The sequence below is a fragment of the Apodemus sylvaticus genome, chromosome 16 (assembly GCF_947179515.1).
Source record: "Apodemus sylvaticus chromosome 16, mApoSyl1.1, whole genome shotgun sequence".
NCBI lineage: Eukaryota > Metazoa > Chordata > Mammalia > Rodentia > Muridae > Apodemus > Apodemus sylvaticus.
The window spans coordinates 47,459,795-47,731,457 of NC_067487.1; the positions used below are offsets into that span (position 1 = coordinate 47,459,795).

At 42.8% G+C, this 271,663-nt stretch overlaps 5 protein-coding genes, 2 long non-coding RNA genes, 1 other non-coding gene and 1 pseudogene across 11 annotated transcripts; 2 read left to right on the forward strand and 7 right to left on the reverse strand.

Annotated features, from left to right (window-relative positions):
- Window positions 1-8,762: 8,762 nt before the first annotated feature.
- Window positions 8,763-14,687, reverse strand: Mcidas (multiciliate differentiation and DNA synthesis associated cell cycle protein). The gene is made up of 7 exons (XM_052159279.1): window positions 14,571-14,687; window positions 14,382-14,478; window positions 14,121-14,212; window positions 11,468-11,540; window positions 10,586-10,833; window positions 9,360-9,470; window positions 8,763-9,200 (listed from the first exon to the last, which is right to left on the reverse strand). The coding sequence occupies exons 1-7, from the start codon at window positions 14,685-14,687 to the stop codon at window positions 8,763-8,765; spliced, it is 1,176 nt and encodes a 391-aa protein (XP_052015239.1).
- Window positions 14,688-18,140: 3,453 nt separating this feature from the next.
- Ccno (cyclin O) lies at window positions 18,141-20,222 on the reverse strand. Its single transcript, XM_052159391.1, has 3 exons — window positions 19,836-20,222; window positions 19,096-19,281; window positions 18,141-18,626 (listed from the first exon to the last, which is right to left on the reverse strand). The coding sequence occupies exons 1-3, from the start codon at window positions 20,220-20,222 to the stop codon at window positions 18,141-18,143; spliced, it is 1,059 nt and encodes a 352-aa protein (XP_052015351.1).
- Window positions 20,223-34,550: 14,328 nt separating this feature from the next.
- Window positions 34,551-78,215, reverse strand: Dhx29 (DExH-box helicase 29). Its single transcript, XM_052159659.1, has 27 exons — window positions 77,724-78,215; window positions 72,212-72,285; window positions 70,975-71,088; window positions 69,422-69,551; window positions 68,830-68,972; window positions 66,477-66,605; window positions 61,782-61,908; window positions 60,427-60,585; window positions 57,560-57,725; window positions 57,054-57,177; window positions 54,850-55,470; window positions 53,903-54,046; window positions 51,893-52,069; window positions 51,231-51,371; window positions 49,828-49,972; window positions 49,602-49,719; window positions 48,468-48,552; window positions 46,093-46,181; window positions 44,189-44,317; window positions 44,004-44,079; window positions 43,066-43,290; window positions 41,524-41,660; window positions 41,041-41,134; window positions 39,290-39,583; window positions 38,684-38,815; window positions 37,329-37,425; window positions 34,551-34,844 (listed from the first exon to the last, which is right to left on the reverse strand). Exons 1-27 carry the CDS (start codon window positions 77,902-77,904, stop codon window positions 34,792-34,794), a joined length of 4,104 nt encoding a protein of 1,367 aa, XP_052015619.1. The 5' UTR covers window positions 77,905-78,215; the 3' UTR covers window positions 34,551-34,791.
- Window positions 49,348-49,510, reverse strand: LOC127667159 (U1 spliceosomal RNA). Its single transcript, XR_007973810.1, has one exon. It is a non-coding gene; the product is annotated as a U1 spliceosomal RNA (small nuclear RNA).
- LOC127667079 (40S ribosomal protein S13-like) lies at window positions 64,283-65,063 on the reverse strand (annotated as a pseudogene).
- Window positions 78,216-78,247: 32 nt separating the features above from the next.
- On the forward strand, window positions 78,248-139,812 carry Mtrex (Mtr4 exosome RNA helicase). The gene is made up of 27 exons (XM_052159660.1): window positions 78,248-78,470; window positions 83,637-83,774; window positions 84,937-85,003; window positions 86,689-86,751; window positions 87,327-87,439; window positions 90,493-90,667; window positions 91,870-91,960; window positions 94,131-94,255; window positions 95,262-95,360; window positions 96,416-96,518; window positions 98,142-98,273; window positions 100,849-100,928; window positions 102,427-102,537; window positions 104,532-104,633; window positions 107,111-107,236; window positions 110,171-110,321; window positions 113,683-113,855; window positions 114,332-114,400; window positions 117,937-118,065; window positions 118,649-118,759; window positions 121,916-122,104; window positions 124,131-124,294; window positions 127,134-127,239; window positions 129,033-129,089; window positions 130,246-130,408; window positions 138,446-138,550; window positions 139,562-139,812. Exons 1-27 carry the CDS (start codon window positions 78,337-78,339, stop codon window positions 139,612-139,614), a joined length of 3,129 nt encoding a protein of 1,042 aa, XP_052015620.1. The 5' UTR covers window positions 78,248-78,336; the 3' UTR covers window positions 139,615-139,812.
- Plpp1 (phospholipid phosphatase 1) lies at window positions 139,698-203,446 on the reverse strand. Of its 4 annotated transcripts, none has more exons than XM_052159662.1 (6): window positions 202,963-203,446; window positions 170,485-170,639; window positions 149,863-150,143; window positions 147,688-147,745; window positions 140,633-140,809; window positions 139,698-140,140 (listed from the first exon to the last, which is right to left on the reverse strand). In XM_052159662.1, the coding sequence occupies exons 1-6, from the start codon at window positions 203,018-203,020 to the stop codon at window positions 140,015-140,017; spliced, it is 855 nt and encodes a 284-aa protein (XP_052015622.1). In that variant the 5' UTR covers window positions 203,021-203,446; the 3' UTR covers window positions 139,698-140,014. The 4 variants fall into 4 exon arrangements, with proteins under 4 accessions (XP_052015622.1, XP_052015623.1, XP_052015621.1 ...); XM_052159663.1 differs by lacking the exon at window positions 170,485-170,639 and adding an exon at window positions 155,196-155,347 and having other exon boundaries at window positions 202,963-203,441; XM_052159661.1 differs by lacking the exon at window positions 202,963-203,446 and adding an exon at window positions 197,735-197,828.
- Window positions 203,447-224,784: 21,338 nt separating this feature from the next.
- Window positions 224,785-229,306, reverse strand: LOC127666763 (uncharacterized). Its single transcript, XR_007973696.1, has 3 exons — window positions 228,518-229,306; window positions 227,486-227,589; window positions 224,785-225,848 (listed from the first exon to the last, which is right to left on the reverse strand). It is a non-coding gene; the product is annotated as an uncharacterized LOC127666763 (long non-coding RNA).
- A 405-nt stretch (window positions 229,307-229,711) lies between these two features.
- LOC127666877 (uncharacterized) lies at window positions 229,712-242,342 on the forward strand. The gene is made up of 3 exons (XR_007973733.1): window positions 229,712-229,801; window positions 232,514-232,659; window positions 239,361-242,342. It is a non-coding gene; the product is annotated as an uncharacterized LOC127666877 (long non-coding RNA).
- The last annotated feature ends 29,321 nt before the right edge of the window (window positions 242,343-271,663 follow it).

The following is a 271,663-nucleotide window of genomic DNA, read 5'->3' on the forward strand; positions in this document are numbered from 1 at the left end:
AATACTAGGAATCAAAGCCCTGACCCCATGCTTGCCAGACAAACACTGCACAAACTGATCCATATCAGATATTACCTTATTAGAGGGATCTTTTCTGACCAAAGCACCTCATCTAAAACCGCACCCTCCCAGTCTTCCCCACATCACCATCTGCTGTGGACTCTATACTTATGCCTCCCCCCAAATTCCTCCGTTTAAGTAAGTCTTAGTTCCCAGTGTGATTGTATTTGGAGATTGGGAGGAGAGGACGGCAGTGTACAGCATCAGTAATGGGGTTAGGGCCCTTCTAAGGGAAGACTGGAACCTCCCGGCCCTGTGATTTTCCCAGTAAGGAAGTGATGATCTATACACAACAAAAGGGAGCCTACGGAGCTACAACCATGATCTTGGACTTTCAGACCCTGAACTGTGAAATCAACATCGGCTGCTCCCGCTCCCTGCCTGTCCTGTTCTGCAGTCCGAGCTGAAGCCTTCTCCCACCCTTCTTCATTTCCTTCCTAGCACCTGAACTGTTCGAAGTCTGTGTATCTCTGCCCAGGGAAGAAATTACATATTCTACGCTTTGATTGTTTTCTTAGACTCTGAGATAACAAGATTCCCATCAGTTTTCAATAAATGTGTTGTTAGAAGACTAGTTTTTACATTCTACTGTTAACTAATGGTAAGTTGGCCGAATGAAGGATAATTGGCCTTGGTGACGTATGTGTGTGTGTGTGTGTCTGTGTGTGTGTGTGTGTACATATACATATACATACACACACACAGATACACACAGACACACACAGACACACACACACACACACATATATATATATGAAGGAAGAAGACAGGAAGTTAAAATAGGTGAGGAGTAGGTGGACCTCAACAGAGAGTTAGGGAGGGATAGAAAATGAATCTGATCAAAATACATTGTATAAATATGAATTTCTAAAAATGATAACATATTTTTTAAAAAAAATAAATAGCAGGAAATAGAGCTGCTGATCACTAGCATGGCAGTTACAGAACTGTTAATGAAAGGTAATAGCAGTATGATTATTTAAAATCTAAGCACAAGATACAAAAGAAACCTACAAATACTTTTGTAGTTTGTGGCCACTGAAGGTAATTCATTATGAGAATCAGAGAGCAGGAGAGCCATTGTTTATTGTGACAGGTATAAAAGGTCTTTTTTATTTTGGAGTTTGTTTTCTTTGATCTTGACCTGTGGTAACTGTATATTTGAGCCTATGAGGGGTGAGAATCTGAACAACCCATTTTTTCAGTCCATTTGTTAGGCAAAATATGAGGAAATGTAGTGTATTTTATCAATTTTTTTTGTTTCTAAATGGCTATTTAAGTACAGATAACAGTACACACGACAAACTGGAGGAGCGGGTCCTGCCGCCTAACCAGCCCCCCTGCCACCTGATCTGTCCACTCAGACTGAAGAGCCAGCTATGCACTGTGTGTGTTGCAATCCATCTGGAGGCCTGCCCCGCCGAGCCCCAGCAGGAAGAACCCTCAGCATGTGGAGACTGAGAGAAATCACATAGGACCTCTGCCATTTGTGTGATTTCAGAACAGAGTGTGGGGAGGGGAGGGAAGCACAGACACTAGGAAGAGGAGAATCAGGGAAAGTCACTCAATTTTGCTTAGAAGATCTAGCCATGTAATGAGAAATATGGTTGGTGAATGGCCCACTTTGCACAGTACACATCACTTGCTTAAAACAACCAGCCTTTCTTCTTCTTCTTCTTCTTCTTCTTCTTCTTCTTCTTCTTCTTCTTCTTCTTCTTCTTCTTCTTCTTCTTCTTCTTCTTCTTCAAACTGAGCATTCCCAGTTCAGTTTCTTTCTTTCTTTTTTTTAAGATTTTATTATATGTAAGTACACTGTTGCTGTCTTCAGACACACCAGAAAAGGGTGTCAGATCTCATTACAGGTGGTTGTGAGCCACCATGTGGTTGCTGGGATTTGAACTCAGGACCTTCTGAAGAGCAGTCCGTGCTCTTAACTGCTGAGCCATCTCTCCAGCCCCCCAGCTTTTCTTCTTAACTAAGTGGGTTTGGAGGTAGCTCTGTTTGCGCTGATAAAGCTGAATGGATGGAGACATTGCCATAAATCTTTTAAAAAGAATTTTATTTATGTTACTCTGTGACCTGTGTGTGCTTGTGTGTGCCTGTGTGTGCCTGTGTGTGCCTGTGTGTGCCTGTGTGTGTGTGCCTCTGTGTGTGTGTGTGTGTGTGTGTGTGCCTGGTTGTGCCTGTGTATGTGCCTCTGTGTGTGTGTGTGCCTGGTTGTGCCTGTGTATGTGCCTCTGTGTGTATGTGAGTGCCTGTGTATGCTTGTGTGTGCCTGTGTGTGTATGTGTGTGTGTGCCTGGGTGTGCCTGTGTATGTGCCTCTGTGTGTATGTGAGTGCCTGTGTATGCTTGTGTGTGCCTGTGTGTGCCTGTGTGTGCCTGTGTATGTGCCTGTGTGTGTGTGTGCACGCATATGTGTGTGCCTGTGTGTGCTTGTGTGTGCCTGTGTGTGTGCTGTGTTGTGTGTCCTGTGTGTGTACCTATATGTGTGCCTGTGTACGTGTGTGTGTGTGTGTGTGTGTGTGTGTGTGTGTGTCGCCCAGGAATATACAGATGCCCATGAAAACCAGAAAAGGATGCAGATAACCACATCCTCCAGCAGACTGAGCTTCCCGTACTGAGCCATTGAAATGGATGCTGGGTACTGAAGTCCAAGCTTTCTCCAAAAGCAGCAAGCACACAAAGGAACTCTTAACAAAATTATAAGATAATTATTTCAAACAAATGTTTTTAGCACCTGTCCTGTATCAGCATTTGCCTAATTGTGTGGCTTTGCCTGGTTTTGTTTCTTTGTTTTTCAAGACAGAGTTCTCTGCTTAGCTTTGGCTGTCCTGGAACTCATTTTCTAGACCAGGCTGGCCTGGAACTTGGAGATCTGCCCGCCTCTGTCTCCCTGGTGCTGGGATGACCACTGCATCCTAGTGTGGACCGGTTCCACAGCTGCCAGACTGTTTTGTAGCCGCCAGCAGCTACATGTAAACTGGGTTACCTGTTGAGAGAATTTTGGGGTCATAGGGAAGAGCGGCGAAAAGAAAGTACGGCTAAGTCAATGTTCACTGATCAAAGCCCTAAACTTTAATGGCGCCGGACCTTTTAACAGTTCGGGCAAACCCTTCCCCCCAGACTCCAGGCTGAGTTCCGGTGGAAGTTGTCTAGCTTCTCTTGGAGGTCTTCGTCTTGACTGCTCCGGCAGCTGGGTGGGTCACCTGTTTAATTCAGGAATCCCTATACCAGGAAGAACAATGAACTTAACCTTTACTACGTGCACTCCACCCTAGGTGGAGCAGGATCCTGGCTAACTGGGAGAAGTTAACCTTGACCAAAGTCAAACTCTGACCAAGTGCAAGACTGCCCCAATATGGCTCTGTACATGTCCTCCCTTTTTTTATTAATTTGAACACGAGGAGGTAGAAAACAAGTGGATAAATATCCTTCATAAGAAGGCGGGCCTTAACCAGGAGGGGAAGCATTGACCGTAATTCCTCTTAAATATTGTATAACGTCTTTTTCAGAGGAGGGGTAATAGGCTCCCTTATTATTTTAAGGACAGCCTCTCGACGTTAACCCCTATGCAATTAGGTGTACTTCCTGGGGACTCAGAAGCAGAAATTCACCTCCCCATGCAGTGCTTTGCCTCGCACGTCTCGCTGGTACCCATGTTTGTTCAAAAACAAACACACATAGATCTGAGTTCTATGTGGCTCCCTCTTTGGAGATCCACTTGTGTAAGTTTTGAAGCCAGGGGGGTCTGCAAGTGTCTTTAACAGACATGTAATCTCTCCATCCAGGTGAGCCTGGGTGGAGACAGCCAGTCTGCTTAACAGACAAGGTCAAGAGTTAAAGGTGGAATAGGATTAACTTGTCCCAGAAGTATCCAATTCAGTTGTAAATTAACAACTTTAAGGACCCAAGGCTTGGCCTCTGAGGTGGGAGAGGTAGCCTTGTGAATCAAGAATTAAGCTGTTACTTCTCAGGAAAAGTGGAGACTATATGTTAAATTAACACAGCTGGCTGAAGATTGTTAGCCATCTTCAAAATTGGAATCTTCAAAATTGGAATTATTTCTAGACCAGTCTATGGTTGAGTCAGCTGAGCACAATAAGGAGAAGGGTCATTTTAACTCTTCTAATTAATTTTTCCTAAGCTAGCATAACAGTCTCCATGTTCTGCCCCACAAAGTCTAAAAGCTTGAAGCTAGGCAATTTATCTAACCTGGGACATTTAACAATTGAGGTAAGTCAAGAACATATATCCAATATAGCTCTTATGTTACCATGGTCTGGGCATTCAGCAAGCACACAGTCAGCATATCTTCTGCAGCATTCTGTGGAAAAAACAGAGGACATGCCTTCTCCCCCAATATTAAATCAGGATCATGGCATATGTTAGTAAGTGAATTCCTTCATTTCACCTAGACATCAATATGCCTAATTACAAGATGTCATATACATTTAGCAAGGAGTTTCTTGGCATCTAAATTTTAAAATTTTCTTAAAAACATGCAAGCATAATATAAATGATATGTACAGGGACACGATTTCCCCTCTCTTCTTTCTTCCAAGAAGATATTGTTTTATTAATTTAAGTTGGAACACAAAGTATAAACCATAACATAGGCAATAACTATGTAATTATATAAAATATAGTTGCTTTTTCTGTTAGAGCAGTTGCAACTAGACAGCCTAAAAATGAATCATTAGTCACATGTACATATTTTTTTTTTATCTTTTAAATTAGAAATATGAATATCATTATCTGTAATAACTAAGTCCTCTAGGATTAACACCATTACGTGGTAGAGGTAGAAATTGAGGACATCAAGAACAAATCTTTATAATTTGATGTGCACAAAATATAAAATTATTTCAAATACCTAAAGGACAGTCATTTAGAGAACATATCCTTTGTTCTTAGAAATTTGAATCACATTTGTATAAACTGTAGAAATTAAGAATTAGCAGTATTAAAAATGGACCAATTTTAAGCAATTATAAACCATGAGCTATGTATATCTACTATTATTAAAAGCTTGACCTTTAACATCTTAAAAATAGCTGCTATAGCACCCAATTCAGGTATCTGTGTTGAAGCAGGGAGAAACTTAAAGGAATAAACATGTGATCTGATAGTACAAATTATCTTTTGGATAACAATTATTAATTTTGCCTAAAAATGCTTGCCATGTAATAGACCAACCATTAATAATAAATTTGATTGTTGCTTGAAGCAAGGAACAAACGTTTCCTACCTAGAAAACAGAGGTTTAAGACCTTCTGTGGCAAGCTTAAAATGAGGTAAATAAGATAAAGCCAATTAATATATCTTAACAACCTTTGAAAGCCATTTACCTAAAAATTCTAAAAGTCTATAGGAGCAAGGGCCTGTAACAAACATTCTATGAACATTATACACTGAAAATTTTAAGATCTTAACTTCTAGTATTGAAACAGAGACAAAACACTTTTTCTCACAAGACATAAGGCTGTTAGCCATTCCTTGAGGCAAAACTTTCTAATGAAATTGTTTTGTTGTCTCTTTAAAATTAGAAGCAAATGCTTTTATAATTATCAGAATGTAAAGCAAAAAACCAACCCTTTAAATTTACAATAATTTTATAGGGAGTAGACAGGCCAAATGTTAATGCTTTTATAGCCTCCTTGACCTTTCATAGATTTGAACTGCATTTTAACCCACACCTGGATAAGTCAAAAACCTTTTTTTTTTTTTTTAAAGCCAAACACTCCCTATGTGGGGCCGGTAAGGCAGAAACAATTTCTCCAAACTTCCTCACTAGCTTCCCCTGAGGCAGCTCTAAGCTTTGCATTAACTCAAATGTAAATTTTTTTATCTGCCCTAGGATCCACCTTGAGTCCTTGGCAAGGACATTGTATGAGATTCCTCAAATGTAAATATCTTCTAATCTGAGCCTTTTATCTAAGACCAGACCCAAACCTACAAGGACAATTTAAGGATTAAACAAAAGAAGCCTGTAATTTCATGGTCAAAGGAACCTACTTGATATCAAATACATTTCTACAGAGATATCCTTTTTAATCTTGGAGGGTTAAATTTTGCTCCTACCATTGTAGCCTATAAACTTGTGGAAAAGAGGCAATGGGCCTCTAAAACCCATAGCTGTATCACTCTCAAAATTATCTTAATTACAAAATGTTAATTACGAGCCTGCAAACTGAAAACTGTAGCCAATGACACACTGATTTTTATTGTAACTCAATGTTTTCTTGCAATATTAGAGCACAATTGTAATTTTGGAAGCAAATCTCAATTTTAAACAATCTATTTTCTTTAAAATTAATGGCAAACACATATTTACAGCACAAGGTTTGTATGCCAGTTCTTATGTTCAAGTGTATAACAGTGTAACTTATTAAAGAGACAATATTTTAGATCTTAATCTTCATTAAGTCTAATCTCCAGGCCAAGATTCACATGAAACACCATGCCAATTTAGGAGCGTCCCAAAGGCCTGTATTTCCTGGATTGCGTCATGCCACGTGGTGTTCAAAATGGCGACTACCCTAAACTACCAGCCTTAATCGTCATGCCACGTGTTCAAAATGGCGACTACCCTAAACTACCAGCCTTAACCTAACTTTTGTTAATAACATTATACCTTTTAAATCATGTGCAGTGACTTAAGCCAATACTCTATAGTCAAGACATGCAAAATATACCTTTAAATCCAATTATAAACAAGAACAAAGCATGAGTGGCGTTAGGCCACGTGTAGTTAGTTAAGATAGCTCTAACACTGAATCACCAGTTTTAAACTAACCTTTTCTTAATAACACTATACCTTTTACATAATAACCAATTAATTTATAACTCTTTAGTCAAGAAATGTAAAGCCTTATATCATTAAAACCAATTAGAAACAAGTATAAAGCGACTACATGAATTTCACAAGCCAAACCAAAGTCTTCCCAAATCTCGAGGTTTCTGGGCTTTAAGAGCGGCTTTTTCCCCAGCCATGTTTGCCTCTTGAGTGAGCTGCGCTGTCGCGGCGTGGCTTTGAATCAATCCCCACACAAACTGTGGCTAGCTCAAGAGGTTGCCAGCAGATGAAATCTTTACCAATTTTCCTTTTTAACATGAAACAGTCATTCACACAAAAACACAGAGAGGACATAAACATACACATAGACAGTCGGTGCACCGGGACAAACACGGAAAGATACACAGAAAGTTAAGCGTGCTTGTTAAGCAATTGCATCCATTTTCCTCTTTAAACAGCTCTTAGAAGCTGTGGACATATGCCTATTTTTAAAAACCCCTTTCTTTTCGCCGAAATCAGCTCTTACGAGCTTTGGGCAAATGCCTACCAAATTCCTTCCCCATATTTCCCTATCTTATCAACCCAAGCAGTCCTGCGCTGGGTCCACGCAGTATGCTTGAAAAACTGTATCCATTCCTTGCACTCACAACCATAGACACGAATTCACTAGCGCTAGTTTTGCCCTCTATGTTGCTTACCGTGCGGACACCATTAATTTTCACCTTTTTCTGCGAAGCTTCGCTGGATAGGGCTACCTCAAGAAATTCTCTCGTGCCAGGTCTTCCCACGTTCAGGCGCCACTATGTAGCCGCCAGCAGCTACATGTAAACTGGGTTACCTGTTGAGAGAATTTTGGGGTCATAGGGAAGAGAAGCGAAAAGAACGTACGGCCAAGTCAATGTTCACTGATCAAAGCCCTAAACTTTAATGGCGCCGGACCTTTTAACAGTTCGGGCAAACCCTTCCCCCCAGACTCCAGGCTGAGTTCCGGTGGAAGTTGTCTAGCTTCTCTTGGAGGTCTTCGTCTTGACTGCTCCGGCAGCTGGGTGGGTCACCTGTTTAATTCAGGAATCCCTATACCAGGAAGAACAATGAACTTAACCTTTACTACGTGCACTCCACCCTAGGTGGAGCAGGATCCTGGCTAACTGGGAGAAGTTAACCTTGACCAAAGTCAAACTCTGACCAAGTGCAAGACTGCCCCAATATGGCTCTGTACACTGTTTCAGGGGTTTTGGTGCTGGTGGTGTTTTTCCAACTGAAATAACATTGTCCGGTAGTTAGCACAGTTAGGTAGGTGTACTCTGAGACAGCAGGGGATTGGGCGATGTGCAGAAACGCCCAGATACCAGAGTTCTGAACCCAGAACCCTTAAATGACTGTGATTGGATGATTCCTCTCTAGTGGAAAAAAAACACATCATTCCTTCAGTCTGTTTTCTCTTCTTACAAATCTAAACTACTTTATGAGGTTTTTTTTTAAGGCTAAAACAGCCAAATATGTGAGCACCTGTAATCCCACTTGGGAGATGGAACCAGAAGGAACCAGAAGCAATCATGATAACAAGTGTGAGGCCAGCCTGGGCCATGTGCCTCCTGTACAGGTCTCAAACAAATCAAAGCTCTAGGAAATAAATACTTCCAAGTTTGACTGTGTGCTTAGCTGCAGGTGTGCGTGTGTATACACACGATTTCACCATGAAAAGGTGAGCAGTCTACAGTGTTTAGGAGCAGAATTTTTCATTGCACAGGTATCAAGACACGTCGATTTCTGGGGGGAAAAGTTTCAGAGTGGGATTTGCTTGCAGAAAATTCTGGAAACCAGAGGTGGGAAACATTTCTAGCTATTCCCATCCGCTTCCCTCTGGGCACAGGGCAGTGTTTTAGGGGAAACCACATCCCTGATCAGCTGGGGACCCAGCGGAATTTGTAACCACCATTGACTGTCCGAATGGTGAAGGCTTTGCCCTGGGGAAAGGCCAGAGTGCGGATGGTGCAGTGGCTGCGGATGGGCGTGCTGAAGGAGCCGCCCGCCTCCTCCAGCTCACTGTGACTCAGATTCACCGAGCTGGCGCTGCAGTCGGTGCGCAGCCCTCGGAAGACGCCATGGAGGTTCCTGGAGCCGCAGTCCTTGCTGTCTGGCTCCGGCTGCAGGCGGGGCCGCTTGGGGTCGCGGTTCTGCAGGGCTTCCTCGCAGCGCTGGGAGATGTCCCTGAGGATGGCGTCCACTTCCGCACAACCCTGCCCTGCTTGCCCCGCGGCACAGAACAGCTCCTCCAGGCTCCTTTTCGTCGTTGCCTTGACCTGGAAGGGCTCGGCCGGGGACTGCGTGATCATCAGCTTCTGTGAAAGATGAGGAAGAGCCCTGGAGCCTGGGGGACTCCCCTGGAGCCGCGCTGGAAAAAAAAGAGTCAGGTGCGCCCTACACAAGGGACACCCAGGGACCCCAACACAGGCTCACTGTCACAATTCCGACCGTGTCCCGCGCGCCGGTCCACTTACGTCCAGCACTGAGGCCAGGTGCCGGGTCCGGCTGGCGAGTTCTTTGAGCTGCACGTTCCTCTCCCTGAGCGAGGCTATCTCCTCCTGCTTCTGTGTCAGCGTCACGTGCAGCTGCAGTAGGAGATCCAACATCAGACAGAAGCCACCGGTGCTGAGTTTACTCTTCAGGAATTAACTCAGACCCTGACTCATCAGGTCTCATCAGGACAGAGGACCCACGAGTTTTTATTAGCCTGACAGTAGCCAATTATTTGAACTTTTTTTTGTTGTTTGTTTGTTTTTGTTTTTGTTTTTCCGAGACAGGGTTTCTCTGTGTGGCCCTGGCTGTCCTGGAACTCACTTTGTAGACCAGGCTGACTTCGAACTCAGAAATCTGCCTGCCTCTGCCTCCCAAGTGCTGGAATTAAAGGTGTGTGCCGCCGCCGCCGCCGCCGCCGCCACCGCTGCCGCCGCTGCCCCGCCACCACCACCAGGCTTGACTTTTTTTTTAAGGAAGTACTTCAATAAACTGTATTTCAATTATACTTAAATGTGTTGTTAGGTAGTAGTCAAGAGTACTGATTTGGTCAACAGGCCCTCTGAAAGTCAACCATCCTATGTCTGCGTTTATTCATCTATAAAATGGGGCTAGCTTGTGTTATATCAACTGAAAGAAAAAAGTAAATTGATAAACACATAATCAGACACATAAATGCCTGTCCATAAATATTGTTAGTAGTATTACCAATTGGTGGGATTTGAGAGCAGTGGTGTACACCTGTAATCTCAGCACTAGGGGAAACTGAGGCAGGAGGATCAAAGTCCTAGGCAAGCCTGTGTGTGCTACACAGTTAAGTGCAGGAAATAGACAGGATTGCAGCTCAGGTGATAGAGTACTTAGGCACAAAGCCCTGGTTTAGCTCTCCAGTACCACATAAACCACAAATGGCAATGCGGGGTCTCAGGAGTTCAAAGTCACCCTCTGCTACATAGGGAGTTAGAGGCCAGCCTGGGCTACATGAGACCTTATCTTGAAGAGAAAAGAAAATAAAACAGAGACAAAGAAGAATCGGGACTCTATCATCTCAGTTTAACAAGTTCTGAACCAGGTTGGGCCACATAGCAGTACCAGCTATGAGAACCACTGGGTCCACAGAAGCACACATCCCAGCCATTACAACTCCCAACTTCTGCTCTATACCAGACCCTATCTCTGTCCCCAAATCCCCAGCCACTGGTGTCCCTACTTGGTTATTCTCTATGAGAGCAGTTCCCAGCGCCCTCTGGTTCTGGTCAGCCACCTCCCTCCAGTACTGCTCCGTTGGTGGTGGCGGCAGGTCTGTAGTGCAAGGCGGCGGCGGCGGGGGCAGCGGTGGAGACCCCAAGGCAGGTGGGTCCAGCGATGGGGAGAGGCAGGACCGGAAAGGCGAAACATCACAAGGAGAAAAGGGAAAGTCACCGTCGGTCAGGGGAGGCGACATCAGAGAGGAGGAATCTAGGAGAAAGCAAGAGCTGGATTGGCTGCCCCCAGATCGTGCCCAGCTGGCATAGTGCCGCAGGGGCAAATGCCACCCAGACAGTCTGGTTTGTAAGGTTTTCTTCTTAAGATTTTTTTTTTTTTATGAGTACACTGTGGCTGTCTTCAGACACACCAGAAGAGGGCACCAGATCCCTTTACAGATGGTTGTGAGCCACCATGTGGTTGCTGGGAATTGTACTCAGGACCTCTGGAAGAGCAGTCGAGGCTTTTAACTGCTGGGCCATCTCTCCAGCCCATGAGTTTTCTTTATAAGGCAAAAATCCATGATCCTCGGTCTTTCTTGCTGTCTTGTTGCTAGGCTCTGAGAGCTCTATCCACCTGCTGAGCCAACCTGAAGGAAAGCAGGCAAACCTGCTGGGGCATAGGAAGCATTCAAGTGTTGCTCCTTTGTAAACCCTTTCATTTGACTTAACGTCCCATCCTCACAGTACAGGGGCCTTAGTCCTAGACCCCACACTGAAATCCACAGAAGCACCAAAGACCAAGTGATGTTACTTCCCCACGGAAGGGAGAAGATCTCCTCAGTTATGGGTCTGACTCTCTGGTGTCGTCCTGTCTGCCATGTAACTGCAAAGGGGACTGCACTTGCCTGCAATGAGTTCATCCACCGCATCTCTGAAATTCTGCAGGTTGAAGTCTTCCTCAGTTTGCAAGGAAGGGTTCTAAAACAAACCAGGGGTGTGAGCCAGTCAACACTGAATCTAGGCTTCAGAGAACAATTCTGGACAGACAGACATCCTGAGAGGTCATAATGCTAGTCTGCACACACTCTGCCTCACAACCAGAAAACTCAAGTTTCGTCTGACCCATACAACAGTAGGTGTGCCTTGGGTTGCCAAGTGGGTTAGGCTGCAGCCTGTGAGTTCTGCTTCTGCAAGTCTCAATGCCCTGGGTGCAGCAGTCTATCCTCTGGCTGTGCCAACGCAGTTGGGTTTTGGAGAGCTGATCTGAGCTTCCCCATAAGCAAGTCATCACAGACTCCTTCTGATATTCTGTGCACCTACAGAACTGCTACTCCATCTTAAACCATTCCCCTTCCTATCCCTCACCTCTCTAATGGCAGAGGGAGATGGCATCAATACCAGATCAGGCACAAAGGTTCCAGAGGCTAGGGGTTTAAAACCCCACCCTTAAAGGGAAGGGAAGGGTGGGCTGTGAGTAAAGGGGCCAGAGATAGTCTAAAAAGGACATCTGCTCACAGGGCTTCAGCAGCTACGGTGTCTAGTTTGTTTGTGTGTTTTGTTTTCAAGGTCTTTAAAAGTTGGAGGTGACTTTTTACCTATGGTGGGACACACCTCCATATTGCCTGGCCAGGGTTCCCAGGTTCCTGAGAGAATAAAATGGTAATAAATAAATAAATAAATAAATAAATAAAATAAAGCCGGGTGGTGGTGGTGGTGGTGCACGCCTTTAATCCCAGCACTTGGGAGGCAGAGGCAGGTGGATTTCTGAGTTCAAGGCCAGCCTGGACTACAGAGCGAGTTCCAGGACAGCCAGGGCTACACAGAGAAACCCTGTCTCGGGAAAAAATAAATAAATAAATAAATAAATAAATAAATAAATAAATAAATGGCACTTTCCAAATTCCCTTAAGAGATGGACATTTCAAGTCAACAACATTTTCTCTTTAACATAACCTCTCAATTAATATTCCCACCAGTGTGGATAGGAGGCAGGGCCCACAGAATGCTTCCTCTACTACTGAGAGGGAATCAGAAGCTTGGAGAAGATAAACTGCCAACACCCAGTGGCCAGCCTGGCAAGCCAGCGTTTGGTCCACTCCCCTCTCCTGCCTCCCTCACTGTCTTTTTAGGGATCCCTGGCTTCCTTGGAGGCCAGTGTCAGAAAGGGAAACATGAATCTCTAGGACCACGGTGAGAGGGGATCTATCCCAGACACCTACCATAAACGTTTACTGAATCCACTATTGATTCTTTTATTTTTAAAGATTTAATTTATTATATGTGAGTACGCTGTAGCTGTCTTCAGACACTCCAGAAGAGGCCGTCAGATTTCATCTTGTTACAGTTGGTTCTGAGCCACCATGTGGTCGCTGGGATTTGAACGCAGGACCTTCAGAAGAGCAGTCCGTGCTCTTAACTGCTGAGCCATCTCTCCAGACCCCATTATTGATTCTTATCTTTGTGTTAATCATTTTGTTCTCCTGAACGCTCTCCTTTGCTAGTCATATGTTTGGGGGAAGCAAAACTTACCCTGATTCTAACCCCATCTGGCCCTATTCTCATAGTAGCGTACTCCCTCCTGGAAGACCAAGGCCAGATGACCTCAGCACCTGCTGGACACTGAGGACTCTGGGTAGTCGCTCCCACCACTTGCCTTAAGAGTCTACTCCTGGACAACACCTGTTCGGAATCACCCTGAGCTCTCCCCAAGGTTGTAAAAGCCCCGGAGAAGAGTCCTTAGAAATGTTACTCAAAGAACACCTCGCGGTGCTCACGAATTCTGCAGAGTCCTTCTGTACGGGGTCTGTCCCAATGGATTTTATGGTCCCAGCACTTGTTGTTAAGAAATGGGAAGTACCTCTTCCTGTGACTTATCCTTTACCTGGATAAGACTACCTGGCCTTCTGGACACTTCATGTCCCACAAAGAAGCATCAAGTCCCTGGCTTCTAAGGCACCAGGGCCGAGAGGTGCCTCTGGCTAGGATGTGTCAGTGATTGGAAAGATGTGGAAACTGGATGAGTTAAGATGACATATTTAGAGGGAAAGGGAGGGGCGAGTCTCTCTTCTCCAAGACGGCAAGAGACTAGAATTTTGTAAAGAGCAGAGTAAGATTTTTTTTTAAGCGAACAGATGCCCAATGCCCTCTGAAGATGGACCGTTTTCCATTAGCTTGTTTACAGAGTCCTTTGTCCTTTTCCCCTAGTGTCTTCCATACGTCTTTAGTACCCACGAAATACAAATGGTTCCCGAGGAGCTGGAAGCGGGAGGGGGGGGGGGGGACAAACAAAACAGTTATTCTGTGAGTTTATGCCCACTCACACAGTTCCTTAGCCGGCCAACTTCGAATTGCCTTGTTAAAAGTTAGCCAGACCAGCTCTGGAAACGAGATCTTAATAACATACTAAAAGGGAGGAAGAAATTGGGATCTGGGAGGCTTGACTCCCTGCACTCTGCTCAATGCACCTGTGCTCCCAGTCCAAGACCTTTGAGGAAATAAACCCATCAGTTTTCTGCTTGAGTCGGTAGTTGGCTAGGATCCACGCAAGGGAAAGAGTACCTGCGATGCGGAAGAATCACCACTAGGAGGCGCTTCGGTTCCGAGTAGCGAGGTGCAGTCTGCGAGGTCCTGCAGGTCTATGGTGGTGAGAGCTGCGCGGGGAGATCGGGAGACAGGCACCCAGCGAACCCTAAGCCTCTGCCAGGTCGCCGCCAGGACCCTCAATGGAGACCTCGGAACCAGTGGGAGAGGGGCTGCGAACCCGGTGCGCCGCACCCACCCGGCATGGATAATCAGGTGTGCAGGTGCCTCGGGGCTCACCTGGCAGCGGGGCGAGCTCTGTGTCCTGAGGGTCCTCGTACACCGACACTGGGCTGCCGCCACCGCATCCTGAGAAGGACTTCCACGTAGGAACGAACTAGCCGGGCACAGAAACGGGGAATGCAGGTCAGCGGAGGCGCGGGACTGGCAGACTCTCCCAGAGCCAGGACCACAACGAGCATCCCCCACCTTCCTCTCCGGCTTCCCGGGCTTGCCGAGGGTCCGCCGCGACAGGTCGAGCATCCTGTTGGGGCAGATGCTGTCGAAGGCCCGGCGTCCGGCTGCGCTGCCCTCGCACGCTTGCATCCTGGGATGAAGACCCACACCCGGGGCCGCTGCACCTGTTGATGCCTGGGGCTGGCGCGGGGAAGGAGCCGGGAGGGAGGGCCTGGACGCCAAGGGCTGTGCGGGAGGGGAGGCTCGCGCCTGAGCGCCAGAGGTGGCGCCTTCAGCCCGGGACAATCTGCGCGCGGGCGGAGGCGTTAACCAACCTGGCAAGCCGGCTTCCCCCCCGGGAGCTGTGAGCGCGGGGCCCGGGCCCGCCAGCGCCCTTTGGCGCCGCGGCATCTTGGCCGCGCCAGGCGAAAGGGGGGCGGGGATGGGAGAGAGAGGGCAGATGCCACCGGTCCCTAGCCTTCCAGTTTACCAACCTCAGGGATGAGAAAAGTTAACAATTTTCTGATTTTTCTTCCCACTTTTCAGAAAAGACATACAGTAAATGTGGAGTAACAGTGGCCAGACTCCCGGAATTTGCCCAACAGGTTCTAGTAGGGAAATAAAGGGCTCTCCCAGGTCAGCCTCCAGATTATAAAAAGCGCCCTTAAATCTGAGCAGTATTTTGGATTTTGACGTATGGATTTCATTCGATCCCTCATTCTTGCCGACTGACAAAGCTCTGCTCTTGTAGCTTTCCCGGAAATGGCCGTGCCTGAGCACATCTTTTTTTTTTTTTTTTTTTTTTAAGGATCAAGAAAAGTGACAGTACTGAAGCAGAGTACTGAAGCCAGTTCGAAACTAGCTTGAGCTACATACTGGCTCATGGGCCGACTTGCGCTCAAAGAATGTCTCAGGGAGAAAAAAAAAACAAAGAAAAAGAAAGGGGGGGAGGACATTTACTCTGGTTTCTGAAAATCCCTGCTGCAGACATTTGTAAATTCTGGTGGCTTCACCGACTATTTGGCTGTCTTGTTTATAGCTGGCCTCTCTCTCCTACACACCCCAACTCCATCACCCCATGCGCAGTCACACAGGTGTCTTCAAATCAGTCAGTCCTCTCCCTGGAAGAAGCATCATCCAGAATTTGAGTCTACTAGAAAGAGACATCTTTCAGATTAGAGCATCTTTGGGTGAGGGGACCTTTTGGGGGACCACCCAGATCAGGTCAATGTGAACAAGCATCTGAAAGAGGAATTTGTGTGCCTTTCTACTGGGCACCTTGCTCGTGCCGTATATCTAGTAATATGAGTGAAAGACCTTTTTATTTGCACCTACTAGCTGAGTTAAGAATCAATATATTCCCAGCAGTGGTGGGTAATGGGTGAATAGACTTAGAGACATCTATTTACAAGAACTGAATTGAAGTGCAGATCTAAGCCTGTGAGGTTGTGTTACATGTGTGCCTGTGAGGTTGTGTTAAGTGTGTGGGGGGGGGGGGTGAGAAGGATGAGAAGGATTCTCACATGGCTTCCATGTGAGAATGCACAAGGATGGAGATTAGACCCCAGCAGACCACTGTGCCTTTAAGAAAAGCACCCACCTCAGCAGGGTTGTGAAGGTGAGTATGTATGTAATGTGCGTACAGTAGCTGGTGCTTAGACAAATTGGTTTTCTTCTTCTTCCTCCTTCTTCCCCTCCATCTTCCTCCTACTGTTCTTTCTTCTTCTTCCTCTTCTTTCTCCTTCTCCTATTTTAAAGCAGCCTTTCCAGCTAAACCTCCAGCTTCCCACAGCCTGCGCCTGGGTCTGTTCCCTAGTTCTGGAAAATTTAGGAGACAGGCATGGACGTGTCAGAGAAGGTTGGACTGTTAAGACACTAGTGAAGATAAACCCCAAAACTGCTTCTTTTTCCAAGAGCCAGACCTCAAGGGTCCCCTTGTCACAGAGGACCCCAGATAGGGGTCCTCACCCTCACACACACACCCTTCACCATCATAGAAAAGTGTCCCAGTCCCAAGGAGAGAGCTCTAGGCAGCTTAGCATCTATATCCAGAGAGGAGAGAGGTCCAGTCTCTGGAAGGACCCAAAAGCTCTAAACATCTGAGTTGACTTATTCCCCATGCACCCTGACATACTAAATGCAGAACTGGCACAAACTGGGATTTCTTACCTAAAATGGAAAATTTCAAGCATCCGTATACAAAATTCTTTGAGGGGGGAAAAAAAACCACTGAACCTCGTGTCCACTCTAATTAGGTTTGGTTTGGTTTTCCTTCATAACCTCTCTCCTCCCCTCACCGTGAAGGCTAGGTTATTGCTTCTGGAGGGTTCTGTTAGGATCTGTGCTTGGGATGGGGGCATGTGACTTTGGTGTAGCCACACTGCAATCCTAAGCATGCCATTGTCCCATCTTTAGAGATAAGTGGGCCTAAGATCTCCACAGCTGCTCCTGTAACCCCCACCACAGAAACAAATCTCTTTTAAACGTAGCCCCTCCCCCACGCACAGAGGTCCACTGTAGTGAAGTTGAAGAACTTGCTGCAGATGGAGCTGAGGGGCAGAGCCTACAGCTGACTAATGACGATGAACCTAAAGACCCTGTGACAACTGCAGCACCACAGCAGCCAGGATGCTGCTTGATCCTCAACCAGGTTTCCCATCTATAAAGTGAGTCCTGAGCAAGGCTTAGAAGCAAAGACAAAGCTGAATGGAGTTCAGGGGCGCTCAGTGGAGAATGAGGCGCTTTTCGAGGAAGGAGGGCATTGCATTAGGAGACTTTCCAAAAACATAATGGGAAACTTCGCAATGTGGCTGAGGGGAAGACTCGTGGATGGTGGATGGCGTTGCCTCCAAGTCCCGTGTCCCAGTGTCAGCCTCTGGAAAGTGGAACAAGGGTGCCCCGTAGTAGCATCAGTGAAGAGTAACCGTCACACACACAGGATATGTTGCAAGTAGTATAATATTTATTGCTGTCATACCTTAGTTACCCTGGGCTCATTCTGCAGTATAAACTGAACCGTGTAACTGCAGGCTGCAACAGCTATAACAATACAATAAACTTTCCAGCATTTCTTGTGTTGTACCAGGGATCGTCTCTTGCTTTGCCCACTGCTAGCATGGCTGCCTGGTCCCCAAAGCTTCCCAACTGCATATCAACGAGTGCAGCCACTGCCTTTCCAGACAGCACAGACTATGACTTCTGTCTCATTCTCTTTGGGCCACTGGTGTGGGGGAAGGGGGAAGGAGGCGGTTAAGATATGGACAAGCAACCTTGGCTTGTCTGCTTACTGGAACAGTGGCATTTAAGATCTTGCGAGATTGTTTTCACAGAGCTAACTACAAAGTAAAATTGTGGGAGCAAGGAAGAGCCTCCGAAATTGGCAACTGATTTCTCCTGGCAAAGGCAGGCACGCCAACAGCAGCATTTAGACAAGCCAGAATTGTCACCCTGCTCGTGTGTACTGCAAAATAAATAAAGATTCCGTTATTGTACACTATTTACAGGCAGGAGACCTCAACTTCTCTTTGGATCAGTACTGCATATTCTCCTGAAGGCACGGAGCAGGGGCCAGGGAATTTAAAAAGAGCTCAAAGGGTGTGCTTTTTATTTCCAACTCTGGGGCAGGCTGCACCTCTCCCAGATCTGGGGAGGCAGCATGTGGGTCAGGGAGCTACTGTTGATGGACACGAGCTTCTGCAGCTTGCCCAAGCAGTCTTGCAGTGTCGCCTCCGGGTGCTCTCCTAGGCGAAGGTCCATGAGGTGCCGGTGCCGCAGCATTCGATCGGCCAGCGCCAGGCTGCAGATGGCTAGCAGGGAGGGTGTGTAGGTGGTGAACGCGTAGTCGGTCAGGCTCAGCTCTGCCACTCCCCGGGCCAGGGTTTGAGCCTCCAAAGCTTCGGTGACCTCAGCCTGCCCGGCCTCCATGCGCGAGTGAGTGAAGTGCTCCAGGAAGAAGTTGATCGTGGGCGCGCCCAGGCTGAAGTGCAGCTTGTGGAGTACGATGCACTCCAGGTTACACAGCTGCTGCCGGGAGAAAGCGCCGCCGCACAGGGCCAGGAGCTGTTTCATGCGAGGTGGGTGCACCTCTACCTGCAACACAGAGTGTGCTCAAGTTCCCGTCTGGTGGGTTCCCGGGTCCCAAACCCACCCAGCCTTAAATCCGGGAGAAAACTGTACTCTACATTCCTTTCCACTCTATATTCCTTCCACTCCCCACGATTCCACCCCTAAACCGCACAGGGCTGCTAGCTAATCCACCTTCTCTTTCTACAGCCCAACTTTAAAAAGTGTGTGTGTGTGTGTAATTTCAAAAGCATCTTTTCCAGAGACAAGTGCCACAAATCTTTGGACAGGCGGCCAGCTACAGCCTACCTCCTTGCAGTCTGAAAGGATTGTTCTTGGGGGGGAAGGGGACGAAGTTAGGGCTCTGACATGGCTATGACATGTAATCTTCAAAAGCATCTGCCCAGAAGAGTCAAGCAACCCAACCCTAAACCATGCCCGAGTGGAGGAGAGGCTGGCTGCAGTCACACCCCGCCCTTTCGTCTGGTGGGGGTACCTGCTTGCAAGCGATGAGCAGACAGGTCACCCCGAGCAGCTGGAAGCAGTCTGCAGCTACGGGGGTCGTGAGGAGAAAACGGTCCAGAGTATTCACGGTCAGACACAGCGACTCGAAAGAGAGGCCGAACTGGCGGTGAACTTGCAGAAGCCAGCTGAGCAGCTTACAGCGGGACTCGGCAGTCACCTGGCCGGGAGCGAGAGGGGAAGCGTACTGAAGCACCCGGCCAAGCCAGTCCGGAGAGGTAAAGAGGAAAACAGCTAAATGACCGAAAAGTAGGAAACACGTGGGGATACCGGCCTGGCTTAAACCAGGAGTTCCGGAACCCCCGGGAACGTTTGTGCTTGCGCCTGGTACTGTGCACAGCGCCTTAGGCACTTTACCGGGTCTAAACCTCTCAGCAAGTCAAAGGGAATATAAGGGGTAGGGGCAGGGGGGTTGTTGTTGGTTTTGTTTTTTAAACAGAAGTGCAAGCTAATTTAGGAGTTCGTGATCTAACGTAGATGCTGTCAAACTGCATTATAATAAAAAACTCCCCAACCCAACCCCCATAACAGAGTTCTGATATCCTCCTCTCCACCCACAACTTTTCTCCATCTAAATAGGTCAGTAGCCCAATCCTTTTGCTCCTACTGGTGGCAGATAATGGGCTGCAACGACCAGGGTGCTGCGAAGGGCAGCCAGCAGCCAGGGAGAGAGCGAGCTAGCCCGCGAGGGGCTAACTCTTGCCAGCGCCTCACTTGTGGCTGGCGCGCCAGCGACTCCCGGGGATGGAAAAGGCTCTCCTGCGCCTTTCGGAAGTCGTAGCAGCTCTGGCCGTATTCTCGGAAGGTCTGGAGATCTAGCGCTGTCAAGGGCTGGGCAGGGCTGAGTAGGAAGCTGCAGTCCCGCGCCGCAGACACTGCTGGGCTGTCGGCGCCGTCCGAGCTGGAGCTGGGGGACTCGAAAAGGTCACAGACGCCCGAGTCTCCCGGGAGCGAACACGCGTTCAGCGGCCGCAGCGGCTCCTTCCTCCGGAGGCGCGGGCGTCTGCTCTTCTTCACTGGGGCGCGGAGGTTCTGATGGTTGTCTCGCCTCCCGGTTCCCGCGGCGGGGCTGGCCGGGCTGGCAGGGCAAGGGGTCACCATGTTACAATCGGGTAGCCACCCTAGCGTCCACAACGCCCGGAGCGTCGGAGCGAGGGCTGCGAGGAAGATCGGAGCCCTCTGCTGGCTCAGCTCTAAGTACCCCGGCCTGTGCCTTCCCTCCCACCACTCCCCCGGCCTCTCACTGGCTGAGCCCTGAGCGGCCCTCGGGCCGCGCTTGTCCCGAGGTAGAGCCACTCCCCTCGCGTGCGAGCAACGCGTGGCCCCCGCGGTGGCGCAGGGGAAGGAGGCGTTGCAACTCCCGCCTCTCACCCGCCTTCAGCTGCGGGCTCCTTGCGTCCGTCGTCACCCTGGCAACCGCAGCCCGGGTCCCGGCGCCAGCTGCGCGCGCTCGTTGGAAGAGCCTGAAGATCGCTGGCCACCTAGGTGAGCCGTGGGCCGGCTTGAACGGTTCAGCTGCCCCCCCTCCGGAAAAAAGGGAAAGGCTGCTCCGGGGAATCTGAACCTTGGTTAGATTGTCTGGCCTGGTGTGATCATCTTTTATGCCAACCCTCAGCCTGGTGGGTCCGCCTCTGACTTCCGGAGACCAAGATCAGACTAGGTTTCCTTCCGTGGCACATAAAAGGACTGGGAACTCATTTACGACTATTTCATTCCGCTGGCCTAGGGGAGCAGAGTTTTGGCACGTCACTAACGTCTGTTAAGCATGTGGAAGCCCGTCCAGTCAGACAGGTATTTGCGACCCCAAAACGTAGGAAACTACCTCAAACGACCGTCGCACACGTCCATTGCCCTCTGGATACTCTGCCCGCATTTTTCATCCCAAGCCAAACACAGCGAGACTGCAGCTGTTTAAGGACTTAACTTCACAGGTGGCATTTCTTTGGAATTGCTCACAGCGTGTTCTGCTTTGGGTCATTAGCTCCTAACCCTCTGCCTTTCTAGGTTACTCTTTGCGCCCTGGGGAAGATGGAGGGGGAATCAAAGGAATCCTCAGAGGTGGGGGTGGGGCGCAGAGCCAAGAGACACCCTCTCTATTCTCAACCGGTTTACTCCAAACTCCCGGCCCTGATCTAAGCTGGAGTCCTTCCCTACCCTGAATCCTCAAGAGAGATTCTAACACCTTAGAAGACCTGGGTGTACAAAGGGCTCTAACTGACTGCGCTTGTAATCATTTCTCCAGAGGCAAGAAAGCCTAGATACCCCCCAGCCCGAACTTTACAGAAGCACTCCAATGGATGAGCTGTTAAGGTACTGTGGAATCTGCACACGTGGCCGTCCTCACTTATTCCAAAGAAAGCTGGAAATGTTGTTAGTCCACGTGCAAATTCCTGCCCCTTGAAACTTGCGGGAGAAGCAGGTGAGGGGGAAGGGCTGGGTTTCGGATTCTCGCCTCCGTTTCTAGGCCAATGCAGCTTTGGTCTCCCGGTTTAAACTGCAGCACCTGTGTGAAACCGGCTCGCTGAGAATCGCCTGAGAAGAGTTTTCGCCTTGCAAGCGCCTGGCTCTCGGTCTCCTCTCAGACTGCCGATGGGTCACATCGTGGGGAGATCAGCCGAATCCACAGAAAGGGGGCCACATGTCAGACCTCTTCCTAGAAGGGTTTTCTGGGCGAGGCGGAAGGATCCAGGAACTCTCTGATTCTGCCTACTGGTCCAGCTGGAAAGAGCACAAAGTACCTCACCGGTAGGGGAAGGGCCGAGTGCTCAGAATTAATGATCATGTTCAGCAAGACGATATTCAGTCTCTGTTGATTCATCTGTAAAAGGATATTACTTGCCTTGGGAGTCAAGTAAAATCGATGAGAAATCTGGAACACCCCCCCCCCACACACACACACACATTAATTTCTTTATTCACTTTACATCCTGATCGAAGCTACCTGCTCCCAGTTACCACCTCACATAGCCCCTCCCCCTCCCTCTCTCCCTCTCCTCTGAGAAAGGGGCAGACCCCTCTCTGAGTACAAACCCGCCCCACACACCAAGTCACTGCAGCACTGGGCATATGCTCTCCCACTGACGCCAGACAGGGCAGCCCAGTTAGGGGAACAGGATCCACAAGCAAACAGAGTCAGGGACGGCTCCCGTTCCAGTTTTGGGGGGACCCTCATGAAGAGAAAGCCCTTTTAAAATGCAAAATAGTGGGGGTCCTCTTGAACCTGATCCAAAGGAGTCAAGAATGTTGTTATGCTGGGGGAAATTGAAGACATCAGTCCATCTGCGTGTGGTAAGGCTCTGAAGGCTCCCCATGCTGAAAACACTTGCCTTTCCCAAGGATTTTGTCTGTACTTAGAGTCAACCCCAACAGACCCTGCCTGAGTTTCCGCTTGGCGGATCTATCCCTTGTGGGCAGAGTGCCTGCTGTGTGGCCTGCTGTGTGGCCTGCTGTGTCTAACCTGCAAGGAGCTGGCATTATCTGGTGGGATAAACAAAGAGCCATTTGTCATTCTTAAGGGTGATAATTTAAAAAAAAAAAAATCAATGGTTTTAAAGATGGGGGAGGGGACCAAGATATCAATTTAAATTCAAATGTCAGATAGACAGCAAATGCATTTCTCATAAGGATGTCACAAAAATTGTATGAGACATCTCTATGAGAGAAAAATGTTTATCTGAAATCCAAACACTACCCGAAACACTATACTATATGGAACAACAAGCTATTTTTTTTTAAAACAGACTTATTTAATGTATGTATATGAATACATTGTAGCTGTGTTTAGACACACCAGAAAAGGGCAACTGGTCCCATTACAAATGGTCATGAGCCACCATGTGGTTGCTGGGAATTGAACTCAGGACCTCTGGAAGAGCTGCAGTCAGTGCTCTTAACCACCTTAGCCATCTCTCCAACCCCCAACGGACTCGTCTTTATCTGACATTCAAATTCAGCGGGGCATTTGTTGGGCGCCCTGCCCAACACAGCAGGATCACAACAGGATCAGCCGGTGGGGGTGGGGAGGTAGGCAGAAGAGGGCTGGACAAGAGTATTCTAAATAGAAAGGAACATCTACAGATGTGAATAAGGGCCTGTCTAATGAAGAACAGCCTTTGCAGAAGAGGGGAAAGAAGACGCCGGAAGGTTATAGCTAATAATTACGGAAAGGGTAAGTGGCGAATACTTTATTCTCTGCGTATATTATACTCCTTCAGGCTTATAACTCCACGGTGCTATTCTTATAGATGAGGCTGACAGAGGTCAAGACTGAGGCCATAGGTAGTAAAATGCACAACTGAGACTCAAGTTTAGCCTTACTTCTCCATAAACACTGTACTGCTTTGTGTATGTGTGTGGGGGGTGTATATGCTCAGCCAGGGGGGTGGGAGGGAAGGGGAAAGGGGTGGCACTGTTAGAGGATGTGGAGTGGGTGTGGCCTTGTTGGAATAGGTGTGTCACTATGGGTGTGGGCTTTAAGATCCTCTTCCCAGCTGCCTGGAAGTCAGTCTTCCACTAGCAGCTTCAGATGAAGATGTAGACCTCTCAGCTCCTCCTGCACCATGGCTGCCTGCATGCTGCCTTGATGATAACGGACTGAATCTCTGAACCTGTAAGCCAGCACCAATTAAATGTCGTCCTTATAAGAGTTGCCTTGGTCATGGTATCTGTTCACAGCAGTAAAACCCTAACTAAGACAGAAGTCTAGGTTTTTAAAATAAAATATATTATCACAATTTTTTAATGTTTTTTTAAATGTGATTTCTAGAAACTTTGAAATTACATACATGGAGGTCGGTGAGGTGGCTCAACAGGTAAAGATGCCTTAGAGCCTGAGCTTAGTCTGGGACACGTATAAAGATGGAAGGAGAGAAGCCACTACACAAAGCCGTCCTTCACCGTTCACATGCACATGCCACAGCATGTGAGTATCCCCACACACATACACATCATGTGCATACAATCAATTAAATTACACTTATGTCTCTGTATAGCATTGTTTATAACGTTAAACCCAGACTGAGACTACATACAGATGGTGGAGAGGGCACAGAGAGACATGGAACCCACTGAAGAGGCTGCTAAAATAATTCAGGTGGACGGCGGCGGCGGCGGCGGCGGCGGCGGCGGCGGCAGCAGCAGCAGCAGCACAGGCCTTTAATCTCAGCACTCAGCCACAGGCCTTTAATCTCAGCACTCAGAAGCAGAGGCAAGTGGATCTCTGTGAGGTTAAGGCTTCACCTACAGAGGGAGTTCCGGACAACCAGGGCTACACAGAGAAACACTGTCTTGAAAAAACGAAGATGTATGTATGTATGTATGTATAGATAGATAGATGGATAGATGGATGGATGGATAGATGGATGGATGGATGGATGGATGGATGGATGGACGGACAGACAGACGGACAGACGGACGGACGGACGGATGGATGGATGGATAATCCAGGTGAAAGCAGTTGGAGGGATAGAGTCTTGGACCAGCACGAGCCTTGGAGAAGCAGTGAGAACTGGAGAGAGTCCAGATATATTGACGATGCCAGCAGGTTTTGTATAAAGCTGTAGTCTGGGAACAAAGGATCATCCCAGTTTTCTGGCCTGAGAAACAGAATTCATTGCCATTAGCTGAGGTGAGAAAGGCTCAGCAGGGAAGCTTATATGAAGATAAGGATTGTGTGTGTGCCCGCCAGTCTGGTGAGGCCTGTCTGTCAAGAACGCACATGGGGAAGATGAACAGGTATTTGGAGGCTGGGGGCTCAACAGTGAGGTGGGTCTTGGGAAGAGAATTTGTGTGTTGATGAATGAAGGTAAATAGCGCCATCAACACGGGACAGCAGATTCTGCTGTGCCTGAATCTTTCTGGATGCGGTTGTAGATGGGACATGTAAGGTGACACGCCTACATATCCCATGATTTGTTGCTCTACCTTCTAAAATTTTCTACCCTGGACCCTCACTGAGAAACTGGTGTCACTTACTCAATATTTATAGTATTTTTCTATCTGGCCCAATTCCAGGGCTTCTCATTTGCTCTGTGAAAGGTCTTTAAGATCAATTTGTTTGTTAATATCTCTGGAACTGGGGACCAGTTTTTCTTATCAAATCCTCATGGATTAAAGCTGGATTTCAAGGCAATAGAAACAACAGAAAACCTACAAACTCATGGAAACTTACCAACTCACTACTGAATGCCCACTGGGTCAAGGCAGAAAGAAAGAAATTAAACTTCTTAGAATTCAATGAAACCTGAATGCACAGGACACCGGACTTCTGGGACACAAGGAAAGCAGTGGTAAGAGGAAAGTTGACAGCGCTAAGTGCCTTCATAAAGAAATTAAGAGTTCTCATGCTAGCAACTTAACACACCTGAAAGCTCTAGAACAAAGAGAAGCAAACACCCACAAGAGTAAACAGGAGGAAATAATCACTCAGGGCTGAAATCTATAAAATAGAAACAAAGAGAATGATACAAAGAATCAATGAAACAAAGAATTGTTTCTTTGAGAAAAATCCACAAGATAGACAAACCCCATAGTCCTAACTAAAAGAGAATATCCAAATTAACAAAATCAGAGACGAGACACAGACAATCCAAAGAATCGTTTGCTCATACTTTAAAACCCTGTACTCTACTAAATTGAAAAAAATCTAAAAAAAAAAAAGAACAAATTTCTTGACAGATGTCAGGAGCCATCTAGGAAAGGCTAAGGCCAGCAGGGGATGGTCTGCCTTTTTGCGTGGCCTAAAATGGGTGTGCTCTGAGAGGCAGGGTCCCAAGAGGCTTTATCTCAGGATTGTTTCTAGCAGCTGATAAGCCTTTCCTGTCACATAGCCTACAGATTCCCAGGCTATTGAGCAGATTTTTTTTTTTTTTTTTTTTTTTTGCAGATCAACATAAAGAGGAACTTTCATGAATTAACACTGTTTAGATGAATCAATGATTTTGTAGAATTCCTGATTTAATTCAAATACTCTTAGGAAGAAAGTTTTAGGAGATGGTTTCAGTTTAGGCAAGGCCATGCGAAAACTGTTGCTTTGAACTTCTATTTAATAAGCTTACAGTATGCAACCCTACTTTGAACTTATTACTGATAACCTTTCTGAAACTCCCCGTTTTGTGTAACATTTTATCTGTGAAGTAATTTTCTGAAGAACTTTTTCTTTTTTTCTCTTTTTGGTTTTTCGAGACAGCCAGAGTTTGTGTAGCCCTGGCTGTCCTGGAATTCATTCTGTAGACCAGGCTGGCCTCAAACTCACAAATTAACCTGCCTTTGTCTCCCAAGTGCTGGGATTAAAGACGTGTGCCACCACTGCCTGGCTTCTGAAGAACGTTTGTCTAAGAAGGTATAAAAAGGCCAGAGAGAAGAAATAAAGTGGTGACTTGGGGGCTCTGCCTCATCCATCCATCCATCCATCCATTCATCCGTCCATCCATCCATTCATCCATCCATTCATCCATCCATCCATCCATCCATTCATCCATCCATCTATCCATCCATCCATCTATACATCCATCCATCCATCCATCCATTCATCCATCCATCCATCCATCCATCCATCCATCCATCTATACATCCATCCATCCATCCATTCATCCATCCATCCATTCATCCATCCATCCATCCATCCATCCATCCATCCATCCATTCATCCATCCATCCATCCATCCATTCATCCATCCATCCATTCATCCATCCATCCATCCATCCATCCATTCATCCATCCATCCATCCATCCATTCATCCATCCATCCATCCATCCATTCATCCATCCATCCATCTATCCATCCATCCATTCATCCATCCATCCATCTATCCATCCATCCATCCATCCATCCATTCATCCATCCATCCATCTATCCATCCATCCATCCATTCATCCATCCATCCATCTATCCATCCATCCATCCATTCATCCATCCATCCATCTATCCATCCATTCATCCATCCATCCATCCATCCATCTATACATCCATCCATCCATCTATCTATCCATCCATCCATCCATCCATCCATCCATCCATCCAAATGTATGGGTACAGCCATTTCCTACTTCAACCAGTACGTATGTGTCCATATGAGTGACGTCTTTCCTTTCCTTTTTCTCTCTGGTTCAAAAAGAGTTAACAAGCCCTCTGGCCTAGTAAGGGCTTCTGGCTAACTTGCCAAAGAAAGGAGCATTAGAAATAAATCTGTTTACTTAATTTCCTCACTGCTAAACATCATGTGTTAACCAACAGATATTAGCGCTTAATAAAGCACAATAAAGAGTAAATAAAGTTAAGTTTCCCCAGAACTTAATGAAGCACAGAACAGTTAAGAGTTAAGTTTTTTAGCACGGAACAGTAAGAAAGAATAACTTTTCCCAGCACTTATTTAAGCATAAAGAAGAGTTAAAGAGTAATAAAGTCTAATAGCGCAGAGAGTTATAAATTTAATAAAGCACAGAGAAGCCAGCAGATTTTAGCCACTGAATAAACAAGAAAGTGTTATATTTCTAGAAGTCATAGCTTCTAGCATCCAGAGAGAGTTAAAAGGCTGGAGATCATCAGTTTTTGGCCCTCATCCATTGTTGTGTCCCACTTCAGGTCCAAACCTAAAAAGGCTGGGCAGGCCCATGGCAGATAGATGCCATTTACCCAAGTTATATCAAGATCAGATAAACAATTTAAATAGACCTATAACCCCTAAGGAAATAGAAGCTGTGCTGGCTGGTTTTGTGAGTTCACTTGACACAGACTGGAGTTATCACAAAGGAGCTTCAGTTGAGGAAATGGCTCTATGAGATCCAGCTGTAAGGCATTTTCTCAATTAGTGATTAAGGGGGAGGGCCCCTTGTGGGTGGTGTCATCCCTGGGCTGGTAGTTCTGGGTTCTATAAGAAAACAAGTTGAGCAAGCCAGGAGAAGCAATACAGTAACATCCCTCCATGGCCTCTGCATCAGCTCCTGCTTCCTGGCCTGCTTGAGTTCCAGTCCTGACCTCCTTTGGTGATGAACAGTAATGTGGACGTGTAAGCTGAATAAACCCTTTCCTCCCCAACTTGCTTCTTGGTCATGATGTTTGTGCAGGAATAGAAACCCTGACTAAGACAGAAGCAATCATAAAAAGGTCTTCCAACTAAAAACAGACCAGGGCCAGTCGATCTTAGCACAAAATTCTACCAGACTTTCAAAGAAGAGCTAATAACACTATTCCTCAAGTTATTCCACAAAAATAGAAACAGAAAGGAACATTGCCAGATTCACTTTATGACACCAGTCACCCTGATACCTAAACCAGTCTTCCTCGTGAACATTGATGCAATAAAATAGTTGCAGGTACACTTTGTAAAGGAAACAAGGGAACATTTGATTAATAAGAAGGAGCCAAAGATTTGGGGGGATTTCCCCCTCCAGCTTAGGACTTCAGCTTAGGATAATGTTCTGCCCTCCCCTTACCCCAGATCAAGGGTGGGGGTTAACATGGGGACATGACATTTGTTTGCACCTTCTTTTGGCAAACAAAGCCAGTGAACTGTCAGCAACCTTAGACCAACTTTGTTGGGCCCTTAGGAAATCTTTAAGCTCAGTTTGATGCCACTGAAAATTATATTTACTTATGAATCTTTTCTTCTACAGCGCTTAAGCTCCAAATCTGAATGGTATTTAAAGTACTTAAAGTCAGACAAGTTTTGCTGGTATTTGGTAAATAAAGGGCAGGGTTATAGGGCTGGTTTTTTTTTTCCCCATCAGCCCGTTTTCTTAATCCAGACATTTGACTTCCACATCTCAAGGTCCACCTGGGGAAAAGGGCTCTCTGTTACCGCCTGCCTGGTGTCTTGCCAATTCCCTAGTTCAGAAAGAGTTCAGTACACACTCAAGGGCACGGCTTCCCTTCATGGGTAGATGTGTTCTTTCTCCCACCCACCTGTGGCGATCTGTTGGGCACAGGCCGTACAGAACAACGGCTCAAAGCTCTGGCTTCCAAGCTGAAGTGCTTGGGCACAAGCCGAAGCCACCAGCTCTGACCCTTCAGCAAATTACACAGTCTCACCGGCCTTCAGGTCCCTTTGTGGTTGATGAAAGGGTGGTATCCAGAAGGCCCTGAGACTGTGGGCGATTTAATAGGATGCCATCTGCTTCCAGAGTGTGCACCCGGATCAGTGTCTGCCACGGGTGTCTATGTGGGTGTCTAGCAAAGGAATAATGTCTGTGTCTTTTTGCTGCTAAAGATGCATCATGGTAAATATTTAACATCAGTGGGGGAGTTTCTACCCCACCTTAGATCATTCAGTTTCCAGATAAAATATACACAATCTTTATATTTATAATAAGCCTTAAGATCACTAGAGGTGGGGAGAGATCAATCTCCTATGTTATTTTGTCTGCTTCCCTGTCGATAACCCTGAGATCTGACTTGCCGTGTTCCCTGGGCTGCCCCCCTCATGGCCGGTTCTCACAATCCCATACCCCATGATGTCTTCCTCTCTCTGCACCTTCTTTCTCTTCTCCCTCATGGTCCTTCCTCAGATCCAAACCCAGGAACTGATGCTGTGCCTACCCCTCTTCTGCCCAGCTATAGGATATAGGATATAGGCATATTTATCCAACCAGTAGTTTTTTGTTTGTTTGTTTGGGTTTTTGTTTGGTTTGGTTTGGTTTTTCAAGACAGGGTTTCTCTGTGTAGTCCTGGATGTCCTGGAACTCACTCTGTAGACCAGGCTGGCCTCGAACTCAGAATTAAGGAGCAAGGTTACATAGCATCACTTGGTGTACAAGGGTTTACTTGTCTCTGGGAGCAACCAGACCTGGGGGGGCCAGGATTTAGCGTTGTAATATATTACAACAGACAAAACCTTAAGAAGAGTGGCAGAGAAAAGTACTTTTTCTTTTTCTTTTTTTTCAGTTTGGGGGTGGGGTGTTTGTTTTTTTCTGGTCTGTTCTTGGGATGTCTAAGCTTGGTTGTCAACTTGACTGCACCTGTAGTTAACTAAAACCCAAGCAGCTGGGCACGCACACCTGTGAGCACTTTTCTTGACTATTTGAGGTTGGAAGACCCACCCTGAACCTGGTCCACCTCTTCTGGGGGCGGCTCACGTAAAGGGACGCAGAAGAAGGAATTGCATGTATTTCTCCTGCTTGCTCTCACCCTCACTGGCAAGTTCATCAGGATCCTGTCCCTGAGCCGATGCTAGACCTGCTTCTTCAGGATTCCAGCCTAGAATCAGCAGGTCTCTAGGGCTTTCCTGCAACTCCAGCAGCAGAGATACCCAGTTTTGTGAACTGAACAACTATCAGCAGGAGATGTCATTATCATTATCAGACTACTTAGACCCCAGCCTGTAAGCCACTCTAACAAATCCCTTTATATACATATGCATGTACATGTATTTATATATTCATGTATGTACATGGATATGTAAATTAAATATGATGTATTTCATATATATATATATATTCCCCTCATCAGTTCTGTTCCTTTAGACATCATGGACAAATACAAAATAGCAGGAGTTTAGAACCTCAAACCTGTCCCTGTGGACATGCTTCCTCCAGAAATAAAGCCATACCGACTAATCTTCTCCAAGCAGCCACCAGGTCAATTTCTAATCTATAAACTCAACTGGCAGCTATATTGTTAGTAACATGTAGAATATAAGCTTAAGAGAAAGTTGTGAAAATGATTTCCACCAATGTAACATATTTAGGTATTATTTTCTCTAATGACGTGGATTCACTCTAATACATCTGGGCATCCTCTCTCCCTAAAATGTCCATATGGTAACATGCTGGCTTCGGATAGCAATCATGGTGGTCATCATCCTCATCTGTCAGAGAATCAGCTGGTCTTCAACATCTGCTCTGAGCTTGGCCCAATTGTTTCTTATTAATATTATTTATTATGCATTCTGATTCTAAAAGTAGGGCCTGTTTCTGGCCATAGAATTTGAAAAAAGGCTCATAATGTATAAAGAATTTTATTACTACAATCTTAAAGTAAGAAGCCTAGCCTTTTAGTATGTGGTCTCTACTAAGCTGTAGAGTGTGTCTTAAAGGGCTTTGAGAATGCTTGAAATAACAGAAAGCACCAAACCAGACTTACCAAACCAGGTAGACCTGGCCATATGGCAGAAGGTAGTGCCAGGATTAGCCTGGTTAAGCTTAGAGTAGACAGGAGACTGCCCAAGCAAAAAGCCTAACCTTTAAAATATTAATAAACCTCTGTGTCATTATTTATATCACTGTCTGAGGTAGTCCTGCTATATCATTTAGTCCAACTATAAGATTCCCCATAAATCTTTAACAATCTCAACATCGTTCAAACGTCCAAAGTCTCTTCTGAGATTCAAGGCAATCTCTTAACTTTGACCACCCTAAAGTCGAAAAAGCAAATTACTTGCGACATACAATGGTGTAGGCGATACATTCCCATTTCAAAAGGAAAAAACAGAGGCATGGTGAAGCAATACTGGACTGCCATTATGCTCTGTCACAGGCATAAAGCAATGGCGCTGGCTGGTAATGGTCTGAAACCGTCAAAACTGTGAGGCAGAGGAAACGTCCTCCCTTTAAACCGCCTCTGTTTGGTGTTTTGCTGTGCTATTACTTGCATGCATGTGTGTGTAAGTCTGTGAGTACCAGTGCACCTTTGTAGGTCAGAGGAGAACTTTGTGGAGTCAGCTCTCTCCTGCTGCCTTTCTGAGTTCTGGGACTGAACCGAGCTCATCAGCTTGGTAGAAAAGCACGTCACCCCCTCAGCTGTTTTGCTGGTCCTAGTTTTGTTATTTGAAATGGGTCTTGCCATATTGCTGAGAGACCTGTTTGATCCCTGGGACCCACATGGTGGAAAGGGAGGGGTCTGACTTTCACAAGAGCACCAGGGAATGCACCCCTGCTACCCACAAGATAATTAAGTGTAAAAACAAAAATGATAGTGTGGAGTTCTACAATATTTCAACCTCAACAATGTCTCTCCTCTCCCCTTTGGTAGGTCAGAGTATATATCTGGTCTCTCTATATATCTGTCACCTGGAGTCAAAGGCTAATATGATAACCCTAGATCAAATGTGAGTTAGCGCTTCACTTATCAGAGGGAAAAAAGATTTCAGAGACTTAAGTTTGGTACTGAATGACTGCCACTTATAACTAGCGTGTTTGTCCTCTGATGAGTTGTCTTGTTTCTTGGCTGCTTTTTTCCTCATTTATTAAAATGGTGTCATTAACACTCACCTAACTCATAGGTTGTTGTGATATGCACATGAATTCAGGCAACATTTGGAACACTCCTGACATACAAACTCCAAGCACTACACGCAGGACTCGGGTTCCTTTGCTTCTGTGTGTCCCACGTCCCATGCCCCATGTCGCTAGCTTTTTATGCTGAGTTGCTTAGTGGTACAAGCCAGAGACTCCAAACTACAGTTACACTGGATTCTTTGCTCTCAATACCTTTGCCCTAATGCCACTACACGCCTAAAACTAGAGAAGCTACCAAGTACTATGCTTACTTCGCTCTGCACATAAGGTGAGAGTTATAGTGCCCTTACTCATTCACCAATGAACACTAAAACTATACCTATTGTAAGACTCAATCATGTTAGGCTCCTATCTTAATCATTTATTTCGATAAGACTTCTACATTTAATCTAAAGAGAAATGTACTTGAAGTTCATCAATTTGGTGTCAGGAAATGAGGTAAGTCCCTCTAAGTAATGCAAATAGAGTTTCAAAGATAAGTGAGAAGGAAACACTGAAGACACAGCCATCCCGAGGCTACCGTCTGTCAGTGCACAAATGCACACGAACAGCCTTCCTCAGTGGCTCAAGGGAAGCCGCCATTGCCAAACCAATGACCTGTTCAGTCCCTAAACCCATTGAAGGGGGCTTAAAGAGAGAGAATGGGGGATTTAGAGAATGTGGCACAGCGGGGTGGGGAAGGGGGTGCCCAGGCGGGCCCATGTCCAAGCACCCCTTCCCCATAAGGGACCACACGCACACAGGCGTGGTATAGAATAGAGTTTCTTCAGGGCAGAGAATGGGAGTTAGTGGTATAGTAGAAGTAGAGAAAGGCAGAGAGAGAGAGAGAGAGAGAGAGAGAGAGAGAGAGAGAGAGAGAGAGAGAGAGAGAGAGAGGGAGAGAGAGAGAAGAGAAGAGAAGAGAAGAGAAGAGAAGAGAAGAGAAGAGAAGAGAAGAGAAGAAGAGAAGAGATAAGTGGAGGCCAGCCATGACCACATGGAGAGAGGGGGAGGGGAGGAGAGCCCAAGAGGGGCAGAGAGGTGAGAGTGCCAAGAGTGATGAGAGAGAGAGAGAGAGAGAGAAAGAGAGAGAGAGAGAGAGAGAGAGAGAGGAGGGACAAGTAGTCCCTTTTATAGTGGGCCAGGTCTATGGGCAGGGCAGGGAAGTATGGGGTGGAGCTTAGACAGAATACTAACACCCACTATTACTGAAGGAGAGAACCAGCTTCCACAAGCTGACCTTTACATCCATACTGTGGCACGTGCATTTGCACAATCCCCCTGACCCCACACATTTAAAACAAAAAGGTTCAAATGGGGAATGAGAATCTGTAAGGATCTAGCTTAAAGCAGACAGTTTTAAGGTAGACTAGCTTAAGGTAGTGTCAGTCATTCCAGCCTACCGGCTGGCAGCATATACTCATGTTTTCTGAGCATTACTGAAGTAAGTGGCATCTATAACCAGGGCCTTGGTTTAGGCTGGCGTTTTGGATAGCAAGCACTAAGTGCTTCCTGAGGTTTTCTTTTTGTTGTTGTTTTTCAAGACCGAGTCTCACTATGCAGCTCTGGCTACATGTGGACCAGGCTATCCTGGAGCTCACAGAGATATGCTGGCCTCTGCCTCCCAAACGTGCCTGGCCCAACGGCTTCTGCCTCATGATATTGAATAATAACTGGTTTTGGAGATTACCTTCTTGTCAGGTAATGGGATGTCAACTTGACACAAGCTGGAGTTATCTGAGTAAAGGGACCCACGATTGAGAAAATGCTTCCCTAAGACTGATGTGTTGAGAAGCTTGTGGGGCATTTTCATAATCAGCGATCAATGTGGAGGGGACAGCGCATTGTGGGCGGTGACACTCCTGGGCAAGTGCTCCTGGGTGCTGTAAGAAAGCAGACTAAGTAAGCCACGAGGAACAGGCCAGTAAGCAGCACCCCTCCATGGCCTCTGCATCAGCTCCTGCCTGCCACTACTTCCCTCTGTGACGGAGTGTCCCGTGGACGTGTAAGCTGAATAAACAACAAGCTGCTTTTGTTGTTTTTTTCATAGTGACAGAAACCCTAACTGAGAAATAGGAGAAAATTCTAAATTTACTCTCTACATATGAAGGCTCGTTACTGGATGAGACAATACACAGGATACACAGGAATCAAAAAGCACTGAGTTTCAGGCAGCACATACTGGTCTTGGCCAGTGACACAAAGATGTGACAAAAATATGATTATCAAAGAATTTATTGTAAATGTCATGGCAAGAACATAGAGCATCATCATCATTATAAAGGAGCTAGAAAAGTCCATGTTGGAAGAATGTGCTGTCTCCCTCCCGGCCATCCTCAGGTTAACGGCTAGTACCGACATGTCAGGTAATGGAATACTTAATGTGATAGCCGAGCTTCACATATCTCAGGACTATATCTTTGTTGTAACTTTAGAAGCAGATAGCCATGGGTTCCAGTATCAATTATTCTCTGTTTTTATCAATTCTGTAATGATCTGTAGAATCTTGTCATCTGAGGGAATGAAAAATAAATATATCAAAATGCCTATAAGCACTGTAACACTAGCTAATTTTCTAATACACATATGTACAAACAAGAGGTATATTTCATCACAAGCCTTTCTTAAATTAGAATGCAAACCAACACCAGTAATGTACACTATGATACCCAAGATGTCCAGAAAAGTCAAATGTGTTGCCCTGTAAGAGTTATGCTAATGATTACGGTTATCTTATGCCTCCTTCAAAAAGTTAATGCTTTGTAAAAAGAAGTTCACAATTGAGTATTTATAGGCAAAGGCCCAAAATAATGAGATATAAATGTTTTGTTTGTTTTTTTTTTTTTTTCTATTTTTTTTTTCTTTTTTACCCAGGTTTTGTTATGTAGTCCATACTGGGCTGGAACTCATGATCCCCCTGCCTCAGCTTCCCAAGTGCTAGGATTATAGACGTACACTCTGAAGCCTAGCCTATTATTTCTATAACCAGCTCTTTAGAAATTCCTCCAAGAAGTTCCTCATTTGTTTCCACTGAGCTGACTACACTGGAGGCTTTAGTTGCTTTTTCCTGTTTTGCAGTGTGACAGGATTTTCACCAAATGGGCAAAGGTGGCAATGATTTTATTCCAGGCTTGGCCCAAGGAAACAAACATTCTAAAAGGGAAGCGCTCTCAGAGAGGTGTCAAGGGGAAGTGACAAGGTTATCTATACAAGAGGATCAAACACCAGCTGAATGAATAAATAGAGAGGTGAGGTTACATGCTAGGGTGGGCTTATTAACAGCTACTCCTGTCTAAACAGCTCTGCAACCGTGACTTCCTGTGACTCTCACGGCCACCTTCTCAGAAGAGCAGCATTGAAGGAAGGAAGGATTAAGGAGAGGTGGGAGGGGAGGAGGCTCTTGGCAGGGGAACTGTGCTTATCTAAAGTTAGTTGAATTTGAAGTAGAGAAAACTAGAAACAGGGGTAACTTTAGACACTTCTGTGTGACTGGCTATCACAATCTGTCTTCATACTAAAGCCCTCCTTCCCAAGTCAAAATAAGCATCAAATGCACAGATAATTCTTTTTAAAAAATATATTTTTAAAATGACCTACTTATTTTTGTTTTATGTGCATTGTGTTTGCCAGCATGTATGTCTATGTGAGTGTGCCAGCTGCCCTGGAACTGGAGTTAACAGACAGTGGTGAGCTGCCATTTTCATGCTGGGAATTGAACCCAGGTCCTCTGGAAGAGCAGCCAGTGCTCTTAACCACTGAGCCATCTCCCAATCCCCAGATAATTCTTAATATTATTAAAGCAGGAAAGCCACACTTCAGTGCTTACGAAGCAACTGCATGGAATGACTATAGCACCAACTAGAAAGCACTAGTTCTAAAATTTGTCTCCAAACCACTGGCTTACAGAAACTACAGCTTTCAAGGAACATGTTAAATCAAAGTCTGAGGATGCGCCCAACTAAATCCTAAGGCTCGGACATCTTAGGCATTTATTACAATAGTTATGCATTTAAAAAGGCCAACAGTAGGAAAGGAGAAATAGCAACAGACAAAATCAACACAAGTCTCTTTGGAGAAATTAGTGTGCCTAGAACAGGCATTGTTGAGCACTGTGCTATTCCCACATCTGTGGACTGGTGATGTGCTCGCTTAGGGAGGAGCTGGACAATGCTCCTGACAAACCATGTGTTTATTTCAGGTTTCTGTAGGAGGCTAAAGCACTTTCTATACCAGCTACTAGTTGTGCATTTGTGCGAAACGTATGGAAGAGAAAACAGCCATGATAAGCCAGTGAGTAGCAAAACGTATGCTGCTTTCATTTTTTCTGTGAAGTGGACAGTTTAGAAATAAAGTTAAGAAGACCAGGGGTCTGGAGAGATGGCTCAGTGGTTAAGAGCACTGGCTGTTCTTCCAGAGGACCTGGGTTCAATTCCCAGCAACCGCATGTCAACTCACCACTGTCTGTAACTCTAGCTCCAGGAATTCTGACTCCTTCAGAAAGATACACATGCAGGCAAAATGTCAAGGCACAAATATAAATAGATTTTGTCAAAAATAAGATTTTATTGATAATTACATTAAAAGTATGGTTTCAGTGTGCCACAGGGCATTCCAATGTTAAAATCACAATTTCTAGACTCAGTCTCTCAGATTTTAATTTTTACTTTTTATTTTTAAACACACTAATATGGGCTGAAGAGTTGGCTCCGCGGTTAAGAGCACTGACTGCTCTTCCAAAAGAGCCGGGTTCAATTCCCAGCAACCACACGGTGGCTCACAACTGTCAGTAACTCCTGTTCCAGGGATCTGACAGCCTCATAGAGTCATACATTCAGATAAAATACCAATGCACATAAAATAAGAATACAACACACTAATACCTTATATACTTATTATTCTCCATCCATCCATATACAAGTATGTGATCTTCTAAGTGTATTCTAATGTACAAATATATGCCTCTTTTTTTTTAACCCAAAACACAATAAAACACTTACTTTCAAGGGACATCTTTGGATTTTCAAGTTTTTTTCTTAAAACAGAATCAATGAGAACTCTCAGCTGCTTAAAAATGACAGCTATCTTTACTGGGGCCTGTTGAGAGGACACATCGGACAGAGTTGGTCAGGGCATTTGCATGTTTACATAAAGCAGTCTAAACATGTGTACCTTACAGTTTAATCCACTTATGACACCAGTATTGTTACCATAAAATGCGACAGGGCACGTGAGAGAAAATGACCTGTTAACCACAGGAGCTCAGCTACAGACTCTTGATTCCCAGGAAATCTGCTATCTCTTACCACAATAAACAACTTATTTCAATCATTCTTTGTTTCTCTTTGTACGTGACACTGAGTCAAGACTAAAAAGTTCTGAGGAAATGTTGGGGGGTAGGCCGGGGGCGGGGTGGGGGGTGGAGAGTAGTTTGAAACAGGGTCTCACTATGTAGCCCTGGCTGGCCAGGAGTTCACTATGTAGACCAGGCTGGCCTTGAATGTAGAGCTATTTCTGCCTCTGCCTCTCTGCCTCTTGGGTGCTGGGATTAAAAGTGTGAGCTACCACACTTGCTGGGAGGAAACATTTTTTAACATTTTATTGAGGGATAATGTATAAGTCCCCAAAATGCATTCATTTTAAGTGCTCAATTTCAATGATTTTTGGTAAATTTGTAGAGTTTTTACCAATTATCACTACAACCCAATTATGAGACCATCTCTACCACTCCAACTTACTTGCATGAACCAAATACATTTTTTTAAAAATACACAATTCACTTCTGTGGTTCTAGACACACAGCTATCATAACCAGTATGTATGAGAACTGCTTTGCAGCTGTCGATGTTGGCAGGGCTACAGAGGAGAATAAAAAGCTTACTTCTGCAAATAAGCATAGTCTGGCTTACCTGGTCCAGAGAAGAGTCTTTCATGTCTTAAAAACTATGAATCTGTTTGGTTTTTATGGAAGGGCTGATTGAATGCGGCGAGAAAGCATGCATCTGTGGAAAAACTACTAACCAACCCCAGGCCTGCCTCCTCCAGAAGGAAGGGCTGATCCCGCGCCCCCTCCCCCCCACCCTCCCCCTACAGTGTCACAATGAAGCTATCTGGGATATTCCAGAGAACACTGCTGTCAAAATGCCTGGTACACGGCAATTATAATGATTATTAATAAATATGTTCTGTGATAGTAACATGATTTTCAAATTATAAAAAAAACCATATACTTAATATGAAGTTTTCTATGGTAAACCACACAGGAAAAGATTATGTGAACTTTAGTTAAAACTTTAAAGTCTTCCTCAATGATACTGGGATTTGAATGTTTTTTAAAATCATTTGGACTGTTTACCTGAAAATAGATCCAACCGTCCACAGACAGAAGCCGCTCTCGGTGCTGGACTTCAATGTCACCTCCAAAAAGCAACACTGGAAAGGGGGTTATGAGGGTCGTTTCTCTCAGATAGACTCTGGCATACCTCACCTACAAAAGACAAAGTGGGGGCAAACAACCTCATAGTCTGACAATACAAAAAGCTCATTAGCTATTTCTTATGTATTTTCTTAACAAATTTAATAGAAAATATATACATTTACATAACCACATTACTCTACCCAACATGCCCCTTATTTAGAAATGGAACACACACCTTCTTCTTCCTTCTGACAACCACTTTAGTGACATACTCTTGCAACAGACAGGTTATTAACGGAAGCCCCCCTGCTGTAACTGTCTGAGTTCCAAGCGGAAGGGCATAGCCACAGAGAAACCTTACTATCTTTCTTTTATTTAGTAGGAGAGAAATTGAAATTGTTTGTGTTCTGCTTGAGCAAGTGCGACAGATTTCAAATGTGAGCAGAAGTAACAGCTGTACTTGAGAAACAGAGAATGCCCCCGCGACCCCGGGAAGGCGGCTACGGCCGCAAGCAGGGACTTGAGGATGAGCGGGCGGTTCACCTTCTCCTGGAACAGGAGCCACCCGTGGGTTTGTAGATCGCGGTTTACTGAGGACGGGTGCACTTGTGCTTTGCCTTGGGCCGTCTCCACCATGCAGGCCAGCTTTTCGGTCACATCCACTGACTTGGTACACATGATCTTCCCCACGCTGTCGTACAGCCCAGCAGTGAGCACGGCTTTAAGAAGGGCGATGTCCTGAAAAGACAGCGCCTGCGGGCCTGTCCGTCCTTCCCAGCTGGTCGAAGATGAAAATCCCGCTGCTTTCACCAGCTTCATCAATTCCTGCTTCACGTCCTAGATTGTATGTTAAAATGAGACGTAATCGATTAGAGAAATTACCAAACAACTTTGAGACGTATGGTGCTGTCTCCTATAAAAATAGATGGGATGCAAAGTACCATTTAGATGAGTACAGGAAAAAGCTTGAGTAGAGAAAAGATCTGGGTGAAGGATTGGTCAGCTGTGTTCAGCATCCTAGGACGGTGATGTCATAAAATATACGCGTCTCTGAGAGCTGTGAACACTGGCCTGAACGTATTTCACACTCCACACTGACTTCGCCACTGCCCTTCTTTACATTTTGATTTTGATTTGTTTTTAGTCATTCTTTAGTCAGTGGAGATACATTAGGAAACATTACAAGGAAATCTGATAGCCATGACACGCACCTTCTGACAAAAAGCCCACTAACTTCATCACTCAGTGAAGCCGCAGCTTAAAACGCTTTGCACCTTTCCCAAGAGTACAAATCAGCGGAAGCCCCAGGAAGGCCTGAGGACAGAGGACCGCAGGTGGCGCTTACACTGGATAGCCTTCAGGTTTGGTCTGCAGCTCAGACTATTCCAGAGGAGGAGAGACCAAACAGCTGCCCTGAGCACCGAACTGGCCTAGATCCCTAGCTCAGGGCTGTGGAGATGGCTGGGGAAAGAAGCTGGTGGGAGGTCATCTGGAGGTGGGGACAATTAAAGGGCGACAACGGAGAAAGGGCTGATCAAAGAGATAGCCACCTCTGGGCCAACGAACTGGGATGTCCTCAGATGGCTCAGAAGTGGCTATGTCCAGAATTCAAGAAACCCTACTGAACAATTAAACTGATTTCTTAAAAAAAAAAAAATCACAAATAGGGAAAAAAAAGTTGATTATAGATTAAGAAACTTAATGGAGCAATCACTTGTAATGAGTAAATCTTGTGTGGATCATGATTCAAATTCGGTATGAAAACAAAATTATTAAATGACTAGGGATATTTAAGAGCTATAATTTGATGATATTATGGTCTGTTTGTTTTAATGGCGTGATATGGTGTCAAAAAAAAGGGTCCTATACTTTAGAGATCTGTAATTATCTAATCTCTGCATTTATTTAAAATACAGTCAGCAGGGCACATGGTAAAGAAAGGGGACCAAGCACAGAGCACTGCTGATCACACGTGGCTCATGGATGCGGGGAGATGGGTGAACTGGAGTTCCTGGCCGCATTCCATGTACTTTCTGCTATTCCTGACATCCTGCATAATTAAGCAACATAATAATCGAGTACCAGAGTTGGAAAGAACCCTAGATAATGCCCTTTGAGTTATTTATTAAAAAAACTAGGCTGGGCAGTGGTGGCGCACGCCTGTAATCCCAGCACTCTGGGAGGCAGAGGCAGGCGGAGTTCTGAGTTCGAGGCCAGCCTGGTCTACAGAGTGAGTTCCAGGACAGCCAGGGCTACACAGAGAAACCCTGTCTTGAAAAGCCAAAAAGAATCACCTCTAGTGTCAGCAGCGACGTTCTGTTGAGGAAGTTCCTCTGGCAATATGAGATCTCAGAGCGGAAGCCTCCTTCCTGCCGCGCTTTCTTCCACCTGGATGAACGCGCCAGAGGATAAAGGTCACCACGGCTCCTTTCCAGCCGCCTCCTCAGGGGGAGTAACCCAAGGAAGGCTTAATACAATTATAAGCTGTTAAGAAGGGGCCTCGTTTACTGTAGCTGCTACATTTATATAATTTCCAATTGAAGTATTTTTAAGTATAACAAATTGTTGAATTGCTTCAGATTTGAGAACTGTACATCTATAATAACAAGTATGTTGTTAAATGAATCTGATAAAATCATGTCCTGACAAATTAAAAACACTATGAATATATATAAATGTTAGAGCACAGTTTGAATGACAAAGATACATTTTTTTTTTTTAAAAGTCAGCTTTCTCCAGTCACCGACTTATCGATAGCAACCGGGTTACTTCTTTACCCTAGATATGCATTGTAGATCGTGAGGTGGTCTGAATCGGCCACAGCCAAAGATGACTTTGCAAGGTCTGCTTCATCCTTTCGGCCAATTGGTGTGATGAAAGGAGACTTCTCTGTCATCACGGCTGCCAGGGTTGCCTGCCCATAAATATCATTTATCACTAAAGAAGTATATACCCAAAGTTGTTTAAAAAATAAACAATAAAACAATTACAATCAAGTTACCTATTTCCTATTTTCAATGCATTTAACATTGCTAACTTACAACTTCGTAACTTTTAGCTCAGTTCCTTTCATGGAATTCAAAAAACCTTGTTTACTTTTAGAACATCTCTGTGATTTAAGAAAGTATAGTATCAGAGTCAGGGAAAAAAAAACTGAAAACGTCCAGGTAATTATAGTCTGCTATTTAGTTATATAGCCAATCTCAAAATTATAGCACAGTACTTTAGATTTCTGGATTGTTAACTCTCATCAGCTACAGTGCCTTCCAAATATTAATTTGTGCCCTTTCACATTTCTAAGGACACAGCTAAAAGCCACCATAGTTGAGAAGGGGGTCTGTCACCAAACACTGATTGTGCAGTGCCTGGGTGTTGGGGTTCTCAGTTGCTATAATGTGTAAGATAAATTAGTGCTCACTACAAATTAAACAACAGCAACGCAACAGCAGCAGCAGCAGCAGCAGAGTTTCGGTTGGTGTGGAGGCTCAGTGGGAGGCTCCGTACTTAGCCAGCACGCCTGAGGCCTGGGGGCAATCCTCGCATCACTTTCAAAATGCACTGACTAATAAGGAGACTACACAACCATCTACTTGTTGCAAGGTTTCAGACAAACTACACTACGAATGGTACTTTCTGAACTTACCAAGTTCTGGAAATCATCCTGATCCCCCTAAACCCCTAGCCCCTAACCCCTGCTTTGTTACTGCTGCCCTGAAACACTGCTCCCCAACCCGCCCCGGGAACCCCAGGCAAACCCTCTGCTGAGCCACCCCAGCCCCACATTACTTCTCATACTAGAGAAGTGTGGATCCCATTTTCTGTGAACAGCCTTGATCTGTGCTCAAAACCAGCACTTAATAACGCTGTAAAGGCACTGGAAGGCCACGTGCCCAGAGACTGAGAGGCACACAGCTTCTGTCTGAAGTAAACTGAGAACACACACTCTGAGAATTACTGAAAGAGAATTCGGATAAAGGAAGTTTTCATCCTATTCTAAAGCATGTTGTGTCAACAACTTCCCATAAATATTACATATTTAACTAAATGCATGTTTCAGCTGAGCTACTTGATAGTAACAACCTAGGCAAGCCAAATTCATATAACTGTTTTTCTCTATATGTAAATAGAGAAATAGGTTTTTAAGTATATTACTATAAAAAGTTAAATATATTTGAAAATTCTCAACGGACATTTGGGTCACCTATGTTTTAATGATAGCACAGACACTGTGTTTTGTTAAGAAATTAAAGTTTAAACTTGTTTCCATCCGTTAATAATTTCCCAAACCGCACCTGAAGTGAAGTCAGAGTCTTACTTACCACTGGCTCGAGACAGCCAAATATGGCTCCAAACACAAGCATCTTGCCGATTTTGACGTTGACAGGCAGTGCGGCAAGGTGCTGGCCCAGCGGGGTCAGTTTGGGTGCCGTTGGTTCACAGGCCCCAATTTTTCGGAGTAAATTCATTGCATTGCTGATTACTTGAAGCTGAGGAGGATCTAAGGCTTTGGAGAGGAAGTCTTCAGGAGAGCCCAGGTCACATTTCTGCAGTGTGAGGGAGACCGGAAGGAATCAGAGGATGCTACCCTGGGACTGAAGTAGGACTTTAACAGAAACTTGGGCAAAGAGGCAAATGTATAAAGCCACCCTACGAGGTGCATGTCATGGTGGAGTCTCTGTGGATAAGTTTCTTCAGTACTGAGTTTTATTGTTAAAAATCTAAGAATCAAGAGTAACTTGCAGTCCAGGAAGCCGTTGGCCCAGGTGACGCTCTCTGTCAACAGGCTGACATTGGGCTGGGGGGAGCCTTTGTTTTGGGGAGCTGTGTTGGATGTGGGGGGCTGTGGGGGATGCTCAGCTGCATCTCTTATTCTACACACTAGCATAGAGCCCCTGCTCAGTTAGGACAGTCAGAAATGTGGAGATGATGCCCCAGTCCCTCAGCAGGCAGGGCTGCCCAATGAGACGGCTGACCCGGGTATATGGCTGTTTCTAACACCCATCTCTACTACATAGGAGCTACATCAAGACCAAACCACAGTGCAGACAATAAGCATACAGTACTTAAAAACAGAGGTTAAAAACACTCAGGTTGTCAGAATTTTCCTAACAGTGAGAAAATACCACCACCACCACCACCACCACCCACCCACCCACCCACCCACCATCATCACCACCACCACCACCCACCCACCCACCCACCCACCATCACCACCCACCACCACCACCCCGCCTCATGTGTGGTCCTTTGGGATTACCATAATGTGAAGACACAGCTCCTCCAGAGGAACACGAAGGATTTCAGGGACAGAATAGTCCAGAAAACCTTCAAATCTGAAAAGAGTAATAAATCATGAGTAGTAGCACTCGTGTCCTGCGTGCGTGCGTGCTGTGAGTGAGTGCGTGCGTGTGTGCGTGCTGTGAGTGTCAGCACTGTGCCTACCTTTCTCTTGTGTAGAGCCGAAAGCAGAAGCCATCCCGGACCCTCCCAGCTCTGCCCTGGCGCTGCAGGGCGCTAGCCTTACTGACGAAGGTCTCCACCAGAGAGCTCATCTGGCTGCTTTCATGGTACCTAAAGACATGTTTCAGGAGACAATATGTGAACAACTGTTTTCCAGAAAACCCAGAAAAGTTGGAAACACTGAACGTACTACCATTGTGAACAAACATCTCTTTTTTTGGGGGTGGGGGGGGTTGGGTCAGGGAGTTCAAGACAGGGTCTCTCTCTATGTAGTCCTGCCTGTCCAGGAACTCACTATGTAGATGAAGCTGGCCTTGAACTCATAGAAATCCACCTGCCTTTTCCTCCTGAGAGCAGGGATTAAGGTTGTGATTAACGCTTGTGGCTGACAAACATTTCTGATTAAATGATTTTGTAAAGTGCCTATTCATACTGGTAAATGAAAACCATTTGCTACAAAAGAAAATGATTGCTTAACTCATCTTTTCTCAAACTAATCTGATTGAAGCACCTTTTTGTTTTAGTTAATACCTACTAATCAAACAAGGTGTGCAGATTGAGAAGCACTACTTGCCAACATCACAGTTCAAAGCACCGCTCACAGGATACATCTACAGCTAGAAAATGTTTCCTCTAAAGATCAGCCACTTCTTTTAGAGTTGATTTTCTTTCTTTCTTTCTTTCTTTCTTTCTTTCTTTCTTTCTTTCTTTCTTTCTTTCTTTCTTTCTTTCTTTCTTTCTTATTTGTTTATTATATGTAAGTACACTGTAGGTGTCTTACGGATGGTTATGAGCCACCATGTGGTTGCTGGGATCTGAACTCAGGACCTTCAGAAGAGCAGCTGGTGCTCTTAACCGCTGAGCCATCTCTCCAGCCCCTAGAGCTGATTTTCTAATACATTGCTGTGGTTTTCTGATATTGGGGACTGTATACAGACTACAATTAGCTAAAGGTGCCATCTACTGTTTACATAACACACCACTTTACTCCTTAATTTTCCATGAAAATTGTCAATTTTAACGTGTTTATCTGAAATATTTTCCATGTAAATCTTTAATTTTATCATAAAGTGTTTTTACTTCCCTTTACTTCCCTTTTCAATAAAGAAAGAAAGAAAGAAAGAAAGAAAGAAAGAAAGAAAGAAAGAAAGAAAGAAAGAATTATAAAAAAATAACAACCCTAAGACAGAGTAGAGACATTTTATGGAAGCTTTGGTTAAGGCATCTGCTATGTTCTGGTTACTATATAAGGCATTTACAATTATGAAACTTAATTTTCTTTATTAGTACACAAGGACCAAATGATTGGGAGGGTTTTTTTTTTCCCCCAGATCAGAGATTTAAGTTCAGTTCTCCAAAGTCCATTCTATCATAATTCCATACATAATGCTTGTGTTAAACAATTTATTTAGGGCTGGAGAGATGGCTCAGCAGTTAAGAGCACTGACTGCTCTTCCAGAGGTCCTGAGTTCAATTCCCAGAAACCACATGGTGGCTCACAACCATCTATAGTAGGATCTGATGCCCTCTTCTGGTGTGTCTGAAGACAGCTACAATGTACTCATATAAATAAAATAAATAAATCTTTAAAAAAAAAATCAACTTATTTAATAAGCAAAAAATTTCACTTACATTGTAAAATTCTGCCCAAACAACACTTTCAAGTGTTGGTATACTGACATTATTGTTGGTAAAATCCAAGGTATGAAATTCTGAAATTCTGAAATTTACTCTCAGATATTTTAAATTCATCTACACTTTTGCTAAGCCTATTTGCTTTGGGCAGAATTCTGACCTTTAGGATCTGGATTTCTTTAACAGGATTCTGTAATTTCTCCAATAAAATTCAATGATACAAATTTCCACTGTGAGAAAGTTAAACTTACTTATTTTCTTTTGTTCTTCCCGTGTCAATGACAAACACAACATCAGGAATAGTGATCCCAGTCTCTGCAATGTTTGTTGCTAAAACAATCTGCAAATCAACAAGAATACAAAGTATTTTGTCAGCTCTGGACACTGTATTCTGAAAATTTCTTTAGACAGAATTGATGAGTTGAAAGGTGAATTTTAAGACACCAGTAGAGTGGTGGACTTAAGAAAGCCACTTCCCCACCTCCTGTGGCCCGACAGGGCTCCAGTGGAGGGAGGGGACACCAACCCACGCACAGAACCTATGACCTACAACTTGTCCTGTGGATGAGACGTGCAGGGATAAACACTACACTATTCATGGTGCTTGCAGACAGGAGCCCAGCAGAGCTGTCATCTGAGGCTCATCCAGCAGCCGATGGAAACAGATGCCGAGAGCCACAGCAAACAACAGGCAGAGCTTGGGGAGTCTTGTAGAAGAGTCAGGGGAAGGAATGGGGGAGCTGGGGGGAGGACAACATAAGAAGACCAACAGAGTAAACTAGCCTGGGGCCATGGCAGCTCACAGAGACTGAGCCACCGACCAAAGAGTGAGCACAGGCTGGACCGAGGCCCCTGCACATCTGTAGCACACATGCAGCTTGGTCTTCATGTGGGTTCCCTAACAATTGTAGCAGGGTCTATCTCTGACTCTGTTGCCTGCCTTTGGATCCCTTTCCCCTAGCTGGGCTACCTTGTCTAGCCTCTGAGGGAGAAGATGTACTTAATCCTGCTGTGACCAGGTGTGCTAAGGCAGGTTGGTGTCCTTCAAGGTTTCCCCTTCTCTGAGGAGAGGAGAGAGGAGGTGGAGAGAGGTATGTGAGAGTGTGGGTCTGGGAGGAGGAGGAAGAGGGGACTGTGATCAGGATGTTAAAATGAATAAATAAATGAATGGAAAAAAAAGACACTTTCGATTTTAGTCCCCAAATTTCAACTGTTTTGTTGCATAATTTTAATTTGCTTTACAGTTTTATCAGCTTAGTTTAATGAGGTTGTTAGATTTAAAAATTATTTAATTTCACTTTTAATTATGTGTATGCATGTGTGTCTGTATTTGAAGATGTTCACCCGAGTTTCAGTGCCTAAGCAGGTCAATTCTGCTCCCTCTGGAGCTGGACTTCCAGATTCTGAGCTACCTGCTGTGGCTTGGCTGCCGGGAAGTAACCTTGAGTCTGCAACAGCAGTAGCGTGTTGGTGTTGTGCTACAGACTTCAGTCACAGGTATTTGAACCTGTTTCAGGTTAGGGTGTGGCCCAGCCCTTAGTGCACACCTTTAATCCCTCTGGCTAGAATACAAACTCACCTTTAGTACACATCTTTAATCCCAAACAAGGCAAGGTTAGTTTGTAGAAGGAAGCACCCGCGTTTGAAAGTGATGTCTAACTGAGTGTTAGACAAATTGACAAACCAGAAAAAGGGTTGACAGACTAGGATCTGCCAAACTCTCATGAGAAGAGAGGAGAGGGAAGCGACTTAAGGGAGAGCAGACAGTGCAGGAGGAAGCGAGTCCAGCACAGGACACAGTAGAGCAGGGCAGCAGGGCTGAGAGGGAGAGTGGAACAGCTCAGAGGGAGGAGGCGGAGGCAGCTTTACCAGAAGAGTATTACAGAGACAGAGGAAGAGAGAGCAAGCTAGACACAGGGAAAGACAGAACACGCGGGAGAACGAGAAGGAGCCAGAAGATTAGAACAGATTGTAGACTTAGTTTGAGGGCAAACAGAGCAATTCAAAGGCCAAGAGATACTTTCTTAGGAAAAAGTAATCTTTTTTCCCCCTTTTATACTCTTTATACTGTTCTGGAGTTCGTTCTATAGACCATGCTGGACTTGAACTCACAGAGATCTGTCTGCCTCTGTCTCCTGAGTGCAGGGATTAAAGGTGTGCACCACCACTACCCGGCCATTTTTTTTCCTTTTAAAAAGCAATACACATACCACATTTTACAACTGCCACTCTCCTCAAATGTCTAGTCTATTTATTAGCACATAATGTAAATATTAAGATGTCTGAACTAAAAACTTATTTTTAAAAGACTTTTTTTTTTTAATATGTGTATACCTGTGCACATGTGACGTGAGTTGAAGAGGCCCAAGAAGGCTAAAGGCTTTGAAGGATCTCCTGAAACTGGAGTTACAGGTAGTTGTGAGCGGCCAGTGTGGGTGCTGAGAACCACACTGTGGTCATACACTCTTAGCCACTGACCATCCCTCCAGCCCCGAATGCCTGACATTTAGTATTAGGTCCACTTTGCTCATATTGAGCTGCAGGACGCTTGACGTTGGTCATGGATCCAGCACCAACTCATTTCGTGAAATAGTCTCAGACCACACACGTTTGCGACCCCGTTTACCTTCCTGACCCCTGGCGGGGGGAGCACGAAAGCTGCAGCCTGATCCTGAGTCGAGAGAACAGAATGCAGAGCTATGACTTGATATCTGAAAGTCAAAATCAAAGGTCTCAGCAAGAGGCTCTCTTTAGAAGACACTGCAGGGAATAACGGAAGTTATTTGCATATAGAAAGCAACTTTTAATATTTGATTATGAAAAACTTAAACAGAATTTCACAGACTAGTCTAATAAGGCCCCACCTGCCAGAGGAGGGGAAATTCAACATGAACAAGTAAGAGGCTGCAGATCCCTCTTCTGAAATGCCTGGGACTGTAAGTGTTCCAGATTCTGAATTTTGGATTGTTTGATTAGGTAAGCTTATTATGTGAAATATGAGGGTAATTATTTTTTTAAAGTTCTGATAAGATGATAAACACAACAAGAATAATAAACTATTATAGAACAGATTATTGTCTGTTTAAATACATGGGGTTCCTAAGTTGCAAAACTTTAATGGCTTTTGGAAGACTCAGTGAGTCCAGGAGTTATAATTAACCACAGGATTCTCGGCTCAGATTAAAAACAAACAAACAACAAATGTAGATACTGTACCTACAAATTTTCACTAGATAAAAATGAACAAACCAAAAATCTCCATGAACAATTGTAGAGATTTAAAACCAGTGTGTTTAGGTGTTTTGCCTGTGCGTATCTCTGTGCACAGTGTGTAATGTAGTTCCTGTGGAGGGCAGAAGAGGGTGTCAGGCCCTTGGATCTGGAGTTACAGACAGGTGTTAGCTGTCAGGCCGGTGCTGCCACCTGAACCTGAGTCCTTTGGAGGACAGTCAGTGCTCCTGCCTCTGGGCCATCCAGCCAGCCCTACTACAGACAATGTTTTTTAAAAGGGGAGAGCGTGAACACAGTCCCCCACTACCACAAATTATCCGGTCAAGTTTCCCCGCATTTGGGGAAAGCAGGGGTCGGCACATCTGGAGTGCAATGGATAAGCCTCGCCCTGGAAAAACCACCTTCGTGATCATGGCATCTCCCCTGCCAGCTACGTATACCACAATTTTAACTGAAGTTGAAAAGCCTGAAGATTCTGATCCCCTCCAGTTTTAAAATTACAAAGAATTTAATGAAGATTTGTAGTTACCGCTCAGAATAAAATCTTCTGTCATTTGATAGGAGGTCATACAACTGTTGAATGTGAGCAAGGCCAGGTAAGAAGATCAGTACTGCTCCTTCAATATTTCTGAACTGAGGACTTTTGTCTGAAAATTTAAAAGATAAAACATTCAAAATAAGACAGGAAACAGCATGTAAAACAATCCATGCCTCTGGCTGATAAAAGTATTTTATTAAAACAAATAGAAAGATACCTAAGTATACAAGAAGTTCCAAAATGAGGTCCAGGTTGATTTTATGAGGGTTCATATAGAGAATTGCATGCTGAGTACGGTTACTGTACTTCTGGTAGAATGGATTTAATTCCGTACTTGCTCCACTCTGAACTGGGATGTATTCCTAAAAGAAAACCCAACCAGAGAAAGCGGAAGAAAATAAAATGTATTCTGGGCTGTAGCTGTGGCTCAGTGGGAGAGCATTTGCAATTAGCATGTGTGAGAGGTCCTGGGTTCAATTCCCACAACTGCAAACACCTCAAAATCATGAAAACCAAAACCGAACTGCATTTTTATAAGAGAAACAACAGGGTGCTATCTTTAAGTTCTTTTTATTGTTGCCATTATTGCTAAAATACAGTGGAAGTATAATCAATTAATTATGCTTGAAACAGGTGCTTGCAGTGCCGCCTCAGCTAGCCGGGAGCTCACAGACTCAAGGATTCCTCACTGCCCAGCCCTGAGCCGCTACGCCCACTTCATCGTAGAAACTGAACGAAGCATGTGGAGTCTCACCATTCTCCTACACTTTCACTTATGAACAGCAAAAGCCTATATTTATTTTTCCATGTTCATATGGAAATAATCATAGACAAGCACACTGCACTCATACGTGCATCTTTCTGAAGCAGTTAAAGAGCGTTCAGGCGAACGAGTCTGTGACAGCTTTAGTCAAAGTAGTTAACTTACCCCTGTTCATTCTTGCTACACTCTACCGTGGCTACCAAGTTCTCTTCAACTCGTCTGAAATACCCTTCTAAGCCTTTCTTCAGTTTTTAATTTTTATCTTTGGGGTTTTAGAGAAAACCTGTAGATTATATTTTTGCTTATCTATTTAATTTGAAGATAGACCGATTTTTTGTTTCTGGCAGTTTGTGTTCCCACACACAACACAAATCAAGCACCACAGAGAGTGTTGGGGCTTCTGTGTTGTAATTTTGCAATTACAAAATTGCCACTATCACCCTAGCAAAAACAGTTTGGCTCCTGCCAAGACACAGGCTTCTAAAGAAACCAGAAGCAAAGATTCTGAGCTAAGTATCTCCTGAGTCACAGCAGAAAATCAATCACTAGGAAGGCATTTCTCAGTCATGAGTCACTGCTATAGAGTGACAATTAAAATATCACAAATTAAGGACTAAAGTCTAAGAAACCAGATTAAAAATAGCCTTTAAAATTTGCTTATGCTCACAACTGTTAACGAGATTCACAGTGCTTGCCACATGACTGTAAACCCAGAGGCAGGCCGTACTCTGGATAGTTAGTTACTGTGTCTTTCAGGACTGTAGGCCGGAGGCAGGCTGTACTCTGGATAGTTACTAGGCAGCCATGCTCTGGATAGTTCCTGTGTCTCTCAGGGCTGCAGGGTATCTACTTCTTACCTGATACTTTTTGACTCCCCCAGCTGTACTTGTAACATTGATGGTAATTTCTTCCTCCTCCTCCAGAAACTTCTGACAATACTCAGAGTCTTTCTCCAGTACGAAGCCTGTTTCTTCTACTATGTCTTCAAGATGAAAAACCTGCAGATAAGGCAAATAATGGGCTCAGTCACTCCAGCAAACGCCAAAACCAGAGCTCAGAGAGCATTGGCTTGCCAATGTCGCTAGGCTACGTTAGGGTGAGGAGAAGTTATTTCTGTCAGTATAGCTGGGATTGGGAAACTTAATTACTATAAAATTAATTTTGCTAAAGGCTTACAGAAACTACACTTTAGTATGGTTTTAAAAGAAAAAGGTTAGAAGAGGAGACTGGTTGGAAGCAGAGTAGCTTCCTGCAGGTGCCACCTTTAATCTAAACATGACTTTATGTGGAAATCTCACTTCCAGAGGTATGTCATCAGCACCTGGATCACACTTCCCCATCCTTCTCACCCTCAGGCAAGCACCAGGTCCTACCTAAGAACTAGTTCTGGGATTAAAATAAAGTGCCAATGTTCTGGGAAACTGATATGACTGTTTTCTGCCTACACACACATACATACACACACACACACACACACACACAGGAACATGCACACACACTAGAGCTAAAGTAAATTTACCTCAACAGGGTAACTTCTTCCTGAAATTCTGAGAATAGGACAGTGTGTGAAGTATGTGGAGAACTTGTCGCTGTCCACAGTGGCGCTCATCAGAATCAAGTGTAGGTCAGAACGTTTCTGCAAAATTTCCTTCAGGATAACGAGCAGGAAATCTGACTGGACACTTCTCTCGTGGACCTAATGGGAAGCCAACATGAAAGCAATGACAGACAGGTAGAGTCTGAGAACAAATAATCTTGGGGCTTCAATCTACTCACACTTAACATTTGGATATAGTCAGGACCTGTGGGCTGATGAAGCCGGATATTCAAATAAGGCTTATCTTCAGAACGACAACTACAGTTATTCTCTTAGGACTGAAGTCAACGATAAGAATTAGCATATAAATAACAGAAGCAAGGCTCTGCACTGGGAGGCTTTGGATCATTCATACGTAGCTGACAAGATCAGAGTATCTCCCAAATTTCACTTAGAGGTAAGCCTGACCTCAAACTCTGTTATTCATGCAAAAGCACATTAGCACATTATTAGTACCACAGAAAACAGCTGGTCGGTCTATCTACTAAGCAGAAAAGATGAGTTGAGCAGTAGGAGGCTGGCTAGGTCTTTATCACCGTCCAGAAAAAGGGTTTTCCTGCCCTTCTGACACATGCATTAAAGGCAGGGCTCTACACAGATGTTGTGAGGGCGCTAAGCTTGCTGCAGGGTAGAGACAATGTATGCTGCCAGAATGCACCAAGTGTTTGCTACACCTCTGTCTGTGCTCTAACCCTCTGTACTCTTACATCTTTCCGGAAGTACATCAAGATAATAAGAACTTTCACAGTCTGCTTGGAAGGCAGACAATGCTGATGAAGCATTCAAGTCGCAGGATCGATTCCCTGGATTCACCTTTTGACCTGGCCACTTACAGTATGACTTTGGGAAAGTTATATAAATATCGTTGGGTCTATTTATTCCTCCATACAAATGAAGAAAGTGTCATGGAGCTATGTCACAATCAAATGGCATGGTGCAAAGTCCAGAGGACACAGCCTGACGACAGTGAGGACCTGGCTGTGGCATATGCTGCCTATTAAAAAGCAATGAAGACAGAGGCACTGCTGTATATACTGTAGAACTTGCTGAAAGCTGATGTATGAGTCTGAGTGGTGTCTGAGTGGTGTCTGAGTGGTGACCCAGACAGAGAGAAGCAGGATGAGAAAGGGAAGAGAAAGCAGTTAAGTCAAGGGACAGATGCATGCATCAAGTCAAGATGAGTGCATAAAGCCATGGGTTCAATTCCTGGTACCCGAAATAAACAAACAAGGGCAGGGAGAGATAGCTCAGTGGTTAACAGCACTGGCTGCTCTTGCACACCAGCACCAACATGTAACTAGTTCCAGGGGATCTGATGCCCTCTTCTGGCCAAGTGCTAGCTATCTCTTCTTGAAAAGAAAAATACTAGCAAATTAGTTTACTAGAGTAGGCTGGTAAACATCTCAAACTGTCATAACGTAAAACTCAGGGCATAATTCAAGTGTGTACTGAAATTTGATTTGCACCAAAGGATATTTAGAGAAAACAAATGCATGCTGATGATTCCTTGTGTTCTGTGAAAGAGTTAGCTGGTCCTGAAACATCTCAGTGTGGTGGCTGAGAAGCAGACACTGGCGGAGAGGAAGGCGGTGTCAGAGTGCCTGGGTCTGAGCCTCTAGCTACACAACTGGACCCCCATGTACCTCAATCTCTTCAACTGTAAAATAAAAACATACATGGCACTGCGATGCTGAACGGATTAGATGACCATGAGCTTGTGTCTGTGTGATGCTTTGAGCAGCAGCACGCTTACAGCAAGAGGAAATAGTACTTACCCAGCAAATCCATTAACACAAGGCATTTGCTAGACGCAGCTAAATCATTAGATGGTTGGCATGTAACAAGCATAGTATTGGCCACTGTCACCAGCCACATCGGTTTAATAAAAACATGCCTAGAATGTATCTGAACATAATTATAAATCCTCCTTACCTCATCAACAATGACATGAGACACGTCAGTCAGAAGACCATCTTCCTGAAGCTTTCTTAGCAAAACGCCAGTTGTACAGTACAGCAGCCTGGTAGATTCACTAGCTCGAGATTCCATCCGGATCTGATAGCCACATAAAGAATTCTGCAGGGGGAACAGAGGAGCCTTAAGCTCTCACAAGTGGACTGGCAAATGACCTGCAAAGATGCAGCCCAGGAGCCCATGGTGGTGCTCCACGCAGCAGTCCAGGCAGATCTGCTCATGCACTTTATTACCAGGAGTCTACTTCAAGCTGGACTTGGTGGCTCACACCTGTAATTCTAGCACTCAGGAGGCTGAGGCAGGAGTACCGTTATGAGTTCAAGGTCAGCCTGGTTACACAGTGGATTCCAAGCTGGCTTGGGCTACAGTATGAACTCCTACCCCAGAAGGTCAAATTTCTATGGCTTTCAATTGTGCGAAGCTATAAGAGTTGTTTTGATAACTTTAAATTTTGTATCTTATTTAGTGTGCCCAAGTGTAGGCTTATGCAAACTATGGTGCACATGTGGAGACAGGAGGATGACTGTTCTCTTTGGCCATCCTATAGGATCTGGAGTCAACTAAAGTCATCAGGCCTGTGCACAGGCTGCCTCTACCTTCCCAGCCATCTCCACAGCCATCATTTATTCTTCCTTTTTGAACAATCTAATATTCTTAACTACCTTGCTCTCTTTTTCTGTTCACTGAAAAGAATGGAACCCCTTAGGGACACATTCCACAGAAAAGACTCAGAGGCAGTATGCCATGTGATCTATATCAAAGTCAAATCTGAATTATCTGTAGTCTTTGGATGGCAAGCAGTAACATATTTGAACATTCGGTTATCGGAACTAGTGCACTGGGCAGCTCCAAGAGCAAAGCAGAGCCCGGCACTGCTCAGGCCGGCGGAGGGAGACAAGCCTTACCCTTCCTCCGGGTCCACTTTCACAGCCCAGCTCCTCGGACACCCTGGTGGCTAAGCTCACTGCTGAGATTCTCCGGGGCTGGGTGCAGACGATGTTACATTTCCTCGCTCCACACTCATTAAGAAGCAGATCTTCCAGCAGGAAGTGTGGGACCTGGGTGCTCTTGCCACTGCCCGTCTCACCTGCCACCACCACGACCCGGTGCCTCTTGAGAGTTTCCACAATCGAGTCCCGGTGTCTGAACACAGGCAACTGCTGTCTTTCCTTCAGGAGTCTCTGATACTTGGGTGTGCTCTGTAGCCTCCTGAAGAGGTTCCTCACAGGCTCTAGGTCTTCTGCATTTGTCGGCTCCAAGGACGGGGCAGAAAGCTCTTCATCTGAAACCAAGTTTTCCCAAGATTCCTCAGGCCCCTCAGAGCTCTCTTGCTTATTTTCAGGATGCTGCTGCTGCTGCTGCTGCTGTAGTTGCTGCTGCTGTTTCACCTTACTCAAAAGCTTGGCAATAAAAAGATCCCGCGGTTTATTGGTTTCCATTTTATTGAGTTCTTCCTTTTTCTTTTCTTCATCGCTCCACTCCAACCAAACATCCCGGTACGTGGGAGGGAGTAACTGATGGACAGACTGAAAGGGGAGCAGCGGCCATGTTAGACTGCGCCAACGGATCTCAGAACTCAGTACACGAGAATCTAGGGGAGCTGACTGTCTCTTAAAATGTAGCTGTATCCTTAAACTCTTAAGTTGTTAATAGAAGAGATATGTGCATAGGCTGTCAATTCATAAATGGCGCACCATCGTCAGGTTTCTTGACTCAATGGCTGTGTGACTGGGTAGGAGTAAGGTATGGCTCTGGTTTCTGTCTCTGCATTTAAGAATAGCTAACAGAGTACCTGTGAAGTGACTATGTTTAGAGCACGGTAAAGTATGGCATGAAGGTGTAATGAGTGTTCCTGCAGGGCTAGGACATTCTGTGTAGATGAACCAGAGCATCTGGAAACACACAGCTCCCCCTTCCCGTGAGATCTGGCCGTGGTACAGTGCGGTAAGTGAAAGCATTTTAAAAGGACGACACCAAAGGGACCTTCAGTTATTCTACTCAGCTGCTACCAAAGAACAGTCCTCTCTGTGGCAACAACAGTCACTTTTACCAAGCACATATAGCTTAGAATACTTTACTTGGGCAAAATTAAAGAAATAAGACATGAACTTTGGCAGAACCTGGAAAAGAGCAAATGTTTGGACTCCTACTTAGCGTATAACTTCTTGTGGTGGTTTGAATGACAAGAGCCCCACAGGATCATGTTTGAAGGCTTGGTCCCCAGTTCGTGGAACTATTTGGAAAGATGAGGAGGTGTGGCCTTGTTGGAGGAAGTATGCTAATGGGAGTGGGCTTTCAATTTTCAAAAGTCCACACCAGGTCCCGTGTCTGTCTCTGTCTGTCTATCTGTCTGTCTGTCTCTCTCTCTGCCTGCTGACTGCTCTCAGCTACAGCTCCAACACCCAGCCTGTCTGCTTCTTGCCATTATGATCATGTACTGACTCTCTGAAACTATAAGTGAGCCCCTAACTGAATGCCTTTTTTGTTTTTAAATAAAAGTAGCCATGGTCAAGGTGCCTCTTCCCACGGTCTTGGCAGTCAAGCAACCCTTCCCATGAAGACAGAGAAACACATTTATTATAAAAAGGAAATGCTGGCAATCTAAAATTTAAAGAGAGCATAGTGCTCTCTCAGAGGGTGCCTTCCTTCTGTAGGACTTTACTCTTTCTTTAAACTCTAAGCACATAGTTGATATAACCTAAAATTGAAAACTGGAACCACCTGTCTATATTTTTAGCATGAAAGACTGAGTTTTATGGGACAATCTCGTTGTAGGGCAAGCATCGATTACCCAAAATCCTTGGAACTACAAGTTTCAAATTTTAGACTTAGAGACTCTGGCACATACACAGTGGAGTACACTGGGCAGACTTTGCCCACACACAAACTCTGTTTGCTTTATATATGCCTACCACATAAGACCTGAAAGTAATCTTGCTCAATGCTTTCAATAATTTCATTTGCAAAAGCAAACTTCTCGGTGCAGAATTCTCTCCATGGCACCACGTCTGCGCTGAAGGACTTGGGTTTTAGAGCTACAGAGTTTTCCATCAGGGGTGCACCACTTGCGTGTGCAAGTGTGGAAGCACCAAGGCCTAAAGAAGCTCACCTGCCCTTTCACTAGCCGATAAAGGGCTAGTGTGGCTCCCAGGTGCTGAGCTTGCATGCCATCCTCTGTTAAGATTGTAGGACATACAACAAGCACATCATCTTCAGACTTGACGACCCTTACCCTAAAAAGAAGCATGAAAATAACAATAAAACCATTTAAAAAAAACAATAAAAAAATTGATGCGGTCAGATCAAAAAGTCAGCAATCTACTAACATCAAACATAAGCTTACAATTACTAAGTATTCTATGGGAGGCACTGCATTAGACAATGCACCTACTTGATCCATGTTTTGCTTCTGAGGTAAGGGCTCCCTCTACAGGCCAGGCTAGCTTTGAACTCACCGGCCTGAAACCCACCGGTGCCTCAGTCTCCTATGTGCTAGGATTACAAGCATGAACCAGCAAGCCTGACATTCCTAAATGTTTACACAATTTACAAGAAACAAAAGGACTTTCACTTCATAGTTTTCTAAAAGTTCATTAGTTAACCAGAAAAACATACCTACATTTCCAGTATCTACCTACTGGAACCTTCTCAAAGGAAGGATTTGGACTCTTGGGAAGATTCTTCCTGACCCAATCGATAAGAAATTGTTTGGGAGACTTTCCAGTCCAGCTTCGAGCAGTGTAGTCAAAGTTTCTTACATCATGAGGGTCTTTCTTTTTACCTTAAATGGAAGGCAGAGACTTGTTCTTTAAAAATGGTAACAGCAATACAAATTCTCTGTGGAGTGATGAGTGCACTCTCCCTTTTAGGAGCAGCATTTCTGAAGAGAACAGGTGAAGAAGGACCAGACCGAGGCTCCCTCTTCTCTAGGCGGGTGATCCTCTTCATGGATTGAAGCACAGAACATCCCAAAGCTTTCATTGCTGCTGCTTCTAGTGTGAGACAGTGTCTCACACGGCCCAGGGAAATTCGAGCCTTGCTTGGCAGCCAAGGATGATCTTGAACTCCTGACCTCCTTGTCTCCTTCCCATACCCGGCTCACCTTATGCATGGTCATATTTACTGAATGACAATATTTGGCAGGATGCCCTCCACACAGTTACTGGAAAAGGTATGTCAGATACCATTTCTCTGCTTAACACAGCCATCAAAACTCCCTTCAATGGCTTCCTGGTATATCTAAAACTAAGTACTCATTCCTGGTAAGGGCCCTAAAGGGCTTCTGGGGTCCACCCCTACCTATCATGCTGTTCCTCCCCCACGGTGTGATTACACTGGTCCTCAGGCAATTCTTTAAATGTTCAAAGTGTGCTTGCCCCAATAGCTGCCAGCCTTGTGGTTAGAAACCAATCACAATTTCAAATTGTCAGTTATACTAGTCACATCTTAAGTATGCAATATTCATGTCAAATAACTCTGATGTAGTACGTCTCAATTACAGAAAAATCTATCCAAGAGTGATGCTATAAACTCACTTTACCGAAAGACTTCTAACTTATTATCTCTCTTCTTTGGAGTTTTTTTTTCTCCCACCAATTTGCCACTAGGCTAACATCTGATCATTTGTCAGGCTATCTGGTTATCCTCAGAACTAATTACAAAGAAAGTAGTCCCAGCTCAAATTAGAGCTCTCTACTCCATTATTATTATTAAAATTATATCTGCATGTGTGTGTCTGTGTGGGTGTGGATATATGCATATGAGCACAGATGCCCACAAGATGGTGTCAGATCCCTGGCCCCCAGAGTGGGTGCTGGGAACTGAACTCAGGCCCCCTACAAGAGCAGATGTGCTTGTAACTGCTGAGTCACAGCTCCAGCCCTGCTCTATTATGAAAATTCAGTATTCTCTGAAAGCACAAGTGACGATTTAAAAATCTGTGCTCACATTCCATACTTAGATTACACAAATAAAAGAAAGTGGGTTATTTGTTCCCATAACTCCTTTTATTTGTACAATAATGATTCAATAAGTATTACTGAATGAGTGAATAATTTTTAAAAGTCTATCATTTAATATAGGTGTGGGCTGTCATATAATCTGATAAACATGCAAAGACTACAATTAGTAAGTGCAGCAATCCACGGAAATGCAGGCTTGCTCACATCTCGGGGTCACGGAGGACTTAGGGCGTCAGGGAACAGTATTGTTTGAGTTGTGCCTTGGCACTAGGGGTAGCAAGCTAAGCAAGGGAATGGAACTGTGCAACAAGTTGTAAGGACTCAAGTGGCTAGAACACAGGAAAACAAAGTGGAAAGATACGAGCGAATCCAAATGCCAAAGCTCTCAAAAGCAATGAAAGGCTTTGGGCTTGTAACTGATGTCACTAAAGGTGTTTCCCCAGGGAAGCTGGGACACAGTGACTACAGTGACTATAGAACACCTGCCTGAGTGTATAAGACCTGGGTTAGATCTCCAAGATCAAAAACCATAGAAGCAACAAATAAAGAAGGTTTAAGCAGAGAACTTGCATTTACATAAACTCTCATTTATAATTTCCAGGAAGACACTGTCCTAAGACACTGTCCTAGTTAGCTTTCTGTTGTTAAGAAGCACTCTGAATAAAAACATTTTTCTTTCTTTTTTAGGTTTTTCAAGACAGGATTTCTCTGTGTAGCCCTGGCTGTCCTGGAACTCACTCTGAGGCCAGGCTCACCTCAAACTCAGAAATCTGCCTGTCTCTGCCTCCCAAGTGCTGAGATTAAAGGCGTGCGCTACCACTGCCCGGTGATTAAAAACATTTGGGAAGGAAGGGTTATTTGGCTTCCCAGCTCACAGACCATCACTGAGAGAAGTCAGGGCAGGCATCTTCTCTCATCCCAGGAAGCACAGCAGAAAGCCTGGAGGACGCTGCCTGCTGGCTCACCTCTGGCTCATGCTGAGCTAGCTTTCTTACACAGCCACGACCACCAGCCAGAGAACGGCGCCCTCATGGTGGGCCGGGCCCTCCGGAATCAGTCATCAATGAAGAGAGCCCTTCACAGACATGCCAAAAGACCAGCCTAATAAAGACAAGACTGCCTTTGCAGGGACCAGAATGAGAGCTCACTGTGGTTAAGGGCATATCCTGCTCTTGCAGAGGACCTGTGTTTGGTTCCCAGAACCCATGAGGGGCAGCTTCCAGCTGCTTCTAACTCCACTCTAGAGTACCCAACAGCTTTTTGGTCTCCTCGGCACTCCTGTCCACAAACAAACCCACACACATGATTCTAGGCAGTGTCAAGTTGACAGTTAAAATTTAGCCGTCAAGTTTGGAGAATGAACCAGAGAGATGGACTTGGCTAATGTCTCTGCAAAGGCAAACTGATACCAGGGAGTCATCATATTGTCATCGCTTAAAAGAAAACCCCATGAAAGCACAATTCTGTCAGCTGACAGGATTTGCCAAAATGCAACTCAACGTCCTGTTCCCCCAATTTTACCTTTTTCTTCTTCAGTAGCAGCTGCAGATTTTTCAAATAAATTAAAGTTTAGAGCACTTTCACCTTCTGTAGCTAGAGGAGGCTTTTTCCTCTCATTTTGTTGATATGAAATCTTTATGTCCGGGTTGAACACTGGATGGTCTTCTAAAGTCTCCATTTCTATCAAGAAAAAAATGTTTATTTTTATATATTGCTTTTCATGCTTTGTATTTTGCAAATACAGTTTAAAATCATGTCTTCTTTTTCTTTTATAACTAGCTACTTAATAATTCTTACTTGGAATCTATGCTAGACACGAAGTACAATTTATTAACTTGCATAATGTATTCCAAAAAGAATTAGCAATTATAGACTAAAAAATATAAACACTTTCGTTAGAAAAAACGTACACATAAGATCCATTTGCATTTCTTTCTTGAATGGAAATAGCATTTACATTATAAATCTAGGATCAGCAAACGGTGACCTACACAGCCAAATCTGGCCTACTGCCTTCTCTGTATCCTCTGTGAGTTAGCACCGTTTACAGTTTACAATTATTAAAAAAAATAAATAAATAAATAAATAAAAAAGAGGTGCCAGGGCGAAAGCCAGTGGCTAAAGAGATCTGCCCTCTGATCCCCAGTGCCCATGTGACTGGTGGCTGCCAACAGTTTACATCTGCCACCTAGAGCTAGGGAGAGGTGCGTGGAGCAGGCGGGTCACAAGGCCTGTTGCCAGTCAGTCTACATAAAACAAAAGCCAGCTCTAGATTTTTCAGATCATGTCTCAAAAATTAAGTTTCATCTGGGCACTGTGGTACACGCCTTTAATCCCAGCACTTGGGAGACACAGGCAGGCGGGTCTCTGTGAGTTTGAGGCTGCCTGGTTTACATAGTTTCAGGACAGCTAAAGCTACACAGAGAGACTCCATCTCAAAACAAAACAAAACAAAAAAAAACAACAACAACACCTCTACCACTACTACCACCAAACCCCACCAAAACCCCAAACACAAAAAAGACACTGTCAGTTGGCTTCCATATGTGCACACAAGGGCGATGCATTGTCACACATGAGACCAGTCACATATACAAAAAAGGTTATTTAGTGACCTGAAAATTATATGAAATATATATATATATATATGTATATATATATATATATATATTAACGCAATCCTTCATTTATTTAAACCAATATGGGTCCTTTATGTTGAAATACTTGGTAGGCTGTAGCAGAGACCGTAAAGTCCAGGAAATCAACAGCATTTGGCTTGCTACCTTAGAAAGTTAACCAGCCTGAAGTCTACACTGCTAGGAAAGTACAGACACAGTGCTAGGATTCTCCAGGTAAACATGCGGAAAGGTTTTTACCTCTCTGAAACTTTCGTATTTTCTCTTGAGCCTCTTTTTGGCCTTGCTTGTTTTTTTCTAGTTTGCAGGCAGCCGCTCTCTCCTTTGCGTCCGTAAGTCTGGCTGCAAGGCTCAAGTACCGTTGGTTCTTTTCCAAGTAAAACGATGAAAACAAAATAAAAAACAAAGTCTAAGAACAGTTTATGTGGGACCACTACACTACATTGTGCCAAAGCCTATGATCCTTAGACCTAACACATCTACTTCTAGAACTTTCCAGAGAGAAATAAAACAGGACACATAAGCGGGTGGAGGAGACTCAGAAAACCCAGGCTCTAATTCCACCGAGCAAAGAGTTCAGCTCCGTGGATCAGCAGCTCCCGGTTAATAAAGGGAAGGGTTAATATGTGGAAGAAAGGCACGCCCGGGTGTGTTTGTGCGCGCGCTGCGGAATATAATGGTTATCTCCACAGCAGAACACCTCAGCTACCTGTTCTGGGGCTGTTCTGTGTGTACGCCAAAGTGGAGTAACAACTGGAGGCCGACTCTGCCCCAAACCTACCCATTTATTCCAACCCTTCCCACTTTCCTCTGTGGGATGCGATACGACCATCCCTCCATTTTGTTTTTCTCTTCGGTGCTGTGTAATACATTCATGTCATTGTGTAGGCTGCCCAGACCACAGCCCAGTTAGCTTTATATGCTGCAGAAGTGGGGTACTACACATAGTAACTGCCCAAGTCAGTCTCCAGCAGCCCCCAGAAAACACTACTTGCCATCTCTATGAGTCTGACTAGTCTAGGTACCTAATGTATGTGAAGTTATACAGGATTTGATTTTCATGACTGGCTTAATGTACTAGCATAAGGTCCTCAAGCTCCATCAGTTATCCTGTGTGCCAGGAATTCCCTTCCGTCTTTACACACTCTACTTTCTGACTTGTCCTTTGCCTGACACAAGATTGCATCTACATTTTACTATTACTATGAACATAAGGTACAGATACATTTTCCCAGACCCTGACTTAAGTCTTTGAAGTATATACTCAGAAGGGCAACTGTTGGGTCACATGGTGTGATGACTAATCCTGACTGCCGTTGGACAACATCTGGAAACAACCAAACCCAAATTGCTATGAAGAATTTTCTTTCTTTCTTTTTAAATTGCATTATCTTTACAAATGATTTATTTTGCTTTTATGTGCGTTTGTGTTTTGCCTGCACGTGTCTGAGTGAGGGTGTCAGATCCCCTGCAACTGCAATTACAGACATCTACGAGCTGCCATGAAGGTGCTGGGAACTGAAGCCAGGTGCTTTGGAAGAGCATTAAGTGCTCTGACCGCTGAGCCCCATGAGGGATTTTCTTAATCAGATTATTTAAAGGAAGACTGGCTTCCCCTAAATCTGGGCATACGGTGGCAGCCCACATAAAAGGGCATGGAGGAAGGAAGCTTCGCCTTTGCCTGCTCAGCCTCACTCTTGCAGGCAGATCTGTCTACCCTGAGGCTGTGCCCAGGACTCAGTGGAGCTCCTTCGGGATTCTACCAGACTGGAAATCAGCAGCTCCTCAGGAATCCTCCCAGACTTGGGCTCCAGATTGGAACTGCAAAACCATGCAGCCTTGGAAGTGAACAATCAGTAGATTCTCAGCCTTTCTGTTGGGAAACTGCCACTGTTGGGCTTCCAGGACCATATGCAGTAAGCTAGCTTAATAGATCCCCCTTTACACACACACACACACACACACACACACACACACACACACACACACACACACACCCTTCTCACATACATTCCAATCCACACAGATACACCCACACAGACACACCCACACCCTTCTCACACACATTCCAACGCCCCCCCCCCCACACACATACACTCATTTTATCAGATAGGTTCCTTCCCACCGAGGTTGCACTTACACACCCCTCCACCAGTCACCAGGCCCCTCCACACTCTAGCAGTTCTGTGTGCTTTGGATGCAGCTACCCCAAAGAGCCAGAAGGCATCTTGCATTATCCTGGAAATTAATGATGTAGAATATCTTTCCATGGTTTATTAGCCACTTGTGTAATTTCTTTGAAGAAATGTTCCTTAGCCTTCAGACTACTCAATACTGCAAACCCCTGCAAACACTACTCAACTTGACCAAAAGCATCAAGTTCTTTTTGCAATCACCTGCCTTTAAGCTTGTACTGGCTTTTATCATTCAGTTGTCAAATACATTTTCTGGCAAGAAAGATCTTCTAGTTTCAAGTGAACCTAGCTGTTTCCTCCCACATGGCAGTACTCAGCCATGCCCTTTATCCCCGTGTGCCCACATATCTGTTACACCCAAGGGTGCCAGTGTTCACATTATTTTTACTACTCTGAACCACATTCTTTGCCCATCTGAACTCTTGTGTCCCTTAAATTTCACTCCTTTAAAGTTCTGGGCCAATGCTCCAATCAGAACAGTGCCTTCTCTGAATCACAGAGTAGATTTATATTGCCCTACACAAAGTTTTTGTTTGTTTTTCTTACTCAAGGTGACTTTATTGCTTGTGCACACAACAGCATTGGCACCACTGGAGCAGAGGCTAGGGACGACTCCTATTTCCAATTGGGTGGGAGCACCCGCTTAGTCTTATAGTATTGAGCCAACCAGGGAATTCTGCTCGCTATCAGAATCTGGCGAAATTTAGCATCCTTATCCTTTCTGTTCCTCTCAAGGTGCTTTCGGACAGCAACTGCTTTCTTAATCAAATGGTAGAGATCTTCAGGGAGATCAAGGACAAGGCCTTTGGACTTAAGGATTCTCAACATTTTATTTCCAGTCACAAAAGGGACCTGGGACACACCATGTGAGTCACTCAGAATCACACCTATCTGAGAGGGAGTCAGGCCTTTCTCGGCCAGTTTGTAAATCTGTTCCTTCAAGTCTCGTCAGGTGTCAACTTCAGCCATGTGGGGACACCACCGGCAGTAGGGCAGCACCAGCTGGGACAGGCCCTTCCCGGGAGCGGGCATGCGACCCATGGTGGCAGAGGTCTGGCGGCAAAGAGTCCTACACAAAGTTATGTATGTATGTGATTCTACTACAGGCTCATAATAGAAACGCTGTCTGTACAGACTATAGAGGAAGTTTCTGCTGTTTCTCACCACTCTAGTTCTAAACATTTAAGTTTTGTATATCTTTTCAAATATAGTATAAGTATTTTTTCTTTACACAAATGGGTCTATCATATAAACTTGCTATTTTGTGTAACTTCTACCACAATTTCCTTATTCATTTGGCTAGGACGGACAGGTTTACTATTAACAATTGCATATAGACTTTATTTTTCTTAAGTCAGTATCTGTATATAAATGGTTAGGCCGTTGGCCCTTTGCCCCTCCGTGGCTTCTGCTTCAATGCCCACCTGCAGGTTCCTGCCCGGCTTGAGTTCCTGCCTTGAGTTTCCTCCATGAGATTGTAAACTGGAATAAGCCGTTCCTGCTAAGATGGTTTTGGTCATGGAGTTTACCACGTAGTAGAAGTCAAACTAAGAGGAGACGTTAGCTAGTGAGCAGATGCTTACCCTTCCCCTGAGAACTGGAGGGACAGTGAACGTGTGTTTAACTTTATGACAGGAAGTCAGCAGACCCCACTACACTCCACACCCTCCCTTAGCCCTGGTACTACAGATCTTTAAATTTTGGTCATATCTCATGATAGTTTTCTATTTTCATGACTAGTCACTTTGAATTATTTTAACACATTCATTGGCCACTCGCATTATTTTTCTGAGGTATCCACTTTTAATAAGTTCTTCATATAATTACAGACACTTTTCTGTCTGCTGCATTTTCTGCTTATAACTTGATGTTTTTACTGCTAATGTATGGAATTTTTTTTGGGGGGGGGGGCTCAAGACAGGGTTTCTCTGCATAACCCTGGCTATCCTGGAACTCACTCTGTAGACCAGACTGACCTCAAACTCAGAAATCTGCCTGCCTCTGCCTCCCAAGTGCTGAGATTAAAGGCATGCACCACCACCCACTGGCTAATGTATGGACTCTTAAATGTGTCCCAAAGGCCCATATGCTAAAAAGGCTTAATCAGTAGTCTCTGGTGGTAGAGCTGCAGAGGATGGGATGTTAGACATTATATAAACAAGAGTGTGCCCTTAAAGGGAACATTGAGACTCCAGTCTCTCTGCCTCCATCCACCATAAGGTGAGCGCCTCTTCTCCTTGTCATTATATTACCCGCCTTACTACAGGCCCTGAAGCAATGCAGCTGAATAAACCCTCTGAAGCTGGGAGCCAAGATAAGCAGTTTAATTGGCTTAAAGCTGACACCTTTGCAATTCTGTCAGTGGTAGAAACCTGGCTAACACATTCAGCCTCAAGTGTTTATTTTATCTTCAGATATCTACTTTCTTTCCTGACTATTGGCTTCTTCTGTATGGGAAAATGCTTTGCCTTTGTGCTGTTGCTCAAAGAATTTAACATACTATTTACCTATAACAGTCATGTTAAGACATTTCATTATCTCTTTAAACATGGGAGAAATGTAATTAACGCTTGCTGGTTACTATGTGCCAACTTTTTACCCGAATGTTATTCTGTTACTTTTAACTTCATTTCCAACAGTTATTTCTTCAATTTACAAGTGAAAAAAACAAAGAGGAGGCAGGTTAGACCTTGCGCAGGTAACGGTAGGATGCTGGAGCCCGACCCAGAGCTCTACTCACGGGGTCAAACCTGGCTTCGTCTTCTAAGCCTTTCGAGTCCTCGCTCTGTTCCTCTTCGTTCTGTTGCTCAGCATATCTCAAAATCCACTCTTTCATATTTACCTCCATGGGTTTTTCTTCCTTTTTTGGCTAAAAAGAGAAAACAAATATCTGAAAGATTGAGTCAGAAAAAAATACTAAAACTATTAAGCTCTTCTTTTCTAAGTTCATCACAGTACAGAACAGCAGACGTAAACATGGCGAAAGTTACCAGGCAGTGGTGGTGCACGCCTTTAATCCTAGCCCTGGAGAAACAGAGACAGGCATCTCTGAGTTCCAGGACAGCCACTATTATACAGAAAAATGCTGCCTTGAAAAACATACAAATAAAACAAAACAACAACAAAAGGCAAAATTATATTATCTGCTATGTAGCAAAGGACAAACTAAACATTCTAAAAGAGTGTGAATTTTCAAAAGCCAAAGATATGTTTACTCTGTTGCTTACAATCCCACCCCAGGGAGGTTGAGGAAGGAGGACTGTGAGCCTTAGGTCAGCCTGGGACACATAGCTGGTCCCCACTGCATACTAAGTAAATAAACTAGAAAAGTGTGTCTGCCTTTATGTTTCTACTCAAAGTTTATTACTTTATAGAATAAAGAGGAATTAAAGTAGCACCCTTGAAAACTGGTGTTGTTGCTGAAAACAATGTTTTTTGGTTTGTTTGTTTTTTTTTTATTATATAGGGATGATGCCTTCCCAAACATTTGATAATATGTAGAGTTCTTAAGAGAAACGCCTAGTGAACTACACATCCCAGGGCCCCTGTGGTCATGTCCTCCTGTCATTCTCTTACACAGAGATCTTGGGCTTGGCCATGTGACTTGCTTCAACCAATATGACACTACCAAGCATAATTATAGCAGAGACTTACTAAGGATGTGTACATACAGGCTTGTTAACCTTGAAAAATAGATGGACTTCCATACACGTAGGACCTACATTTGTGGATTCAACCCATCTCAGATACTGAATATTTAGGATAAAGTTGTATTAATCCGACATTTTTCTTGCTATGAATTTCCAAACAATACAGTGTAACAATTACATATGTAGCACTCACATTATTCTCAGGATTATAAATAATCTAGATGACTTGAAGCATACGAAAGGATATGCAGAGACAACGTGCCAAATACTGTGCTAGCTTATTTGACCACTACTTGTGAGCAAACCAAGCCAATCATAAGGAGAGAGCAAACCAAGCCAATCAGGTGGAGGGACCATATAGGAAAAGGGATGACTGGTCAGTCTCCCGGAGAAGCATTAGTCACACAGTGAGGAGATATTCTGAACGTCCCTACACACTCTTTCTAGAACACGCAAACTCTCAGCTGACCCTAGTCCAGACCACAGAAGCATGGAAAACAAGGAACCTGATTGAAGTCACTACCTACTGGGGTCATTTGAAATAGGAGAGACAGACAGTAATAGAACAGGCTGGAAACCCATTCAAATATTTTAAGAAGTAAAAATGCTATTTAAACCTAATATTTACATTCTTATGAACTATATGTGCCTTATGCTGATCTTTTTTAGTTTGCCCTTTTTTCCTCCTCTTTCCTTCCTTCCTTCCTTCCTTCCTTCCTTCCTTCCTTCCTTCCTTCCTTCCTTCCTTCCTTCCTATCTGAATGGGAAAATGGCCCCATAGGTTAATACAGTTGCATGCTTGGCCACAGGGAGTGTCACCATTAGGAAGTATGGCCTTGTTGGAGTTACATGTAACTTTGTTGGAGGAAGTGTGCCACTGGAGGTGGGCTTTGAGGTTTCAGAAGCTCAAGACAGGTCCAGTGTCACTCTCTCCTCTTGCTGCCTGCAGATCCAGATGTAGAACTCTCTGCTTCTTACCTAGTACCATGTCTGCCTGTATGCCGCCATGACAGTGATGGACTAAACCTCTGAACCTGTATACCAGGACCAGTTAAACGGTTTCCATTATAAGGCTTAGCATGGTCACAGTGTCTCTTCACAACAACAAAACCCCTAATACACGCTCTCTGCCTTTGTTGAGACAGGGTCTCAGAGCCATGCTAGCCTTACTGTGGGGATCCTCCTGCCTTTGCCTTACAAATGACAGAATTATATATGCAGATTCCAGCCCCCAAATTTTTTAATGTGTGTGTGCACATGTGTGTGTTGGTGCCTGTGGATATCAGAAGAAGCTATCAGATTCTCTGGTACTGAAGTTACAGGTAGTTGTGAACTACCTGATACAGATGCTGGGCACAGAACTCAGGTCCTCTAAAAAACTGCAAATCTTCTTAACCACTGAGCCATCTCTCCAACAGCTTAAATAATCATTTCTTAAATTACCTTAATTTTAGGGTCTTCTTGTCTTTTGGTTTTCGTCTGCAGTGGAGGTGAAAGGGTAGCTTGTATTTGTACAGACTGGAACTTTGGCCTACTTTTAGGTTGCTGCTCTTCAAATTCTTGACTGAATCCTTCAGGAAGTGCATCTTAAAACAAAATGTGTTGAAGATAAATATGTATATGTTATATCAACCACAGGCATACTTAAGCACATACACAAGCCCTGGCAAGATCTAGAGCATCTAATTCCATTCAACCCTTATCTCCTAGGAGAAATCAGATTTTACACATCAAACTAGAAGTATGCGCACTCATCAGAGGACAGCTAGCTCACTTCTAGTTGATATTTATTTTACCTCATTAGTCAAACTTCTAAATTTTCTTTAAAAAGAGGTTAACTTATCTTACTTGACTTTGTGGCTGTATCTACCATTAATTACAAAAGCTTTCTGCACTTTAGGTCCTTACCAAGGGTTACAACCACATCCTTCTGCTGAGTTATTATTTATGCAAAGGCAGTCATAATTTTAAACCAAAAATCCAGGAGACATAGCCTGTTTTAGAAAGGGAAATAATTAATGACAATACTGTTTACCATCTGAAAGATTTAAGCAGAGCCAATCCAAGGCAGAATGAAGGTCACCTCCATGCAAGAGTGTATTGGTCATAGCATCTTCAATATCCTTAGTCTTAAAGGAAAATGCTTGTAAAGCCATGTATAAATCCTACCAAAGAGAAATATAAGTTACATTTGCTAATTTGATCCGTTTGCAAATTCCTAATCTCATTTTCTCATTCATTTTAAACCAGAAATGGGAACAGTATAATTTCAAAAACATTTTTTGTGGAGTGCTGGGGAGTACTTTTTTGTAACCTGCTTAAGACCCTGGTCTCAATCCCTAGCACCCCCAAATGAGAGAGAAAGAGAAAGGAAGAGAAGAAGGCTGGGAAAATAGGGAAATCCCACCTCAGTTAAAACTTAAATGTGCTCATTATATAAAGAATTTGGGAACCACAGTTTTTTTTTTTTTCCTAGTTTGCTTTTTGTTTTTATTTATTTATTTATTTATTTATTTATTTATTGAGACAGAATCTCTCTATTATGCAGCTCTGGTTATCCTGGAAGTTACTAAGTAGACAAGGTTGGTGTCAAACTCAGTGATCCACTTGCCTCTGTCTCCCCAGTGCTAGAATTAAAGGTGTTACTAGATTACCAGCAGATTACTAGAAACTTCCTTATCCAGTCTTTCCTTAATTTCTCACAAAATCTCAAGATGTTTGATTTATGTCTACTAGTATTAGTAGAAATGAACTTTTCCTTAATAATTTTATAAGTTACTAGGCAGTGGTAGCTTATACCTTGCCTTTTATCATCCCAGCACTCAGTGCGCAGAGACAGGTGGATCTCTGCAAATTAGAGACCAGTCTGGTCTATAGAATGAGTTTCATGACAGCCAAGGCTAAACAGAGGAACCCTGTCTTGACCCCCGCCCCATATATGTGTATGTGTACACACTTTTAATAGTTATACAATATATCTTTGGGCAGATATATCATAATTTAAGTACACATTTTTCTATATGTGAATGTTTAGAATTTTCTTCTTTAATGTTTTAGCAAACATCTCTCTGCATAAAACATTTAAATGTACTTCTATAGCATAATATTTAAAAAGCTGAACAGAACTGGTTTCAAATTCAGACTCTGCTTATTCTGATATTTACTAACTTTATACTTTAATCTACCATTTTTCCAAGTCTCAAGTCTTTCATTTGGAAAGATCAATTGCATCTGCCTTGTGGGAGTATCCCGTCAGAGCACGTAAGCAAACTGCAAGGCAGAGTGTAACATACAGGCAGTCAGTGACGGAGCTCAGAGTATAACTCACAGTGGACGCCTTATCTCAGAGTGTGCACATGACCAATCCTCTCCTTGTGCTTGCTGTTAGAACCCACCTACCTGGGATCCCAATAAAAGGTTCAAGAGTTCACTTTTATCCCACATTTAGAGCTGCCTCTAAACTATCCCCAATAAATGCACAAGATCCTAGATCTAACGCCCACCTCTGGACGGCAGGAACAATAGCCCAGTGAAGCGCGGGTGGGGCCAGGTACACTAGCTCAGGGATTAAGGTGGCGGGAGAAATACCTGCAGCTTCTTAGCAGACAGTCTTCCGGAAATCGCTCCCCTGCCATTGTTCTGTTTTTTGTGCTCATTGATCACACTGATAATTCTTTGCTCTAGTTTATTGTTAATCACCACCTGGTGGGGTTGAGAACGGTTATTAGAAACTAAATTATAGAAAACACATGTGCAAATCATATAGTTTTTCTGTTTTTGTTTTATTCCTCCCAACTAGTCCCAGGTTTTTAGCTAGAAGAAGATACAGTAATTAGTTGCCTTTTTTTTTTTATTTTTTTGGCTTACCGGGCATTTGGCTACATTGCTACCACATATGTAAGGAGAGATGGGACATGGAAACCACACAAAGCAAGGGAACAAACCCATCTTATAAAAGCCTCTGAGATCACTTCTGTGCAGCCAGGGCAAAGAGGACCGGGCCCCCGCCTTGTCCAGTTAGGATCCTTAGGGTCAGAACTCGGAGGTTCTGCCTTAGGGAACACAGCCCAAGCACACAGCCTCTGGATACTATGCTAACAAAGGACATGCCAAGGTAAAGTCACAACCGTCTACCAAGTGGCACAGGTCACACACTTGTTTGGCTCCCACTTAGTTTCCTAGTTTTTCAACTAGCCATTTATCTTCTATTGTTTAACTACTTTCAACTGAAAAGTACACAAGTGTTTTGCAGACAAAAAATAACTTCCCTTTGTTACTTATGTTGCGTGAGCCTACAAACACACTTCAGGAATTTAGTTGAGTCCAGGAGGGTACATGAACAGAAAGCTGAAATCCAGCATGGCAGTGCTCTCAGAAAGTGGATTAAATGCACCAAGGAAATAAATTGTAAATTACGTACTATCACGTGGACCGAAGGAACCTTTATCCAGACTTTTCAATTTTTTCTCAAGTTCTTAGAAGCTCTCAACATGTGTTTGACTTACATCTACTTAGTAGCTAGAGGATCATCTCTAAAAAATTTAAATACCCTATAATTTTCATTTTACTCGAGATTTATTCATTTATTCACTTATCTGTGTGTGTGAGGTGTATGTCACACACATGCGGGGACTTGCAGAGACCAGAAGGCGGCACTGGACCGACTGACACTGGAGTCACAGGCAGCTGTGAGCTGCTTCGTGTGAGTGTTAGGAGACACCCTGGGTTCTCTGCAAGAGCAGCAAGTCCTCTTAGCTGCTGACAAGCCTGTGTTTTACCTTCATGAGAATATTTCCTGAAACGAAGCAAAACCTTGCTTACTCACTTTCAAAACAGATTTGTCCAGATTTGCAGAGCCACCGGAATCATTTGCAGAATTAAAACTATAAATTTTTGGACCTGTATATAACAGACAACAAATGGGAAATTTAATGATTAGTATTCACTGTACCATTTTAATTTTTTCTCTAAAGGTGGCTAAATAGTAAATCTCTGACTTTAGCTCCTTCCCCTTAACTTTACCAAAGAACTTAAGATCTCAAAAATATTTACTCAAGGCCCCCCAAAAATATTTTACAAATTAGCAGTCTTCAAGGGGGATTAGTTTTTACCTACTTTTGATGTCAAATGCCTTCATCTTCATATTTCTTAATCAGATATTGTTTTTTTTTTTTGGTTTTTACTTTTTTTGTTTTTTTTTTTTTTTTGTTTTTTTTTTGAGACAGGGTTTCTCTGTGTAGCTCTGGCTGTCCTGGAATTCCCTCTGTAGACCAGGCTGGCCTCGAACTCAGAAATCTACCTGCCTCTGCCTCCCCAGTGCTGGGATTAAAGGTGTGCCCCACCACTGCCACAGCCACCACTGCTGTCACCTCCAGTTAGGATGTTCTTATTGTTGACATTTACCTAGACTTCTTCGGAGGTTTCCAAAAGACTCTTGCCCCCAAATGGGATGCTGAATGGAAAGACAGGTGGGTGAGAGGAGTCATCTTTTCACCTCGGCCTCAGTCCAGGGCGCTGTACTAGCTTCTGAGGACTGTCATAATAAGTCACACACTTGATGGTTGCATTCTAGGCAAGTCTGTCCCTTCAGTTTCATTAGTCCAAAATCAAGGTGTGTGTGCCCCATGTCTGGGATTTAAGCCATAATCCATCCTATTTTTAAATTGAGGATTTCATACTTGTATACAATGAGATGTGATCTTGTACACACTCCCATTTTGGTCCTCCAACTCCTCTATCTCCCTGAACATGTTCCCCTCTAAATTTCACATTTTCTTGTTGTTTTGATAACACACTGTGGTGGTTTGGATGAGAAATGTCCCCCATGGGCTCACATATTTGAACACTTATTTCTCAGATGGTGGTATGGTGTGGGGGAAATTATGGAATCTTTAGGATAGGGCCACTTGCTCAAGGAAGTAGATAGCTGGGGAGCTTTCAGGTTTTATAGTCTCGGCTGTCTTCCTGTTCTTTCTCTTTGCTTCCCATGGTCATGAAGATATGAACAGTCAGCTTCCTGCCCCTAGCTCCACACTTTCCCTGCCTGGGCCACGCTCTCCCACCATGACACAACAATGTGAACGGCGAGCACATGGAGGGAGAGGACAGCTTGCAGGAGCCGGTGAGCTCCTTCTACTTCCTGGGGTCTGATGATCAAATTCAGGTTTGGCAGCCAATGCTTTTACCTGCTGAGCCATCCTGCCAGTCCCTGAGAAAGGTTTTCACAAAATGGGTCAGGATAACCTTTAACTCATATTTAGTTCAGGTTGGCCTGGAACTTGTAAGCCCCTTGCCTCAGGAAATACAGGCTTCCACCAACAGGTCCAGCTAATGACTCCTGTACTCTTAAAAATTATGGAGGAATCAGTTTTTTCTTACTTATTATTGACATGGATTATAACTATTGAGTTATCATTGTACAAATTAAAAAGTCACTAGTCATTAAAAATAAGACTGTATGTTCATGTAAACAAAACTTTAGCAAAACAGATTTCCCCAAACAAAACATATTTTTGAAAATCTCTTTGTTCTTGGTGCTGTGGCTTGGATACACATGGATTTACATAACGAATCTTACACAGCTGAAGCCTTAATCTGCTTGGACAGTCACTACAAACTACTAAACCCTACTGAGTGAAGTCAGGCAGTGGTGGTGCATACCTTTAATCCCAGCTCTCAGGAGGCAGAGATTAGAGGCAGAGATTCAAGGCCAGCCTGGTCTACAGAGCTTGGTCCATAATCACTTCCATATGGTTTAATTCTTTTTAGAGCCTGTTTCTTTTATATAATGTTGTTTTTCATACCCACCAATGGTGCTAATGTCCCCCTTATCACTAAGGCAGCTGAGCTTGCGCTGACTTTCCTTTGATCAGCCAAGAGATCCAAACAGGGACTCTTGTGGGAAACATCTAATACCTCGCCTCATGGCACTCATCTGCCCGGCAGTAACAAAAGCAACTAATTACCAGGGTTATGTGAACAGAAGGCACAGGGTGCTGAGAGGGAGTGAAGAGAGGCAGTCAGGGTGTCAGGACCACAGCAAGGGCACAGGCCAAGCAAGGGAACATGCCCGCATCAGAGATCGTGCCTAATCATTTACCATGCAAAGCACTTAAGAGTCTCTCCACTGTGTAACACACCACCAGGCCTCAGTTCCCAGGCCGTGCCACACATTTTGTTGTGAGGAGTGGTGGTAGTGGTGGTGGTGCTTCTAGTTTCTTCTGCTTCAGTATTGTCCCCAGGGATTCCAATAGCTGCTTGCTTCATCTCCGCTTAAATGTTTTATATGCAGAGCCATCCCTACTCCAAACCAAAACACAAGTCTCATCCCATTCCATTTTTTTTGTTTGTTTGGATTTTTTGGTGGTTTTTTTTTTTTTTTTTTTTTTGGCTTTTCTCTGTGTTTCTCTGCATAGCCCTGGCTGTCCTGGAACTCACTCTGTAGACCAGGCTGTCCTTGAACTCAGAAATCTGCCTGCCTCTGCCTCCCAAGTGCTGGGATTAAAGGCATGCGCAGCCACCAGCGCCCGGCATCCCATTCCATTTTTAACAAGTCACTATTTTCTGTCTCTCCCAAAATATTGTTTGGTAAATTGTGCAAATTTGGAAGATCTTGCCCCTTTTGATTTACTGGTTTTAATAACTCTTTTGACTTCTTGTCGTTTATCCAAAGATTTTTTTTGAATAAAAAAACAGCATTAGACTATTTACTTCAGAGATGTTAATACATATCCTATTATATACTATATATGCATACATATATACTATGTATTTTACATGATAGATTATAGATTATAATATATTATTATACATATTATACTATAATTTTGTAGGCCATATACAATGTATAATTTCTCTTGTAAGGGAAGACTTGACTATCAAAAGGATTAACATAAATAGTTATGACACATGAACTATGGTGGTCAGGAAGAATTAAGAAAAAAGAACTGTTATCTGAAATGAGTGGTATAGGGTTTTAGTTGATGGTTTTAGGGACAGATGATATTCCATTCAAAGGAAAAAAGACACAATGAGGCAGAGAGCCACGTTCCTTTTGGAATTAAGAAGATCAGATTTACAACAGCTGAAAAGAGATTAGAGAAGACCCAGACTTCTCTGCTAGCTGAATGGTTTGGATTTTCATGTGGTCAGTAAGGATGCAATGGAAGACCGTGGAAGTGATCGTCAAAGCGGTCATTTGGAAGGATCAATTTGTTGTCACACTGGACTGACTGGAGGAGAGAAGAACAAAGCTCTGGAGACCCACTAAGAGGCTCTGTTGGTACTTCATGTGGACACCTAAACAAGACTGTGAAAAACACAAGAAAAGCCATAGGGGATGTTAAGATCATACAGGGCTTGGTCATAGATGAACGCAAACAGAAGCATCAAAGTTACTTGAAGGTCCAGTGAGATGGCCCAGGTTATACAGAGGCTTGCTGTGAAGCCTGACAACCAGAGTTTGATCCCCAGAGTGCACATGGTAGAGAGAACTGACTCTGAGGACTCATTCTCTTCCATGTACTCGTGTATGTGCACCATACTCAGAATAAGTACATGTTAAAACTACTTCGATCTGGAATAAACAGGACACACACACACAGAGGGAGAGGGAGAGGGAAAGAGAGAGGGAGAGAGGGAGGGAGGGAGGAAGGGAGGAAGAGAGGGAGAGGGGGAGAGAGACGGTATAAGAAAAGGTTGAAATGGTTGTCTTGAGCTTGGAAACGAAGCCAGTATATGAACTGTTAATTCAGAAGTCATCTACAAGACTGAATGTCATTGACAATACAATGGCAAAGAAAGAAGTCATGGCATTAGGGAACTCTTCTGCAAGGGCTGTAAAAAAGAACTACATTGTCCAGGACAAACACCGTGAAAAAGTTAACATCTTAGAACTGGCTGGAGGAAAGGGAAGACAAATACTACAACAAATAACTGACGTCAGAAACTTGAATTCAACAGAGGTAGGAAAAGAAAAAGATCATGGTCTGCAGCAAGACTGCTGTAGAATACGCAGGGGGAATGTGTTGTATCAGAAACTACAAGTCTAATAATTTGCATTTACAAAGGATTACTTTCTAGGAGTAAGTGTGTGCTACTAGCTTATTTCTCCAGTCTCATACTTTCCCTCCTCTGTCCACAATGATGCTCCAAGCTCTCTCTCTCTCTCTCTCTCTCTCTCTCTCTCTCTCTCTCTCTCTCTCTCTCTCTCTCTCTCTCGTATGGTTTTTGAGACAGGGTTTCTCTGTATATCCCTGGCTGTCCTGGAACTCACTCTGTAGACCAGGCTGGCCTCGAACTCAGAAATCTTGCCTCTGCCTCCCAAGAGCTGAGATTAAGCAGGCTTAAAGGCCTGCACCAAACTCCTCCTTAACTCAAGATTTTTGGAATGTTATTTCTACCACACTTTACAGAATTAACTTCTAGACAGTCTCTCTGTTTTCAGCTCTACTGTCACTTTTCATGATTCCTCACCATAAAACAAAAACAAAAATACCCTGCTAAGCTCTCTCTCTCTCTCTCTCTCTCTCTCTCTCTGAAGCTTAACAACTATAAAGCATGCCTGTTTGTGTGATTAGTAAATTAGATTCTTAAGCTGCCCTGGGGGTGAGGTTTCTATTTTATCGCCTTATTATCACCAGATACTTTGTATTTGAGTATCAATAAACACATATGTTTGTAAGTCTTTGTTGACATAGCACAAAGGGAACTGCAAGCAGACAGAGCAAACAGAACAAAACAGCACACACTTTTCATGTTTTTGAAACCAGTGGAAACAATGGTCGGAACTAATAACCTTCAAGTTATCAAATTAATCGGCGGGGTAAAGCAAAAATGTAAGGCTTTGGCAAGAAGCATAGGAATTTTAAGGTAAATTACTTCAGTGTCCAAAGTGTAAAGTGCTGTTATTCTTAGGAAACACTGACTTTTCTGAAACATACGAGAGTACTGCATAAATGCTGAAGAAGACGTGACGAACTGACAGAATATAGAGCTGTATCGAGCCAGAAGCGCTTAACAACTCTCTGAACTAGCCGAGTAGCTGTGCTGACAGCTCCGAGTGGATTCCTGCTGAACAACAGCAGATGCTATGACTTTGTTCTTAGAAGAAGAAAAAGTGAGTTAGAATGGTGATACCATGCTGTAACAGAGTTACTTTCGTAACTTTAATGGCCAAAGGCCCTTAGACTGATCTACAAGGCCACTCCACCAACAGCTAGCTGCTCAGGTGTGGAAGATGACTGAGTTTGGATCTCATGAGCACGGCTGTTGTTAGTCTTTGCTAGACAAGAAGCAGGGTCTGAGGGCAGAATGCTGGGCACTGGGCCAGGGCATACCTTGCTTGACTCGGGGTTCCCGGGCGCCGGTGGGGACGGCGGGCGCCGGCCTGGCCACCGGCTTCTTGCTCTGGGCTTCCCCAACAGCTCCGGCCTCTGCACTTTTGGCTCTGGAAGCAGACACCGCAGCCCGCATCGCCGCAGCTCCTGGCGCCTTGTGTTTCTTATTTTTGCCGCCCATGTTTCAGCTGCAGGAGAGTACTCTACCAGATCCAGATCCCGGCTGCCGTACAGCAGAAGCCGGAGAGCTCTTCACGTTTGCCGGCTCCCACGCCTCCACCCAGCCTCCTCCATCCGGGCTTCACGGCTGGGGCTCCGGTTTAATTGGCCCGTTTCATCAGACTCCGCCTCTTAACTCCCGGGATCGAGCGGCATGTCTGCTGCCGTGCTCCACTCGTCGCTAGGTTGTTAGTCATTGAACTGCCAGACTCGCAGTGGTTGAAACAGAAAAGGGGGCAAGCCCCAGACTAGAAGGAGAAAAGTTATGCAGGTCTTACGATTTGCTCACTTTTGACTCCCGCGGGCCACCGTAGAGCCCCTATTTGGCGTCACTGTAGGTACGGTCGCGGGGCCTCTTGGGTAGGAGGGAGATTCGGTCTCAGAGTTCCGAAAGATGGCGGACGCTTTCGGGGATGAGCTTTTCAGCGTTTTCGAGGATGATTCGACCACTGCAGCAGGAACCAAGAAAGACAAAGAAAAGGAGAAAGAGAAATGGAAGGGACCACCAGGGTCTGCAGACAAGGCCGGGTAAGGAAGATTTCCCAGCTGTTTTTTTTTTCCTTCTTGTTTTTGGTGCCAATGAAGGAAACACGACTCAGACGAGGAGCACAGCAAGTGTTTGAATGGAGTCAAGAGGCAAAGGAGATTGAGAAAAAAAGTTGGAGAGAGAGAAAACGTTGATTTTTTTTGGGGGGGGGGGCGCCGTACGGTCTTGGTGTTCATGCTTGTCCGCAACAGCGTGAGTTCCTGCCGCTACACTTCCTTACGCCACGCTTTCACTGTAACCCTAGCTTAGCAGGCCTGGTGCGGTTTGACTTGGGAGGCGGGGCTTGTCACCCACAAAACCTCTCACGTAGTCTTTTAAAAAATTAGGAACTAGTTGAGCCAAGGGTGAAGACGTGTAGGAGAGTGTTTTTAAACCTCGAAGGCAAATGGCTACAGAAGGAAGAGATTTAATCTCCAAGTTGTAGTTTTACCAAAAAATAAATAAATAAATGGTCAGATTCAGGATCTTGCCATGTCAGTTGGGCAGTCCTCGAACTCGATATCCTCTTATTTCAGTTCATTAGTGATGGAGTGCTCTAGGACACTCGGTCAAACTACTTTTCTCTCCCGTTAGCGTTTCACACTTGATAATTACTTCAGTCCGTTATTACATTAGTATTTGCAAAGTAATGGGTTTAAAAAAAGCTATTTCTTTCTGCTTCTTACCTGGAATCCAGCCATTAAACAAATAAATATTCATTCCTCTAGAGCTAAGGACGTGGCCAGTGGATAAGACAGCTTTCTGTGCGAGATTGAGGGTCTAGTTTCGAATCCCTAGTACCCACATAAAAAGTTAGACATAGTTGTGTGAGCACTGTGACCCCAGCACAGTGGGGCACAGAGACAAGAATTGTTAGGCTGGCTGACTGCTAACCTAGCCTCTTGGTTATTTAAGTGAGAACCCCTGTCTCAGGGGAGTAATGTAGGATGGTGGAAGTCCTCTGGCCTCCACTGTGTGCTCAAGTGTAGGCACCACACAAAAGAAGATGCAAAATTTCCTCCTATTGTCAGTTACCTTCAGTTCTCAACTTGAGGAATCACCTTCACCACACTGACCTGTGGACAAGTCTCTAGAGCATTTTCTTAATTGCTAACTTATGTGGGAGGGCACAGAGCACAATAGCATGTACTGGGCAGGTGATTCGCACTGAATGATGGAGCTGCAGAAACCTGTGAGCAGCACGTCTCTGTGGTCCCGGCTTCAGTCTCTGCCTCCAAGTTCTTGCTTTAGCTACCCCCCCCAACCCCCTACCCTCCCACCCCCGATAATGGATTGTAAACACATAAGCTGAATTTAGGCCTTTCCTGTCCAAATTGGTTGTAGTCAGTGTTTATTACAGCAACAGAAAGCGCACTAGAACTTTCATTAGTTGTTCATTTTTACCTTGAAATACAGTTCATAAAAAAAAGGCAAGGTTTTTTGTTTGTTTTGTTTTAGGTTTTTTTTGGGGGGGGGGGGGTTGGTTTTTTCAAGGCAGGGTTTCTCTGTATAGCTCTGGCTGTCCTGGAACTCGCTCTGTAGACCAGGCTGGCCTGGAACTTGGAAATCCGCCTGCCACTGCCTCCCAGAGTGCTGGGATTACAGGCGTGTGTCACCACCGCCCGACCAAAAGGCAAGTTTAATGTTTGCTTTGCCTATCAGTTTGTTTTGCTATGTAGCCATTATTGGCCTTTTCTTCATAGAGATATGCCTGGAATTAAAAGTGTGCACCACCACACCTGGCTGCTTCCCCGTGTTAGGGAGAGGAGTTGTGCACACCTCCTTCCCCTCCCTCCTGCCCTGTGTTTCTCATTGGGTAAATGAAGCACTCTAAACCACAGCACAATTCAGTGCCCACTCAACTCTGAGGTTCCTTTGTAATGTCATCCCAGGCTATCTGCCTTCTCCATCTCTTGGAGCAGTTTCCATTTTCTTGAATTTGCTTAAATTCAGCTTTTAAATTCCACCTAGTACCATATATGGGTTTTTTGTTTTGGCCTTGTTTTTACTCAGTATCTTCACGGTTTGTTCTTATAACGTGTCAACAGTTTTTCTTTTATTGCTGAGGATTGTGTTCATATTTACATTATGTATCATATTTATGTTTTTACCTTTTAATGATCATATCGTGTCCATTTTTAATTGTGTGTGTGTGTATGTTTGTGTGTGAGTGAAGTGGGCACATCTTGCCTCTGTACATGAGGAAGTCAGGAGACAGATTTTCGTTCTATCTTGCTTTATGACAAGATCTCTGAGTGTGAGCTGTAGCTCTGTATGAGTTGTCTAGTCTGTGTCTTCACGTACACCTGGGGTCGCAGGTGGGAATCACCACATCTGGGTGTCTTTAATTTCTTGTTTTTACATTGGGAGGGGTTATCAGAGTCAGGTTCTCGGCTTGTGTGGCAAGCACTTTTGGCTGAGCCTTGTTTCTGTCACTCTGCTCTTTGAGCTTCCAGCCTTAAGCCGGTGAGAGCTCTGCAAGCAAGTTCTTGTGAATCTGGTTTTTATGCGTAAGATTTACTTATGTGTAAGAATGTTGTATCTGCATGGATGCATGTATGTGTACCATGTATGTGCCTGTTGTGTCCCAGGGAACTAGTTACCAGTGATTATGAGCCACCATATGGGTGCTAGAAATCAAACCTGGATCCTCTGCAAGAGCAACAAATGCTTTTAAGGGCTGGACTCTCTCTCCAACCACCCACCCCCCCCCCCCAGTCTCTATGGAGAACTACCTCATCAGCCTCTGTACCTCATATGCTCTCTAGTATAAAGTTGTCTATATTCACTACCATAGAGTTAAAATAAGCTGTATTTCTAAATAGTCTCCCGTTTCTTACAGTGGCATGTGTCATTTAGTGCTTAAAGTCCTCATTGCTATTTGATTCCATTGCTTCTAGGTCTTCACTACAAATTGCTTGGAGAGTTTTTCTCTGAAAAAATAAAATCTATATACTACTGATGTAGTTAGTATACAGGATTAATACAGGATTTTAGCAACTTCAATTATAAATGCCATGTTTTGCACTAAATCATTCTTCACAATTACATAATAGTCTTATTTGACATGTAATGGTTTTACCATAAGGGGAATGTTTAATGCCTGTGATCCCAGCACTTGAAGTTTGGGGCAGGAAGATTGCCTTGAGTCTAAGGCTGCAATGTGGGACCTGTCTCAAGAAGATGAGATAAAGAGGCTAAGGAAATGGCTTAGTTGGAAGATTGATTACCAGGAGGAGCTGAGTTCATATCCGTAGGCTCCATGCGAAAAGCTAGCAGAGCAGTGCATGTCTGTAATCCCAGCACAGGAGGATTCTAGGCTTGCCTGCCAGCCAGAGTGACTGAACCAAGTTCAGTTCAGTCAGAGGCCCAGGCTGGAAAAAATTAGGTGGAAGGTGATTTGAGAAAAACAAAGGTTGTTGACTACTAGTTTTTATATGCACATGTGCATGTGTACCATTGGACACATGAATACATACACACGCTAAGTTATGTTAATATGTAGTCTTACTGCCATTTTGAAGTGAATAAATACGTTTAAAACTTTGGTTTTATACCTAATGTACTAATATAAGTAAATATTAATCATATAAACAATTCTAACCTCCCTAGATACTAGTTATGCATGTGATATACATATATATGTGCATACACGCGTACACACACAAAAACACACAATACATCTTTTTTTAATGAACATATTTGGGACTAACAAATTGGCTCAAGCTGATACAGGTGTGCTTGTTGCCAAACCTGAGTTCCATTCCTTGGAATATACATGGTGGAAGAAAGAAGAGACTTGTGAAGATTGACTGACCCCTGACCTCCCGCATGCATGTGCCCCTACTGGAGCTCAATTGCTTGCTTACATTTTAGTAATTTTATATCCTGTAACAATAGCAGGAGATAAATTTCTCATTTCATTTTATAGAAGCTGTCCATCCATTTACTTTTTGATTTATGAGAGTGTTTCTACATAGTCCTGGCTGGCCTCAAACTCACAGAGATGTGCCTGTGAATACTGAGATCAAAGGCATGTATGAGGCAACATGCCTCTCTGCTTATCTTATTTAAGTTTGTAAAACTTTATGTGCGCGGGTGTTTCTCTTTCATTTATGTCTGTGCACCACTTACCAGCATAGTGCTGTCAGAAGCCAGAAGGTGGCACTGGATCCCCAGGGACTGGAGTTACAAGAGTTGTGAGCTGCCATGTGGGTGCTGGGAACTGAACCTGGGTCTTTTGGAAGAGCTTCCAGTGCTGCTCTAACTGCTGAGTCATCTCCCTAACCCGGTTTTGCTTATTTTTGGCCTTTGCACCTAAATTTAAAATTTGCATAGAGTTTTTTTTCCAGTGGGGGTAAAAATTTGATTGAGTTAACTACAGATAGTTAAGCTATAAAGCTATATAAGCACCACGTAGTGTCACTACTTTGGATTTTCTTTTTAAGATTTATTTATTATATATGTAAGTACACTGTAGCTGCCTTCAGACATTCCAGAAGAGGGGGTTAGATCTCATTCTGGATGGTTGTGAGCCACCATGTGGTTGCTGGGAATTGAATTCAGGACCTTTGGAAGAGCAGTCAGTGCTTGTAACTGTTGAGCCATCTCCAGCCCCCTTGGTTTACTACTTTGGAGTTTTTGCTTTCTTTCATGGTGTCTTTTTTAAAACAGGTTCTCACTGTGCAGCCTAGGTTGCCCTTGAATTTACATCCTGCTTTAGCCTTTTGTGATTTCTGCGGTTCACCATGCCTGGCTTTGATTCTAACCAGACAATTGTTTTTTCTTCCAATTAGCAGTATCATACTGTTAGAGAAAGCTGTAAAGGTTTACAAACAGTCTTCATGTAAATTTTAACTGTTTAAGAACAACGAACTTAACATTTTTCATTAAGGAAAAAAATTGTAGTAGGACTTTTAGAATCTTAAAGCAACACATCCAAAATACAATATATATATATATATATTTATATATATATATATATATGGATCATACTCAGCTTTACTGATTATGACTTTAGAGGATCTGAGAGTTGACAGGTTTGATTTATGAAGGTCATTTATTTAAAAGATGACTTTGCTAAGTATGTATAATATATTAAGTAATACGAGGTTATTTTAAATTTGGAACTGATAATGTGGAGTTTTTTCTAAACTTGCTTTTTTCAGGAAACGACTAGATACCAAATTACAATCAGAATCAGCCATTGGTGGGAAAAACAAGAGAGATCTGGATGTTGAAGGCACAGATGAACCTATTTTTGGCAAGAAGCCCAGGATAGAAGACTCAATTAATGAGGATTTAAGGTAGGTAGTATTTATATAGCCATAAAGTTAGTTACTCTTAATTTGATAGATGCGTGGCATTTAAAAAAGTGTGTTATTTTATAATTTTATAAGCATGAAATATAGAATGGCTGTTTAAATATAGATAATTAGAAGTCAGAAAGGATTCATCTTTTGATATTTTAAAATCCAATTTTGGGAAAATATTTGAAGACTTGTTTTCTTAGGAGAAAAAAGATATTGTTTCTTTACATATAGCTGTCTAATGATGAAGAGTAACAATGACCCAGTGGGAGTACTAAGTGTTACTCTTCATCATTTAATCGTCACATGACGATTAGAGATTAGGTTCTCATTGCTATAAGAAGTACCATGGCTAGGATGCTAAAATCTGTCTTTGATAAGGGAGACCCATGGATGTCTCTGAATAAAGATTTTCTGATATTTATATTTCTTAATTTTAAAGTTGGAACTTTTATTCCTGAAACCAATATTTTAGGTTGATCTGGTTGCCACTGTGGTAGTGCTGTTTACAATTTTCATTTTCCTTCACTGGTTTAGGCCTTTCTAGCTACTAAATATCTATTTATTATAAATGTTGATACAGATGTAACAAAAAACCGTGAGATGGTGTCATTTGCCCACAGTAGTGCAGTAAGTTGCAAAATAATTGTAATTTAAGAATTCTTATTACCTATTGTTGGAACTTTTGCATTTTTACTAAAAATATATTTATTGTCTTAAAGTAAATATCACAAATATAATATAAAATAATGAGTCTTGTATAAAAATACACCTAGTTTATAGTTTTGTTCTCACAGAGTTCAGAGATCCTAGTTCTGCATAGTCTAGGATCAGCTGAATAGCTCTGTAAATTATAGCAACATCTGAATTTGCTTAGTTTATACCTTAAATCAGCCTTGTGTTTTGAGGTAGTGACAGTACTTCGAAGATGTAGTTTTTATCCAAAATAGAGGACATATGATGACGTAATATGTAATAGTTTTGTTATAAATATATAACAAAAGATGATATTAGCATTTTGAGTTTTCAGCTCACTTAAGTCACATGACTTCTCTGAATAATAGTTAAATATTTTGGATTTAGAGTATTATAGTTGGGCAGCTAGGCTTTTGATCTGATTGTTGAAAATCATTCATGTCACCTTACTCACTTCTTTTAGCTTGGCAGACCTGATGCCCAGAGTCAAGGTGCAGTCAGTTGAAACGGTTGAAGGCTGTACACATGAGGTAAGTACAGGTGGCCTATAGTAGTTAGCATCCACATGCTGGTGTTCTCTGTGCTGCTTCATGTGACGAGCGGCAGACCATTTAGCACTGAAGGCCTGGAACCAAGTCATTTCTGTGGGAGGCATGTCATGTGGTAGAAGAGCTATATTGCTCTGTGAAAGTCCTGGGTTCAAATGCTGACACAGCATTTCTCCAAACTATAATCTTGGGTAAATTTTCTAACCTCTTTGAACATTGTCTATTTATTTAATTTGGAAATTTAGAGCAATGAGATTTACCTCCATGGGACAATTGTAAAGATTATATTAAAAAAATAGGGAAGTTATTGAGCACAAACTTTTAAAGTTACCTACACTCTTTCTGCGGTTTACCTATTAGTCATGTTCCATAACTGACAGATTGCTACTAGATTATGACCACTGATGGCTTATAGTATCCAATTAGAGGTGAGAATGTATGCACATAGGATAGAGTGAAATTATACATTTTATTCTACTAAACCTTTTATCATTACAATGAAACTTTATATCAGGCTGGACCTGCAAGATAACTCAATGGATAAAGGAGCTTGGTGTGCAAACTAGGTACCTGAGTTCAGTCTCTGGATGCAGGGTAGGAGGAGAGCTCACCAGATCACTGTACTGAGGCATACGTGCCTTCTTATGGTAATAAATAGAATATTAAAAGTATTCTTGCCAGGCGCTGGTGGTGCATGTCTTTAATCCTAGCACTTAGGAAGTGGAGACAAGCATATATTTGAATTCAAAGTCTGGTCACCAGAACAAGTTCCAGGACAGCCAGGGTAACACAGAGAAATCCTGTCTGCAAACAAATGAACAAGCAAACACACGCTCTGTTAAATGAGTGGAGAAAAATTCTAGATTAATAAAAATGGCATTTGTGTGGATTTACACCATGGAACTTTAAACTAGAACCTTACTAGTTCTAAGTTTGTTTTTCTGCTCAAAGTCTCTTTTTTGAGAAATGGTACTGTGTGAGATAGAATGGCTAGTTGATAGATAACTTTCAGTACTTTAGACCCTGGCCAGTGCTCTGTCTTACAATCCAGAGATCGTAATGAGCTTACTGATTATTCTTAATATTGTTAAAGGCTTTTAACATCCATTTAATTTTTATTGAAGTTTTACTTTTAGAAATTAAAGTTTTTTTCTAATTTCTTTGTGTTTCTTAAAGTGACCTTGTGGACTATTTATATACCAAGTAGTTAAATTCTTACATAGTTAGAAGCAAGCATTCTGATATTAATACTTATACTTGGGAATCTGGTAATAGGGAATATTGCTTTATTTCATGTACTTTTTTGTTTTATCGATGTTCTCCCATTTTGTATGTTTTCTGGTTTTTTTTTTTGAGCACCATTATTGTATGTTTATTAGGTATGGGAAAGATAATAACCATGATAGGTTGTAGATCTATCTTAGATTTTAATGAACAGTTTCTACAGGAAAATAATGGTGTATGTATTTAATTATATTGCCACTAGGGCAGCGCTAAGAAGTTTTTTGAATGTTGTACCTAACTTTTTCCCTTGTTCTCGTAGGCAGATGATTTTCTAGTATGTAAGTCTAACGTGTTGATCATTTTTATTCTCTAAACCATCACTATGTTTGGAGTCTGGAATTTTAATGGTCAGATCTTGTTTTCTCCTTGAATTTTGATATCAGGTCGCTCTTCCTGCAGATGAGGATTATATACCACTTAAACCTCGAGTTGGGAAGGCAGCAAAGGTCTGTATTATACTCTTCGGGAAGTTTTGTGAGATTCTGAAATAGAAAACATTTCAAATGAAATTTTTAAATGTACTTGTTTGTGTGCTGGGAAGAAATCTGTAAAGTAACAGTGAAAGTCTTTAAAAGTTAGAAGAATGAGGCTTATTTCTTTAAAGAAAGGAAGCTGGGGAAGCAAGCATGAATTCTAAGTCTAAGAAAGTATTTCTCTGCCTTTGCTGAGTAATACTAGGAATTTAACTTGTCAGAACCTCAGAGATTCATCTAGGAAAGGAAGTTATACATGCACCTATTTTATGGGATTATGAAGATTTATGATATGTGGGAAATGTGTTGTATAGTAATTATTATTTTCATTACTAATTTAAGTATAACCACTAATAGAATGTAATGCCAAAGTTAAACAGCAGATTAAGGCCTTTACTGTCTTTAAACTTAACTTTTCTAGTCCTCTTCCCTACTAAGTGGGAGTGGAATCCTAAAGGAATCCTAGACTGCTGTGGAAAGAGTCGTTCTTGTTAAGTGTGCATTAGGTAGCTCAGCATTCTCATGTGTCTGTTAACTTGCTTTTATAGGAATACCCATTCATTCTTGATGCTTTCCAAAGAGAAGCCATTCAATGTGTCGATAATAATCAGTCCGTGTTAGTATCTGCCCATACATCCGCAGGAAAAACTGTGTGTGCTGAGTAAGTAACTGTCTTTTCAAATGAAATAGTCAAATCACTTAAGTTATTTTAGTATTGAGAGTTTCCATTGCTTTATTCTGCAGATAAGGATGGTTTTGCTTGCACTTACCTATTTTAGGTAACCTTTAGTTTCTTTTTTTCTTGCCTTCATTAATATGTTGAGGAATTTCAGTACAGTGTTTTAATAGATGTCATCAAGAGCTGTTCTTCCTTTGGTCCCATTATTTGGGAAAATATTTTTTTTTATTATTAAACATGATGTTACTTGCGGATTTTTCATGAATGTCTTTCTATCAAGAATGACTCCTGTTACAGTTAGTTTCTTTCTCATTCTTCATGTCTGCACGAATTTATAGACTCCAATCTTTTTACTTAAAAAGTTTGAAATGCATTGAAATGATGTGGGTTTCCTTTGTTTGATTTGGATATGAACTTTGCCTTTTCCTGGAGTGTAATGAAATGTTTCAATGGGTATCCAGTGAATCATCCTGAGATAAGTTCCATTTGGCCATGATGTGTAATTGTATTAATGTTGTTGGGTTGATAAATTGACATTTTGTTAAGAAATATCACATCTTCATTTCTGAGATGCATTGGGTTTTTTGCTTATTATTAACTAATGTCCTTTTCTGGCTTTGTATCAGGCTGATGTGTGATTTTATTTCCCCTTAATCTAGCTGGAAGGGGTGGGGTCTTTTATTATGTTGAACTGTCAAAATCCAGGTTTTGGTCTCCTTGGCTTTTCTTTGTTTTCTTTTCATTGGTTTATACTTTTCTCTCTTGTTCTAGCTTCTTAAGAAAGAAGATGAAGTAATTGTTTTGAGACCTTTCTTTTTCTAACAAGCATTTAAAGTTTATGTCTAGATTTTTTTTAAAGCTTTTGTGTTATTTGTTTGTTTTATGTGCATTTGTGTTTTGCATGCATGCCTGTCATGTCTGTTAGATCCCCTGGAATGGGAATTATAGTTGTGAGCTGCCATGTGGGTGCTGGAATTGAACCTGGGTTTTCTGGAAGAGCAGCCAGTGCTCCTAACCGCTGAGCCATCTCTCCAGCCCAAGATTATTTTTGCTGTTAGTAAAATGTCTTACTGTTTTTAAATGACATATCTTAATATAATAAAACATTACTACGTGTTGATGCTTATCTATACTACTATTTCTATCTATAGAAATAGTTCTTGAGATATTTATTTCAGTACATGTCTCTTGATAAGAAACTGCTTTAACAGTGTAAAAAACACTTCCTTTCAGTGTTAAATTTTTATTTTTTTTAAAGATTTATTTTTGATCTGTATAACTTTTAACTGGAAACTGTTCTCATTCTTACTTTCTTTGTATGTGATATACTGTTTCTCTTTGGCTGCTTATAAGACTGTCTTTATCATTGATTTTTTTAAGCAGTTTATTTTGGTCTATTTTCATTTACACACATGTTGATGTATCTTGTGTTTGTATGCTGTGTGTGTGGGTGCCTGTAGATGCCAGGAGATATTGGATCCTTTGGAACTAGAGTTACAGGTAGTTGTGAACCACATGTTGGGGCTGGGGATTGAGCATGAGTCCTCTGGAAGAGCATCAAGAGCTCTTCGCCACCCTGCCATCTCCCTGGCTCCCCAGACAGTGTCTTTGTGCTATACTTTGTTTTTTATATGTTTCCACACTGTGCATTCTGGCTGGCTTGTTCTCAGCTTTCACATTAAGGATTCTGGTACTTAAGTTACGCCATCAGAGCCGGGCGGTGGTGGCGCACACCTGTAATCCCAGCACTCTGGGAGGCAGAGGCAGGCGGATTTCTGAGTTCAAGGCCAGCCTGGTCTACAGAGTGAGTTCCAGGACAGTCAGGACTATACAGAGAAACCCTGTCTCGAAAAAACCAAATCCAAAAAAAAAAAAAAAAAAAGTTACGCCATCAGTGCATGCTTTATTTTTCCTGCTTTTTATTCTGCATAGTTTTTATTTCTAGTAGTACTGGGATCAAACCCAGGGTTTTGTGGACTCTAGGCAAGTGCTCCACTCGAGCTTCGCGACATCCCTCACCCTGCAATCCATACAGAGGTTTCAATTGCTTATATGTTGATAGTTGCCATTTTCCTGTTGAGAGTGCCTGTTTGTGGAACTGTGGTCCTATTTCTTTTTAATTCTTAGAACATAGCTTCCTATATTTTGAGGGATGCTGTTCTACTAGCTGCTCTTTGTATAGCTACTTTCAAGCTGGTTTCTGCCAATTTCAACCTTTGGGCCCACTGATTCAATGCCTTATGTCTGTTTTCCCCTAAGTACAGATCATATTTTCCTGTTTCCTATTCCTTTTTGTTGTTAAGAAGTCAGTATTTTAGATCATCTAACATCTCTATAGTCACTTTTTCATATATCTTTCACTGTTACTATTTGATCATGTTTGGTCAATTCTTAATTTTATGACATTTCTTTTCATTTTTTTTAATTCTGATGTGATAAGCATACTTTGGGTAGGAACTGCATCTTTTAAAAAGCCTCTGCTATAATGTTTCTCTTAAATCTTAATTTCATGGTCTGTATTTAAATACTAAACTGAGTTTTTAAAACAAAACAATACTACTGTATTGAATTCCATTAATATTTAAAAAAGAACTTTTTGATAAATGGAACCTATCGTAATTTCAAGCAAAGATATGATTTGTTAAATATTACATATATTTGTTAAATATTACATGAAGGAAAAGAGTACATATTGGATTAACTCATTTATGAAACTGGAAGAAAAACACACCCAATTTCTGGTTCTCTTATTACTTGTAGTCCGTGTATATATATATATAAATGTAAGGACAGAAGTGATGGACTTTTAGATGCCTATCAGTAGAATCAAGGGCTTCTCTAGCAAAAAATGGGTATCTGCTGACAAACTAGTTGTAGTGAAATGACTAAAGTTAAAATGTCCTTGTTCATTTAATAGTCTAAATGCTTCATTTCAGATAAATCATGATTATAGTGTAATAGTTTATTTATAGTAAACATTACAAATGAATGTACAGAAAACTTAAAAGTCATACTTACTGCTTTTATATTTTTAGGTATGCTATTGCATTGGCTTTAAGAGAAAAACAGCGTGTAATATTTACCAGCCCAATTAAGGCTCTAAGTAATCAGAAATACCGTGAAATGTATGAAGAATTTCAAGATGTCGGACTGATGACTGGAGATGTTACTATTAATCCCACAGCATCTTGTCTGGTTATGACTACAGAGGTAATTTATTTTGTGCCTCATCTAAACTTTTTAGTTTAGTCAGTGTATATCCAAACACTGGATGATTTATAGCGTGATGTTTTTGGTTTTGGTTTTCAGATAAAATGTAATAAACATTTGTGACTAGAATTGTTTGAAAAGGGCATAATTATTATAAAGTACCTTAGCAACATTAAATATATCTCTAAGTTAATAATGTTTGTTACTTTCCAATACAGTATACCTTAAAAAGCATTTTAATAGTTTATTATTACTATTATGACTTTTAAAAATACTTAATTTTTTTTCTTATATATAGTTTCAAGGATTTGAATACATAGTTTCATAGAAGTAGTGACTCTTTGATTCATGTGACTTTCTTTCCCCCTTTAGTTCTTGGGTATTTATTACAGTAAGATTATTACAGTAGCCCACTTAAAAATATATTCATTTTTATACTTAGCTTTTCCTAATCATTATTAAGTTTTGCATGTAGCATGATGGTATTGGCATGATGATCTTTACTGACCTTGATACTTTAAAAAAAATAGTTTGTGTGTATATATATTTTACTGCATGGTGTGGATGAAACAGACTTGCCACCGAGTGTGTCAAGGACCAAGGTGTGTGTCAAGGGCAGAGGTGTGTGTCAAGGGCAGAGGTGTGTGTCAAGGGCAGAGGTGTGTGTCAAGGGCAGAGGAGAACTTTGTGCAGTTAGCTTCCTCCCTCCATCCTGCCTTTGAGTTGGGGGCTTAAATGTAGTTCCCATTAGGCTGTCTCAACAGTGCCCTTAATTGGACCTTATATATAGTATTTTTTCATTTTCATTCATAATAGCACAAATTTGCTTCTAGTTTGGACAGTACCTAAAAGGGATGGCTCACTTTTTAGAGTTCATTTTCTTTAACTCTTTAAAGACAATGATTACAGTGTATCCATTGTGAAGCAGAAACATAGACACTGTAAAGATCCAGCATCTTGGTAAGATAAGTACCTTTCATGTCCTAAAGTGATAACCTTGGAAAGATGTTGCACAGAAAGGCTTCCTATTTCAAAAAAGAATAGAAATGATAATAGTATCTTTGTAAGTATCTAATCATATGTAAGGAAGAGTCAAAGATAGGCATAAGATATCAAAAAAAAAAGTCTGTGTTAAAAAATAGTATTTGACTAATTAGTTGATGTTATATTGAAGTCCTGCTCAATCTGTTTTCCCCTTTTAGATTTTGAGAAGTATGCTGTATAGAGGCTCTGAAGTTATGCGAGAAGTTGCTTGGGTTATATTTGATGAAATTCATTACATGAGAGATTCAGGTATATTTCATGGTGTTAAGATAAATATCATGCATGTTTGTTTAAAATGCCATTAATAATTTTGAGTAAGAATTTTTGGATTGATTTTTCAGTTTTTTATGTGCCTAGAATTATAGTAAACTATTACATATTCAAGTTTTGGACAACCTGATAAAATATCCCAGTATGATTTAAAGTTTCATTCCTTAAGTAGGAATACTCTTTTGTGTAAAATTACACACATTCAAGTAAAGCAAATGAATTTAAAAAGTAGCATGCTTTTAAAGAGAGCTCACTAAGCTAGGTGTGGTGCATGCCTATAAAACCAGCACTTGGGAAACAGACGGAGATGGAGAGGCAGAGATAGGAAGAAATAGATCAATAGTAGTCTAGGTTACACAGCAAGGCCTTGCCCTCTTCCCCGAAGTAACAAGCTTAGTAATTATCATCATCAGTCATCATCATCATTATTATATTATTATTACTATTACTTTTTTCATTGGTCTTTTGAGACAGGGTTTCTCCGTGTATCCTTGACTGTCCTGAAACTCCTTCTGTAGACCAGGCTGGTCTCAAACTCACAGAGATCTCCTGGGTCTGCCCTCCATAGTGCTAGGATTCGAGGCATGAACCACCATTGCCTGGGTCTCAGTAATTATTTAATGTAAAAGTATAGACCTTCTGGTTTACAATGGTATGTTAGTCATTTTTAGGTTAATTTAGTTTTATAAACCCATAAACATCTATTTGTAAAAAAAAAAGCAAGTAAAACAGAACTGCCTTAACTAATATCTCTTCAAAAATAAATGTGGTTGCAATTTTGGATATACCAGGAAATTTAACATTTAAAAGCTAATGTTTAATATGTACACACCTAAAGTAAGATTGGGTTTTTATTTAAAGAACTCAATTAGACTGTATCAGTGTTTCTCAACTTTGCTAATGCTGAAACCTTTTAATAGAGTTACTGATGATATGGTAAACCCTAACTATATATCATTTCATTGCTACTTCATAACTAATTTTGCTAGTGTTAGGAGTTACAATGTAAATATAACTATTATTTGCAACCCCAAAGGGGTCGTGACCCACAGGATGAGAACTACTGATCTGTGTGTTCATGATACACAGATAATATAAATAATGTAGATAAATAATGTAAGAAAAACAACACTTTTACCTTTGCCAAATTCCTACAGATACTTGTGAGCATATTTTCTGTTTGCTTTAAAAACTGTGAGTCCTAGGCCAGCTAGTAGGTTAAGGCTCTTACCCTAATACTGGCAGTCTGAGTCCATTCTCAGGATCCAAGTGCTAGGATTAGACAACTGATTCTTAGAGTTATCTTCTAACCTCCAAACAGTCGCCACGGCACATGCATGCACACAGACACACGCAGACACACACCGACACACAAACACAGCACTGAGTACTGAATACTGCAATCACCTTACTCAGATCTTGTGATAAGCAAACTTAAATGTGATTAAAAGAAGTTAGATATGATATCATGAAAGTTCTAAGAAAAAGTTGATTATTAAAATAAATATTCAGATGCAAAGAGAAAAGAATAACATGGAACAAAGATATATATTCAAAACTTTGTAACTATAAAAGACCCAATAAGTATTTTCAAGTCATTGATGATAATAAGCTATGAAAATACTTTTTAAAGTATGTATTACAAAACAAGTAATGATTCTTACTAATTTCGAGGCACAGTTAATGTTTCTTAATTAGAGATAGGATAGGATATTTTAAAAGAGCTACACCCATTTTGAAACTACTGTTCATCAGATCCGTCTTTCATTTCCAGAAGTCTATTCTGTGGAATAGTAATAGCATGACTTGTAGATGTGCTGCTGTAGTGTCCTAGGCACCATTAACCTCTGCTTCTCTAAGGGAAGTGGAAATACTGTCTGCTGCCTTGGCACGGGGTGGGGTTCCTGTATGTTAATCGGAAGGCTACAGTGTGGAACTACTTTTTCAGAGTCCATTCTGCATGTGGTGGCTTACTCTTGTATCTACTCCTTAGAGTCATGAACAGAAGTAGGTTTCAGTATGGATCTGTGGCCAAATATATGCTTGTGTAAAGTAGTTTGCATATTCACTTAGTAAGCTTGTGAGAAAGTAATTTTAGATACTATGACATAGCTAACACTAAATTCCAAACTATATTTTTGTTTCTTAGAGCGTGGTGTAGTATGGGAAGAAACTATTATTTTGCTTCCAGACAATGTTCACTATGTCTTCCTTTCGGCTACTATTCCAAATGCTCGGCAGTTTGCTGAATGGATTTGCCACCTACATAAACAGGTGCTTTTGTACACTTTTTACATCTTCATTATTTAAAACTGTTGCTGCTTGGACTTGCCATCTTCTTACAGATTTTCCTTATGCTCTTGAGGATAAAGAAGGCAGTTGAATGTGAATCTACTTCTAAAATCAAGCAGCTTATCAAATTGAGTAGACTGTCTAGAGACGTTCATTTCCAAGTTCCAGCTCCAGTCTAGTATTGCTAAGCCTCTATGAGTTGGGCTTTGGACTCTCTAAAGTTGCAACGTTAGTCCTGACGATGTACCAAGTGTGGAGATAATGTCCACTTGCTCTGACGGTGAGCACCAAGTACACTGGAGAGCTCTTCTAAGGAATGCCAGGAGAGCCTACTCACCCTGGAGCTCTCATGACAATGCGTTCACACGTCGTATTCTTTGTTTCTCCTTTGCATTTCTAGTGTAACTTGGATGTCGGTGTAAGACTGCATTCCACAAATGCTTGCTCATGAGTGCTGGACAGGACATTGGTTTCATTTTTCTGCCCTTGTTTCACAGTTCCCCTCATGACCTTACTTATATATGTGATATCCAGTCTCCTCCTCCTCTGTTGCTTCAGTAAGATAAAAGCTGAGCGAATCTTTTCGTGGAGCTAGATTTCTGCTGTTTTAAAATACCCCTGTGCTACAAGAGTTTTGTTTTGTTTTGACATATCGGGGATGCCTGGTGTCAGCACACAGCCCTCTGTAGTGGCAGCAGTGTCTGTTACTACAGTACTCACTCTAGGATGGGTACTGGGTGACCGAGTTCAGACCATACACGTGGCCCTGGTTAGGGGACTGGTAAAGTAGGCGTCAGATCAGGGTAGGAATTAGTACGCCTATTTTTCCCCGTTTTTCACTTGCCTAGCTTTTAAACTTGTTTGAAAGTGTTAAATTCTTGTTAATTATTTATGCCAATTTTATTTCCTCAAATTTTATTTTTGTTGAGTAGATCAAATATACAGTTTGCCTTGAAATACAATTCTCTCTAATTCTTTACTTTTACAGCCCTGTCATGTAATTTATACTGATTATCGACCTACTCCATTGCAACACTACATATTTCCAGCAGGGGGAGATGGCCTTCACCTTGTGGTTGATGAAAATGTAAGAGAATAATTCACATGTCTGTGTAATGTCATCTTTTATATGTTGCTTTTCCTGAATTTTGAACTGGAGAAAAATATTAACCACCCCATACATACTCTTTCTCTGTCGTGTTCTTATTCATTCTCTCTCTCTCTCCCTCCCCCCCTCTCTCTTTGGTCTCAAATACTTTTACTCTTTAAGAATTCTTATTTAAATAGTATCTGATGATGCTGTGATAGTGCTCACCTGCAATCTTGGCTCTTGGGAAGCTCAGATAAATTAAATGTTCCCAGGAGTTTGAGGTCAACTTAGTGAGATGATGATTTAAAATCAAATTATACTTGAGACTCTCATGTTACCCCTGAATTTACTTTCTTCCATTCGCAGTACTTGAAATGCCTGGAGAACAAGGGCTCGGATATGCCAGATAATTTATGTCTTATTCCCAGTTTCAATTCTCCTTTAACAGATTTTATTATCACAGATCACTTAAGTGGCCTTTGTTAAAATTCTTGTTGCATTAAAGTTTGTGTTTTGGGACTGGAGAGATGGCTTAGTGGTTAAGAGCACTGATTGCTCTTCCAAAGAGTTCCTGAGTTCAATTTCCAGCAACCATATGATGGCTCACCACCATCTGTAATGGGATCTGATGCCCTCTTCTGGTGTGTCTGAAGACAGTGACACTGTACTCACATACATAAAATTTTTTTGTTCTTTGGAGAAACTTTATGTTTAAGAAATGTTTAAATTGCCAGGCAGTAGTGGCGCACGCCTTTAATCCCAGCACTTGGGAGGCAGAGGCAGGCTGATTTCTGAGTTCGAGGTCAGCCTGGTCTACAAAGTGAGTTCCAGGACAGCCAGGGCTATACAGAGAAACCCTGTCTTGAAAAAAAAAAAAAAAAAGGAAAAGAAAAGTTTAAATTAAATTATGGTTAAGTATTTGCGAGTCACTATGTGTTCCAGGCACTGAACCCAGCCCCTCTGTAAGAGCATACATACTTTTAACCACTGAACCATTTCTCTAGCCTTGATTAGCTGTTTGCAAAGTTACATAGAAAAATATATGATTCTAGGGTGACTTCAGAGAAGATAATTTTAACACTGCAATGCAAGTACTTCGGGATGCAGGTGATTTGGCCAAAGGAGACCAGAAGGGACGGAAAGGAGGAACCAAAGGTAATTCGGAATTTAGCTTTTAGACAGAAGTTTACCTGTTTGAATATCTATATTACTTGTTTGTCTTTTATTTGATGTTGTTTCAGGAAGCTTTGTAAAGATATAGGTGATATATAACAAATGCAGATGAATAAAGGGCGATCTGTTTTTCTTACATGGCATTAATTTAAATATAATCTATGTAGTTTATAGTTTACCAACTTAAAGTGGGTAATTAGTGTGTTCAGGTATATTTACATGATTGCACAACTATTGCCATAGTCAGCTTTAAATTTCCCTATAATTTCCATGCCATGAAATTCATTATTTTAAAATGCAATATGATAATTTCTAATAGATTCATAGAACTGTGCAACTGTTCCTACTACTCAATTCTGAGGAAATTTCCTCTGCCTCCTCTCCAGGCCACGTGCATTAGCGCTCATTCCTCACCATTTTCCTTTTACACCATAGACTTAGCTATCTTTTTAAATTGGTCTCTTTTTCTGCCTCCATAGATTTGACTTTTCTGGATGTCTCATAAAAATAGAACCATGTGGTCTTTGGTAGCTGACTCCTTTGAATGACATGAAAGTCATACAGCTATATTCTGTGTCAGTATTTCACTCTGAGTGTATTCGTTCAACTAAAATTGTGTCATGAGAATATACAGTATTTGAGTAGATATGGAGTTGTTTCTATATTTTTTTTTGTCAATTATGCCTAATAGTGCTGTAAACATTTTGCTTGTACTACAAGTTTTTGTAGAAAATCTGTGTTTTCTTTTTTCTGGGTATATCCCTAGGAGGATTGATGAGTCATGGGAAAATTAACCCTTTGATTACTGCCAAAGTAATCACACCAAAGTAGTTACACCATTTGGCATTTTTCATGCTGTTCTTCCGAGGAGTTTTTGAGAACCATCTTCCTCCACTTCTAGAATGATACTTAGTTGTGTCTATTTGATTATAATCTTAGTAAAAGTGAAGTAGTATTTCAGCATGTTCCTCATCTGTGTCTGCCTGTGGTCACTGATGTTAATCAATCCTCTTACTATATACTTTGGCATCATCATAATCCTTTGTCTACTTAAAAATTTTTTAAAAATTTGTTTTAAAATTTCTATTACATGTGTGCTTATCTATATGTACTTGTGCCTTTGGAGGCCAAAACAGGGCATTGGGTCCCTTGGAGCTGCAGTTCGTGAGCCACTTGTCATGAGTGCTGGGATTCCCTCTCTGGTCCTCGGGATTAACAAGGCTCTTAACTGCTGAGCCATTTCTTCAGCACCCCATTGTCGTACTGTAAATTGGGTTGCCTTTGTGGAGTTTTTAAAGTTCTTACATTCCCGGTAAACCTATATCGAATAGATAACTTGAGGGCTTTTTAATATTGTAGTAAACTGGGGATGGTTTCTTTTACTTATTGCTCATGTCTGTTAAAAGCAGAGTTCTTCATGCTGGTGAAATCTAGTTTCACTCTCTGTCATAATGCTTCTGCTCTGAATGTCAGAGTCAACCATGCTTGGAAGGTCTCCTTCTTGTTTTTTGTTGTAGGATTCTCTTAAATTGTACTTTACAGTTTTATTTAGGTCTGTTCTCCGTTTTCAGTTAATTTAGGGTGTGATTTATTCACCCTTTTTAGGTCCATCAAATGTATTCAAGATTGTGAAGATGATTATGGAAAGAAATTTCCAACCTGTAATTATCTTCAGTTTTAGTAAGAAGGACTGTGAAGCGTATGCCCTCCAGATGACCAAATTAGATTTCAACACAGGTACTGATACTTCTACGTGATCTTAATGGAGTAGCTACATTAGTTTAAAGTTTTCAGTAATATATCTACTGTATGTTAATAGCGTATGTAATTTGCTTATAATCATAATCGTTTGATTATAATCTCATAGTTTCTTCACCCTCCATCTCTCCCTGGACCTGGTGTATGATGGACAAGCACTGTACCCCTCACTTCAGCTCAGTCCCTCGCCCTCTCCTATTTTATTGGAAGATATAAGTGCATACATATCTCTATATTTAAAAAGCCAGGGAACATCACTGAGAACCATTACAGTCATACTTTCTTGTACTTCTTACTATCAACTTAGTAATTCTGCATCTGTCTCTCATTCAGTAAGGGTAAGTCTCTTGGTTAGAATAATTTTTTTTAATATTTTTATTTTCTATATTCTTTGTTTACATTCCAAATGATTTCCCCTTTCCCGGATCCCCCCTCCCCATATGTCCCATAAACCTTCTTTTCTCCATCCCTTCTCCAATCACCTCCCTCCTTTTTCACTGTCCTTATATTCCCTTCCAATGCTAGATCAATCCTTTCCAGGATCAGGATCCTCTCCATACTTCTTCATGGGAGTCATTTGTTATGCAATTTGTGCCTTGGGTATTCAGGGCTTCTGGGCTAATTAATATCCACTTATCAGAGATTGCATTTCATGTGTATTCTTTTGTGATTGGGTTACCTCGATTAGGATGATATTTTCCAGATCAAACCATTTGCCTAAAAATTTTGTGAATTCATTGTTTCTAATTGCTGAGTAGTATTCCATTGTGTAAATATACCACATTTTCTGTATCCATTCCTCCTTTGAGGGGCATCTGGGTTCTTTCCAGCTTCTGGCTATTATAAATAAGGCTGCTATGAACATAATGGAGCATGTGTCTTTATTGCATACCGGGGAATCCTTTGGGTATATGCCCAGGAGAGGTATAGCAGGGTCCTCTGGAAGCCTCATGTCCAGTTTTCTGAGGAACCTCCAGACTGATTTCCACAGTGGTTGTTCCATCTTACAACCCCACCAGCAGTGGAGGAGTGTTCCTCTTTCTCCACATCCTCGCCAACACCTGCTGTCTCCTGAGTTTTTGACCTTAGCCATTCTGACTGGTGTAAGGTGAAATCTCAGGGTCGTTTTGATCTAGAATAATTTTATTGAAAGTACTGTTCTTTATTCTTGCAGTAATCTAAACCCACTCTTTGCCTCAAGTATGCTGAATTTCTCAAAAGGTTCAGCAAGTGTATGTTCACTGTTAATATATCTCACTTAAAGTTATACAGCTGGGAAGTGGCATAACCAAGCCCAGACTACCAGCTTAATTTTGCCTATTGTATGTGTAATCCAAATAATAAATAATAAATCTTGAGTAACCCAAAATTAATTTTAGTTGTATCGTGGTGTGGAGATGCAGGCCTGTAAACCTTAGCAGTTGGGATGCTGAAACAGTAAAGACCTGGACAGGAGGCCGACCGGGCAACATCGGGGACAGTCTCCAAACAAACGCAAAAACTTAGTTATCAGAGTTTCTTTATGTACTTTAGTCTTTTCCATGGGTAAAAATGAGATGACAGATAAATTGCTTTGCTTATAACTTTCAGTATTATAATTACCAGTTGTGAATATTCTTAAGTACTCAGGGTTATGTATGATTAATATATCAAATAATTTCTGAGGATCTATTACTTGGTTGACACAGTAAAGAAAGTCACTAACAATATGTGCTTTGGATGTGTTAGTCTAGAGTTAAGTGCATTGCTCTACTGCACAAAGTCTCCGCAACCTTGGAGCAGTGCCGGCTGGTGAGAACCTGCGATGTTAGAATGGAGGTTGCCCTCAGTCACTTTTGTGTAATTATTGTCATTGCAGCCTAGCTGGCCTGGAATTCACGGTAGCACTCCTGCTTCAACCTCTTAATATTGCTAACTGATTTTTTTTTTTAACTTTTTCATGGATTAAGACTGCTAGATGTGTTTCAAGGACAGTAAGAGGTTGCTTAAAAAAATACCAATTCTTTACTGTGACTTTTGTGGGGAAACTCTGGTAATTAAGGTCAAAGTGTACAATTGACTGGATAGCCTTGTGAGCTCAGCATGTAAAGGAGGACGCCCTTCCGTGGCAGGGCTACACACACACATCGTGTGTCTGCCTGCACAATATCATGTAGCCTTACTTAGATGACTTCCTTTCTCCCAATAAGAAACCATTCTGCCAGCACCTGAGATTCCTGAAGTGCTGAGGCTTTTCAGTTCCTATACTCCAACCAATGACCTTTGCCCTTCCAGGATGGTCCTACTCCCAGTCCCCCAAAGTATGTACGCCTAGAGTCATACAAGCCCAGGTAAAGGTGGTCTGCTCCCTGCATGGTCCCAGTGTTGTTGTTCACCATACAGACTCACAGCTTCTGAACGCCCCTCCCCGTTAGTCTCTGCGCCCTTTGCCCTGGTGGACTGACAGTTCAGCTGATGGATTGGGGCAGAGAGGGCCACTGCTTTTTATAATGTGTGAGGCTTAGGACCACTGATTCATTTTAATATTTGTGTGCCGTTGAATTTTTTCTCATAGATGAAGAAAAGAAGATGGTTGAAGAAGTTTTCAATAATGCAATTGACTGCTTGTCTGATGAAGATAAAAAACTCCCTCAGGTGGGTGACTTACATGAGTAAGTAAAGATTTTAGCAGGGAGCAGATAGTAACTCATTTTCTTTTTTATTTTTTTTCTTTCTTTTTTTGGGGTGTTTTGGATTTGGTTTTTTCAAGACAGGGTTTCTCTGTATAGCCCTGGCTGTCGTGGAACTCACTCTGTAGACCAGGCTGGCCTCGAAATTAGGAATCCCCCTGCCTCTGCCTCCTAGAGTGCTGGGATTACAGGCGTGCGCCACCACCGCCCGGCTACTCATTTTCATTTTATTGCATTGTGGCAACATCTGTTGGCCTATGCGCCCAGACAACACCTTTATATATGTTTCAAATCATTGAAAAGGTGCCAAGTAAAATTTGCTGTTGGAAGGAATTTTTCTTTAAGAACATACATAGCATAGTCTAGAAACTACTTTTTATATTCCTGTATAACAAAAATTTTAGTGTTGGTTTTAAGTCATTAAATTTCTCAGTTTATGAGAATACTGAATAAGAGAATGTACCTAATGAAAATTAATCTGTACTTTAATAAATAAACATCTCCTTTGCTTTAATGTCTTTCGTGTTTTTCCTTTCACTGTTGGAATTGACTGGGCATCTAAAATACTCTAGGACTTGGGAGCCGAGCCCAGGGGTTTTGACTTCACTAGTCTAGTTTTCATCTTAGTTGGAAGAATCTTTTAAAACCTCCCTGTATGACTAGGCTATGCATCCAGAGTACAATACTTTTTGGCTAAGATAGTGTGAAAGTTAGACTGGGGGAGGGGAACTGTGGAGGTCCTCGTGTGCTCAGAGGAGGGTATGTGGATTGTAGAGTATTTAGCTTGCCCCACACAACAGCAGCCTGTTTCTTGGCATTTTAATATGGCGTCTTATCTTAGAGAAGTTTAAAATAATTTTCCTTCCAGGTGCATGGTGGGTATTAAATGGCTGCTCCATAATGGCTGCATGCATTTTATCCTAGACCTTGCCGGCATGGAGCCTGGCCACAGTAGTGAGGGTGTACTCTTCAGCCGGTCTTTGATTTTACAGAAAGTGCGGTTTACAGTTTAATGTTCCGTGGTTAGAGTTTAATTGCTGGTATCTTTTGAGTTATTGAGAGACGTATTTAATAATCATAGGTTTACTGCCCTCCGCAGTGCTCCTGCCTTGGCTTCTGAACATGTGGGACTGTAAGTGTAAGCCTCACTTTACATTTTACACTTTACAGACAATCTCTGCCGTCACAGCTCAGACGTTTGTGCAGGAGATAAAGTTATGTTTAAAACTTAGATGCAGTAAAATATATTTAAATATGTTACCATATTAATGTTAAAGCCAGGCTATAGTGTGTTTCAATTTAATATGTAAGAATATAGGTTGGATTTTGCTTTTATTCTGGAGAGGTTTTTAAGAATAATTTACTTAAATACAAATGTTTTCTTTTTTAGTTACATATTTTTTTCAGGTTTAACATTTTAAATTCTTTTTCCTTATAACATAAGTATTATTCCAAAATTACAGGTTGAACATGTTCTTCCACTTCTGAAACGGGGGATTGGTATTCACCATGGTGGTTTACTTCCTATTTTGAAAGAAACTATAGAAATTCTCTTTTCTGAAGGATTGATAAAGGTATTGTCTTGGGTTTGTTTTTTTTTTAATTTTTTTTTATGTCTCAAAATTGTGTTGTCAGAGCAGTGTGAAAGTTCTAGTGAGCATTGTCTATAGGCCAGTTTGCGTGTGTTTGCTTTTACAGTGCTGGAGGCTACAGCCAGGGACTTACTGTGTTTGATGGTGACTCTATCACCCAGTCCCTGTTGGCACATTTTTGGGAGCTTGTCTTGTTCTGTTGCTTCTTTTTCTGTCTTGTGTATTTTTTTTTTTTTTAAATGGTTATATGTAAGTATACTGTTACTGTCTTCAGACACACCAGAAGAGGGCCGAAGATCTTGTTTCGGATGGTTGTGAGCCAACATGTGGTTGCTGGGATTTGAACTCAGAACCTTCGGAGAGCAGTCAAGGGCTCTTAACCGTTGCATCAGTCCTTACTCTGAGCCCAGGCTATTCTCCAACAGCAGCCCTTCTGCTTTACTTGTTTTATGCTGAGATTATGGGTGGAAGCCATGCCTTGCTTGTTTGTGATTTATTTTTCTTTTCCTAAAAAATTAGTTTGTATAGAATGCCTTAGGAAGGTTGCATGGAGTAGTACTTCAGGTAATGAACTTGACCTTTCATACTATGCCATATCAGTATTATGACTTGGAAGAATAAGTAGGAAAGTTATTTAGTGTCTTATGTAAGTGGCATCACCTGACTGTAGTATAGTTTTGTAGAATGTGCTGTTTAATTAGTAGACATGGAGTTGACTAGATAACTGGTCTACCTACAGCCACGATTAAGAGCGTTACTTTAGATAAGAATTGTGTTTTATGCTTAGGAAGGGGAATATTTTAGGATATTGAACTCAGGGAGTCTACTTTGATCAGTTTTTTAGAAACTGATGTGCCTATATCTAGAAATGGAAAACAACTGCAGAGCATAATCATTTCCATGTGTTTTATTCTAAGAGGCCTCAGCTTTAGGAAGAATATTTAAAAGAAAAACTTTGGTGCTTTAATGAGTGTTAGTCAGTATTTATACCCAGATCCTAGTAAGTCCTTGTTGATGTTCTATAGATGATAAATTTTGCTTGGCTAAGTGATTATTGGACCAATTTTCAAGAGTATGAGTGATAATTGAAGGTTGTTGAATTCAAGAAAAGTAGTTGTAAATAAAATAAAAGGTGAAAGTTTATCTTGCCCCATTATTTCCTAGAAATGTTCACTAGCATATATTCAGATATTATGTGACTTTTTGGCAAAGAAAAAAAAACCTGTTCTTTTGGCTTATGTATGGTTCATTTTCTAATGACTGGTGTTCTTTTGAGTTGATGAAGTGTTTTTTTTTCTGTTGATGAATATTTAATACTTCTTTTTTTTTTAAAGATTATTTTATTTATATGAATACATTGTAGCTGTCAGACACACAAAAGAGGGGATTGGATCCCATTATGGATGGCTATGAGCCACCATGTGGTTGCTGGGAATTGAACTCAGGAATTCTGGAAGAGCAGTCAGTGCTCTTAACCGCTGAGCTATCTCTCCATCCCCTATTTAATATTTTATTGACATATAACTTTGTATGCCCAAACCAACTATATTTTGTTGATAAAATCTTATAATTTTAGAATTCATTAGTCCCTGAGTCTGTGCCCTGGAACCCAACTGTGAAGTGATCTTTATAACTGCTTCATTATCAGTAAAAAGCCAGGAAAATTGGCTGCATTTGGGAAGATATTCTGCTGGCTCATCCTTGGTCATTAGTTCAGATGTGTTCTTGCCAATGGCTTGAACTGGGATGTAAACAAGACTAATTTTCCTGAATTAATAAGTTTGACAAATATAAAGAAAAATATTAATAGTTATATCTACAAAATACTGTAATAAATCCAGAATTCATCTTATTTTTATAGAACCTCATTAAAGAACTAAGTTTACAAATTATGCTAATTTTATTAACACTTGAAAATTACTTAAGTTTTTACTTTAAAATCCATTAATTAATTATATAATCGCTTATTTCTTTAGGCCTTATTTGCCACAGAGACTTTTGCTATGGGAATTAACATGCCAGCTAGAACTGTTTTATTTACAAATGCCCGTAAATATGATGGGAAGGATTTTAGATGGGTAAGTAATTATTTGTATTTTAAAATAGTAAATTTGTATTTAAAATAGTAACTAATCTTTATTTTATCTCACATGATTTTGACTCATATCTTTGAGAATTTTAGCTCCAAATGTTTAATAACTTCAAATGTAAGTGGAGTTTTCCTAATTTGAATATCTAGTGTATATCAATGAGCTCTAGGCCATACACGGCTACATGGGAGACCCCACTGCAAACACAAAAGTCATTCCAGCTTGATGTCTGTCTGCTCTGTGCAATACTGTAGGAGAGATACAGCATAAGAACAGGTGACAGGCCTGGCTGCAGAGGTGGTGGTTCAGCATTTGGAGTGCTGCCTGCTGTTGAGTCCTCAGCACCCACACGAGCTAGCATCCCTTCCAGTTCCAGCCATCTGACACCACTCGTAACTTGTGAGGGCACTGTAATATATGCACATGGTGCACAGACAGGCAGCAGGTAAAATGCACAAACAAGCACATAAGCCTTTTTTTTTTTCATTTTAAAGAGCAGAAGTCCACGGAGAAGTCTTAAAAGAGAAGAGAGTCCTTAAAGTAGACAACTGGGGAGGAGTCTTGTCAGGTCGCCAGTGGAGCCTAGGTGGGCATGAGAAAGCACACGGCGAAGCACTGTCATGTGACGAGGTCACGTGAGCACAGGCTGATCCCAAGATTCACTGTCTGCCATTTGGAAGGAATTAGCTCTTTACCTAAACTTTTCTCTTGAAATTAGTGATTTTTTATTTCAGCTTAGTGAAGTTTCCTACAATAATATCAGACTCCTAAAAAATAATGATGATAAATTTAAGGGCAAAGCATAATTTTTTTTTCCATTAGCAAATTACCTTTATTTTTAAACTGCTTACATGCCAGTAGTAATTGCAAAATAAATGAGTAATTCTTTCAAGAATCAACAATAGTGTTAAGCCAGTATATCACAGGTACCTACAGACTTGAACCCCAAATCAAATTGCTTTCTCCCCTGTCATTTCTGAATACTGTCATCCATGCCTGGAAATGTATGAAATCTTTGAAGGAATAGTGAGCTTCCGGTGCTTTAAAACAGGTTTTCAACCTGGGGGCCAAGTGATCCTACCCCAGGGGTCACCTAAGACCATCTGAAAAATACAAATACTTATATTATGAATCATAACAGTAGCAAAATTACAGTTGTGATGTAACAAAATACATTTATGGTTGGAGGTCACCACAACATGAGGAACTGTATTAAAGGGTCACAGTGTTAGGAAGATAGAGAACCTGCTTTAAAAACCTTCATTCAGCAGTGTGTAGATCTGATTCTCAGTACTGCTCTAAAAGACCCAAATTCTTTAAAATATTTACCTTTTCTTCTCCTTCCTGACACTTTCCCTAAAGACCCATTTTCTTGAGGGAACTACCAAAATCCTTTATGTACAAAAACCAGAGATGACGCCCTTGAGCTCAGCATCCGGTGATGTTGCAGAACCTTTGTGAGCCAGTAGCTGTGCATGTAGACCTTGAAACTCAGTTACTTTACATGATCTGCCTGTGGTTCTGTACCTATGTTTGCTTGCTCTAGTGACTACTGATAATGCTTGTAGACCTAGACCATGTACAAGTTATTTTTACAGCTCTGTATACATGCCAAGCAAGCCCTCATCCTAGTAGCCCCAGCACACACTTGAAAAGAATTTCTTAAAGATGCACTACAAAAATGCTTTTAGAGTCTGATTTTATTGGGCTACTTTTTTAAATGTCTTGATCTTATCTATAGTCTTTTGTTCTTTTTTCTGGCTTCTTCCTTATCCCTGGGCTATCAGTAGTGTGTCTTTTTGTAACAATGCTTCTTAACTCTTCCTCAGTCAAAAGTTTAGAAAAGAAAAACCAGTAAACACTCAGACTTCCATCAGAGGAGGAAAAGTACACAGGCACATGTAGAGATGATGGTGGCTTGCTCAGGTAGTTTGGTGCTGCCACATCCTAACGATGCTTCTGCACCTGCCCCTGTTGGGGTCACATGGCTGTCTCTCCACTAGGTCAGTCCTGGTGACAGTGAGTCTGCCAGCCCCTCGAGAGCTGGACTCTTCTCCAGCAAGGGCCACTTTCATGGTAATTTAATTTTGAAGATTCAGAAGCTATTCTGGTCAAATCAGAAGTTACAGTTGTTGGATTTGCTTTGTAGTTAACATTCTTAAGTTTTGATTTTTTTTCATAATATCTAACTGAAAGGTATTTTGTATGCCTTTAGCTGGTATTTCCTGGTAACTGGTAACTGTAACTGGTAACTATCTATCAAAAGTCGACAGTTGTTGTTTTCATGCAGAGTTAAGTCAGTTGAGAACTAAACTTTAAGTTTCATAAGATTCTCACAAACTTTTCATCTTTGTTTCCCAAAAGTTCATGTTTTAAATGATATCTTGAAATGTGTAAATTATTTGTAAAATCAGGATATATTTTTTAAGAGGATTTTCTCCTAAACTTGAGAATGTCATATTCAGATTTCCTCTGGTGAGTACATCCAGATGTCTGGTCGTGCAGGAAGGAGGGGGATGGACGACAGAGGAATTGTCATTCTCATGGTGGATGAGAAGATGAGCCCAACGATTGGAAAGCAACTGCTTAAGGTAAGAGGCTGTCCTTCTATCAGGGATTGCAGGAACGCATGTCGGTGACTTGTAGAAGTTAGGTCTGGTTCTTCCTGCTAGCCCTGTGCTCTCAGAAATAGGACTCAGACTGAAAGTATATTTACCTTGGCCATATAGCTGGGCTCTTCTCACACTAGATCATAATTGAAAATAACCCATTTATTCTAATCTACATTCTACCATGTGGCTGATTGCTGTGCTCAGGTACTATGCATCTTTTCACATCTTCCCCAGACAATTTTCACTTTGCACTCTCCCAGAATCCTTTCTGCCTCCTGGATGCCACCTCCTATTTCCTGCCTAAGCTTAGGCCATCAGACTTATTGACAGGTGCCACATCCATACAGACATAAGATACTCTCTACAGTAATGACTTTAAGCTAGTTATATTAGCTCATATACCTTTCAAGATGAGTTGAGAGTCTATAGCTATCTGGGCCTAGGGAGTTAGAAGAGGCTGATCATGTGTATGGTTTTACCTAATAGGCAGCTCATGTAGTGGGAATGGCTGGATAGTCTCCAGAAAGGGCAGAAGGACAGACTTTGCCTCCAGATTTAGAGTACTCTGTACTGTCCCTCTTTTGGGACAATAGCTCTTACCAAGAGAATGGGAAGTAGAGCAATGCCTGATGCCAGTACTTTGGGTGACACTGTTTTGGCTGAAGAAGTAGATAGCCCAAAACATCAACTTATTCATTACCTTTAGTTCACCATCTTCAATTACAAATATCCTAATCATAGCCCTATGGATTCCGGATGGAGATTACGGCTTGGCAAACATCTTTACCTGCTGAGCTAGCTAGCTGGCACTCATTCTGCTGCCTCTGAGTTTTGAATAATCTGGGATTTTTGTTTGTCTGATTAAACAGCTGAGTCTAATGAGGTCTAGTCACCTTCAAACTTGCTATGAAGCTCTTAGGCTAGCTTTGAACTTGTCCTGGCCCTCTTGTCTCCATCTCTAGAGTACTAGACTAAATCAGGTGTGTGCTAGCATAGCTAGCCTTTAGAGAACTTCTCAAGGAAGCTGGTTTTGGTTGCTTTTTATCTATTTTATGAGGAGAAAATTTGGTTTAAAGTATGTGATTGATTTTAGTATCTATGTAGGACATTTACTTGTCATATCTTGTTCTTAAGCAAAGTCATGAATCATAATGGAATTATATTTAGGAGTAGTTAGGTTGGTAACAGTAGCAGGTCATAGTTTGATGAACCATTTATGAACATGATAGCACTCATGACAGAAATACTAATGTAAAGTGCACTGGGGAAGCCATGTATAGTAGTTGACTTAAAGAAGTAGTGAGGCAGAAGTAACTCCTAAATTGGAACTTAGTCGCTTTCGTTGCTGTGTTAGTCTTAAAGGAGCACAGTCTTTTCCATGAATTTGGACTTTCCAGGTTCATCTGTTTTGGGGCCTTATTTTTAAATGAAATAGATAAAATCAGAGTTTAGAAACATCATCATTGCGCCCCCCCCCCAGCAGATAGCTCCTTTTTCTTTTTGAGTCTTTAGAAACACTTTCATCTAAAACTCGAGTAAAAGTTCTACTCTCAGTACAAATACGTCTGCATACATTTATGATTCTGAAGTCTCAGTAGTTGGCCCCTGACTAGTCTAACAGCGTTTACTATGCAATTTATTATGCCATTTAGAGCTGTGTGGCTTGAATGGTAACACCTGCATCTCAGTGAACATTTTCCCCCAGATCTAATCTTTCACTCTTCTTCTGATGTGAAAATCTGGCAGGCTCCCTAAGGAGAGAAGGATAAGAAGCAATGCCTTGTAAGCCAGACTAGAAGTAGACTAGAAGTAGAGAGTTCACTAAGAAAGGAGAGAGCACTCCCAAGGGTGGAGGTGGGTTAGCGAGCTGAGGAAACAATTTAAAAATGTGATGATTCCCTTGTACAGCCACATTCACACTTGCAAAGTATTTAAATAAAGAAAAATTCTTCTGAAGAGCCACTGCTAAAAGGTGTGAGCTTAGATATTGGGGCAGTATTTTGGATGAAAACCAAATTGGTGTAAGCTAATAGTTTTGTACAGTAAAAAAAAAAAATCTACAACAAAATTTATTGTGTTTAGTGGCAAATATTTTTAGTGTCCAGTCATTAACCTGTCTCTTCTTTGGTGACAACCACACTTTGGAGGTGAAAAGTAATTACCAAAGCATAGAGACAGTAAGATCTATAACTGGGAAGCCACATTAGCAGCTTCACGGCACATATTTCCAGCGTGTTGTTTTTATCCAGCTCTCACTCTGAAATGTTATCCACTGGTCACTACAGGCTAGGCTAGGCTGCAATCACTAACCTGACCTTAGTAGCTTTAGGTTTACGTTTCTGACCACAAGTTGTTAGGACAGATCCTGCTCAGCATTCTTAAAAGCACCAGCCAGATGGAGCATTGGCAGTCACTGTGTCAGGAAAGGGAGCATAGCCCTTTCTACCAATAATTAAACATATCAGAAAGTGACAGACATCTCATTTTCTCCCACAATTGATCGCACCCACTTGGAGACCAATAAAGCAATCCTTTCTTGTGCTTGGAAGGAAAGAGAGCTAAGCATATTTTGTGGTCTTTGAACCCTATATCTCTGGGGTTTTTGTTGTTTTGTTTTTGTAGATAGGGTTTCTCTGTGTAGTCTTGACTGTTTTGGTTCTCTCTCTGTAGACTAGGGTGACCCTGAGCTTCCTGCCTCTGACTCCCTAGTGCTAGGATTAAAGGCATGCACCACAACTGTCTGGGATTTTATTCATGCTATATTCTTAAAGACAGTAATCATTTTATCACTTTGATCCAAGAAAAGTATTTGTATATCCTTGTATTTGCTAGTATAGGTAAATTATTAAGCATGTTAAAGGTCTTCTGTAAATGTTTTAGAAATGTGCAAAATTGTCATGCTTTTTCTTTTAGGGATCAGCTGATCCTCTGAATAGTGCTTTCCATCTGACCTATAACATGGTTTTGAACTTATTAAGAGTAGAAGAAATTAATCCTGAGTACATGCTTGAAAAATCCTTCTACCAGTTTCAGCATTATAGAGCAATTCCAGGAGTTGTAGAAAGTAAGTATAAAATTCTCTTTCTTTAACTACTCAGCAACAAAGTGACTGTCTTGTTAGTGGTTTGATCACTGTTTTTTGTTTGTTTTTGTTTTTTGTCTAATAAAGCAAATCTTGGCCATTAAGTTAAAAAATGTAGAACTGTAGTCTGGCCTTTATGAACTGGAACATTCAAAATAAACGTAGACAGTTCTGACAAAATAGTGTTTTCCTAGTGCTTAAACCTTCGTGTAATTTTTTTTAAAATATATATTTTATGTCTTTAAATAATCATGTAACAAAAAGTTCAATATAAAATTTGATTTGTAAAATGATGTCTCACAAGAATAATCCTATAACAGGCTAGGAAGATGGTTCAGTCAGTAAACTGTCTGCTGAGTATGTGTGAGTCTTGAGTTCACATCCTGCATACATATTTTGTTTTTTGTTTTAAATTTGTGTGGTGTCGTATTAGTAGGCTACATGGTCACAACCCTGGTACTGATGGAATAAGAGACAGGTGGATCCCTAATGTTCACTGCCCAGCAAGTCTAACTAATTGGTAAACTCTATTCACTAAGAATCTATGTTTTTAAAAATGAAGTGGAAAGCTGGAGAGATGGCTCAGCAGTTAAAAGCTGTTCTTTCAGATGTCCTGAGTTCAGTTCTCAGCAACCACATGGTGGTTCACAACCATTTGTAATAGGATCCAATTGCCCTCTTCTGTTGTGTCTGAAGACAGCTATAGTGTACTCATAGAAATAAAATAAATAAGTTAAAAAAAAAACAAAACTTTAAAACATAAAGTGGAGAGCTATAGAGGAAGACATATCTACCTCTGACTTTGAAACACATGCCCACACAAAGAATGCTATAACCTGTGAATCATTAAGAAAATTTGGGTTTGTATTGAGCAATTTCCAATATCTAACTCTTAATATACAGAGAGACAGCTGGACAGCCACAGCTACAGCTTTATAGTTTTTGCATCTTGTTTTCCTAGTGTCCACTTTTACAAAATATTTTAATGACTTCTGTTTGTCTTAGTGTCCTTCTGTAGATTTTTTTAATTTTGTAGGTGTGAGGTAAATGTGTGGGTGCAGGCATGTGAAAGCTGGAACTTCGAGCTGAGTATCTTCCTCTGTGTTCTACGCCTTCCTGGTTTTCTGGTGTGTGTATCTGTTTGTACATATGTGCATATGTGGAGGCCAGAAGTGGCCATCAGGTATCCTCTTAGCACTTTGCCTCATTCCCTTGAGACGGTCTTTCACTGAACCTGGAACACTACTTTTTGCTATGTTGGTGGTCATCTTGCCCTACTGATGTTCCTGTTTCTTTCCCATGTCAAGGGTTGTAGGCATGAGTGGCCACACCTAGTTTTATGTGGATGCTAGGTCATTATGCTTGTAGAGCCCTCCACTGCTTCTTCATTTCTTTCCTCACTGCTTTATTTTGGGAATAGGCCACACGTGTCCTGGCGTACATCTGCACATCAGAGGACAACTTTCAGGAGTTAATTTTTACCCCCATTGTGTGGGTCCACCACGTGGGGAATTGAAGTTCAGTACAGCAGAATTAGTAGCACATATCTTTATCTGCTGAGTCATCTTCCTGTCTCTACCTTATTTTTCAAACAAGATTTGTCTGTTTAAGCTACCCTGGCCAACCAACAAGTCCCCAGGATCCACCCTGTAACACTGGAGTCACAGAAGTGCCTGCATGGGTACCCGAGATTTAAATTGAGGTCTTCATGTTTATATAACAAGCATTTAGCCTCTGACCTGTCTCTCCCTTTCTATAAACTGTCAATTGTCTTTTTCTGATAATCTACTTCTATTATGTGTGCTGTGACAGTACTCTAGTTGCTAGTGAATTAAATTCACTTTCTGTAAGTAGTGAAGTGGTTCATTTAAAAGTGACCAGGAATACAAAAGATCAGCAGGTGTAAGGAACAAAATAGTCTGTGCAAATGCTAAGATGATAAAATGGCTGATAGTGTAGCTGCAGTATTATCCTTCTTGGTTACTGTGTTATGATGTCAGCTAAGAATATCTATATGGTGTTTCAATTAGTCTCTAAGAAAGATTTGTGGGCTATGCATACTAATGTTTCTTTTTCTTTAATTCTCAAAATGATGAAGCATTCGGTTTAAACAGAAAGAGTTTAGTATTAACCCAAAGTGGAGGGTGGGGGAACCTGGGCAGTGGTGGGCAGGTGTTCACTTGGGAGGCAGAGGCAGGGGGATCGCTGAGTTCAGGCCAGCCTGGTCTACAGAGTGTGTTCTAGGACAGCCAGGGCTACACAGAGAAACCCTGTCTTGAAAAACCAACAAAAGAAAGGAAGGGAAGGAAAGGAAAAGAGGAGTCCACAATAAAGTCACACTAGAAAACTCAGTACAGACAGCAGAAGCACAGATCTCTTCACATTTGCCAGTGACTTCTTAGCTATGATACCGAAAATATAAACAAATACCTATATGAATCAATTAGATTTCAACAAAAGTAAAAACTTGTTTTTGAAACTATGGAGTAGGTAGAAATAGGGTAAATATTTGAAAACACTCTAATAAAAAGTCTAGATCTGGAATGTGTAATGAACTCTTAGGACTCAACAAAAGATAATTCCGTTTAAAAATGGACAAATGGGCTAGGCATGTGCAAGGCCCTGGGATCATTTACTTAAAAATAAGTAAATAAGTAAATAAACTAAGAACAAACCATATACAAATAGCTAAAGTACATTAATAGGATGTTGCAAATCATTGCTAAGAAGTACAATTCAAAACTATTTTACATACTTACTGGATCAGTACCTTTTTTTTTTAACAAAAGATAAACAATAAAATGGTATGTTACTGTAGAAATTTGTTACAAAGCTCTTTACCTTTGATGGAGACTTGCCACATGACCCAGCAACACCACTCATGGCTGAGTTAAAATGCATTCAAACCAAGGCTTTTCACAAATATTTGTAATAGGACCGTGGACAAATAGCTGAAGAGTAAAAGTGATTGCACATCCATGAACTGTAAATGTTTATATTTGTATAAAATTCTGTAGTAGCAACTATATAATAACTGTATAATAGCAACAAGTGTGCGAGGTGTGTTTACTACAGAGACAACAGTTGACACTAGACTGATCATAATGGGGTGCTGTAGGAAGGGACCTCACACTAGACAAAGGGCATTCAGGGGCAGAATTGCAGGTTAGCACAGAGGTGATGCTAGCCCTTAATAGAAGACGTAGATGAGACACAGTCCTTCTCAGACCATTTCAGTAGCTGCCTGGGTCTGTACATTCAGAGTAGAAAAATTATCTTGAATTTAATTTATGTGAGGTGTGTAGCAGTTTTGATAGCATTGTGACCTGTGCTTTATTTATAGAGGTAAAGAACTCAGAAGAGCAGTATAATAAAATAGTAATTCCCAATGAAGAAAATGTGGTCATCTATTACAAGATTAGACAGCAACTTGCCAAACTGGGAAAAGAGATTGAAGAATATATTCATAAACCAAAATACTGCTTACCCTTTCTCCAACCAGGTCGTTTGGTAAAGGTATGCTGTGGCTCTGTATCAAATGTTTGTATATTACAGATGTTAGACTTGCTTATGCTAGTAAAGTGCTTCCTGCTACCGGAGGCGCTCAGGATCGTCATCTCACCCGTTTCACATGGAGAAGGCTTTAGTCAGCACATCTCGGCTGTCTGATTAGGAAAGGCTATCTAAAAATGAGCCTGTTTTTAAGTCTCAAATCAGTAGATATAAAATACTTAATATTCTCAGAACAAATAGTGTTCTGTTTGGCATGTTTGCCTCCTGAGAGATTCCTGGGAACTGATAAAATCTAGTATTGGTTGTTTCTTGTTTTGCTTTTGTTTTACTGTAAAATTAATTCACTGCCTTATGATCTTTTAAACACATTAGGGAAATTTTAAAGTCTAATTAGTCTGTAATGTAGATATAGAAGGCTCTAATTTCACTTTGGATCTAAATAAGAGTCTGCTTGTTTTGTCTGCTTGTTTTATTCTCAGGTGAAAAATGAAGGCGATGATTTTGGCTGGGGAGTAGTAGTGAACTTCTCAAAAAAGTCAAACGTCAAGGTAAGCCTCTGCCCTGAGAAACTTGGGATTTGCTAACAACAGACTCTGACTTCGTGAGACCACGTTTTTCTTTCTTTTTCCTTCATTTCCAGTTTTGAGTATTGGAAAAAAAAATCAATTTCTGCTTTTGGATTAAAGAATATGTTAGAAATATGTAGAAAATTAAAGAAGACAATCATTTATTAAGGTTCTTTTATAATAAAGGGAATTTCAGCAGATATATATGTTAGTAATTTGGAATAATTGTTGTCTATGAAATAGATTATCTTGTTAGTTTATTAGATGAGTGACTGTTGTTGAAATAGGTTAGCTATGTGCCTATTAATATTAGTGTTTATTTTAGTTGCAATGGGCACTACTTGTTAGCTATGTGCCTATTATTAGTGTTAGTGTTTATTTTAGTTGCAGTGGGCACTACTTGTTAGGCTAGTAAGTAGTCTAGGCCATGATAGTCTGTGTTCCCACGTCTGGTTTTATCTTTAAAATGGAGAGTTTGCTTTTAAAATGATTTATCTTCTCTTTTCCAACTAAGTATGGGGTCATTGAGAATTTAAGTTAGCTTTGAAATACAGGAACATTGTAGCGTTGAAGTTAAGCTCTTTGGCTTGTGGTAGATGATCTTTCCTTTGCTTCATGATCTCTGTATGGTCAGCACGCCCCCCCCCCTTCCTCAATTAAATTATTTTTATTAGCAATCAGTAAGTAATAGGACTACTTTTAAAGTATTATTAAACTCTTGTTTAGAAGACAGTAGTAAGCAGATAACAGAAATATAAAACAATATAACTACTGTATAAATATTCTGTCCAATGTCCACCACTATTTGACCTTTCATGTTTCTGGAATAGCATGAGAACTGGGCTTTGGATGTGTCCATGGTCATTCTGGATGGTGGTAGCCCCGTGTCCTAGGGGGACCCTTGGGCGGTCATTGGGGCCTGGGCCAAGAACTACTATGATTTAGTCTCAGTATCCCAGTGCTTCGTCTCCACCACAGGTAACTAGGAGAAGCATGAGAATTGCTAATGTCCTTCCGCTCTAGAAAAATGATCCCTCCACAGAGAGCCACAAGGAGGAGGGCTCTCCTGTAGTTTGGACCTTGCATTGACATTTCTGTCACACTGAGCTGGGAAGAGGTATGAAGGGAGCTAGTAGTATTGACTGAGACAACACAATTATTTGCTGTTGTTAAGGATTGTTAGTAATTTTCTTGACTGGGTGTTTCTTTGATGTAGTCCTCTAAAATGGCTGTCTTTTTCATAGCCTCCTTCCTGTACTGCCATGCCGCCATTGTCAGGACTGAAGGAAGAAAAAAATTATAGCTAATCTAGTTTTATCTTTAAATCCTCAGTACACAAAGTTCTAAAAATATTATTTGCCTCTGTTAATCTTTAGCCCATATATAAAAGTAGTATACTAATTATTGAGAGTTCTGAGCAAAGATAGAATGAAGACTTTAGTGGAACATAATTTCTGTTTTACTTGATAGTCTCAATCTGTATGTCTTCTTCTGATGACTAAAACTATAAAATACATTTTATTGCTTTTGAAATATTACCTACTTAATATATACACTAATTTTTGTGCCCTTTACTTAATTGTGTGTGTATATGTGTGCACACACTTTTTGCATTATTATGCATAGAATATGTGTGTGCTTACACTCACATGCCACTACATGTACGTGGAAGTCAGTGGACAGCTTTTGGGAGTTGGTCCTTTTCCTTCCGCTCCGGGTCCTCAAGATGGAACTCAGGTCTTTAAACTTGCTGTCAGACACCTTACCCCAGGAGCCATTTTCCTGTCCCACTCATAGTTTTAGCAGATTATTTTTCTGGGTATGCTGTGTGCTCTCATACTTTGTAATTAATCCATGCTTCAGATTGTAGACTACATTCTACTTAGAAGTATTTGTTTTCCATTTTGAAAATACAAGAGTCTCAGGAGAAATTGATAGTTGGTTTTAACTGTTTGCCTAGGCTATTGTGTATAATACTTATTTAATAACCAGGCTGTGTGCATATTAGAGAGAGGCTTTCAAAGTAAAAAAGATTTTGCTTTGTCTAACCAAACTGAAAAATACTTTGGAACTTTTTTTTTTTAAATAATATCCATGATGAGGAAACGCTAATTTTCCTTCTTGACTGTGAATCCTGGAAATGAAGTTTGCCTTTTTTACAAACATGGATCTAGTGATCATGCTTACGATTTGTATTTCAAAATATATGTTACTTTGTTAAGGTATTGGTAGTTAGTTTCAGAGATAAATTATAGATATTTTATTATTGTAATTGATGTCATCTTTTTAAAAAATGTTCTGGGTAGAGCCCAACAATCATGTCTTATTCCTTCCAAAGAACTTTCCTTTTAATTAGTTTATGTAAAAAAAAAATCTTTCAAATACTTTATTAAAAATGAGAAGAAATTCCTTACTAAAACCAAAAACATTGATCACAGAAGATAGGATTACACCACATGTAGTGACTTAGTGCAGCAATCTTAGTCCTTGGAAGGCAAGCGGATTGTCAGACATTGAAGGCCGCCAGCATTGGAAACGATGATTGCTGGGAAGGGAGAAGCCAGTCTGTTCCCCTACAGTGCTACTGAGTGTGTCACCCACATTCAGGGTAGCAGTCGGCCAACACAAAACCCTCCAAGGTGTGTTTTTACTCATTTCTGTTTTACTGGATATTTGTTAGAGAGACAGACAAACACACACACACACACACACACACACACACACACACACGGGGGGGGGGGGGAAGGAGGGAGAGAATATGAATATGAAGTTAGAATCAGGGAGGTAGAGTTAGAGGGGAAAGAAAATGGTCAAAATAATATTGTATGAAAAAGCCCGTTGTTATTTGGTGAATAAATAGTTCAAGACCAGCTGAACTACAGAGCAAGGCCTAGTCTCAAAACAACGTAAAACCAGTCAAATATGATTGTGTGTGAGAATGTTAGGTGATGTTATTTTAGAGAATATGAAAGAACTAAAATCACATGCTGCAAAATCACATGGAACCATGTGAGCATTAGAGAGTATTTTGTATATTGCTTGATAGGGGTAGAAATACATTTAGGTTGTTCCCCCCCCCACCCCCCCCAGACAGGGTTTCTCTGTATAGCCATGGCTGTCCTGGAACTCACTCTGTAGACCAGGCTGGCCTCGAACTCAGAAATCCGCCTGCCTCTGCCTCCCAGAGTGCTGGGATTACAGGCGTGCGCCACCACCACCCGGCTTTAGATTTAGTTTTTGAGAGTACTGATTTTGTTGCTTTTTGAATTTTGGTGTAATTTTATTACTACTCATTCAGAACTTGATATTTGATATCACAGGTGATCATGGTCATGATTTTAAGTTAGAATTAATAAGCAGCTTTACTTTACCTCAATTAGACCACTCTGAAGGATATAGAGACAACGTTTTATGAAGCAAACATTTACTGGGCTGCATGTGTAGTCATGTATGTTCTGAGAAAATTAGCCCTGTGTGCACACAGAGTTAATGCACTTCTCTTTATTCTGCTTTTCTAGCCCAATTCAGGGGAACTGGATCCCTTGTATGTGGTGGAAGTACTCCTGCGCTGTAGCAAGGAAAGCCTGAAAAACTCAGCCACTGAGGCAGCAAAGCCAGCAAAACCGGATGAGAAAGGAGAGATGCAGGTCCGTGCTGCCCTGTCCATCCTCGGATCTCTTCCTGACCAGCATCATATGTGGTCATGGTGAACATGCATATGGCCATGCCTTCTCAATTAGATGGTTCAAGATACACACTGAAATTATCTCAAGTCCCAGTCGGGTGGTTGTAAGAGCTGTTTAGTTTTTCTTTACCAAATTTCAACCAGGGAGACAGTGACAGAGATCTGAATAATTGCACACAGATTTGAGTCTTGCTGGATGTGTTGCCTTCTCATTCCAGTCTGTCTGGAGCTTGCCTGTTCCTTCCTGGACCCTAACCTTCTTACACAGGCGCATTCCTGTGCAGTGCTATTGCTTAGTATGTGTTTAAAACATGCCTAGTAACTAGAACACAAACATCACTAAGCCGGACTCTAGCAGAGGGCTCTTCTGTTTAATGTACCGTTCGTGTGACTCTTTAACGTTTGCAGTCCACTAAGAGTCGGGCTTTGTTATATGAGTAGCTGGTCTACAGGATTGCTTCTGCCCGTGACATGCTGTGAGTGCTGCTTGCTTTGATGGATGCAGATTTGGAAATGTGGAATTTAATTGTGTGTTATGTTTGTAGGTTGTTCCAGTTTTGGTGCATCTCCTGTCTGCCATCAGCACTGTTAGGCTCTATATTCCAAAAGACCTTCGACCTGTGGACAACAGACAGAGTGTCTTAAAATCCATACAGGTATGTATGTCCATTTAGAACCTAGATATAAATTGTATACAAGTAGGGTTTATCTAGAGATGACTGAACTGCTTTTAAATATATTTCAGAAAAAACTATAAACACATTATAATTTGTCACAGTAGAACTTCACATTGATAATGTTCTGAGTACAGCAGTGTTTCTTATTGAGGGAGACTCATGAAACTGCACCAGTAATCATCACTGTGCTGTGATAGATAGGATATTTTTATTCATATTATAAACATGAAAAGGTTGGCTAAAACTGTTGAATAGCATTTACTATGCCATACTGGACAGAGACTGTTCTCTGGAAGAAAACAATGGTAAATAGATTGCTTTCATTTTGGAGTAGGAATCTTTTAAAAGATTGCTTTATTTCCTCTGAGTATTTTCCCTGCATGTATGCACACATGCCTGCAGCCTATGTCACAGGAGAGGGTTGGATACCCTGGAAGTGGAGGGCTGGATGGTTGGTTGTGAGGCATCATGTGGCACTAGGAATTGAACCTGGGTCCTAAGCAGCAAATGCTCTTAACTGCTGAACTGTCTCTCTAGCCCTTAGGGTACAGATCAAGTCTCTGTAGGCTTCCTAAAATTAGTGCTTCTCTTGAGAATTCTTAAAAATGTTTATGGAGATGATACGTGCTATTCTAAAAAAATACTCCTAATATACTAATGATAGTGTACACTAGCAATACTTTAGAAGGGAAATTAAATGCACTGCTCCATTAAATTTTTTTCTAATTATTCAAAATAATACCATAACTGATAGATACTTGTCTATTTTTCAGTTAGTACAAATACAGAAGTTGTCTGGGGAAAATGATTAATTTTGTTCTTTAGGAAAAAGTCACCATTTTTGTTTATTTGTTTGTTTAAACTTTAAATCAGAATGATTTTTTCCTGAGGTGAATTGCCCCCTACCTAGCTTGATTTACTTGCTGAAACATCCTGCTCTAGCCATGTTCGGGTCAGAGGTTAACATCCTATTCTAGCCATGTTCGGGTCAGAGGTTAACATCCTGCTCTAGCCGTGTTCGGGTCAGAGGTTAACATCCTGTTCTAGCCGCGTTCGGGTCAGAGGTTAACATCCTGCTCTAGTCGGGTTCGGGTCAGAGGTTAACATCCTGCTCTAGCCGTGTTTGGGTCAGAGGTTAACATCCTGCTCTAGCCGTGTTCGGGTCAGAGGTTAACATCATGCTCTAGCCGTGTTCGGGTCAGAGGTTAAGCTCAGCAGGAGCTTCACTGAGTCTCAGGTTTGTCTACACACATCAGACAAGCTGGGTTCCCCTTGATCTCGTCAGTCACCTGTTCAAAGACGGAAAGAGTTGCTGACTTGGGGTTTTACCGCTGTGAATGGACACCATGATCAAGGCAACGGAAGTTAGCTTTACAGAGCAACACCAGTCTATCATTGAGGATGGAAGAGTGGGCATCACTATGAAAATTGCAGAAAACAACCTGGTTCTCATCACTGCCCAGAATGCCCTTCAGTGGGCCCTTCAATGCCTGCTTTACCGCCTTCTTGATGTCATCATACTTGGCAGCTTTCCCTGGCAGCGTGTCAGGTCCGCAGTGGGCACATTGCAGGCAGGGACACACCGGGACATCCAGTGAGCTTCCCAATCCGTTTGGAATGGCCTTCCCCCAGTTTTGGCAGTAGCAGTGTGTGCAGTGATAATACAAGCTGTGCCGTCCCACAGCTTTCCAGAGGGGCCATCCAGTCTTCTGAATGGCAGTGATGGCATGACACCCACGTTGTCATCGTTGACCTTGGCCATGGGCTCTAAGCAGTTGATGTCAGAAGATGTTGCTGACAAGTGAATTGCCATACTGGGTGGTTTGTGCCCATCACATACATTGGGGCATCAGCAAAGCGGGTGGAAATGGTGACAACTCTTTTTGCGCCACCCTTCAAGTAGGTCCTGGCCCACAGTATAATTAATAATGAAGGCACCAGCATCACCTGATTTGATGTTATCAGAATGCTGTTCCTGGAAGATAGAGCTAGGCTCCATGTTGATGACAAGTTTCCCATTCTCAGGCCTTAACTGTGCCATGGAATATAGGTAGGACTGGAACATGTAGACCATGTGATTGAGGTCACTAGAGGGTCATTGGTAGCAACAGTACCCATTTTGCCCAAACTGAAGGCAACCCCAGTTATAGCAGAGTTGAAGGCTGTCAGTATGGCAAATTATTTTACCTCAGCCATCACTGTCCTGTCTTGGGGATGACGCTAGCACTGCAGAAGATGATGCTGCTGTCTCTGATCCAGAGAAGACCAGAGAGCTGATTTTACTCTCTGAGCTTCTTTTTCTGAGATAAGACCTCATTGTGTTGTCCAAGTTGGTCTAGTAATCACTGCGCATCTGCATCCCAAGTTGCTAGGACTACAGATGCACACTGCCTTACTCAATTAATCCACACGACTCCCTTTACCATGCTTAGGGTAGAACCCAGGGCTAGTACTTGCTGAGTCTGGCCTCACTGTTCGGATTCTGTCTGAATTTTAGAGTACCCAACACCAACTTCTTCTATTGGATGGAAAACCAGCCCATGGGCCATGCCTTCTCTGAACTCAGGATCTTATCATGTAATCATGTAACAAAAGTTAGCAAAAGGAGTCTTTTGGAAAAGTTTGATTTCTGACTCAGTAGTGCCCTGGCTAGAAATGCTCAAATCATGTAAACATTGAAGATAGTTACATTAGGTGGCAAGATGTTACACCAACTTAAGCATACAGTAATAGTTTTATTAGTAAGTCATGACACACCCAAAACAAATGGGTTATGCTATGCAGTGATAGATATATTAGAAGATTATAATATATTCAGTTGGCATTAAGTTTTAGCATAGCAATTGAAAAGGAATTTTCAGGCTGTAATGATATTTATAGTTCAGAACTCAGGAGGTTGAAGCAGGAGGATGCCAAGTTGTGTAACCTGTGCAGCAAAGTAAGACCCTGGTTTATCCTGCCTTACTTCCCTCCAAAGTGAAATTTCCGAAAATAAATGCCATGGAAAATTGATCTCCAGCTATGGGAAAATTATATGTAGAGTCCTTTTTGTGGCCATAGACATAGTAAAAACAAACACAAAAGGAAGGTGGTTTAGTTTGATCTTATGAATGAGTTTTGTGTATTTTATTTCAGGAAGTTCAAAAGCGCTTTCCTGATGGTGTTCCTCTGTTAGATCCTATCGATGATATGGGCATTCAAGATCAAGGTCTGAAAAAAGTCATTCAGAAAGTCGAGGCTTTTGAGCATCGAATGTACTCACATCCACTTCACAATGATCCTAATTTGGAAACTGTTTATACACTTTGTGAAAAAAAGGCACAGGTATGGTAGAAACAAATTATTTTAAAGCTTCTTTATTTTTCTTCCACGTGTGTAAGTTTTACCTGTATGTGTGTGTACCACATGCATGCATGCCTGGTGCTGGAGCAGGCTTGAAGAGGGCTGAGGGTCCCCTAGAAGTGGAGTCATGGTTGGTTGGTTGTAAGGTTCCGTGTGTGCAGGAGCAAGTCCCTATCACCAAGCCAGCTCTCCAGTTCCCGGAAATAGGATTTATAGTAGGGTTCTGTGTACTTCATTAAACATGTTACTTTCTTCACCTGTCTTTATTTTCTGAAGTGCAAATGTCTAGCTGTCTTTTAGATTAACTACAAGTGCCGGAGCCTGACAGTCATTGCTAGTAAGTCAGGATTCGCCAAGAGGCCTAGTGCAGCAGAGTGCAGTGGAGATTCCGGGTAGCTCACGTGTGCACCATTGTTAGGAGCCACATGAAGGGGAGGGGGGGTTAATAAATAATAGGTTTGTTTCAGTCAGTTGCCTGCAGTGTTGTTTGTTACACTACAGAACAGTCTTACACACTGGGCTCTTTTCTAACTTAAGTTGTATGTCTCCAGCGTTTGGCTCTGTTTATGTAGGCATTTCAGCCAAAGAAATCATAGAACGTTTTTTATCTGATAGGCCTGAAAGTCGTGCAAGTTCACAAACATGAAATTAAATGCACTGCTCCATTAAATTTTTTTCTAATTATTCAAAATAATACCAAAACTGATAGATACTTGTTTATTTTTCAGTTGGTACAAATACCGAAGTTGTCTAGGGAAAATGATTAATTTTGTTCTTTAGGAAAAAGTCACCATTTCTGTTTGGTTTATTTGTTTGTTTAAACTTTAAATCAGAATGATTTTTTCCTGAGGTGAATTGCCCCCTACCTGGCTTGATTCACTTGCTGAAACAACCTGCTCTAGCCATGTTTGGGTCAGAGGTTAACATCCTGCTCTAGCCATGTTTGGGTCAGAGGTTAACATCCTGCTCTTTCTCATGAAATCTAGCATAGAAATCAACATTATGATAGTTCATCGTTTCATAGCAATAGATAGATATTACTCGGGACTACTCAGGAACTCCATGTAATATTGTGTCTCATTTTTGTCACTAGTAAAACGCAGGTTTGATATTGTTACCTTTTGGAATTGCTTTAGATTTTCTTTTATTAAATGACGATTTGGGCCGGGGATTGGATTTAATTTTTGTGTGTGTGGGGGGGGCGGGGAGGGGGGTTGGATTTGGTTTTTTCGAGACAGGGTTTCTCTGTGTAGCCCTAGCTGTCCTGGAACTCACTCTGTAGACCAGGCTGGCCTTGAACTCAGAAATCTGCCTGCCTCTGCCTCCCAGAGTACAGGCGTGCGCCACCACCGCCCGGCTGGGGATTGGATTTAAGACGATGCTCCTGGACACTACCCTGTGCTCTTCTGCTGAGCTCCGCCCACCTCACTGAGGAGCACAGTGAGTGATGGGACTCTGAGTCGGGCACACCAGTAACCTGAGTAGACATAATGTTCATCACCTTTATCATTTTCCTTCATTGTGCCTTAATGTTTAACAGCATACAAAGCTTCAGAGTTTCAAATTCTATCTTTTTTAATTCCTAAACATTTCTTTGTGCTTTTTTTTCTGAATTTAAATCGTCCATTTCAGAATATGATTGCTTTCTTGTTCTTATAGAACCATTCTCTTGCCATTGTTAAAAAGTAATATTTACTGATTATCTGATTTAAAAACACATTCATTTAAACCTAAACGTACATTTATTTTAGTTATTTGTTTCTGCTTATTAAATAATAGGTAATTTTGTGTTTTCCACATATTTAACATTTCAGCTAGTGTTTGAGAACTTTTCAGGTATATCCTTCCTCTCTCAACTCCGCACATACACACACAGTTTGAAATTTTAATGAAGGAGGATATGACAAGACGACTTTACTAAACTACTTTTCTGTGGGGGGGTTGTTGTTTATCCCACATCACACTGTTCAGTTTATTGTTAAACTGTTTTTACTTTTATATGCCCTAGATTGCAATAGATATTAAGTCTGCAAAGAGAGAACTGAAGAAAGCAAGAACTGTTTTGCAAATGGATGAACTCAAATGTCGCAAGCGGGTTCTAAGACGGCTGGGCTTTGCTACGTCTTCTGACGTCATAGAGATGAAAGGACGGGTGGCTTGTGAAATAAGCAGGTAAAATGTCCTTCTGCAGGGACTTTAAATTACAGTCTATAATTCACATGGACAACACTTGTTAGAAAACTGCTGCTAAGAAGGTTTTATCATGCTTCCATTTTAAGTACATTTGGACCATGAAGTTGAGAAGTCTCGTGGATCCTAGTAATTGCCTTAGGCATTTCTAGTAGCCTAGAGCTAGATTTCCTAAGAAACACGTTTTCTTGTGTGTTGAGACTCTGTATATAATTTGTATTCATTATATTATAGTTTATATATATCCTCTTGTAGTCTTTTTATACTTTGAAAATATTCTGCCTTGACACTTAACTCTAAAGGCCACATAATTCATTCTCGTGTGTGTGTGTGTGTGTGTGTGTGTGTGTGTGTGTGTGTGTATGGAGGAACACAAGAGAGTGAGCAAGTTTTGTTCAAGTTAGGGGTAAGCGTAAGATACCACAATGGCATAGGTCTAGGTTGCAGTTTAAATTTGGAAATACAGAGTCAGCTCTATTTTGCATCCACAGAATATTCTTAGATGTAAGTAATGCAGACATGACTCATGTATGTGTGAAGTTTAGGGCTCTCGAACACTGGGTGTTGGTTTCCGTGGGGTTTCCTAGGACTTACACCTCCTGGGTTCTAAAGGACAGCTGTAGTTTTCTAAGTTAGCAGTTCAGGAATGGTTTGGTCACATGGTTGTGGCTCAGGATTCCCAGCACACATCAACTCCACCCCACGCATGGGCCCTGGTTACAATGAGATAGTCATTAAGGAAAACCCTAGCAGACTATAAAGTGAGCAGTATTTGAATAGTATCCCCCCACACACACTTGCCCCATTCTCCCCTTCTCTCCCTTCCTCCCTCTCTGGGTGGGCCAGTTTGGCCATCTCCGTAGCCTGGCCAACTCAGAGTAGTGACTTACTCACATGGAGGCTCTGGACTCTAGAGTGAGGTGGAAGTTGGTTTCTGATGGTTTTTGTAATCTAGATTAGAGATTCTACTACAGTAAAATCAATTTTGTGATTACATTTGAGTCACAAATGCTCCTAGAGTCAAAGAGAAAGCACAATTCCATCTCTTGATAGGAAAGAAGCACAACCCCCTTCTGTGACTAAAGTGCTCTGTGCCTCACTGTTCTGTGTGGCCATTAGCTGTGTGTGGTGATTTAACACTTGAAATGGTTACACAAGACTAGAGAACTGATTTTTTAAAATGCATATTGTTTAAATCGAAGTTGCCACATATACAGGGGGTAGACTTTATGGTAATGCAGTTGTAGATGATACAGAAAAGAAAATGGTTTCTTCTTTTCCAATCCATCTTTTAAAATCCATCAGTTGTTTTCCCATCATGACGAGTTGTTCCTGCCTCAGAAGCTAGCCTGACTCTTCCATTTGAGAGTCCTAGGCTGGTGGCCCCTGAGCAGCAGTGTTCTTCCTGACGGTGGGTGTATGCATGGAGCCATCATTCTCAGTGCATGTCCTGAGTCACAGACCTGGGATGGCTTGGTGTTGCTGTTTATCGGTGTCAGCACTAGGGACAGAGAAGCGACTGAGCCGCCAACTACGTGCCCCTCATGGTTACACATGGCACAATGCTGGATTCCCCAGCCAGAGAAACTAAGAACCCAGAAGTTTAGGTCTAAGCTTCCTTTTAAATACTCACATAAATTATGCGTTAGTTGGCTGGCATGCAGATAGAGCTCAGCTTAGGTCCCAGTTTACCTTTATAGGCCCAGACCTCATTTTTTACTTTGAAATTATAGTGATAAAGATTAACAATTTGCATCTTTATTCTTTCATGAATAAAATATTCTTAAATATTCAGAAAATGTTCTCTTTGTTATGAGTAAATATTCTAATAATTACTGTACAAAACTAATAAATCCTTAGTAATAGAGAATAATCCATGAGATTCTTAACCAACTTAAAAACAAAAGAAATATTCAAGGGAACAAAAATAGAAATATAAGATTCTTATTCATTAAATGTTGAAGGGAAAGAAACTATTTTGTGGTAAGACCCTGAAGCATCTTATTTTCTGAAAATATTACTAGTAACAGATTTTCATGGTTTTGACTTAATATCAAAGTTTCCATAATTATTCGTATGTAGTTGAAAAGAAGATTAAAAAAAAAAAAAACAAACAGAAACCATTGCTGAGTAATTAGTAATCATAGCAAATGCCTTATCTTGTAATGCAAATCCAGATGTGAAGGTGACGCCTAGTTACACGATCATGGATGGCCTCATTAACATATTGTCCTCATGATGCAGATGAGGGGCCCAGAATAGGGAGCCAGCACTGTCGAGTCCTGGACCCTCTGATGAGTTTCTTGTCCGTCCAGATGGACTGAGCTCTGGAGCAAGAGCTCTTCCAGATTCAGTGCCCGCTGAGAAGCAGTGCCCACTGAGGAGCAGTGCTCCGTCTGTCCATCCGTCCGTCAATCCGTTCAGGGTTTCAGGCCTGGGCCACACTCAACTCACAGCATCAGATCAAGAACAGCTGAAGTACAGAATGAGTCTTAGGGTGCATGCTAGTTTTAATTCTAATAACATTTTTTCTATTTTGTTATTAAACACAGAATTCTCATCACATTCTAAGTGACTAGAAGTTAAAAAAATAAGAGTTCTTTGTGCCAACAAAACAAGCATTAAGAAATGGTTACTTGAATGGATATGTGCATTTGGATATTGTAAAGTGTCTGTTTAATGTCTGCTATTTGCACATTGACAAATAGATTATTTCCGTAAAACTCTTGGTCATACCTATAGACCTTTCCTCATGATTAGATAACTACGTGTTAAAGATTCGTGTTTGTATTGTGACTTGTGAAATTTGCTCTCTTTGTAGTGCTGATGAGCTCCTTCTAACAGAGATGATGTTTAATGGGCTTTTCAATGACCTTTCTTCAGAGCAGGCAACCGCACTGTTAAGCTGCTTTGTGTTTCAAGAGAATGTGAGTTAACGTAGTGTGTTTTATTTACTCCTACATCAGTTTGATTAAATCATATAATGGATATTTATTAACAATAAGACTTATTTTCATGTTTATATGCCATATGATTAATCCAAAAGAATATACTAAAAATTTTGATATGATAGATGATATGTTTAACACTAACTTCTATTTTGAAATGTTTCTAAAACCACTCCCATTTTTTCTGTAATTTTAAAGGAATTTTAAATAGTACATAAATCTTTCAAATGTGAAAATCAGTATCACAAAACTTGATTAAGCACCCAGTATTGCCAGGGCGCTAGGCCCTGGAGATGCAGCAGAAACTCTTGTTCCCGTGACTCATGAGTAGGAGACAAGAAGTTGAACAGCTGGGCGGGAATAGCTGATGCTTCAGGGCCTTGCTTTAGTGAGTAGGAATAAAACAGGCCTCCCCAGTGTGACATTTCAGTTGATGCCCAGATGAAAATGAAGAAGCGAATGCATACATTCAGAGAGCGCCACTTGTGCTCAGATCAGGACCGGTGCCTCCCACCCGTGCTGACCTGAAGATAGAGATGTGGTCAGCAGCGTGCTCTCGGGATGCTGCCAACAGCATTTCTTAACATTCATTCCGTATAGTTTTTCCTGGTCACCAGTCCTGTCGATAAGCTTTTGTTTTCACAAGAATAACATGGAGTGCAGTGTATGATGTCGTATGCAATGTGTTTACACACACATCCACTGAATTGAAACTAAGTCCTGCATACTAATGCAGATGCTAATTCCAGCTGATCTGTAGCTGCCCTTTAAAATACTAGCCTTTCAGCCAGACCCAGTAGTTCACATGCAGTCACAGGAAATGGAAGCTGAGACAAGAATCTCAGGGAATGTGCAGGACAGCTAGCCTGGCCGACACAGTGACAAGGACGCTGTTGCTAACAAGGCAGGGCCATGAGGACCTGCATGACACTTAAAGGACATCTTCTAGCATTTGTGCTTGTGCGGCATGCGGGCAGGGACACACACACACACACACGGTTATTTTAAATCCTCACAGTCCTGAAAATACTTTTTTTATGGTCATGCCATTTTTTTTTATCCTGATACATATTTTCTCCTTTAACAGAGAAGGAACCCAACACAGAAGTCACGTAGCTTTCTTTAAATAGTTATAGTAATAGATTAAATTGTTGTCTAAGTTAGACATTCACAAATTCTACTACTGAAAAAAACTATATTAAAAGTATTGAAAGTCAGACAGGCACAGTACATAAGCTTTTATAATTCTGACATGCAAGAGGCAGAGGCAGGTGAATTTCTGAGTTCAAGGCCAGCCTGACCTGTGTAGCAAAAACAAAAAAAAAATGTATTAAGTCCAATCAAATTTTGAATTATTATGTATTTGATTGATATTGAGAAATGTAATATTAGGGACAGTATTTAAGTATTCATCCTACATTTTCACTTTCTACAAACCTTCCTAGTAGCTGTACTCATGAATAAACTGTGATTAAACTGTTGATGGCAACTGCACTACTATTTATAGCATTGTTTCTATCTCTGTCCCATTTGTATTCACAGAAATGTCCCAAATAGCACACTTTGCAAGATTAGCAATGTAGTATTTTCTTCTGAAATGTGATAATTATGAGAATAGTGATTTCGTGTATGAAAACCGATATTTGATTAGAAATCCCAAATGATAATGATTGAAATCTTGTAATTTGGTGTGAATGCATAAACTATTTCAGCAAGCAAATAGTACTTTAAGCTTGAATTTTCATATTTCATTTTCTTTCTCCTTATCATAGTCTAGTGAGATGCCCAAATTAACAGAGCAGTTAGCTGGACCACTCCGACAGATGCAGGTAAGCTAGTTACTCTGAAAGATTCCCAACTCACAGGCTAATTATGCCGCTGCCTCCTTCCACAGAGTAAATTAAATGTATTTGCTCTCAGTTGTGTCTTTTGATTATATTTTATTAACTTTCTTGATATTCAGCCTAGTAACTAAGTATATACTTTATTGTTATAATATATGGGCTCTGTAAATGTAGATTTAAAACTAATATGAGTTAGGCATATTGAGTTTCTATTATTTTCTTCCTTAGTATCAGCCATGTTAATTTTTTGTTATTTCATTTATTTTTATCTTATGCATGTGTACAGTTATTTTGCCTGCATGTATGTCTACACCACATTTCAGTGCCCATGGAGGCCAGAAGAGAGTGTCACATATGGGTCTCCTTGACCTGGGACTGAAGATGGTTTTTAGCCACTGTTCTCCTACTGGGTTGCACCCAGGTGTTCTAGAAAAGCAGTCAGTGCTCTTAACCATTGAGTCATCTCTCCAGCCACCTCTTCTTCAATATGAAAATGTAACATTTAGTTCTAGTATTTATTGGCTTTATTTTTTAAGAAGAAATTTTAAATATTTAGTTTATTTTCTAATTCTATGTATATGGGGTGGTGTGTGGGTGTGAGTGCAGGTATCCACAGGGGCCACAGGGGGGCGTCGGATTCCCTGCAGCTGCAGTGAGTTGAGGTGGTTGGAGCCATCTGATGTGCTTCTGGAAACCCAGCTCGAGTCTCGGGAAAACAAAACGCTCTTAACTGCGGTGCCACCTGTAGCCCTTTGTTTCTCTTTTGAAACAGTTTCATATAGTTATATGGCTTTCTGATGTTGTTCAAGAAACAGTTTGGTTAGGTGCTGCTGTTGGGGTTGGGTAAGTGTAGTGAGTTGTAGGATTTGTAGTAAATATGTGATTAGCACAGAGGTTAGCATCCATGTTCCAGCATTGGGATTGATACCTCCCTGGGAAGGCGTGGCTGTGGCATGACTTGCCTGCATGAGTCTGTGCGTGCTTAGAAGCGCAGGATATCCAACTCACAGAGACAGTACTGAGTATCTATCTCTCCTAAAAGAAAAGTGATTTTGTAGAATCTTGGTTTGATAACCTAGAGAAGCAGCAATATGGGAGATATTCAGTAAAGAATCTTAATTCTGTCCTTTATTCTTAAAAGGAATGTGCTAAAAGGATTGCAAAAGTTTCAGCAGAGGCAAAGCTGGAAATCGATGAAGAAACTTACCTCAGCTCATTCAAGCCTCACCTGATGGATGTGGTGTATACCTGGGCGACAGGGGCCACATTTGCCCATATCTGCAAAATGACAGACGTCTTTGAAGGTAAGGCTGTGGTCATCTCACTCTGTATGAAGTGAGGGCTTTACCAGTCAGCTGTGGTGGCAGTGTCATCTGAAGCTTCATCCCTTCAACCCTACCATTCTATATGTCCTCTCTGCCCACAAAAAACTGCTGCTCAGAGAATGAGGTCTTCAATAGTTCACAGTAGGTAGCAACAACTGAGTCTGAAGGAAGGAAACATGTCAGATTGGTGAGCTTCCCTCCCACACGGGCCCTGGGTCGGTGCACAGAGGGCTTGTGCCCTGAAGTAATAGTAATTATATCAATGCTCCTTGGCTACATGAGTAACAGACTTACTGCCATGTGTGTTCACGTGTATGCAATGTGTGCATCTCCAGGAAGCCACAGTGACAATAGCAGTGCAAAGCAGAGGGGCATTTTGCTTATTTTAAAGTAGTAATTAAGAAGCAGACAGTAGCCAGGTATGCAGCATGCAGCTGTAATCCTAGCACTCGGGGCAGAGAAAGGTAGCTCTCTTGTTAGTTCACCGATAGTCTGGTCTACAGAACGAGTTCCAGCCATGAGGGCTACATAGTGAGACCCTATCTTGAGAGTTGGAGGGGAGCAAAAGATAGGATTTATTGTTTTGTTTTGTTGTTTTCTGGGTATTTTTTTGTTTTTTGTTTTGTTTTTTGGTTGGTTGGTTCTTTGTTTTAAATACTGGGGCTTGGAAAATGTGGTTTCATGAGTGTGATACTTGGGGGATAACCTGAGTTTTTCTCCTCAGCACTCATATAAAGAGTTAGGCGCAGCAGCAGCAGCACATGCCAGTGGCCCAGGTGAGCTCCAGGCCTCAGCGAATGAGGTGGAGATCAACTGAGGACAGCAGCCCTCGGCCCTGCTTCCATTTGTATAACAACACCCCATCACCTACCTTCCCTCCACCACGCAGCACAGCAGGGAGGTGTGGGATGTCTTATGCAAGGAAAAGGGTTATGTTCAGATCAATTTGAGGAACTTGTAAAACATAAGATACTTTGTCTCCTTGAAAAATGGATAGAATATTATTTTCTCAAGCTAAATTTTAAGTGACTATACTAGCTAATGCTTAGGGTATCGGTGCACCTGCTCAGGTAGATATGTTAGGACTATACATGGGCTAACCCACCGCATCTGACTCCCCTCTTACCTGTGTGTGGGATGAAAAAGGAGTTGCTGTCTGCTCAGCCTTTGGCATCAGGAGATCCTTATGTTGAAGGATCCTGTCTGTGGAAGCTCTGTCCTTCTTCTGCCTGTTTAGGATGTTGAGGAAAATACTATGTGGTGCCTGTTCTTCCAGTGGTGTTTGTAGGGTAGTTTTACCCTTTCCTACGACAGGATACTCAGTGTTGGAAAGGAATTTTTCAGTATGTGACTAATAATAGTATATTTTACTAATCTGTATTATTTGTGTTTAAACAGTGGAACAAATTTAGTGCTAGATAACTTGGTAACCAGTTTTTAGTTGTTGAGTAATTCTGAGGCTCACCTAGGGACCAAGTCCTATGCCAAACACAGTGCAGGCAATGTCTCTGCCTTCAGGAAGGAGCTGGCATAAGTTGATCTTGGTGAGTTATAAGATATATATGAAGTCCTAACCTTAGACCAAACTAGATATAATTAGTAAGGGTGTGGACCTCAATGATGTAGACAGAAACACTCTGAGGAAATTGTTTTCTGTCCTTATGAGAATGATTCTGATTTGTTCCTCCAGTAAGGCTGTACATATGAAAATGATCAAAGCATTTGGTTCCAAGTATTCATAACAGGTAAATCAATTGTGTACACCCATACCTTAGCAGTTTTTATTGCAGGAACTTGTTGATTCATGTTACAGAATGGATGAGTCTTAAACATAATGTTGGAAGGGGCTGATGATTCCATTCATGAGAAAGCTACAGTAGGCAGCTCTGTAGAGGTAGGAAGCTAATGAATGGTTGCCGTAGCTTGGATGTGATGACTTTAATAAGAACAGGATTTGGGGGAGGGCATTAAAATATTCAAAGTTAGAGAGTGGTGAAAGTTACACGGTGGTGAATAGACCCAACCCCCTGAGTTGTGTAGGGTCTATTCATCAATTCTTTAGTATAGATTTTCCCTAAGCATTGAAAAGACAGCGCTTGCAAATTGTATAAGCAGAGATGCTTAGAAGAGTGGATTTAATCTAGCATATTTATACTTAAAAAAGAAAACACAATGACTAGCAAAAGTTTAATTTCTTGGAGGGTCAGATGAAAAGATATCACCACTAGTTAATGCCAATCAGATAGTGTGGGGTGAGGTGCGTGTCTGATCGGCATTAACTAGTGGTGTTAATGAGGCTTGCCTTACACCTCCTCTGGCTGGTTCTAACTGATGGGGCAGATGCTGCCAGTGAGGCAAGTCTTGAACTACTAGAACGACTGCAGTAGGTTCAAAGATGCTAGATGACTCCCTGCTCAGCAGTAGACTCCCTAAACCCATGGGAGCAGCCTCTGCTGCAGGAGCTGTGGACAGTGGATGTCTGTGTGTACATGATGATGCTTCGGAGACACTGGGCAGGAACCAGAGCCGATGGCCGTGCGGCCTGTCCTTGGAGCCTCGTTCTCCTCACTGCTCTCTTGTTGAAGCTGTCTCGACTCAATTTCCCACAAACGACTTACAGTGTGTGAGTACCCTGACCTGACTCAGTTTTCTTGGTTTAGTTCTTACATGTTGTCTGAATTTACCTAGAATGCTGTGGTTCCTGATAACTGGAATAATCTGATTTAAGGTCACTACCTACATTTATAGAAATAGTACCACCAACATTAGAGTGTGTGTGTTCCTTGATACTCAGTTGAAGTCTTTCAAAACAAGAGAGAGTGAGTACCTCATGTTTGATGCCTATGTATCAGGAGACTGACAGATTGGTTTCAATTCTATATTGCCTGTGAACCAGTTCCGCCTTTCCAGAGGGCTGTGCCATTACCTAATTTAAATTTTGGCTAACTTCATGCTTATTACCTCTTCTATCCCACCGCCTTGGATGTAGACGCTTGTATACGTGAGTTTCTTCTTTTCCTCTGAGGAAGTGGTGTCCCCAGCACTCCTGGAATCTGAGGCCAGCAACAGGAGAGCCCACACAGATGGGTTCCCTTTGTGCTATGGACTTCCATGAGTACTTGACACCCTAGTCCATTAGTGCTTACGATAGCCCCATCAGGTGGGGCCTCTTCTGTCTTTCTACATTACATAGCTGAAGATCCTGTAGGTTAATGAAGGAAATATGGAAAGGTAACTTTCTTGGTAGAGTGTGTAAAAGCTGGGGCCTTGCACAGTCTAAGGCACTTTGCAGGCAAGCTACATTTCCAGCCCTTCTAAGGTTTTGCATTTTAAGCAGGGCCTTGCTGTGCAGGTCTGGCTGGTCTCACCTTCCAGTAGCTGAGATTATCCTGTAGTGCTGTGCACTATACTACTGAGCTGCAGTACCTATAGTTCCCGCATCGTATCTCAGTGATCATAGCATACTGACAGCAGCATCTAGCTAGAACAGCATTGTTTTGTTTAGTTTTTGTAGCTATGGCCCAATTTTAAAAATTGAGAGTAGCTTTCATGTATTTGAATTAAAGTGTTAACCATCTCTCAAAGTGGAGTGCATATAACACTAGCACTTGGAGCTGAGGTAGAAACGGGTGTAGCTTTGTCTTCACACGTGCTTGCTTCCTGTTTTTAGCTGTCTCACCACAGGCAGATGTTGTTAGATAGGTGCCTCGGACCACAGCACCCTGACACTCATCCCATCCATCCTTCTTTGTTCATTTCATCACTTCCTCAGTGATTGGGGGGCAACAATGACAGGCTTCTAGCTTATCACAGCTCTAAGATTGCTCTCGGACTGAGCCCCAAGGTTGAAAGGGAATCCTCTGCTGTAAAGGAAAGCCAGTAGACATTCCTCCCGTTCAGACTTGTCTGGGGCATCCCAACAAGTCAGAACACCCCCTTCATGGGCAGGGTCTAACAGTTTTACTCTGGGTGGATTATAACTCACTACATAGTGCAGGCTTAAAACTCACTACGGTCCATCCGCCTCCGTCTCCTGAATGCTGAGATTAAAGACACACAGCTCTTGATACTGCGTCGCTGATCTCTTGGTGTTAGCTGACCTGTGTAAAGGCGCTCACCACCTCTGTGTCAGCAGTAGCGGTGCTGGGACTGGCCAGTGTTTCCTACTTGGAAAGAGTCTTCTATGACTGCTGTTACAAATACTAGAAACAGCAAATCTATTTGTTTTTCGGGTTTTTCCAAGTTTTGACAATAGTTTCTTAGGGTCATGAGTTCCTCACTGAGAGGAAGTGTAGGTGGAGATGACTTACCACATCCCCCCTCTCTGGAGGCCTGCGGTGGGGGAAAGGAACGTTCTCCCAACTTTCCATCTGAGCCCTTCAGGTGCTTCCCCTTTTCTAGTCTCAATGATAGATGAGGAAGCAGCTGGGACTCGTCTTCCCTCTTCCTCATATGTCATCATTGGCGTCTAGTGACCACTGTCCTCAGACTGCATGGCATGGCTAAAATGAACTCCCTCATCCATCCACCTCAGCAACTCTCCTGGGGAGAAAGTCTCTGGCTTCCTTTACCACTTCCTTAAGAGGCACAGTTCCCAGCGTCACTGCTCTCCTTGTGCATCTGCTTCAACTCCAGGCCAGCCGCCCCTCAGCCCAGCCTCCCCTCAGCCCTGCCTCCCCTCAGCCCTGCCTCCCCTCAGCCCTGCCTCCCATCCTCAGCCCAGCCTCCCATCCTCAGCCCAGCCTCCCATCCTCAGCCCTGTCTCCCCTCAGCCCTGCCTCCCATCCTCAGCCCTGCCTCCCCTCAGCCCTGCCTCCCATCCTCAGCCCAGCCTCCCATCCTCAGCCCTGCCTCCCATCCTCAGCCCTGCCTCCCCTCAGCCCTGCCTCCCATCCTCAGCCCTGCCTCCCATCCTCAGCCCAGCCTCCCATCCTCAGCCCAGCCTCCCCTCAGCCCAGCCTCCCATCCTCAGCCCAGCCTCCCATCCTCAGCCCTGTCTCCCCTCAGCCCTGCCTCCCATCCTCAGCCCTGCCTCCCATCCTCAGCCCTGTCTCCCCTCAACCCAGCCTCCCATCCTCAGCCCTGCCTCCCCTCAGCCCAGCCTCCCATCCTCAGCCCTGCCTCCCCTCAGCCCAGCCTCCCCTCAGCCCTGCCTCCCATCCTCAGCCCTGCCTCCCATCCTCAGCCCTGCCTCCCCTCAGCCCAGCCTCCCATCCTCAGCCCTGCCTCACCTCAGCCCTGCCTCCCCTCAGCCCTGCCTCCCATCCTCAGCCCTGCCTCACCTCAGCCCTGCTTCAGAAGGAGCAAAGCCAGCAGTCATCTTCGGGCCCAGCTCATCACCTGTGCACCTTTACTTTTCCTCTTCAGTTCACAATCTCTGCTGTTCTGACTCCCGGGCTCATCTTCAAGTCTTTGTCCTCCTCCCAAATCCACATGATAGTATCCAGATATGCTAACAAGCTTTGGGAAAGTCTAAGTGAAGTACTCGTAGATAGTACTGATAACTTACTACTCTTCCTAGGAAGGTTTGACAAATTCTGTGATCATAGAATTTAGCTCTTGGGTCCTCAGTGGTTAAGAGGACATCCTGCTCCTGTAGGTCCCTCGTTTGATTCCCAGCACCACACGGGAGCTTGTAACTACCTCTAACTCCAGCTCTAGGGAAATCTGACGCATACTTGTGAGTTCCTTGGGCTCCTGTATGTGTGTATGTGCATCCAATCACTTCCTCCCCTGACAAAATGCACATACTGTTTCTACTGTTCTAGCACATAAGCCTCCTGACTTTTATTTTTTATTTCTTTTAGATTTGTTTTGTCTATATAAATATGTGTCTGGTACCTGTGCAGAAGTGGGCAACGTACACACACACACACACAAAATCACACTCTTAACCTAATTTTTAATGTTTGTGTTTATGGAATATGGAATGTCCCTGTCCTGGCATTTTACAGCTTAAACGTGAAATAATACACTATAGTCTCATATATTTGGTCCCCAGCTATGTGGCTCTTTTGTGAGGTTGTACGACCTCTGACGGATGGAGGAAGTGGGAGCAGAGGGGATTCAGTTTGGCCCTCCTCCCTGGCCTCTCTCCCACCACCTGATCCACCTAGATGGGGGTCGAGCTTGTGGGGAAGGAGGAAACCCTGAGTCAATGTGTAGTGTTGGCATGGGCATAGCCATATCGTGAATGCCCCAGACTCAAGGAAACGGCAAAGCTGCCTTCCCCAGGCGAGGCTCAGGGATGATATAGCCTTCCTCTGGCTCAGTCAAGTACACGTGTTTACAGATGGTCGGCCAGTGTGTGAAGAAGAAAAAAAAAATCCTAGCAACCACAGCTTCCTCCTCTTGGAAGACTGTAACCTGAGGCTATTCCCCTAAAGACTGCCCACCTCCTTGTACTGTATATAATAACACACTGCGTTTCTAGATTACATAGCAGGTGTCTTCCATCAGAGAGAGCACAGCGCACTCCAGAGTTTCTGTCTCCCTTCAGATTCTGTCTTCTTCATTCCCGTGTTGCCTCAATCAGGTTCTCAGGACCAAAGTCAGGACATGGCGCATGCTCCTTGTATGTCACCCTACTGTGACTGTGTAACACCCGACTGTGACTTCCCTGGCGCATGCTCCTTATATAACACCCTACTGTGACGTCCCATGATGACTGCTAAGCCATAGCCAGAATAAATCTTTTACCACAGTAGTGGGAACTAACTAATCTATAGTTTACTACTTTTATTTTTGGCTTTTGACTCATTTAATAAACTTTCTCACCAACAGCCAAATAACTTCACAAAAACTGTATAGTAGAAGTAGACTGTCATTGTCTTCTTTCAAGTTAGACAAATCCAGAAGAGGAAGAAATCCTCATTTTAAATGATATTTAGTGGTATTTACAGATGCTCAGTAGAAGAGTTCCTGTGGAAGGCTCTGGGATTTGAATCCAGTACCATTTGGACATAGGGTCTCACTGTGTAGCCTTAGCTGGCCTGGACTTGTTATGTAGACTACGCTGGCCTTAAGCTCACAGAGCTCCTTCAGTGCAAAGACTAAAGCTATGCTCCATCACACCTGGCGTCCTGGTTTTAGTCTGCTTTGAGTTTGTATCTCAGTCATTTATCCTAGGGCCACACTGGAACATAATCTGGAGGGTGAACTATCCCAGTGTTATGAGGAGTCAGAATGTGGCCACCTTTCCTAAAGCTTGCACCTAAGATGAGTGTACCTAATGCAGTCCAGACATTATAGGGAAGTCCCCTGAGTTGTAATTCAATCCATCACTCTTAGAGAAAGGAGCCTAGGTCCCTCTTTATACAAGTCTTAACAATAGCACTGTCTACAGCTTCAGCTTTGATAGATACTTATTTTCAAGTTGCAATCCACAGGAAAAAGTTGTTTCCTCTCTTGTTACTTCTAAGAACACACTGTAAAAGAACAAACAAAATGGTGCCGGGCTCTGGTGGCACAGGCCTTTAATCCCAGCACTTGGGAGGTAGAGGCAGGCAGATTTCTGAGTTTGAGGTCAGCCTGGTCTACAAAGTGAGTTCCAGGACAGCCAGGGCTACACAGAGAAACCCTGTCTCAAAAAAACCAAAAAAAAAAAAAAAAAAAAAAAAATTGTGGAAAGAAGCTCATAGCCCTGTTCTCACAGGTATGCTTGTGGCTGTCCAGAATCCTGAGTGGGGCCCACGCCCCCCCCCACACACACACACAGAAGCTGGACTCTTAGGCTTTTGTGTACTGTCTCATGGACTTGCTGCCTGACAGAGACGTCCTGATCCTTACAGGCCCAGTGAGCTCAAGTCTGTCTCTTTTCTAAAGCTGGGGAATTTACCTGCCTCTAAAAACACATCACTACATCCTTAGAATATGTCCTTTACAGCCATTAATCAGAGGTGGGGGTTAATTAAACCTTTTCTGCAACCGCCAGTCACGTGCTCTGTAAATGCTTAGCAAATGTTTTATCCTCCTGGTTGTATTCACAAGAAACTCCTTACTTCCTTTTCTGTCCAGGCAGTATAATTCGTTGTATGAGGCGCCTGGAAGAGCTGCTTCGGCAGATGTGCCAAGCAGCGAAAGCCATTGGAAACACAGAGCTGGAGAACAAGTTTGCTGAAGGTCAGTGTCTAGCACCTGCTAGGGAATATAGACAGAGCTGAGCCTCGGACTTGTGACACAATTTAGGACACTGTGAGGTATCTTTGGCTGGACTATCACAGAGGGTCATCTAGTAATGTATACATTAAAAGTTGAAGGTTTATATGGGACAGTTTTAGGGTTTTGTTTTATATATTAGATTCGCACTTCCACATATTGACTTCTGTGTGTCCAGCACTATTCTAAGAACTGTAAAAATGAACATAAAAGTGCAAGTAGGAGAGCTTGTCCTGTAATGCGAGGGAGACACATGTCAGTGGTCACTAAGTCTGCAGGAGACGGAGAGTAGGCCCAAAGGCCTCCACAGAGAGGGCCTTCAGGGCCTTCCATGTATGCTCAGAATGTCTGAGCAACAACAGGAAACAGCTAAGTGTGGTTGGAAACGAAGTGGTCAAGTCTGTAGAGTATGGAGGAGGACGCCGGCAGAGAGGTAAGGCGGGGTGAAGTGTGAAGAGGAGCGGAGCTAGAAGTGTGCTGTCACAAATAGCTCTCCTCTCCACTGGGATCCTGGGCCAGACAAGACAGATGATCAGTCCACATGCTGGCGATTTCTAACTTAAGTATTTCACCGTCTTACATTCCACATTGGGTGACTAGATTCTGTTGATAGAGGCAGCCATGTAAACAGTATAAAAATAAAATGTGTGCTTGTCCTGTTTTAATATAAAAGCTTCCCTTGTCTTGTGATAGGAAGATAACTGCATGATCTGGATCACCTACTTATGACAACTTAGGTCCTTTCTAGAGTCATTTCTAATAGCCTTAGCCAGTCACAGTGTAGTTGACAGAGAAAGGACCTGCTCTCTCAGGGTCTTCAGGTGGCTCTGAATGAACTCTTTTAAGCTAACAGGCTTATATATTCAAGGTGGTTCTCTTACCAGTTTAGTCAGGTTGAGCCATAAAACCATAGTTTGAGAAAGTTACAATGCTTTACGGTCTTGAAAGTTTAAACGTTACTTTCTTTTCCCTTAGGAATTACCAAAATCAAGAGGGATATTGTATTTGCTGCCAGCCTCTACTTATAGAGTTCAGTGTTATTCACCACCTGTCTGATTGCAGTTGACTACACATGCTTACAAGTGTTCAAGTGGTTCTCCCAACTCAAGAGAATGATTCACAAGTATTTTATTATATTTAAGTCAAATATTCTGAGAAGGCATGTAACATACACATTTGTACATAGCATCTTTCAATAAAAAATGTACAGGTGGGGCAGTGTTTTAGTGGAAGGCTTAAACTTTTTTAAATTGAACTATTAGATATTCATTGTGTTAAAAGTAACTATATACACAGATGAAGTGGGCATCCAAGAGGTATAGCAGCAGTCCTTTAATGAACGGCCTGGACACAGGACGAGATCTGCATCTTCCTGCCTTCTGCCTCCAGCGAGAAGTTCCCCCGAAGCTGGCCAGCTCCCGGCACCCTTCAGGGCTCATGATTGCTTGAGTAGCTCTGTGCGGTGGTGGTTTCGTGTAGAGTTGTATGGGAGTCCTCCTCTTTCCTCTCTTTGTGAGAATGTGTGTCCTTGAAGAAATCCGATACGTATAAAGCCTGTGCAAAACAGGGTGGTACATTTAATGGTATGATTTACACAAGCTTAAAGCCAGATACAAAATTTCAGGAACCAATTAGGAATATAAAAACATGACTGGCTAGGCTGGTTGTAGTGGTGCCTTTAATCCCAACACTGAAGAGAACAGTGGGTCTCTGGAGCTAATCACTGTCTCAAACAAAAATATTGTCAAGAAAATTCTTCAAAATGCTTTGGTTAAATAGCTTCAATCAACATTTAAAAATAATTCATTAAGTGAATTGTCAATTCATGAAAAAAGGAAATTGTTTACTACAACCATAGGCTTTAGCAGTAAGAACACTAAAAAGTTTGCAGCACTGACAAAGCATTACCCAGTGTTTGCCTGCCTGACCTATCCTTTTATGAACAGAATCAGGGAGCCACAGTCTCTGCCTTGTCGGGTGTCTTACGGAGGTTTACCCAAATGCTTATAGCAGTGTCAGCATTCCGGCTGCAGCTCTGATACTTACGACTAATATCGCAACAGCAGCTCCTTGAATTAGTCCAACTAACACGTCACTCCAGTGGTGTTTGTAATCAGACACTCGAGAAAGGCCCACATATATGGATAAAGCAATAAGCCCAAACTGTAGTGTGGGTCGTAAGAGTCTTGCCCAGTCTCCCTTCATCCTGGCTTGAAGATAAAGCTAATAGGAAAAGGGAGATGGGAGAGAGAATACTTGATTTAAGAAGCCAGTTGAAAACTCGAATATCACCTAACATACCTCTAAAGTGTTGACAGATTATCAATATATTTACATATGAAATAAAACTTTAGGCAAGCACTTTTAAAGCAACACCCCTCCCCCCAGCCCCTAACAGTATTGCGCCAGTAACTTGTATTTAGAAGAAGGTATTACCTATTCAGCTATTCCATGCCCTTCAAATTTTAAAGTAGGGTTTTACTGTTTGTGATCAGACAGGATTTCAAGGTAGTGAAAAAAAATCTGTGTTAAAATTCTGATAGTGTCTAGTGTTGTCATTTGTTCCTAGACTTGGAATAACCTGCTAGGATTTAGACACGGGTTTGCCCTTGCCCTGGGCCAGGCTCCCCATTCCCTACCTAGCTTATCTAAGGACTGTTTGCTTAGCTCACTAGTTTACCAAAGAGCTCTGCAATCCTCACACAGCAGCACCTGAGACTAAGTGAATGATCTATGTAAGTAAATATAATACTCTGCCCAAATAAGTAGTGTGGATTAGAGTGTACTCAGGGTCCAGGAAAGAGATCTGCACTTCCCCAACCCTGCTACCCTCTTCCATAATGAGTGTATCCCTGTCCACTGTCTGGCACATAAAAACCTGAACATTTTGATGTAGAAGGAAATCTTCAGTGAATATTATTTTAAAGAACAAAACAACCATGCTGCTTTTAGTCATTTTATAATAGGTATAATCCTTGCACTCAGGAGGATGGAAAGTTCCAGGCTATCTAGGACAGAGACCATATGTCATGCCTCCCCACAAACACCTTACCACCCCTAAAAATAAAAATGTAATTATCAGCATTAAAAAACCTTCAGGCTAAGAAGGATAGCTCAGTGTGCTGACAAGTTCATATCAACAAGCTAGAGTTGGAGAGGAGGGAACCTTAATTGAGACAATAACTCCATAAGGTTGGGCTAGGGCAAGCCCTTGGGCATTTCCTTAGTGATCAGTGAGGGAAGACAGAGTCTGTTGAGGGTGGTGCCATTCCTGAGCAGGTGGTCCTGGGTTCTATAAGAATCGTAGAAGCATAAGCCAACTAAACCCTTTCCTTGCCATGTTGTTCTGGCCATGGTGGTGTTATGGGAAGTATGAGGACAGTGGATTCCTAGCACTATAAAGAATCATGCACTATGATTTGGTTGTAATCCAAGTGCTGGGACAAAGAGACAGGAGAGGCGGGCCCTTGGCCAGCCAGTTAGCCTTATGGATAGACTCTTGGCCATGAGAGACCCTGGCTCAAAAGTGGAGGACAACATTCCGGAGGACACCAGAAGTTGTCCTCTACCTCTGCATGCACAAGGACATTTACATAATTTTTTTTTTCGAAGACAGGGTTTCCCTGTATAGCCCTAGCTGTCCTGGAATTCACTCTGTAGACTAGGCTGGCCTCAAACTCAGAAATCTGCTTGCCTCTGCCTCCCAAGTGCTGGGATTAAAGACATGCACCACCACTGCCCAGCAGCTACATAAAAATAATTACATATACATAAATCTGTCCAGTAATTTATGAATGCCTGCAATACTGTTTATTTACAAGGCATAGCACATGCATGGTATAAATATGTAGTTATAAAATGTCATTCCAGTTTAACTTCTACGCTAGGCTAAGTGTTCTACTGGTTCTCTATAGAACCCTACTTTTTTTTTTTAAGAATTTTATCTCAAATATTACTTCCACATCAATTATGAAGTTCATTTTAAAGATAAGTTTCTGGGCTGGAGAGAAGGCTTCTCGGTTAAGAGCACTGACTGCCCTTCCAGAGGTCCTGAGTTCAATTCCCAGCAACTACGTGGTGGCTCACAAACAACCATCCCTAATGGGAACTGATGCCCTAGTGTGTATGTCTGAAGGCAGCAACAGTGTACTCACATGTACAAAATAAATCTTTAAAAAAATAAAGATAAGCTTCTAGACTACACCTGAAGCTAAGTTCTGAGTACTGTAAACAACAAATTCAACTGTATGAAACAGGTTTTTCCTTTTTCAGTTGCTAGAAATATCTAAGAATTACAAATATTTACAAATAAAGATGCTGTAGGGAGAATTTTATCCATCTCTGCTGGGAGGGTGGGCACTCAACAGATTCATTTTGATAAATCTGACAAGAGGAGTACTCAAGATAGGGCTGGAAAATCCCTCTAGCAATATTTTCCTTTCAAAGAAGGAAGCCTGTAGGCATGTTATGTAGTATTTTTACAAAATGTTATTCCCCAGCTGGCAAAGGAAAGAACACTGACTGTGGAGCAGCGTCAGTCAGGTCCTTTTGTCACTCCTCCACCCACGCAGGCATTTTCCCTTACAAAGACATGGTCTCGACCCCAGAAATCATTTCACTGGGTTGGGAGTGAGACAGCAGTGTCTCTTGGTTGTGGTTCTACATTAGTAACTTTAATAGCCACAGTAATCATCATAAAAGGAACACCAGAGCCTGGCATTCTGTCATACTCACAGGGACACTCTAGAACTTGTATGAGATGTGAATTCCCAGGAGATGGTTCAGAATGAAGGAGACCAAAAAAACTAAACCAACCAAACAAAAACCAATTTACTACCCTGGACATTACTCCCTCCCTGAGTTTTCATCCAGGTACAAACCTCAGAAGGCTATGATAATCGATGCCGGCCATCTCAGTCTCTCACAAGGAAACTGCCATGAGGTATTTCTCTTTCCTTCCCATCTAGCTCAGTGGTTCTCAATCTTCCTCTGCTAAGACCCTTTAATACCATTCCCCCATGCAGTGGTGAGCTCCAACCATGAAGATCCCAGCAAGGGAAGTAGCAGCCCAGCCCGGCTTTAGAAACCAGGTAGGAAGGAATTGGCCTTAGCAGTCAACCAGGATCCTCTAGAAATGCTCCAGGTCAATGACCTTAGTGCAAGTGCTCCAGGTTCAGGTTTAGTGTCTAAGAAAACAGTTGTGAACTTCCTGCTCACTACAGGGCCGCGTGTCCGCTGAGCTGGGGTTAGGGAAAAGACAAGCCCCTGCCGACTTATCTGGGACACCACAGGTTGTACAGGCAACTTCTTACTCTCTGGGAGTGGACTTGACTAACCAGGTTACACCTAGAGATGGTGGAACAACCTGGCGAATTCCCCTGAGCAAAAGTGCAGATGCTTCCAAGTTCAAGATGACAGCACAACACCACGACTGCTGGCTTTTTAAGCATTTGAGACAATTTGGGCATTTCCCCCATGTTGGAATCACCAAGAAATGTACCCTCACACCCTAACACCCATAGAGGCAGGAGTGGGAGATAAGGCCTTTGGCGGGATAATTAGGTCATGGAGGCAGAGCCTTCATAAAGGGGACCCAGGGGTTCCCATACTATTTGCATTATGTAAGGCTACATACAGCAAGTCAGGCAGAGAGAGAGTCCTACTAGAACCTGACTCACACAGAACTGTCAAAAACACATTGCTGCTCCTAAGTTATCTGGTCTATGGTAATAGATTACAGCACCTAAACACCTATCCTAAGTTAGGGTATTGCCAGTCCACACTAAAATTTCTGAAATTATATTTAGTTTCCATTAAATGATATAATACCACACCCGGAAATAGACTGTTGAGCAAAACACTTGCTGCTTGTTTATTTCTGTTTGCCCAATGGCTGACCTTGTTAACATTGTTATAGTCTCAGATTCCTCCTCTTACCATTTTAAACTGGAGTCAAGGGGTCAGTTGTTTGGGGGCTGAGGACGCTCAGGGGTACTTGACTGGTATGTGTATGTAGTAAAGGCTGGTATAATCTCTAACACTATAAAAGGGGGGAGCTATTTTTAGAATGGAAAGAAAAAAATTTAAAGTCTAAATATTTGACCTTTTACTGAAAAATCCCCAGGGCCAGAACATCACTAACAGCCTAGTCAACACAAATACACACCCAATAAGCTATATAGATGGTTTTACCTATATTTAAGAATGAATCTGGCAGAGAGTAGAATATAAAGCAGGCTTCTCTGGGCATCTCTACCATTCGTGGAGACCCTAATTCACATTGTCTTTGAGTCGTGAATCCATCGCCTGCTCAGTGCTTCTCCACAGTTTCAAAAGATCTTCAAGAAACGTAATGCTAAGTGGTCCAGTAACCACAAGACTCAAGGAAGGTGCCAGGAAGGGTCAAATAGGCAGGGACTGTACCTTGGGGGGGGGGGTATGCATGTGCTGACACCTGGGAGGGAACACACTCGTGATAGGGAGGGAAAAAGGTGTGGTGGGCTTTGTTCCAGGCCATGAGGTAAGCCTCAGCAGGATGGAGCCACGAAAACAAACACTGATGCATTTCATTCGCCCTCGAGAGGCACTCTGACAGTCACAAAATGTGCAATCTCTGGAGCATCACAAAGCAAGTGTGAAGCAGCTCTGCCCTGAGTTCCCTCCAGCACTGGCACTGAGCTCAGGTCTGGGCTCCCTGCCAGGGCACAACAATAGTCAAAGGACAGGCTGTAGGAGAAATTTTTAACTAGAAGTTAATTTCTAAGTGTCAGTAATCTTTAGGCTTAAAATAACTGTATCTCCACCCAAACCTGGGACTGACCTATAATGTCAAGATGCCCAGAGAAATGAGATGAGTCACTGCCTCAGGAATGTGGGAGAGGAGAGGCTGTGCTGTGTATAAATAGGAAAGCCAGGAGCCGCTGTTTGTGCAGGGCTCCGCTCAGAGCTGGGCCTCTACGCCAATCAAGTAAAAATCTCTACTGTGTCAAGACCGTGAAACATCATGATTCCTCCAGAAATAACTTGGTTTATAAGGAACCTATCTAGACTTCTCTCTTTTTGTTATGTGCACATGTGAGTTTAAGAATGTGGGGAGATATGCATATATATGTGTATGTATATGAAAGTATGTATGTATTCATATACCATAATGAGGCCAGAAGTCTCTGTTGGGTGTCTTCCCCTGCTGCGTTCCACTCATGTTTTATTTCGTGTGTGTGGGTGTTTTGCCCCCATGTATGCCTCTGTACCGTGTGCATGCCTGGTGCCCTTGCAGGCCTTTATGGGATGCTGAGTCTCCTGGGACTAGAGTTACAAACAATTTGAGCCACCATGTAGGTGATGGGAATCAGACCCTGGCAGGGGATCTGCAAAGCTCACAGACCTTAGCAGGCCCTACCAAGGCCTCTACCCTTTACCTCTAAAGCAGTAATCACTTCACATTTTCCACATGGAAATTATAAGAAAGAGTTAAAAGTGTAAAATACAAAGCACTGATAGTATCTAAAACAGATGCCCAGGTTCATCTGAAGGACACAGACACTGATGCTCTCTCAGATCATGAAAACACCCAGACCCAATAAGGTCTGACCCAACCCTGCCAAAGGCAGGCAGCGCAGCCCACAGCTGCAGCCCACAGCCGACTGTGGATAGAGTCCCACAGGTGCTCGTGCTCGCCCCGCCCCCTCCCCTCCCCTCCCCTCCATGTCCTAGTCAGAATACAAAACACATGTTGGTTCCTTGGAACAAGTGCTAATTTTTCCTGATAAGAGAGTGTTAGAATGGTGTTTGCTCTTAACTACTCTGAACTGACACACCTCCATGGCAGAGCTATACAAAGGCTTGAGTGTGTCTTCGAAAGAAGCTCTAGATCCCGCTGAGTCTGCAGCCTGTCACTTTCTCACCAAATCACACTGCTGTCAGAGGAAAGCCTTGCAATTTTTAGAATGCTGGAGCCAAAAATCACCTAGTAATGGCTTGAGGTTGTAGCCCTGAATGTTCTATGACATCTGCAATTTTTACACTGTTTTTTCAAGTAAACATTTAAAGTTTATTATTGAATTTTCTGCATCCACTCAACATTGCACTCAGACTGCCTTCCAAAAGCTGACACTGTTCTGGGACGCACCCTCTGCCCGGTGCTAGGTGCCGGTGGCCCTGTGCCCAACCACAGTGGAGTTTTTCTAACTTTTAAATATTAAATATGACCAAAGGGGAGAGGGACAAGAATCTGCAAATTTACATACATTACAACTATGTAAAAATTTATTTACAAAGAAAATTAACACAGGACCATCAAGATGGCTCAGGTGAAAACACTTGGTAAAAACACTTGCCACCAAGCTGACCAACCTGGCCTTGATTCCATGACCCATGTGGAGGTGGGTCATGCTGTGCTCTGCCTTCCAGAAGCGCGCGCGCGCACACACACACACACACACACACACACACACACACACAGAAGTAGATATAATAATAAATTTTAGCTGATCTGTGTGAACAAAGTTCTCCCTACAGATGCTGGGAATACACCACAGAGGTATGTGTATAATTTCATAATTTCATAAGTAACTAAGTACAAGAAGAATGTGATAAAATATAAAACCTGACCTTTAAAGGCTTCTAGGATGTGTACTGTCCCCATCTTACATACTCAGCTTGGGTTTAGGAGCAGTGTGGTATCCATCTTTTCTAATTCCTCCATGCCAACTTGGAACATGCCAAGTGCTGATGTACAGGCTAGCTCTCACAGCTGGGCTGATGCACAGGCTAGCTCTCACAGCTGGGCCAGAACTGTGCAAAGTCTTTGGGAAATGTTTCCGAAAATGAAGACAACACACCTGCTCCAACAGTAGCCACGACTGCCTGCACTTCCATCACTGAGTGTCTCCTCACAGGGCAGAGAGGAAGAAGAAAGCCACAGAGCTGCTGGGCCTCCCACCCAAGGGCACACAGGGACAGATCAGCTCCTGAGCTGGAGCAAAATTTCTGCCTGTTTAGTTCTGCTATATGTCACAGGGGAGGGAGCCCGCCTGTGCCCTGCGGCCAGCCCTGCAGCCATGCCCGCCCGTGCCTGCCCCCTGCCGGCAGGAAGGACTTACTGCCATAAACAGCATGCTGTACATAGAGAATGAGGAGTGGCCTGAGTAGAAGGACAACCTAGGAGAAAAGAGGAACAGAGTTAGCTTTTCCTCCCAGAAGCCCAGCCTTCCCCTTTATCTCTTTCTTTTTGGTGCTCCTGATCAACCCACCTGTGCACCCTTGGCAAGAGTTCTACCCCTGAGCCACACTGTTCTTGGCTTTGAAATCTCCTTGGCTCCAGAGATCAAAAGTAGAAAGAGATGCAAAAGGAAATAATCACCAGTAAGAAACTAAAGAAAACCTCAAAAGCAACACCACCATTGTGAGTTAGGAGGCTCAGTGTTAAATGCCACGGGGGCTGGAGAGAGGGCTCAGCAGTTAAGAGCACTCTCAGAGGGCCCAGGTTCAATTCCCAGCACCCACAGGTAAGGCTCATAAAGGTCTGTAAATCCAGTTCCAAGTCATCCCACACCTTCCTCCGGCCTCTGTGGGCGCCGGGACTGAGTTCTGCTCTCCTGCACAGGGGAGGCTGAGACCAGCGGATCTCTGGGGCTCATGGGCCAGTCAGCCTCACCGAGTCACTTCAGCATACTCCAGAGAGACACTGGCTCAAAAACTACAGTGCAGAGTAACTGACCATACACAGTGCTGACCCCTGGCCTCTACGTGCATACACACAAACGTCACATGGAGTAAAAAAGGACTTTAAAGTTTATATTTCTGTACTTCAAGGAGTATCAGTAAGAGATAAAAACCAAGCAACCGATTTGGAGAAAATGTTTTAAAACATGTCACAAAAAGAGCCTTTAATAGCGTAAGTAACGCTTACAACCCAGTAGAACATGGAGCCATTTCTTTATAAAGACGAGAGTGGAGCAGAGATTTCCAGATGGCAGACACCAAAGCCACACGCAGATGCCCAGCAGCACCACTTACGGGCAAAACACAAAGGGGAGCCCTGAGATACAGCAAACCTGCAGCTGGCGAACACAGGGGAAACTAGTGAGGAGGACCTGACTAAGGACAACTCACGGTGCAGAAGAATGCTAACAGACAGCCTCTGTGAGCCCTGGTGGCCTCCCACGGCTGTAGCATCACTGTCACATGCTGCCTACTCAGCGTTTCTACTCCTAGGTACTCATTCACGCAAAATATAAGCATACTGCATGTACACAAATGTTCTAACAGCCTTTATCTTAATTTACTTTTATTTTTTAAGACAGGGTCACTGTAAAGCCCTGCCTGGCCTGGAACTCACTCTGAAGACCAGCTGGCTTCAACTCCCAGAGATCCACCTGCCCCTGCCCCTGCCCCTGCGCCTCTGCCTCCCTCTCTGCCTCTCTGCCTCTCTGCCTCTCTGCCTCTCTGCCCCTGCCTCTGCCTCCCAAGAGCTTGGATTAATGGTGTGCACCACTGAATGTCCAGCTGAAGCCTCACTTTTTATGGCCCCAAGTTAGAAACAGCCTAAATATAAATCAGCATTCAGTCGACTGGATTAACAATCTGTAATAATCGCCTAGAAACATGGACAAATCATGAAACCGACATGTAAGTAAGAGAAGGTAGATACATCAGCGTTCTCACTGAATGATCTCACACACAATGTCCTAGAAGGACTAGTGGACTAGTAAGGACTTTAAGGACAGGAAGTTGACCCAAGGGCTGCTGAAGGGTGTGGACTGACACAGGCTCATGCAAACCTAATGCAGGGAAAATATTCAAAACCGTGATTTAGGATGGACAGATTTCCTGTTTGTAGATTATGTATTAGTGAAGCTATTGTGCAGACTGTTAACTTACAACGGTATTTCAGTACAGTTCAAAGCAACACTGGTTGAATAGAAGCAGCGTGGGCCCACCGAGCCACATCTCAGCCCTTGAGCCAGCATCTTTAAAAAAAAGTTTACTAACCTTGAAGTGGTCCAGATTCACCTTATAATCTCATACATCATAATAAAACATTTCAATAAAATGCCTCTTGACTCAACAGTAGACTAAGGATCAAGAATTGGGGTGATGGGTGCTCCAGGACTCCACCCATTCCTGGTGCCTCACGACCGCATTCATTCCTCTGCTTGTCCTAGCTTCTCCTTTCAACATGGTAGTCAGCTCCTCTTCCAGTCCCCAAACCCTGTGGCCAAGGTGCACGCACTGCTCAAAGCCACACGCGCGAGGGTTAGAGAGCACACACTCACCTGCCTTCCCTGACTTTGTCTCCATTCCCTTGGCATATGAAGTTCTCAATATAACCATCACTGCAGTTGATTTTTGACCAGTCTGGGTTACAGACAGCCAAGAAGTGCGGCCGCAATCTGCCTATAGAATACTTGGCGATGTCAGTCAGGGACTGACTAGCTGCAGCTCCAAACAGAAAGGCTCCGATGGCTTTGTAAATAGTGGCTATATAGTGATTGCTGACAAAGGAATTCGAATGCAAGACATTAAAGTAAACAGACAGAGTTTCTCCAATAATAATCTGAAAAAGAGAGAAAAGCAGGTTGTTAAAACAACAAGTGGGCATTTTAAACAAACAAAATCAGCCGCTAAGCTGTAAATGATCTTTTACAAACTTCCCCCTTTAAAACTGTCAATTTAGGACATCTGATTGTAGAGAAAGGAAAAGCTCCAGGTGAGCCTTAGGCACTGCTGGTCCACAGCTAAGCCAACAGCAGGGCGAGGCCTACAGAAGTCACAGCCCCTGGCTCCCTTCTTATAGTCAAATAAATTGAGCTTCATCGATCGATCCCAAAAGACAACTGGGGCTCATTCTAAGAACACAAACTCCCCAAAGAAAACCTTCCTCATATAACCATGGTTCAATTCTATCGGTTCCATTTTCCTCAAGCATTCCTTTGAGTCAAAGACATCCATCATATTAAAAGGCGTAAAGTCATTCTAGGGAGAAAATATACAGGATCACAGCGTGGATCCACGTCTGAGGATTAAGGGCAGGACTGCAACCACCCAGGTTTCCTCGTTCTGCTTCCCAGAAGGCTCAGGGACAGCTGGACTCCTTCAGAGAGTCCTACTAAAACCAAACTGATACCTGGGACTCCTCCTTCCCTGGGGATGAGGGGGGTGACATTTCAGGGGACCTACCCCTATTTTCAATGCTTTATAGAAATGGAGTTATAATGTATATAAAATATATATTAAAAAGTCTTCCAAAGCATGCTGTGGACTGCTACCTTGGTCAGTCAATCAACACCCCCCTTCTCTCTCTCTCTCTCTCTCTCTCTCTCTCTCTCTCTCTCTCTCTCTCTCTCTCTCTCTCTCTGTGTGTGTGTGTGTGTGTGTGTGTGGTGAGCACAACTTCATAGGTTCACCCACCAACCTCCTGAGAACTCCAAATACTGAATGAAACATTATGAATCCCAGCATTTACCGGTTAAATGAGCCAAGAGGTTGCACTCTCTGGGCCGGCAATCTACATACACACGTAGGAACAGTGAGCTCTCGCTAACCCATGGGGAGGAGGAAGGAGGGGGCTATACAGGCACGCTTCCCTTGAGACATCTACTGTTTTTCTAGCTCACTTTCCAGTTTTACAAACACGTCCACTCAGGGAAGGGCTGTATGCAGAACCAGCCTTGCCATAGGTGAAATAAAGGAATCTGCCTCTTAACGGAATCTCAAGGATCTGCTGCCTACCAGCAGTTCTTCCTCAGGTCTGGCTCAGTAGCTCCTAGAGCCCCTAGTCAGTCTTAAACTTTCCCAATTAGACTATGAATTCTGCAAAGCAGAGTGATTTCTTAACTTTTTCAACTGAAAGCTAAAATTAACACAGGAACCTAAAACAGGAGGTGTCAATGAACTTTAACTGAAAGGCATTGCTGGGATAAAGTCAAAATCCCGTCAACACATTACACCACACAGCAGTGTCCATGTCAGTGAATCCGTGAAACCCTTTCTGGAGGCTGGGTCACAGGACAAGGGAAGTGGATTTGGGTTCATCACACCTGCACTACTTTACTAAGGGTCAGCCTTACGAACAGCCACTGCCTGGTTTTAAAGGCTATATTGCCTCTTTGGGTCATTAAGGGAGTTCTGGTCATTGCCGAGGGGCTGCTAGTGAGAAGGGTTCTCTAGCAGATTACGGAGTTCCTGTTGGTGGTGGGAGACAGACCACGTGCATTAACGTCAGCTTGGCAGCAGGAACCTCCACACCTCAGAACTCAGCTGCTCCGGAGTGAGGGCACAGTGCCTCACACCCAGGGCCAGCTGTAGGCTCTCAGGCCATGCTCCTGCCTCTGACAGAACCAGCTTTCTCATTTGCAGAGCACCAGCTGACCCACACAGTGGCATACATAAACTAAAACCTGTATGGGGTGCTGGGCGCGCTAATGTTGGCAGGGGCTTACCTTTTAAAGTTACATGCTCTCTTCTTTGAGAGGAACAGCCAGAAGAAATTCTAAGTAAGTTTTTATTAGATCTGCATATGACAGTCATATTCCTCAACTCATTTAATACTTTGTCCTGCCCTTTGGTCTATTATTCCTTGTTCCTAATCTTTGGTCAAGTCTACACCTAGCAAACTGTGGAATTACTTCTACAACTCAAAATACTTCATGTTTCATTTACTAACAACAGTAAAGAGATGATACATTATTAATACTCTAAAAACAACGTCTTGGGGACTGAAGCAGAATCCTTATGAAGGTGACAATTTTCTACACGCTGCTCCCCCGCACCCCCACGGGCTCACAGCATTCTCTCTCCAGCTCCGGTATGTCTCCACCAAAGACTATGCCAAACAGCCTCTCTACAACGCTCTTCCACTCAGGGCCCGCGAGCCCGGAAGAAGTCTGGAATCACTGGCATCTCCACATCTCCCACCTCTTCCGAGCAGGCCTCCTTGCTGCCTCTCCTTTAGCCTCCTGAGTCTCTCTCGATAGCCAGAGCTGAGCTAACGGAGTGGACAGATTTTTATTAACCCCATTTATGGACACTGCTCATGACCATCCCCTCTGTACTGAAATCCTGCCTTGTCTCTGGGTTCTCACAGACTTTATCACCAGTCTAATTATAGATCATCTGCTGGCTATGCCAAAGGTTTGGTGCAAAGTCTGAATCAATACAGGTTTTAAATGATTTACTTCCTCCCCTCCTCCAATTTACTTCTAAATAAGTGAAATTCACTATATACAACTCTGATTAAGGAGTGCCTGGATCAAACTGAATTAATAAGTAAACTAGAATTACTTTAAATTAGTACATGAAGCTGCTGTCCTAAGTAAAATTTGTTTCTGCTGATACTAATTAAAAAATAGTTGCTGATAGGAGTTTTATATGTGTTTACTTTGGAAAAGGGTACATGCACACACAAAAGGGTGTGTGTGTGTGTGTGTAGACATACACACTGAGGTCAGAGAACACCCTGCAGGAGTCAGTTCTCTCCTTTCCCACGGTGTCCCAGGGACTGAGCCTAGGTCCCCTTGGCACCTGGCACCCTTCCCTGATGAGCTGTCTCACCTGTCCGTTTAACACATCTCTTACTGCACCTTTAAAACTGGATACTTGAGGATCTTGGTTCATATTAATTCACTTGTCATTTTACTAAATGTAAAGATAATGCTGGAAATTTCTTAATTTTTATTTATATATGTCACAGGTGCCCACAGAGGCCAGAGGAGGGTGTCAAATTCTCTGAGGCTGAAGGTATGGGTCGTTGTAAGCCACTAACATGGGAACTGAACTTGGATACTCTGGAAGACCAGTAACCACTGAGTCCTCTCTCCAGGGAAATATTTTCTACTTTCTCCTCTCCCTCCCCACCTCTCTCTCTCTCTCTCTCTCTCTCTCTCTCTCTCTCTCTCTCTCTCTCAGCTCCAGATTAAGAAAGCATCAGAGCACTGTTTTCCTTTTGGACTGTTGTGTTGGCTCCTGGATGCCCCACGGGCCTGCAAACCCTCACTGCACAGCACAGGCCCCTGCTGCACCACTGCCCTTCACTCTAGTGGGTCCTCCAATGTCACCTGACAGAGCAGAGCAGAGAGGACAGTACATCCAGTGCTTTAAATGAATCTTGTCCAACATCAGCTACTATTTGAAACAATAAGACCCCTTCTTAAACTTGTTTTTCGTTTGTCTTAAAATGTTTATTTTGGTTTATACTGTGTTCTCTCTCTGGTGTGTGTGTGTGTGTGTGTGTGCTAATGTACTTTCATTAAGTGACTAATGATGTCAGGTCTAAACCCAGGACAAATGCTGAGGTACCTACATACCACATCAAAGGGACACTGTCCACTAGCCTCTCATCATCACCAGTACCCGTCATAGAGACATCTTGTCTGAAAGACCCAACCCCCATCTGAAACTCCTTACTCCAGGGGCTGAGCTGGACCCTTCCCCAGCTTTTCATCCCTATATAACCCAGCCATTTTGGCTCCACCTGGCTCACTCTTTGGTCTCCTGGTTTGCTCCTGGCTTCTTGGCTTCAGGATTCTCTCTCTTCCTCTTTCATTCTCCCCTTTCATGGCCTGACTCAGTCTGGATCATTCCAGATGCCTCTGCCTCTGCTCTCCCTTAGATCTACAACACAGACCCCAACCACTTAGGAGCAGTCATGTCCTCCTTTTATTTCCTTTTTCATTCGAATACAATATACTTTGATCGTATGAACTCCTACTCCTCGCAGACTACCCCTTTGCATGTGCATGTTTGTTTTATGAGCTATAGTCTCATTAAGAAGTCTAAGCTGGTCTTGAACTTAACAATCCTCCTGCATCAGTTTCCTGAGTTCTGGGTGTATAGTCATGCAGCACCAGGCTCAGGGAACAATCATGACTTCACGGCTACTCAGGAGGCTGAGACAGAGTGCCTGAGCCCAGGAGCTCATGCGCAGGCTAGCGAACACACAGACCCTGCCTCTAACCGATGACTTCCTTCTACAGAGCACAATGGGCTGTTTTCCTTAACAGTCAAAGCTCAGTGTAGAGATCTAGACAGACTAAAGGAACCCCTGCGCTCTTACTCCTCTGCTGCCGTAGGGCAGTCACCTATATTACTGCACTGCTCCCCTCACCAGGTCCTGGGAATGGTCCCGGGTCAGCAGCTAGGACAGCAGCGTGCCAGCCTCCAGGACAGCCCACAAAGATGCTAAGACTGAAAGAGCAGCATCCTGCCTTTCGGAATCTCAGTGTTATGAAATACACATTTATACAGTAAAAGGTTTCTTTTCATTAGTTACCATAAATTATGAATCAATTACTTTTCCTTACTAGTCAGATACTGTGATGTTTTTAATATTTCCAAATTAATTAAATGTTAATTTAACATTAACTCTAAAGTTGACAAGGTAGAAAAAAATTAGCACAAAATTTACATATACCAAGTATATGTATAAAATATACATTTTTTTTACTCTTTTGACCTTATTTATTAAAATAGCTCCATAAAATAAGCCTTCCATTAAAGTTTTTTTTTAAATCCTGAGGGATATACATTCAATCATCAATAATAAATCACCATCACAAGAGTAAGGCGCATGTTCAAAAGTTATAAACTTGGAAAAGCAGGTTTAACTTACAACGAGAATACAGAATGGAATCATTATTCCACCTAATAAGGCATAAGGTATGGTGTCTTCTTTGTAAGGGTACTTGATGGACTCATCATTACAGAACATTCCTCGCTGGAAGGGGGTATGCCTTGAAGTAAGAATTGCAAAAGGCAATCCAGCTAGCAAAAGGGAATAAATAAAAATATCGTTAAAAATTATCAAAACTGATCAGCGGCAGCAACCATCCCGAAGACCTTAAAGATGCAACTGCTTTGGATGTAGGTGAGAGCACATGGAAAAGGGAAGGCGGAAGGCGGGTGCATGCAGCGGGAGTTAGAAGGGGGCGGTGTAGGTAAATGTGGTCTCTTCTCCAGGAAACAACGCTTCCGAGTTCTGCCAGCCACTCTAACACAGGCATCTCCAAACTGTGCTCCTGCCCAAGTACAGCAGTAGTGGGAAGTCGCTCTCAGACATCTGCCACCACCAGGTTTCCAGCACTTTCCTGACCTTCTGTCATGGGCTATGTTTCTGAAGAAAACATTTCAACATTCCCCATTTTATGCCTTTATCAAAAGGTTATGACAGTGTCTAAATAAACTATTCGTTCCTTTCCATTACTCAGAGGATACTACTCAGAGCTGCCTTGGATGGACCCTGACGTTGAATCAACTTTCTTAAGTCAAACATAAAACCTCCCAACACACACTTGCTTTATCATTAATGTTTTCTGTGAAGATTGTGCCTTAAAATGTGTAAACTTTGTCTACATGTAAATTTCAAGAATTCAGTTTGTGTCATTAAAGTTACATTTATTAGTTACAGCTTTCTGCTTTATAAATAGAAATGTAGTCCGGCAGAAACCCTCAGCAAGTCCACTTCTAGACTGGTCCACAGACGAAGGCTCTTCTCCCTTTGGGGTCCCATTCTGCACACGGTATCTGCCGCCTGTGCGCTGAGCTAGCCCGTCCCAAGCAGTTCATCAGGTGCTTCCTCTCCATGAAGCTCCAGCCCTGCCCTCTGCTACTGTTTATCACGGTATCGATTCTGTCCAAACTACAAGGGTCAAAAGGAGCAAATAACAACCGCATTTCTGTCGTCGCTAGCTCTCCTGTATCTCTCCACCTTCATAGACACTGAATCATGAATCAAAGTACAGTTCTTTATGTGAGCCGATCTGCCAGTGATAGCTGTCAACTCTTGAAAAATCTTTCAAGTGCTGCAGGATTCCTAAAGCCTTGCTTCTGATAACGAGCTGGCTCTGCTGCCCTGCCCTTTCACTGCACGCCTGCCTCCCTTTGAGTTCAGATGCTTCTGACTCACAGCATGCTTGCAATTAGGGCGATGCGATGAAACGCCCAAGCCTTTGCTATGTATGCCATATAGCACAACTTCAGGAGACTTCCATGACTTTTCACACATGTCAGCATATAATTAATGCACATAATGCAGCGTTAAATACACACGGCTTAGTTTCCGGTTGTTGCCTGTCCCACACAGTAACTGAACACTTAACCTTCAACCAATTACAATATTCCAACTGGATGGACATTAACTCACATTAACAAAGAACTATTATTCCTACGGTTCACCTTATTTGCAAGAACTGTGCACACAACACTGTAAACTTCTACTGTCTACACAGCACATTTCTGACTGGCTATATTTTTTTCACTAATTATTGCTACTTTCTGCACTAACATGTTTAGTACAAAAGTTACACATAAATCATTAGCACTCAAAACACTTTAGATTCTGTGTCTTTAGTATAAGGAAAACTTTGTATTGACAGTCTCAAATATACTGGAAAATATTCATATACACATCCATTAATAATAAGGCTTTTCTCCTTTGGCCATGCCACATAAAATCATCCTAAGTGAGGTAACCCGATCACAAAAGAACACACATGGAATACAGTCACTGATAAGTGGATATTAGCTCAGAAACTCTGAATACCCAAGACACAATTCACATATCAAATGACTCCCAAGAAGAAGGAAGGAGAGGTCCCGGATCCTGAAAAGGCTTGTTCCAGCATTGTAGGGGATTACCAGGACAGAGAAGTAGGAGGGGGTTGATAGGAGAATGGGCGGAGGGAAGAGGGCTTAGGGAACTTATGGGGAGGGAGGAACCGGGAAAGGGAAAATCCTTTGGAATGTAAACAAAGAATATAGAAATTAAAAAATTATAATTAAAAAAAGAAATTGCTCTTAAATTTACAGGAAAAAAGTTTGTATTTCTCAAGGTGGATGAAAAAGTTTACAAGTGGCCCATTTTAAAATACAGGAATGCATAAGTGGATAAACACTGACTACGCTGTATACATCACCCTCTGTGCTATCGGGGTCCAAGGCGGAGTAAAGCGCACTACATAAGCACCCAGAGAAGGAAAGTCATGCAGCACTCTGTGCCCAGTCAGTGAGTTGTTTAGAATGTGATTCCCAGTAGAAGAATGGTGTAGGAGAAAAACCATAACGGGTGATTTCCACAGCTACAAAGCGGAAAGAAAATGTGCACCAGGGATGTGATATGAAAAGCAACCACAGAGTAATGGCGGTATTAAAAGGATGAGCAAAGAAAACTCAGTGAGAGAGCTGGGGTGAGCTTCTGGCGGGCCAGGAAGGAGAAGCATGAGGTATTCATCCGAAGAAAGGAGTGTCAGCTGGGGAAGAGCCCCAGTTGCCATGGGTTTTAATTGCCAGTCTTCATTGAGGAGAAAGACTAGAAACCAGTCTAAGAGTTTGGAAGGCCTCAGGAATGCTTTAAGTTAGTAATACCCAATCCCAGTCACCATCACAGAAACATCACAGTTTCATTAAACTCAGTACAGGTCAACCAGAGGTGTTCACCGACCCACTTAAGACTTAAAAGGATGAGCTTATTCAGATGCTTCTGGAAACTCTCAGAAATACAAGACTGACTCCATCTGGGCTGGCACGCAAGCACCGGCCCACAAACAAAGAAGCCAAGGACAAAGCCCATTTACAGAGCAAGAGAGACTAGCCTGACCCTTCCCAGTGCAGAATGGAAAGGTAGCTTTGGTTCCCCCGGGGGCCAGAAGGCCTCAATGGTCCCACTATCTCAGGCTGCTCAGTACCTTGTATCTGTTTCAACAAACAAGTTTTACCTAAGCTAATGAGAAAACAGTTTTCTATTCTTTGCAAAAAACCTTAATCTAACCTATCAACAGGGACAGCACAAAGGTTGCTTTTAAGTTGTTTTTTGTTGTTGTTGTTGTTGTTATTAATCTACAGTGTGGGGAACACTTCCAATTCAAATGGAACTGGGAAAGGGGGAAAGCTGTTAGAATGTAAACAAAGAATATAGAAAATAAATAAAAAACAAATCATTGTTTGCATTTCTAATTATTTCCTTAGAACATTTTTATATAACATTAAGGCATATAAACATTAACATCTTGGCCAATTATTTCCCCCCAAATATAACTGTATAGCACTAACTTACTCTACTATCCACGATACACAAGTATGGAAAACTGGATCTTTTCAATGGACAGCTGATGCTATCCTTGATATGTCTGACAGCCAAGGCACAGATGAAAGGGTTGTTTTCACTGCCGTCAGTTCAAATCAAACATCCTTTTACTCTTATCAGTAAAACTGAATCTCTCTCTTTTTTTTAAAATCTCTTTAATAATTTCTCAAATGACTATACATGCCAATGTTTTTCTTAATACTTTAGAAATTAAAGTCAATTTTAATTTCCCTCCTATTTTTAATTTATTTTTTGTGTGTGTATGTGTGTGTGCGCTTCCTTATCTGTATGTACATCTTATGCATGCATAGGCCCACGAAGGGCAGGGAGGCCATCAGCTGCTCCCCAAATTGAAATTACAGGTAGTCATGAGCCACCCAGTGTAGGTGCTGGGAACCCACCCCAATCCTCTGCAAGGGCAGCAAGTGCTCCTAGCCACAAAGTCCTCCACCGATTTCCTCACCTATTTCAAATAACCTTAAAGTGTAACACGTATCATAAAGTCCATCTATTCTAAATTTGCCATTCCAGCAATCCTTACACTATAGTCTGAGAACACCGTCATGCCCTGGAGACATTCATGAGCTAGTGTGCAGTCAGTTCACACTCCTTGATATAACCTAGAACAGCCACAGACCTGCTTTTGGGCATATCATAGAAATTGAATTAGACAACACGTGGTAGTTTCTTTTTCTTTTCTTTTTCTTTTTCTTTTTTTTTTTTTTTTTTTAAGATTTTTATTTTATCTTTGAGTTCACTGTAGCTGTCTTCAGACACACCAGAAGAGGGCATTGGGTTCCATTACAGATGGTCATGAGCCACCATTTGGTTACTGGGAATTGAACTTAGGATTTCTGGAAGAGCATCAGTGCTCTTAACCGCTGAACCATCTTTCCAGCTCCACAATGAACCTTTTTAAAACTCAAGTTCTCTGAATAGTACTTAACTCATCCGTGAAATAAGACAGCTTTCTGTTTCTAATAGTGAATATCTTTAATGATTTGAAAAACTATGACATGATAACTTATAACTTCTATAAGCTTGACAGAAAAAAATTTCTCCTTCCTCCACCAGAGATAGGTAAAGATAGCTAAAAATGTCAACGTTTTTAACTGTCTCTTGTATACATACTCAGGATCTTGGAACCATAAGAGAAATACTTATGAACTGTTTCAGTTAGAAAAATTCAGTAACATTGAGAAAGTGGTTTCAAAGTCTCTTATATGAAAAAAATTCAGCTGGGCAGTGGTGGCACATACCTATAATCCCAGCAATCAGGAGACAAGGTGCTGAATCTCTGAGTTCAAGGCCAGCCTGATCTTCAGAGTGAGTCCCAGGACAGCAGGGCTACACCGAGAAACCCTGTCTCAAAACAAACAAACAAAAAAACCAGAAACAAACAACTAACTAACCAAACAACCAAACACAAAAACCTTTTCCAACATAAGGGAAACACAAATGCCTCCAACAAGTTACTGTTTAAAGGTTATCAACACATAATCTATATAGACACAGAATCTATACTGCTGCACAGATATTCTAGCCCTATTTTATACAGTATGACTATGGTCATATCATATCATATCTGGAGTTAGAGAAATCCAGAGCCTACTGCATGTCATTCAAGGGTACATTGCCTCAGAGCTAACCAAAGCAAGCACTGATATCAAGGGCCTAGAGCTCTGCTTAAGGTCAAGGGAAGAACTACCTCAAAAGTCCAGAAGACGAAATGACCCCATTGGAAGATCACTGAACAGCAGATGGTTTCCACTGAGCAGAGAGGAGGTGGCCACTTGCAAAATATTTCAACAGTCACAATCTCAATGTATGCATAGGGGTGCATGAAGGCTATAAGCCCAAAGAACCCACAGTATAGGGAAGACTGTAAAATAATGGATCAATTGTTATTTCTGCCACCCAACTGTCACCTTGGGATTACCAGATATGTGATAGATGGATGTATTTAGTTAGGGTTTCATTGCTGTGAAGAGACATCATGACCAAGGTAATTCTTCTAAAGAAAAACATTTAATTGGGGCTGGTTTACAGTTTTAGAGGTTCAGTCCATTACATCATGGCGGGAAGCATGGCAGCATGCAGGCAGACATGGTGCTGGAGGAGCTGAGAGTTCTACATCTTGATCTAAAGGCAACTAGGAGAGAGACTGGCTTCTGCAGGCAGCCAGGAGGCGGCTCTCTCTTCCACACTGGGTTGAGCTTGAGTATACGAACTCAAAGCCCACCCCCACAGTGACACATATCCTCCAACAAGGTCACACATCCAAATAGTGCCACTCCCTGGGCCAAGCATATTCAAACCACCACATTCCACTCCCTCGCCTCCACAGGCTTGTTGGAACATACAAGTCTGTGGAGGCCATATCTAGCCCTAACAAAAAGCAAAATCATAAAGCAGATCATATACTTCCAGTATATTATGGCACAGGATATACATTACCGTTCCAAAACATCATAGTGAAGAAATATTGGACAAAGGCAAGACCAAAAACCAGCTGGGCAAACTCCAAACTCTGCATCTCCAAATCCTTTCATCTTTGTTGACTGCAACACAACTCTTTCCATTCCTTGGCAGTATCTCACAGCTCTGGCATATCTAACATCTTGGGGTATCCAAGGCAACGTCAACTTCATGTTTCTTGTTCCAGTATCTGGGAGCCCAGATCTTCTGGGCTCCTCCACAGGGCTTGGCTCGTTTCTTCAGCTCTGCCGTCTGCAGCACTCTAGGCCATGACCGACTCCACTCCACTGCTGCTCGTCCTGGCAGTCATCCCCTGGGGCTGACCCTCCAATACTGTGGGGTCTGATGCTGCAACTAGGTGTCACCAATAGCCTCTCACAGGCTCTCTTCATGGTCCCAAGCCTCAGCTCCTTTGCATGACCCCTTCAGTCCTGGGTCATCAACTGCAGCCGGGGCTGCACCTTCAACCATGGCCTTTCCTGGACTCTCACAGTGCCAAGCCTCAGCTGCTCTTCATGACCCCTTCATGCCTTCAAAACCAGTAGCACCTGGGTGATTCTTACACATTACCAAGTCCAGCTACAGCATGAGATATAATCTATGGAGGCTGGAGGTGGAATGTGATGGTTTGAATAGGAATGGTAAAGTGGAAATTTCTGGTTAAAAAGTTGTGTCATGTGATGTTTTTCTGAAAACAGACACTTGAGAGGGTATGTGGCATTTAGAAAGAATATACATGAAACCCCACAAACAATGGGAGGGCGCTCTTGCATTACATTCTCCTTCTTTGTTGGTCTTCACTCATAGAGACGTGCCAAGAACTCGTGGTACTCAGTCCACTTCCACTGCTGGATCGAGTCGCCACTATTTGTGTTTGGTGTTTGCTATTGGACCAGACTCCTGGTGTCCTGACAAAGAAGAGTGGAATCACCCCAAAGAACTACTTCTAAACAGAGCTACAACCCTCTTTTCCTACTAACCTTCCTCCCCTACCTTTGGTTGATAGGCTAGAAGGGAGGTTGGAGTGTTTAAGAACCCTAAACAAAGTAGATTTTTTAAAATCTGAGCTTAGAGATGGCTGGCCCCCATAAGCTCACATATTTGAATGTTTTGTCATTAGAGAGTGGAGCTACTTGACAGGGATTAGTAGAGCTGGCCTTTTTGGAGTAGGTGTGGTCTTCTTGGAAGAAGTGTGTCACTAGGGGTGGGCTTTGAGGTTTCAAATGCTCAAGCCAGACCTATTCTCATTCATTCTCTCTCTCTCTCTCTCTCTCTCTCTCTCTCTCTCTCTCTCTCTCTCTCTCTCTCTCTCTCTCTCTCTCTCTCTCTCTCTCTCTCTCCTGCCTTCAGCTAAGAAAAGTCTTAGCTACCATGGCTGCCTGCATGCCACCATGCTCCACGCCATAAGAATAATGGAAGAAACCTCTGAGACTGTAAGCCAGCCCCGAATGTTTTAGAATCATGGCTAAGAGAAGTGCAAATTGTTGATTAGTTTAATTTCTTTTACTAAATCTTAAAGACCTTGGTAGCAATTTAATTCTAAATACATTTAACTCAAATTCAGTATGCAGACCAAAAGACTGAGGAATTCCACCCCTGTCTTAGAAATTCCAGACATCTAAATGTTACTTTTGTCAGCATTAGAGCACATATCATTATGTGCTCTAATGCTAACAATGCTCACAAAGCTAAAAATGCATCAGAGAGTGTCTTAATGTCCTGAGGAAATCATCTTTAATTATGAAGCAATCATCCAAGGGTCAGCTCAACAATGACCTGAGTTCCCTTTTTATATGCTCATTAATTAGGAGTCAGGGAAGTCAGACTGTGCTCAACTTATGGATTTAAGCTGAACTAGCCAAGAGGATTTCCTGGTGGATCTGGTATAAATATATGAAAGAGTAGCAAGAACGGGAAGCGAGTTGATCAAGTCAGTTAAAACTACATTAACTGAGAACGGAAGCCCTGGGCATGGAACCGGGGAAGGTGGCGCATCTGCTAGAGCTGTCTATAGTAGACAGTAGTGAGATATCTGCAGTGGAGGGGAGAAGTCAAGCTAAGGGATTAACCTGACACAAGCTCTGTTAAAGCCATGAAACCTAGTGAGCCCACGAGGGGAGCAGGACAGAGGAGAAACGAGCCCAGTGGTCCCTAGAACAGCAAATGAAATCTCCACAGAAGAGAAAGAAAAGGGGGCAGTGGTGTGAAAGCACAGGAGAGCTTGCCTGTTACTTTTGTTTGTTTCTGTCTGGGGTTTTGTTTTTTAAGAAAGGGTCTCTGTATAGCCCTGGTGGCCCAGGAACTCGCTCTGTTGCCCAGGCAGATCTGTGATCCATCTGCCTCTGCCTCCCAGGTGCTGGGATTAAAAGCATTTACTACCACAGCCAGGCCAAATAAATTCTTTTTATACAGAAAGAAAAAGAGATGGAGGCCTGCACAGATCTGGTAAGAAGGAACTAAATTTGGACAAATAAAAAAAAAAACCAGGGAATATGTTTCACAATTCTAGAACAGCAACTGTAGAAAGATCATAGAGTATCAAATCAATACAAAACTTAATTCCACTTCTATATACTTGTGATGGGCAATTAGAAACCAAGGTTTTTACTTATATAAAAATATCAAAAAAAAAAAATCCGCATTGACATGCTTGGCCATTCCAAAACTCCCAGATAGTCTACTGATAACTCAGCGGACCTGCCCATGACTTCTGCTCATCCACCCAGGAGAGAGGAACTGCTCTCACTCTCACTACAGGAAAGCTATTATTAAAAAGATCGCTCACCGTCGCAGCTTCCTACCTACCTTGTAAGCAGTGACTGAGCTTCTCCTCCAAAAGCATGCCATGCCCTGAGCTTATGTTGACTGATCCTAAATCACAAACCAATACAAACTATTGGAAATGTGGGTTTGTAATACTGTAAAACTTGCCATTCTTAAGACCCAATAAATGCAATAGCTTGACATTATTAACAAAGTGTACTGATGTGGGGCTTTTGTTTGTTTAAAATTATTCAAACATGGTGCCAACAGGAATTTGGCCACCATCTAAGTAGTCGTGGGGCAAGTGGACTGTGCCACCAGACAGAACTGGTGTGGTTGAGCAGGCTCAAACCCTGGGGAATCTCAGAATTGAGAACAGCAGGTATAGAGCCAGCTCCCTGCCAACCTACCTGATCTGGGACATATAACTACAACACTCAGCTGAGATGACCGTGACAATCGGCTACATAGCATAAAAACCTGGGTTTTCCATGTTAATAAAGTATCTAGATAGGCCTCGAGTGTTTAGCCAATGAGCTTCCCTTCCTCGGCATTCCTTCCTGCAAAAGGTATTAATCCTTGGTTCACCCTAAGTAAGCTGTATGAAGTCACATCTGCCACCAGATAACAAGCAAGGATGTCTCCTTTATCAAGCATCGTCTTGGGGGAGGCCCTAGTTGTAGAGAGCTGCACCCAAATGTTCCTGACAAGGCTGGGAAAGGCCTTCTCTCTTCCAGCCCCTCCATTTACTCCTCCGCACTCACTCAGAACCAAACCAGATCCTGCCCCCTCCAGGGCTCAGCCATCCCCTCCTTTCCAGGCACACAGACACCCCCAGGGGAAGCACGGACCCAAGGACCGCCCCCCCATACCCATCGGTACCCCAGCAGCATGTACACAGGAGACCAGGAACTATAGCATCCGTCTCGGACTCGGCTGTTTCTCACCCTGGGAAACACGGGCTGAGACCCTGTTGCAGACTGTGCTCTGCCTGCTCTGAGTGCTCGGCTGTGCTCTGCCCGCTCTGAGCAGCTGGCAGTGCTCGGGCGCCCCAGCAGCGAGGCAGGCACACAGCCCGCAGAGTGGTGGCTCCAGAGAGCTCGGTGTGCAACCCAAGCTATCAGTAGGTGTGGAAAATGCTGAAGCCTTTCATGATGGGGGGTGGGGTGGGGACACTACTGACACAGAAAGATCTACAAAAGCACTGTGCTCCACATCTTCTCAGGACTTAAGACAACCTGTGCTCTAGTCACAAAGGGTAATCTCACATAAGTGAGTCCTCACTGAACTTTTAGTCATAGTCCTTCTGAACTAAAAAGGATTTGGAGATTTTCAATTTGTTAAAGGAAACAACAAATTACAGCTAAGGAAGATAGATGGTCACGCTTGGCAGCAAGCGCCTTCACCTGCCGGGCCTGCTCAGCCTGTCCACGTTCTTCCAGAACAGTCGACACCCAAACTCAACTGGGGATCATTTCATGGCAAACAAACGTTAGAGAGCAGGTGATAGGACCACCACGAACTCCACCCCGTTTGCCGTAGCCAGTCACCCCATTTGCTTCTCCAGCTGCTCTGTCTGGTTATGAGGTGCTGCTGTAGACCCTGACTGAGGTGTTGCTTAAGGCGTGTGAGGCGTGATCATGTGATATTGACTACACTCAAGAAGTCTGGCTGGCTCCCAGAGCTTTCCATGGAGACTGTGGGTCTGGATTCGGAGAAAACCTTCACCGCAGATGCTTCTGACCTCAACCTCGGCCTTACTTCTCAGATATCAAAAAAGGTTTTAATGTATTAGAAGTCTATTGCATAACATTTGGATAGTAATGGCTTCTCGAATCAAGTGCACTAAATATCCCACAAACTTTTTTTCTTTCCAGTTTTTGAGACAGTCTGGCTTTAAATTCACATAAATCTATCTGCCTCTGCCTGTTGGTTGCTGAAATTAAAGGCAGGTGCCACCATTAAAGTGGCTGCACTTTTTTTTTTAATGGCACAATATTATAGTCCTCTGGGGCGGGGTTCAAATGTAAAAACACAAAACTATTGTTAAAAACTGAATTTCTAAGTACCACCATGTTTTTCAAATAACAAGTTTTAAGAAACAAAGGTATGTCCAGTTATTAAGCTGTCAACTACTCCTCTACTAGGTCCAGGAACTGTAGTTTAGAGGTAGAATGTTCGCATAAGCAGCATGATGCCTCTGATATAGGGTATGTCAGGGCAATAAAAGAGCCAACAGCTTGCACTCAAAATAAATACGACGTAAAGTCACTAAGTGGGCCAGCGAGATGGCCAAGTAGGTAAAGGCAGACTGCCAAGCCTGAAGACTAGCTCAATCCCTGACCCGAGGTGCAAGGGGAGAACCTACGCTCCCAAGTTGAGCCCTAAACTCCACAGGTGTGCTAGCATATGCACACAGCACACAAATTAAATGTAATGTTAATTTTTATTAGTTAACACATCATGCAAAACTCTAAAACATATGTGACATCTTATTAGGTAATCGTATCCCTAGAAATTAATAATCTTGAAGATAATATTTTGTAAAATTCATTATTTATTATGTAACGAAACAACAATGATTCTTTATCAAACTATCAACAAATTGAAATATATATTTTTAGCCAAGTTTACTGGGACACGCCTTTAATCCCAGCACTCGGAAGACAGAGGCAGGCCATCTCTGCGAGTTTGAGGCCAGCCTGCTCTACACAGTGAGTTCCAGGACAGCCAGGGCTACATAATGAGACCCTCTCTCAAACTCCACCCCAAATATATATATATATATAAATGTGTGTGTGTGTGTGTATGCATGTGTATACACACACACACTACTATTCAGTGTGTGTATCTATGTGTGTGTTGGTAGTGTGATAGGGAGAGATCCCAGGACTTTCCATGAGCCAGGCAGGTACCCTACCTGATTTTAAGCCTCACTACATTTTTTATAGCACATTTAAGTTCACTTAAAAACTGAGCAGAAAGTAAATGCTCCCATACACACCCTCTCTTCCTATCACCAGTCTAGTTCTCTTATCAACACCTTACACTGACCCAGCAGCACATTTGCTGTAACTGAAGAGGCAGTGTTAGTACACTGGTTGTAACTAAAGCCCATGCCTTACTTTAGGGCTAGTTCTTTATGCTACAGTTCCATGTGCACTGATGCACACATGGGGCCATGCGCCCCATCACAGTATCAAAGAGAACAGTTTCACTGCCCTGAAACCCTCTGCCTTAGGTTCCTTACATCCTCGCTCATCCACCTATCTTTGTAATCGTTCTATAGGCTTGCATTTCCATATCATGCCATATCATAGTTAATACCATAAAATACACAGCCTTTCAGATCGGTTTCCTGTACCTAGCAATATGCACTGAGGGTTCTTTCATGGGTCTTCACGGCTTGATGATATATTTCCTTGGATTCTGTTGTTTTGTTCTTGCAATACAGAGGACACAACCCAGGGCCTTGCCCATGCCTGCAGCTAGCACTGAGCTATATACGCTTGCTTCTAAGTGTCACCAGACATGAATATTTCATGCGTGGCATATGTCAATATCACAGTTCATTTTTCTACTCAACTACTGAAAGGTATCTTGCTTGTTTTAAATGTGGACAGTTGTGAATAAAAGTGCTACAGACATGAGTGTACAGCTTGCTTTGTTTTATTTTTTGTGAACAGAAGTTTTCAATTCGCTTGGGTGGGGGCACAACTGCTGTATCCTACAGACAGACCCCACACATTAAGTTCATAAGAAATTGCAGAAGTGTCTTCCAAAGTCGCTGTCCATTCTCTGCTGAAGCTGGCATTATGGTCTTGACTTCACTACATAGGGGCACACAGTAGACCCCAGTTTGAGTTGGCAGTGAGCATCCTTTCACAACTCCTTCACAATATGCCTATCTTCTCTAGTTGGGGTTTTCCTCCAGACCTCCAGTCCACTTTTAATTGGTTGCTTTCTCTCTAGCCTTCACTTTTTAGCTCCACCCCCACCCCACCCTCCTGCTTTGCAGCTCAGGCTGGCCTTGAACTGGAGGTCTTTAGCCTCCCATGCTCAGGATTCCAGGCTAATGGCCCCACCAGCTTGGGGTGTAGCTTTAATTGTGGCCCTTCATCGGGTTGGGAGAAGGCATTCCACACCTGCCCGTGCTATCACGGTCTTAACAGTGTCTTTCACAGAGCAGAACTTTTTAATTTTAATTCCGGCCAGTTTGCCAATCATCTGCTCATGGCTCTCCCTTGCTGTACCCAAGGGCAGATTTATTTTTAAGAACCAAAAATTTTTGCCTCAGCAGTCAGCTGGAGATATGAGACCCTGTCTTTAAAAATAACATTATTTTTAAAGCAAATATCACAAACTAGGACTATCACAATTTAGGACCTAAATTAAAAAAAATAAAAAGGTAAAGTTCATAGCTTCCTCAGCTATAGTTTTCAAAATAACATTAAAACAAATTAATGAATATTAATGAATTTGCCTTTGCTTCACCTTTTTCTACAGTGAAATAAGGAAGACTAGAATCTTCCATTGTCCTAGATAGCTTTATCTGTCAACTTGACACAGCCAAGAGTCATCTGAGAAGGGAGACAGCTGAGGGACTGGCCTGTGGGCGTGTCTGCAGGGGACTGGTGTAGGAGGCCCAGCCCGCTGCATGTGAGGCAGCCAGCACTCTTGCTCTCTATGCTTTCTGGGTTAAGACTTGCTAGTGTTCTACCTTGCCTCCCCTCAGGGATGCACTGGGAACGGGAGCTAACTAAACCCTCCTCCTCTAAGGTGCTTCTGGTTAGTGTTCTAACTCAGCACCGGAAAGACATCTAATGCACATGGGAACCAGTGTCCAGACACCTGGTGCCCACCAGGCTTGGGGTTCTTTTTGAAAATGTAAAAGAAAAAAATAAGTCACTTTTAAAATGTAAACTTTTTACCATTTAAATTCCTACTACTCATCAAATTTTATACAAGATGTGTGTGTATATGTGTGTGTGTGTGTGTGTGTGTAGTTATGTCAAACATGAATAATACATGTAAGTGAAAACAATGGCTTCTATATGAGATATTATGCATAAATTATTAAAACAAATCTGCCCTAGAAATTGTGAAGAACTCCTTTTACATTAGTTCATCAGCCATCAGCATACTAAGGCGCAGGAGCCAGCTATACACTGCTTTTTCTAGCTTGCCAAGTTTGTATTAAAATGGTTTTTCCAAATGAGTTCTAACAATACACTTACAAGAATTCATACCAAGAACTCAAAGGTTTATACCAAGTTTTCCCCACGACTTTAAAGAAAATACATACCTTAGTATTACTGTTCTTCATTTCAACTGCCTAGCATTTTGGTATTTACTGTAATCATTTATTTAAGAAATATTTGTTAAGTAAGGGCACAAAGCTGAATTTGCAGTATTCTCACAATGAAATAAAACCAATTGACCTAAACAGCACTGAAATGTTACTAGTTTTCATCAGGTAGAAGACCAATGTTTGTTGCTTTCTGTTTATCTACATTATAAGTTTTGTTCAATTCGTAAGTTATATTTTTGCAATTAAGTTTTAAGAAAAGATAAAAGGCACCAACTGCTGCAACTGCAGTTTACTTCCTGAGCTTCAAACAATACTGAGTAGATTCTACAGCTTGATCTGGCAACCGTCCCACACAGTGACAGCCACAGCAAACACCTCCGTCCAAATGCAGTGGACTGTTCATCGGTGACAGTCCTGCAAACTTCCCTTGACTGTTCACAATCCTGGGGCCTCAACTATATAAAGCTAGCTGTGGTGGCTCTTGCTTCTTAGGGAAAAGTAGCCCCTAAAACTAAATTCTTAATCCCATTTTTTCACCCCTTTTATTTTAAAATTGTTAAATCAAATTTGGATTTTAGGTATACAGAGGTATGTATGATAAGATAAATATATATTATAGAATATAAAATATATTAAAATTCAAGGTCATTAGTTGCTAGAATACTATTCTGAAGACTATTCAGGAAAAACAAAACTTACAATGATAAAAAAAAAAAAAATCACTCAGACTCATGAACTGCCAAAGCCAAAAGTTGCTTATTCAAACCCAGGAAGAAAAGCCAGCCAGGCCTGCTGCAGAGCGAGGCTGCTGAGCTGACTGGGGCAGAGCTGTAGACCTGCCTCAGACAGAGGACACAGAAGCCGCTAGCACACGCCAGGGCTAAGTCTCCGCCCTGCTCCTTTTCTTCTACTTCCAAGTCACATAAAGGACATGGTAAATAGGAGCAGGAAGACAGCAGACTCGGACTGCAGGCAGGTGGTGGCTGGGGCTCAGCTGTGAGAGAGCACAGCCAAGCAGAGTGGAGCCTCCGCTTCAGGCACATACTGAGAAGAGCTGGGCCAGCGGCTGCAAGCTGTTTTAAGTAGCACACGCCACTGTTCAACTGGAAAAATCATCATTCTCCAGGACGAGAGTGGATTCTTTCCTTCAGCAACTATTTTCCACAATGACACGAGTAAGGTAGGGCTTGAGTTTACCCCCACCCCAACGCCATCACTTCATCCAACCTCCAGCACAAACCCATCACTACCTGCTTATTATTTACTTACAGAGAAAATGGGTAAGCCAAGCCCCAATATGACGAGTATACTGGTTGTGACGGTACTGTCATGGTACGGGTACTTCACGCTGCTGTCAGTACAGAAAAAGCCTCTCTGAAATGGATATATTTGGCCCAAATTTACAATAGCCATAGGCATGGAAGCTGTTGGGGAAGGGAAAAAAACACATATGATTACATTCAATTCACTTCTTTAGGAAGGAGAGGGTATGGGACATAAATCTTAACTAAATTCAGGTCTTTCTGGAGAAAGACTGATGTTCTCAGACACCCAGCAGAAGGACCAATGAGATTATGTGGTGCCTGTGCATTCAAAATCTGATTCTCTCTCTTGCACTGACCTCTGATCTCAGGTACAATCAAAAAAGAAGCCACCAGGGAAGAGAACAAAATGGGTCCATGGAAAAATAAATCTGAGAATACACGCAAGTTCACTATTTTACATTCTATAATTAATTCCCATTTAACAGCTTAATATCTTAAATATATATAAGGAAAAAAAACAAACTAACATAAATGTAATGATAGCACCATAATATATGAAGGACAAAGAAGTAAAAATCTATTTCACATTAGAATGAAGTTCGGAAAAAAAAAAACCTTTAAGTTTTGATAAGAAAAGCAGAAAGGAACAAGCCCTTGTTCTTCAAGACAAAAAGAAAATTGTCTTTATTAGTCTCGGCAGGGCTCCGAAACCCCTCTACCACAGCACAGCGCTAAACTTTGCTTTGCCTGAGCCTCCCGAGTAGTGAGGTCTACAGGCGCACGCCATGCCACCCGGCTGGCAGTTTCTAAATACGTTCAAATTTACACTGATTCAGGCTTGGCTTCATACAAACACTGAAACATCCATTCGCTCATCATATACTCTACTAGGCGAAAGCAGGTACAGGAGACTCATTTGTGCAAAACTCATTCAAGATCTGGCTACTTTGTGTAAACAGAATGTACACTTGAGAGATTGTTTACAAAGAAATACCAACACAGACTTTTTTTTCAGGAAAGGGAAACAAAACTTCTGTACGTTGACTGTGATATAGTAATTCTATTAACTGTTATTAGTACACACACATCCAAAGGGAAATGAAGGCAGAGAAACACCATGAAAACAGAAACACGATTATTAAGACAGTATAAAAGGACCAATAGAAATTCAGAGATTAACACAAACTGAGGTAATCAGAAAAGAGCAATAAAGAAGAGGCAACGAACAGGTGAGTGCAGGCCCAGGAGGAGCAGGAGGAGCGGGAGGAGCAGGAGGAGCAGGAGGAGCAGGAGGAGCAGGAGCAAGGGCAGCCCCAGAGCTGTGGCAGCAAAGCAGAGGGACGGAGCAAGGGGTCCATCCGTCACAAGACCCTCTCCGCATTGCATGCCCACACAGGCCAAGCGCTGGAGGACACGGACAACTCCATCCTTATCTCTCTGCAACACACAGGCCTGGAACCCCCACTCTTCACGGCAGTTACTACTCATGTTTAAGGAAATGAAGAACGGTGCCGAAGCTTTAAGCAGGGGCAGCCAGCATCCTAACACCGGCTCCTCCTCCTGTACAGGTAGTAAAAGGACAGTGGCCATGAAGACAGGCTGGGGGCACTGGATCTGTCCATGTAAAAAATGCTTGTTCAGTTAAAATAAATACATCTGTTCTTAATGAGACCTCAGAGTTAGCGGACCATCTTTACTGCTAATCATCTCTGCATCATGTAAGTGTGAGGTTCTAATGACAGCATGAGAACTTCAAGTTGTGTTTATTAAAGGATTCTGGGTTACACTGGCCTAAAACAAATTTATCTTGTAGGACATAAAAATCTGTCTTCTTTCTGTCAAAGTCAGTAACATAGTAAAATAAGTATTTTAGACATTAACATTTAAAAAACTGAGCAAAAAGAAGGAAATATTTAATACAACTTTGAAATAATTCAGACACTTAGTGACAGTGTCAACTCCGAGAAGAGGATGCCAGGAATGCGTTTGAATATAGGAATGACCCCTTGAAGGCTGCTCACACTTGCAGAGGCGGACCTGACAGTACCACTGCAGAGTCTGGAGCCTGAAGATGGCCCCATGATAGAATCATAGGTTAGAAGGAGGAGCTCACTTGTGGTGAGCCCATGTTAGTTCAGTATTCAGGGGACTGCCTTTGGGTTCGTTTGTCACTCCCTAATGGGTGTCAGCCTTGTCTTCCCCTCCTCACATAGCCCTGGAAGCCCCAACCACATGGAACCACTGGGTTTTTGAAACCCTGTGAGTCACCAGATATCCTCGGCTGCCCCTCCCCTTCCTCGTCAAGGGATCAGCATTCCCTTACCTGCCCCATGGCACTGTGAACAACTACCCTGCTTTTGTACACATCTTTCAGGAACTCTAAAAGCAGAACTTACTATTACAGTTCACTTTGTATCAGGCACATAGTTGGAACTAAATAAAACCTTATTAAAGAGCTAAATAAGTAAAATTCAGGATACAGATGTGTAAGCATTTGAAATTATAACTTAGGATAAAACAGTTCTCAAAGAAAGCAAAAAGTCAAGACTAACAGAGCAAACAGCCAAGAACCAATAGTCTTCATAAAACCAAGAAAAGAGATGATAAAGGGGGTGGGGGTGGGGTGGAAATAGCGCATTATACTCCAGAGGGCAGGGAACTTGTCTGTCTTGTTGAGCAGCATGCTGGAAAATGAATGAACTCTAGGAAAGGACAACACTAGGAAAAGGGGACCTGTGGACATCCCTATGCACATAGAAACGGATCTCGCTACACATACCTGCGGTGTTGTGTAGTCCACCCTTCTATCAACCCTGAGTATACTACCATCTAATAATAATCTCTCTACCAACCCTGAGTATACTGCCATCTAATAATAATCTCTCTACCAACCCTGAGTATACTGTCATCTAATAATAATCTCTCTACCAACCCTAAGTATACTGCCATCTTCCCTAACAACCAATCAAATTAAAAGTAACACTGTTCTGCAATTCATATTGTGCCTAATGGTGGCTGCTCTAAGGACTGTATAAGGCTCCCCAGAGGGGTTGTGCTTGGTCGTTCTCTCCCCATGTGCAGGGACACCCCAGCATGCTGAATTAAATAAAATTCCTCTTGTTTTTGTATCGATTCATAATAATAAGAATAATAAGAATAACAATAATAACAATAATCTCTCAACTAACCCTGAGTATACTGCCATCAAATAATCTCTCTATAGTTTTACTCACAGTAAGCACTTCAAGGAATGTTGTTGGAATGAACAAGCAGGCAACAACCTCTGGAGCCCATAATAATCTTGTGTAACAACAAAAGTATAGCCTAAAAGGGTTTATATAAATTTCCTTTCTTAAAGGTGCAAGTTCAAGCAAACAACAAAAATCAGCATGCAGTCTGAAGCTCAGGAAAGGCCGGAGGTGTGGGACTCAGTGTCAGGGCACTTGCTGAGCGCACACACACTCACACACACACACACACACACACACACACACACACGAAGTCTTGGTTTAATTTCCAGCAACAATGCACACACATATGTGCATGCATACATACGCACACACCCAGGAAAGGGGGGTTGTGCAAGGGGAACACTTTCAACTCTAATCACTATTCTTTCTCAAGCTTGCTTTTCCAGTGACAACACAAACGGCTAATGAAGATGAACACACTGACCAGAACCATGTTAATTACTAAGGGGAACATCACTTACAAGTCCCAGAATCCTGAAGTCCTGCCTGGCATCACCCATAAACAGGTTCAGCTATGGCCACTCTAGAACCACTGCTCTCCCCAAGGCCCTCACCCTTTCCAAGGCCCCTCACCCTTTCCTCACTGAAAACAAAGTCAGAGACCCAACTGCCTCTTCTTAACTAACGCCAAAGCAGAATTCTACACTCTTGCAGAAAACAAATCTGACCTACAAATGAGACACTGAAGAATAAGACCTAACAAGGAAACACTTCAGATTCGGCGCCTATGTTCTTCAGAACTCTGAGACACCGTATTGTGACACACAGTGCATGATGGATAGTATGATGTGTACGTGACACATGGACCACACTTACACCTTCCACTCCTCCGTGAAATTTCCAATTCACTCTGCACATCTTCAAAGTTATCATGGAAACTCCATTCCTACACCTTTGCTCTAAGACTCTGAAAGTATTACATGGTGTAGTTTGAGTGTACATAAAATTCTATATACTATGAATAAAAAAGTATAAGTCTTATTATGGCCACTTCTTGAAGCAAAAACATAATTTTAGTTTTTAAAATTAATTCGGTGTGTAAGTGTTTTGCCTGCAGGTGTGTTATGTGCATCCCATGCATGCCTGCAGAGGTCAGAAGAGGGCATCGGATGCCCTGGAGTTGCAGATGGTTGTGAGTCACCATGTGGTTGCTGGGAATTAAAGCCAGGACCAAGTAAGAGCACCAAGTGCTGTTAACTACTGAGCGCCATTCGGTAGACTCTGAAGTACAAACATGTTTAAAAAACTAATTTGTTCTACACAGAAAGATTTACAGCACAGTTGTCTGTAGATATTTACTCAGTCTCAGCAAACAAATGAAACAACTAGATTACGTTACATGGTCCTGCTCATGCATTCCAAGAGAAACCAACTTTTATTGAACAACCATTATAGGCCATTAACCGTACTAATGCTCAAACACTGTAAACACGTTGTTTCATCTGCACAGAAGAACACAATTATATTTCAGATTTCCTACCACAGGATCTGTAAAAGTTAAAAGTAAAAAATTTAATCTGTATGGGTCAGATACAAAGAAATGTATTCACTACATTCAGCAAAATTATCTAAAATTCATTCTAAGTCATATACTTTCACTAGTACAAAACAAACATGTTTGTTTTTAAATACACATGGGAAAGCCTGAAAAAAATATAATCAACTTTTTCCCTTTTTAAAATTATTTTACTTATTTACATTCCAAATATCTCCCTTCCTGGTCCCCCTCCCTCTCCCCTTTGCCTCTGAGAGGGTGCTCCCCCACCCCACCTCCCCCTGCCCCCAGGATTGCCCTATCCTTGGGGTACCAAGTCTCTAAGGTGCATCCTCTCCCACTGAAGCCAGACAAGAAGTCCTCTGCAACATTATAATCAACTTTTCAGTTGGTATCTTCAGAGGCAGGACGCGATTAGGTAGAAGGCATTTCCTGCGGTACACACCTTCTGTATACACCGTCAAGTTTAGCTATTTCCTAACAAAAGAATAAGACCACATTTGAATTTTCTAAATGTTTTATCACAATACTTTGTTTCCTAAGATTATGTTTATAACTTACCTAAATCCTACTATGCTCTTCCTGGATTTCCCTTTCCAGTAATCATACATATAACTCTCCTGGAAAAGCCCCACCTCTAGTACAAATTGTTTAAAACCAGCCTGTCTTCATATTCTGTTTAAATCAGAACAATGCAGTAAATAGCAAGGGCCGGCTGCCGGGCTTGAATGAGGCCTCAGAGAAGAGTTACACTGAATGCCTGCCTCTAGGGCACTGGGTCTCGACCTTCCTTCCTCATGCTGAGACCCCTAATACCATTCATGTTGTTGTGACTTTCAACCTGAAAATTACCTCATTGCTGCTTCATAACTGTATTTTTGCTACGTTATGAACTGTGATGTAAATGTGGAACATGCAGGCCATCTGATATGTGACCCCTGTGAAATGGTCAACCGACCCCCACAGGCGTCACGATGGACACGCTGAGAGCTGCTGCCCTAGAGGTTTTCTCTCTTGCAGCTTTTGAGATCTACTGCATGATTACAACTGTAATAACTGTATCACCTAAAATCAATAAACCCAGGATGAAATGCTAGCTTATCCAGAAGCAGAAATAGCCTGGAGGCTCAGCAGGTTGGTAGCAGGGGTCACTTCTGTCAGCACTTCTTGAACAGTCAGCTCACAATGATGCGCAGCACAGCACTCAGGATTGTACAGGGCAGTACTGTCTTAATAATTTCAGCAAGAAGGAAGGAATGCTACTCTAGGGAATCAGACTTAACTGCATGGGCATGGGCTGAAGAGAGAAGAGCAAAGATCCAAGGCCAGCCTGGGCTGGACAGCAAGACTATCTCAAAACAATCACAAAATCTCCAAGTTATTGATCATTAATAAAATGTACTAATATAAGCCATCTTTAGTTTAATGAGAACCAAAAGAAAGAACAGTTCAGAGCAGTGTTAGTCAAGTGAATTTCTGAACAATCAAATAGCCACAAAAGGACAGCGAATACTTCACATGTGGCCAGTGTCACTTAAGTGTTCGCTTTTAATTGTAACTAATTTAGTTTTAATAATTATAATTAAAACTACTCCCATTTCATATACGAGGAGCATAGCAATTAATATAGTATTGGGCATCTCATACCACATTACTTAGGATATATAAAAGCTATGTGTATTGATATGTTTGAGCTATGTGTATTGGTTCATGCCTGTAATCTGACACCTATGAAAATGAGAAAGAGGAATGCCAGGCCAACCTGGGCTACAAGAACCTGGTTCAAAACAAACAAACAAACAAACAAACAAACAAAATCTTACAATTAATTACATATTAACATAAGCCAGTTTCAAAACGCTCAAAGCCAGTAATTAAACGCGTGTTTAATTAAACAAGTATCAATGCAGTAATTTTTTTTAGGAGCCCAGGAAAAAAAATACAAAACAGAAAGTTAATAGATTGAAAATGAGGTAGGTGTGTGAACATGTATGGGTGTGTGGTGCATTTACAGGTTTATAAAGTGGTTAGTTGAGATTTAGCTTTCAAAACTGCAGGTGGGGGAACAGGGATGGTGGTTAGGAGATAGAATGGACAAAGCTAAAGCAAATTATTTAAAAATTATCACTAATAGTATCTCTTAAAAGCATCAGAAACTCAGACACTCTCCCTGGGAGTCAGCTGTCGGGTGTGTAATGGGACAGGTAATCAGCATCCCGGGGAGGACATTAAGCAGGGAGGAGGACAAGATCTTAATTAACACAGCATGCCTCTTCACACCACACCTCACACCAGATGCCCTCTAAGAAAGGAGTCTCTGCCAGGGAAGAAGGAATGACTGTTTCCCTTGACCCCTCTTCAGTGCATAATCTGATGAGCTTGAGCAGCCCTGTGCACACACACAAACCCAAGTCCACTGTTGATTAGTCTGCTTGTGGAGGTGGTGACTCTCTCTCTCTCTGAGACCCTGGGACAGCTTACTCTACCACACAGGCTAAGTGGCCATCTTGATGCTTAAGTACTGTACTGAAACAATGGAAGGGAACTGTAAAAAATATTTTATTAAACAGACAGGAAGTTGCTTCACCATATGTAAATTCTGTAAATTTGACTGTGTGTAAGCATTTCTGCATTTTTCTAGTAGGTCCACAGTTTGTGAAGTGTATTTCCACACATCCTCTCATTTTCTCTTCTTCTGAAGGTAAGAAGTAAATTGTTGTTGTTGTTGTTGTATGGAGGCTAATTACTGTACTGTGTTATCTAAGTTGTTTTTAGAAAGTTCTATTCCTTCCCACCTTAAGAAATGTTAAGGTGTACAATTCAGTTTTTGACAAATTCAGTTTCTTACTTTCTTTCCAAACAGGTTACAGATTCTTTCCAGAGTCACATGAAGCAGCCTCCGACTGATCGACTGTTAAATGCTATTTCTGACTGTGTGTGGAGTTCAGAGGAAAACCTGCAGAGTTGATTCTCTCCTACTGTGTGGGTTCTAGTGCTCAACCTCAAGTCCTCAGACTTAGCAGCTGCCACCTTCACCCACTGGGCCATCTTGCTGGTCCTCAACATGTATTCTGGACCGTGGGAGAAGTTGGTAAAATCTGTACTTCAGAACAAAGAGTTAGTTCACTGAACAAGGCAGGCGTGAGGGGTCAGTATGACAGAGTCCTGGCTCAGCATGAGAGGGCAGCAGGCAAGGGGAAAGACCAAACCCCCCTCAGCTCCACAGGCACCTGCCTTCCGGTCACTGCCTCTCTGTGGTTAGCTTGATTCTACGTAAGAATCACTCCACACACCCCCATCTCCCGCTTCTCTCATTAGAACAAAGGAGAAAAAGCAAAGAAGGAAAAGAGTTTGTGTTTAAGTGATACTTACCAAAGAAGGTTGGGTTTTTTTGGGGGGGGGGGGGTTGTTATTTGTTTGCTTTTGCATTTTATAGGCTTGAGTCAGTAATTCCCAGCAATATCCTCAGCTTTGGAGCATTTTAGTTCGTTCACATACCTACAATCTTTTTAGGTATATATTTAAACAGCTTTAAAAAGAAACCCAGAGGTGGGGCTGAGGATGTGTTTCGTGGTAGATCATCTACCCACAGGGTCATAAGAGCACTATAGCAAAGCCAAAATTTTCCAAAGCTGTTGCAGTAGGGTACTTTATTATGTCCTCTCAGACTCTCCCTCTCTCTCTCTCTCTCTCTCTCACACACACACACACACACACACACACACACACAGTATGCTGAGGGGAGGCAGGGGAAGAGTGCTCACCTGTTTTTTCACACCTGCTGTTCCCTTCAGAAAAGCATGTGACAGGCCAACTGGCCAAGAACACTCATTCCTTCCACTCTCTATGCTAACAGCTGGTCTCTTTTTTTTTTCACACTAAGGTCACAGAGTCAGTAGCAAAATTTCCATGTGGCTTTCTGGATGCAAGAGGCAGGGAAATGACTAAGTGATATGTGATTATTTCTAGATTTCCTTCTCTGGGACACTTATCAGGGCAATCTATTTGTGATTTCTTTGATACTTAGAGCTATAATTTAATTGTGCCAGAGCCATTCTGTTTACAGAACTGGAATTGGAGTTGGGACACATTTTGAAAGGGACAGCAAAATTGTACTACAACATGTACACCAGAAGTGGGCAGCTTATCAGAAATGAATTATGCTGACTCAATAGACTACACACACCATGTAACTCCATTTATATGAATTGTGTGACATTCCATTTATACGGCATTCTAGCATGGAGACCAGTTCAGTGGTGACCACAGTGGTAGTGGGGGAAGTGCATTACAACAAAGTGTGAAAGAGTAATAAGCCAGTGACTTATGGAAAAACTGACCAACTCTGTATCCTGCCTCTGTAGTAACTACATTCTACACTGCCTAAACCTGGGCCTGGAGAGACTGCGTGTACAGACCGCTCTCGCAGAAGACCCAGGCTTGGTTCCCAGTACCTACATACATTCCCAGGACTTGTAATGCCAGTTCCAGAGGATCTGATGCCCCTCTGGCTCTCCTTGGGCACTTGTACACGATGGTACACATAAACTTATATACACACACAAATACACACACACACACACACACACACATAAATAAAAATAAAAATTTAAATTTTTTAAATCTAAGTTCATATATGCCAAAAGAGAGATTTACACTGCATAACAAAACAAATAAACAGAAAAGCCACTGCTGTTTGTTGAAGTTTCTTTTTTTTTTAAGATTTATTTATTATATATGTAAGTGCACTGTAACTGTCTTCAGACACCAGAAGAGGGCATCAGATCTCATTACGGATGGTTGTGAGCCACCATATGGTTGCTGGGATTTGAACGCAGGACCTTTGGAAAAGCAGTCAGTGCTCTTAACCGCTGAACATCTCTCCAGCCCCCACGCCCCAATTTTTTTTTTTTTTTTAATGAGTTGCCATGGTCAGGGTCTCTTTTTTTAGTTTTTTTGTTTTGTTTTTTTCAAGACAGGGTTTCTCTGTGTAGTGTGTAGCCCTGGCTGTTCTGGAACTCACTCTGTAGACCAGACTGGCATTGAACTCAGAAATCCACCTGCCTCTGCCTCCCAAGTGCTGGGATTAAAGGCGTGCGCCACCACTGACCTTTGCTGAAGTTTCATCTCATCTCCACATTTGCTATACCTGTACAACCCTACAGTGACTTCAGCCCTCCACCCAGCAGAGGTCTACTTGTCACGTGAGTGTCTACTCCAATGTTCCTGTAATCCTTGCTTCTGTGTAGCAGGTTGGAGTCCTGGAAAGGGCTAGGTAGTCAGATATGCCTGCAATGGTTTGCTTCTGGCAATCCCCAGAAACTACTTGAATGAGTATCAGCACATTTCTTTCCTAATTTCAGTTTCCACATCTAGTAAATGAGTAATATTTACCTATCACCCAGAAATGTTACAGATAAAAGCCCTGGCATATCAAGATTTATCTTTAAAAAATGCTTTATTCCCTAATCTTTCTCTTCTGGTCTCTTGCTATGATATGCAAGTCTATCTGAATGTTTAATTCAAGTATTATAATTATTTCTCTAAATAAAATGCCTCTGTAATCCTTGAATTCACAGAAGCTAGCAGATTCACTGTCTCATAGTCAACACTATCTAATCTGCTCTCCTGGTCTGATTTGATGTCAAGGAGTTACCAAGATGGAGAGAAGCTGACAGAATAGACCAGAGTATACTGAGATAGCAAAGGTTACCTGAAGATTCCAAAGTTCCTTCAAGGTTGCAGCAGAAACTGCAGGTAACCTAGATATTCAAATGTGGGCCTGTGAGGTGGCTCAGCAAGTAAAGCCTGCTGGAGGAGGACTGAACTAGCTCGCAAAAGCTGGTCTCTCACCTCCACATGTAAGCCAGGGCAGGCACCATACACACACACACACACACACACACACACACACACACACACACATGTGAGTCAGGGCAGTCACCATACACACAGAAGCACACATGTGAGCCAGGGCAGTCACCATACACACAGAGACACACATGTGAGCCAGGGCAGTCACCATACACACAGAGACACACATGTGAGCCAGGGCAGTCACCATACACACAGAAGCACACATGTGAGTCAGGGCAGTCACCATACACACAGAGGCACACATGTGAGTCAGGGCAGTCACCATACACACAGAGACACACATGTGAGCCAGGGCAGTCACCATACATACAGAGGCACACATGTGAGCCAGGGCAGTCACCATACACACAGAGACACACATGTGAGTCAGGGCAGTCACCATATACATATACACATATGTGAGCCAGGACAATCACCAGACATACATACACACACCTGTGAACCAGAGCAGACACACACACACACACACACACACACACACACACACACACGCACGCGCACGCGTACGCACACGCGCACACACACACACACACACACACACACGCACATGTGCACACACACACACATGCACACACGCACACGTGAGACAGGGCAGTCACTCATAAACATGCACACACAAATATGTATTTAAAAATACATAAAGTTTCTAAATGAGGGAAAAAGTGATGAGTCAGATACAATGACACATTACAGAACCATTAAAATGTTAAAGAAGACAAGCTGGGCACGAGGACACTCATTTATAATCCTAGCGCTTTGCAGACTGAGGCAGGAGGATTTCAAGTTTAAGCTAGCTCGGTTATTCAGTAAGTTCTAGACTAGCCTATGCTACATAAGGAGACCCTACCTCAAAAGTTTAAAAGAAAAATAAAACAGACAGGAAAAGACTACCTTCAATCACTCAATATAACCAGATGTGCTAGAGTGTATTACAGTCTGGTCTTAGGGCAGAACTAATGAGGCAGAACTGCTGTAGGAGTTTGTAGTCAGGGCAGCCAGCAGAGTTCAAAAAAACACAATAACATTAGTAGGCTGGAAGGAATGGACTGATGCTTAAAAGTGAGTTCTGGTCTATTAGGAGAACCAAAGTCCGGACCCCAGCACCCACTGTAGGAGGCTCAAATGGCTGTAATTCGAGCTCTAACGGATCTGTCACTCTCTTCAGCCTCCAGGAACACCTACATAAGTACACGCATTCACTTAAGTACACACACAGCAATAATGATAGTCATAATAATCTTTTTAAAATAATTTTTATTTTTATTTTTTATTATATTCAACACAACATATATTTTATATCAATCATGAAAATGATGGACATGTTATTAAATGAACATAAAAGAATAAAGTCTTTCTGTTTGTTTGTTTGTTTCGTTTTTAGTAGAGCTTAAAATCTTGGCTCTTACTATGGTACAATCCCAAAATAAGAACAATTTTTAGGGGCTGGAGAGATGGCTCAGTGGTTAAGAACACTGACTGCTTTTCCGAAGGTCCTGAGTTCAAATCCCAGCAACCACATGGTGGCTCACAGCCATCTGTAATGAGATTTGACGCCCTCTTCTGGAGTGTCTGAAGACAGTTACAGTGTACTTGCATATAATAAATAAATAAATCTTTAAAAAAAAGAACAATTTTTAGACAGTGGAGTTCATTGTGATAGGGCTGAAGGTACTTCAATGGCCCTCACATCACCAAAGGATTTCACCTCCATAGTATCTAAGCTAAGAGTTGACAGTTATGCTGCACCAAGGAATGAATTGTAGGCAATTATTTGGATACAGATTTCCTGCTATGATCAAAGCTATTTGACTTGATTGATTGTCATCATTCTCAGCACACAGGGAACAGGTTACATTCATTTAAGAGATGGTGTGTGTATTAGGATGGTGTATCCATGAAGTCATTCATCAACTGTTTCAATTAACAATGGTTCTGCTTGGAGGTTGGCACAGGCATTAGGTGAGGGTAAGATTCTAGTTCATTGGCTGTGATGAATTTGAAAAGCATACATCTCAAAAAAAAAGATTAACTTATAAGGTCACCATAATAATCTTGTTTAAGTAAAAAAAAAAAAAAAAGAAAGAAAGAAAGAAAAAATAAAAAGGAAAAAGAAACAGCTCAGCAGATAAGAGCCCTGGTCTTCGGAGGACCTTGGTTCAATTACCAGCACTCACATGGCAGCTCACAACACTGTAACTCCAGTTCTAAGAAATCTAGTGCCCTTTTCTGGCCTCAACAGGCAGTAGATGCACATGTGGCACACACACACACACACAAAACATTAAAAAGGTATTTAAAACATAAAATAAAAAACAAGATAATAGGCTAGGCAAAATGTCTCAGCAAATAAAGGCACTTGTCACATAAGCCAGACAACCCAGAACCTACACGGCAGGAGAGAACTGATCCCATTAAGATGTCTTCTGCTCTCTACATATACACGAGAGAACATACTCACCCCGCCCATGCACATATCATGCAGACAAATAATAACATTTCTCAAATTGTATTTATCTGTATGGATATTTTGTCATCACGTACATCTATGCATTAAGCGCATACCTGGTGCCTATTGGAGGCTAGAAGATGATGTCAGATCTCCTGGGTCTGCAGTTACAGATGGCTGTAACTGCATGTGGGTGCTGGGAATTAGAACTGTGTTGTATGGAAGAGTGGCCACTACCCTTAACCACTGAGTCATGAGTGTCTTTCCAGCCCCAGTATTTACAAAAAGAAGAGGAAGAGGAGGAGGAGGAGGAAGAATAGGAGGAAGAAGAACAGGAGGAGGAGGAGGAAGAGGAAAGGCTGGAAAAATAGCTCCGTGGCTAAGAACATTTGCCACTTTCCCAGAAGACGTGGATGCATTTCCCAGCACCCACATGGTGGTTCACAACTAGCTAGAACTCCAGTTCCGGAGAATCTAATGCCATCCTCCAGCTTTACTACCAGGCATGTAGTCATGTAGTGCACATACATACATATATACATGCACACATACATGCATGGATACATACATACAAACAAAATATTCCAACACATAAATCTTTTGTTGTTGTAGGTTTTTGGAGGCAGGGGATTGAAATAGGGTCTCTATACATATCCTGGGCTATCCTGGAGCTCACTACTTAGACCAGGCTGGCACTGAAGTCACATAGATCTGCCTGCCTCTATCTGTAAACTGCTGGGGTTAAAGGTGTACACCATCATGCTCCACTCAAAATCAATCACTTTTTAAAAGAAGAGTTACACGTGGTGGTACATGCTTGCTAGCCCATCTCTTGGGGCAGAAGGAAAAGGACTTCTGCAAACTGAAGGTCAGCTTTGATAGACTATGTGGCAAATTCCAAGCCAATTAAGACTATGTAAAGGACAGTATCAAAACAGACACATGGATATGAAAGCAACACAGGAAAGATCCACTGTCACCACAATGTTGAAAGGAGTATCCTTCTCTGGGTGGAGGCAGTGGGGTAACAATTATAACAAATTTTCTTTTGTGGTCTTTTTTGAGTTTATCTATTAAGTATGAATTGATTTTAGAAAATTTGGAAGTCTCAGAATATTTTAAAGAAAAAACTAACCTAGAACTTAACAATTGACAGCATTCCATATCATTCATGATTTAAATATGTAAATGGGGAACTAAGTAGATTGTACCAGTATTTATACAGTGAAGCATCATGAATTTCCAAAATCAAAAGAAAGAGAAGGGGAAAGACAAGGCGGCAATGTGAAAAGTAACGTAGAGCTGAAAGGTGACATGCCACTGGAAACTGCGCTCGCTGCATTGCCCAGGCTGACCCCAAACAGCAACCCTGCCTCAGCCTTTCACATCATAGGCATGTACCTCCACCGATGGCTTTAAAAGATATTTCTGTAGCCCAGACTGGCCTGGAGCTTACAGCAATCGACCTACTTTGTGCTTCTAAGTGCTGACCACACCCACCTGCGAAGGTCATTTTTGTATTTGGAAAATCTACTGCAGTTTCATAGGTACACTTCATCAAATACTAACTCCACACACTGTTTGACTTGTCAACAGCACCAAGCTTCAGAGGACAGTGCATAAGAGTTATCAGACAGAATGTTCTCCTTTGAAGCCAGCCTCCAGAGTCTGGTCTCTGGGTTCAAGATATGATCTATAGGATTTTGTCTATATATTAAGTTAAACTTGTAAACCAAAGAGTTATGTATTCACGAAGAACAGTTTGTTAAGTTACTTCTGTGAAAGAACTAACAGTAAGACGTGGCTCAGCAAGACCACCCTCAAAATCCCATGAACCAATGAAGCCTCCTTTACCAGCAGTAAGAGAAATCAGTTCTTCCATCAGCAGAAAGGCCTGTATTCCTATGAGTAACAAATGTTCACTACTATACCAAGTCTTTGATCAAGCTGACAACTTACAATGCTTGTGAAAATTCTAGAGTAGTCATCTACAGCGCGCGCACACACACACACACACACACACACACACACAAATGCCTCAGGAGTTGTGTAGGGTAGCAGTTGAGAGCACATCTGAAAATCTTTAAGGAGACTCCTTCATTAACCAAATTGACAGAAATCAGACTGACTTGATTCATCTTGGTGCTCAAAAAAATATGTGTAGAAAAATTTCGAGAATCTACAAATAATGCAGGTAGCTCAGGAAAATTTGCCTAGCACGCTAAGAGTCCAGCATTCAATGGTAGAAAGAATATAAACAATCAAAGGAGATCCAGACCTGGGACTTCACATCGAGACGCAATATAGTTTACATACCGCCACATTTTAAAAACGTCTTTCAAATCTTAAGAGCATGTACACAGAGTGTGTTTAGCCTGAAATTATGCCAAGTGGCAAAGGCCCAGAAACTAAAATAACATTTACTAACTTTAGTGTCTCAGAAATATAAAAACTCTCACTTTAGTAAGTTACCAAATTGGCATATCTAAATTAGTACACTGTTTACAACACACACACACACACACACACACTTTTTAAAATGTACACAAATATACTGAACAAGAAATTTTTACAATGTTTTTAAAAGTTATGATTATTATGGAAGTAAATCATATATCCAGTTTTCAAAAAAAATGTATATTTGACCTCAAGTTGTTTCATATAGAAGATAAGCTGACAAAGGAAGGACTCCTATGACTGCTATAAATTACTTTACGGCTAACAGTAAGCATTCAGTATTGCAACTATATAGTAAATACCTATAAGAACCAAGAAAAGAAGCATGTCTTGGAACAGGGCAGGCCTAAGAAAGAGGTTGCTTGTTTACAGACATTCTTGTTGAATCACAGCAAATCTGAAGCAGACAGTACTGAACCAACCAATGGTGTGATGAAGAAATGGTGTGTGAAGAAAATTGCACAGCACAATTCTGAAATTTTGAATCCCAGGCTCGAAATCGCAAATGCCTTCCATCAAACTTGCTAACAAGTTACCTTACAAAACCAACACAATGCAGCCATCATTTTTTGCTTTGAGACAAAGTCTCACTATGTAAAATAGCTTGCCCTCAAACTTGACTCCTAAGTGCCGGGATTTCAGGAATACACCACTTTGTCCAGCTTTCAATAAGTGATTTCTCAATAAGCTTCAAGTAAGTTATTTCTATGTAAGGGTCAACTATTTCTTTAGCATTGATCTAAAGTTATTTTCCTTTCTTTCTGCTGATTACTGTATCCCCTAAGTAAGATATCATAGCAAATTACAACAACCTATTATCTTCCACTTAGTGTTAACCTGTATCCTTAACTGTTCTTCCTCCCATCCTCCTCAAAAAGAAATGATCCTGTTACGCCTGACCTGTGGCACACATCCATAGTATCTGCAGCCTGAGCTGATGTGAGCCAATAAGATGCTTTGGCAGGTCAAGTTGCTTGCTGTGCAAGTCAAGATGACTTGAATTTGACCCCCAGAACCCAGAAAAAGGTAGGAGAAGTGACTCCACAGTGTTCTCCAACCCCCACGTGCATGCTATGGAATATGTCATGTGTGCCTTCTAACATACATGCTGCCCAGATATATGAATACACACAAATAAGAGGGAGGGAAGGAGACATGCAAACTGAGACAGGAAGATCAAGAGTTCCAGGTCAGCCTGAACTACATGGTGAAACTGTTTCAAAACTGAGGTAGAGGCTGATCTATCAGCATAAGCTTGAAAGTGTCTCAAGATTTGTGAACACTGGTCTACTCTGTCCATGCTGGAAACCTTCCTCACCTACCACACCTGCCCTTCTCATCACAACCGTGTGTGTGTGTGTGTGTGTGTGTGTGTGTGTGTCTGTGTGTGTGTGTGTCTGTGTGTGTGTCTGTGTGTGTGTCTGTGTGTGTGTGTTTCCACTTCCCCCAACCCCCACCTCAAGCTAAGGATTGAATCCAGGGCCTTGCACTTGCTAGGCAAGTGTTCTACGACTAAGCTAAATCCCCCACCCTGAAGTTGTTGGTTTCTCCTCCTCCTCCTCCTCTTTCCTTTCCTCCTCCTCCTCCTCTTTCCTTCTCCTCCTCTTCTTGCTAGGCAAGTGCTCTATGACTAAGCTAAATCCCCTATCCTCCTCATCCTCTTTTTTATTTGTTTGGGGCAAAGTTTCTCTGTATAGTCTGCCTTTGCCTCCTGAGTGCTGAGATTAAAGGCATACACCATGACCACCTGCCTTTTTTAAGATTAATTTATTTTATATGTATGAGTACACTGTAGCTGTCTTCAGACACACCAGAAGAAGGCATCAGATCCCATTACACATAGTTGTGAGCCACTATGTGGTTGCTGGAAATTGAACTCAGGACCTCTGGAAGAGCAGTCAGTACTCCTAACCACTGAGAAGTCTCACCAGTTTAATAAGCCTAAAGCCATTATCTCTTCTCCATTAACTTCCCTTGTCATCTGGTTCTCTCCTATTGCCCTACAGTTAAGAACTGTTTTTGGTATAGTATCCCTTACCTATCGCCTATACTGTCAATAAAATGGGTTCCTATAACCTCCCAAATTCCACTACCAAGTGCATTAGTCTCAGTACCATTATCTCAGCTTCAAAGCCTCCTAGTGATGTCCATAAGCCCTATCTTTCTAAATTCTAATCTATACTCTACTGAGCAGACACAAAGGACTTTTTGTTTCAGCTTGGTTTGGGCTTTTAACTCATGCGCATGCGAAACACCTATTGCACATTACATTCCCAGCCCAAAGCAATTATTTTAAAGCCTTACTATAAACTACCACAGCTCCCAATTTCCCTTCCTACGCTGCACTGGTTTGTTTTCTTCTCTAGTTGTGTGACCACTACTTAACACAGGGCCTGGCAAATAGTAAATAGGCACATATTTGTGGAAGAAACAAATGCCTAAAATGTAGTTGGTAACACCAGGCCACAGAATGAGAACTACATGCAGAGACAGAGACTCAGTTCTCTTTAGACAAAGTAACTCAAGCTGTGAACTTGAGATTCAAGCAGCTGCAGTGTCCCTACACTAAAAAAATATGTATCATAAAAGCAAGAATTCTGTAAAAGCTCAATATGCTAGGAAACTAAAAGAAAACGTTTTACATATTAATACAAGTAAAATATTATAACAAAGTTCTGTTAAAATTATAAGCATTCTGACTCTCATTTTAAGTAAATGTAGTTTTTATAGATACAATGCTGGCCCACTAAAATGTACCAATTTATACCCTTTATTGTAGAAAGTATTACCCTATTCCATCACTATCAGTAAAGCTTTGTCTCCTGTTTTTAACATTTTTATCGTATCTATGTGATATATTTGACAGCTCAAAATGTCTTCTGTGTTTTCATAATTTTACATGTTACTTGGATACTAACGGAGGTCCTGCCTTTCAGATCCAGGCTTTGGCTGCTGCTTTGGAATATTGCCGATGTCCTTAATGTTTGCTGCTGAGAGTCTCCCATGGTCCTGAGGCTGGCCTCCAGTTCCTAAGCTCAACAAGAGCCCCCATGCCCCGCTCCAGGATTTCATCCTCAATGGAAAGACTGTGGGTTTGAAACCAGGGCAACCATCATGAAGTTCTTCCAGAGATCTACCCCTTTCCCTAGTAAATTCGAAATATAAGTCTAATGAATTGGCTAACCTAAAGGAACAAATTTCTTACTTCAGGAAATCTGAATCACTATAAATACTACTCGAATCCAGAGGGCACTGAAAATCAGCCCTTTGGATCTGGCCCAGAGTGCCCAGGAACCGCAGAGTGCCCAGGAACCGCAGCTCTGTGTCCTTGCTCCTAGAGTGGGAAGGTGAAACCCAGGCTCTCACAGCGCCATTTAGGCTCTGGCCCCTGCCCTGACTTGTCACATCTCTGCAGGATCCACAGAAACTGGATGCTGGCATCTCCAGGACTGTGAGGATGGCAGAGATGCATTAGTTTCATTTCTTCATATGAAATTCCATCTGTTAGCAGCAGACTTTCGGCAACACTCAAGTCTAACATTCAAGTATTACCTCCCCTGACCACCGTCCTGCAGGTCTCAGACAGATTATAGTTTTAAAAGTGTCTCCTCAGTGTTATATCTTTGCTCCCACATTGTGACAAACATGCTGTATGAGACACAGATGGCAGTCCCCTGATATTCAGACTAGATTGGAACTGTGGCTTCTTTGTCCCAGTTCCCCCCACTGGTGTGAACTACTGCAGCAGATGACTGACTCTCCTTCTGCAATGTGCCTCATGTACCACTACGGCCCTGAGACAGGCGAGACAGGCAAGACCCTCATTATGATTTATGCATGACTAATGAAGCAGCTATGCCATTTTGGCCATGAAGATCCCAGAATCTGACTCCTAAATCAGTGGCTTTTCATATTTAATCACACTTTTAACTTTTTAAGTCTACATTCAATGTCAGCACTTGGAATGTCACACTTTTAATATACGTAGTCACCACTAGCTATAAAACCCCATTATCCACAACCTGATTAACAAGTTTTGATAACATCAAAGAAACCTTTTCTCCAAATGGGCTATTGGGTCGGATGTAGACAATATTTAGAAAGCAGCACACTTAATATTTGTATCTTATCTATGCCTTTGGAGAAAAAAAATTACAACGGATATCTCTTATCTGTGCCCCTGGGTGACTAAATCAAATTGGGATGCCATTTGTAAATGTTTTTCACTTAATGAAAATGTATGAATTTTAATTACATATAGTCATAGGCTTACTGCCGTTTCTGAGTTAGACTTATCCAGAACGCTAGGTGAGTGTCCCTGCCATGTGTGTTGTTTCCGTGAGCTCACACTGACCACAAGAAGTCAGACAGACAACTAGCAGCTTAGCCTGGCCGTCCCAACCTTTCAGTTAGCTCTTGACCAGCTTACATTGATTAGTCCTATTTCTCCTTTGCTGTTCTCTCTACCCATGTGCCTCCGAGAGTCACCTTGCCTGTCTGTGACCTGGGAGAATGAATACTGCTCACTAAGAAATATAAACGAGTGGACAATGAGGATCTGATTCCAGGAAGGAACAGATTAGAAATAATCCACACAAACCTGGTGCAGTAGCTCACCGCTGTAACCCCAGTACAACAGTACTCCGCAAGCAGAGGCAAGTAGATCTGGCAATCACAGACCATTTCAGCTACCTACTGAGTTTGAGGTCAATCTGGGATATACAAAACCCTATTTGAGAGAGAGAGAGAGAGAGAGAGAGAGAGAGAGAGAGAGAGAGAGAGAGGACAGCGGCGGCGGCGACAACGACATAGTAGTAGTAGTAGTAGTAGTAGTACTAGTAGTAGTAGTAGTGGAGGAGGAGAAGATGGAGAGAGGGAAGAGAAAATAAAAAGAAAAGAAACCTCCCATGGAAATCTAGGGATCAGGAACAGAAATGGGTCAACTAACTGAAAAGTATCTCTCTTCCCCACTCCCGGTTTATTTTATTTTTTTATTTATTTATTTTTTTCGAGACAGGATTTCTCTGTGTACAGTCTTGGGTGTCCTGAAACTTGATCTATAGACCAAGTTGGCCTCGAACTCAAACATCCATTTGCCTCTGCCTCCCCAGTGAGTCCTGGAGGTAAAGGCAGGGGCCACTGCCGCGCTCTGAAGAGCATTTCCTTGCAGCTGAAATTGTGCTTAGGGTTGTAGTTCACTAGTACAACCCTCACTTGATACACATGAAACCCTACCTGCATTAGATTCTCCCTAACCTCATCCATCCATCCTTCCCTCCCTCTCTCTGTATGAGAGAGAATGAAAATAAATTGTAATTAGAAGGGAGGGAGGGAGGGAGGGAGAGAGAGAGAGAATTGTCATTAGAATTACATTCAACAGTATTCCAAAAGAAAATTCACCAGCAAAGGAAGTCACATTTAAATACTATGTGCCAGTGATACAAAATTGGTTGATTAACTTAATAAGGATAATGATTAAAATTACAACACCGAGTGCCTACTGTAGGTCAAGACTGGGCTCAGCATGTCACAGCCATTTCCTCACACATTGTCTCATCTTATTTCACAGCACTACGAGGAAGAAACTGACAGCAGCATCTTTTTCCTCATTAGATGAGGAAATTCTGAAGGAGCTAGGGTGACCTGCCTAGTGTCACAGCAACCGACGGAGCTAGAATCTTGTAAGAATGGCTGACTCAAACATATTCTCAAGCCTTAGAAAAGAAGCTGACTCATTTATTCATTCATATGACAAACATCTGAATGCCTACCAGGTACCACATCCCTTCTAAGTAGCCATAATAACCTCATGCGTATGGACTGGTTTCCTGAATTTTCTACACGATCTATAACTCAGCACCACCAAACAGTAACGCTCCTGAAGCCTCCTATTACCTCTGCCACAGAGAGCAGTGGTCTAGGGAAGAGTATCTAAAGCCAGGCAGACTTGTGAATGAAACCTGTCTATTCTTACAGGGACTTTGTGCAGACCCGGAGGACAGAGACCTTGTGTCATTCACACTGACAAGCTCAGCGCAAGGATTACTAACTCATCATACAGTAACACCATAAATTCCATAATAAGCAAGAACTCTTTAGAACCCATTATTTGTTATTATTATTTATTATTTATTAATTTTATGGAGATTTATTATTCCAGTCATTCTTGCATTCCCAGTGGTAGGGCAGAAAATAAAGTCAGCACTACCCAATTTCACAGTTGTGTCATGGGACATGACTTTGTGTAACGTTTACCAAAAGCTAATCACAGGCCATCAATAAATAATGGCTTCTCCTCACCCTCCTCTCTAGCACTGCAGCAGCCTACCCACCTCTCCTGCTAGGGATGCAAATGAGCTTAAGCAGCCACCAGTTCATTAAAGACCTTCCCCACTGCCCTGGCCTAGATGACCTTTTCCTAGACACCTCACCCAGGAAAAGACTCTAGCAACATTTCCAAGAACTGACAGCACAGGACTAAACCACGAGCATCTAACTCGGTCTCTGTACCGCCTTACTCTAATCACTACACATGATTCACTGAAGCACAGGAAGGGCAAAGGCTCGCTCTTTCCTGTGAGAACTCAGAAGGAACGCCTCCAACAATAATGCTCTGAAGGAAAGGGCTACAGAATGCCACTCAGCAGGGCAAATTAGCGCCATCCTTCAATTACATCCCCACCAGTTACCTCACTGCTAACTCTTCATGGTCATTACAAGCTTGGATTGTGAAAATTAAAGTGCTTGTTTTAGACAGCAGACTCATGCCCAAAATATGCTAAGCAGACACTGACTCTGAAACCACACAGCCACACAGGACAAGGACAATCATAAAGCACCTGGGCCACCTATAGTAATATTTTTAGTAAGCTAAATAACACCCCCCCATTTCTTTACCTAGTCCACTCATTACAATATACCCGAAATGGGAACCAGTTAATCACTATGCAAAAGTTAGAATCCTCAAAAGTGCTCTTCCCATTCCTGACCCACACCGTTTACGGCTGGGCTGCTCTGGGTCAGTTTCTCAACCACCCTGTCGCTGACTTCTATCACTTACAAAAAGGAGATGGCTAAGCCAATCACCTGAGCGAGCTGCCGAGAAACTGCACAGCCCACACAGGCCCAGAAAGCACTAAATCAATATGTTACTATTTTCTAAACTGAAATGAATTGTGGGAAGAGGTTCATCTTCCTAGGATATATAGATTCAAGCAGAGGTGTGTGTGTGTGTGTGTGTGACCTTTTTTTTTTAATGGAAAACCTGTTTGTTTCATTAAACAAAAATAAATAAAATAAGTTACTTACAGAAACTTTCAAAGTCCAAAGATGCTGGCTTTGCTGTGAGGCTGTGATAGCTGGGAGAGCATCTCTAGTTCCCCAGCCTCCGCTGAGGACCACAGCCTTATCTCCACACACCCTGCTCCCTCCTAGAGAGATCTGCAACACTGGCTCAGCTCCTGCTCAGTGCCTGTCATGCCTGCAGCTGGCAACAGTAACACTTAGGGTTTTAAAGATAAAAGCCCCAAAGGAAAGGGTGTAAAATTAAAAAAATCGAAAACACTTTTGCCTTAAAGTTTAAGAGAAATTGCCCTAGTCATCCACTGCCATGATGAACTCCAAAATGCCACAGCAAGGCCAAAATTGACCAGAGGCCTCTTTTCTATTTTAAAATGCTCTCTCCTCCTTTAGGCCTCACCACCTGCTCTTCCCTATGATTACTTAATACCAGCCCCTACCTCCTCCTGGGCAATTTATTTTCATCTAGATGCATTATCTCCATTTCAAATATGCCCCAAAGCCTCAGATGTGTTCTCAAAGAGAAACAGATGTGTTTCTCTTTTAATTCTCCCATGGTCTTTACAAAACCCTGTCACATATTAGCACATACTCCTCACACGGGTGGGTGCCCTCAACTCTTAGCACTAGATTAAGCACTTAGTAAATTTAATGAAACATGATACAGACTCAAGTACTTTTCAAAACGTAATACTAGATTTAAACAACATAAAAACAATTTCAGGTTTAATATGTGTCAAAATATCTGTAAAACAGGGGTAAACCAGGTGCGGTATCACGTAACCAGGATCCCAGCACTTAGGAGGCAGAGGCAGGACAACTGGGAATCAAGGCCAGCTTGGGCTACATACACCTGGTGCATGAAACTGAAGGAAAAGTAGAGGAGGAAGGAAAAGGAATGAAAGAGAGAGAGGAGAAAGAACCAATGAGAGAAAGGGGGACTGAAGAGACTGCTCAGTTGGTGAAGGGCTTGAGGACCTGACTTCAATCTCAAGCGCCTATGTTTAAAATAAAACAAGACAGGCATAGTGGAGCAAGTTTGTAATCCCTGCACTGGGGAGGCAAAGACAGGCGATTCCTGGGGCTCACCAGACCCAGGTCCCACGAGAGACCTACCTCCAACACCAGGCTCTGAGGACCAACACCAAGGGTGACCCTGGCCTCCACATGCGCATGCATTACATGCACACAGAGACACTTCATACACACACACACACACAAAGATACACACACACACACACACACACACATCACTACAAACATACAGAATATATATGCTCATGAAAAAAGAAAGAAGAAAGGAGAGAGAGTGGGGGGGCACTGCACAACTGTTTCTTTGCTGCCTAATTATAGAGAGAAAATCAAATTATAGAATGCATATAAATGAGGTGGGGCAGGTCTCAAAGTCTTGTATTCGAGAGTTCATAGAGGGCTCAGGAGTTCAGGATCATCCTTTGCTACATAGATAGTTCAATGCTAACCTGGACTACATGAAATCCTGCCTCAAAAAAAGAAGAAAGGGATTTCTCTAATTTACATACTCATTTAAATTTTAACAAAAAATGTAAGTAGGTTATTATATATTATATAGACTTTATATACAAATATGAGTGTTCAATTACAGCTATTCAAAAAAAATCTTAGGAATCTTAACTTTTTTTAGACAAGCAGAGACCATTCTAAGACTTAAGCAGTAAAATAGTAAGGGTATAACTAATTTTCCTTTTCTTGAATAAGGTGAAACTTAGAACTTTTTTTGGGGGGGGGAGGGGGTTTGGATTTGGTTTTTTCGAGACAGGGTTTCTCTGTGTAGCCCTGGCTGTCCTGGAACTCACTCTGCTGTAGACCAGGCTGGCCTCGAACTCAGAAATCCACCCGCCTCTGCCTCCCAGAGTGCTGGGATTACAGGCATGCGCCACCATGAAATTTAGAACTTAACACTATACAGTAATTTAACTGTATACAGAAATTTAGGTGAAATTTAGAACTTAACACTGTATCCAGTAACGGTTTTCCATTTACTCAGTTACAAGGTGAGTAAACAGATCAGTTTCCACTTTGCCTGGAATTACTGCTGCAAATACATGGGTTTTACACATAACTGATAAAATATTAAATCTTGAAAGCATTCCATGTGCTCTCATGGGAAAGGAATTAAAGTCTGCATTTCTACCCCTAATACAAAACTAGGTAATATTACTTCTATTAATTATTGTGCTACAGGTGTAAGAACTACAGGGAATTATTTTACTCAATATACACAGTAAGTGCAAGGGATTTCTCTAATTTACATACTCATTTAAATTTTACAAAAAATGTAAGTAGGTTATTATATATTATACAGCTGAGGAAACAAGGGTACTCATAGGTTACATAGTTAATAAACTAAAGAGAGAGAATTTGAATTGAGAAATTGTTGGTCCAAAGTCCACTGCAAGAATGCACTATCTCTAATGAGCATTCTTGAAAACCCTATAGAATTTCAAGAGCAAGTCATTCCCAATTCTAGACTTCTTTCAGTTAAGGGAAAAATCAAAATTATGCCTGAGCCATCTAGAGTTTAAAAACCTGATGGTTAGAAGGAAAACAGCAGGAGAAAGAGAAGGAATTTGGGAGGAATGAACAACAGAAGGGATGTGGCTCGGGTGGCAGATTGTTCCTGGCATGCAGCAAGCCCTGGGTTTGAGCCCAGGCCCAGGCACTTCATAAAACCAGGCACCATGGTGCACCCTGAAAATGCCACTCAGGAGACACAGGCAGCAGGCTCAGCCGTTCTAGGTCACATTCAACTAGCAAAATCAAAGACAGCCTGGGTTACATGATGAATTACATGAAGCCCTCTTTAAAAAAAAAAAAAAAGTGAAAAAGGAGAACAAATGAACGAACAAGAACATTTTTAAAGGCTTTTTAAAGTTTCTTGCAACCACTAAACACAACCTCTGGAAAAGAAATACTGCTTTTGAAAAGAAAATAAAGCAAAATGGTACCTATCCAATCAATCCCTGATCAGCTTACTATGCAGACAGACTATACTTCAATCCTGCATGCTAGGGAAATGGCTCAGTCCATAAAAGTGCTTGCCATGTAAATCTGACAACCTGAGTTCAAGTCCCAGAACCTCTCATACACATGCATACACAAAAATAAGTTTTAAAAAGAATCTAAATTCCTTCCACAAAAATTCAAACTATATGCTATGCTAACTAGTCCGCCTGATCTGAGTGTCTGCTCATCTACGTTACCAGTATCTCTATCTCTTAGTAAATACCGACAACTTCATATTTAAATAGCAAAATCTCAATTTTTAAAATCACATGTTAGTTCCCCAAACATCTCAGATACTTTAGTAGAGCTCAGCTAAAAGTGACTCAATGAGAGTGGGATTAATAAGATCCATAACAGGTCTCTGAGTTTCCAGAAGGATGTAATTCAAAGAGAATATAAAAAAAGAATTCACAGTTCATAAAACATATACGGGGAAAGTTCTCTAAACATTTCCATAGTGGAGTCCAAGCCGGGCACAGTTAATGAAAGCCAACCCAAGTGCACGGAACCAACCAAGTGTGGGCACCAAAGAACAGCAGTTCCTCCAGTCCCTGCTTCTGTGCCACACTACCCACCCAACCCAAGAAAAAGCAGCACTAAGAACCTTAATCTGACACAAGAAGGCACAGCCTGACAAACAAAAATTCTCATCTTCTGAGATACTCTCCTTCTGTACTAGAAACAATGAGAAAGGTTAAAGAAATGAACCCAACAAACTTTCATCAGAAGCAAAAGAAATGTGCTTAATTGAAGGGAGAACCTATTCAGCTACCAGCAAATGTATGAAACTTTTAGAAGAAAAGGGAAGAAGGCACAAAAGTGCGTGAAACTGTGAAGCCAAACCATTTGCATGTTTGACTGTCTGTGAAGGCAACTCATCGTGGGGATTAGCAAAGGAATCACTCCTTAGAGATGTGTTAACAGGGGTAAAAGGATGTCAGCATTATGGTGAAGATATCAGACACCAGAAGTCAGGGAACAAGAAAGAAGATTTTATAACTGCCTACCATTGGGAGCCAATGTTTTTGTCATCAGATTTTATTCTATACTTACTGTGTTTTGGCATAATGGTGCTTGATTTGGATAACGATAAGGAAACCAGAATTCTCCTCCCAATAAGCCAACATGAGGTAGAAAGACAGAGACTTGGTGGTCAAGAGCACTTGCTCTTTTGGAGGATCCAGGCTTGGTTCCCAACACCCACACAGCAGCTCACATCTGTTCCAGAGATTATGATTCTATCTTGTGGACTCTGCAGGCATTACACACACAGCACACATAAACTCCAACTGGTGCTCTCTCTCTCTCTCTCTCTCTCTCTCTCTCTCTCTCTCTCTCTCACACACACACACACACACACACACACTAAATTAAGCAAACAAACCTTTAAAAAAGAAAAGTCCAACAATATCCCAAAGGCTCCCGTTGCATCTGCTATCAAAGACATTTAACTGGTGACTCATGCAAAAAGAAAAACTTGCTCAGTTCTGGATGGGACACAGATGGGTATCATCTGGAGGATCCTGGGCAAAACAACAAGAGCAAAACAAAAACAAACAAAAACAGCACACGCAAATGATATAGTCAAGAGAGGAAAAACTGGGGAGCCACTTTGAAAGCACAGGAGGATTTGGAGAGAGCAGTTAGAGATGGTGGTGTGTCCCTGATGTACTGATGTGGTGGCACCTGTCTTTACTCCCAGCACTTAGGAGTCAGAGGCAGGTAGATCTCTGAGTTCAAGGCCAGCCTGGTCCACATAGTAGGTTCCAGACTAGCCAAAACTATATGTCAAGACTCTACCTACAAATAAATAAGCAAGGAGGCAAATTAAAACAGAAATCAACAATAGGCCTGTCAAATCAAGGACTCAAAAAAAAAACCACAAAAAAGATTATTCTACTTCATCATTCTACATCAAGAAGCCAGCGTCAAGTCTAAGTCTAAGGTCTATGCAGCACAGACAGGTATTATAAAGTGATCACTACACAGCCAAATACAGACACACTAAAGGCATGTTTTGCCAGTTCCATCTATGTCCTAGCTATCACAGGACTACCTACAGACAAATCGTGAGCACAGATACTTGAGTCCCTATTCCCCAAGATCAAGTTGAAAATTGGGGAGAAAAAAATTATAAACGCAAAGCTAGGCAGCTTCTGGCATTTCCATATCTCTGAGAGTAAAATGATAAATCACGGCTCTACAATGGTACAGATCTAAGCTGTGGCCCTTCTCCTTGATCAAAGGGCACCATGCCTGCATTGGTACACTTAGCATGATGTAACATCTTGTTTGTTTCTCCTTCACTAGACTCTGAGCTTCTTTAGGGAAGGGACCGTCCTATTTACCTTGCCATCCCCAGCACTCAAAGTACAAAAGTCATCCCAGAGTGTGCACTGAATCAATTAATGGACTCTGCCTATTAACTGGTGGCTAAAATACAGAATGATCCTTAGTAATTAAACAGTAAGTTATATTCAGAACATAGTATAATATTGGGCTAAAATAGCCACTTTTATACCAACTCTATTATTGTTCTTTATAGAGTAGCTTTTCATGTGTTCAGGCGATTGTTTATAGACTTACCAACAGTTTTAGAACCACTGATCACAAGAACAAAAGCAAGACCGAGTGTGGTGGCACCTGTCTTTAATCCCAGCACTTAGGAGTCAGAGGCAGGTAGATCTCTGAGTTCAAGGCCAGCCTGGTCCACATAGTGGGTTCCAGGCTAGCCAAAACTACATGTCAAGACTCTACCTATAAATAAATAAGCAAGGAGGCAAATTAAAACAGAAATCAACAATAGGCATGTCAAATCAAGGACTCAAAAGAACCACAAAAAAGATTACTTCATTTCACAGGATCAAATACATATCATCTCTCAAATTTCTTTTCTCCAAGAGTTTACTACAAAAGGAGCTAATAATTTAGATATTGATGAATTAATGGAGATTATTTAGAAATAAACACACACACAAATACATATATACATAATGTTTAATGATCACTTCAAAAGACATCACCCTGGGTAAAAATTATAAAGTACTTGTGTAACAAAATCATGTTACATCATCATATTAAAATGGGTATACAGAATGATGTTGGAGTAGTCATTAACAGAATATGGAACATATTCACATTATAATTATGAATCACTTTCACATAACCTATATTTATGAAGTGCTTCATCATCTTTCTGCCAGTGTAGTCAACTTTTACCTGTGGATGCTCCACAGAAAAAGGGAAAAAGTTTAAGCCAGACTGAATGCTCCCTTGAAGCAAACAATTTTAGGCTGCCAATCTCTGTCAGTATGGCAAATAAATCCCACTCCTAGAAAGTTAAGTTTGCTTCTAAATCTGTCTTCTAAAAGTCAATCTTAAAAACATTCTGTATCAGTGTTCTTTCTCCCTTAGTGTTAATTGTGGGAGCTGATGTTGTTATATCTAATTACACTTTCATGTCTAATTAAAATAAGTAGGTTACTTTCTACTTAGGAAAAGGGAAATCTGGGCTATCTTGACAATACACTGAACTACTTTAAAAAAATTTCAGCAGCAACACAAGAAAAAAACAATAATAATAGATAATAATAATAATAATAAATAAACAGATAAAATAGCATTCAAGAAGATGGGGGTAGAGAGATGGCTCAAAGGTTAAGAGCACTTACTGTTCTTCCAAAGGACCTGGGTTCAATCCTCAGCACCCACACTGCAGCTTATAACTGTCTGTAACTCCAAAATCTAACATCCTCACACAGACATATATACAGACAAAACACTAATGCATGTAAAATAAAAATTATTAAAAAAGAAATGCTAATCTATAAAAAAAGATTCAAATGGTAAAGTATCTTTTTAAAAAGGCAAACCTAAAGTAATATAGAATCCCTCAAAAGAGCTTTTCTTCAAATCAGTAAGAACATCATAGCTGGCCGGGTATGGTGGTTCATGCCTGTATCTAACACTTTTGAGGTTGGGGGAATGGCAGAAGTTTAAATCTAGCCTGGGCTACACAGTAATCTCACCTGAGCTGCAGGGCCCATGTTTCAAAAACAAAACAAAAACAACAACAACAAAAAACCCAAGAGGTATGGGAAGACACAATGAATATTGACAATGCCTTAAGGAGAGCATACTCTGGAAACCGTGAGGCCAATTACATTACTATAAGATTACTCGGCGGTCAACAGGATGCGTCATGTTGCAAATATAGGCCACCCGCAAGAAAGCAGAATTCATAAAACTGCACTGCATATATATTTTCCCACTATACATGATATTTGTCAGTTTATTTGTTCAATAGAGATTCTAGGTTAACCTGAACCAACTATGTAGCCCAGAACAGCCTCTAACTCAGGAATCTTTCTCCTTTAACCATGTGAGTGATGGTATTAAAAGCATGAGACAGGACACCACGCCACCACATGAATTTTCCTCCAGCCCTGATATGAGGGTTGTGTCTAATCTTATTGTATCTTATTATGTCATGTTCAGTGGATATACCTGGGAGGCCTGCTCTTTACTGAGGGGAAACAGAAGTGGACCTGGGGGGAGGGGGACTGGGAGGAGTGGATGGGTGGACTGGGAGGAATGGGGGGAGGGGAAACTGTGGTCTGGTTTACTGAGAACTAAATTAATTAATTAATCAGAAGGTATAGATCTACTATATGGCTTCATATTAATAATATTAGCTGTGGCTCCCTATGGGTAGTATATATTGGTTCAGCCCTCCTAATCAGTGTTGGGTCCATAGGAAAACAACACCATAATTTAGCATGGTAGAGCATGCTGAGAGTCCCAGCACACTGGAGGCTGAGGAAGAGGGGGACAGAAGTTCCAAACCAGGCTGCACGGCAAGACCCTATATAGAAAGAAGAAAGAAGGAAAGGAGAGCGGGAAGAAGGGAAAGGAAAGAAGGCAGAAAAGAGAGAAAGGGAAAATATTTTATAAGCTAATAACTTAAACTAATATGCCCCAATATCTAAAAATATGTTTATATAGACTGTTCTTGGTTAGTGACCCGGGCTTTCCCTAGGTAGCCCAAGCTGAACTTGAACTAAATATTTTCCTACCTCTGCATCACAAGTGCCTGGGTTGCAAGTCACCACATCCTAAGGAATGTTCTAGGACTGAATCCCCTCATAGTGAATTCCTACAATTCACTATGAAACTATAAGGGATGCCGTGTCCTGGTAAATAAAGAAGTTGCACAGATTTAAAAAAAAAGAAAGAAAGAAAGAAAGAAAGAAAGAAAGAAAGAAAGAAAGAAAGAAAGAAAGAAAGAAAGAAAGAAAGAAAGAACTCTTTAAGAAAATGCATTTTTTAAAAAAAACAGGTACTGAAATTTTAACAATTTGACAAGATAATAGGCACCTTAATGGTCAGGCTGGAAGCGGGAAATAGTCTAGAACGGCTAGATTAAAGCTTGGGGAAATTTCCTATCTCTGAGAAGCCTTTATACTGATTTGTATCTAGGATGCAAAAGCCACTAGTCCAGTCGCCTTGAAAACTCGCCAGGACTACGCCAGGACTACGTCAATTACTTAAGCCAGAGTCCCACCCACCCAAGCCTCCAAGGGCTTACAACTAGGTACAAGTGCCTGACCCAACGGTTTACAAGTGACAGACATAGGCAAAAAAAAAAAAAAAAAAAAAAAAAAAAAAAAAAAAAAGAAAGAAAGAAAGAAAAGAAAAGAAAAGTGAAAGCCACCCCACCCATTGCCTATCCCTTGACCAGATGACCCTAGTTTGGAGGTTTGGGATATTTGTTTTTGTTTTTCCTGAAAAAAAAAATTAAAAATTAAAAAAAAAAACCCATCTGGAGACAAAAAGACCCCAGAACTGAAGTCTTCCATCAGGAAAATAACCTCAACTTTGCCGTAGCTAAAGAAATTAAAGAAGCTAAAGAAGCTCCTTGCCAGGTTGTCACAGGAGACAGGCACACCGAGGCAGGGCTGCGCTAGAAGCAAACAGGAGGACTCCTACGGGATGGGGGAAAGCAAGCTTCTTCAGACCTCAGTCAGGCAGAAACCTGGCCATCTTCATCCCTCTCGCAACCTGACAATTTACAACCTGACGGCGCCTTCTAATTAGGAATGTTCTAAACCTTTTATAGACGGAAAACTTTCAAGTGCTTCTCACAAGCTACGATAAGATGGGCACCGAAGCCTGCCTACTCATGGAGGGAAAAGTCCGAGTGTACCAAACCTCCCAGCTTCACTGCAGAACCTGATGCGCCAGGGACCAGGGTTCTCTGCACCGTGCAGAGGGAGGAGCCCACCCTCTGCCTGTTAGAGTGGGCCGGGAAACAGAGGGGAGCAGCACAGGCGAGAACAGAGGCCAAGCAGGGCTAGACTCAGCACACCGGCAGACAGGCAGGGAGAGCCCACGCTGGAGCCACAGTGCTGGATGCAGAAGCGGGGTCCCCCCCACCCCCGACCCCGGGCTGAGCAAGCGGCTCCCCGCAACTCTCTCCGCAGCTGCGGCGCACGCACGCGCGCGCACGCCCGCCCGCCCGCCGGGCACACCCACCCTACACCGGAGCGCGGCTCCGCGGCAAGTCCACCCCCCTCCCGCCCGGAAGACCCCCGGGCCGCGGCGCCTACGTACCCAGCAACACGCACACCACATCGAGGACCACGTACGGCAGCCGCGTCTTGTCGAACATGGTCACGGGCTGGACGATGTCACTACCTGGTGCGGGCGGCGGTTGGAACAGACCGCGGCGGTCCAGATACCCAATTCCCAGGAGCCCCGCCCTCGGGATGGCGGCAGCCCCAAGCGACTGTGCGCCTCCTAGACTGAAGGGAGTAGCGACCTGGGTAGTTTGGGCTCGGCCGCACTGCCACCGAGGGCAACCGTGCCCCGGACCTTCCCTTCACGGTCCCCGTACCGGGCCGGGACTCCGGGCCAGTTGCCGCCGCTCTGTCGCCTCAGACGCCTGCTCGCTCAATGCTGGCTAGCCGCGGCCAAACGCCCTCCGCTGCCCTGTGCCCTCTCCAACAGGCGGGGCGAGCGGACTCGAGCTTTAAGGATGAGGACCCGGAGGGGGGAGGGGGGACGAACACGGGCCGCGGCTCCTCCCGCCCCGGGCGCGCGGCTGGGGCCAGTGCGCGGTCTCGCCAGCTGAAGGAGCGCGGGGACGACAGTGGGCGGAGCCGGGGAAACCCCAGGCCAGCGCAGACAGCCAATCAGCGCCATCGACCCCGCCCGCCGACTTGCGGAGCCCGCCCTGAATCTGGAAGCTGGTTGAAGGGGCGGAGCAAATTGCAGGGATTGGGAGTCCTCTCTTAATTCCATTCAGCTCTTAGTGCTGCTAGGCAATGCTTCCTTTAAAGGAGAGCCAGACCCAGTACACCAGTCCACAGCTCCTGCTGCCCGCCATCCTTCTCCTCCCATGGGCTCTCCCTCCAAACTGTTTAAAAGAGGTACCTCTAAGCCCACTTCTGTGACGGGCCTGCACCTTGGCCTTCCTGTTGGTCCTAGCTGAGCCTCATTTTAGCAAGAATCCTTCTTGCCCTCTGATCATTCTTGATATTTTCATACTTAACATCTGAACTTATTTTAATACTTAATATCTGAACCCTCCCGCCATCGGTGTATATAAATCCGTGGTCTGCCCTTAGCAAGAGGATCCCTGCCATTAATGTCTTCTTAGTCATTTTCTGTTCACTCACAGAAAATTACTCCAGCTCAGTTTCCCCTAACTGCAAGTCATGGGTCCTACTGCAATACAGTTCATTTGGGAGGAGTTTGGGCACTTGTCCAATGGTAGAGCTCTGGCCTTAGCACAGAGGCCCCTTAGTTTTGACCTGTAGCACAGCATCAGCCATGCTCACACAGACAATAGTTAACAATGTCTTCCTAAGTACCAATGGTTCAATAGCGGCAGCCCCACTACCATTCCCCATTCCCAGGAGGCCTCCAGAACACATTTAGTAATCTCAGTTTCCTAATGCGTTAAAAAAAAAAAAGGATGTTCATAATCCCTGCTGTCTGTTCCAAGCAAGAGGAAGTGGTGGGACTCAGAGACGATAATGTGACAATTGCTTTATAAAGAGTTAAACCACCACTACAGATCTTAACAATAGATGGTTTCCTCCTTGCTCATAATTTTTTTTTTTTTGAGGCAGAGACTCCTTTAGGCCAGGCAGGCCTCACATTCTGCTATGTAGCAGAGAATGGCCTTAATGCCTGCCTCTACCTCCCAAGGCATTATAGGCATGAGCCTGCATCCCACCCCCAGCCCAAACCACAAAACATGCCTTCTGCTTTCTCAGGTATTTCCTGCAAAGCAGCCCCAAAAGACCAGTGCAAAGATGCTACTCTCGGGGAGTCAGATGTGTTTGCAAGTGCAACTATAAACCATAAAAATATGTATTTTCAAATTTTTTGTTTCAACTTATTTAAATAGTTCCTTAAAAGCTCTCAACAATTTACACTCAAAAAAGATGTGGCATTTTTTTATTCTGTTATTTTTCCTAACCTCCAGAGTTATGAGAACCCTAGGTAGGCTGGTGGTAATAAATTTTGAACACTTGTGACATGACTATTCATTTTTTAGCTTTTATCAAGCACATACTATGTGTCAGGTACAGTCTAGGCAAGATGTTATATCTAAACAACTTTGAGGTGAAGACGCTGGACAAGGTGGTAGCCATCTGTAGTTCCAACACTTAAGAGAGATGGCAGCGAGAGAATCAGTTCTTGGGCAACCTCCAATACATAGCAGGTTTATTGTTACACTAATGGGAAATCTCCTTTCAGATAACTACCATCTTAGTTTGGTTTCTCTTGCTGGTATAAAGACCATGAACAACTTTGGGGGGGGGGGAAGGGTTTATTTAAGCTTATGGTTGTAATCTCTCATGACAGGAAGTCAGGGCAGGAACTAAAGGCAGGAATTTTGAGGTAGGAACTGAAGCTGAGACCATGGAAAATCTGTTTACTGGCCTGTTCCCCATGGCTTGCTCCCTGGCTTTCTAATACCACCCAGGACCACTGGATTAGGAGTGGCATTACCCACGATGAGTTAGACCCTCCCAAATCATGAATCAGGAAAATGCCCTACTGATTCTATAGGTCAGTCTGATGAAGGCAGTTCTTCAATTGAGATGCTCTCTTCCCAGATTACTGTAGCTTGTGTCAAGTTGAAAACAAAAATAAAAACCAAATGAACAACCTTCCCAGGACAAGCGGGAACTAATAAATGAGCAGTATATGAATGAGCCATTGTTAAAAATGTTAGGAAACGGGGCTGGAGAGATGGCTCAGCGGTTAAGAGCACTGACTGTTCTTCCAGAGGTTCTGAGTTCAATTCCCAGCAACCACATGGTGGCTCACAACCATCTATAATGGGATCCAATGCACTCTTCTAGTGTGTGTCTGAAGACAGCTACAGTGTACTCAATATAAATAAAAATAAATTAAAAAAAATAAATAAATAAAAATGTTAGGAAACAGGGTGATATGAATTTAGAGTGTCACGTTCTGTCACCTGTCCATCGACAGTTTATCATTGACAAGAGAGAAAAGGTTACTTTTATAGAACAGACCAGGGGGTCTTCATATGAATTCAGGTGGTCAAACTTAGCCTCACTGAGTTTCAGACAAGACATTGGTTATGTTAGGTGACATAAAACACGATATACTGTGCATGCATCACCTATAAAGAACCGGTACCAAGAACCTTTTATCCAAGCATAACTGTCTATAATCCTAAAGTCTAGACTCCAGAGACGTGTTGGATGATGGAATAAGTCAACTGAAGCTATTAGAGATAGCAACCATATGAAGTTAGAAGAAACATCTACTTCTAAAGTGTTCCATTCAAATGTGAAATTTCAGGAGTGAGGGAAATGGCCAAGGTGGTAAAAGGCTTGTCATACAAACTTGAGGACCTGAGTTTCTATTCACAGTGCCAATGCAAAAATCTGGGCATAGCTAGCCAGACAGTAGTCAGACAGCACACACCTTTAATCCTAAGACTCAGGAGGCAGAGGCAGCTGTATCTCTGAGTTCAGGGTTAGCCTGGTCTACAGAGTAAGTTCCAGGACAGCCAGAAATGCACAAAGAAATCCTGTCTTGCAAAACAAAACAAAGCCAATTCTGAACATAGTGGTTGGTGAGCACCTGTAATCCCTTAATTGGGGAGGTAGGGACAGCAGGTTCCTGGAGCTCCCTAGCCGGCCAGCCGGCCTATCGTGAGCTGCAGGTTCAGTGAGAGACCTTGTCCAAAGGAAATAAACTAGAGAGGGATTGAGGAAGACAATTAAGGTTGGTTTCTGGCCTACATAAGCACAAGGGTGTTCATACAACACACACACACACACACACAAACAGGTAAACACTCAAAATATCTTATTAAATATCAGCACTCATTTCAAGGATAATTGGACTACATAGCAATACCTCAATTAAAAAGGAAAGAAAAAGAAGAAGAAGAAGCTGAGGAAGAAGAAAACCTGCCCCTTACTTTCCAGCACTGCAAAGCCAGAAGCAGAAGGGTTCTGAGTTCAAGGCCGTCTCTTGCAGCACAAGAGCCCCTGTACCTGAGTTTGAGCCCCAGAACGGAAAGTGGAAGGAGAACTGACTGCTAAAGCTGTCCTCTGACTTCCACACATGCACCAGGGCACAAGTGAACCTGTGCCCACATATTATATACACACAATAACAATAAGCACATTGTTTAACTTTTAATTAATCTATCCTGAAGATCACCTGTTTAAAGTATATAGTCCTGCCACTTTGAGGATGTGCTCAGAGTTGAATAACCGTGATCAATTTTAAGACATTTTGATCAGTCAAGAAAGAAACTTAAGAGCTATTAATGAGTGATCATTTCCAGTTTCTCTTCTCCCATCCTTGGGTCCTAGGCAATTACTTACCTACTTTTTGTATCTATATAATTGCCTATTCTGGTCTTTCTCTCCCCACCCCATCTGCCTATAATTGTTTAACCTTTGGTCAACATCTCCTCTTCTCTTTTCCCCAATCATGCCTCTGGTAACCACCATCCCAGATGGTCTTCCTCTGAGATCATCTTTAGATTCCATGCACGAGTGAGACCAGACATTCGTTTTTCTTCTGTGCTTGACTTATTTAAATACGTGTTCTCCGGGTTCCCATGTGTCACAAATTATAGGATTTCATTCTTTTAATAACTAGACTTTCTCCGTCTCTCTCTTGCTCTCAACTTACATATCTGTTGATCTCGTGTCTTGGTCAATGCAGATGGTGCTGATATAAATGTGGACACAATGTTGTCTCTTTGGTATACAAGTTTCATCTTCTTTGGACATACACCCAGTTGTGGGATTTTTGGATTTATGGGGTAATTTTATCCCTAGTGTTCTGGAGAAATTCCATGATGGTTATTTAGTTTACACCCCGCAGATAGTATATAAGAAATCTTGTATCACCATGTGTCTACTGGTGTGAATCTTTTGTCTTTTCGATATTAACCATTCTAATAGGTGTGAGATTATTTGCCTTTCCCAGTGATTGAGTGACTCAAGCAACAGGTATTGATCTGACAATATATTGCCATCTCAGGACACGATTGTGGAGGGTCTGAAATGAGCAAGAGAGGACATTTTTCTCAAGTAGCCTGCCACCCACTTAGAAAGCCAGGCATACAGCTGAATGAATGCAGTATTGTACAGAAGTGTGCTGGTGTACAGCAGGCTCTCAGACTGGAGTGGGAGCCCTGGAGAGATGCCACAGAGAGGTGACTCTCGTCTGCTCTTCCCTGGCTCTCTACCACACCAACAGTGTGTTCTTGGGTAAGAAGGAAATACACAGTTGAGATTGTAACAGGCTCTCCCCAACTCAGAAGTCCTAGATAACAGCTTTAAACGCTAGGTTAGTAGCCAGATGTGGTGGCACACACCTCTAGTTTCAGCTCTAGGGAGGCAGTAGAAGGAGGATCTCTATGAGTTCAAGGCTAGCCTAGTCTATATAGTGAGTTCTAGTACATAGTGAGACCCTGTCTCAAAAAAAAAAAAAAACGCTACTAAATCAAAGTCTGTTCAAATATTTCAACTCCTTCCCTGTTATTTAAAATGATGTCTGTGCTGTGCTATATTCTATATTGGGAAAAGAAAGATGGTAAAATATTTTGTTTTGGAGTAGGTTTCACACCAGCATGAGGAGTTGGTTCCGGAGCAATGATGAGACAAAATAAATCAAACAATGTTGAAATGGCAGTGAAATTTATTTTTGTGACTTCATAAAACATCATTTACTAAATCTTTAAAGAAAACAGAAGAAACAGCAATATTTCAAAGTAATGATTTAATGGCTATAAGCAAGACAAAGCAATAGAACTGTGCTTCTTTTGCAGGCTGTAGACAATGAAATGCTTAGCTACAGTTTCCCATACAAACATGCAACAATATTCCTATGGAATAAACATCCTCACCAATAACTGAGGGCTGATAAACACACGCTAAGTTTGACCAAAGCAGAACTGAGACTTGGAGGTCATTCGTAGTTTAAAGGCAGTGAAATTTTACTAAAGAAAATTCAAGTCGTGACAGCACTAATAGCTCTTGCGGGGATGAGAGAAACTCGGCCCTAGGCTGCACCTGAATCCTCAGAGCCTCCCTTAAATGCTTAGGAAAGTTTGCTTTTGTTCTGTGGTTTTCCTCCCTGCAACTCAGACATTAAATGAAAACTAAGTATCACAGGCTTGGGAAGAATATTCCTGAAGACTCCTCTCCCCCACCCCCCATAAAACTAATTTTCTGTCTTCTGTTATTGCTAAACTTCAAAAAAGGAGTCTGTGTTAGTGTCTTAGCCTTGGCTGAGACAAAAGCATGTGACGAGAGGCAGCTTATAAGAAAAGAAGCTTGTTTCGGCTCACATCTTACCGTATCCCACCATGGCGGGCATAGATGGCGCCTCTGTGACAAAGCAGGCAGCACTGACTGCTGGCACCCACCCACTTCCTTTTTTTTTATTCTGCCCATGGAATGGAGCCACTCACGTTCAGAATGTGTCCTTCCTACTCAGTTACAAGCCTGCCCAAGGTGGATCTCTCAAGTATTCTAACACAGTCAAGTTGATCAGAGTCTACTATGTCCTGCACTTCTACTCTCTTTAAAACCCTTGATCTTACTTCCGTTCCTTTATTATGAATGCTAGGGTGTATTATTGGTAAGCCTCTCTCTATTATAACAGAGCTCCCCTTCTTCATTTTACAAAGTGTCTGTAGGGCAAGAACCAGTTCTCATATGTCTGTGCCTCCACAGAGCTGTGTCCTTCCCCCACCACCAAATGGACCGAAGCAAATAGAGTTTTTAGAATATTCATATAACATTGTAAAGCCAGCATAGCTAAAACTATAAATCACTGCTTCCATAGTGCCTGTATCCCCTAGAAGAAAGCCACACAAAATGGTATAGTGGAATCTTTGTATACTTATCATCAAAGCTGTTTGGTTCTTATTAATATTTTTATTATATAATATTTTATATAAATGTGGTGAAACATAATAAAATAAACAATCAGGAATCTATTACTTAACATAACGCTTAAATCCTTTGTGTATGTATAACAAGGTATTAATGACTAGCAAAATCAGGCTTCAATTTCCTGCCTCATGTGCTTGGATTACAGGTAGGACACCACTACGTTCAGCTAACACTTAAATCTTAACGATATCTTTGAATCCATGATATAGTCTATTTCTTGTTCCCTGGTTCAAAACCTATTACCTACTACTCTGAATTTTGTATCTTTCCTTGAATTATTTTTCTGTGTGACTTGGTGGTGGTGGTGGTGGTGGTGGTGGTGTGTGTGTGTGTGTGTGTGTTTATGTGCATGTGTTAGCTTTCTTAGTTTTTAGCTTTTACAATTTTTATGCCATGGAGCTGGAGAGATGACTCAGCAGCCTAGAATATTTATTACTCTTGCAGAAGACTCAGGCTTACTTCTCAGGATTCATATGGTGGCTTACAACCATTTGTAACTCCAGTTTCAAGGGATCGAACACCCTCTTCTGATCTCTGCAGCAGGCACCCAGCATGCATATAGTACATGCTAACAAAACATTTACACACACACACACACACACACACACACACACACACACCATCTGTTGGCTAGATAGGTCATGGACCCTAAGGGAGAATCTGCTACTGTCATCCTACTCAATGGATATTCATAGACCCGTGCATCTCACATCTCTCATTGTAAAGGTTCTATTTTCAGTAGACATTGATTAACATAGTAACCCAAGATTGGCCAAGAGACTTGTCAAATGCTCAGCCCTAAAGTGAACATATATACTGAACTCCGTCCCAAGACCCAGGGATCATTTTGGAAGACAGCGCAGAAAGACTTGCCTAAGGCCTGCAAGGAAATGCTATTCTCTGGACCCAGCAGGGAAGCTACACATATGTACTCGGAGCAGCTACAACAGTACATACCAAAACCTGTGCAAACACGAGCCAGACAAATCCTGGAGTGGAGTGTGGATGGGAGAGTTGGGCACAAAACCCCACCACAAGCTGTGGGTTATTGGCATTTATTAGCCTCTAGGATGAGAGAAACACTTTCCTTTAAGTGTGTAATCCCAGGAAAGTTCCAAACTCCAGTGAAGACCACATAACCAGAAATATTTGGGCAACACAAATTGGTCTTGAAGAAGAAGGAAAAGAAAAAGAGATATAAAGTTGAATGGCTAGGTTGGGTGTGACACAAGAAAGAGTTGAGGGAGAGGTGGATATCAACCAAAATCCATTGATTGAAACTCGCAAAGAACTGAAAAAAAAAAAATCTTTATGCTGAGTATGGTAGTACATGCGTTTAATCCCAGTGCTCAGGAGACAGGGGCAGACCAATCTCTGTGAGTTCAGGGCCAGCCTGGTCTACAAAACAAGTCCAGGACAGCCAGGAATACACAGAAAACTCCTGTCTTGTGAAACCAATCTTTAAAAATAAATAAATAAAAAAGCAAAAATAAATAAACCACAGCCTGCATTTAAGAATATCTAAGCTCAGTGAAAGGTTCTCTCTCTCTCTCTCTCTCTCTCTCTCTCTCTCTCACACACACACACACACACACACACACACACACACACACACACACCACTTATACCACAGGGAGTTTTCTACCCTTATTTTTTCCACTCAATTATAGTAGTTTTATTATTTATCATTTTTGCTTTTTGAGACAGGGTCTTATTATACACTCCAAACTGTTCTCACAAGAACTATATGGTTTAAGCAAACTGGACTTGGACTCACAGTCCTCTGGCATTGCTGGCGTTATAGACAGGCTTCACCACACCTGGTGTCACCTGTTACATCCCCATGGAGGATAATCTACTATTCTTCTAGTATGGTACCAAGGTTCATCTCTCTCTCTCTCTCTCTCTCTCTCTCTCTCTCTCTCTCTCTCTCTCTCTCCATCTCCTTCCTTCCTTCCAATATGTTGCTGTAAGCATACACACTCTCCTGTTGGCATTTCTAGCTATGGTTCTGCAGTGTTATGGCCACGCCCTTCTCCACAGAACAACCCAGACAGCATCCCTAACACTTTCCCCTTTCATCCTGGCCCCATGAGTACTGGAAAAGAGTCTGAACTCTGAAATCAGAGTGCGCTTGTCTTGGTGATTTAATGGTCATAAGGCACATTCCATAATGTAAGCTTGATTTGCATTTTATTGATCATTAGTATGATTTGGATATCTTTTCCTGAGTTTATTCAACAAAATTCTTCCTTTTCCATTGAGTCCCTGTTCATATCTTCTACCATTTTCTATTTAGTTACTTGTCTTATTCATATAAATTATAGGACTTAAATATATATATATATAATTCTCAATAACCATCCTTTGTGTGGTTCATTTTTTTCTCCTAAAATAGAGCTTATCATTTCAACTAACTAATACAGGTCTCATGAGTGTAATGGAAGCAGAAGTCCCCAGGCCTGGTTTCTTTTGGGGTTTTTCTGTTGCCAACTTCCATCCATTCTTTCCCATCTTCTTTGACAAATTCTAGAGTTACAGGGGGAAAGACCAGAGTTGTAATGTCACTGAGCCAACAAAACAATTAGCAATGAACTAACTTTAAATTTCTTATGTGAGAGAAAAAGGGGGAAAAAGAAGTCACTTTTAAACCTGGAAATGTCACCATCGATATAAGTATTCACCACAGATTCCCAGCCCTGACCTGTTTCTGAGAAGCTGCATCTACTGTCATTCCACACACCTTTTGCTTGTGCTGACTAAACTGGACCTCCCTGAAACCTGGAAGTGTGGATCAGAGGCTCTGCAGTGAACAGTATACCAACCTTATCTCAGAATTGCGTTATGTCTTCTCTGGGGTTCACTCCTTTTTGCTGTTTGTTTTTTCCCAGAGATTGACCTAGGACTTCATGATGGGGTGGGGGGGCGGTTGACGAGAGCTCTGCTGAGCCACTTCCTCAGCCTTGATCTTTTCACAGCTTCCAGACTTTTCAGATTTCCTAGGAAAAACAAAAGGAAGAGTTTATGCTTAAACCTGTCCATCAAAATGAAGAACTTAGATGAAATCCCCCTGGGAGGGCGGGGCATAAAAAGAAAGTAGATTCTTGGAATCAGAAGCACAGCCCTGTGGGTGGGTAACCTGGTTTTAGGAAGATATTCTCCTCCTAAGCCTTGCCTTAGGTTCAGGCTTGAAGAGCCTGAATTTATTCTAAGTATTGTTCTTAAGAAGATGATATTCTCTGGTTTTTTTTTTTTTTGTTTTATTTTTTTTTTTTATTGTATTCGGTGCTAGGTATTGAACCCAGGGTTTCCCTTGGTCAATGCTCTTCTCAGGGTTATCACGAGATGTGATTATATGCCTAGCCAATGTCTAATATATACAGCCACATTGTACAGTTTTCAAACAAAACAAAACAAAAAAGCCAAAGACTTCTTACCCATGACGTCTGCTTCCCTACCACCCACTCAACCCAATACCGACCATGGTTCCCTAATCCGCCGTAGGATGGGGTTAGTTTGACATGACCTATTCCAAGTAAATCCACACCTGGGCCTGGTCATCACCCACTTCCTTTCTCTACACGGCTCACCAACTACTTAGCAATCACTTTAAAGATATGACCAGAGACACGTAAGTTAATAATCCATAAAATAGCTATAATCTCAAAGACATCCCAAGCATATAGTGACATGGTAGATCACATACGGAGCATCCTTGAGCCCCTGGATTCATCCCTCCCAGCCTGAGGTCAGGGGAAAGAAGAAACTAATTTAGGGATGATCTCATTCCCACCTCCAAGTCTACACTGCTTCAGATATGAGAGCAAGATCTGCCCTTCTCTCATCTTCTGATTCTTTTGTGCTCTACTCTTGTGCGTGTGATTCGCTTGTTGTACGTATCCCTTCCCTGGTACCTAAGCTTTATTGGAAAGACTAGTGACCCATCACGTCCTAAGAAGAAAGCAGGCAGGCCTTTCTTAGCCCCAGAGTGTAGGTGAACAGTGAAGGGACACTTAATTTTTTTAATTAAATAAATGAGAAAAGGAAAATTGAAACAAGAGTTTAGGAGAAAGTCAAGCTGTGTCCCTACCCTTCTTGCTGTGACTCTAGCTCACCACATATACATAAATAAATAATAAACATAATATATGCATTTAACATAGACATAATAAATGCATTTATATATAAAATATATTTACCTACAAATCATATACACATACACATACATAATGTTTGTCTGGAGGTGGAGGTGAGACAACAGGTCAATCCTACCACTGTCCCTATAATTTTTTATATAAAAATAATTGTCTTTGATTGAATGGTTTTCAAAATTGCTCTGTCCACTTAGTGAATACACTATGAAAGTCTCGTGAATGGACATGCCTTCTGACCCCTGACTGGCCTTCTCAAGTCCCCTTGCTGGCTTTTATCTGAATGTAGACCGGGAACCATCAGAGCCTCTTAAAACTGAACCTCATTTAACTTTCCTTTGAAGTTTTTGTTTGCTTATTTGTTTTGTTTTGTTTTTCCAGACAGGATTTCTCCGTACTGACAACTCAGTATGTAGACCAGGCTGGCCTAAAACTCAGACCAGGCTCCTACAGGGATACTCAAACTTTGTGCACCAGAATTGATGAGGCCATTGGTTAATCTTGCCGTTGTATGACCTCATCCCAGAAATGATGACCCACATGTAGGAAGGAGCCCAACTGTTGTCGTTATGTCCAGCAAATTCCAAGAGAATGAATAATCTGTTCTTACCAGAATCTAAGAACCTCAGGTCTAAATGACCCGGCTGAGGAGTCAAGCTACTGGATATTTGTCCTCAAATACCCCTGGAAATTGACTTAAAATTGTGCACCAGTGTCCTTACTTTGTAAAATGGGGGATGATGACAAGTCCTTGTGTATTTGTTGTATTTAGTGAACTAACCTTGAGCACAGTGCAAAGTACATCCTAGGTACCCAGCAGATGTTGGACATTAGTAGTCCAAGATTCCCACAATTCCTAATCGGTACCTGGCTGATGGTGTACTCAGTTATCCTGAGACCTAAGGCTAGTGCTGGGGGACTTTGTGACTGCACGCTTAAGTCTGTGTTCATGCCTTTTACTGAAAACTTACTCCATAGCTCTCACCGGGTTCTCACAAGGGTCTCTGACACTATACTGAGCTGTAGAGGTTTGCTTGTCAAAATGTACCCTGGACCAGCAGCACTGTTGGAATTGGTGTATGTAAAAACACTTGACTTTTTTTTTTTTTTGAGAAACATCCTTGGATTGTTTCTAAACACACATGTGTGCAGGTGAGGCTTCTTAGAAATGCTGCCTGTCGGACCCCACCCCCAGGACCTACAGGATTGAACCTGCATTTTCAGTCGGATTCCAGGTGATTGCTCTGCACTCTTAACACTCAAGATGCAGGCATCCAGAAATCCCCCAAATTTCCACGATGGAAGAAAGCCTCACCCTGGAAATGCGGTTAAGGAAAAGCCTTAAGCAACTCTCAGCTTATCTTTGAAATTTTTATCAAAACCTATTGAGAAATAACAACAATATAAGGATGCTTGCTGCGGGCGGCCCTGAAAACTGGGGAATCTTCTAGAATTCCCACCCATTGCACAATCACATAGCACTTATGGGCTGCAAACAGAAGCGAGGCAAAAAGAGTGGCTGATTGTTCTCAAAGACTCTCTCTGTCTCTGTCGTCTCTCTCTGTCTCTGTCGTCTGTCTCTGTCGTCTCTCTCTGTCTCTGTCGTCTGTTTCTGTCGTCTCTCTCTGTCTCTGCCGTTTCTCTCTGTGTTTTTGCCTTGCTCTGTCTCCCAGCAGCTGAGTCTTCACCAGTCCTGCTCACTCAAGTAAGACAAAATGCTGGGGATGCTCCGGACTTATATTTAGCTATTGACACTCTAGAGGTCATTCATTTCACGAAGCATGATGAGTCAGTACCAGTTTGGTCAGTAGAGCAGACTGCAGCCAGCAAGTTCAAAGCAATGGCTCAACCACTGTTCTAACAGGTGCTTAAAAGTGCACACCATCTGACCTATTTCTTGGTAATTCTCATTCATTGAGTCTGGTCATTTTAAAGGTCAGTTGGGGATTATTTTTCTATTTAGGGAGGAAAACACTACCTCCCAAAGACAATCTACCATGTAAAGGCTGAACAAGAGGGAACAGTAGGATGTGGGGGAAGCAAGAACCCTTGTGTACTGTGGATGGAAATGCGAATGAGTTTAACCTGTAGGGAAATCTGTATGGAGTCTCCTTAAACACACAAACACTAGAAGCACCGTATAACTTATAACTCTTGGTTATGTGCCAGGAGTCAAAGTCTACATAGAGCAGAGATACCCACACACCCATGTTTACCGCTGCTCTGTTCACAACAGCCAAATTCTGGAATCAGCCTGGGGACCTGGGATGAGGAAGGTGTGATATAAATACATAATCAGGTTTTATTGCGTTATAAAGAATGAAATGACGTCATTTGCAAAAAAAAAATAATGAATGGAACTCTTTAGAGATCATCGTGTGAAGGGAGATAAACCTTACTCAGGAAGAGAAACAGCAGGCTTAGGGAATAGATCACTACCGGAGTACCTGCCTAGCACATAAACCTAACAGGTCCTAGCCCCCACGTAACACAGACAAGGCCGCATATCTTCTCTCTCATGCGGAATCTTTTCTTCACGTATTCAGTGAAACAGTCTCACTTTTTATCCTGGCTGGCAGGCAATTCACCATGCAGACAAGGCTAACCGTGAACTTAGAGCAATCCTCCTGCCTCTGCCTTCCAAATGCTGAGACTATAGATGTAAACCACTATGCTCAGCCCAAAATCTAAGTTAAAAAAAAAAGGAGACAATTAGGATTACTGTTACCTTCCAGATAGGAGTGGGGGTGGATACAGAAGGGGAAGTTGTGACAATATGACCAGTGTATATCACATGCATGCGTGGGAATGTCACAATGAAACCTATTATTTCGTACAAGTAATATATTCTAATGAGAATTAACTGTTTTTTAAAAAGATGGTTGCTTGTGGGCTATGATGCAATTCCTGACGATGCTAATCAGGAGACCTTGATCTGGGACTTCCGAGCCTAGACAGTAAGGAGTCTTTGCCGCTGAGATGTGCCAGCTTAAGACTTTTGGCTGCCCCAGCCCAGACAGCACAAAGAGAGATGAGGGCTGCCTCACCTCGAGGGAAATCAGCATGGAGTTTCCTTAAAAGCACTAAACCTAGAAGCACCGTATGACTTAATTGTACCCTTCCTGGGTGTGGTGTGAGCGGTCAAAGTTCACTTGCAGCTGAGGAGATTCCTGCACGCCCATGTTTACACCTTTCACCACAGCCAAGCTGTGGAATTAGCCTCCGGGACCCTCCGTCAAAGAAGTGTCTTTCCCATTCACAAAAAAAAAAAAAAAAAAAGCGGGGGGGAGGGGGGAGGGGGGAGGGGGGAGTCACCTCGCTTCATCCCCAGGCTTCAAGACCAGGAGTGTCTACCGCAGAAATAAGAAACGCATGTTCACCTGTACCCAGTCACCTTTGTTGACGTGTAGCTGCGATTCGCTTTCACCCTGCCTCTTATTAAATATGTGATAGGGCGTGTGAACGTGTTTTAAACTTCACGGTGGCAGAATAGTGAGAAATAACAGCAGACCGAGGGGAAGGGTAAGCACCAGCTTCATTTTGAGCCTGGGGGCATAGTTTCTGTGTGGGTGGTGCTGTGGCTGGAACCCCGAGTCTCACGCATGTTAGGCAAACGCTCTACCACGGAGCTACAGCCCCGGCCCATGTTGCTGGTAGGCAGCCTCTCCGCATTGCCTTTGTCCGCCACAGCAGGACTCACTTTTGCCTGTGACCCTATTGAAGAAAGCCAAAGTATGTTTATTATATGTGTAGCAGCTGGATTATGTTAAAAGGGAATGGAAAATCCTCGGCCTTGCAGAAGAAGAGGATACTCCCCGCGACTACAATGCTCTCACAGAGCAGGCCAATCTCACGGACTTCTGCTGCCCATGGAGAAAAGAATTAGACCTATGCTTGAAGCGGCAAGGAGTTTGACAGCCATAGATGATTAAGTCGCTTTACTGGTTACTCGCCACAGAAGATGAAAAGGGAACTTGAAGGTTAAAAAAACAAAACAAAACGGAAAGAGAAACCCTGTTAGAAAGAGGCAAGGAGAGAGTTCCTGTGCTCAGGCGTCAGGTTCCAAGTACCGCCCTCTCCTTCCTCCTATGCACCTTTGCAACAGAGACCTTTGAACTAGCTAGAAGCCTGGGTGCGTCTCTTCTTGGTGAAAATCTAACATGGGAGCCCCCAAATGCCTACTTTAATAATGTATTACATGTATTTGTATGTGTTTGTGTGTCTGCGCTTGCACATGTGTGCATGTGCGTGTGCCACAGCACGCATGTAGAGATCAGAGGTCCCTATGAGGGGGCTGCATATGGAACCCAGGTGGTCTGTCAGGCTTTCAAATGCTTTGCCCACTGAGCCATCTTGCCGGGCCCCCAACCACCTACTCTTTGAAAACATGGCGACATTTGTTACCTATGAAGGCATTTTTGTTACATGTAAATTATAAAGCATCTCAAACATCAAGGGACTCGATGTGCTCCCTAATATCTAAAGCATCTCCAGCACTGCTGAGGTTACTGAGTCTTCTTCTGTCATGTACCCTGCTCTACTGGTCAACCCCAGGGGGAGGGGCGCAGGGGCCTGCTATTCTGAATTTTATCCATATCGTTTTTCATCTCAAAGAGAAAATGCTGTGCTTTCATCATATAGTTATCCCTAGCCAATATTTTTTGAATTAATATTTTTTAAGAATTTATTTTTAATTATACATACATGTACGAGGATATGTGCATAGACTAAAAGAAAGTGTCAGATTTCTTGTGATCTGCCTCAGGTATGTACTGGAAATTGAACCCTGGTCCTTAGGAAGAACAGCCAATGTTCTTAACTACTGAGCCATCCCTTCAGTCACAATATGACTTAATCTTTATGAAAACAATGTCATAGTTCCTGGGGAGATGGCTCAGTGGATCAGATGTTTTCTGCGCAAGTGTGAGGTCTTGTTAATAAATAGTATCGCCCCTATGGCAAGATGAGAGACAGAACCCTGGGAAGCTAAGGGACCACTAGTCTGGTGTGTACAATGATGAACAGCAATAGAGACTCTGTCGCAAACAAGGTGGAAATTGAAGACTGTCACCACTAGTTATACCACATGTATGTGTGCGCACACACACACACACCAGAATCATACCACATACAATCATAAGAATTTACATCTCCATCATTATGCTAAAAGTACACTTTGTGCTGTTGCCTGCGGCAACATATCAGTCATTTTGACTGATGAATGGATTTCTGTCTGTGAAGACACTGCCCAGATTTAGCCGTTCACCTGTCGGTCGGTAGGAGTCTGGGTGGCTTCCTGGTTTGTTTTGCAGTTTGGAAAATGTGCACAGGAACATTACTGTTTATGCACATAGACACGAGTGTTTCTAGAGCAACCAAGGGAGTGGATTGCTAGCCAGCTGTGACAGACCCATAAGGAACTCTGTTCAAATAAGTTTGCCTCTTAATCCTCCATGCCTGTGTGACTGCTACCTTACATAGGAATCCAGGAAGTTGCAATTAGGTGAAGGATCTTGAGAGGGGAGATTGGCCTGAATCATCCAGATGGCCCTTAAATTGCAGTTGTAAGTGTGCTAGATAAGTGAGAGGCCAGGCAGCCATAATCTGAGCTGAAGAAAAGAAGATCCTCTGTGGCGATGGTTCTCAACCTTCCTAATGCTGTGACCTTTAATCCAGTTCTCATGTGTGACCCCCAACCACAAAATTAGTGTCATTGCTGCTTTATAACTGTGATTTTGCTACTGTTAGAAACAGTAATGTAAGAATCTGATCTGCAGGATATCCGATATCCCAAAGGCATCACGGCCCACATAGGTTGAGAACCGCTGCCTCATGGCATGGAGCAGGGGAGCTGGTTTTAGATTTTGGGTTTAGACTCTGATGTTGGGATATATTTATGTTTTATGACACTGAGCCCAGGACTGGAGAGAAAGCTCAGCAAGTGTACTGCTCTAACGGAGGACCCAGGTGTGGTTGCCAGCAGCCATGTTGGGTGGTTCACCTGTAACTCCAGCTAAAAGTGATCTGTCCTGAAGGACAGCCTCTTCAGGAGCGACATCTCACATGTGCACATCCCCCAAGCACATAATTAAAATAAATCCTTTTAAAAAGGTACTGAGATTGTGGCTAATTTCCTATGTCAGCTCTAGGGAAGGGATACAGATACATGGATGCTGGGCTTTAGAGGCTAATTCCAAGCTAACTACTTCAGCGGACATTGGTGAGCATGTGATCGAGATTTATCAATGTGGTATATCAAACTGTTAGCTCCAGTTCCAGGTTCTTGCGTAGCACGGTGGTGGGTATGCTGGGGAACTTGTTTGGAAGCCGTGTTTATGTGGCACTATAAAAGCATCTGGGGAAATTCATTAAAGATCTCTATGGAAGAATGTGGATGGAGACCGCAGGTCACCAATGACTAGCACTCTCCTCAAACTGTCCTGCAAGCTTGCCTGTGACAACTCAGTCTCTACCTAGGTGTGTTGCTCTTGTGCTGGTGAGCTTTTCTAAATATTATGGTCTTTGAGATTATAACATAGTCAATCACACCATTTCCCCCTTCCTTTTCTTCTCTCTAAACTCTGCTGTGAACTCCTCTTTGCTCTCTTTCAAAATCACGACCTCTTTGGTTAATTGTTGTGATGATTTGTGGTGTGTGTGTGTGTGTGTGGTGTGGTGTGTATTCCTAAACACCTAAGTCCAACCTGTCTAATGTTATTCATATGTATGTTTCCAAGGCTGACCAGGTGGTATTGGATAACCACTTGGTGGCTCCCCCCTGGGGAAGGCCATCTCTCCTGCTCTCTGCCTTCCTCAGTTACCTGCAGTCCTTTGTGCGGGGTTGAGGCCTCCTGGCTTCTCATCATTCACTTTGGCATGACTGTTGCTGTCATCCTTGTTCAGTTCCGGTTCAGGAAGTCACAGAAGTGAGACTTCATGGGTGTAGCTTCCGACAATCCCAGGAGACACAGTCTCACAGTGAACTCACCGCTCCTCTGGCTCTTAATAATCTTTCCACTCACTTCTCTGTAATGTTCCCTGAGCCTTAAGTGTGGAAGATGTGGTGCAGATATATTGACTAGGACTGGGCTGTATAATTCCATAATTTGTTTGCCTTGGTATACTTCATAACTCCCCCCTTGCCTAACTTCCGATAGCCTAAAAGTGCTATTGATGTCACTGATAGTGGCAACCCGTAACGACCAAAAGCATGACCTGGAGAAAAAGCTGTGTTTCTAACCTAAGATCAGAATGAAGACATACTCATTTTTCTATCACCGCTACTACAAATTGTGACCAAGCTAGTGCCTGGAGACAGCACAGATGTGTTCTCTTACAGCTGTGTAGGTCAGAAGTCCGTCATGTGTCAAGACACACCACTAAAATCAGGGTGTTGGCAGAACCACGTCCCTTCTACATGGTATCAGAAAAAGACAGTTTCTTTGCCTGCTCCAGCTTCTAAAGGTTCCTCACATTCCTCAGATCATGGCCACACCCTCTATCTTGACAGACAGCAACTGACGTCTCTTTGCGGCCACCTGTCCCTCTGACCACATCAGAAGATGCACTCCGAGAACTTTAAAAACACGTGATTTGTCATGTGGCTCTGTCACGTATTTTAGAATCATCTTTCTTGTGGTTTTAATTGAATCACAAATGCAAGGTCCCTTTTATAGTATAAATTAATATGTGAAGGCTATAGATGCCTGAGGAACATTTTTTTTATGACTAGCAATGAAAGATTGTATAAGGAGGGAAATACTGACATAGATACTATGTTTATATAGCTGCAAGCACTGGGGACAGAATGTGTGCCAGGCAGCTCTCAACCACAGTTAAGCCCACGGTGAACAACTGGGGATGAAAAGAGACTTATCTGGGTTTATGCTTTCTGTCCATGGTTACTTTGTTCCATTGGCTTTACGGTGAGGCAGGGCTTCACCTGGTCAAGCAAAGCTGTTCACCTCATGCCTGCCAGGAAGCAGGTGGAGAAGGACCAGGGTGCCAATGCCTCTCTCCAGGACATGTCTCTGCCTCTTCTCTTCCTCCCACATCCTTCCTGCCCTCTCATCAATCTCCCTCACTTCCTCCTGTTCTTCCCCTTCCTCTTCTTCCTCCTCGTCCTCCTCCTCCTCCTCCTCCTCGTCCTCCTGTTCTTCATCATCTTCATTGTCCTCCTCTTCTCTTCTTCCTCTTCCCCTCCCCCTCCTCCTCTTCTTCTTCCTTTTGGTTTTCCAGACAGGGTGTCTCTGTGTAGCCCTTGGCTATTCTGGAAATTGCTCTGTAGACCAGACTGACCTCAGACCGAGAGATCTGCCTGCTTCTGCCTCTGGTGTCCTGGGTTAAAGGTCTGAGTCACCACCACCACTTGGCCGTTTTTCTTCTACAAAGTTTAAAAAGAGCATTCCTCTCTTTTTTGGAGATGAGACCGGGTCTTGCTATGTAACTCTGACTAGCCTGGTGACACGGGAAAATTGGAGTGTTTTGATCACGACTGAGTCTTCCTCTGGTAGCTAGGATCCCTCAGACTCAGCCTTCACCAAAGCTGCCCTGAGTCTGGCTTTCAGGTTCTCGGCTCATAAATTGGAAGAATGAAATACCCTGACCAGTGTTGGTGAGTTTTAGAGAAAAGTTTATTATAGATTTATGGGTGGGAGCTTGAGAAGAAGACCTAGGGTGGGGGTCTCTGGAAATAGGATACCATGGGGCCTTTTAAAAAGATTTACAGCAGACACCTCAGTGAGGTAGGAGGCAGGGCTGAACTTTTTCTATAGGAACAGAGGGTGGTAAGGGCCAGTTCATGTTCAGAAAAGATGGGGCTGACGTGGACTCCAGCATGAGCATAGACAGCGAATGTGGGACATCTGGGATGGCTGACATTGGATGCCCAGGAAACTGAAAATAAAATATGATGTTGCTGTTATATAACATTCCGGTCAGAGTGCCGCTTTTGTGTAGATTTGATATAAAATTGGCCTTGGGGTCCGAGACATGAGCCCTTTGCTTCGCTTTACCAGCCGGCCAGTGTGTCTGTCTGGGCTGGCTTATGCATGGGTGCCTGCCTGTCTGTGGGGTGGTCGTTGGCAGGAGTGAATAAAGTTTCTCTTACCTGCCTGAGACTCCTTGAGTCGTTTTCAATCTCCCGGCCTCCCGTGACCCTTCTCCTTCCTTGGATGGAAGCTTTGACCTCAGAGTCTGTCAATCCCACTGGCTCACGTAGCTAGGTGTCCAGGTGTCCAGGTGTCCAGGTGCCTTCTCTTACGTTCAGTTACATAATGGTGAACAGCCTTTAGGCGAGGTGCTCTCTTAGGGATAAGGAGGAGGTGGAGCTGTGACCCTGTGCTGGCATTCCTTGCCTCCAGCAAGGTAATTATCAGAACTGCTGCTTCGGATCCCCTGCCCTAACTGAGCAGCTTCTATCTTCTGTCAGTCTTGGAGCTTGCTATGTAGAGCAGGCTGGACCCAAGCCCACAGAGAGCCTCCTGTTCTGTTTCTCAAGCACTGGGATTAAAGGTATGATACACCTTACCCAGCCCAGGCACAACCTAATTTTTCCCCCACAAGGTCTCACTATTATGAGATCCACTGCCCAAGCCTTCAAAACTGGACATTAGGGCTCATTCAAGATCTAGACCATAATGCCATATGAATGATCCTCTGTTCCTTAGGAGGTCCATGACTATAAAGGACAACAAGTTAATTTTTGTGTCAGCGTGATATAGGGTCTTGCCATGTAGCCTAGACTAGCCTGGAACTCTTGACCTTCCTGTTCTAGCCTCCAGAGTATGTGGATTACATCTACCCTGTATCCAACTACCGACAAAAGTTTTGTGCATTTGAAATGAAAATCAATGGGATTGTAAGGCTGCTGTTGAGTGTCAACAGGCTACCTTCGTATGGGCGCGACCAGAGTGTCTTTTCCTTCACCCAGGATAGCTTCTCAAATGGAGCCGTGCTGCATGGGGTGTTGGAGTCACCCATTCTCAGTTCTGTAAAGGTTTGCTCTCTGTGAATATGTTACAATGTGTTTACAGTTTCTTTTTTCCGGGAACTGGAGCTTCCCCCCTTGGGGCTACTGTGTTCTGGTATGGACAGGGTGTGTACATCTTGATCCCAAGAATGCACTTCTATGACTTACACTGGCATATAACATCACAGCATTACGAGGACAGGGTGTGCTTGGCTTCCTTGGACACGACCACACTATATTCCAGTGCACACATACTGTGTTATCCCCCCACGAGCAGCAGCAGAGTGAATATGTTACATTGACAGCTTTTCTCTGTTACCAACCTTTTCCATTAGGGAATTCTGAGAGACGAGCCATGTCTCTGTGGGTCTGGCTTGTATTCCCCTTACTGCACAGCACAGGCTGCCCCTGAACCCTGCTTGCCCTGCCTCAGCATCCTGTGAGCTGAGATACTCAGGTCTGCACCGTCACCTCTGGCTTATATCTTTACTTCATAGACCTGGCTTTCTAGTTTTAAAAATCTGATTTCATTCCATGAAGATTTAATTCGACTCAAGAAAATTGCAGAGTGTGGTGCCAGGGGCTGTGGCTTAGTAGTAACAGGGTTTGCCTAATATGTTTGAGGTCCTGGATTGATTCCTAATTTTATAAAATCTGTGTGCCAAACAATACAATTCGATAGTGTTGGGGTTGGGAAACTGCTTTCATTTCCTTCTTTTTTTTTGTAACAGAAATATTCATAGATAGGGTGAACAATAATTTCAAATTATTTCCTCTAAATCTAATCAAATGAATTCCTGATAGATGCTTATCAATAAGTTACTATATACTATTCACTCCAGCATATAGTGTGGCTATATACTATGGCTTCCAGAAGGCGTCATACCTCTGTAAGCTTTTGTCCTATGAGATGGTAATAAGCTTCTACACACATATGGAAATCAATCTCCCTCCTCTTTCTCCCTCCCTCCATCTTTCTCTCCCTTGCCTCCCTCTCCCTTTCTTTCTTTTTTTCCAAGGTCCCACACTATAGCTCAGGCTGTCCTAGAACTCACTATGTAGTCCAGGCTAGCCTCAAGCTTACTATCCTTTTGCATGAGTCTCTCTAGTACTGCAATTACAAGTATGATCTTAAAGTCTAGATTGCATAAGACAATTTGTTCCTAAGACACAAACCAGTGGCTCTATTCATGACTTCAGTCCTGCCTACCCTGTGCTTACCAAGCCATCCTGCCTTAAGACGGACTGGACCTGATTCTGAATCCTCGGGTTGTGTATCTAACAAGGAAAAGAATTATTAGAAAAGAGGGAATTTAGTGAAGGGAGTTGGTGGCATGGGTGATGGGGTAGCTAAGATATGGAAGTTTATGTTAAAACACTACAAATATGAGGTGCAGCTAGCAGGGAGGCATTTCCACCTTAGGCTGCAGGGGCAGCAGTGATGGGATAAAAACCAGGGGCCACTGGGAGCAAGAGTGATCATGGGTTTGTAAGATAGAAGCAGAAACCTCGACAAAGACACTGTTGTAGCCCAGTACCGGGCAGGGCACAGAAAAGGGAGGGGCTCCCCGCCTTCTCCCACTGCCTTCCTGACACATAACGGTGCCTCTTCTTGGCCAGTTTTCCTGGAAGCGGAGAAGGAAATGGCTTGCTGTGGTCAGCATCTCTGCTGCAGAGCAGGAAAAAGACTAAAGCATGCGCCTGAGAACAAACCCAGATGGCTTCAGGCCTGTCACACGCAACACTGCCCCGCAGCGCAGGCTTCCACGGTCTTCAGTTCACGGAAGCGGAGCTCTTCACATTGGACTACAGAAGGCCGCAAGTGCAGTTCCTGAGCCTTTATTTGGAAAAGGATTCTCTGTTTTCGTTTTTGATTATCCTGGATTTTATACCATAAACCTGTACACAAAACAAATGATAAAAACACTTCCAGGGTTTGAGAGTCCATTGTGACAGTTTGTTTGTGAAAGCAAGTCTTTGATCTAGGGGTAATCTGCATTCTTGGCTGAAGTGTAATCTAATGCAGCTTAAAGACACACATGTAAATGCTCATTGGTCTGCATGTTAACTCTACAGTTACTTGTCTTTGATGGTATAAAGGCATCGTTTGTCCTGGACCATTATATATGTAAATAACATGATGAGAAAGCAGGCCCCCCAAACAATGTGATCAGATACTGTTTTGGTTTCCTAGATTAACTGCTTTTTAAGTTTATTTATTTTATTTATTTTTGCAGATGCGAGGACTGAATATATACTAGGCAATCACTCTACCATTTAGAAATATTCAGTCTTTAAAAAATGTTTATTTCTTTATTTTAATACAGGTCTCATTAAGTTGCTGGGGCTGACTTTGAATTCACTCTTTGGTCCAGGCAAGCCTTGAATTTGTAATCTTCCTGCCTGAGCCTCTTGTATATCTACTAGGATTACAGGCCTGGGCTACCAGACTAAGAACCAAAGAAATGGTTTACCTAGAAACATTCTCTTGCCCTGGGAGACATATCCTCACTCCTCTTTACTATCTTTATTGGTTGATTGTGCTGTTGGGGGGCAACTCAAGCCCTGGTGCATACTTAACAGTGACTTCATCATGAACTGCCCTCAGGCCCTGTGACATGACAATACGATTTAGTTCCTTCACCCAACCCCCAGTGGAGAGACTTGAACCCAGGACTTCAAACATGCTAGGCACGTGCTCTACCACTGAACTGTGTCTCCAGCCCATGACGTTATCATTTTCTGAAACAAGACTTTCATGAAAGAACAGGCAAGGTGGTCTTCATACAGTACATTTATAGTTGTAGCATTCCAAAGGTTGAGGCAGATTCAAGGTCACTCACAAATTCAAGGTCATCCTGGCATTTATAATGAGACCTTGTCTCAAAAAGAAAAAAAAGAGAGGAAAAAAAAAAAAAGAAAACTTCACTGAAGTATATAACCTATGTTGTCTGCTGTCAGGAGATAATTTTGTGTTGTTTTGGAGGCACAGGTTCTCACATAGCCCAGGTTAGCCTTGAATTCACTGTAGAGATAAGGATAACTTTGAATTCTCAATTCTCCTACCTCTACTCCCTAAGTGGTGTGGGTCACATGACCAGTCCAGGATATCATTTTTTTCATCTTTGAAATATTGGTTTATTGCCTTAGCAAAATTATGGAACCCTTTGCCTCCCTTTATGCATTTTCACAAAAATTACTTACATAGTTTTTCTCCTTCATCAAGACGTTCTATACGCACATCATATTCCACCCAAGATATGGTTAAGGCCAGCTGCTAGCAGTGAAAACAGTGAGAGACTATTGTCTCCCATACAGTGTTGGTAAGATTAATTAGCATACGTTTCAGTGACTTGACTAGTTACATTTCTATGGTTTAGCATGAGCCCCTTGAAGGAAGACCATGTAACTATTAAACTGAATCTGCAGTATTATTATGGTACCATATAATATTATATTTATATTATATAAGAATCATATAACATTCCATGGAACTAGTGGGAAGACACAATTAAATATGATGTGACCATACTCACGTGAGATCATGCATGCTCACATATCAGATCTAGAAGCTCTGCTTCCCAGACAGGCACTCAAAGGCAAATATGTGGTTTACTACACCATTCATAACTGCAAAAAACTAGAAATAGCAAGTCTTTACTCCCAGTAGGGTTTATACTTTAAAAGGGATATAGTATCTTCATGCCATGAAATGCTGTGCAGTCATTTTGAAAGCAGAATCATTATACGTAGCTGAACTTGAAAGGATATTTGGTTGTGTTAGTGTGAATAAAATAAATTATAGAATAGAAGGTATAATATAAGCTGCTTGATAAAAAATGGAGTAAGTATATCGAATATGTAATAGGTATATAACTGCCACAGATACTTCTCTCAAGATAATGTATGTAATTGATTGCCATAGATAAGACTGCATCAATAATTAACTCTAGGATTCAGATTCCAGGAAATGTTTATCCTTTATTCATTTCTGTGTGTTCATTGTTTAGAGTGATCATGCTGGCTTAACGCATATTATAATATAACATAATTTATAATGAATATGATTATAACATACTAAAATATCAACACAGAGAAATAACTAGAGAGAAATACACTAATGCATGATTCCAACAGTTGTTTCTTGATCGTGGAATTGTGAAAGTTTTTTAAAAATTAATTATTACTTCAACAAGCTAGACTGTGCGTGTATCACACTTTATACCAAAAAAAGGAGACAAAGAAGGTGGAGCAGAAGGAGTGTCTCGGGGTCAACTGGGTAACTTAGATACCGAAACACATTCTCGAAGTTTCTCAGCCCTCCTTTGATTTTCTTCTTCTTTCACTCTTTCTGATCACCAGGAATGCATTTCAGAACGCCTGAACTACAATGGGGTGGATCAGGCTGCTTTAAAAGGCCAAATGACTTGGGTTGGGGGTGGAGCTTCAAGGCTCCTGTGGCAGATATATAACATGCTTTTGCTGGGGATTTCCACTGACTGCATGGCCACTACTGTGCTATTCATACACACCACTGACACTTAAAAATTCTTTTTAGGGATACTCACTCCTAAGGGTGCAGTTTCTCCTTTGGTTTGTAAGAAGTGTCAGCGCGTGGGACTGACGCCAGGCCGGAGCCCGTCGGAAGCGTTAGAGTCTCGGGGTGGTGTGTTCCCATCCCCATGGTATCAGCTCACTTCTTGGAAGTTCTCACTGCTTAGTTTTTCTCAGAAATGTAGACCATCCCATGAAAAAAAAATGCGGCCATTGATTCTCCACCTTAAGGGATTCCTTTCCTGATAAACTGTCTTGTGGGCAGACTTTACTATGCCCGGGCAAATATTTGCAGCAGATTTCTGATGCCCCAGAACTTGAACTGCACAGATCTCAATTAAAGGGTACCACTCCTTCCAGGACGTCTGTCTTCTCGGCATTTACTGCCCTCCTTGGATTTCCCTTCTGACTCAGGAAGAACAGGCATAAGATCCCAAGGGCTGCTATGTCAGTAACCGACACACCAGCAGGTGGGGTTTTCTTTGCAAAAAAGCAGAAAAAGACCAATCAGATTTATGATGCTATCTGCGCTTGAGTCACTGAGTAGCCGTATCACTCCCCATGGGGGTTTGCTGCTGGAAACCATCTTATTGATGGAAAATCACCGGATTGCTTCAGCTCCTCGAGTTGCATTTGTCATTGGGATGCCTCAAGGCTTTGTGGCAAGGGTTGCAGCTGGCATAAATAATGTTGTTTCGTGACCTTGAACCTTTCCAAGGGCCAAAGCCAGGAAAAGAAAGAAGAGTTGGTTCAAATGGCACAAACACAAAAATGTTACTTAAGTCTGTGACAATTTTTAGTCTCATCCGTGTATGTACAAAATAATTCCTTTTTTTTTTTTACCAAAAAAAAAAAATCTATTCAGCACTTGGGCACAAAGTACATGTCGTACCCAGGAAGTTCAAATGTCGATTATCATTATTAATATCCTTGGTTTCCTTGCTTGGTCATTGCCAAATAAAACAACCCATTAAGTAAAAGCTGATGCAGGAAAAAGGGCCAGGAGCAAAACTGTCCCAGACAGAAATGGGTGGCTCAGCGTTTCCATCTTCCCTAGAGAGGCTTTTCCAGGGACAAGAACCCAAGCTTGGATGGAGAAGGCTTCCACAGCGTGACATGCTCACAACTGGCTTTTTTTTTTTTTGACAGTCAAAAGGATCACCTAGATGTCCTTGTGTGTGACTGAGACAGAAAGAAGCAGCTCTGAAGAAAAAAATGAAAAGTGTCCACCACCCCCCCTCAACCCCCGAGGGGGGCAGGGATGCTACCAACGCAGAAGCCATCCTGTTTTGGCTCTGGTAAGACTCCTTGTGGGATCAGGTGTGGTTTCTTGCTGTTTTCTCTGGGGGCTTTTTTGCACAGAGTCCTCCTATCTTTGGAGACAGTTTTCAGTCAGTTCTGAGACAGGAGACTGGAGCAGGGATGCTTTAGTCTCCTAGGTATGCAGTTTTCAGCTAAAGTGGCCAAAGGAATGTTCCAACCAGGCATTTCCACCAATGAGGGAAGCTGAGGGATCCTTGTTATTTTTCGGAACTTCACAGAGCTGTGGAAGGAAGAAATGAGTACGCATATTCTCTGTCTGTCTGTCTGTCTGTCTGTCTCTGTCTCTCAATCCCCCTGACTTTCTCTCACTGCTTGGGATCAAACTTTAAGCACGTTAGGCAAGGGCTATGCTACTGAGCCACACCCCAAACACCTTTTCTTTTAAACACAAAACAGGAGCAAGACTGCAGCTGACACAGTCTGACATCCCCCACCCCCACTCAAAAATTAGTTTTAGCACCAAAACCTTTAAAATCCTTGGACTGGTTTAGAGAAGGAGTGTTTATATTGGGACCTGTATGCTAGTCCTGTGTGTGCTACACACACTAAGTGCCAGGCATCTGTCCTGTGGCCCCACCTCTAAGGAGGTGGGAAGAACAAATCATTCTGTTCGTGGTCTGGAATAACTTAAGACTCCAAAGAAACAGGCTTCAGTTCAACAGCCTAAAAATGCAGGAATCGGAAGGAGGTTTGCAGTGAGCCCAGGAATGCCCTTGACATTCAAACCACGCACTCCCATCCTACCAGATGGTAATTCTACTCCCTCCGTCCTGCCTATGCAAGTTCTGGCCAGTGTCAGAACTCAGCCAGTAGGCCTCAAAACCAGGGAGGATCTTATTTCTTGGAGATAAGCCTGAGACCTATTTGTACAGGGTTGATCTCGATTTTCTCATGTGACCACTACATTTGTTTAAATACACAACAAAAGAAGGTGTGGCTTGAAGTTTTACTTTTCTTGGATTCATGCCAGGGTGATTTAGCATTTATCCAGTGACCGGCCTCCATGTTGAAATGCTTTTTAAATGAGTCTGCTGGTCACTTCCCTGGAATGTTCCCTGGGTTCTCTTTATACTAGCATTTAAAAGGGATATTGAGCCAGCATGTGTGTGAGTTGACTCTAAGGAAATCTCAGGGCCACTGCCAAGGTATCACGAGGAGTACAGAAATGACAAAGGTTTTCTCCCTATGGCGGATGAGTTAGATCGCCTTTCATGTGGTAAAAAATAGTGGGCTAGACTTGTCAAAAAAGTATATATATATACTTACTTGAAAAAAAGTATTATATACATACTTGAAACAGAGTCTCAATATTATGTAGCTCTGGCTGTCCTACAACTCACTATGTAGATCAGGCTAGACTCCAATTCACAGAGATCCAACTGCCTCTGCCTAAGAGCCAGGATTAATGATGTTGCACATTTTAGGAATATTTAAGAGACAGAGTACATACATGCACATATACATACATACATACACAAACACAGACACATATGCACGCTGACAGAATAAATCTAGATTATTCCAGTGAAATTGATGTATCATCATCATCATTAGTATCAGTATTTCTATTTTTTAACACGGGTCTCATGTAGCCCAGGCTGGCTTGTGACTCCCTACATAGCCAAGAATGGCCTTGAACTTTCAATTCTTCTGTCTGCCTAGGATTACACGTATGTTCCACTACATGTGTTGTATGCAGAGCTAGGGATTGAATCCATAACTTCATGTGTGCTAGGCAAGTATTCCACCAACTGAGCTGTAAAAACAAAAGTCAAATTATATAGTCAGCACTTAGTGATTCCCTTCGTCTTAGCTCATGTTCTGTTGCTGTGACAGAACATCACCACCAAGGCAACTTTTAAAACAAAGTCTATGACCATCATGGTGGGGGAGCCTGGAGGAGGGCATCGTTGTAGCCTGAGCAGTAGCCAAGAGCTTACACCCTGATCTGAGGATGAGAAAGGGAGGACCAGGCCTACCGTGAACTTTTGAAACCTCAAGGCCCACCCCAGTGACACATACTCCCATAAGGCTGCTGCTCCTAGTTCTTTTTTTTTTTTTTTTTTTTTGTTTTTGTTTTTTTTCCAGACATGGTTTCTCTGTGTAGCCCTGGCTGTCCTGGAACTCACTCTGTAGACCAGGCCGGCCTCAAACTCAGAAATCTGCCTGCCTCTGCCTCCCAGAGTGCTGGGATTACAGGTGTATGCCATTACCGCCCTGCTTGCTCCTAGTTCTTATCAGTCTAACAACTAGAACTAAAAATTCAAATATATGAACCTATGGGAACCATTCTCATTCAAACTGCCACACCCTTCAAGACTAAATATACTCTTACCACACAATCCAGCAATTATGCCCCTGGGTAAATACCTACGAGTGAGCCTAATTGGTGCCCAGGATCAAACCCAGGGCCTTATCTACATGCAAGGCAAACAGTCTTACATTGGGCTATATTCTCACCCTGTTTACCTAAGAGAGATGAAAATATATGCCCACAGAGAACCCTGCACATGTAAGTCAATGGTAGCTCTCAGAGAGGCTAAAGCTGCAGGTAACCAACACATCTCCTGATAGTTAAATGGCTAAACTGACATATGTACAAACAATAAAATAAAACTCACCCTGAATATGAAACGAACTACAGAGGCATACGCAGAGGTAGAAGAGTTATGTATTTTCTTTTGCAGGGATGGCAATCAAACCCAGAGCCACAAACACATTAGGCAAGGGCTCCTTCAGCGAGTTCCATCCCCAGCCTGGAGACAGAAGATGGTAGATTCATATTGCCAAGTGAAAGAAGCTCATCTAAGAAGACTACACGGTTCTACTTCAGGTATATGACATCACAGAAAAGGCAATGACAATAAAAAATAAAAAGATGAGCGGTTGCCAGGAGTTCAGGGTGGAGATGACAGTTCATGAATCATAGGGATTCTTCAGGCCAGTGGAACAACCATTCTATACAATGCTGATGTGTATTTTGTTAACATCATAAAACTCTACAAAGAATGAACTTGGGCTGGGAAAATGACTTATCAAGCAGGTAAATGCACTTGCCACCAAGTTCAATGGCCTGAGTTCTATCCTGAATCATACAGGGGAAGGAGAAAAACAGCTCCTGAGAATTATACTTTGATATCCACATGTCTGCAGGGACGCACATGCTCCTATTGGCACAAGTGTACATGCACACAGAGAGCTGATAAATACTTCTTCATAAACTGTGGGCATTGGTTAACAGAAGTATATCAATATTAGTTCATCAATTATAAGACTAAGATAAAATATGAATGATCAGGGAGACAGAGGGAACAAAGAGGAGAAAGACGGAAAAGAGGAGTAGTCGATACTATGTGTTCAATGTATTAGCAAACCTAAAACTTCCAAAAAGTGAATAGTATTGATTGAATTTAAAACTTTTAGTTAATGTCCTACAAAGTAATAGTAATCTTTGGAATTTCCTTTTCCATCCAATATAAATTACTTACAAATATTCTACTTTACATATGCACCCATACACCATATGTCTAACTTTGTGGAGTAGGAGACCAATGTATTAAGTGGAAAGGTGAAGAAAAATTCCTGTAACTGAGGAGACACGGCTATGAGTGGGTGTCACAGACAATGTCAGCAAGACACTAAAACATCAGTATGTAGTCATCTTGTCATAATAATTGCTCCTCTTCCACTTAATTATACTGTAATGGGTCCTATTTGCTAGAGTAGAACTTTATATGCAATGTTGGGTAGTCTTGTAAATAAATTTCCGTGTTTTAAGTTCAATGCTGTGTCATCCAGAGTCCAGCCAGGAGACAAACAATAGCGATAATGTAAAGACTTGCTTGCCAAGTATCTAGAGCTAAAAAAACAAAAAGAGAACATTATGCTGTCATAGAACTAGTGATTTCAGGAAGACAATCTAATTGCCATTAGATCTGGAAAAATGATGAGAAAGATGCTGGTTATTTAGATGGAAGCACTGGGTATAGGGCAGGAAGGAATAAGAGGCAGCTGAGGCTCTTATTCCTCTCAGGGCTCAGGAGAGAGGGATAGAGCCAGATAGCACTGGTCTCACTCAGGGGTGCAGGGGTGGAGTTGGCTTGGAGAGATGGACAACATGCAAACTGGAATGCATTACTGTTACTGGAAGGATGTGCTACCACCAGGGTGGTGGGCTGATTCTGGTGACACAAAAAACAACTGGAAGGAGCAAGGTCTTGCTTACCAGCACTCCCGATTGGCAGGCAAAACCAGGGATCAAGCCAACAAAGAGGAAATGTGTCGCATTGAAAGCTGTAGAAGGGTGCATTTGAGACAAACATAATGACTATAACAGCCAGGATATGCCGTCCCTGGATGTTTATAATGGATATGTCTGTTGTGGACAAAAACATGTGTCTGGGGCAAGACAGACCTGGTCTCAGTCCTCAGCTTTTGGCTAAGAGCAGGTACAGACAGAAGAGGCTTTGTGTCTTAGTTTGCATATCTGTTAATGTGTAACTCAGGCAAATGGATTGCATTTCACTTCCTCAAAGTTCATTGCCTCAAATGATAAGAGGGGCAAGAATGGCAAAGGCACAAGGATTTTGTAAGCATCATAGTGAATCAAGGACGCCTAGCACCTCCTGCCTACATAGTCCCTGAGATTCCAGAGACTGAAGCAGGAGAATTACTTGGACCCAGGAGTTAGGGGTCAGCTGGGCAATGCACATCCTATCTCCTGAACAATAATAGGTAAATAAATAAATAATCTCTCATGGAAGAAGAGCTGGAATTTAAATGTAGGTGATGGCTTCAGAGTCTCTGCCTATTGACTGAAGCCATCTCTCATATTCACATTAATTAATTTAATTAATTAAGTAATTAAAATAATGACCACAAGTTTTAGAAACTACACTGTATACATATATAGAATTCTCAAAAATACATGGAAAATTATATTATATTACATTTTCTTGTTTGTTTATCTGGAGCTTGTTTTTTGAGACAGGATCTTGCTATGTAGTCCTGGCTGGCCCAAGGTAGGTTATGTAGACCAGGTTGGCCTCAGATTTGAAGTGATCCTTCTTCCTCAGCCTTCCAAGTGCTGGGATTATACATGTCTGGCTATTTCAATATTTATCTCAATAAAAATTTTCATTTAAAGAAATAATAATACAGTTTATCATTGGTGGTTATACCATGTACCTACTGTTGGCTGTAAGATGAGGGCACACCAGTTAAGAATAGAGTCACATCCACCTAGCATTTCATACTATGTTTCTGAAGATTCAGAAATGAATTGTTGGTGGTTTGATGACAATAGATTTAACTTTAAGAACATATATAAGAGGGTTGTAGTGATGGTTCAGAGGTTAAGAGCACTGGCTGCTCTTCCAGAGGATCCTGAGTTCAATTCCCAGCAACTATATGGTGACTACACACACACACACACACACACACACACACACACACTCCACCTCTGTCCCAATGATAATTTAACCACACAAAATTTAAAGAATCCGGGTAGAGAAAGGACTCAATACCTCACAAGGATTAAGGACTGAGTATGAGTCCCCAGAATCCATGCAAAGTCAGACATAGTAATATATACCTATAGCCCCAATGTTCCAAAGGGAAGATAGGAGTAGAGACAGAAAAATCCCCAAAACCTGTAAGCCAGGGCCTAGCTTATGAAGAGGTTGAGCAACAAGAGACATTACCTCAAAAAAGGTGCCTTTCACTGAGGCCTGACATGGGAAGTTGTTCTCTCATCTCCACAGGCAAGCCATGACACGCATGTGATTACAATCACACACAAGAATAAGCACACTACCCACAAAATTCAGTCTATCAATATGTAGATATATGACATTTTGGAAGACTTAGGACACCATCCAAAACTGTGAGTGCAAAGCTTGAAGCACCATGGACCACTCGATCTCTGTCCATGGAGCACTCAGTCTCTGTCCATGGAGCACTCAGTCTCTGTCCATGGAGCACTCAGTCTCTGTCCATGGAGCACTCAGTCTCTGTCCATGGAGCACTCGGTCTCTGTCCATGGAGCACTCAGTCTCTGTCCATGGAGCACTCGGTCTCTGTCCATGGAGCACTCGGTCTCTGTCCATGGAGCACTCAGTCTCTGTCCATGGAGCACTCAGTCCCTGTCCATGGAGCACTCAGTCTCTGTCCATGGAGCACTCAGTCTCTGTCCATGGAGCACTCGGTCTCTGTCCATGGACCACTCGATCTCTGTCCATGGAGCACTCAGTCTCTGTCCATGGAGCACTCAGTCTCTGTCCATGGAGCACTCAGTCTCTGTCCATGGAGCACTCAGTCTCTGTCCATGGAGCACTCAGTCTCCATTTTACTTCATTTACTGAAAGGGGGACGTGTCTGAAATAGACTCTAAGTTACCGAAAGAGGTCTTCTGGGGCCAAGTCACCCAGTGCCTTGCCTACATTCTCCACTTCAGCTTGTGTTTGGACAGTCAGTAAACTCAGCTTTAGTCCTCCTTGAGGATGCCAAGAGGAAGTGACATTTCAAAAAACTCAGCTGGTTCCACAGATAAGAGACTTAAAAAAAAAAAAAGCCTATGCCAAAAAAATCTTACCAAACAGCTTCAGGCAGCAATTAGAACCCATCTGTTTCCCCTTGAGCCTCATCCTTCCGTGGGTTTGTCCTTATGCAAGCATAGGGAATTTATTTGGTTTGGGGTCTCTTCCTGATATGGGCTGTGGTTGAAATAATCAGCTGTTTGGAAGAAGTTACCCACTTTTCAAAGACAAGCCTGTGATTGAAGATGCTTCTTAGATAATTCTTGCCCCACCCCACCCCACCCCCCTCTGTATCAGGCTCCCTGGTTCTGGAAGCGATTGAAAAGAGTAATAAAAAAATAGGGTTAGGTTTTATAATCAAATAGAAATAGAGCTATCCTGAGAATTCATCTCTCACCAAGCTGTGCCAGAGGGGACGGTACATCTGTGTTCTTAGGATTCTGTCTCCCTTCTTCCCCAGAAGCCAGAAGAAGTGGGGAACCCAGAAACCCTTTTCTTGGTGGCTTTGTCTTAGACCTCCTTCATCTTGTAGTCAACTGCAAATCTGTGATAAATCACGCCATCAAGCACCACATAATTTTATAGTCAACACAGAGCCAATCTATACTAACAGATGGCTGTTAACAAGGGGAATGCCTTGCGCATTCATTGGGCTGATGGAATTAGCAGCTTGTTTTGAACTTTAAAGGAGGACAGTCCTATATTGTGTTCTGAGCAGAGTGGGTGTTCCCGAAGGTCTTGCTTAATTATCTATAATCAGAAATGAGAAGAAAAAAAACTTCATAAGCAGCTATCTATGCCAGTTGGAATTTGGTGGAGGTACTTGGCTCAGCACACACACACACACACACACACACACACACACACACCTTTTCTAAAATACTTTCCCATTGTTGTTCTTGCTTTAATTAGAGCATCTCCTGCCTGTCCTGCAAGAACTATGAATACAGCTCCAAACTTTCCAAAACACCTTACAATTGTGGCCTCAGGTTGCAGCACTCAAAAAGACAATGGAATAGATTGATTCATGGAGGGGGGATGTCACAGGCGTGTCTGGGCTTCTTCCTTTCAGGCTCCCACAAGCTCTCCCTAGAACACGATGCCAAGGGTGTACAAAGGTCTGCCCTTGGCTACAAATAACTGTGCTATTCTAAGGACGCCCAGGCCTCTATAAGGCAATGGAGCCAGAGGATTTGTGAGTTGAATTTTAGAAAGTAGCAAGGAAGCTTCCAGTGGAGCACAGTGGGTCCAAATGAAATCAGAACTAGATGCTGGCCTCTACAAAGGGGAAGACGCTGACAGTAATCAGAAAGCCAGAGCCCACTGTACCACCCTCAGGACCAGAGCCTCGTGGAGGACTTCCTTGGCTCTGATCCAGCATGTCAGTTTCCCTTTCTGCTCCTCCTGTGCTGTGTTCTCAACAACGGCCCCAATGGGGGACAGAAGTCTGTGTATCCCCTATTTCCTAGGAAGCTAGTTGTAAAGCCAGGAGCCATCTTTACAGATGATAGAGAGAATTTTAATAACTAGGAAACTAGAGCAACATGATCCCAGGGAACCTTTCCTCTTCCTTTGCGATGATGGGACCCTGGGCCACGCCAGAGAATAAAGCTGGTTGGGTGGCTGTGGTTGTTTATCTCGAGGAAATGGTGTCAAGGCACTGGTTTCCTAATGGCCCTATTCTTTTGCTAATAGTATAATCACATTGCTATCATATACAGTAAACCCAGGAGGCTGACCAGAAACCCTCCCACCATTCCCCTTAAGGTCTTAGACAGTGTATCCGACCTATCACTTTCCTCTTCACACAATCTCTGGCATCTGTAGCGGTTAGCTTTCATGCTGCCAGCTTTGTCTCATTCCCCGTGTGCCCTTGGCCTTTTAAACACTGAGCTTGCTTCCTTCTGGAAACCTATCTTTCTGACGTCATTCCACCACACCCCTCCTCTGCTCAGAAGCCGTCAATGGCACCTGCCTGCACGCTGTGCTAGTAGATAGATAAAGGTCTAAATTAACCTGGCATCTGCAGGCTGTGAAAATCTGGCCCAGGGTTGTATTTCTACTCTTATCTTTTGACATAAATTATACATTCTTCCCGAATGAGTCCATTCAGTGGCCTGAAGACATTTGGCTCATTTCTATTTCCCTCACGTCCCAAAGTTTGTGACCCATGCCCGGAATGCCGTCCCTTCATTAATTTCCCTAGGTACAGCTCCCTCACCCCCATCCCAGCTAAATGTACTCAGCACTAAGGTAGGTCTGAAATGGGCAGTCTTACCTTTAGAGGTCTTCTTCCATAGATGTGTGTCAGGTTTTATATTTTCACATCATTATTTGAAATGTTGCTACATCATTATTTGAGTTGTGCTAGAGGATTAGGGAATCATCTGTGGTCAGTCATTAGCCTGTACCCACTGGGTGTATGTATTCTAGGATCTAATGTGCTCTACAGGATAAACGATACATATTATATACAATTTGGACTTTGTAAAAATGCTGACTTACACAATACCACTGATTGGAAAGAATGTAACAGACACCTTGTTCTTCAAAGTGAAGTTCACAGACCAGCAGCTGTGGTCACTCGGGACCTGTTAGCAACAGTGTTGGCCCACCCTCTCCGACTGATTAGGACCTGCATAGTGACAAGATTCTCAGGTGATCGGAGTGCACAGTGGGGACTGAGAAGTACCAGGACTAGCCCTACCTTGAGGTCGTGACAGGGAAGGAAGAAAGAGCCGATGAAGAACATTCTGAAACATGAGCCAGAGTTGTGTCATTTCTTTGCTGGAGATCCTTGAAGACAAAACAACAACAACAACAACAACAAAACAACAAAAAAAAACCATCACTTAATTCAGAGATTTGCTTTCACAGAGTGGTCAGGAGACTCAAAACAAGCAAATAAACATGAAAAAGTGATGTTTTTAATTATGAAAGGCTTACACATATGGTTAAGTCATTATTATTGGTATTTTCTGATTCATGCTTTCCTTAGGGTGTCAGAGCTGGTTTGTGGCAGAGCAGGGACCATGATAGTCTCCAGCCTTCTACTCCAGTCCATGGTGAGCGGGACTCCATCACCACAGACCCGGTCTTTGGCACTGCCAGAAAAGCTGGAAGAGTCTCTGGAGAAAGGAATTTAATATGTCCCAAGAGCCTTCAAATGTGTCAGTGCCCTGTGACCCGGTGCATTCTCCACTGAGCAATCACACCCATTGCAGATCGACTTATATTGAGTTAAGAATACCTACGAACAACCTGAATATCTAATAACTGGGAATGTTTACACAAATTATAGGAATTCATAAGCTAGTACATTATGCAACTGTTAAGTTTTTTCCTTAAAAAGAGTTTGTAAGGACAAGCAAGAAAAATGTTCAATGTAATGTTTAGCCAAAGAGGAAAAAAAAGAGAGAGATGGATCATAAAATTATATATAAAGTATGATCTCAACCCTGCTTTAAACAGTGTGTGGAGAAACGCCACAGGGAGACTTAGGAAAATGTTAACAGTATGTGTCTCTGGACAGCAATGCTTGTGGTGCTGTCCCTGTTTTGAAATGCTACTTGTCTGATTTTGTGCAGAGCTCAGGGGAAATGCCTTTAGAGAACCACAAACACGGCGGATCCGGGCGGGGGTGGCACATGCCTTTAATCCCAGCTCTCGGGGAAACAGAAGCAGGTGGATCTCTGTGAATTTGAGGCCAGCCTTGTGTAGAGAGTGAGTTCCAGGACAGCCATGGCTAAGAGAAAAAGAAAGCATGTGGTGTCTCTAGTCTATATAATGGAAGTGAAGTATGTGCTGGCCAGTAGCCATGGCTACTTTTAAAATCACTTGTCCTTTTATTATTTATTCGCATATTTATGTATTGAGACAAGCTCTTGCTCAATATCTGAGACAAGCCTCAGACACAGGGAAATGCTATCTTGGCCTCCTGCATGCTGGGAAGAGCCACAGTGCCAAGCAAAATAACTTATTCTGTTCTCCTCTCATGAACTGAGAAACACACACATACACACATACACACACACACATATACACACAGACACACACACACACAGTTTTGTTCTCAGCCTTCAGACCCTATTTGTAACATTTGTGGGGCTAGAGTAAGCACGCAAATTATGGCCCACATAGCATCCATCTACACACATAGACATTAGAAATCATGCCAACCTGCCTGGAAAAGGAGTATTTCTTCTCTTCCTCCTCCTCCTTCACAAAGACACCTCAGAATGGCCTGGATATCTGGCTTCAAATCTGACATTATCCAAGCCCACAAAGGAGACCAGCCATGACCTTGAACATCCAGTTCTACTTCCAGGGACTATTGCACGTGTGCACATCTGGTCAGCTGTGTGCCTTGACAGGGAGGAGCCCACTGCCTCTTGTGCACTTGGAAGTTGTGCTGAGGAGGAACTGCTAACTCTCTGGAGGCTAGGTCCCAGGATCCAGGCTGTTCAGGAAGCAGGTGTAGGGACAGTCCTTATTTCTAGACACTTAGAGCAAGACCCAGAAGGGATGAGGTTGGCTCATTGGATGCCTGACCCTGTGGGGTACAGGCCAGCCCCTGTCTCCAGCTTACCGAGTTCATCACAACATGCTGGCTTTTCTTTTTCTTTTTGCATCTTCTGAAAAACAATTTGACAAGTTGTTGAGTGATCCTGATGGCAAGCTGCTATAAAGATTTCATTGTCAAGTTAACCTACCAATGCATATAAAACTGCACAGTGCTTTATATTTCCTTTCATGCAAACCAAAATCAAACCAAACAAATGACACACATATGCTTTGAGTTTGGTGTGGTAGAACAGCCCTGTAATCCCAGCACTCTGGGGCTGAAACAGGATAATCCTGAGTTTGGGGCTAGTCTAGGTTACATAGTGAGATCATGTCTAAAGAGGCAAACCATTAAAAAAATGGGATATATACATGCACATAAATATACACGCATACACACTCAAACACACTGAGACACATATACATACAAAAACACACGAACAACATGCACACATACATACACAAACACCCACAGACATACACAAATACACATACACACATTAAAGCACACAGACAGATATGTACACATACAACACACACATAAACAGATGCACATACACATACATAGACACATAGACACAAATACACATACACATATACATAAACATACAGACAGACATACACTCTCACACATGAATACACACATATACAAACACAAGCACACAATACACACTCATGCATATCTGAAATATTGATCAAATGCAGATTGGTTTTTTAGAAAAATCATCCTGGCTGATGTTCTTTCTCTACAATGCCTTGTTCCTTACCATGCCTGCACTGAGTGCTGGTGAGCTTTTTCTAAATGTTGCCAATCTGATAGGCAAAACATGACGTGTAATCTCTCTTTCTCTCTCTCTCTCTCTCTCTCTCTCTCTCTCTCTCTCTCTCTCGTAAACTGACAACTCATATCTTTTGCCCACAGATGCTCCTTTTCTTACTGACTTGTACAGGGAAATGAGATATATTTTACTGGCATTTTTCAGCTTCGAAATTTGCCTTTGGACATGGTTTGCAGCATTTTTTTAAAAAAATTTCTTTACTATTTTGTGTTTTGAGATAGGATTTCTGACTGGTCTTGAACTTATCATGATGATAAAGATGACCTTAACCTTCTGATCTTCCTGCTTCAACCTCCCAAGTGCTAGAGTCTTAGGAGTACATCACAAAGCCCAGTCCAGTGGTCCAGTGGTCCAGTGGTCCAGTAGTGCTGTGGATGGAATACAGGGATGCTTGTGCGGTAGCAAGCCCTCTACTACAGAGCTATATCCCCAGTATTTTAAAATCATGTTGTTAGTACCCTGAAGGCACACCCAAAATTGTTGCAAGTTGGAGGTCAGCCTGGGCTACACTGCAAGACTGAATCTCAGAAAACAATAGTCATTTTTTTTTCTGAATAAAACAACTTATGTGTGACTTATCTACAGACGTTAATGATGGCTGATGATTAATAAACCTATAGAGCTGTAAGGTTTGAAATAATCAGAAGATAAAGGTTTTGTTAGTAGAAACATGAATGCCAGATTATAGATCTGTTCAACTACTGGTGTGTGTGTGTGTGGGGGGGGGTTGTCTGAAATTCTATTCTTTGTTTGGTGGCTTTGAGGGTCCTGTTTCTGCTGGGTGGGAAATGCAAGTTGAATAATTTTGAGAAGGGTGTTGGGAGAAAGGCCAGTCTGATTGACTACTCACTGTGTGGGGTGTGGAGGAAGGAGATGTGGAAGTTTTGAGGTAAGTCTTGGAAGTCTGAGGACTGAAAGAAGTTTTAAGATCGTTTTTTTAGGAAGCTGATTTGTATGATAGCTAGTTGTCAGGAGAGCCGCAGTGGTAGCCGCACTTATAACCTGTACTTTGAAGTTGGACTCGGACCTATTTTTAAATGCTCTGGCAGGAGGCAAACCTCAAAGCAGGTGCTGACCCAGGCAGCCCAACACAGCCCAACACAGCTAGCTCTGCTTAGATCTACTGTGTGCGGCTCCCATGAGTGACTCCATGATATAGAAGGCACCCACACTGGGACACCAGCCATCTCTCTCTCTCTCTCTCTCTCTCTCTCTCTCTCTCTCTGTCTGTCTCTCTCTCTGTCTGTCTGTCTCTCTTTGTCTCTCTGTGTCTCTGTGTCTCTGTCTCTCTCTCTCTCTCAGCAGGAGTTAGCCGGGGAATTAGTGTCAGTGAGACAGCACAGGAGGCTTGCTGGAAACATCCAGAAACAGGAAGTAGGTGTCTTATCTGTCGAAAAGGGGACAAGGAAGCAGCTTGTAGTTTGTCCCAGGTCATGTGGCCTCAAGGGTAACTTGCCTCAGAAAGAAGCTGAGAGAGAGCGAGAGAGCAAGCGAGTGAGTGTGTGTGTGTGTGTGTGAGAGAGAGAGAGAGAGAGAGAGAGAGACTTAAAGGCACATTATCCACTCACGCTCCATTTCACTCCATCTCTAAACATTCTGTCTTAAAAGCCCAGGTAGCCTTATCTCTCAGTCCGTGGGAGTCAGTCTGCTACTTGCAGGTGAGAATACTCTGACACTAATTAAAGTTCAAAGAAGAGGGAATTCCCGTAAAGGGCTGAGATCTCAACCAACCCAGTCTGGACTGGGCTCATGCCAAGTGGACCGGGCCTTCTCTCAGTAGCCTCTCTCCCTCTGCATCCCTGTTGGTTCCTAAAGCCTCTGCATCCTTCCCTGCTGAGCCGCCCTCCCAGAGGCCCCCTCTGCTCTGGCTCTGCTTCAGGGCGGTTTAACTTCTGAAGCTGTTGGCTCTAGACAGATTTCCTTGAGCCCTGGCCGCTGAAGTTGAAGGTTTTTTCTCCGTAGAGCCTGTTTCTTTCCTAAACAGAGACCTTTTCAAATCCTTGCCTGGACTGATCTTTATGAGTCACAGATCACCATTATCTCTGCGATGGGTGCACGGTGACCAAAGGATCCTTCCGTTTTCCCCTCCTCAGGGTTGAGCCTACAGGCTAGGACAAAACCCAGGGCTTTGTGTGCTAGGCAAATACTCTACCAACTGACCTAAATCCCTACCAACTGAAATGTATTTAGTGTATATTGATTATACAAGTAACAGGTTCCATTATGACATTTTCATACGTGTTTGTAGTATATTTTGATCATCTCTTTCAATCTCCCCAGTGGTCTTGTTTCTCTTGTCTCCCCTCTGGTCCTCTTCTAACCTTCCTGCCTTTTGTGAGGGTGACCCATGCATTTCAGTGGCGCTGCTTACAGGAGTATGGACCCCTTACAGTGCTTTCCGGGTGTTTCTGACACACAGTCACACGTATCCAGACTGTTTGGAACACACTGAGTAGCCAAGGATGACCTTGAGCTCCTGACCTTCCTGCCTCTACTTCCTAAATGCCAACACGACCAGAGCAACCTGGTTCAATCCCCTCTCTCTTTTATTGTGCATTCATTGCTAGTACAAAGTATGGGCCTTCCTCCCCCCACCTTAATGTTACCATCTGTCCCTTTAAAATGTACAGTCCAGAGCTGGGGCTGTATCTCAGTGGAAAGTCACTTGATGCTGGTGCAAGGCTCCATGTTTGATCCCTTTGTTTGTTTGATTTAGTATACTTATAATTCGACTGAATCCTCCACACTTCCTATAATGTCAGGAGATTTGCATTGTTCCCAAAAGAACATTGTTCCCTGTAGCAGGCCTGCCCCCCCTCCCCGCCTCTCTCCTCCTCCCAGACTCTGGCAATCTGGTTTCTGTCTCTCTAAATTTGCCTGTTCTGAACATTTTCAAATAAATGAAGTTTTACAGCCCGTGGCTTGGTGTGTCTGGGTTCTTTCGCTCGGGCTGCTATTTCTCAAAGGTCAGCCAGTTGTAGCATGCATCAGTTTTTTGTTTTTTTTTTTTTTTTAATTCTTTTAAATGGTTCAACCGTATTCCAGCACACGGCTCCTTCGTAGTTTGTTCGTCAACGTTGAAAGACGTTTGGCTTGGTCCCACGTTGGACTGTGACGCTCGAGGATGCCGCTGTGAGGATGTGTATACCAGGTCTTGGGCTAATGCACATTTTCGATGCTCTCGTTATACCTAGGAGTAGTAGAAATTCCGGGCCGCGTGGAACCTCTGTTTAGCTTTTCGAGAAACTGTCAGAACCGATTGCCAAAGTGACCGAGGTATTTTCCATTCCCAGCAGCAACGGGCGTGGGCCGAGGCCTCCACATTGTAGTTTAAAAGTGAATGTGAGGAAAGTAATTTGAGGTGAACAAGAATTCGGATCAGGAATGAGCTCGCCAATCTGTCAATCACTGACGTCACTGATGCTCACAATGATGAGCGAGATCAACTTCCGATTGAATAACACAGGTCACCAAAGCCATCTGTAGTTTCAGAAAGCATTCAGACCCAGGGAGAGAAAAACTGCAGGACCTTTACAACGGGAAGCCACATAACACAGCTTCTGCCTAAGCCTAAGTCATTCCCTGCTGGGGCTCGGACACATCTGGGCCTGCTCAGGACACTGGGCTGCCAGACACTATTTTTTAAGAGAGACCAATGAGTTTGGGAGAGAGCAAATTCACTTAGTGGAAGAGAGACGGAAACAGAAATGCCTAAGGCTTCTGACAGACACTGGGTGTGTGGTGGCATCACCTCAATAATACATGTGTCATGGTTTCCAGAATGTCCGCCTCTGCTTGAAGGCACCACGTCAAGGTGGGGGTGATGGTGATGCTCCGTAGGGGGTGCTGACTGGGAATATTGGGGGTGGCCTTAAATCACCTTCAAACAACCGATGGGCAGTAAGGGACTGGGCAGCTGGCTTCGCTGCAGATGGAGGTGGTACCCATAGTAATCCTGAGCATTTCAGTAAACTAGGTGAGATTCTCCTGGGAGGCTCCCAGATGAGGCACCATTGGGGGGACAATAGTTCTCTATCAAGGGAAAGGGCTGGGGAACACACTGATGGTGACTGTGAATTAATAGGGATTTAACAGACAGTAATGTTTTTGGCTGGAAACAGAGTCTACTAATGAAATAGAATGAAAAACAACCAAGGAGCTGAGAGAAAAGCCAAATGAATTTGAACTGACTGCCTAAAAACACATTGTTCCTTTTGAGACGAATAGTGGGACTATAAAATCAAACCCTTTCCCATCTTCACAGTTTTTTTTTTTTTTTTTTTTTTTTTTTTTTTGTTATTGCTGCAGCTGACGCAATGTGGGGCGATCTCACAGCCTTTCCCACCATAGGTGGCTGGGCTGGTCTCCTAGCTAGGAACATTCCATTGCGTTGGGGCCTGACTTTCCCACAGTTTTCCTCCCATGAAGCCTGAGTTTAGAGATGAAAGCACTAAAGTCAATGGCAGGAAGAGCCAGCAGCTGGTACACCGTGCTACAACTTCAGTGTGATGCAAGCGTAGCCGAAACCAGGATGCTGGACAAACATGAACCCACAGCAGAACATCAACGAGGCCACCACACCCTGGAGTCCTCACCTCATGAGGATGCAAAGGAACCGCTCTGTGAGTCCCGCCTTTTCAGCCGTACAAAGCTGAGACCACGCCTTTATTTTTCTAATATGATGAAATATGATAAGTTCAGGCCAACACTCCTTTTTGAAGATTTCATGAGTTAGACATTCCCAGCAAAAGATACTTTTCAGACTTTTCATGAAGAAATGATGGATCTTGTCTGATAAATTCTTACTACACAAGAGAAACATTCAAAACAGCTTGGGTGTGGTCTCCTAGGCACACATCACCCAAAAGGGAATCTTATTCTTTCTAGGAGAGAAGGGATTGAGGCAACATTTTTGTATCATAGCCTTGTGTTGGTTTTGTTACTGTAACAAAAGGCCAGAGGTTGGATGCCTTATAAAGATAATAAATCCGGATGCTGGCATTGGCTCAGCTCTAGGGAGAGCTTTATGGTAGGTGACCTAGAAACGACCAGACTTGGAGCAGAAGTGAAACACCACAGGGCTGGAGACACTCCTTTCATAACAATTCTGTCTTTGGGGAACTAACCCCACTTCAGTTAGACAACATTGTAGAGCATGGAACCCCATGACCTCTGATTATCCTATAAGTCCAACCTCTTAAAGGTTCCGCATCCTCAGCAGGACCACACTAGAAGCCAAACTTCCATTACATGAGCCTATGGGGACTCATTCTTCAAATCATAGCACCTAAGATTCTGTTCGGGCCCCAACAATACTTTTAAAATGTTCTGGACTGGGGGGGGACTAGGATGGCACATAGATTTGTGGTTCCCCTCAAAAAAATCAAACAAGTTTTTGGTTGTGTGTGTGTTTGTGTATGTATGTGGGTGTGTGTGCATACATGTGTGTACAGGTGTGTGTGCATATGTATGAGAGTGTGTGGAGGCCAGAGATCAATATTGGGCATCTTTTTTAACAACTCTATTTTTCAGATGGGTCTATTTTTTATAATGTAGTCAAGGATGGCGTTGAACTCCTGATCCCCTCATCTCCACCTACCAGACCTGGCTTCCTCTGTTCAAATATACATTTTAGAGAAGAACTAAAGACTATGTACAAAAGAGATTAAGGAGGTAGGAAGGTGGTTCAGTTGGAAAAGTATTTGTCACGCTCAGGCCTGAGGCCCTGAGATTGGATTCCCCGAACTCAGATACAAAGTTGGGTATGGTGGAATGGATCTGTAATCGTATCACTGGGTAGCCAGAGACAGGAAGCTCCCTGCGCTCAGTGGCTAGGTGGTCTCATGGAGTGGGTAAAGTCCAGTCTCAGTGAGACACACTGTCTACAAATATGGAGAGTGCTAGAGAAAGAACTCGATATCGAACTTTGACCTACACACACACACACACACACACACACACACACACACACACACACGCACGCACATGCACACCCACAGACACACAGCCCAGAACATAGGGATTTGGAGTAGGGGAGACAGAAAGCATACGATCTGTTTGAATCCATTCTGCAGAAATTATGGTTTCCCAGGAGGAGCTGTCTCTTGGCTGAATCCTGCACATTAATCACAGTCAAGGCGAGCTCAGCTGCTGCTCCCTCTCACACCAGGATCTCATCCACTCCGACTCTTCCCAGACCTTGGCAACCTGTCACAGTTTCTTTGTTACTGAGCCACGTGGTACACAGTAAGTGGAGCTCAGCTTTGCTGGATCTAGAACCCCAGCCCCTGGCTGACCTCACGATACACCCTCGTGGATGGGGGACAAACTCGGGAGCCAGAGTGGATCGACGAAACTGTTGGCCTCTCCAGTATTTGGGAAGCTCTGTTTAGCACAGTAGGGACACAAAGGGGAATCAGGGAGAAGCGTCCTCGTCCTCGGCTGGCTCAGAAAGCCTGGTCACATTAGGACTCAGCCCCATGGTCTTTGGAAACTACGTGTCACAGATTGAGTCCAAAACCAGCCTTGACAGATTTCAGTTTTCATTCTGTACTCAGGCATTTTTAAGGCACTGGCGAGAGAGCTGCTAATATTTTCCACACGTCACAATGGAATAAAATCAGACACGGAGTAGACACAGGCAGAAGTTACTACAGATGGAGAAGATAAAATAGATGGAAATTAGCGGCGATGTGGGATCTTAAGATTTTTTGCATTCATTTTTATTTTTCAGTACACACACACACCCTCCCCTACCTGCTGAGCCACCTTGTCAACCCAATATCTGTGATCTTGATTTGTCTCAACCTGATGAAGCAATGTTTAATCCGTGAAGGCCCACATAGACCCCTGAGGTACCCACCTTCCTGTGAGCTTCTCCACCACCGAGGGTGGGGTGGGGAGGGGAGCAGGCGGATGATCCGCTCCCACTGGCTTCTGCCCCATATGGCCTAGCTATTGATCCTCCGGTGCTCCCCAAGCCTTGAACATCCTCAGGGCCCATGTGGCACAACTGGAGTTCTTTGCTTGTCACAGGACCTGGAATTTCGATGTTGCTGCCACACCTAGTTACCAGATGGTGTCACAGACAAAGTTTCCAGGTGGGCTCCAAGATGCAGGATGCTCCTGCTGTGGCTGCTTTGCTGCCTGGCTTTTTTTTTCCCTGTCCCTCTGTCCCCCAGCTGCTGTCAGACTACTCAGAACCATTCATTCCCTACTGTCCACACACCCACCTCAGGATCATGGGAGCATTCTAAACTTATTATTTTGAAATTTTCAAGCAGCAGACAAGAGGAAAGTGGTGCAGGGACAAGCCATGTGCATTTTATTTATGTTTGCTAATTTTTTAGCACTTTTTACACACACACAGACACACATACACATATAGAGACACAGACACACACAGAAATGCATACACACAGATAGGCACACACACATAGACACACACAGACACAGACACACAGAGACATAGACACACATAGAGACATAGGCACACACACAGAGACACAGGAACATACACAGACACAGGCACACAGAGACACAGAGACACACAGAGACGCAGACACAGAGAGACACACAGACACACAGACACACAGACACACAGAGATACAGACACATACACAGACACACAGAGACACACACACACACAGACACAGGCACATGCAAACACACAGATACACACACACACACAGACACACAGAGATACAGACACACACACACTGTACTGGCTGGTTTTGTGTGTCAACTTGACACAGGCTGGAGTTATCACAGAGAAAGGAGCTTCAGTTGGGGAAGTGCCTCCATGAGATCCAGCTGTGGGGCATTTTCTCAATTAGTGATCAAGTGGGGAGGGTCCCTTGTGGGTGGTACCATCTCTGGGCTGTATTCTTGGGTTCTATAAGAGATCAGGCTGAACAAGCCAGGGGAAGCAAGCCAGTAAGAAACATCCCTCCATGGCCTCTGCATCAGCTCCTGCTTCCTGACCTGCTTGAGTTCCAGTCCTGACTTCCTTTAGTGATGAACAGCAATGTGGAAGTGTAAGCTCAATAAACCTTTTCCTCCCCAACTTGCTTCTTGGTGATGATGTTTGTGCAGGAATAGAAACCCTGACTAAGACACACACAAACACACAGAGACACAGATACATACACATATACAGACACACACAAACAAACACACAGAGACACAGACACATACAGACACACAACACAAACACACACAGACCCACATAGAGACACAGACACACGAGACACACACAGACACACAGAGAAACAGAGACACAGACATACACACAAGGAGAGACACAGACACACACAGACACACACACACAGACACACACACAGACACACACACAGACACACACACAGACACACAGTCCTTTACAACTGCATCTGTGTTCAACCTAGGATCCAGTTAGGGGTAGTGAATTACCATTTTATTGTCTTCTGTTGTTGTTATCATCTATCTAGAACAGCTTTCTGGTTTTGGGTGAGGACTTCTTTTTGACATTGACTTTTTTTTTTTTTTTTTTTTTTTTTTAGGGAGGGAGATAGGCGAGGTCTCATTCTGTAGCTCAGGCTGACAGGGAACTCTCAATCCTCCTGCCTCAGCTCCTTAGATGGTTGTTATAGTGGCACCTCTAGCTTGCTCAACATCGGTGTTTATGAAGAGCTCGGGGCCAGCTACGAAACATGCTCAAGGGGATGTCTGACTGTCCCCAGGTCAGACGAAGGCTGAGCTTTTGGAATGACCTATTGCTGTGACGCTTTTTCAGCTGTGCCCAGTGCTCATTTTTATTCCTCTGCTTAGGAAACTTCCGCTGTCCTCATACCCTGACAGAAGGCAGGGCCCCACGGGTAGTTAGGGGACACAGCTGGGCTGCAGCCACGGACAACTCAATCTTCCAGACTAAGGGAATCCAGAACATTCTCTCGTATGTTTACTGTCCTGTGTGACAGTAGAACGCTGGGTTCTAAGCCCAAGCCGATGTGGTTAGGCCAAGGTGGATTCTGAAGATAAGGGAGAGACAGAGCCTCCACAGGAGCAACGGCTTAGTGACGTCAAATCCTCAGGAACTGCAAGACCTAACCTTCACCTGGGGACAGAGTTTCTAAACTGCAGCAGACACTCCCAGCGCAGTGCCCCAGGCAGGAGCCGGAAGGATGGGAGCAGGAGGAGCCTGGACGTCTGGCTGGGGTCACAGATCTGGCAGATAGCCATGCTCTGTGTGGGCAAGGATGTCAAGGTCTTCCTTGAAAAGGAAGTACCGGTATCACACGGTGAACAGATTAAAGTGAACCCTAGTCCAGAAGCCGTCACGGACCTGGAGACAGGAGAACAGAGCTCCCGCCAGGCAGGCAGGAAGTCTTTCCTGTTCTGGTCTCCTTATGACTAAACTCGGTGCTTGGTTCAGGGGAAATAGATCATTTTTTGCTTTAGAATGAGTGAACAGGGCTCAGGAGGTGATTCAGGGGACAGAGTTCTGGCCTAGAACACACGGAGCTCAGGGGTTGAGTCCCAGCTAGGCCTAAAGGGAGAGAGGGCAGCGGCACATCCTGGTGACCTCAGCACTTGAGAAACAGAGGCAGGAGGACCACAAGTTAAGGGCATTTTCAGCTACACAGTGAATCTGAGGCTAGCCTGGGCTACCGGAGATCTGATTTATTTGTTATTTTTTTAAAAAATAGAAATGAATATGATTTTCTATTAGCCAGGTTTAGTACGTATTCCAAGGTTTCCTGTTGTTGAGATGAACAACATCTGAGGGAAGACAGACAGACAGACAGAAAGTCAGACAGACACGAGAGAGAGAGAGAGAGAGAGAGAGAGAGAGAGAGAGAGAGGATATATGGGGCTGAGCGAGAGAAAGCTGTCGCATGTATTGTAATCAGGCTCAACCCACCAGCACCACAAATGTTTTTTCCTGATAAATGAACCAGTTTTCTGCTTGCAGAAACCCTTTTCCCAATTACACATTTTGTAGCAGGAGCAGGGCCACAAGGCTAGCCTTTCCCTCCACTGCCACACAGGCTGGGGAGAGAAAGAAAGACGTGGACATACTCAGAGCCAGAAAGCAGCACCCACGACTCACTCCTAAGCATCATAAAAGCTGGGAAGAAAGCCCCGAGTGGGACTCTCTCCAGGATATGTGGAAAGGAAGCCAGGATACTCTAATAAAAACAGGCTTGAACATAAAGGTTTGGCACATTCTGAAGCTGAGGAGGACCGTCAGGGTTAGTGGCAGAGCTGTGCCCTGACTGTGTCCAACATCTGGAGTGCTGGAAGCCTCCAGCAAGGTCCACCAGGCAGACCAGGAGGCCATGGAAGTTTCCTTACTGGCTAGAAGTACAGAGGTTGGGGGTGGGGTGGGCTGGGGTGGGCTGGGGGGGGGTGAGTCAGGTGGTTCCAAAGAAAGTATTTTTAGGTTGAGCAGAGTGCAATGGTATTACCATCTTCACATTTAGAGACGAATAAAAAAAGACACAAAGAAAGGAAGTGGGTTGTTCTGGGCCTTGGGTTAACTACAGCCCAGCGGTGCTTCCTTATATAGGTTTCGTGTCCTTAGGTTAAGCTTTCGAAAACCCGTGTTTTTTGTTGTTGTTGTTCTGTTTTGTTTTTTATTTATAGGCAAACAAACCCCAATTTTTCTAAATTCTCCCTAAAGATGATGCTGACCAGACCGTAATTTCTATGATCGCCAGGCCTGAAGCACGGCCTTTTGCCCTTCCTGTCTGAGCCCCTTAAAGAAACTAGGTTAGCTCTCCAGGCCAGTGATATTTCCTTCCTTCTGTCTTTCCTTGCCTTCCTGCCTCCCCCACCCTACCCCCGCTCCCTTCCTCCCCTCTATCTCGGTTTCCCCCAAACCCTCTTTCCCCTCTGGATCCCCTTCTAGCTTGTCTCTAAGCCCCGCCCCCTCTTGTCTCTAAGCCCCGCCTCCTCATGGCTCCAAGACCCGCCCCCTCATGGATGGCTCCAAGCCCTCCCAACCCGGCAGGCTGGAGGGTTCCAGTTTGTTCCCAGCCTGGCTGGAAGACAGCTGAGGATGCAGTCCGCTACGAAAGAACTGGCAGAGAGAGCAAACTACTGAGGTTCTCCTGGATGGATTTTGCCATCTGCAGCTGGCGCACATGACACTTCATACTTAGGAAAAGAAGCATGACATTGCTTTAGGATGTCGGGACCCCCATTTTACTCTGCTCTGAATGTCCTGTTACAGAACTAGTGCAAACAACAAAAAGTTAAAGGGAAACCCCGCCCTTGAACCATTTCCTCACGCATCTCCCTCCTGCTCCCGGGCTGCCTGGCAGGACCAAGGAGGGAAAATTCTTGTAGTTGCAGCCAAGAGGATGGTGGGGCCAGGTTTGGCAGCTGCAAAGGGCTGAGTAAATCTTGGAACACTGGGTCTGAGCGCCCTTAAGGAGGACCGAGGCCAACCTTCTCTTTCAACGGGGAAACCAAAGCCAGGCAGGTTCCTTGGTGTGTAGATAAAATTGTGTCTCCTGGTGTTTACATATCGAGGTCCTAAAGTCCTCAGAATCGAATGTTATTTAAAAATAGAGTCTTTAGAGAGGCAATTAAGTTCAACAAAGGTCATCAGGATGGGCCCAAATCCAGTACTAACTGGGGGCCTGTTAGGAAATGGAGACTTAAACTCAGAGATATATTATACACAGGGAGAGTCTGCCAGCCATGCACAGTCCTCAGAAACTACCCAAGCCTACCTACCAGCCGAAGTCTAGCCACCAGAATCAGGAAATAATAAGTTTCCATTGTGGAAGCCACACAGTTTGTAGTGTTCTGTAATAGCAACTCTAGCAAGCCGATAAACATAATATTACACAAGATACATAGATACATATCTCACTACAACGATTGGTCAAGTAAGACGGGGTCCCTGACTCCCCTCCTTCCAGGTATCCTGCCCCTAGTCTAGCTGCACATTACGTGATTGCAGGGAGCAAGGGTACTTTCAGGAGGGATAATTCTCTAAGAACGTGGAGATCAGCACCTCCATCTCCCAGGCTGGAATCTGCACGTGTGTGTAAGTAGAGGCAAGACTCCCACCTCCTCGGCTATTTATTTGTTTGATTTTTTTTTTTTTTTTTGAGACCTAGCCCTTGTCAGTCCTGGAGCTCTCCATGTAGACCAGGCTGGCTTCAAACTCGTGGAGATCCACCCAACTCGGCCTCAGCCATGCTAGGATTAAAGGCGTGTGCCACCAGGTGAGGCTCATCAGCTATAAATTATGCCTAATGAATTTGTTTTCATGGAGCCCAGGAAAGAAAGAGGCATTCTCTTTTTTTGTGATTGGCATGAGAGTTTTAGGACCTGTGTTAACTTTTTAAAGTTACCTGGGCCTTTCATTCTTTTCAGTCTGCTTGTTTAGTTTGAGACAGGATCCCTCGTCCCAGGATGGCCTTGTCCTTGTCCTTGTTCTGTCCTTGAGGGTTGCTTTGCCCCTCAGCTCTTCTTCTCCACCCCCACGTTGTGCGCCGGGGTTATAGGTATTGGTCACTACCCTGATCTTAGTATCTCTTCCAGTGAGAACATCCTCAGCTTAGCCACTCTCATCCTCTGCTGTGTCCACGGCTGTGTGTCTTATCTGTATGTCTCTTTTTTTTTAATCAAGTTAAAACTGTAAATAAGCCTGAATTTCAATTTTATGCATATACGCCTTTCACGCTACTTTTAACTGTCAACTTGACCCTGTAGACTCATCTGGGAAGAGAATCTTGAGGAGGAATTATCTAGATCAGGTTGACCTGTGTATGTGTGTGTGTGGGGGGGGGGGGGGGGTATCTCGATTGTCAGTTGATGTAGGAAGACTTAGCCCACTGTAGGCAGCACCAATCCCTAGGCTGAGGCCTGTACTGTATGAGTGTGAAGAAAGGCAGTCACACAGAGAGCTGGTAGCATGCCTGTGTTTGCTTCTCTTTATCTTGACTGTACATGTGACGTGGCCCCACTGTCCCAAGCTCCTGTGGGAGCTGTGAGGTCCCTGTAATAATGAACTGACACTTGGAGTTGCTCTGGAGAGTTTCCTCTTCTCTAAGTTGACTTTTTGGGGGGAGTATTTTATCACAGCAACAAAAAAAATAAGACTAGAATACACACCATGACAGTTTTATAGTTGGAGGAACATTTGCTTTGTTTTGTTTAAGACCAGGCTGGCCCTGTACTTGCTGACCTACCGCTGCTGCCTTCTGAGTGTTGGAATGACAGGTACGTGCCACCACACTCTGATGGAGGGACATTTATAAGGGATGGAGTGACATGGACCCCTGGAAATGATTCTTCCCAAGAGGGTGAAGTTCTGACTAGAAAGGCATTCAAACATGACCAGCAAGGGCAGTCACTACCATTAAAGCTGCCTCTGTTGCAATGTGAGATCTTCCTAAGGGCTTGAGGAAGGTCAGAAGGAGCAGATAAGTTGAGTGGGCGTTGTTTTCCTTCAGGAGTCTCAAGGCTAGGTGCATGAGAGTCTATGTCTGGAACAAGCCTGAGAATTTTCCAGAAAAATCCTGGTGGGCGGGGATAGAGCTGGGGACAGGCGCTGGGAACCCGGGGATAAGGATTATGGAGCTGGCCTTAGGAGAGCCTGCCGAAAGAACGCTACCTTCTATTATTTATTACCTCTATTCATTATTAGCATGAGGAAGCTGGTCACATTCTAGCTTAACAAAGGGCATGATAAGAGTGCCGGGGTCACAGAAGGAAAACTCATGTCGGTTTGTGATGAACAGTTTCCAGAGTTTAGAGTTTCATGATCTCTGCCACAAAAACGGGCACTGAAAAAATGGTTGGTAGCTTTTAGTTTTGCTAACTAAAAATGTTATTGAAAACTGGGCACTTGGGAGGCAGAGATAGGCAATCTCTGAGTTCAAGGCATCTACACAACAGCCAGGGCTACAGAAAAACCCTGTCTTGAAACAAACAAATAAACAACAGAAAAATGTTATTGAAGTAGAATCTAGGGCGATCATCCAGTTAACAAAGTGTTTGCCTTAAATGAACAAAGACCCGAGTTTGGTTCCTGGGACCTATACTGGAAGGATAGAACTTACGTCAGAAAGTTGACTTTTCACCTCTACATGTTGTGTAAGGTGAGGATGTGACTCCCTCCAAGGTCTGCCTGAAGGGAAGGTTTTTATTGTAGATATGAGGGAGGGTACAGCCAGAGGCATCTGGAAGAATCCAGAGCAGGGAGGGAAAGTAGTACATTGGACATGGCTAGCAAACTGAACCCTGACATGAGAGGAGGGGAGGTGTGTGTGTGTGCAAGAGAGAGAGAGGGAAAGAGAGGGAGGAGGAGGAAGAGGAAGAGGAGAAAAAGAAGGAAGACCAAGAAAGTCTCATCAAGAAAGAACACATGGGCAAGATGGTGGGTCTATATAGGAGTGAAGAAGTGGGGGGAGGGGAGCCCAGGAGCTGGAGAAGTTTAGGATAGGGGTTGACGTGAGCGGAACCAGGACACTCGGCTCTGCATCAGGTACTTGTGATGCCAAGAGAACCTGGAGGCCGGCCTACAGGCACCAGTTAACCACTCGCTGGAGTTTCTTCTGGACCTGACACATCTCAGGCCCAACATGTGCAGCTCCCTCACGTATACACAAATAGACCCTCCACCTTGTTCCAGGAAGAGTCTTGTTTCTCTTCAGAAAGACTAGGTGTGTTAGCCACAGTCAGTTCCCCATAGGCCATGTCACCCTCCCAAGAGAAGTGAAGTTCCTCCTTGCGTTAGGCCAGGCCTTCCAGAAACTGAGTCAGAGACAAGGACGGGACTCAAGCAGGTTCTAGGAAAGACATCCCAGCCTGGGAAGGAGGACAGCCCTCGTGAGGATGTACTAGTGTACCCCAGGCTATCCCTGGGGTAACTGGCACACTGGGGACCTGCAGAGCACCCTTGGTTAGTGTCACACCACTGGAATGCTACTCTGTGATTCTCCCATGTTCAGAGTTGTGTTCCCGAAGGCACCGGGCAGGCAGCATCCATCACCTGCTTTGCCCGAGCCATGGACGAAGCCTTGATAACAGCGAGTGCTCGGCACACCTGGGTGGGGTAGCCAGACATCTTCTCTATCCCTTTGTGCAGCCTCCCAGCCTTTGATCTGAAATTACTACCCCATCTGCTCCTGTAAGTATCTCTTTACCAATGCTCCCATAAATAACCCTACTTAAACATAATAAAGACACACACACACACACACACACACACCAATGTGGAACTTGAAAATAGGAGGGAGACTAGTTGGGAAGAGGAAGGGCAATCAGCAGGACTGGGGGAGGGGAGAGGGTAAAAGAACATGAGGGTGAAGATGACCTATATACATTATATATGGGAAAGAAAACACAACAAAACACAGTATTATAGATAATTAACATATGCTGATAAAAGTCAAACGGTCTCCGTATGAAGTTGGAGCTACCTTCAAATTCATCTCCTTGCTTCAGTCCCCTGAATGCTGGGGTTTGAGGTGTGCCTCACCACACCTGGTATTTCTTCTTGGGTGGCCAGAGTACTTCTAGCAATCTTTGCCTCAAAATATATAGGTGAGGTGTGCTGGCTGGGTTGGTGTGCCAACTTGACACAGGCTGGAGTTATCACAGAGAAATGCGATCTTCAGTTGGGGAAGTGCCTCCATGAGATCCAGCTGTGGGGCATTTTCTCAATTAGTGATCAAGTGGGGAGGGCCCCTTGTGGGTGGTACCACCTTTGGGCTGGTGCTCTTGGGTTCTATAAGAGAGCAGGCTGAGCAAGCCAGGGGAAGCAAGCCAGTAAGTAACATCCCTCCATGGCCTCTGCATCAGCTCCTGCTTCCTGACCTGCTTGAGTTCCAGTCCTGACTGCCTTTGGTGATGAACAGCAGTATGGAAGTGTAAGCTCAATAAACCGTTTCCTCCCCAACTTGCTTCTTGATCATGATGTTTGTGCAGGAATAGAAACCCTGGCTAAGACATGAGGTCACTGGCAGACAAGGTTGACAGTGCATGTGCTCTAAGCAAGCTTTCCCACCCTCACTGAGGAAGTTTACTCAGAGTCCTGGACCAGCAGAGGCAGCTAGGTCTCCTCTGCGTGCTTTGGCTGTGGCTGCCACAGCACTGTGTTTAGAATTCAGAGGCATAGGGAAGAGTAATTGATTCGAAGTTTCATCTGAAATGTCCCCCAGGTTTCTGGGTAGTCTGTGTGCTGCATTTTGTGAGGTTTCAGATACTCTGAGAGGTAGGGCCTTCCTGAAGCAAGTAGGTCATTTAGAGTTGTCCTTGAAGAGGAGATCTTTCCCTTGCCCTTTGCTGCCTGTTCAGCAGCTGTAGCCTCTGTCACACGCTTCCAAATGCCGTGTTCTGCCTGGATTGAGACTTCTGAAAACATGAGCTAAAATAAACCCAATCTCAAGTGTTTTGTCTACAGAGATGAAATGTTTAACACAGTTGGCTAGGTATCCGTCCATAAGGGGTTATGTCTTAGTCTGTTTCTGCTGCCGTTACAGCAAACCTGATACTGGGTAGTTTGTTTGCTTTTTAATGAACAGTTTTTTTTTTTTTAAATTTGAGCACTTAGCTCTGGCAGCTGAAAAGTCTACAACCAGGCAGTTGTGATAGGTAGGAGCCACATGGTGGGGGTGGGGGTGGGGACAGAAATGGGAGTGGAATTCAGGAAAGAGGCATCACACGACATGTTGTGGTGACAAACCATATCTGAATAACAGACCAAAAGATTCCACTGAAAAACTCTCAGGTAGAGAGAAATTTGTGTGATTGGATACTTGTGTGTGTGTGTGTGTGTGTGTGTGTGTGTGTGTGTGTGTGTGAAACTCAATTACAAATTTACATTCTTATCTTGCACACATGCATCATTTGTGAGAGTTAGGTCTCCCCCTCCTCCATGAGAGTCCCGGGATCCAACTTAGACAGGCGGACTTGGCAGGGGGCATCTTTACCCACCGAGCCATCTCTGGCCCTGTAAGGACAATTTTGCTTTGTTCCTTAGAGGCTGTAGGTGAGGAAGACACATGCCCAGTGTGCTCTGGTCGCAGGCTGCAGGGGGGAAATGTCAAGAATCTGTTCTCAATACAGAAGGTAAAACTCACTCTAGGAACGTTTACATGTTTAAAACCCTTGGACACTCCAAATAGCCAGTATCTGAACTGGAAAAGTATAAATGACCATGAGAGCTAAATCTCCAGATTCATAGGTGACACTGTAATGTGCCAGTGGATGGTCCCCAATTGTCACAGGCAGGGCTGCTTTGCAGGGCGGATTATATGACCTGCCTTCTTAACTTTCTCCTACTGTGCTTCTCCTCCTATCTTACACACACACACACACACACACACACACACACATACACACACACTCATACACACAGACTCACACAAGACACAGACACACACACACATACACACTACCTTATAGCCTCACATGCACACACACACACACACACACACAGAGAGAGACACTCACAGAGCACTTTCACACACAGAAATATACATACACACAGACACACACACTCATATACTCACAGAGAGATAACACTAACACACATATAAACATACAAAGGGCTTGGTCCCTATCTTATGCTACATATACTAATAATTTTCACATAAATTAATATATGGAGTGTTATGCAGCTTTTTAAAGGAATGGAGTTGTATTACCCAGCAACAAGTAAAGCGCTCCGGGGCATGCTACGGCCTATGTGAACTTAGAGTCTTTATCTATAAGATTAAAAACAAGCTCTACAATGACTCAGTGCAGCTAAAGGGGAGAGTGCACGCTCAGTCTGTGCAGTGCTCTGGATTTGATTACTATCACTGAAAGAAAAAAAAAACCCACAAGAATCTTTACAAACATCTGTCTGTCTTCCCGTCAGTCTGTCCGTCTGTCGGTCTGTCCATCCATCCATCCATTCATGTGTGCATATGTGTGGAGGTCAGACTAGAAGCTGGCTAGCTCTCTCCTTCCATGTGGACTCCAGTGATCCGATTCAGGCCACCAGCCTTGTTGGCATGCAGGCTGACTGAGGTGCCATCCTACTGGCTCCTAAGATTCTTTTTTAAATCTCAAGTCTATGAAAAGAGATACCTATCATGGAATCTATTGGATGTGGTGGTGCATGCCTGCAATCCCAGCACCTGGGAGGTAGAGGTGGGAAGATCAGGAGTTCAAAGTCACTCTGGGCTAGATAAGGAGCTTGAAGTCATCTTGGGCTACATGATAACCCTGTCTCAAACACCAAAAAATGCATCAGCCTTCTCTCCCAAGGAAACCCTGTGGATAAATATGTTTCAAAGGTTTACTAAGGAAAGTAATAACCAAGCATGCAAGTGTTAAAGCCAGGATTCTCTCGGTTAAGCAATGGAATGACCACTTGGGAAACTCTGTGTATAGTACCACATTGTGGAAATCTACCAGCAAGTATTCATTCCCTCAGTATTCTGTACAGACTGAACTCAGAGCATGTGGACGAGGCCTCCAGGATCCACCTAACCCAGTGACTGGAGTCCTGCTCAAATTGGCTCCCATCAGAGGGGCTTCCAAGTTTATACCAGTCAAAAGATTAAACAAACTAACAATGCTAGGAGTCTCCTGGGAGCAGGTGGAATAGACAGGATTTGATTTTTTTTTTAAAAAAAAAATAGAAATGATAACCAAGGGAAGAGGAAGTCTCATTTCACTTTGAATAACTTTCCATAGCATAACCACTGGAGAACACACAGTTCCGTGTTGTGTGAGTAGATAGAAAATTGGCTTTGGCTTTCTGGGCCACCAGCTTCCCCATGTGGGAAGCAGGTAGGAATGTTTGACTCAGCTTTCAGGGTCACTTTGGAGAAAGGTGACTATCAGAAGAGACTTGTGAATTCAGAGGCGAGCCTGGACTCACTGCCACGCCAACCTGGAGCCCACCCAGTCGCTTGGACGTGTTTGTAGCCAGAGGGCCTCTGACGCTCATTAGAGTCTGGAATTACTTCTTCCAGTGGCCTGGAAATTTCAAAGGAGAATGTCAGGAAATTTCAAAGGAAACTTCCAAATCTGCTAGCTCTCCCTCAGATAGTCACTCGGCTCCTTAACTTAAAACCGCTAGTCCAGGCTGAATTGCACACTGAGTCAAATCCTGTCTTTATCTTTGGGCAGTTCTTGCTGTTGTCAATGGGAGGACAGAAGAATGTGGCCCATTGTCCCACCAGATGCAAATCATGGTGCCGATTCAACAAAAAACATCTGTCTTCAACACAGGGAAAATCAGCAGAGACTTGAAGCCAGGCTAATGTTTTGTGATGTGGCACTGTTTGCTGAAATTCACATTGTGGTTTGTGATTAGTAAGGACAAGAAAAGTTGCAGAGAGGATTAACCAATAGTTGTTTTGAAAGATGAAAAGATTTTGAAAGGAATTTATTTGTATGACGTGCTTATACACACATGCCAAGTCCATCCAGCACCATCAATAATACAGAACACTTCCTCATCTGTGGCCACTGGGAATTATTTTATCAAAAGCATGGATGACTGACTCTTTCTGAACTATACACGTAGTTGAGCAATTGTAGTTAATAACCTTCTTTTGAGACAAGGTCTCACTATGTAGCCCTGGTTAGTCTCAAAGAGCCCAGGCTGATCTAAACTTGTGGCATTTCCCAGCCTTTCAAATGCTGGGATTACTGGTGGGAGACACTGCTCCTGGCAGGATAAATTAGATTTGTACTTCATGTAATAGAATAACACCTTAAGTTTATAATCTGCTGCGTTTTCAGGTCTTTGTGCCTTTCCCACTGCTTTGGTGGGACCCAAAGCTTTTGCTATATATTGCTCTAAGGTAGGGTATGAAACAGTTAACATGCGGAGAAGGAAACCGAGTTTATATGCCTAGCTTTGAGTTTTATAAACTTGGTTTTGATGGTCTAGAGCCAAATAAGGAGTGTATACCAGGCTCACTGTGCCCGAGTCAGCAGTGAGCACTATAATTGTATTCTTTGTTAATAACGGTTGTTAGACAATGGTTTTCCTTTGTTATTGTATAGCTGTTAGTCATTTGTACTTGCTCACTTGTGAACTCTGTTTTATTATATCCTTTTCTTGTTTATATACTGGAAAATCTTAGATCATTCCTTGTTTCCATGTTAATATCTCATACATATAGTTATAGCAATATTTTGTCTAAAACTTCTCTTGTAAAAAATTAGCTTCTGATTGTGTATGTGTGTGTGTGTATGTATGTATGTACGTATGTACATGCTGGGGATTATTAAACCAGTGCTTGTGCATGCTAGGACATGCGTGCACTATCTTTAAGCTACACTCCCAACCCTAGTTTCTATTTTTTCCTTTAATCCATAGAACTGAATATTGAATATTTTCATGTAGTCAAATGAATAGGTTTATTTCCCCCATGTGGCCTTTCCTCTAAAAGTTAAGATAGGCCCTGCTTACAGATAGAAACATACATTATTAATCTTTTGTTTGCAAATTGATTTTTATCCTTCCCCCTCTCCCCCGTGTGTGTATGTGGTGATTGTGTACATGAACATTTGTGCGTATGTGTGTAGACACGAGGGCAATATCCAGTGTCTTCTATTCTAACATCATTATTTATTATTAGTCATTATTATTGGTTTTAAATGCTTACTTAGCCTGGAGCTCCCAGCTGGGCAGCAGGCCCCTGGACCTGCTGCTGTCTCTGCCCTCAGCAATGGGATCCAGGTGCTCACTACCATCCCGGCTCCTGGAGACGAGCTCCAGTCTTCAGGCTTCTATATCTCTTCACAGTCGGAGTGGTGTCCTTGGTGCCTTCAACAAACTTTTTCTTCTAATCAGAAGTTTCATTCATTTGATCAGCAAATATTTTTTGAGTGGCCATTTATGCTTGACCAAGTGCAGATACTGGCGATAAAATAATCACCAAAAATACTTTAGAGTCGGACTGATGAGTGACCCACAACTGGGGACTGTAGTGAGATGGCTTAGCTGTTCTCGGTGCCAAGCCAAGTCGGTCAGGGTTGAGAGCCGAGACGCCCCTCCAAACCTTGCCTCCTTCTCAGGGAATTCCCTTGAGCTAACTTGATAAGAAACACAATTTCTGCTGCAGGCAAAATCTGATTAACTGTGCAGCGTTGTTCTTGCTCCACTAATAGGCAAAAAGTCACCAGAAACACAGGAAGCCAGAGGATTGTGTTCAAAATACTTAAAATAACAAAGTAATACATCTTCAGCATGATTTGGAATCAGGATTCAGAGGAACAAGGCTATTTGAGATAATTTGGCATTGGCTTTTGCACAATTAAAGGAAACCTTAAAGATTAGTAAATGGCAAAAATAAAAGAACCACCTCATTTGTAATCAATGTACAGTTGAAAACAGGAAGATAACATTTTTTTCAGTTCAGCAAATACTTTCAAAGAAAGGATTCAGATAAGCAGGTGTCCCTATACTGATGTTAGTAAAAATTAGTAAATCAGTATCATTTTCTTCCCTTACCTTGTTCTTTCTTACCAAGATTTTATTTATCTATTTATTGTTGCTGATTTTCCTCAAAGAACCAGCTCTCGATACTGTTGATTCTTTGTATAATTCTCTTTGTTTCTAATGGGTTGATTTTAGCCCTGAGTTTGATTACTTTTTGCTGTCTACTCCTCTTGGGTGTGTTTGCTTCTTTTTCTTTTTTAAATTGGATATTTTATTTACTTACCAAGATTTGAATTTGCCTTAGGCTGACCTGAACTTGCTGCATAGTCAAGAATGCCCTTGAACTTGTGACTTTCCTGCCATTCCCCAAAGGCTAACATTACAGGAGGGTGCTAGCATGTCTAGTCTATGGTACAGGATAAACCAAGAGCTTTGTGTGTGTGTGTGTGTGTGTGTGTGTGTGTGTGGTCTAGGCAAGCACACTAACAACTGAGCTACATCTTCAGTTTCTAATCAGCAGTGTAATTGTTATGAAGACAATTTGGGTATATTTATCAAAGTCCTTAATAAATAATACAGTCTTGGACTCATTAATTCTTTCTAGAATTTAATGTAAATGGAGATATGTGATAGTTTTTGATTTTAAAAGAACCTCATCAAAACAGCAAAGCTTGGGGGAAATGTTCAACAACTGGGGGCTGATTAAATGACAAAGCATTTGAAATCATTTCAAATACCAAATTCATGGGAAATAATAAAATAACAAAACAGGGCAGCAGAGATGGCTCACCAGTTAAAAGCACAGGCTGCCCTTCCAGACCACCATGGTTCAATTCCCAGCATCCACATGGCAGCTCATAATTGTCTGTAATGCCAGTTCTGGGCCCCCTTCTGGACTCCAAAGGCCCTAGACACACATATGGTGCACCAGCACACCTGTAGCAAATAATTTACAATGTAGGATCCAGACAAGTATGTGTCCCTATACTGATGCTATAAATATAAATTATAAGCTCCCATACACATAATACAAAATGTATTCTGTATACATAGTATATAAAACTAACAAAATTGTTACAGTAACAACATGTCACAGAAATCATGTTTGAATTCATTTTCCTTCTGAATGCCAAGATACTAACCCGATAGTGGAATTCTACTGCATTCTCTAGTCTCTCTCTCCTTTCCTTTCCTTCTTCCCTCCCTCCCTTCTTTCTTCTATTCCCTCCCTCCCTCCCTTCCCTCCCTCTCTCCCTTCCCTCCCTCCCTCCCTCTCTCCCTCCCTCCCTCCCTCTCTCCCTCCCTTCTTTTCTTCTTTCTTAATGACATAAGTGGTAGAATCTGCTCTGTTCATCTGGGGGAAACTCAAAACAGGTTCCAGGAGGAAGGAGGAGGGAGGAGAGGCTCAGAGCACCCCGAGAAAATCCAGCTGTTACTTGAGCTTGACTGATGGATGGATGGATGGATGGATGGATGGATGGGTGGATGGATGCTTCCTTTTGAAATGACTCTAAGGCCCAGCAGGGTGGTTGGCCCAGCGGGCAAGGATTGGCTACAGCTTTGCAAGGGTGTCGTTTCCTGCTGAGTCTGAGCCAGGGCTGATTCCTGTTCTGATCCCAGTGCTGGCTCAAGCAATAGTTCAGCCGTCAGCACTTCAGACAAGCTCTCACTGGTTCTGCCATCCCAGGAGATGCTGTGCACCCCACCCCCCAGCGTTGGGCTTGGATATTCATATGCCTTAGGGGACTACTAGATAATGGACAAGTGAAAAATTGCTTCCTGCTGTTATGGGTTATTAAGTTTTGCACTTACTGATTAATTCTGTCAGCTAAGAACGGTATCCAGAGACTCAAACACATCTGGATATTTCTTGGAAGCATTTATATTGCTTTGATGTATAATTAGCATTTAAATCATCGCAGAGGATCAGACCCAGAGCCTGGTGCATAGCAGGTGAGATACCTCCAGCCCTACTTAGTAGACTTTAAGCAGACTGGCTTTCATAAGTGGGTGACCCTTGGTGTTCTCACTCACTTCTGTCATATTAGTCACACACCTGCCCCTAACTACACTTTAGGCCCTGGAGGACAAGGGCTCACTCATGTGAGACCCATTGCAAGCACCTTGTATAAGGAGTTACATTCATTCTGGGGACACAAATGCCTGGATCAAGTGCTGGAGAATACAGGAAAGGCAACCTTAGGGTATCTGAGAGTCAGTTAAGAGGCTTTTCAAGGAACACTGTGAAAGGCGCGGGAGGAAAAGGCGGCCCAGGCCCTGAGCATTACCAGAAAAGCAGATGAAGTGAAGGAGCAAGGCTGGAGTGATGTTGGGTGGGCAGGAAAAAAAAGCAGGAGTTGGATAGCAAGTTGAAGAATGGAGACTTTATCCTCTAGGTTGGTCCTTCTACCCTGCAGTGGCAGATCTGGCTAAAAGGGTTTTGTAAAGCAGGCTGGAGGAAGAGGCCAGAAACACGTGTTAAGTGTTCAATCTATACTCAAGGTGGCTACAGAATTTGACGGTCACTCTTAGTATTGTTTCGAGACAGGGTCTCCTTCTATAGCAATCCTCCTTCCTTGGTCTTCCAAGTGGTGGGAGTGGGGGTATGAATGACATTGCCCAATTTATTGCTATCCTGTTTATTAACCAATAAACACTGATCTCGTAGGCAACTGGTCATGTAGTGAGACCTTCCCACCCCTTCTTCAAAAAACAAAACAAAAAACTCCTACCCAACCCATCCCCCAACAAAAAGCCACTGAAAGCACAATTATGGAAGTGTGTGTGTGTATGTGTGCATGCGCGTGTGTACACTCAAGCACAGTTATGTAGGTGGAGTTCAGAGAACAACGTTCAAGAGTCAGTGCTCTCCTTCCGCCATGGTGAGTCCCAGAGATCAGACTTAGCCACAAGCATCTTTACCCAGCGAGCCATCTCGCTGGCCCAGAATTTGTTTTGGGGACAGGGTCTCACTATGAAGCTTTGGTTGGCCTGGAACTTGATATGAAGACAAGGTTGGCCTCAAACTCAGAGATCCTAGGATCAAAGGCAAACATTACCATGCCTGGCAGAGTTTTTGCTACTAATATAAGAAAACACATCTATTGTTTTAAGTGATAACAAGCTAATCTTTTTTTTTTTAAAGAAAAAGCATTTATTTACATTTACCTCACAAACCAACACATTTCAACATTTTAGATATGACTAAATTTGACAATAAAAGGTACAACCAGAGGTAATGAGTGTTCATATTTGTTAAGCTCCAAGCTCCCTTCCCATGCAGGTCTAAACAAAGGTTTCAGACTTCACACATTTAGTTTTGACCTTACATATATTTTTCTGGCATTTGCTACACACTTGTGAAGTTATTTTGAATAGTAACAGAGTATTCCCCTTGGCCCTTAGGTTTATTTCCCCCATTAAAGCGGAAGGAGATGAGTGTGTACCAGGCCTTAGATAAAAGTACAGGGTGTAACGGATATCACAACCCATGGTCCTGCATCTCTAGAAAGTCTCCTGGGGTTGTTTATGGGTAACCTTTGCCCCATGCCCACCCTAGAAACAATTGCTTTACATTGCCTGGTTTTCTGCACCTGCGGTTCGTGACAGGCCATCTGAAGAGAAGCACCTGATGGTTTGTGTTTGGTACACCTCGCTGTGCTCACTCAGCATCCTTCTCAGGTTGATCTGGGTCACGCTGTGGCCATTTGTTCTTGAGCTGTCTTCTAATTGGTAGTTCTCTGTTTCAAAGCCCCTGCCTGCTTTCCCACTGTGGTGGTGGCAAGGATTTCATGGGGAGAGGCATAGTCAGTCTCAGGCTAAGCTGAGTTCTAGTAGCACTGGGAAAAGCGATACCATCTTTAGTTTCTAAAGGGAGGACAGTACATGTCTCTGGCATTGGCCTGGGCTCCGAGTACATATGGCACTGATGAGTAAGGTTATTTATTTGAATCAAATTTTAGTTACCTCTCATCAAAGAATGACATTTATTCCCTATTTATTTTCTAAAGCAGGTAATGCTTTGAAGTGTATCTTAGAAGATAGAAACATTCTTTACTGGTGTAGACAGAACATAAATAGATACATGTTACCTTACTTAAGTGTTGGTTTAGAAGTTGTTTTCCTACACCAAGAGCCCCTGTAAGTTTCTCATCCTTCAGATAAAGGGGAACTACCCTTTGCAAATTAGTATTTTTTTTTGAACAGGCTATCATCTCTGTAAAGATTAAAAAACAAAACAAGACAAAAAAACAAAACCTAGGTGTGGTGGCACAGATCTGCAATCCTAGCCCTCTGGAGACAGGCAGGAGGAGCGCCACAAATTTGAGGCCAGATAAGGTTATACAATCAAATTGTCTCACAACAACACAACACAAATAGTTAAAAAAAAAAAAAAGCAATAGCTTTTGAGACTTTTCCCCAGGCAGGAACACTCTAACTTGAAAAAGAAAGATACCCTATTTGGACCCCAAATTGACCGTTACTAGATTGGCACCTCATCTGGCCCTTCCTGAAATAAAAGCTCAGGTTTGGTAAAAGTAGCTCTTCAAGTCACAGAGAAACTCAGGCCCGGTGCCCATGACTCTTCCTCTAGTTTCTCACACTTCCTGGCTGTCCTGAATGGCCTGTGTATGATCCGCTCTTAAAGCTAACACAGCTGAATCAGGGTTCCTCATTTGTCTGCTTCTTCTCACGCTTCTTCCTATCTGAGGCTCCAGAGTCTGTGCTTTTCCTTAAAGGGGTAACACCAAACTGTGGAGGTGACAGCCAGCACAAAACCTGAACCTGTCCTTGTAACCAAAGGTCCTCAGCGGGGCGTGGTGGAGCCTCCCTGGGCTAGCTTTGGGGGGTGAAGGAAAGAGATGCAAAGTTCGGGTCATTGGCAACATAGTGTGTTCAAAGCCAGGAGAGCCTGCAAGAGTCTCAGTAACAGTAACAATGTATCCAAAGGTACTTGTCTTAAAAGGATTTATCTATTAGAAGGTGTGTGTACACATATTCCTATAAGTTTTCTTTGCTATGATTTATCTTGGACATCTCTTAGGAAAAAAGTTGTGACATAATAATAAAACAACGATGTGGTTCACCTGGTTCAGCCCATCCCAAATTTGCACAAACAATTAAGTGCTACAGTTAGCCCGGGATGTGGAAGAGTTTTACACTGAAGGACACAACTCCCTCCAGGAAGCCCCACTTAGCACATCTGGCTTCCACACTTAGCTCTTCCAATCCCCTGCCATAGTGCTCAACAGAGACAGAGCACAGAGGGGCAGGAGCCTGGCATTTCATGGCACATGAGGAAGGTGACTCTGCTGCTGGGTCAGAAGGGTGGACAAAGGATGCTCCTCCGTTGGGTCCACACCTTGCCTGTTCACCACAGGAGCTAAGCGCTTAACACAAGGTATTGAATGATCAATCTGGAACCTGTCTGACACTCCTCTCCCGACCCCAGGGTTGGGGATTAAACCTGGGACCTCATACTTTGGAGGCAAATGCTGTACCTCTAAGCTATGCCTCTAGCCCCCACATTATTTTGGGGGAGGAGCATATAAGAAAATCCTAGATAACAGAGTAGCATCTAATATTTTCTATTTAAGTGGAATCTTGACTAGTTAATCAAACAAACATATCCCAAGGCCTGCTATGACTGAACATGACTGGACTGATGGGGACTGAAGGGGGTGGGGAGGTGTCAGAGTGGTGCGGCTCAACCCTGCTCTGGGACCGTAAGGCACAGTCTGTGATACACACCATGCCATCTGAAACTTCTAAAACAGTCTTACTTTTTCAAAAACAGTTGGGAAATCAAGAAAAAAAAAATGATATTTGGTGGAGAAAAAAGTAATTTTACTTAAAGAAGCCAGAAAATTAGTGTTCTTTATTAGCATTAAAGGTTCTGGAAAGTTATGACTTTTCCAGGACTTTTGGCCAGAAACTAGGCAACACTTACCTAAAGTGCTACAGTCATGAAAAATGTTCTTAGAGGGAGAGAGCACACTGGTTTATAGGGCTAGCCCCCTTAGGTCCCCGTTAACATGATATATACCTTTCCAGAAGATCAGGACATTCATGTCAGGCCCCTTACAGCCTGACATGAGACACAGCCATAGTCACTTGAGAAATTCAGCCTTGCAAAGGATGGAACCCAGCTGCTTCTGCCAGTACCAGTGTTAGGAGGCAGTATTTCCTAGCCAAATTCCACTAACAAAATCCCAGAGATGTTTTTCTTTAAAATAATTCTGATTTTTTTTCTATAAAAAGACATAACATATCAGAGAATACTGTTTGGATTCTTAGGTGCCCATCAAAGCTGTTTTATAATATGTGTTTATACAATCTTACGTGATTGCCAGACTGCAAGTGGGGCCGGCCAGGTCAGTGTGTGTGGTGAGGGCTCCATTTCACTTTGTATCGGAGACTAGTAACACGCTATTGTCATGCACCAACAAGACTTGGATTTATTTGGGGGCATTTAAGTTAGTATGGAGATAAGTTAAACACAAAATCCAAATCACCATCAATTTCTAAAAAGCCACACACCAATACAGTGTCAGGAAAACATGCAGTATTAATACCCCTGGCTCCTAATACTGGGGTTCTGTGAGACATTGCTCATGTGCTTGTGCTTCTGAACACGTGGTCCACAGCTGGATTGGGGACCCATTGTCTGGGGAGGTTCTAGAGCGCTCAGGAAGTGAAGCAAGTCCCTGGGGGTGGACTGTGAGTTTATCCTCATACTGGACACTTGTACTCTTGTTCTCCTTTATGCAGATGAAATGTGATTGGCTAGCTCTGCTCTGGTGCCTGCTCCCATGCTTCCTGGGCATTCTGGACTCCCTCTTTGGAACTGTAAGTCAAAATAAACTCTTGCTTTTGGTCATAGTATTTTATCACAGTACCAGAAACAAAACAAAACACCATTACATCAATGAATGTAAACATTTGACATTTTGAATATTCATATTTAAAGAAATTAAAATTTTGGAACCTTTATAAATGTCTGTAGCACCCAGCGTATTACTAATTACATCCCATGTTAGGCAATTATGCTTTCTGCCCAAGAGCCACAGGAAATAAATATTCCAGGGTTCGTAAAGGAAGAATAACAGCAAAGAAGCAACTAAATGTCATAAAATACGTTTTAGAGGGAATCTGCAAATTTCAAAGAAGCAAATACATGTAACATATCTCTACCAGCTGGTGAGCCCAGGGAGTGGTCTGGGGGGAATAGCAGGGACATGGAAATGAGTCCCCTGCTTCTAAGGGGGGGGAGGGGCATGATTCTTGGCTGCTCCAGGGCTCAGTTCACTGCTCTGTGCACTTGGAGCACACCCTTTCTTCATTAGTTTAAAGAAAAGCTCCTCTAGGACATGCATGAGTCTTTAGCTTCTCCCAAGTCCTGAGCATCGGGGACTATTCCATTATTTAAACAGAATACTTGAGGGAATGATAATTAAAAACACACATCAAACATTTCAAGTAGAAGCAGAGAAGGAGAGCCCACAGCTGCAGTGAGTAGTGGGGCAGCATTTCTAAAACACATTTAATGTAAACGACAACATTTCCCTTTAAAACAGCCTCTTCCAGGGGTGCAGTGCCGAATCCCTCATTCCAAGCACATTCCTGGAGCGTGCTTGACGGCAATGCAATGACTTGACGCAATCGTCCACGTCCACAGGTGTAAGTAAATCTTACCTCTCTTTCTTCCCTTTCTAGCTTTAATATTAGCACATCTCAAGTTCATCCGCAGGACTTCGAAGAAGATCTCGCTAAACAGCTCACTTTCAATGTTAGTGTCTTCAGGTGTATTTTAAGCTCAGTCCGAAGGCCAGCCACAGCAGAGCAGGGAGGTGGTCAACGTTCAGAGATGAGAGCAGAGAGAGAGGGTGGGATCCTACCTCCCCATTCTCATAAGAGCCAGGACACACGCACTCATGCGTACAGTTCTCTGACTAATCCAAGTGACAAGCCAAGGGAGACTCGTGGGGACAAACAAAAAAATGAAAATGTAAGGAGACAAAGGCTTATCTATCAGGACACCAGGAGGAGGTCTAAATTGTTAAGTGTCCTTGAGAAAACAAAAAACAGCTGGGCAGTGGTGGCACATGCCTTTATTCCCAGCACTTGGGAGGCAGAGGCAGGTGGATTTCTGAGTTCGAGGCCAGCCTGGTCTATAGAGTGAGTTCCAGGACAGCCAGGGCTATACAGAGAAACCCTGTCTCGAAAAAACTAAAAAAAAAAAAAACAACAAAAAAACAAAACAAAACCCCCCAAAAAACCAACCAACCAAACAAACAAACAAACAACAACAACAACAACAAAAAAAAACAAACAGAAATCTGTATTATTTTTCTGTCTGGAGGGTAGCATCCCTTGCTGTGTTCCTTTTATCTTTTATCTATGAAATGGGCAAAACCACATCCAATTATCCTTGCTTGATAGAGTTCTTGTTAAAACACCCAAGAACTTCCTTGGGGAGATAAGAAGGAATGAAATGTTCTC

Excerpts from the sequence above, each read along its gene's own strand:
- Mtrex (XM_052159660.1), top strand. The coding sequence starts at position 78,337 with ATGGCGGACGCTTTCGGGGATGAGCTTTTCAGCGTTTTCGAGGATGAT. Across the intron at positions 94,256-95,261 it reads TTTGCCACCTACATAAACAG|CCCTGTCATGTAATTTATAC; the intron begins GTGCTTTTGTAC and ends TTACTTTTACAG. Across the intron at positions 124,295-127,133 it reads GTGGCTTGTGAAATAAGCAG|TGCTGATGAGCTCCTTCTAA; the intron begins GTAAAATGTCCT and ends CTCTCTTTGTAG.
- Mcidas (XM_052159279.1), bottom strand. The coding sequence starts at position 14,687 with ATGCAAGCGTGCGAGGGCAGCGCAGCCGGACGCCGGGCCTTCGACAGC. Across the intron at positions 14,479-14,570 it reads CCGGGAAGCCGGAGAGGAAG|TTCGTTCCTACGTGGAAGTC; the intron begins GTGGGGGATGCT and ends GTGCCCGGCTAG. Across the intron at positions 11,541-14,120 it reads GTGATTCTTCCGCATCGCAG|AACCCTTCCTTGCAAACTGA; the intron begins GTACTCTTTCCC and ends GGTTTGTTTTAG.
- Plpp1 (XM_052159661.1), bottom strand. The coding sequence starts at position 197,813 with ATGAGTCACCAGTTAAATGTCTTTGATAGCAGATGCAACGGGAGCCTT. Across the intron at positions 150,144-170,484 it reads TTGGCTTACCCATTTTCTCT|ATTATTATTGGAGAAACTCT; the intron begins GTAAGTAAATAA and ends TCTCTTTTTCAG. Across the intron at positions 140,810-147,687 it reads ACAGCATGCTGTTTATGGCA|CTTTATCTTCAAGCCAGGAT; the intron begins GTAAGTCCTTCC and ends TTTTCCTATTAG.
- Dhx29 (XM_052159659.1), bottom strand. The coding sequence starts at position 77,904 with ATGGGCGGCAAAAATAAGAAACACAAGGCGCCAGGAGCTGCGGCGATG. Across the intron at positions 52,070-53,902 it reads CTCATGTCATTGTTGATGAG|GTCCACGAGAGAAGTGTCCA; the intron begins GTAAGGAGGATT and ends GCTTCCCATTAG. Across the intron at positions 44,318-46,092 it reads GGAAGAACAAAAGAAAATAA|GTACCATGAAAGCAGCCAGA; the intron begins GTAAGTTTAACT and ends ACATGTCTTTAG.
- Ccno (XM_052159391.1), bottom strand. The coding sequence starts at position 20,222 with ATGGTGACCCCTTGCCCTGCCAGCCCGGCCAGCCCCGCCGCGGGAACC. Across the intron at positions 19,282-19,835 it reads CGCTGGCGCGCCAGCCACAA|GTGACTGCCGAGTCCCGCTG; the intron begins GTGAGGCGCTGG and ends GCTCCCGGCCAG. Across the intron at positions 18,627-19,095 it reads TGCTCATCGCTTGCAAGCAG|GTAGAGGTGCACCCACCTCG; the intron begins GTACCCCCACCA and ends TCTGTGTTGCAG.